The sequence below is a fragment of the Lepisosteus oculatus genome, chromosome 9, assembly GCF_040954835.1.
Source record: "Lepisosteus oculatus isolate fLepOcu1 chromosome 9, fLepOcu1.hap2, whole genome shotgun sequence".
NCBI lineage: Eukaryota > Metazoa > Chordata > Actinopteri > Semionotiformes > Lepisosteidae > Lepisosteus > Lepisosteus oculatus.
In genome coordinates this window covers 24,772,342-25,060,699 of record NC_090704.1, presented here as the reverse complement: position 1 = coordinate 25,060,699, position 288,358 = coordinate 24,772,342, and the positions used below count along the sequence as shown (strand labels likewise).

General features: G+C 38.6%; 2 protein-coding genes and 4 long non-coding RNA genes across 9 annotated transcripts; 2 read left to right on the top strand and 4 right to left on the bottom strand.

Moving 5' to 3' along the window:
• Positions 1–34,184: 34,184 nt before the first annotated feature.
• LOC138241287 (acyl-CoA-binding domain-containing protein 6-like) lies at positions 34,185–60,259 on the bottom strand. The gene is made up of 3 exons (XM_069194599.1): positions 59,813–60,259; positions 57,022–57,118; positions 34,185–34,282 (listed from the first exon to the last, which is right to left on the bottom strand). The coding sequence occupies exons 1-3, from the start codon at positions 60,083–60,085 to the stop codon at positions 34,185–34,187; spliced, it is 468 nt and encodes a 155-aa protein (XP_069050700.1). The 5' UTR covers positions 60,086–60,259.
• A 19,242-nt stretch (positions 60,260–79,501) lies between these two features.
• Positions 79,502–81,147, bottom strand: LOC138241226 (uncharacterized). The gene is made up of 2 exons (XR_011190413.1): positions 81,007–81,147; positions 79,502–79,738 (listed from the first exon to the last, which is right to left on the bottom strand). It is a non-coding gene; the product is annotated as an uncharacterized lncRNA (long non-coding RNA).
• Positions 81,148–83,911: 2,764 nt separating this feature from the next.
• On the bottom strand, positions 83,912–266,195 carry LOC138241224 (acyl-CoA-binding domain-containing protein 6-like). Of its 4 annotated transcripts, none has more exons than XR_011190411.1 (4): positions 92,383–92,459; positions 92,079–92,141; positions 91,053–91,138; positions 83,912–84,181 (listed from the first exon to the last, which is right to left on the bottom strand). XR_011190411.1 is itself a non-coding variant. In XM_069194292.1 (2 exons), the coding sequence occupies exons 1-2, from the start codon at positions 266,158–266,160 to the stop codon at positions 264,711–264,713; spliced, it is 384 nt and encodes a 127-aa protein (XP_069050393.1). In that variant the 5' UTR covers positions 266,161–266,195; the 3' UTR covers positions 264,266–264,710. The 4 variants fall into 4 exon arrangements, 1 of the variants encoding a protein (XP_069050393.1); XR_011190409.1 differs by lacking the exon at positions 92,383–92,459 and adding an exon at positions 265,888–266,193 and having other exon boundaries at positions 83,925–84,181; XR_011190410.1 differs by lacking the exons at positions 83,912–84,181; positions 92,383–92,459 and adding exons at positions 85,564–85,665; positions 265,888–266,193.
• Positions 84,189–88,148, top strand: LOC138241227 (uncharacterized). Its single transcript, XR_011190414.1, has 3 exons — positions 84,189–85,295; positions 86,155–86,295; positions 87,751–88,148. It is a non-coding gene; the product is annotated as an uncharacterized lncRNA (long non-coding RNA).
• Positions 101,802–104,797, bottom strand: LOC138241225 (uncharacterized). Its single transcript, XR_011190412.1, has 3 exons — positions 104,367–104,797; positions 103,367–103,507; positions 101,802–102,186 (listed from the first exon to the last, which is right to left on the bottom strand). It is a non-coding gene; the product is annotated as an uncharacterized lncRNA (long non-coding RNA).
• Positions 250,093–251,560, top strand: LOC138241145 (uncharacterized). Its single transcript, XR_011190322.1, has 2 exons — positions 250,093–250,391; positions 251,194–251,560. It is a non-coding gene; the product is annotated as an uncharacterized lncRNA (long non-coding RNA).
• Positions 266,196–288,358: the final 22,163 nt, after the last annotated feature.

Genomic DNA, 288,358 nt, shown 5'->3' with positions numbered 1-288,358 from the left:
AATTTTCTACATATTCCATGTGGAGCTTAATGAACTCCCAGTGAGTAACAGTGGCCTGGGAGCTGAGTCTGAATCATCACATCACTCTCAACACAATCATCAGGTAACGTACAGTGTCCAGCTTCATGGAATTGTCATTGAAACTCGTCATCTTTAGGTTTGGGTGTCAGTCTCTCAGAATTATGCTCTGGAATGTGAAATGTAGTCAAAATGGTATGAGATGGTGAAACAAATATGAAACCAGACAGGTAGGATTTTGATGTTCAGTTTCTATGTAACCATAGAACTTGTCTCTATCTTATAAAAGGGAATATCATTCTTCGCAGGACATGTTACCTGTCATGCCAATATCCCAGAGGAGTCTTTCATGACTTGCAGTACATTGTAAGAATGGTTAGGTTAACACACTTGGATGCAGATTTTGCTGTTGATCTTCAGATACTTTTAGTGAGGCACTAACATTTTTTTGCAGTTGATGTTGGCCAACTAATAGCTGGTATCAGGAGTTATAAATGTGATGTCTGTGGAGTGTATGGGTACAGGTCACACTCTCATGGTCCCCCTGTGCAGTCTTACCTAAACTGTGGTCAAGTGAGTAGCTGCGTTGGTATGTGTTAGCTGCAAGGAGACATGTATTGGTTAATCCCAGCCTGAAAAATAGGGGTAAATCCAACATTTCAGCTGCTGAGACGTCTTCAGGGGATATTTCATTTCACATAGCACATTGAATGTCTCAAGATTAAGATATATAATACCCCTAAAAATCCTGGGTTTGGCGGGCTTCATTCTGCACTTTTTAATTACCGTCCCTTTGTGATTTATTTCTGTCCACGCAGAGTTCAAAAATCCCTGGTCCTCCGTTCCTGTTTGGGGCATGTGCTGTGCTGCTCGCCCTGCTGGTGGCGCTGTTCATCCCTGAGCACACTAACATGGCCCCGCGGAGCAGCACCTGGAAGAAGCATCTGTCAACCCACAGCCACCCCCACAGCCCCCAGGCACCTGGGGAGGCCAAGGAGCTACTCTTACAAGACAGCAACGTATGACCGCTGTTGCTTCTCAGGCGGTTTCTAGATACATCATTCTGCCATTTTTTATTTATTTATGGAGATGCCAGGTAATGGAAATTCAACACGAGTGTTAAGAGTACCATTTTGTAATATATTTAAAAATTGTCCAAAGGCACTATTGCAATAGCTCTATTTATTGAATTCAATATAGTTAGAGAGGATTTTTTATACATTTTTGTCATAAATTCTACATCGGCATGGCTTACCCAGGGACTTGTGCCTTGTAGAACTGGAATGTTACTGAACACAGTGTGTTTGTCAGTCATCCTGCTTTGAAGAGGTGTGATAATATGGGTTGAAGTGCAATCGGTTCACTAGAGAACACTCAGCCCATTAAGAGCTTTACCTCTTTTCCTCTTTTGACCCAAGACAGACTTTATTAAAAGTCAGAATGATGTACAGAAAAAGTGGTGTGGCCTCTTAAGCTTGTACATGACAAGGCCTTAATAGATGCTCTTGGGTGCAAAAGCAACATGCAGTGGGTCAAGAACAGTTCATTCTTTTGCGGCTTTGTTATCATTGAAAAGTGAAAAGGACTTGGAACTTTGCTTGTTCTACACATCTTCATTTTTCTGTTCATATCAAGCAGTTGCAGCATGCAGTGCTGTCTCAGTTTCTGACTACCTTCCCATTTTCACAGTTTCAGTTGCAAGTAAGCTTCTGCCCACCAAGAGGGTGGGGATTGCTGGGGGCTCATGTAGTTTGTGTCTCAAGAACCTTTATCTGAACATAGAGCTAGGCGTTGTGCAGCATCATGCAACTGTGAAGCTCAAGACAAAGTGCACAGGACCAAAAAATATGCTGTTCAAACTAGGGCATAGTAGTGACAAGATAATGACCTGGTGTGAATATGCCTTTTTTGAACTGTTATATTTATTAGAGGGCCTCAGAATATGAAATGAGTTTTGTGGCCTCAACTTGAAAGACGTGCATTTTTCTAAGTGGCCTTTTTCAGTAAGGATATTCGCAAGAACATGCTAATGTACCAAATAATAGAACATCAGATGTGAAATTCTTTGAAATGGTATATTTTTGTGTGCTCAATATATTTGAATGATTCCTTGAAAGATATTACTAGCGTGTAAAATATCGTAAGCTCAAATGTTTTTATTTTCCTTTCCGTTACGTACTGTGGTTATTACACTGTTTCACTGCCTTGTTTTTCTTTTAACCTTCAAGAAGATACTGTCATGGACACAGTTCTAAAAGAGGTAAAGTTCAATAAAGTGGATTATTTTAATGTATGCAAGATGTATTATTTCATCTTAGTACTGTGTAACTCCCTTCCCTTCTCAACTTCAAAACATGCTCTGACTTTAGACATCTCAAAATATGATGCAGGATTCAACATTCGGATAATAACTGCTCCAGCAAGGTCTCCAGCTGTTGATTTAAGAATGCCTGGAAAATGTGTTGCATTGTGGTTCCTAATGACTAGAGTTGTGCACCTCAACCTTTTAAAAGTGTTCATATTTCTGTAATTGGGCCGAATATATAGTAGCTACAGGACTCTCACAAGCTTAGTTGGGCTCATCACTACCAGAATGGATACTGTGATGGGCTCAGTGGAGTAGTGGCACCACCCCGCATAGCTTCAGGTCTGTGCAAGAACACTGCCTTGATGAACAGATGAAGAGTGATGTCTGTGAGCGAGGAAGGTTCTCTCAATCTGACCGGCACTCCTTTAGTCCACACCAACAACTGCAACCTGCTGCCTCTTTATGGAGAGTGTTAATCCCTACTATAATGAAAACAGTAATTACAGGTATACAAAATATAAGACATGGCAGACTAAAAGCAAGAGAAATTCAAAGCAGATTTTAATTAGATGGATTAAGCAGTTTGAAAGAGGCAATTTGGTGCTGCTTTTAATTACACTGGTACTGTGTTTGATTAAAAAGGTTGTGGCTTTTCACAGCGTTGGATTGGTTTTCCTAGAGTCTCAAACTGCTGCTTTTCCCAGAACATAATCCAAATAGTACAAGAGTTCTTTCCTTCTACTGATATTCAGCAAATATAAAAGCACAGCAATAGCTGACTAAATAGAGTGGTTGTCTTCCCTTGTCCTGGAAGAACCCAAGGTCTTAATCACAGGTTAGCTGAGTTCTGCTGAATTCTATTTTTTTTGTGTCATATTTTTAAATTTGCTTTCAACTATTAATACCCAATAAGGAAGCTGTTTAAGCTGTTTAGAAGCTGTATTAATTAGGCTTAATGCATAACTATTCATAATAAATAGTACAGTACTATTAAATTCACGTGAAGCTAAAACCATACTGCAATACTTAGAATATCTAAAAACTGCAGGATTCAGAATTCTAAAGCTCAAATTACACAGTGGAGTAAAAAGTAACATTATGTTACTATACCTTAGATTTCACACAATATTAACTTTGCTTGTATTTAACTGCAATGTCCAGCAAAATCAGTCTTGATACAAAAAATGAGTGTAGATGCTGGATGTTTTCAGCGTGGAAAAAATATTTGAATATTAATACTATGATGTGCATATTGGACAATTCTATTTTAGTAGTTAAACCTTTCAGCTTTTTGGAATATTTCATTTTTACGTGTATCGCTTAAAGGAGTCCAATGTTAAAATGTTGGAACTCAATATTTTATGAAGCACTACTGCTCAATATAGGTGTAGGTTTTCAAAAATTTAGATCGATATGGTGTATATAATATGTTTACATTTTTATTAAGTGTCAAAAATCCTTTTGGTAAATGTAACATCCCTCAGGCTACAAAGAAATTAGATATAATCACATATAGAAGCAGGATATGCACAGAGAAATAGAAAAGAACAACTTTGAAGTATCATCTGAAAGTTTATTTTACATACTGTGCAAAGAATTTGTAATCAGTTAACAGGAAAAAAAACATTTAAAAACATATAACTGTCTTTCTAAGGCATTTATTGCCTTAAAACAAACGACATTTTTGTGGCTTGATATAAAAGATTAAATAAAAATACATTACATAACATTGTCATCATTCTCTGTAAAAAATAGTTTCATAACTTTTTTTTTACTTTAAATAGGCTAATAAAATAAATAATTTGTACACGTGTACAGTACCAATCAGATGAGATAATTATGCATTTACAAAGGAAAAACCCTTATTGTACTGTAAAATCTGGTAAGGTTAACCAGAAATAGCCTGCTTTTGTCTATATTATGAATGAATTATGAGGCAAAACAATGGATTTTCATTCAGTAATATTCCTTCCACAACATGCTAAATGGAGCCATGCACCCTGTCTGAGTCCTGCATGGTTGACTTTTCTTGTATTGTGTATTGAGATGCAATAAAATGGTTAATTGTAGCCGTAGTGCAAGAAGATGTTTACTGCTCCCACTGCTGGCAGAGAGAAGCAGAGATGGAGAGAAACTTGCTGCTACACTGGTAGAGAAACATACAGTACTTCCCCAAAATCAGAACAGCTATCAATCCTACTGGGGAATAAACCTCCAAATAGTTTAGTTTAGTAGATTTATTGTACTAGATTTGTCGATGTTTAGTTAAATATTAATGCTTTGGCAATACTGTAATCCATAGGTTATTTCAATAAGAGTCTGAATTTTAATACATTTAAGGAACATGTCAGAGCTGTGAGTATCAAAGACACAATCTTTCAGTTTTATGTTTTAGAACTTCTATTGCAGAAAGATACCCAAAACCAAAATTATTAATTTGCAGATTTTGGCTTTCCACACATCTCCTCTTGTTATACCTGAGTTTGGACACTGTTTTTCACCTGCTTTGTGCTCATTTTCCCTCAGCTGTCTACCCCTTTGTGCCTACTCTGTCTTGTTTTCTCCTGCGCCTCATTTATCTGCTACTTTCCCTCTCTCCCTCACATCTTAAGAAGGCTCCACAGCTGAAACCTTGTGTTTCTTTTCTTTACCTTTCTTGATGGAATTAACATTTCCCTGTTACTTTGAATTTGAATGTCAGCACCTCTAAAATACAAGCCTGACCAACAGTTGTATGAGAGAATGCTGAAGATGGTTGCCATTTAATTAGCAGAGGCAAGGTCAGCAAAATTACATAGGTAAAATATGGCAAGAAGAAGAGGAGCCAGAGGAGAAAATTAAACACACCACAAAGGATAAAGCCTGAAACTAAATTATACTGAAACTAAATACAAAATAAAGGATTCCTGCAAACCTGCAGGTTAGTGGCATTAATAAACTGTCATAACATACAAAACAAATGAAAAGGAGCATATCTTTTTGGGCAGTCTTAATTTTTCTGAGCTTTAGAGGATTTAGAATTGCAACAGGCATGGTTAACAGGTTCCACGCACACCAACATTATTCACATCACGAAGGGTAATGCTCCTGTATCCTGCATAAACTCATATTGTCTGAAGAAAAATAAAACAAAGGTATGACAATGAATTAAAGGCCTTTCAACGCCTTGTGAGTAAAACACAATGTTACAGTACATGAACATGACAAGTTTAATAAACGCTGAAAGAAGGCGGAGAGCATTACCTATCTGCACACAGTAAACCTGAAAACCACTGTAAACGAATCTGTCGTTGGAAGAAATTATTAGAGACAGAATTTAGTAGGCATACAAGATTCCTGGTTTATGTTAAAAAATAAAGGTCTTTCTCGATGTATCACAGATAGAAACTTCCAAAAGGCAAGCAAAATGAAAAGCTTGCAAAGTCATCAGTCCGTCATTTGTGAAAGAACAATTAACACAGAAGTGTGCAAATAGATTCCATTGTCACAGAAAACGTAACGAAATCGAGCAGCAATACATGCAAAACATAAATAAAAACACAGATTTCATGTAAAGTGCAGGTGTGACCAGTGCATAAACGTCCTAAAACATCCCGGAATTGTGTTTCCCAACGACGATGTAGACCACAGGATGTTCCATAGTGTGCAGCTCTGCGAGAAAACGTGGAAGCCGTTGTCCAGGCTGAAGAAAGGAGAAAAGAAAAGGAAGAATGAAACCCTATTTCTAGGGACTTTTAACACTAGTGCTTAGACCTGAATGCTGGAGCTGTACATTTCAACTAATACCACACACACGTATTCCAAAAATAGAGATGGACGGTACAGAGACCGCAGGAAATCATCAGCTGTACAGATAAAACGTCTGAAGAGGCGCAGTTTGAGGTCAGCACAAGGGAAGAACGTTTACATTATGCCCAAAGACTAATAATTCCTTTTTTGGGACTCCTAAACGTGTAAACAATGCAACTACGGACAAAAAAGTCAGCTCGTCAAAAATGCAGAATTACTCCGATAGCTACTCACAATTACAAAAAGGATAGCATCACTATAAATGTAGATAAAGGAGCAAAAATATAGGTATCCACAAGGAACACACAACAACAACAACACAGAAAAAAGAAATACCTGTTGCCTTGGTACAATGAATCCTTGCAGTTGGTATCTGCAGATCTCACTCCTGTCTGTTATGGCTACTGCCACCTGCTGGTAGAAGTGGAAATAAAACGTTGCGCCAGCAACGGTAAAGGTCACATTAAGGGATGTCAATTTTAAATGTTAGTTAAAACTACGTCTAGTGATTTTGTGCACCACTGAGTGCAGATTACAACAAATTTAGGACCACCAAGTCTCAAACATAATGCTTTCACTTAATCTGAGCCCTAGTTTACAACTTCAGATGTTTATGCTTCTATCTGTGAAAATAAGCACTAATTAGCACTGACTGTAACGGACTAACTGCTTATATCTAATATATAAGCGAAATAATACATAGAAAAAGCTTCAGGGTGGATTGCCAATCATTGCCTGTAAATTACCACAACAAACAGGACTGTTGGAAGAACATGTATCATTATTTGGTGCATATAATGCATAATATAATGCACCAAATTAGATCAATGCATTCTTGGGCAGCATAGAAATTGAAATTCACAGGAATGATGTATTCCAAAGGTAATGCAGACAGAGTCAAAGCCTGAACTACCATACCCATGAAAAGTTTTGCAGGCTTAGAAGCATGGCACAGTTCAGATGACAGTAGGACTTAGATACAGTACTTAAGTCTTCAATTGTTTTTGGCATTATGTCTAAATGCTTTACATCAATGTCCATTCACCACTTCAGGCTGGGATGCAAATAAATGCATTTCTTAACAATATCCTGAAATGAGTGGCAAGGTCTTCTAAAGTCAGTATAGGGTTTCATTAATGAATATGAATAAGAGGTGTTTCAATACACCTTTTTTTAAATTAACAAATTAAAATAACATTATGCATTCATTATGTTGAGTATATTTATATTGACATCATTATCTCAAATTCAGTTCACTGAACATAGCACAAAGGCATAACTGAAAAACTGTTAAAAGACAAAAATGGACGACATGATGTGGTGGTAAGGACACTGTGATCTTATAAAGTTGAGCCTGGAACTGTATCTTTCTAGGGGAAAATTCCCCTCTACTTTTCTGGGGCAAAAATCCAAACAAATCCATTGCTATAGCAGTCAGCGATCTGAAATTAGATCTTTGTTTTCAGACCCTATTTCCATATCCCTCATGTGGCATTCCAAAAATACCCATTTACAACTTTACACCTCAATAACACCAAAGAAACACAACACAAGCACAATGGCAGTGAAATTCAGTCTATTGTGTCTGTGGCCCACTGTTCACAAAAGCACCCACTCTGGCGGCTGGAATGGAAAACGAGAAGCAAAGCGTCATTCTTTATTTTCTGAGCCTCTGCTCCTTTCCTGTAACTGTATAATTGTCAGCTGTTACTGTATCGCCAGTCTCAGGTGAGAAGCTGTTATAATAATGGTGAATTATTTACCGGATAAATGATTTCAAAGCAAAGCTCTAAATGAAAGCAAGCCCAAGCATGCATGACAACAAGGCAGTTGCTCAACACAACTGAAAGAAGGAGACTCAAAGCACTTCCTCAAAACCTTCATAATCGCACACAGAGGGGGTTTCAGTGGCATGTTTCTACCATGCGTGTACCTGGAGACATCACACACAACTACAGTAGTCATCAGCTTATTCTGTTATAGAGCCAGATATCCTCAGATCTCTTAAAGCAAGCAAGGATCCAACTAGACAATACTGGGATCGATCCACCACTGCTGATGGTGTGATGCACTCTTCTGGTTCAGAAATTCCAAACCCTTTTCTTCACAGATTTACAAGGTACAACGCTGCAGAAGAAGCCGTATTTTGGATGAGACTTTAAACCAAGGACCGACCCACATTTTGGGCACCACAGATTCATATATTACCATTTACAAATGTGGGGGTTAGCCCTCAAGCAAAGGGAGAATCCAGAAAAGGTTTTAACTTCACGGCTTACTGATGTTCCCTCATCTTCCTCTGGATCAAAATCTGAACTACCCTGCTTCTACTCTACAAGTCAGCACTTCAGAGACATCGTTATTGGGACTTCTTGATAAATAACTTCGAGTATGCATCCTCAGACAGAGAAAGAGACTGCATCCATTTTTTTGTGCCAGCACGACGGTACAGAAAATAACAGGTTGTGTCCTAGGCTTAACACAACTAACTTTTAAACAAATACAATTTTCCCCTAGCAACTGTCATCTATATGCCAGAGAAAGATAGACACCCAGTCACCGTCATTCACATTATCATCGTTCCCTTCCACCTCCAGCAATGTTATTCTCTAATTTATAAAGTATAATAAACAATGTTACATAAACATAAGTTATTTCACAATGGTATCTGTTTCCATTCATGTTTTTATATCTATACTGCATAGTGGATTAAACAATATGTGATGCAACATGTGGACACTAATTTTCATAGCTCTGTCAACGTCAACACAACTCCATCAATATACATTTTATGCCTAATAGTGTATTCCTGTCAGGAATATTCCTGACTTCTGTGTGAGCCTAGTGCTGAGAAAAGCAGCCATTAAACAAGGTTAATTAGTTCTCACTAAAACTTTGATTTTAAGAAATATTGTTCAGACATAATGTGGAGGGTTAGCATTAAATGAGAGAGGCTGTAATAGAATAATGGCTTCACTATAGTTTTGGAGTAGTTTTAATATGCGGAATGGTGCTTTCCTACACAGAACTATGGGAATACCATGCTACAGTATACTTTTTTAAGGAATGTGCTCTGTAGTAATACCATGGACCAATATAATAAAGCACTGTGAAACCTTGTCAGAACCACAGGAAACAGAAGCAAAACGATTTAAAACCAAAGTGCAAGTGCAAAAACCACAATAAATCCGCCAAGGTGAACTTCGTTGAGATTTAACAGGTGAATTACTGAACCTGCACAATGCATTTACACCTTTTCCTCTGTTTGGGCCTCTACAGATAACGTCAATCTGTTAACAGGTCAAGAAGAAAAACGGCCAGGTTCTGATCTGCTGGGGAGGAAATGTGTACCGTCCCTGCGACCTGACAGCACAACACTCTGTCAGCAAGCCCCCAGCCTTATAGCTCTGGTCAGGACAAAGACCTGTAGATGCTAATTGTGTTCGACAGGCACAATCATACAGCAGGCAGGAGATTAGGAGAGTGTTAATTGCGTTCAGTGGCAAAGGGAGTCAGGAGGCAGCCTGGTGTCAGGGGTGTGGGCTGTGTTTGCAGGTGGTCAGGGGTTCCCAGAGGGTGGGAGGGAGCTTCACCACAAAGGATCTCTCTCTGACAGGAGGGCTGATGAGCCATGAAATCCCATCAGCCCATGCAGGGGGCAGTTTGGTATGTAAAGAGCACACTTGTGACTGTTGTTTTGGGTGGTTGTGTTTTGTTTTAATCACAGACCACCAAGGGATCCTCCAAAGCCCAGTGATTCCAAGCTGTCATTTGAGGGTGAAACCACCTGATGCAAAATCATTTTTAACTGGAGACCTTTCTGTTTAATGCATTCTTTTGTGGGTTCTTGTTACATTTACAGGTATTTTGGTCTCATTAACAATAAGACTAGGTGTTAAAGACTTATCAGCATCACTGTGGTTTGCAGCTATTGTGCCCCTCCTTCCTATAGCAAGGATGAACAACTGCATCCTGTTTGATTTACTTAGCTGACCAGTGATTAACTCTTTAACTCACTGCTTAAAGAATTAAGGATCTGCATCAACAAGGACTAGGGAATGGAAAGGAACAAAAATGCCCAGGCTGCACACACACTTGTGATAGAGAAAGAGGATAGATCCCTATATTCAGGACTATGTAAAACCTACTGTTATTTAAGAACCTTACTATTGTGACAGATCTCTTCTTATAGCAACCCTTTGATTAAAAAAATACATTGTAATACATGTATTGACTCTTGGGCTAAAACGTTTTCTTCTATTCTCTCTTTTAAATGCAGAATGCTTTACTCCAGGCTAATAAGATTTTGAATTGGGCACCTAGGAAATGTTAATGGTTTTCATCAGGTTCTGGACAATGTAAGGAAAGTCACGAATATGAGGAAATCATTTGGCCCACCCAGAGCATTTATTTGCTTAGCAGCCTCATTAATCTGGCAGGGCAGCCTGTTCCAGAGAAAGAGTATCCCCAGCACTCCAGTAACACGTCTCATGTTTTCCTAAATATCTAGTTTTCAATCAGGCTAAAAACTACAAAGGTAAAACATTTGTATTTGAAACTATTAATCCAAATAAGAGGGACCCTTTTTTGTTTTTCAAAATGCTTGTTTTCATTTTCTCCTTATAACACTTAAGTTTCTGTGCCAGGGTAGCACAATTCCAGCCTTGAAGGTTTGAAATGTCTAAAGGCTTTCATTTCCCAACTAGCAAATTGCCATAATTATTTGCCTAAACAAACCAGATTAACCCCTGTGCCCAGGTGTTTCGGTGGTGATTTAAAGAGACCTACTGAAAAAGAACAGGTGGACTGTGGATCTCCAGCTAGTAGTTGTGCACCCTAGCACTACACCATTACTCACAATATGCCTGGTTGAGCTTCAGTGTAGAGTTATAACATCAAGAGGCACAACTGACTTGATCTTATCAACTTATCAAGAAGGCTGGCTCTGTGTTGGGGATGAGCCTTGACCCCATGGAGGTGGTGGCTGAGAGGAGAATGCTGACCAAGCTCACAGCCATCATGAACGACGCCTCTCATCCGCTTCATGGGACTGTTATTAAAAGCGGAGTACTTTTAGCAACAGACTGCTCCAGCTACGGTGTTCAAGGGAAAGTTTCCGCAGGTCGGCGGCTGTCAGGGTGTATAACGCTGCCCTAGGCTAGGACTGTTAGCCCTTCATTTGCTCGTCTATGGACAGCATGTTTGCTCCATTGTACTTTTTGGACAATCAGTCTGTATAAACCTATGCACATTTTGCACATATTTTATTGTTTTTACAGTGACTATGATCATCACATTTTGCACACACCTATGTATTTATTTTTTATTTATTGATTTTGTTGTCTTTTGTTTTATAACTATTCTGATGTCTGTTTTTGCTTGTCTTGGGCTGGACTGCTGTAACACATCAATTTGCCTTTGGGTTCAATAAAGTCATATCTATCTATCTTCACCACATGTCATCTCCAGGAAAAATGCTGGAAACGACAAACCTCTGTATATGTCTTCATGTCACAGAAACCGTTGACTTCAACACTAAAGCACTGTGAATGAGGCTCCTGAATTACCAAACTTTATCATGACTTTAACATTTAAAATAATTACAGTGAATAAAGCTAAAAAAACTTCAGTTACTCATACCTGAAGAATGAGTAACTTTTTCTAAATTAGCATGTAACAAACACTGACGTCTAATAGGATTTAAAAGGTGGGTATGTCATTGTATAAACACTAAAACCACAAAACATGACAAATATAATGTAATGGTACCTAGTACTTCATTAATGTATTGTATGTGTGACCTGCTTGAAGCACATCAATCAAATCTAGCCCACTACAGTAATGAATCTGACACCACTGGGTTGTTGTCTTTGTAATATTCATTTGTCATGTTCATGGCTTTTGTTGTAGATAACGACTGTATATATTTTTTTGGAATGTACACTTTCATGTTAAAGTTATTGCAAAAATTCTGTATTAAGTAAAATGACAATTTATGGATTTACAAATTATGCTGTTTAATATTTGTAACCAATTGGGTTGATCAACAGGGTGTCTACTGTTAAGCCTCGGGATACAGGAGTGTTGGTGCTGTTGAAAGCAAAATGAGCTGAAGACAATGCTTTGCTCCAGCTCCTGGTGGTGTGTTGTGGGATTTTGTCCCATTCCTCACATAATACCTGGAAAAGCATGTGCCCGTTCATTGATCTCTGTTGCCCTGGATGCTAAAGTCATCCCACAGATGTTCCATGGGGCTCCATGGGTCTGGGGAGAAAGGCATCCACAGAATAACAGTCCAATTCCCAGCACTTGAGAAAACAGACGCTCCCTGAGCAGCACGAGGACATGACATTCCAGCAGGACAACAGATCGCATCAGATTGAGGTCACTGGAGGGGAAGCAAGTGTGATGCCAGGACTTCATCAATGCTGTATCATGTCCATGTAGTCAAGCTGGCATCAGTTCCTACAAGTGGAGTTCTGTAGTGACTAGACACTCCTCTCCAGACCAGCACAGTTGATAGTGATGAGCAACTCTTGGCAAGATGTGTGACTCGTAGTCTGCATGATGGTAGCCTATCACTGTATGGACTTCATTTCACTGTAAGATCTTGCCAGGTTAGATACCTTTTGTTTACTTACAGTTTAAAATGCACTTACTTAATCCATCTCCCAATATACTGCTGACACAAAGGTGCCTCTGTACTTCGGCATTATGCCCAGCTTGTCAATAAATTTCATAAGCTAGACACAGTGGTTCTTTTATATATGTTTTTTTCAGATAGAGACAACTTAATGGTTATGCAGCAGTCACCATGATTCAACTGTGTTCACGGTTACTCATGATCACTGAAGTCGATAATACAAAAGATTTATTCAATATCCAAATTCTATACACTTTTTCTAAAACATGCAATTTATCATATTTGTCTTTTGATGTGCAGTATACAGTATATCACTAAGTGCAATCTGAACTTCATTGCACAATGTGACTAATTTGTATATTTTTTGTCTACATTGGTTCTCATAGAATAGAACTTTTTGCTTTTTTAAAACTGAGCTCCAGAACTTTTTTTTGTTTTTATTGTTCCTTTTTGTAAAACAAAATTAAATAGTGCTCAAAAGGCAATACAATCCTAATGGACTATGGCACATGACAAAAGGTGATTTATATAACTACAGATGCAGCCATTCAAAATGAGCGGGGTACGCTGCGGTACAACGCGGTAGGCATATCGCATCAAATACCGTCATAACATGTCATTTCGCGTCATACCGCCCTTTACTGTATGCAAATTATAATATGTTAATAGTATCCAGAATCACCTTGTAAAACTGGCAGGTGGAGCTAATAAAACTTTCATGTACAGCATTTGAGTTGTCACCAGAACAAAACTGGCTTCGAATCCTGCTCACTGCTGAAGGACAATCTTTACTCAGTTAAGAATTTAAGTTGTATACTCTTTAGACTTTCAAATATAAACTGTGTATTACAGCATGTTAATCATTAGACATTAAAAAGTTGGTATATTTTATGAAAGCAAGATTGGTCAGTTGGACAAGAGTACGCAGCCTACCACCTTTATAATAAATTATTTTAATTATGCAGAAATATTTTATTAATCAAAGTCTTTACCAAGATATTACTAATAGTATTAATAATGAATGACTTCGGACAAGCTTTAAACTCAAAGTATTACCCTGGTCCACATTCTTTGTAATCGTCTTTGTAAACGAAAAGACTTTATTTTTTCATTGACAAAAAGTAGCACCACAGCATTTCGTTGATCCGATCACACATTCGTTTTCAATCATACAAAGTCTTGAGAATCACCGATTCACTATGCCTTTCACGTGCTCATAAAAGATACTAATTTAGGAACATAAACAGATCACTGTATGTAAACTATACTGTATATGGCTGGTCTTGGTAGTTTAAAGAACAAATACACACCAGTATTCCATTTCTCCCTAAACATTTTAAGCATCAAAGTCTTACATGTGGTTATTTCAGAAACGGTTTTATGTGCTGCTTCTGACCATATTATTGTAGTTTTATATACTTTGTGAAAATTGATCGTTTTAACCTTTTCTGCGAATAAGCTCGTTATCTGAGTAAACAAAAGCATACTTTTAGAATTTGATCAATAGGGAATAGAATATGGAATCGCATATCTAAATAAATTAATAACGATATAATTATATTAATGTACTGTTGCACAAAAAGTAGTATAAGACTTTCCATTGATATCTGTATTGCTGTTACACTGCATGACCTGTCACTTTCTGTGGTGTGATGGCTTAAGTGACTGACTTATAAGGCTGAGGTTGGAGGTATGATCCCAGCTGTCAACATGAATTTTCTTTTAACAAATAAACATTTCTTTGGAAAACTAAAATAGCAAATATTATTGTCATTATATTGAAATTTTTTATATTTCTAAATATCACAACATGTTCATACTGTACAGTATGTACACAGTGGTACTGCAGGGTGTAGAAACAAACCCACGTAATTTTAAAGACCTCTACTTGTGAAACTTTTCACAGCCTGTACATAAAGCTATATACACAATACTGCTGACAGCAGGAAAATTCCTATTCTTTACTCAGCAGCTTATTAAAAACAGCACCCACGTTGTTCAAGACGATTTTTTTTTACACAGAAGACTGACAGAGGTTCACGTTGTGATCTATTTTTCTAAGAAAACATGTGTCAGTCTGTCCGTGGGGGGAAAGTGGACTGTCTTTCATTGGAAGACTTGCCCTATTCTACCTTGAAAATGAATAAGTTGAGAAAGGCTTGTGAAACCAGTTTGTTAACAAACAATGTAGACACAGAGACTCAGACTGTGGATTGAAATTTGGCACAGCCAGCACAGAGAGACAGACAGAGATAGAGACAGAGACAATATAGTGCCCATAATATTTGATATTTTAGTTTTTCATAAATGTTTATTTGTTAAAAGAAAATTCACAGCAACAGCTGGATTTGAACACTTACCCTCAGGCTTATAAGCCAGTCACTTCAGCCATCACGCAACAGAAACAGACACATATCACGTACTGAAACAGCCATACACATATCAATAGAAAGTCTTATACTACTGTTTGTGCAACAGTACATGAATATAGTTATATTATTATTAATTTCTTTAGCTAGCTATCCGATTTCATATTATATTCCCTATTAATCAAATTCTAAAAGTATGCTTTTGTTTACTCCGAAACGAGCGTATTCTCAGAAAAGGTTAAAACAATCCATTTTCACAAAGTACATAAACACACAGCAATATGGTCAGAAGGAGGACGTAAAAACATTTCCGAAATAACCACATGTAAGACTTTGATGCTTAAAATGTTTAGGGAGAAATGGAATACTGGTGTGTATTTTTTCTTTAAACTACCAATACCAGCAATATACAGTTTACATAATATGTTTATGTTACTAAATTAATATCGTTTATGACATTCAGATGCGTTATGCTCCTATTCTTTTTATGCTCAGCTACTAAAATTTCCCTTTAGTTGTAAAATTCCATATAAATATTCAATACTAAGCGGATTGAAACGTGCACAGTAAAGAGATTTAATGATTAAATCTTTTCACTACCGACCAATGCACCACGAGTGCCCCTGTCATCATTTTGGCCAGCCAATCACGTACCGCGGTACGGCGCGGGGGCTTGTGCATAGTTGCGTGCGGTATGGGGTTTGTACCGCGAACTTTGAATGGCTGCATCTGTATTCAATTAGTTTTTCATTTTGAAATGTAAAATTGTTACTTTGAAATTAAGACACCAGCCAAATGAAGTCAAATCACATCATGGGTCTCAGAGAATCTAAGCAATAGTTTTAAGTCTTTCTGTCATTACTATCGTTAATGTGTTTTGCTGTAGTTAAACATTGTTTTCATGTCTTGTGACTTACTGCCACCTGCTGGCAAAACCTGCGCTGGAAAGGTTGGATCTTCCCCACTCAGCCAGGTTCACTCCTGTTGTGTGATACAGCTCAGGCATTTTTAGAGATCTCTTTAAATCAACTAAAATAAACTAAATTGAACTAAAAATGAATGAAATATTGAAATTGAATTAAACTAGAAATAATTAGTTCAATTAAGCATGTTTCATTTGGCTATTATGATGTATTATTGTATTGTTCAGAAAAAGTCTATGAAAGTAGCTGTCCTGTCATTTGCTAATGTTACTGTTAAAATGGAAGTTAATGCCATTTCAGGGAGCCTTGCTCTTAGGTACAAAAATGAACATTTAATTTCACTGAAAAACAAAAATTCACGGAGGAGACATTCCACATAAAGTGATCATCTTTTTCTTTTCTCATTCACTGGAGGGAAAAAGGCACTATATACATAAACCGTTAAATAAACATGATTTTATTTTCTAAAGAAAGATTTTTGTGCATACAGTAATGTACTGGAAGTAGTTCAGGTGGGTAACTGCGTCAGCATGCGTAGGCTGCAAAGGAACAAGTAATAGGTTTATTCCATGCTGAAAAGAGAAGAAAGAAAACAACATTTTGGCCGTGGAGCCTTCTTCAGGTGCTACCTGCTCACACCTGAAGTCACACCTAAAGAAGGCTTCAGGGTCGAAATCTTGTTTTCTTTCTTCTCTTTTCAGCATGGAATAAACCTATTACTTGTCCCAGTAATGCACTTGTTCATTACGGAAACCAATTTGATTTCTGTCTCTTACTTAATCACAGATGGGAAATTTGCTTTGCAGGCTGGTAAAGACATAACACATAATACATTTATAGACACAACACATTACCCAAGACATTTAAACACTATATATTTAACTGATGTACGGTGAGAAAGAAAACCAATATACAGTGTAGTTCATAAGTATTTGGACAGTGACACACTTTTTGCTGTTTTGGCTCTTTTCCAGCACATTGGATTTGAAATGAAACAATAACTATGAGGTTATAACCCTTTCTTTGAGGACGTCAGGATATCGGCGTCCACATCATAGTTGGGATGTTTGTTCCAGGCCCCAAACCCTTTGAATAAAAATATGCATTTCCCTGTTTGGTAGATTATTTAAACCTCTTATATTTTTTTAAAAATCCAAATAGTTTTCCTAGTTCGTGTTTCACTACTCAATCTTATGAAGTGCACTAGGTCAGTAGCTTTGAGGATTTTGAATGCTTACAGTAAATCAGGTCTTGCTATAACTATGAATAGAATAATGAAGGCTAAGAATGTCTTATTTTTTTAATGGTGTAGTACACCAATAAGATATTTACAGACAACATTAAAACTAACATACCATTTTGTGATTTAGTTGAAAAGTGTCTGGTCATGGATGTGGTAGTGTGCTCACCTATTTGAATAACACAACTTTATACAAAAACATGAATGCAATTATTTTTATTTCAGAAACAGTAGTTCCCATCATTAAAACTCCTTTTTTGATTTTGCATTGCAAGGAGTTTCCCCTCCATGTTAAACATGTTTGATGGTGGCAGATGGATTATTACAGAAAGGCTCTGGATAAAGCAGTCGACATCTTCGACAGCAAAGATGGTTTTTTTGGCATCTTCCTGGAGTTTGGAATTCCAGGGATCCCTGGAAACACAGAGTGGTTTGACATGTCACTGTTCCAGTTTCTTTATTCCATGGCAGCAGGTCAGATAGACTTTGGATACAGTTCTACCCAGAGGCATCTTAACGTCAGGTTTATTCAATAAGAAGCTATTTGATTAAAGGTGTGTGATAATTTGGCTATTAGACAACTGTTTTTCAGTCATTTCAATCACATTCATAACTATTATTCCTGTCATCTTCTATTGGACTATTCACCCCTGATCTGTACTATTACCTGTCCCTTAACCAGTTCAATACACAAATTTCCCTAAATGCCTATTGCCTTTAATTTAAGAAGAACATTACCAAAAGCATCTTTAAAATCTAATCATATCATTTTGTACGTTCTGTGTGTTTAGTGCTGTGACTTGTTTGAAGAATTTTAACAAGTTGGTAAAGGAAGAATGACCTTTTCTAAAACCATATTGACTACTGCTAGGGTCTTATTTTCATATGAGCGATCCTGTTGTTTAGTTCTAAAGTGGTTTTCATAACTTTACTTGTAAAAGAAGATGTATTAGCTTATATCTTGTCATATAAGTCACATTTAGTCATATTTACTAAACCGAGAGATACTGTAGAAGGGAATGAGGGAGGGCACTGAAAATGGAGAAAATAGAGTACCGTTGAAGAGGACTGCCAAAGATTGATGCACTGGACAATGGACTATTTAGAAGAAGAGAGATCAGGGAAGAGTAGAGGTGCACAGTTAACCACTTGATCAGAGTGGAGTTTGGAGTTCTGCCTCACCATTCCTATGGAGGTAGCAGTGTCAATAAAAAGTGACATTTGCAGAAGTTTAAGGCCAATTTGTATAAAAATCAGTTTGTTTTTTAAAGGATTCTAAATTTAGATGAATTCCCCCATTCTACATAAATTCCATCCAATGTCTAATTCTGAACCACACTTGTCACTAATGTGCTACACAAAATAAAATCACAGTCACAAACTAAATACTCACCATCTGGAGTGTTCTGAGGCTTGTTCCTACTGAATCTGTCCAAACTAAAAACTTCTTTTTTGAAGAACTACAGTATGAGCACACAAAGAAAACAATTTAGGAATATTTCTTCCACAGGTATTATACTTGAACTGTTACGTACTGTATTGATCTTGATAAATTTGTAGTCATTATTCACACAGAACATTCAGCATTGGCCACCATAGCAGTTGCTATTCTTGTTTATTGCAATTAATAGGAATGTCTTCTAGAATGTTATTTGATGTACAAATGAGCATTCTATTCAAATAATTTCTGTAGTGTTAATATTAAAAATACAATAATGCCCAAATTAATTAATAATTTAAGTTTGGGTATCTAATCCATACCTTGTGTTTTTGAGGCTCGGTGTACTCATCAGGCACTTTAAATGGTCCAAAGCTTTCACAGCTCCCGCGTCCACTGGATGTTCCCTGGGCTCTTAAGTTTTCCAAAGATGGATTTGTTTCATTCTGAATTCTGACGTCCTTTGACCTATTACCCATGATCTTATGCTTTAGCATGGAGCCAAACTTTTTCAAAGGATGTTTCTTGACTTTCTGGCTCACATTCACATCTTCATCCGGCGTATTAACTGCAAAGGGGATGTTGCTGTGCGAGAGAAGCCCTTTGCTCTCAGATGTTTTGGTCAGTTGCACTGGGGTCATGTAATGTTTTGCTATGTCAATGCGCAGACCACTCTTGCTTTGGGCTGGACTGAGATTTTTGTCCTTATTAAGGCTGGGATTGTACACATACCAAGATGAGTGTCCGGGCAACTCCTGTCACAAAAAAAAACAAAAAGTTACAGTTCAGTGATTGTTGTTTCATTTTTAAAAGTAAATCAAAACAAGTAACACTTCTCTTACGGAAAAGAAGATAAGGATTATGGGGTGTGTATATGTTTTTAGCACTGACGTTAACACTAGAATAAAGGCAGACAATGAAATATAAAATAAGAAATCAATGTGAATGTTTAAAATTGCATGTATAGAAAATAATGCATCTCAATTTTTTTTTATGATGCAGATATCAGTTTGGAAATGTAGACAATACTGTGAGCAAGTCTCTCCATAGTAGCATTAACTCACCTGATTGCTCTTGTACTAATTGAGTGATAAAGCTGACATCCACAGACAGGTGAGTTTAGTACGTATGCTATGAACTGACAATAGGGATATTTCTGAGATGTTATACAGTATTAGGGAAAACAAATCTGGATTTGTAGTTTTATTGTAAAGGAAAATGCACAACAAAACTATCATCATATTTACAAAATAAGAGTTCCATTTTCCAGTACTTTCTACACAAATGTCTGTTAATTAGGTACAGAACAGGTCCATCCTACTTTGATAAGAGACATTTTTACAGGTTTGGAACTGTTGGTCATACCTCATCAACCACATCATGCGAAGACGACTCCAGAAGTCGTGTTTTCATACAGTCTGGCCTCGAGGAGCTCTTCATAGTTTTCTTAACTGTCTTCCCTGAAGCCTTACACTGCTGTACTCCTTCTACATCCTGGACTCCTTGAGCCAAATAATCTCCAGGCTTCTCTGGGGTCTCAGAAGCAGAACAACCTTTTTTCTTATTAGAACAAGGTGTCACACCAACAGCTTCTCCTATGGAACGTGATGAGCAGGGCTTATCCATAGTGTCTTCTGGCTGGAAACTGTTTTCAAACCCACTTGGAACTGTTGGAGAAAAGCCCTTTGGAGACTTTTTCATAGAAGACTGTAGTTTTTTACTTCTGACTGTAGTTACGTGTGTGTCCACAATTTTGTCCTGTGTGGACTTACTGGTTTTCTGAGAAATGAGAGATTGTGAAGATGGAATTGAACACCCGCTTCGTAAACCATAATTTGCAATAGTTTCTTTAGCCACACAACAGGCCATTTCCTTGATCATTTCTGGATTCTGTGAGGCAATTCCTACTTGTAATACTTTCTTGCTGCCAATGGATTCCATCAGTTTGCTGTAAACAGAGCTAACGGTTTTCTTGATGGCTTGCTGTAATGGAAGATGTTCTTCAGCCTTTGGTTCACTGATGGTTAGAGTGGAAACCTTTGTCAATTCCTTCAGCGCATCTTTGGTGAGTTTCAGTGCCAGGTCCCTGACCTGAGACTCGGACAGTTCTTCCAGTTCCCCAGAATAATTTTCTGGGTTGGGGAATCCAGGGCGAATTTTCAAAAGCAGTTTTGCCATGATATTTTTCACTGCATCTGTTTGACACATAACAGGTGAAGGTTCTAACTGGTCCATTTTGGTGCACATGAGCTGCTCAGTGCTCAGGGTTTCCATATCAATGGCAGCTTGAGGAGCATCTGAAGACTCGATATCTGAATGTTGGAACTTCATAATTTCTCTCACAAGAGAATCAACTATCTTTTGGGCCAGGGCCTCACTCTTGGCTGCTACTGCTTGTTGTAAGTTGTCTTTGGAACCAGCACTCTGCAGCAGTTCTCTGTAAATACAGCTGGCCACTTGTTTGACAGAAACCAGCTCACATTGGATATTGCTTCCCATTGTTGGATTACATTCTGAGGTATCTGGGGCAGTAAATAGTTTCTTCAGCACATTGTCAATAATGCCCACAGCAAATTCACTGAGCTCCCAACAAGATAAACTATCCATAATCTGTTCTTGTTTCTTCTCCCTCTTTGGAGAAATAGGATGAATTCTTAAGAGCAGTTTAGTTACAATTTTTTTCACAATATCTGAATATGGTAGGGGAATATCAGAAAGTGGTTGAATATCAGAAGCGGGCTCTGGAGGTGACATTCCCTTTTCTTGGCAACCAAGGTTAAAGGTGTCATTTTCACTGCTGTTCACATCATTAGTGGCTTCGTTCGTAATGAAGGAAGGAGAAGGATCTAAGGCTGAAGACTCAGCTGTTGAAAAGTATGGCTTTGAGAGCTCTTTAACCAAAGATACAATAATGGCATTGGACACTTCGTGATTTTTGGACATTATTGCATCGTATAATGCAATAAGGGAGCCACTTTCTTGCAGCAAGTCATTGTACACTTTTTCAATCATTTGGTCTGTATCCAAAGGCTGAATAAAGATGCATCTGTCATGGTCAGGTGTGCCTATAGTAATTCCTGGAACAGCTGATAACTGCATGATCACAGATTCAGTAATACTTATAACCATTTCACTCAGGGTTTGCAGAGGTCTCTTCAGATCTTCAGCACTGGACTCAGGGCAGGAACAGTTAAGCTGAATTTTCTTTAGCAGATTATCTGTGACTCCATGTACTATTTCAGAAGAAACAAGGGAAACTTCAGAAGACTGTGCTATGGGTGTTGCCTCTTTGTTGTGCTCACTACCGATTCTAATATCACTCATCAGCTCATCAACCTTCACATCATGCGAAGAGGACTCCAGAGGTTGTGTTTTCATACAGTCTGGGCTTGAGGAGCTCTTCTTAGTCTTCTTAAATGTCTTCCCTGATGCCTTACACTGCTGTACTCCTTCTAGACCCTGGACTCTTTGAACCAGATAATCTCCAGGCTTCTCTGGGGTCTCAGAAGCTAAGCAATCTTTTTTCTTATTAGAACAAGGTGTCACACCAACAGCTTCTCCTAGGGAACGTGATGAGCAGGGCTTATCCATAGTGTCTTCTGGCTGGAAACTGTTTTCAAACCCACTTGGAACTGTTGGAGAAAAGCCTTTTGGAGACTTTGTCATAGGAGACTGCAGTTTTTTACTTCTGACTGTTCGACCAATAACAGGTGAAGGTTCTAACTGGTCCATTTTGGTGCACATGAGCTGCTCAGTGCTCCGGGTTTCCATATCAATGGCAGCTTGAGGAGTACTGGACTCAGGGCTGGAACAGTTTAGCTGAATTTTCTTTAGCAGATTATCTGTGACTCCATGTACTATTTCAGAAGAAACAAGAGAAACTTCAGAAGACTGAGCACTGGGTGTTGCCTTTTTGTTGTGCTCACTAGCGATTCTAATATCACTCATCAGCTCATCAACCTTCACATCATGCGACGAGGACTCCAGAAGTTGTGTTTTCATACAGTCTGGGCTTGAGGAGCTCTTCTTAGTCTTCTTAAATGTCTTCCCTGAAGCCTTACAATGCTGTACTCCTTCTAGACCCTGGACTCTTTGAACCAGATAATCTCCAGGCTTCTCTGGGGTCTCAGAAGCTAAGCAATCTTTTTTCTTATTAGAACAAGGTGTCACACCAACAGCTTCTCCTAGGGAACGTGATGAGCAGGGCTTATCCATAGTGTCTTCTGGCTGGAAACTGTTTTCAAACCCACTTGGAACTGTTGGAGAAAAGCCTTTTGGAGACTTTGTCATAGGAGACTGCAGTTTTTTACTTCTGACTGTTCGACCAATAACAGGTGAAGGTTCTAACTGGTCCATTTTGGTGCACATGAGCTGCTCAGTGCTCCGGGATTCCATATCAATGGCAGCTTGAGGAGTACTGGACTCAGGGCTGGAACAGTTTAGCTGAATTTTCTTTAGCAGATTATCTGTGACTCCATGTACTATTTCAGAAGAAACAAGGGAAACTTCAGAAGACTGAGCTCTGGGTGTTGCCTCTTTGTTGTGCTCACTACCGATTCTAATATAACTCATCAGCTCATCAACCTTCAAATCATGCGTAGAGGACTCCAGAGGTTGTGTTTTCATACAGTCTGGGCTTGAAGAGCTCTTCTTAGTCTTCTTAAATGTCTTCCCTGAAGCCTTACAATGCTGTACTCCTTCTAGACCCTGGACTCTTTGAACCAGATAATCTCCAGGCTTCTCTGGGGTCTCAGAAGCTAAGCAATCTTTTTTCTTATTAGAACAAGGTGTCACACCAACAGCTTCTCCTAGGGAACGTGATGAGCAGGGCTTATCCATAGTGTCTTCTGGCTGGAAACTGTTTTCAAACCAACCTGGAACTGTTGGAGAAAAGCCTTTTGGAGACTTTGTCATAGGAGACTGCAGATTTTTACTTCTGACTGTTCGACCAATAACAGGTGAAGGTTCTAACTGGTCCATTTTGGTGCACATGAGCTGCTCAGTGCTCCGGGATTCCATATCAATGGCAGCTTGAGGAGTACTGGACTCAGGGCTGGAACAGTTTAGCTGAATTTTCTTTAGCAGATTATCTGTGACTCCATGTACTATTTCAGAAGAAACAAGAGAAACTTCAGAAGACTGAGCACTGGGTGTTGCCTCTTTGTTGTGCTCACTAGCGATTCTAATATCACTCATCAGTTCATCAACCTTCACATCATGCGAAGAGGACTCCAGAGGTTGTGTTTTCATACAGTCTGGGCTTGAGGAGCTCTTCTTAGTCTTCTTAACTGTCTTCCCTGAAGCCTTACACTGCTGTACTCCTTCTAGACCCTGGACTCTTTGAACCAGATTATCTCCAGGTTTCTCTGGGGTCTCAGAAGCTAAGCAATCTTTTTTCTTATTAGAACACTGAATTTTCTTTAGCAGATTATCTGTGACTCCATGTACTATTTCAGAAGAAACAAGAGAAATTTCAGAAGACTGAGCACTGGGTGTTGCCTTTTTGTTGTGCTCACTAGTTATTTTAATATCACCCATCACCCTATCAATGATCTCACTTGCTTCTCTGCTAATACTGGTCTCTGGTGAAAGGGATGAACATTGGGAAGCTGAATGTGTCAGCTTGGAAATGTTGGTCACCATAGAACTGATTATGGTTTTGACCACTGTCTCATTTCTGGTGGCTACAGCTTTCTGTAGAACCTGTTGGGATCCAGTTTGGCACAGCAAATCATTGTGAACAGAGCTGGCAACCTGCTGAATCTTGTGTGGTTCATGAAACACATCATTATCCTGTTTCACAACTGTTATCTCCTGGTTTTTGGACAAGTCCTGCAACACACTGTCAAAGAGGTCCACAGCTATCTGACTCAGCAAAGACACAGACATCTTCCCTGGGATTTCTGTAGAAGTTTCCTCTTTTATCAAAGTAGGGTATATCTGCAATAGCAGCTGTGTTATGATGTTTTCCACAGTCTCAGTACACACTAAAGTCATATTAAGTGATTCTGTTGATTTAGCCATAGAAATTTCCTGGAGCCCAACTGAGGAAACCGGTTCAATATTCAACATTTCTACAGGGAGTGGTTTGATTTCAGAATTGTTTTCAAGGTGGGAGTCTCTTTTCAGTTCCTCAGAAGAACTCTTCTCAATTTCTGATGTCACCCTGGCTGCTGGTATATTACCTATGTTAACAAAGAGCTTTTCATTTAATGATAGTGAAGCAAAATATCAGAAAGCATGAAACAAAAACTAAATTATATTGAGAAGTAACGAATGACAGGCATCACAAATTATTTGAGTATAAAGCTTCATGTTCCTGTAAAACTATTACATCTTGGAGCTCAGATAACTACAAACAAAGAAGCAGCCATATTCACAGATACGTTATATATGGCTTCTGAATATATGGCTATATTCACTCATTCTCTCATTCATAGTCATGGCCTACACTATATTGGTCTAAATACGTCAAAAACTTTTAAAAGATACAACAGATAGAAAATCAAGGTACTGTATATTTATATACAGTCACTACAGTTTTTAACTTGTACTTCATAGCAACTAAAATGTTAATACACTTTTAAATGATTTGATTTGATTTCCTTCTTACCTTGATTTTCACTCTCTTCAGGCTCCATTGATAAATCACATGCAGCAGACAAAACATCCATGACAGACTTTACAAGCAAGCTGGAAAGCTGATTAATTGCATCATGGTACATCTGTGAACTGGGCACTGATGGTTCAGTACTTTTCTGTGGTCTGTGATCCTTGACAGTCAGAGACACTTTCTCTGAAATCCTTTGGGAAGACTTCAATTCCGTATTTGTATCACAGTCTTGAAAAAGTGAAACATCCTTCTCATTTGTGTCAAACGTTGGAGAATCGGGAAAACTGAGGCACTGCTTCAACAGCCTTTTCACTGATTTCTCAGTAAATGAATACAACAACTGCACAGAAAGCTCCGGGGACTTTGGATGGGATAAATCCTGAACTACTAGGGGGCTCTTTAAAATTGGATCTGAATTAGATTTGTGAGCTGTGCCCAATTGTACTGCAATTCCCGATTTCAAAATTAAATGGAAAACATTTTTGACAAGTTCTTCTGAAAATACACGCAGAGATCCACTCGAGACAAGTTGTTCCACTTTCCTTTCAATAGGACTCATTGTAGGACTCTCTGTGGAGGTCCTGACTTGGTCCTTAGGCTCGTCTGAAACCCTTGTCTGCAGTGGGGGGAGATTGTGCTTTGCTGTGGCTCCTGGTACTTGAGATGCCCAGGACGCCTCTTCAGCTGAAAGCTTTTCAATGTTCAAATTAACATTATTGGAGTGGGTTTGAAATGCTATATTCTCAGTGACGAGACCAGCAGCACACTCCGATTTCTTTTGGCTTGCTCTAGACTTGCTTTTTGTATCTGAGGCCACCGTTACATCAAGTTTGCCCATAATAATGTCAACAATACCCATGGCAACAATTTCAATGTCAGACACTGCACACTCTGCACGGGCTATGTGTTCTGCTGAGAAGTCAAGCTTTGGTGAAATGAGAGGGCTTGGCTGGTCTCCTTCCTCAACATTGTCAACTGTTGTTTTCTCTGAGCCTTTCTTTTGTTCTGCAGCATTTAAGCTGTTTTGAGCTGTAAATGAATCATCTATCACATTGCTTCTGCAAGGAAGTTCCATGAACTCTTGTTCACCTAGTCCCATGTCATTTGCAGTAAAGGGTTTCTTCCAAACACGGGACCGGGGAACTCGATTGCTTTTACATGTCAATTCATTTTCTTGTTCTGCTATAGGTGTAGGTTGATCCTGAAGCTTTGATGAAGCATCAGTCAAGGCTCTATAGGGAGTGTCCCGAGTCATGACTTCTGTGTCATCTGTATAAGAATCAATCACCATCCCAGGCACATTTATGGGTGGGAAACGTTGAACAGAATATTCTCTACGGTTACTTTTAGTGTATTCTTTATGGACAGTGTCTTCTGCACTAGACATCCTGTCTTTCCCATATTGTTCACCAGAGAGGTGCATTGTTTCATAATCTGGCTTTAAGACCACATCTGAAACTTTAAGATTTTCAAATGTAGATAAAACAGAATCCACCAGTTCACTTGCTTGAAGGGTTTCTTCTGAGGGTTTTGCTCTTGCTCCTGAGCAACATCCTTTGTCATCACCCCTATTTATTTCACTCCTGATTGTTTGCAATATCTGACTGCCAACATCCTTGGCACAGATGATTAAATTTGCCTGATTTTCCTGAGTAGTCCTGCTTTGCCTTGAGAAATCAACGTTCATTAACACACCTAAAGGTTCTGAATCTTCACTAAGATGCTTACGGGGTGCCGAGTTTGTTACTGACATGCTTTTCTTAGTCAAGTGTGGTTCACTAAAGCTCAGGTGTGAAACCTGGACTGAAGGAGGAAACATCTCAAGTGAATCTGCTGATCTCTGCTCTTTAGCAGATAAAACTTTCCTTGCTTTGAACAAAGACAGGCTCTTCTGATTCCAAAAGTGTTTCAGTTTGTTCTTCACAGTTTTGAAGAGTTCCTCAGTCATTGTCCTAAGGTGCTCAGCTCTTCTAGTATCAGTTTTAATTTCTGATGTTCCTGGTAACAGGGCTGTATCAGAACTTTCTAATTTATCTTTGTAGTCTGTTGAGAAAGAAATCTTCTCAAAGCATGTAGCGTAATGTAGTTTTTCTAAAACATCAACAACAATATCTGAAGCCAGTTCAGTGGTTTGCACATGAGAAGAAGAGTCTGAGGACATTGCTTCTTGAGCATGTTTTGTTGCATCCGGTGTTTTACATACATCATCAGCTGTACTGTTTGGTTGCTCTGGGAGATGGGCAAGTCCAGAAGATATAAATTTTGCAGCTGCTTTTTCAATAATTTCACTTATTATCCTTGTTGCTGTACGATGGAATACAGAGCTGGAGGTCCTCGGCATCTTCTCTGATCCTTCACCTTCTCCATCGGATATGATGCTCTCTCCAGAAGAGGAAACACTCAAATTGTCCTCAACCAAGTTCATGTCCATTTGCCCAATTTGCTGTTTTGAAGAAATGTTCTCAGATGACACCACCTTTGGAGGATATCTACAAATCTCCATTGTAATTTGATTAGGGACTTGTCCTGTTGCCTTATCAATATCAGATAATATGATTTCTTCAACAGGAGATATCTGGGATTTTGATTGATCTTGAATACTCTCCTCTCTTATAAATGTAGAAGCATCTCTCTCCCAGTCTTTAGGATATGGTGAAGGGCTTTTAATGGTGTCTAAAATATATTGCTCTTCAAGGTACTCCAAAACTGAAGTAACAACCTCTCTAGCCAGAAGGCTTTCATCTGAAGCCTTCTTTGCCACTGTTGTGCAATAAATCTCCTGGTCTAACTCTTTTTTCATTGCTTCACAAATGGCTCCAGCAGTTTCTACTGTATAGGTGCACAAATCTGAAATATCTGACACAGAATCAGAAAACACTGAAGTTTTTGATGAAGAGCTGACGCTTGAGCTCTTTGCATTGATTTGAGCAGGAGAACTGGAACTAGATACATCTTCTTTAGTCTGGGTGAGTAAAGATTTGAGCTTTCCAAATATAGTCCTTACGATGCCTTTTGCAACTGAACTAAAGTCAAAAGTATGATCAATGGATCCTCTTTCTGTGCTGCCTCTAGAAGTTTGAGGAGCAGCAGCAACATTTTTATTGGATTCTTGCAGATATTTATTTGTTTCAATACAATTCAGTGCAAACAAAACATTTTCAAAAACAGAATTTACAATGTCCTTGGCAATAACAGTGACCCTATTGTTGGGAATCTGAGATTTTGGACTTCTTTTTTCCAAAATGGAGATTTCTGCAGCTTCTGGGAGCAATAATGACTCTTTTGAGTTACTCTCATGTAAATTGTTACCCACAGGGGTGAAATCCCACTTTGTTTTTTCAATGATCTGAGATACTATCTGCTCAGCAATTTCAATGATTTTGGCTTTAGAGATCCCAAAAGCAATATCACTGTTTGCTCTTTTCATTCCCACACTTGATTCCGAGGAGTGAGACTTTAATTTGAAAGATGGGGGGCTACTGCCATTTGTTCTTTTCTTAGTCACTTTTGCCTCATCTCTCTCATTCTGCAGGGCATCAGGACTCTGAAGAAGGTAGTTCTTCTCCACAGATAAGCTGGAGGAGGGTGAAATCGTTTCTAAATTTTTCAGAATTGCTGACACAAAGTCACTCATTGATTGGTTATCGCCTGAATATGTTTCTTTCACGTCACTCATCTTATTTTCAGTATTTGCTTTGCAGAATTCACTCTTGACTTCTTGTAAGACAGTACTGATTATTTCTGTTGCCGTGACAGCTAACTCCGCCTCATCATATTGTTCTGAGTGGAGTCTCTGGGATTGTCCTATGGCATGTAGGTCACCACCATGGCCACCCAGGAGTCTACAGGTTGACCCTGACTCAACAGCGCTTGTGAAAAAAGGCTGGAGTCTTCCAGAGACAACTTGTATAATCTCACTGGCAACCTCTGAGGCTACAGATTCTGTCTGTGCTTCTAGATTAACACGCACAGTCTTAGGGGTGGGAATTCTTTGCTTATTTTCTGACAAGGCAGAGATGACAAGTCCAAGAACACCATCCACAAGTTCAGTGGCAAGGTTATTCGATCTGCAGCGGGTAATCAAGACACCTAACGCACAACACTGGGGTTCCATCAGCTGAGCAGGAAGCTGTGCTTCAGTGAGGGCTCTGCTAAGGACATCCTGTACTATACGTTCTGCTTTTGTAATTATACTTGACTTAGTGATTCCAAAAAGGTCCTTCAAAGGTTCTGAGAGGGGCTTTCCAGCATCTTCTCCTCCATCAGCAACCACAATCTCCTTCGAGGGTGTTCTGGATTTAAAGCAGGGTGTATTTTTCCCTGTTTCTTCTCCTGAACTACCCGAGGACGAGAGGGGTGAAGGGAAGGGAGTGGAGATCCTGCATCTCGTTGACCAGAAGCTACTGCTCCTACTCTGGGACTGCCATGTGGACCCTGACTCAGTACCAAGCAGAGAATGAGAACTCAGTGTGGCCTCCTCACTACTGCTGAAGTAAACCGGGGACTCAAAGGAGCAGTGAGACACGCTCCTGCTCCTCTCTTCACTGTAAAGCGAGATGGCTGGAAGCAGCACTCTGATGATAGACGCTGCCACCCACACCACTATATTCTCCGCCATTTCGTTAAGCTCTTCCGTTGTTATCTGTTTTAAAGCAATAGTACAAAAGTAACCACAGAGCACGAAAAATGTTCAGTATACAGTACACCTATCAATATAAGACCTACTTTTACTTACTTGTCAGGGTTCATTGTTTCCCATGTTAACATTTAGAAATTTGCAACCAAATTTTGAATGCCAGCACAGACGCAACTAATACAAATATACTGTTGTCTATACAGTATAGTAAAAATCTATTATAGATATACTGTTGTATGTCTAGAAAAATATATACAGTACAGTATTTCTAATATATAAATGAAGCAAGAACAACAGAATACCAGTCTAACCAAAGAAATAGAATGGTCAGTATTGCACATTTTAAGTGGATCCCTTAATTTATAAATAATTAAATGTGCAGACCCCTGTTTCATTCCAGAGGAGGCAGTGTCAAAGGGTTCTTTTGGCATCGAGTCTATGGTAGAAAGTGAAGTCACCCCCTTGGAACCTTGACAGCTTAATATTCTCTGGCAAAGAGGCGCAGACCTTTGGCATAGTGGAATATCTCTGCTCTGAGGAGTGGCTATGTGGCTCTAATGCCAGGGCAGCCACAATCAAAACCTAGTGGGAGCTGAGCTGAACATGTCAGGGAAGGAACCACTAAGCAACAGCTAGGTGGACTAAATTTCAGGATTTACTGTACTGAAGGAACAAATTAACATATTTCTTTACATTTGTTCTTTAGTTATGACACTGTGCATTTTAACCTCAAGGAGCTATCTGGAAAAATAAAATGCATCCATTACATTCAGATAAGCAGTGTACCTTACCTGTCCATATAAACTTTTCTCAATCACCTTCCTTTCACTAAAAAACATTATGATAAAAATTAATTAGTGTGACATTGCTACTACATGGACAAAATACGAACTATATTTTGCAATAATAAAAAATGGTGACTAATTAACAATATATAGGCATCTTTTCTAGTGGCAGAACAATTAATCTATTTTAAAGCATATTCCTGTGTAAAAAAGATGGCCTCCTAACCACGATTGTGTTCGTACTTTTTCAATTTACCTACTGGATGTCTAAAACTTGCTTAGGTTTTTACTTTAATATGAGAGGCTTATAAAATAAAAATCACCACAACAAAATAGCACATTGGAAATGATAAATCTTAAACTTCAAACTGCAACTGTTCCATAGCACTTTAGCGAGTATGGTACAATCGTGTTCCTATGTGAAGCAAGATCACTGGTAATTTACATCATTGTGTTTTCAACAACAACTACTTGGTCAGGCGCAATGTATCTAACCAGTTTCATACTGGGTACCTCATAATTGACACATGACAAATACAGTTCAATTCAGAAAATAAATAGTAATTCTGCATTGAAATGTGCAGAAATATGTCATGTTTATGTTTGTACCCTGTTAACTTCATAGAGATTAGACCTTAGAGAATTTAAAGATTCTGTGAAACAGGCAGTTTGACCAGAGGTGCCCAAACGTTTGCATACAACTGTATGTTGTTGCTGCATCTTTCAGGACAAGGCCCAAAATGCGTTTCCAACACATTTGATGACTTAGTGTTACTTAGTTGTTACTGCCCTCTGGTGGTTGTTGATTGAAACATAACATCCATTCAAACACGACCAGACATTTCTCCCACTGTCAATACTTCAGCAAAACTTCACATTTTATACCGGTGCCACAACAAATTGTTATTATGATAGAAATTTGTTTTAATATGACTAATATATTATTGTTGTAATGCAGTATGATCAGAGTTATACATAAGTACAATACAACAGTTCATTTTTGCGAAGGTTCAGTGTTCAATGTCAATGTTCTAGTCATTACAACAAAGTCAGTCTATGGTAAACTATATCTAGGATTTGGAAAAATGCACATGAGCTAACACAACAATATGCACATGTTCTGTACTGTTAACAGACTGATTCATGCATTCGCAAAGAGAGAAAAAGCAATTTCACGAACTCAGCTGGGGAAGTGAGCTCAAAATAGAAAACAGTTGCTCTTTAAACATTTACGTATCACCATACTTAAAATGCTTAAAATAAAAACTTTATGTAAGCACTGATGCTTAACATACCACAACTGCAGAATGTAGGACTTACCCATCAGACAGCTGACTGATCAGAGGGACTTCATGAAACCATTTGGAATCAGTAGTCACCTCTTCAGTGGAGAGAAAATAATTATTGTCGCATTAGAATTCTCATGGCATGCATAAAAAAGTGATCAATCCAATTAACATCCAAAAAAGGCAGAAAACATGTATTTATTCATAGATACAATTAGGATGCTGATTAAGATTTATTTATCTGTTTACCCATATAATTTAAATCATTTTCACACCTTAGCTCACAACACTTTTACTGCACCAGACTGTGGCACAATGGCTGCCCAGAGATCCCCAGACTTAATTGGAACCTTTTTCAGCCTTAACAGTAGATGTTACCAAAGCTTTCAAAACCCAACACTTGTGAATTAATCATTGACATGTTTTTATCTGAATTAGCTATACAAATAAAACTGAATTGAACTAAACTGATTTTTTGGATTATATGTTCCATTGTCTTTCACAATATCTTTCAGTATCTCAGCACCCACTGAATTTCTCTGCAGCTGCATTGGAAAATTTGTCAAAACATAACTTTTTTCAAAACCTTTATTTTTTCTAGAAACAAATGAAAATACTGACCTTTGGTGATTTTAGAACTTTTCTCATTAGCAATGGTAACATCTCTATTCTCCGTGCTAATGATCTCAGTAGAAGCTGTGCCACAAAGAAAACATCCTTTTAGTTGAATAGTTACTTCAGATAGTTTAGATCAATAGATACTGTAAATGTTTTTATAACAAAATGTGGATTACAGAAATGTTGAATATAATGTATGTACATGTTGTGGCTGGAAATTAAACAATCTGAAGATAATGCAGGATTCGTTCTTAATGTATTATTTTATGATACCTGCAACTTATTGCGTGTTTCCCTTTAAAAAGTTTTGATCTCAGTACATACATATTATTCTTTTCATACAGCCATATGATTGAAAAGCTTTGGAATTTTGTAATTGTAGGTGTTTATTAAACAAATTCTACAGTTCTGTAATCAGTAGTAAACCTGAAGATGGTCAACCTGCATCATTCCTTCTAGCCAACAAACTAAAACACATTAAATTGTGAACTTAATCATAGTTGCACCACTGCAAATTATTGGATCTAGAAGCTTACCCTGTTTTCCAGACTGAAGTATTTCATTAAAATATTGCCTTTTTATACGGTCTTGCATTTCTCTCTCAAAATCCTTCCTTTCCTGTAAACTCTCATTTAGCTTTTGCTGCTGGAGAGCAACCTTCCTTTTATAATATTCAAATGCCTGAGAATGACAGAAAACCTTTCACAAGTGGCTATTGTTTAATGAAAAAGGAAAGCCTCTCAACAAAAGATGAAAAGGTCCATCTCATTGTTGAACATCTTGTTAGCAGTAGAAAACTTCCCATCCATAAGGTCACTACAGGAGACTCCAATCTCATCTCAATCTACAGCACCCTGAAGCTGGGAAGCTGGGTCTGGTCAGAGCTCAGAAGAAGAAAGGCTGGGTCCGACATTACTTGGATGAAAGACTCTGTGTGTAGTTCAGAACCTTGCAGGCTGGATATAAGAGATTGAAGCAGCAATGTCTCTCCTCTAATGCTTAGGTAATGAAGAGGAGAGATCATCAACCACCCTCTTGGATCCTCTTGGGGAGATACCCCTGAGGGATACTTTAGAACAGCCAATTATGCAAAGCAGCATGTCTCTGGGATGTTACTTGGAATTAAAACCCACAACACGCAGAATAAATGCCACACAGGGAGGTGCCCAAGGCTGGAGATAAACCATGGGCTTTGGAGATGCAGTGCTATAACCATGAATTGGAGGCACCAAACACTACCAGAATATGGTGTTTTGGCACCTCTGTAGCATATCTTGGCATAACCACCCTAGAGTAGATGCACAATATAAGAGGTGCCAACATACCATGATTATTGTGGTCACCGAGGATCCAAAGGTATTAGTTTAGGTTATTAATTTAAACCTATAGGTGCTCATCTTGGAAATACAACAAAATATAGCTGCAAGGTCAGTGTCAAGTCCGGAATTTGCATGAAGAAAAGTTCACCTTAAGAGGATGAATCCAAACATTCATTACTCCAGTACCTTTTTGTGCCTTCTAGCTCTGGTCTGATTCTTCAGCTGGGCCTGTCGCACCTCCCTCCGGGCATCTTCCTCTATTCTCATATGTAAAGCCCTTTCTCTGATTTTCCACATCTGTAGAGCCGTCAGTGAAAAGGCAAAGCCGATGAGAAACAGCAGAAAGCTAGATTGTGTTGAGCACAGAACAGCTACGCTACTAGACATTTATATTTATATATGTCACCTGCTTATAGGTGGTACATTAAATATTGAGGAATCTGTTAGATCATTGAGGAATCTTTGGGCATTTTTCAGCATATTAGGAGCATTCAGCAGCTGAATGTGGTCTGGGAAGCCCAAAGACAAAATAACTGGGAAAATAACATACCATACAGCAATGTACAGTGAGAATGTGAAAAAAAAACAAGAAACATGATTAAGCTGATGTAGAAAACCGATGAGGCTAAATACTGTATATTGATAATGCCGGTGATTTGAAAGCTTATAAATCAATGAAAGGGGTGAATAAACTATGTGTTTCAAAAGTGAGTTAAGCTACAGTGTGAAATGTAGGATTCATAAAAGCGTATGAAAAGTGTCTGAAGTCTAAGTGTGACAATACAGTAACATGATTCACTAAGGGTATCCACTCTGCAGAAATCTGTTCGGCTGGAAGAGGCGTATACACTATAAGGTGAGATAATTTTTTTAATGAGCATTTTGCAACATAAATGCTTAATTATTTGTCAGAAACACAACATCTTTTAAAACAGTTATGCTAGAGATCCTGTTATCTTTTGCTTGCTCCCCAATCATGCTGTATTTACAGAGGTGTCACAAGGTCACTTGCCAGAGTGGATATAAATGTCTCTAATCAGTTTAAGATGCAGAAGGAAACCAGCTATTAAAGATCTCCCATCCAGGTGATGACCAGGAGCAGCCCTGGGTCAAAATAAATCAAACTGTATTCTCATACCTCAGCCTGTCTGCATATCTCCTCTGTTTTCAGAGCTCCTGCCTGGTGCCTTCATAAACAACAACAGCAAAGAAAGCTTCATCCACAAGGCAATGTCAGACAGCAGCAGAGGAATTTGTGAATGTGGTATTTCCGTAGAGCAGATGTTCATCTTTTGGAAAACTTTGACTCAGTCAAGACTTCCACTTGCTTGCACAATTAATTAACTTAAGGCAAACCTTTACTTACAGTTGTATTCTTGACATCTAATGTTTAAACATAACAGTAAAATATTTACACATATTTACAGCGAAACAAAAAAAAATGTGATACAAATACAACAAATCAGGAATCCAAAAGGCAGGAACTTGCTGTTAAAGAGTGAGGAGCTTCCGTATGTTATTACCTGTCTCTGTTAGCCATAAACTGGTCTGAAATATTCTTGGATCCTTCCTCAAGGAGCCATTCCCTCACATCGGTGAAGCTGATATCCCTGGGAATCTCGTTCTGCTCCTGGAGCTCCAAGAACTTCTTCACTATTGTTTTCTGAAAGCCAGCACAGCCTTTTAATAGAGTGCCACACTCCCTTCATTGCAAGGTTCTCCTAAGCACTATTATAGCCGAGTGTTCACTTCAAAACCAACACTGACTTTTTCCATTAGATTTTTAATTTGAACTCACACCGATAGAATGTGTTTGCATATGTATAAGAGTGAAGGCTGAGCTACTGTAGTTTGTTGATCTAAACATTTCAATTTAAGATGTATATCTTGGATACAGTGGTTAACCTTGTTATCTCGCAACACTGGGGCCAGGGGCTCTATTCTGAGCCTGAGGTGATTTGTCTGTGTGGAGTTTGTATGGTCTCCCCATATTCACATTGGTTTTTCACGGTTTGCTCTGGTTTTCTCCCACAGTCAAAAGCCATACTATACTGGTAGAAAAAAAGGTTTCTAGGAAAATTGGTTCTAGAGTGAATTTGTGTCTGTGTGTGTCTTGCAATGGACTTAATTCTGGTCAAGGGTGTATATCGTCTTAAGCCCGTTGCTTTCTGGGATAGGCCCCTGCTCCCTGCAGCCCTTAGATGAGGCGGTTAGATTAGAGGACGTGGATGGAAAGGGATGGATGGAAGTTCAAGTCGTTTTTCAGCCTTGTCTGGCAAAGAAGACTTATAAATTCTGTTTTGGACTTCACACAAAAGCTGCCTGTATTAACATGTGTTTGGAAAAATACATTTTTTTGCACTGAAAATGGATTAAAGTCTACAGAGCAGTACAGATAAGCAGTGAATGCTCCGATTGGGGTGGTACAATTAGTGGTTTTCCACAAAGAAAAACATCCAGATATATTGCCCAGCCTCAATGAATAAAAAAACTATCTTTTTTTAACTCTGTTATCGTGAACAGAGAAGACTACAAGGCGACCTGTTTCAAATATTCAAAATCCTCACAGTCAAGTCTGCTTGTTGAATGCTGACTTCTTTCAAGAAACAGCTGGATGAGACTCACAGACCAATTAGCAAGTAATTACCAAACAGGCTAAAGAGCTTCCTCTCATTCGTAACTTTTCTTATGATATGAAACCCATATCCTGCATGCAGAAAGGACTATATGGGCTATAAACAACACAAAGTATCATGAAAAGATGTACAGTATGGCTGAACTAACAAGAAGAAGCTAAAATAGGCTAGAGCAGTGACAAACATAAGCAACAACATCGTCAGCGTCAAAACACTAAAACAGAAATGAGCTTCATAGCAATTAGAGAAGAAACTGAAAGAAAACATTGAAATTGATCCTTAGAATACAAACACAGTCAAGGTAGAGACTTCCTTGAAGATGACATGATGACAGCAGTATATTCAAAAGTGCATAATGGAGAGATCTTATGGAAGCCTTCATCTAGAAACGTTACTGATTGAGGGCTGGATAAAGGCAGAAGTCTATGATGAAGAGTCAGAATCAGATGGACGGTTGTTTAAAAACATCACACTTACCTGTTTAGTCACATAATTTTTGTCATACTGCAACTTCACATTGCTAAGGTAGTTATGATATTGATTGTATTCTTTCAAAGAGCAGAGGACCTGAAAACAGACAAAACATGTTTCAAGTACTGTCTAGGAGGTTAAATGTTTTTATTTTTATTTTACAAATCTAGAGCACAGTCAAGTACTCTGTGTTTGAATATCTATTGAGCATAAGGACTTTAGCACAAACCATAGGCCTGCTTTGATTACATCTACTATTACATGCTTTGATTACAACCAAAGGCCTGCCCACCGAATACATCTATGCTGGAGTGCAGACATGAGTTAAATCACGCTACTGGAAACTATTACAGCTAAATGAGCTAGAACCTGGTCTATTTTTTTTGACAACACCTCACTCCTTCACCGTACCAAAAAAGACTCATTCTTTGCACAAACTCCAAACAGCCTTACTTTCTTCTGCTCATTGATTAAGCCTCTGTTCTGCAGAGACTCCTGCATGCCCTTGCGATGGTAATAGGTGCGCAGGTGGGGGTCATGGAGGCTGTTGTACTTCGAATCCAAAAGGAAACCGTGGGGATCAGTCAGAGTGAAGTCAGGAGATGGCTGGTGCAGCTGAAATAGAAGGTAAGTATTTTATTAAAACATGATATGTACAGGTAAACACAAATATGTATCCCCCTATGTTTCTGAACATAAAAATGAGAATGTTTTTTTTCTCCCCCCTCCGAAGGCGGTCGCCAGTTTCTTGGAAGACTACTCCAGAATCGCTGTTATCATTTTTTTCTACGTTCTTGAAAATCAAATTCCAATTTCTCAGTCATTGTAGCCAACTAAAAATATCTACATTGCAAAAAGACAGTAAGCACAATAAGCTTTAAGGCATACAGTACAGGTGAATTTCAATAATGTGATCAATATACTGCGTCTAGAAAAATATATAACCTTACTCCTGATGTTATATGCACAAAGATGTCAAGGGAAGACAGTTTGCTTACAGTTTAATCATTACAGCAACCACATTATACTAACACACACAGAAATGTGTTAATGTGTCCCAGGTATCATTTCATATTATACAATTTCACATGTTGGTTTACCCCTAAAAAGAAAGAAAACCATGAATAAACATGTCATTTTTTACAATTTAAATGTTTGGATTTAAATAATAATAAATGTATTCATGCTTTTCATTTTAGGTTACACTTACTTTCTCCGAAAGAGCAGTCCTGCAAAATTGAGGTTTAGACCCTGGGATTAACGGCAGTTTAGTGCCGACGGGTCTCTCCAACAGCTGCTGCTCTCCCTGCAGTGCATACAGCATGGTGTAGCAGCCCTGAAACACAGAACATAACTATCGTACCTCACAGAACCACAGCCAAAACGCCAGAAAAAACAAGCAGAGCTGATGGCAGAAATGATTTCATCTGTCACAGAGTGAAATAAAATGGGTGTGGGGGCAACAGCAGGTATCAAGGACAATGTTGACTTTGCATAGAAGTTTGTATAGAATGACCAGTGACTTCAATGAGGGTGGTAATATGTGTCTTTCTTTGTTCTGGGGCTTCCTACTGATCAAAGATGCTATTGCAAACATTGTTAATTACCACACAGTTCAGAGAAGACACATGGCATGTCAAAACTGGCCTAGCCGAGCCTCAGACCGAGGAGGTGGATCTAGAACATAACAATTCTAGAAAATCTAGAATGTTCTAGAGCAATCTTACACCTGGCCATCTGTATATAGCCATTTGATCAATGAGCCCCAAGAAGTTAGCTCTGCTTACACCCAAAACTATCAACCCCCCCCCCCCCCCAAAGAAAGGTAGGGGGGCTTTAATAACCCCAGTGACAGAGCCAGAGCACACAGAAACAGAAGAAAAAGGAATAACCAATTTGTACCACAGCACCCAGGAGAGGGTTTGGACACCAGGGACTCTCTACAGTGAGCAAGGGAGGAAGGCTTTAGCATTTTCTTCCTCCCCTCTCTACTCAAAAAATTGACTCAGAGACAAATGGGGGGGGGCATATTAAAAAACAGACTCAGCCAGGACTGAGGAGGATCCCTAAGACTACACAGAGTTTCTTTGCTATGACAGAAGCAGGCACACCAGGTCTCCAACTGGGGCTGGGTTTGGGAGAATATTTGCAGCTGGACTTTTCCTTTGGAACTCTGGTTTTGGTAACTGGGGTCAAATGGGGCTCTTGAGCTGGTCTGCAATATGTTCTGTGAGTAAGTAAGTACCTCTGGTGGATAAGTTGTAATATTTGTTCTGTGGATTAGGCTATGATAGATACTGGAATTGCAAAGTACTGTAATACAAATGGAAATTATGTAGGATGACTTCTGGTCTGTGGATGCACTAGTGGTTCTGGAAGATAAAAAGAACTTGTTGCTGGGGGAAAAGGTCTTTAGAATTGCTAGGTGGCATAATCAGCTACAAAACTAACTTTTAAAAGCAGTCCCTGCATTTAAGGGCCACGGTTCCTGACATATCTTTTTATAGATAGGTAAGAAGAGTTACCCTAGTGTGTTCAGAGGGCTAAATCAGTTCATAACATTCTTTTTTTTTTCTTCTGCACAAACGAGTTGATTCTCTAAGTCTGTTTAGAGTTTTAGATTGGGAAGGCATATTCTCACCCAAGACATCTTAAGAGAACAAAAGAAAAGTACAGTACGTATATTCCCATAAAATACAGAAAGGGTTAACAATAAATTATTAACCCACGATTTCAGAAATAGAACACATAGCTGGAATTTTAAAATCATGTTCCATTTATTTTACCTTCTAGAGCTTTTAAAACAGTATTAGAAATATTACTACGAGGTGTACGTTTTTACTGTTTTACTAAACCTTACATTTTAAAGCTAAACTAATGCTGATTTTTTTTTTAAATTCACTACCTAAAAGTTCAAATATATAAACGTATGGATAGTACACTCACAGCTCCAGATCCCGGTTTCTTTCTCTCCATTTTTATCCCTGATCTCGTTCCATTAATCCATTAATCAATTATTCTATTTTGAAAACAAATCCGTCGTGTTCGTGAGCGGTAAAACTATATTTTGTATAATACGGACTTGAGCATAAACCACGGTATAACCAAAATGTTGTCTATTACGTCAGATCTGCAAAGCAGTTGCCTTATCTGACGTATCCAGCGTGTACAAGTAAAGACGTCATTAAAAGCTGCAGCAGGGAAGCTACAGTATTCGTCCCTGTACGGACTTGTTTTTATATATATATATTAATAATTAGGTTTTAATGAGAAAATCCAGACAAAAGGGCGATGTCCGATTTAATGTTTAATTTGAATGTCGCCATTCTAACTCAAAGCCTTCACGGTATCAAACCTGTGTGGTCACACGTCCCAAACAGTCTGGCTCTGCCAGTGGAGCCTAGAGACCCCAAAAATATAACACACGGTTTGCCTTTTAATAATTTACACCTCTAATCCTTTGGGATGGAAAAGAAGTGTAGAAATGCAATTTTAATTATGGTCAATTCTGGTATTGTAGCCATATATAGTTATACAGGTCTTGTCCTCAACAACTCAGGAGCTGGGTTCGAGCCAATGCAGTGAGGTACGAACTAGGGTGGGAGCGGCGAGGGCACAAGCCCTAGAACCCGAATCCGTTACAATAACAAAAGGACAGACAATGAAATATGGGCTATTTCGAACTCGCAAATGTGAGATATAAAGAGTTACTAAGTCAGAATTCAGAGTTGCTAAGTTGCAATTCTGAGATACCATAGCGCGTTTTTTTTACTCCCTGGCGGAAACGGGCTTCCATAGAAAAGCCTGGAATGCAAGTGTAATCCTTACTTAAGGGGAGCCGGGTTTTAGAACTGGCTATAGTTGCTCACGGACATAGCGTTGGCTTTATGAACTACAACTCCCTTATCGCACTACTCAAGTTTACGTCACAGTCCCTATTCTGCCTGGCTGTGGTGACCTCTAGCGGGTCCCTCTCAGTTCTGGCAGCTTTACCGTTGATCTTGTGCACTCACCGGCGTGCGCAAGAGGAACTCATACACGGCTCCCTTTTTTCAAGTTTATTTTCTAAAAAATAGAAGAAAATAAGGGAGGGTTTCCAGAAATACGTACAAGTCAGGTTTACAGCAGGCTGGTAGCAAGAGTCTGACTCCTACCCTCGTACATGTTGTTTTCCCCTGTTTACTATAACACCATTTAAACGCGTCACAACATAACAACTCAACTCACTAAGAAATTAACTCACAACACACAGACAGTTTTCATCTAGCGACTTAACACAGCTAACGAAGTTCAATTTCGTCTCTGATAACCCGCAGAGCCAGAATACACTTTTGATACTCTTAAAACAAATATAAACGAGTAAACCTTAAACCGAAACTATGACATCAGTAAACATAAATTTACAGACCTTTTTAAAAAGCCTTATTACTTCAGATCTTACCTAACAAATTAGAAAGAACCATGGGAGAGAAAGTCAGGCGGACAGCAGGCTGGAAGCGAGGGTCTACCAGCCCGCACGAGGCGCTGTTCCCGATTCCCGTGCCCAGCTGCACATCACCTGGTTGCACAAGCTTGACTTTTCATTTTCATTACTATATTTTCAGGTTGTGTTTTTCATACCACTACCGAATAAAAAACATATTTTAGAGGAAGATGTCAGCTTGATTAAAAAATATTGCTCCTTAAGCCTAGTCCCTTACTGTACTAATTCTGCCACCTACTGGACAAGGTAATAAATAAAACAAGAAGAAAATCATAGAATATAACACCCACATTACAGGCCAGCCAAGTAAAGGGTGTAAGATGACCAGGGGAAGGGTCATTCATAACAGGTATTTTCAGAATGACCTAGTTAAAATACTAGATATGGACCTGAGCAAAATGGCTGCCAAAAAGAATAAGCTGACCCGTATATGGAAAGGGTCTACCCTGAGAAACAATGAGACACAGCTGAGCCGCATCAGGAACCGAAATATAAGTTCCCCGGAGGCAGTGAACAGGGAGAAAGATAGAGAGGAAAGAGGTTTATGTGAAAGGTCGGACTAAGGAATAACGGACTACTGAAGGGAGAAAAGGTTTATGGTTTTTCGATTGCGGATTGGGTTTATTACGGACTTTTGTAACTCGGATCAGAACAGGATTAAGAGAGCGGATTACGGACTGGATTTGGAAGATAATTGGAGGAAGAAACGCCACGAAACTCAGGAAAGAAAAGTGTGGTGTGAGTACTTCTCTCATTTGCATAAACTTTCCCCCGGAGACACCACAAGGGATATCTGAAGGACTGAAAAGTGCACTGATTGTCACATTATCTAAGGTTGTCTTTTAAAATGTACTTGTATTCCATTAATAGCATCTATTGCATTGCCCGAGAAAATCAGAAATTACTGTATGTAATTTGTTGGAATTGGGTTCCTATGAAAAAGACTTGTGAAGAAACCCAGCTGGGACTCAAAACCCTTGGTATCTCTTCAGAAGAAGAGAATGCAATGTGCCCCAAGCAGTATGATTTTCAAAACACAGATTTAGTACCAGATGGCGGTTCCTGACGGTTGAGTCCAGCGTTCTGCGCATGGGCAGTAGGGACTAAGAAGCAGTGAGTTACCGTTAAAAAGAACCCGTAACTTCTACAGAGTCGTAACGGTAAATACGGTGTCATTTCCCTAAATGAGTATAGAGGGGGTATTTCATAGGATTGAGACAAGATTAGCAAGATGGATATTGGATTTTAACGGAGTACACTGAAGCAGTAGAGTATTTAGGCAACTACTCGGGCTGGGGATATCTGTTTATTGGTTTGTTAGTAATGGGTTTCACATGCTCCTTGTATTTTCTCTTCCTTCATTCTTTACAGGGACTTATGTTTAGCACCGTTTAAGTGTTCGCAATTGTAGGTATCGTACTAATTATCGTAATGTAGTTCTCGGTGAGGGCTGAGAGGTGAGCGACTTATTTCTGAACGTGCTGCGTGAACCACTGCCGTATTTTGTGTATATAGAAATATCGTTATGTCTTTTTTATTTTTTTAAACCAGGAACATATCAGACCACATTTCTAGGCGAGTAAAGAACCCAAAATGTGTCCTGTGCTAATTATTCTTTGCCAGGCTACATTTATAAGAACCTTTCATCTTGTGTTTTAATTGTAATACAGTGTATTAAAATGCACAATCCTTTGGTTTTGGGAGAGAGGTAAGAAGGGAAAGCAAATGGAAGAAAAGTCCAGAATAGGCTTCTAGGCTGTAGAAAAAATGAGAATAGAATATGACGTATTCCAAGGAGAAGTCGGGGAAAAATAAGACCTTAAAAGAAATCAGCCTATCACTGTTTGCTGGGAGAATGGATGAATCCTGTCTAATGCTCAGCTGACACCCTGTTAAAAGCAATAAAAGACAATGTTAGTCCTCCGTGGTTAACCTACATTTGTTGTTGCTTTAAAACAGATAACGATGGAAGAACTGAATGACATGGTGGCGTGGGTGGCAGTGTCCATTATCCGAGTGCTACTCCCAGCCATCTCCCTGTATGATGAAAAGAGGAGCCGGAGGAGAGTCTCCTAATCGCCTTGCCTCTGAATTGTGGATGGTGTTCTTGAATGTGTCAACTCTCCCTTATCGGCAAATAAGCCAAGAAGAAAGAATTCCCACCCCAGAGACTGTGCATCTTAATCATTCTGCAGACTCGGAGACTGACAGTGAGACTCTACAGGTTGTCTCTAAAAGCTTGAACCACTTTCACTGGATGTATTGAGTCAGTGTCAGTCTATGGTCTCCATATTAAATGAGATGTAAAGTCTCAAATTGTGCTTAATGAGTATGTTTTCTTTAGTGTTTTAATGATCCTTTCTGGTAACCGAATGGATGTAGTGTTTTTTGCAATGGAATGTGCAGCAGCACTGTTTCAGGAGGATATACAAAAGGTAAAATAGTTCATAGCTCAATGGATATGACTTAAAATTGCAGTGGTTTCCAGTACTAAAACTAGTGGTAAAAGGAAATAATTCTATAAGGGTTATGAAGGCTTTAATCCATCCATTTTCTAACTGCATTATCCAGTACAGGGTTGCAGGAAAGCCAGAGGCAGGATTCACTCACACCAGGGACAATTTTCACAAAAGCCAATTACTTGAAGACAACCCAAGCAAACACTTGTAGAACATACAAGCCCCACATCTGAGGATGAACTCATGGCCCCAGTGCTCTGAGACAGCACCACTGTGCCACTTCTTATGCTACTATATTCCAGTTAAATACCAGTGTTTACTGTTGCTTATTTTAGCCTGGAAGAGATGCATTATGATCATTTGATACTGGCAAATATTCTTGTAGCACAAGGAAAGCGGTGCAAACATATTTCCACTAGGGGGAACTGTCCTGCTTTGGCAACACAGTAAATTTATGGTATATACATTTATTATTTCTGGATAACCACTATAAATATAATTTGTCTTCTATTTCCTAAAACAATTCAATATTTCCCACTGTACTGCACACAGTATTTAGCCTTTAGAATTTAATATGCTCAATGTTAGTACGGTAGAGGTACTATCATTTAACAGCATTCATGAGATACATTCAAACAGAATATTAATTCCATTGGAAGAGGGCCAGGGGAAGGGTCATTTATAACTGGTATTTTCGTAACGAAACGCTGTCTTTACTACTGGATAGACCTAGGCAAGATGGCCGCCACGGATCCCCGGCTGACCCGCTGTTGGAAAAGATATATACGGCGAAACAATGAGACACAGGTGAGCTCCGTCAGGAAACGGAATAGAAATGCCACAGAAGCACTGAACCGGGCGGAAGTTGGTAAGGTGAGAGCGTTTTGGAGGAACGAGAGATTTAGGAGTGTACTGGAAGGAATTTAAGAATAACGGACTATTGGATATGGGTTTTGGATACGGCGCGGAGAAGTGTGGACATACGCATTTGGGGACTTAAGGATACTGGCAACGGATTGCGGAACGGATTTGGAGAGACATACGGACGAAGAACACAGAGGTTCAGTGTGGTGTGAGTTAAATCTCTTTTACACCTATTTCCCCCGGTGACGCCACACCATATATTCAATTGAATCTTTCAAAGAGAACCACCATTTCCCTGCAAAATTAGGCTTTTCTCTGTCACTTCCCAGGTGGCTCTGACAATCGGCTGCCGTTAAATTGTGGCTGTGGGCATCTGTTTCGATGGAGTTTGTGGAGTTTGTACTCCCTCTTTAAGTGTGATATTAGAAATACATTTTTTTTTGCTAAAAAACTGCTTTTTACAAATTAAAGATACGGCTATAAACTAATATGACGTTTTGGTTGTGAAGCCTTCTTCAGGTGTGTGGAGACACGTATATTTTTAGACACATTTATTTAAAAACTAAGAGCTTTTTTTTAAATGGTAAGAATGGTAAATTGTGCCATGTGAAGTTCATTTTTCAGTTTCCACTGTCTACATTCCCGGGCACAGCTTATATGTGGGTTAATATTTACCTATCGGATTAGCAAAGGTTAAAATAAAACAATTGAAACAGGATGAGGAAATGTGCACACACTCCTCTGACATACTCATGAGAGAGTCTTTCCCCGCTTGACATGCTTTGAGCTTATAAAGAGAGATCACCCACTGGAGAAGAACACGACTGTGAGTGACATCACTGTGAGGTCACAGGCATTGAGCAGGTCAGAAAATCAAGACTTCAAGGGGAAACTCAATCCTACCCAACATTAGAGACATGCCTACTTTTGCAAGTGCCAGCTTGATAATGGTTTAAGTTCCTTAGATATTTTTTAACTTCAGCTAGGTGTATGGCCTTTGACTTAAAAATCAGTGAATCATTAAGGAATGCTGGAAGGCTTAATAGAATTAAGATATTCTTACCAGGTCGAAACACCAGCACGGCACTGTAACCTTATTCTTTATAAAAATGTGAACATAAACTCTCTCTTTTAAACTGTACAGGCCTATTACAAAGCCAGTTGAAGTGGACAGCTCCACAGAGTAAACAGTCATATAATCCGATGCTTCTAGTTGATCAATTATGTAGTAACTGTACTGTATATGAAGATGTGGTGATTGTTTTTATTTAACCTTAACCACCTGTTGCATAGGTTGTCTTGTGTTTTGCAATACGTAGTCTGTGGTGTTATTGATTTAGCTAGTAAATATATATATATTATTCATCCATTGTGTGGTTTCTGCGTAAAAAAAAAAAACCCGCATCCACAGAAACAAAAATCACAGATATGTGCCGAACAGGACTACTAGTATCAATATAACGGCAGCGTCAGTTTTTGTGCTTGATATGAACTGCCTAATGGGGCCACAGGAATAATGGAAGGCAGGTCAGATCCAGCACTTTTATTACAAACAAGCCTTTAAAGAAACACAAACAGAATGTACTTTTATGATTTGAAATATTTGTATATCTCCCCCCCCATATATTCAGTACTTAATTCAAAAAATGTTTTTTTAGATGCATGACTTTCTCATGATACATATCCTTCCAAAATACATTTTACTTTTGCTATTAAGGTCAGTAATGAATAGTTTAGGAACATGTAAAGGTTTATTCCATGCTGAAAAAAGAAAAGAAACATTTCAGCTGTAGAGTCTTCTTCAGGTGTCCGTTCCCGTTTCTTTTCTTCTCCTTTGCGGCCTACGCGTGTTGACGCACTACCTACTTGAGCTACTGCAGAGTTTTCTTACATATTACTTACCACCATTTGCTTTGACTTGGAAAAACTATGCAGAATCTTTTGAAAACAGCCCTTTGTCTATTTCTGCCAGCCACGTGTTACTGGCAGTCCTCAAATGTGTCAACTACCGCGAGGAAGGCCTTCCACACTCCAGGCCTGCTTGAGCACACAGCCCCGCCTCCTCTTCTCCTTTGACTGATCTCTCGGTTCGTGTTCGCGATGCAGGTCCAGTGCGGACCCCCGCCCTTCATCACACACCACTTGGAGTGGTCCACCATGATGCCGAAAGGCCTGGCCTCTGGCAGCTGCATAGTCTTCACGTTGTACACCTTGTGCGCCACAGAGCAATTCGACGGCAGAGGCTGATGAAGCTTCCCCCAGCTTTTGGCAAAGAAGTCGTCTCCTAAATAGTTAACCAGCAAACCTGAGTAGAGATCTGAAACGGAACAGAGTCACAGGTTCCCTGTAAGAATCTGTCCCAGACACACTTTCTACCCAACCAAAAACAGGAAGTGCACTTGCTACCAAAACGTCAAACTGGAACCGAGAACAAGTGAATGTGTATTTCTTCCCCCCCTCTCTGAATGCTGTACTGTATTGGTTGCTACCCAGAACGTTCTTTTTTAAATCAGCACCACCAATATACAGTAGATCAAGTGTGAAGTGTGACATATTGCTTTTGAAGGGCAGTGTTTGAAACTTACTGGATTGTTCCTTTTCTACATAACCTTTTTTTAAATGTATTTAAATGACAACCGTTTCCAATAACCTTTAAAGTAACAGCAGAATGAGATCCTTGGATCAATTAATCAATTTCTTTTCAAAACTAGTTGAGATTAATGGAACAAACTGCACATGTTATTTAAGTCCTGGTTCCTTTCAAGAAACAGCAGGATGAGATCCTTGAATTAACTACTAAGAAATTAGCTAAATGGGCCAAATGTAACCTCTCGTGTTCTTAGGTATTAAATGGTATCTAAAGAAGCTACACAAGTTATATTTTTATCCTTTCTTATGTTTAAATCAACATACCAAGAGAAAAACATGATTTAAATTGTTGTATAAATAAAAGATTCAAATATTCTATTAATCAATTTGTTCAAGAATTGGGCTTTACAGAATGTTAATAAAGCACCTACAAACTACCTCAGACACAAATCCTAAACCTAAATTACTACTGAGTATAAATTGATGCTTTACTAACATCCCATAAAATCTCTTTTGAAAGAAAGCGATGCTATGAAACCTTAAATCTAAAGTGTAACCGCAGAAACATGTAGGAAAGTTCAGTTGCCAGCTGGCAGATTGAGAAAGTTTCACCAAAACAAAGTATGCTTTTTTTATATAAATACATCTTCAATTGGGAAAGGCTTTGAGTAAAAATAAACTGGATATTGTTCCACAAAATCTTTGTGAGAAAGTGGGTCTTGCTGGCTAGAAACAGCCAACATACAATAGAGTTAGACTTTGTAAAAATTAAATAAATTCAGATTCTGAGAGGCTCAATAAGTGCTTGTTCAGAGTAAATCAGACATCGTTGTCCAAGTTTCAGCAGTGATACATAATTCACTGAATACCAACACCAACAGGGTTGGACACTTTGGGATATCCAAGCGATCTCAAACTCGTCCGATAACTGCAACCTCTATGACCAGCTGGGCACCAGTGCTCTTGTACTGTTGTCAGTGAAAGAAAAACCATTAGTACAACTTATGCCAACTCTGACACTTAGCATCACTGTGGGGCTGTTAAGCACATATTTTGAAGAAATAAGTACATTTCATCATCTCTTCCAAGCTGGTACAGGTCTGGAACTGTGATAATTAATTTGTGATTTTAAAATGTAGAGGCATGCAAAAAATTAACTATTGATTCCAAATATCTAAAATGAGAAAAATAGCTGATGTGACATTTTCACTTCCCAGGAACAAACTGCAATAATGAAGCACAGAGATTGTTTATGGATCATGGCAACTGTGTTGTTCAATACTGTTTCTGTATCTTGAATTGGAGAATAGTTTCTAAAGAAGCGATCAGTTGGTAAACAAACGTGATCCATAGACTTTACTGATTTTTTTTCTGCAGACTCTAGCTCTGCCTTGAGTGGTGCTCACCGTCATTAAATCTAGAGCATTTTGCAAAGCTGGTGAAAGTTTACCCTGCTAAAGATGTCAGGGGCAGCTGCTTAAACCAAGGCTCTTTCCTGGGATAGCATGTTCTCTGAGCCACACACTGAAGGTCTCTGTGGAAGGTTTGGGGGACGTGATAGTCAAAAGAGTATACATGGATATACTGGAGTTGCACAGCTGTAGAGACAAGAATGAAAAATAACCAAGAGTAAGCATGGCATTTTCATACATCCAGGTCAAATGCCCCCTTTCTTTTTCCATTAGTCTGGAGAGTTTCCTTTATTTATTTTCACTTGTTAAACTATCCTCCAAGTTCTAAAATGTTGACATATATTTTCAGCAGCCACAATACACATCATTTAGATTTAATTAGAAAGTCTAAGGCTATTTTGGTATTTATTTTCATCTGTATACACAATGAGGTGTAAGTCTATTAGTGTCCACCTATTCTCAGGGTTATATTAAGCTTGCATATGAAATTGAACCACCAACAGAAAATAACAGAATAGACTGGTTTTTGCCCACAGGTAAATTTAGACTAGGAAAAGAAAAGGTGCTCCAAACCAGAACAAGAACTGCAAATAACCAATACTTGAATCTTAAAATCTGGAAAAATTGTACCAAAGGCTTTCAGAAAGTGATAGACAGCTGTGATGTCAATGCCATGGACATACTAAAGCTCAGCAATCAAACTTGTTCTTGAAAAGGTTCACACAGCTGTATGTACATGTGAACGCCTACCTATGTCCTTGAAGGTGCTGTATGTGTAAGTCCCGCAGAAGAAGGTCTGTGCATTTTCATGCCCACTGGAGGGCAAGAATGATGTAGAATGATTTTTCACATCTGGAAGTTCTGGGGTGCTGTGAACCAGCCACACTCCTGTCTGTCTAACATCACAATCCCTGAAAAAGGTCACACAAGATATATTCAAATCTCTTATCGTTTTTGATCCGTCTGGTTTTTCAGTTTCAATGTTTTTAAAGGACAAGTCTGCTCTTTTTGAACGGAGTCCATTATCAAGCCTGCTTCCAGCTGACGAAGTCAATTAATCAATTAAGTTCAAGAATCAAACGAACTGTATAATTGATCAAACTAAACAAAAAATCTTCTATTTTGGGCTAGTTTTCAGTTCTCTTAATCTGACCTTTGGCTTTTTTGTCCAACCGAATTAAACTGAACATACTTCATGGCCAAAAGTCAGATTAAGAGAATTGAAAACCACAGTCCAAAATAGGACTATTCTTAATCCTATTAATTGTTTTCATTTCTTTTCAACTGACAATTGGCCATGAAGTATGTACATTTATCTCTTAATCTCAACAATTTAATTTACTGTATTCATTTAGAAATGGGCTACTGTAAATTCAATTCAATAGAGCCCACAACAAGCATCTTTAGTTTTGTTTTACCCAGCAGATGAATTTTTTATTATAAACATCAGTATTATATTGATTTACAGAAGTGTTTTTAAACTCAGTGATTTTCACCAGGAGAAAAAGCTTTGAAGGCAACAGATTTGTTCTTAGCTTATGTGATGCCTCAGTCAAAGAAATGTAAAGGGGAAAAAAATAATGAACAAAAACAAGATGGAAATATATACTTTAAAGCTTTATGATTCAAGTTTTAAAACCAGAAAACACAGAAAGCTGGTGTTGGTATTCTAAAGACACAGTATATACTTCGGACGTGCCATCATGTCTTGACCATACACAGGAAATCCTAAAATAAATGTTTTCTACTGAATCAATGATTTGGACAACATCTGCAGAATCACACGTGTAAATGTTCTACCCTGAAATAGTGTAAATGTTAAAATATTTTATTTTAGATATATATAAAATGAACAATTCACATCCTGCATATGTAGCAAACATTGCACTTGGCTTTAATCATAGGAATAAGCAAGCAAACCCAGCAAGTATTACAGATACAATTCTATTGTTTGTTGTGTTGTCTATGATGTTTTTTCCCCCCATTTTCTGTGTCCTTCTGTCTTGTACATTATAAAATGTTACTTACCTTAAAGTTTGTATTTGTATTGCACAAAAGGCTTTTGAATTATAAGAGAAACCTGTGAAAATAAACAAATCGAAAAGACAACGTATATCCTGGCCTCACTTTCTGGGAGATGACACAAATAATAAATAAAGGTTTCTTACCTTTTTATGAATGTAGGACAAAAAAGGCTGCAAAGTCTGCCCCACTGCACTCTTGGAGTCATTCACCAATTTCTTCCCATATACCCAGCCATTGGTATGGTCATCCATGTAGAGGTATCGCAGACCTCTTCCTTCATCGTGGTCTGGCAGCTTATACAGAATAAACCTGTATGATTCCAAAAACACATAAAAGAGCATCACATCCTGTGTACTGCTCTAGAACTGTGAGACTGTACAATGTGTCCTGGGTGTTGGACAGTGTTAACTGTTGAGATCACTAGAAAATAAAAAGGGCACTTAAACAATACTAGTGTCTGTTGCCAGTCTGTGGGTGCACTGGTGCTTCTGGGAGATGAACAGAACCTGTGGCAAGAGAAGAAGGGTCAAGCAGCCTTGATCATTTCTAGGTGATGTAGTGGCCTACAAAGCGAAAATAGCTCTTGTTTTTAGGGATTGCCCATGTTTGACATGAGCATTGTGGCAAATCTGGAATAATCTTATGTGATTAGAGCTCATTTTCTGCATTTTAAACCAGCAGAGCTCTGTAGAACTGAACTGCAGCAGTTGACAAAGAGTCAACAGTTGACTAAAAGAAGCGAGGCAAGGCAAGCATCTCACAAACATTACTCTCCTCAAGAATACATTCTGGTGAATCGTTTCAAACCGAACTATTGAAAGGAAAAAAAGACTTAAAATCCAATAGTTATTCCATTTCTAAATTTGTCACAAGGGTGCTCACCAGCACCGCCAATGCAGACTTCTCTGAAGTCTGCATCGGAATGGACTCCGCTGGAGGGAATTACCCCCAGTTGCTCGCAGAATGGTGACGTTCCACATTCTAATGTATCACGGCGGAGAGAAGTTGCTATGGAGAATAAAATATTCACGTATTGGTACAATTGAACTTTTTTTAAGTTTTAGAACTCATAATATTGTAACTCATACGGCCACCATTGGTTGTGAGAGCCGGCTTACCAGCGCGGTGACGTCCCCGCCCTTCCCTGTGAATAGCAGGGACCGCAGCCGCCGGGCTGATGGGAGATTTCCCTTTAGTTCAGCTGGCTGGGTCCCTGTCGAGTGCAACGGAGGCCCGGGTTCGAGTCCCCAATGGTGGGGGTTCGACCTGAGGCGGCAGAGGAGAGGGCGCATACCCACGTGAACCCCGGAGCGTTACAATTTTTTTGAAAAAACAAACTTCATTAGGCTACTTTAGATTTAAACTGTATGTATTCTACGTACAAAGTTTTGACATAAAGCTTTTATTTCGTCACCCCCATTTCAACTGATGTATATTTATTCATTTACCAGCTTTGTATTCTGTACACAGAACATTTAATGGTGCTCGTATTTTATAGTACAAGCTTTGAGGTATAGCCAAGTTTACCTTATTTAGTTGAATGAAAGCGTTATGTTCCTCATACTGTCATTTTGTACTGGGACAGACAATATTAAATGTATTTAATAGTACACAGCTTGGAATAAGCAGCAATATTGCCAGTGATTCCTTAGTTTACTTCGCCTGTTATGAATCGAGGTTAAGTTTACAACATGAATGAACACAGTATCACTACATTTGTACAGGGATTGACGAGATAAAATTCAATTTAATCAAACTGCAAGCAGACAACGAAATTTAACAGCCGACTTGGATTTCGACCCTCCTGAGCCGTGTGACAAAACAGTGACGTCACGCGAGGGTGTTTTTTACCTTTTTGTACTAGTGCGCCCTTTAATACTGGCGCACTTGAAGTCCACACTTGCGCTACATTACAGAAGTGCGGATTTGTAGAAATGGCTTAGGGCGCAGGTCAAGAATTGGGACATGGCTTTTATCTCTGAAGCACCCAGAGATTTGGGGAAGGACATTAAACCGTTGTGGCTAAGCAAATAATTAGATTAATTGGGTAGGTAAGAGCCGAGTTGGAATTGAAGATTCATTTAACTGGTGAGTAATTGAATACTGGAGTCACACCTGAAGAAGGCTCCATGGCCGAAACTTTTTTTCAGCATGGAATAAACCTATTACTTGTTCCTTTGCAGCCTACGCATGCTGACGCAGCTACCCACCTGAACTATCAATGTAACATTACTTTTTCACAACAACTTTATTATCAGAGAACAGATTATTTGATCAGAAATAGTTCCAGTTTGCTGTTTGATTGTTGTACTGTCTTTTAATTGTTTGAATCTTAATTTATGCATTTGTACACTTACCTTTTAAGTTGCTTTAAAAATAATGAGGTAGTGAACATCCCACCTACCTTGACAGGTAACAAACTCTTTGTTTTGTTTTTCACACATTAAAATGTAGGAGAAAAATGTTTGACACTTCCAAATTTTGTTTAACCTGTTATTAACATTGACACATTTAGCCAATTTCCGCCTGAAATTTCCTCCTCCTTAAACATTTGTTATATCTCTGCAGCAGAACATAGCAGGAGCCTGGTTCAGGTCTTAAATTGAAGGTAACCCCCTTGGCTTTGAGGGTGAACAGTCAAATTTCTTATATTTCTTAATGTGTCCACTCAGCAGACAGACATATGAAAAAAAAACAAAAAAACAGCAGGCGACCATGTTTTGTTGGTCTTCAGAGGTCAGACTTTTTAACTATATGCATGTCAAGAGCCTTGTTCTAGGTGACTACTAGCTTGGATACAAATCTGGGAAAAATTGATCAATTAGAAAAAATTCTACATCATGTTTTGTGAAGACTGAACCTGGAATGAAATTTCACGCCTATAATAAAAAATCCTAAAAATATTGAAAATAAGAATAATAACCATTGCAATTGCTATAAAAACTATTAGACACTGCTAGAGAGCCTTTATCTGCTGTTATGCAATGAAAAAAACCTCAGAGTTGCCTTCTGGTGTGAAAAAAAGGAGCACTGATAAAAAACTGATTGATTACCCCTTCTGAGTCAATGATTGACAGCTAAAAGGCAGGCGGAATGCAGCTCGAGGCTTCTAGAGGAAGTCTTACCCCCTAAGAGCTCTGAATGGCTGAAAATACAATGAATGAAAGCGGTTTTTACTAATCAGATCGCCTTATTTCTACCGGTCGTTCTTCAAACATTTACTATGAAGTCAATAACGTTCAAGTCTGGGTTATTTTGGATATATATCATGCTTCAGAATAAGGTAAAAACATGGGATATATATATATATTTGCTGGTTTTTGCTTTTGCGGTTTTGTTGGTAAAAATGTATAATATTGACATGCTGTGCTGGCCGGGTGTTTTTATTGGGATTCTGCTAGTTCATTAATTTATTGGTTTATTGCATAATAGTGTCATATCTGTGGAAACAAACTTTATGGTTTTGTTGTGATGATATTGGAGAATACGTTCATGTGAGAATTTGTGGAGCGGTTTAAAAGAAACGTGTCATCTGGGGGGACAGTGACCACGATCCGGGCAAACAGGTTTTTTCAATTTTTTTATTGATATCACATTACGTTATAAATTATAGAGCTTAACTTTCTGTATGCATCATATGAATATGTTTAGATATTTGTTCTATTTATAGAACACTGCATTAATAATTATTGAACTTAATTTTCTATGTGTGCTTCATATGAAAGAAACTGACCGAAATAACATCATATGTAAACTGACACATTGATGTACTGTACACATGTATGCATAGCCCGTGGGGTGTGATTAATGGGCATTTCGACATAAATTTCTAGTTACGTAAGGGTTTCTAAAACTGACCTAGGACCTCAAGCACTTAACTACCACTATGTACCACTAAGTTGCCTTTTCTCACAAAAACTCTGAAATGGACAATGCGACTCAATTCTAATTGCGTCTTGTATCTAATGAGCTCTTTGAACCTCTTCAGTTGGAGTTTGGATACACAGTACAGAAACTACCATTGTTAAGTCAGTTAATGATTTTCCAGTGGCTTCTGGATCACTTGATGTGCTTTTTATTCAACTAAAATGCTGCTGGTGTCAATCACAGTCCCACACTGGATCACATGGAAACTTATCTTGGGATATCTGGCACACCCCTTCCTTGGTTTAGCTCTTATTTATCAATACCACCACCAGAAACAAATTCATAAATCCTAGTTAAAAGTGATGTTATTGCACTAACCCGAGGTATTACATAGAGATTTGTACTGGAAACGTAACTATTTAATATTTATACACTGGCTCTTGGGCAACGTTTTTACCATTGTGGGCTTGGGTTTCACTGCTATCCTGCTGACAGATTAATTTGAAAATCAAATTCGATTACTACTATTCTGGTTTCTGTACTTTACAGGAGTCTGTCTGAAATTAAGACATAGATACAACAGAACATTTCTGAAAGCAAACCGTGACAAGACTGATATTAGCTCAACAACTGAAAAATTAATGCTATAACATTGATATGTGCCATTCGTTTTTTGTGTATTATGTGTACTACTATAAGGAGCTTTGAGGGTTATTTAAAAACACTCAAAAATTAACATTATACTATTATTATTGTCCTTCAATGCATAGTCATGAGAATTGTGAAGAGAGAAAATCTCGCAATACTGCACTCACCACTCTGGGCAAGTTGTCAAATTTGCCAAGCATGAACTGCAACTAATAGCACCAATGATCATAAGAGACGCTGACACATCGAGGCCACTCTGCGTGGCCTCTATGAACTGGGCTGTTAAATCTACACTAGAGCTAATGCTGAATTCAAACAATTCGAATTCCTTAATGCCATATCCTCTTCATTAAAGTCCAGGCACTACTGTTTTGTAAATCCTTTAGTCACTTCAAAATTGATACCCAAAATATAAACAAATAATTGTTCCACATAGACATGGAATACTTGTTTATTCTGAAATATAACTGTTCTATCTACATACACTTCACACTTTAAACTATAAATCCCACCATTTTCTAACTGCTTTTTCCCAATACAGGGTTGCAGGGGAGCTGCAGCTTATCCTGGCATGCAGTGAGCGCAAGGTGGTATACACGCTGGAGGGGACACCAGTCTATCACAGGACACACACAGATAGACACACACAACCTCACACCAAGGCCAATTGCCCAGAAGCCAATTAAACTACCAGCGTGTCTTTGGACTGTGGGGGGAAACCCACGCAAACATGGGGAGAGCATACAAACTCCATGCAGACAGCACCCCAGGTCTGGAATTGAACCCAGGGCCCCAGTGCTACATGGCAGAAGCGCTATCCACTCCACACCCATGCTGGCCCTTTATATAGATTTTAATTTTCTTTTGATTGTGTTCCAGAGTACTTATTCTCAGTAGTCATAAAGGTAAGACAATGCAAACTGAAAAATTATTTTATTTTCTTAAATGTAGCACAAAAGGGACAACAGTGAACACTGATCCACCCCTCTTCATATTATACTCACTGGATATATATGGCATACAGTATATATGGGGAAACAGCCAAGTCCTGTCAGCTGCAAGTGGGCAGGGATGTTTTTGGTAACATTTGGTAGAAAACAGACCTTTTGCTCTTTGAGTAAGCAAAACATGCAGCTATCTGGAACCCGATTCTGTGATTTTTTTAAGGAGCATATTTGTGATTTTTAAAGTGGGCCTTAGTTTCTGATCATTAATATTCATGTTTTGTTTAGGTAAGATGACGGTGCTGTGTTGAGAGAGGTTAATGTTACAAATTACTGCCAGAATTACTTCAGTATACAAACTGCCAAGAACTGAAAAACGCAAGAGAGGTTACAGACACAAGTGGGCTGCTCAAGTGACCGTATTCATTAGGTTGCTAGTAGCTAGTAGTTTACTGATGAATCATGTGAAACTGTCTCTTGAACTGTAGGAATCCCAGGAACAGGTTTATCTCTAGAACAAATCTGACAGCTTGTCCCAGAGACAGTTCGCCCTCTCAATGCATGACATCATCCTGGCGCCCAAAAGCTGACACCAAACAAATAGCAGGTTTAAGTGAAATTGAGTCAGAAGTCCCTACCTTCTGGCCTCCTTCTGGGTCCAGCGAATGCACACACGCTACATACTCCTGCATGGCCTGTTCTTTGCTCATGTCCCCAAGCTGCTTCCAGGCCTGCCTGCAGCATCACAGCACAATGTGTAACCCATCAGCAGCCTTACAGAGCCCAGCTGGTAGAAACTCTTAACCGCTTTTCAGTAGGGCAAATGTTTTGTTTTCTATTTTTAATACAGTTCGGCAAGGAGACTGTGAATGCTAGAACTCAGCTTCTCGGGTATGTAATTTAGTCATAGTCTATCCCATAAGTTGACTGACAGATCTTACTTGCCTAGGATGTTATTTAGCCTTTAACAACTGAAATCCTACTTACACTCCCTGGTCTGTTGGGTTTCTTACAATATCTGTGAAAGTTCACACATTTACCTTTCTTTTTTTCTGGACAACACTGAAACCTATATTTAGTGTGGGTTTGTGGAGTCGCACAGATTTCTCTTGCCTCGTGTAACTTAAAATGAGTTTGTGCACAATACTTTAGCTATAGCTTACTAAAAGGAATACATATTCAACAACTGAAAAGGTATCAATGAGAAGAAGCAAACTTTAAGAATATGATTAGCTAGTCATCATGTGAACACAGGATAACAATGGCTGTTTCAAACAGCAAATCCACTGGAATTTAACTGTATTCCTATTTTAAATTCACAGGGGCAATATGCTCACTGTGTGGAAAATGATTCAATTTATTTTTTAAATGTGCTAGATATGATATATACAGTGCCTTGCGAAAGTATTCGGCCCCCTTGAACTTTTCAACCTTTTGCCACATTTCAGGCTTCAAACATAAAGATATAAATTTTTTATTTTATGTGAAGAATCACCAACAAGTGGGACACAATTGTGAAGTGGAACGAAATCTATTGGATTTTTGAAACTTTTTTAACTAATAAAAAAATGAAAAGTGGGGCGTGCAAAATTATTCGGCCCCCTTGCGTTAATACTTTGTAGAGCCACCTTTTGCTGCGATTACAGCTGCAAGTCGCTTGGGGTATGTCTCTATCAGTTTTGCACATCGAGAGACTGAAATTCTTGCCCATTCTTCCTTGCAAAACAGCTCGAGCTCAGTGAGGTTGGATGGAGAGCGTTTGTGAACAGCAGTTTTCAGCTCTTTCCACAGATTCTCAATTGGATTCAGGTCTGGACTTTGACTTGGCCATTCAAACACCTGGATACGTTTATTTGTGAACCATTCCTTTGTAGATTTTGCTGTATGTTTGGGATCATTGTCTTGTTGGAAGATAAATCTCCGTCCCAGTTTCAGGTCTTTTGCAGACTCCAACAGGTTTTCATCCAGAATGGTCCTGTATTTGGCTGCATCCATCTTCCCCTCAATTTTAACCATCTTCCCTGTCCCTGCTGAAGAAAAGCAGGCCCAAACCATGATGCTGCCACCACCATGTTTGACAGTGGGGATGGTGTGTTGAGGGTGATGAGCTGTGTTGCTTTTACGCCAAACATATCGTTTTGCATTGTGGCCAAAAAGTTCGATTTTGGTTTCATCTGACCAGAGCACCTTCTTCCACATGTTTGGGGTGTCTCCCAGGTGGCTTGTGGCAAACTTTAGACGAGACTTTTTATGGATATCTTTGAGAAATGGCTTTCTTCTTGCCACTCTTCCATAAAGGCCAGATTTGTGCAATGTAAGACTGATTGTTGTCCTATGGACAGACTCTCCCACCTCAGCTGTAGTTCTCTGCAGTTCATCCAGAGTGATCATGGGCCTCTTGGCTGCATCTCTGATCAGTCTTCTCCTTGTCTGAGCTGAAAGTTTAGAGGGACGGCCAGGTCTTGGTAGATTTGCAGTGGTCTGATACTCCTTCCATTTCAAGATGATCGCCTGCACAGTGCTCCTTGGGATGTTTGAAGCTTGGGAAATCTTTTTGTATCCAAATCCGGCTTTAAACTTCTCCACAACAGTATTACGGACCTGCCTGGTGTGTTCCTTGGTCTTCATGATGCTCTCTGCGCTTTCAACAGAACCTTGAGACTATCACAGAGCAGGTGCATTTATACAGAGACTTGATTACACACAGGTGGATTCTATTTATCACCATCAGTCATTTAGGACAACATTGGATCATTCAGAGATCCTCGCTGAACTTCTGGAGTGAGTTTGCTGCACTGAAAGTAAAGGGGCCGAATAATTTTGCACGCCCCACTTTTCATTTTTTTATTAGTTAAAAAAGTTTCAAAAATCCAATAGATTTCGTTCCACTTCACAATTGTGTCCCACTTGTTGGTGATTCTTCACATAAAATAAAAAAATTATATCTTTATGTTTGAAGCCTGAAATGTGGCAAAAGGTTGAAAAGTTCAAGGGGGCCGAATACTTTCGCAAGGCACTGTATATATAGATATATATTTTATTACCCTGTTCATTTATGCCAACTGCTTATTTCTAAATTTTGCATATAAATAATGTATATAACTCAGTTTACGTGGCCAGTAGGTTTGTCAGTAATACAAAATGTTTGGAGAGTAGCAGAAAAGTCGTTTTGTACACTTCTATTCAACGTTTGTCAGTTAAGATGATCCCTTGGGGAACTAGAAAATATTGCTAGTGGTTTCTTCATCCAAACGTACTCAGTACTTTATAAACACGAAGGTCACCAACTACATGACAGCAGCTGATTATGCACATGCTGAGTGCACATTTTTAAGGTTTCAAACTAATTGACCTTGAGCCCGAAAACACATCAAACACGTCTTTGCTTCAGTTTATTAAAGAGTTGCCAAAGTTTTGGGGTCGCTTTACCTGTTTATACCTGGCGTACAGGTAAAGCAGCTGTTCTCTGCTCGCTGTCTGTACCAGTCCACGGAGCCGCTCAGCTGCCGCTTCAAACTCGGCTTCGAGCTCCGTCTCTTCCAGGCGATACCCCAGGTCACCAGCACCGCAACCTTCCTCCCCGAGACCCAAGTCTGAATCCGAATCTGACCCACCGAGCGGCTCTCCTGTGTCTGGCCGAGCCGGGTCGGTACCTGAACCCGTAGCAGAGTCGGGGGAAGACAATGGAGAGCGAGACGCCATATTGGAGTATGTCTATAAATATAAATGTTATGATCGTAGTTTGAATTTCTCGAATAATCTAAATCAATCTCCAGGAAGACAAATTATATTAAAATTACTCTCTCCTGCAGACAGTATCAAGATGATGGCTAACCGTTTCAGGACTTGTTGCTCACCGCGGTCCGTTAACCGTTCGCTCCCCTAAGCGGTCCGAAGGGAAACCAAAAACACAGAGTAGATAAGTTCCTAGTCCATACAGTATATATACAAAGTACAGATGGAAAAAAGAAACGCAACATTTTCTGGAATGAGAATACTATAGTTATAGCTTATGTACTTTCACAAAAAGTTGGCAATTTGTTTTAAGCCCTCTGACCAGGAATACAGCTTGTGCAGTGAGGCATTGCAACTTGCCAATCACACGAAAGTTCATTAGGTGCACTTGTTGGTGCACAGTAGAACGTTGATAGTTCATCTGGCTTGCCTGGTTTTTCAGTAGCCAATTCATTCATGTATCTAATCTAACCCTTTCTTCAGGGACGTCAGGATATCAGCGTCCACATCATAGTTGGGATGTTTGTTCCAGGCCCCAAACCCTTTGAATAAAAATATGCATTTCCCTGTTTGGTAGATTTAAACCTCTTATATTTTTTAAATCCAAATAGTTTCCCCTAGTTCGTGCTGCACTACTAAATCTTATGAAGTGCACTACTGTAGGTCAGTAGCTTTGAGGATTTTGAATACTTACAGTAAATCAGGTCTTGCTATAACTATGAATAGAATTATGAAGGCTAAGACTGTTTTATTTTTTTAATGGTATAGTACACCAATAAGATATTTACAGACAACTAACAAACCATTTTGTGATTTAGTTGAAAAGTGTCTGGTCATGCATGTGGTAGTGTGCTCACCTATTTGAATAACACAACATTATACAAAAACATGAATGCGATTATTTTTATTTCAGAAACAGTAGATCAGCTAGGCAAATGAGGTTCCCATCATTAGAACTCCTTTTTTGAGTTTTCATTGCAAGGAGTTTCCCCTCCATGTGAAACATGTTTGATGGTGGCAGATGGATTATTACAGGAAGGCTCTGGATAAAGCAGTCGACATCTTCGACAGCAACGATGTTTTTTTTGGCATCTTCCTGGAGTTTGGAATTACAGGGATCCCTGGAAACAGAGTGGTTTGACATGTCACTGTTCCAGTTTCTTTATTCCATGGCAGCAGGTAAGATAGACTTTGGATACAGTTCTACCCAGAGGCATCTTAATGTCAGGTTTATTCAATAAGAAGCTATTTGATTAAAGGTGTGTGGTAATTTGGCTATTAGACAACTGTTTTTCAGTCATTTCAATCACATTCATAACTATTATTCCTGTCATCTTCTATTGGACTATTCACCCCTGATCTGTACTATTACCTGTCCCTTAACCAGTTCAATACATGAATTTCCCTAAATGCCTATTGCCTTTAATTTAAGAAGAACATTATCAAAAGCATCTTTAAAATCTAATCATATCATTTTGTACGTTCTGTGTGTTTACTGCTGTCACTTGTTTGAAGAATTTTAACAAGATGGTAAAGGAAGAATGACCTTTTCTAAAACCATATTGACTACTGCTAGGGTCTTATTTTCATATGAGCGATCCTGTTGTTTAGTTCTAAAGTGGTTTTCATAACTTTACTTGTAAAAGAAGGAAGACGTATTAGCTTATATCTTATATCTATCATATAAGTCACATTTAGTCATATTTACTATACCGAGAGATACTGTAGAAGGGAATGAGGGAGGGCACTGAAAATTGAGAAAATAGAGTACTGTTGAAGAGGACTGCCAAAGATTGATGCAGTGGACAATGGACTATTTAGAAGAAGAGAGATCAGGGAAGAGTAGAGGTGCACAGTTGACCACTTGATCAGAGTGGAGTTTAGAGTTCTGCCTCACCATTCCTATGGAGGTAGCAGAGTCAAAACTTGCCGTTTGCAGAACACTAAGGCCAATTTGTATACAAATCAGTTTGTTTTTTAAAGGATTCTAAATTTAGGATGAATTCCCCCATTCTACATAAATTCCATCCAATGTCTAATTCTGAACCACACTTGTCACTAATGTGCTACACAAAATAAAATCACAGTCACAAACTAAATACTCACCATATGGAGTGTTCTGAGGCTTATTCCTACTGAATCTGTCCAAACTAAAAGCTTTTTTTGAAGAACTATGAGCACACAAAGAAAACAATTTAGGAATATTTCTTCCACAGCTATTATACTTGAACTGTTACGTACTGTATTGATCTTGATAAATTTGTAGTCATTATTCATACAGAACATTCAGCATTGGCCACCATACAGTAGCAGTTGCTATTCTTGTTGATTGCAATTAATAGGAATGTCTTCTAGAATGTTATTTGATGTACAAATGAGCATTCTATTCAAATAATTTCTGTAGTGCTAATATTAAAAATACAATAATGCCCAAATTAATTAATAATTAAAGTTTGGGTAACTAATCCATACCTTGTGTTTTTGAGGCTTGTTGTACTCATCAGGCACTTGAAATGGTCCAAAGCTTTCACAGCTCCCACGTCCACTGGATGTTCCCTGGGCTCTTAACTTTTCCAAAGATGGATTTGTTTCATTCTGAATTCTGACGTCTTTTGACCTATTACCCATGATCTTATGCTTTATCATGGAGCCAAACTTTTTCAAAGGATGTTTCTTGACTTTCTGGCTCACATTCACATCTTCATCTGGCATATTAACTGCAAAGGGGATGTTGCTGTGCGAGAGAAGCCCTTCGCTCTTAGAGTTTTGGTCAGTTGCATTGGGGTCCTGTAATGTTTTGCTATGTCAATGCGCAGACCACTCTTGCTTTGGGCTGGACTGAGATTTTTGTCCTTATTAAGGCTGGGATTGTACACATACCAAGATGAGTGTCCGGGCAACTCCTGTCACAAAAAAACAAAAAGTTACAGTTCAATGATTGTTCAGTGTAAATCAAAACAAGTAACACTTCTCTTACTGAAAAGAAGATAAGGATTATGGGGTGTGTATATGTTTTTAGCACTGACGTTAACACTAGAATAAAGGCAGACAATGAAATATAAAATAATAAACCAATGTGAATGTTTACAATTGCATGTATAGAAAATAATGCATCTCAGTTTTTTTTATGATGCAGACATCAGTTTGGAAATGTAGACAATACTTTGAGCAAGTCTCTCTATAGTAGCATTAACTCACCTGATTGCTCTTGTACTAATTGAATAAGAAAGTGATAAAGCTGACATCCACAGACACGTGAGTTTAGAACGTATGCTATGAACTGACAGTAGGGATATTTCTGAGATGTTACACAGTGTTAGGGAAAACAAATCTGGATTTGTAGTTTTATTGTAAAGGAAAATGCACAACATAACTATCATCATATTTACAAAATAAAAGTTTCATTTTCCAGTACCTTCTACACAAATGTCTGTTAATTAGGTACAGAACAGGTCCATCCTACTTTCATAAGAGAAATTTTTACAGGTTTGGAACTGTTGGTCATACCTCATCAACCACATCATGCTAAGAGGACTCCAGAAGTCGTGTTTTAATACAGTCTGGCCTAGAGGAGCTTTTCTTCCCTAAAGCCTTACACTGCTGTACTCCTTCTAGATACTGGACTCTTTGAACCAGATAATCTCCAGGCTTCTCTCGTGTCTCAGAAGCTAACAAGGTGTCACACCAACAGCTTCTCCTAGGGAACGTGATGAGCAGGGCTTATCCATAGTGTCTTCTGGCTGGAAACTGTTTTCAAAACCACTTGGGACTGTTGGAGAAAAGCCTTTTGGAAACTTTGTCATAGAAGACTGTTGTTTTTTACTTCTGACTGTTCGACAAATAACAGGTGAAGGTTCTAACTGGTCCATTTTGGTGCACATGAGCTGCTCAGTGCTCCGGGTTTCCATATCAATGGCAGCTTGAGGAGTACTGGCTGGAACAGTTTAGCTGAATTTCCTTTAGCAGATTATGTGTGATTCCATGTACTATTTCAGAAGAAACAAGAGAAACTTCAGAAAACTGAGGACTGGGTATTGCCTCTTTGTTGTGCTCACTAGTTATGTTAATATCACCCCTCACCTCATCAACGATCTCACTTGCTTCTCTGCTAATACTGGTCTCTGGTGAAAGGGATGAACATCGGGAAGCTGAATGTGTCAGCTTGGAAATGTTGGTCACCATAGAACTGATTATGGTTTTGACCACTGTCTCATTTCTGGTGGCTACAGCTTTCTGTAGAACCTGTTGGGATCCAGTTTGGCACAGCAATTCATTGTGAACAGAGCTAGCAACCTGCTGAATCTTGTGTGGTTCATGAAACACATCATTATCCTGTTTCACAACTGTTATCTCCTGGTTTTCGGACAAGTCCTGCAACACACTGTCAAAGAGGTCCACAGCTATCTGACTCAGCAAAGACACAGACATCTTCCCTGGGATTTCAGTAGAAGTTTCCTCTTTTATCAAAGTAGGGTATATCTGCAATAGCAGCTGTGTTATGATGTTTTCCACAGTCTCAGTACACACTAAAGTCATATTAAGTGATTCTGTTGATTTAGCCATAGAAATTTCCTGGAGCCCAACTGAGGAAACCGGTTCAATATTCAACGGTTCTACAGGGACACTGAGTGGTTTGATTTCAGAACTGTTTTCAAGATGGGAGTCTCTTTTCAGTTCCTCAGAAGAACTGTTCTCAATTTCTGATGTAACGATATGATTATATACGTGTATTGCGACATTTCTTTGAAAAAATAGAATAGCAATATTATGGACAATTAATTGACTTTTATATTTCTAAATATCACAACATGATCGAATTTAAGTCATTTTAATAAACAATGAATAGTCACCTATGCGTTACAATATAAACATTTATACTGATTTAAATCGCAAACGAGGGTTTAAATTTATTTGTTTTTTGATTCACAATCAGACAAATGCAACATTTGCAGAACTGGTCCTCACACTGAACGCATTCTCTTTCAATAATCTTTTTTACCAACAGGTCAGTGGAGTTGCCATGGGCACCAGAATGGGACCCAGCTATGCCAACATTTTTGTCGGCTGGGTAGAAGAACGCTTCTTCGCTTCCTACACTGGCTATGTCCCTGACCTCTACAAACGATATATCGATGACTGCGTCGGTGCCGCCACATGCTCCAACGATCAGCTTGAATTCTTCCTGCACCATTTCACCAACTTCCACCCGTCCCTCAAATATACGGTTAACATTTCTTCCACCACTCTTCCGTTTCTAGACATCCACTTGTCTATCAACTACCCCCGACTGTCCACTTCAGTTTATTACAAACCCACGGATTCACACAGCTACCTCCTGTACAGCTCATTTCACCCCAACCACACTAAAAACTCTCTTCCTTTTTCACGACATCGACTTCGAAAACCAAGCCCTCGAAATGTACTCATTTTTTATCAACAGAGGATACCCCAGCAGTGTGATTGACAGGGCCCTTGCCCGAGCCAAAAACACCCCCCGGACCATCAACCCGATCAGGAACTCCCGCCGTAACAACCGCATTCCTTTGGTGCTTCCTTACCACCCTAACACACTTCCTATCCCCAGGACCATTAACCAGAACTTTTCCATCCTACAGGATGATCCCTCCATTGGGGCCCTCTTTTCTGATCGCCCTATCATCTCATATCGCCGACCACCTAATCTGCGTAACCTCCTTGTCCACAGCTCCCTTGACCGCCCTCAGCAACCATCCACACCAGGCACTTTCCCTTGCAAAAGAGCTCGCTGTACCACCTGCAAGTACACAGCCACCACCACACTCATTCAAGGCCCCTCAGGACAATTCCGGATCACCCAGACAGCATCTTGTACCTCCAGCAACCTTATTTACTGTATCTCTTGCAGTAAATGCCCAGCCATCTACATTGGGGAAACAGGAAGGAGACTCGGAGACCGCTTCAGAGAACACGTCAGGGCTGTGAAGATTAAAGATCTCTCCAAGCCCATTGTTTCTCATTTCACCTCTGACGGCCACGACCACTCTAATCTCTCCGTCTGTGTTCTCAAAGACGGTTTTCCGAACTCATACATCAGAAAGACCACCGAAACTAAAATTATTCTGCAGCTAGGATCACACATTCTCCCTTCCCTTAACGACAGATTACTGTTCTTTTAAATTTTCTCCATTCATTGGAAGTTTCATTTCACACCTCTCTGCACCCATTCTGACTTCACACCTCTTGATTGGCCTCTCTTTCTGTCCCCTGCTCCCGCCTCTCACTCCTCCTCCCTCTCAACCTTTGTTCTCCCGCTACTTTACCTTTGCCTACTGCCCTGTCTCTCTCACACCTGAAGAAGGCTCCATGGCCGAAACGTTGTGTTCTCTTTCTTCTTTTTTTCAGCATGGAATAAACCTATTACTTGTTCCTTTGCAGCCTACGCATGCTGACGCAGCTACCCACATAAATTGATATCTTTGTCTTCTAAGTATCTTAATAAACTTTCAGCATAGCTTTCTCTCTGTTTAGATTTATTTTTCTTGGGATCTTGGGATCAAACGTGGAAAGATTAGATTGTAATCATTTTATTTTTTAAATACATTTTAGAAAAGTGTAATCTATACTAAAAAGCTGTACACCACCTGCTATAAAGATACATATTGTAATACTTTCGGGCTCAGATAGGACGGACACAAGAACTCAGATTTGCGGAGTTAAATCTCAACAAAACAACAACAAATCTCAATATCTAGTACGAATTATTTGTAATACAAACCAAAAACTCTCAAATTCCTACAATTAGCATAGCCTGCCCCTTATGCAAAACTAAACCCTCCTCCCATCCCAGTTTATCCTCTTTATCATAAACAAAATCCAATTTTCAACATACAGCATTACACAAAATCAATACATCAACACTCTATACTCAATAACGATAATTCACAAACAGCCAGAACATGTAACTCCACATTCCCAAACAGAACTAATTTCCATAGCCCCGCCCCTTATGTAAAACCATCATCCCTCCCCTGTTGTCTCTCTCCGCTGGCCTTTGTAATCGTTTTTATTTTTAAATTAGTTTAGCAAAGTCATGTATTTTCAAAATCTTAAGATTTCTATATTTATGTCTTTATTTAGTGGTTTCATTAGTGACAAAGGCTAAACTTTCTTGGAAAAATGTCTTTTATGTAAATCATATTTGCTATTAATTCATTTAGGGCTAGAATATGTTCATTGTCTTCCAATGAAAGAAGGGTTCCTTTCGCCGTAAATGTCGGGTTGACATTACAAGCTTGCCACGCCCGGACTGTTACACCAACGTATTAGCATGTTAAAGCGATTTCATTGAGGAGCCTAGCTTTCTTAACTAGTAAGTACTGTACTTTTGGAGGGGGGGAGGTGTCTTTCGCTGGAAATCTTGCCCCCTTCTACTTTGAAAATACCTGTGAAACCGGTTTAATTCGTCACAGCCAGCACTCCCGCAGAGAGGGGGGTTGTACTCGTTAATGTCTAAACCGGAACACATCATTATATCTCATTTTGTATTTCTATAAAAAAATCGTTTGCCCAGCCTGACACTATTGTTGTTATTGTTTTTATCCTGTAAAGCGCTTTGAGGAGCCACCTTTAAAGGCGCCATATACAATAAAGTTCATTATTATTACTATTGTTAATTTGCTGGACAGAGAGGTGAACATTATTACGCAGAAGACAAAGATAGCGATTTACGTTGCATTGTGCATTGTGCTGCTGTAATACAGTTTAAAATAATTAAAAATCTAAACAGTATCAGCTTTATTTATGGGTTGCAATTTAAAAAAAGTCAAAAACCGCACTCAAAATGCAATTTAGAGCTTTCTGGCAAGAGGAGACACCCAAATTAATAATGTCACATGCCACTGTTTGTGCATGAACAAGGTTATACTGCTAGTTCCTTAGATACGCGATTAAAACGTTTTTAATAAAATGCTCTTATTCACTCATAATCTGACAATTTCAGGAAGACTAAGGAAGGACTAAGGGAATTGTCATCTGTTGTTGAAGCTCTGTGAGCTAGGTGACTTTGAGACCACTTGTTATCCCAGGTTGTTTGAATCGCCACAATTCAAATAGAGAAAAAAGAACTGACTGACAAGATTTAAGATGTGGCTGTCAATGTTGGATTAAAAAAAACACGTTGCCTGACGTTAGTTGCATTGCTTGAAAAATAATTTTATTTCGAGAGACTGGATAAGTAATTCAAGTGTTTTTTTAACTTCCTGAAAAACAAATAATAATTAAACTACATGTGCAAACGTTTTATGATATTTCGCTGTTGTGAATGTCTGTGGAGTGTATCTTATTTGCCTGTCTGTCCTGGCTGTGCTCTCTGGGTACAATGGGGACAGATGGGTACAATCAGTGTTGGGTATTTACTTTGCTTTGAGATGCCACTTTTAAAGGTGATATATAAAATCAAGGCTTTAACTTGCTTTGACTCCGCAAGTCTGAGTTCTTGTGTCTGTCCTATCCGAACCCGAAAGTATTACAATATGTATCTTTATAGGAGGTGGTGTACAGCTTTTTAGTATAGAATACACTTTTCTAAAATGTATTTAAAAAATAAAAATGGTTACAATATAATCTTTCCACATTTGATCCCAAGAAAAAATAAATCTAAACGGGGAGAAAGCTACGCTATTTTATTAAGATACTTAGAAGATAAAGATATCAATTTATGTTTCATTTGTCTGATTATGAATCAAAAAACATGTATTTAAACCCGCGTTTGCGATTTAAATCAAAACGTGATTTAAATCAATATAAATGTTTATATTGTAACGCATAGGTGACTATTCATTGTTATTAAAATTACTTAAATTCGATCAGAGTGGGAGTCAGGAACCTAACCCACAGCGCCACCATCAAGGTCATATGCAGAGTGCTGAAAAAGCACTACAGAAACATTATCAACGGACAATGTACAGCGTGTACTATTCTTGTGTTGCGGTATATGAATATAATGATATCTTTATTAATTTCTTTAGATACACAATTCCATATTATATTCCCTTTTAATCAAATTCTAAAAGTATGCTTGTTGACTCCAGTATCACATTAGTTAAAGACTTCGAAGCTTAAAATGTTTAGGGAGAAACAAAATACTGGTGTGTATTGTTTAGTACCGAGACCAGCCATATACTGTATGTTTATGTTCCAAAATTAATACCATTTATGGCCTTCACACACGTTACAGTATGCTCCTATTCTTTTTATGCTCAGCTACTAAGATTTCCCTTCAGTGGTAAAATTCCATATAAATATTCAATACTTAAACTGGCACAGTAAAGACATTTAAATCTTTCTACGACCGATCAACGCACCACGAGTGCCCGTCGGTCAACCCATCACGTACCGCGGTATTTTGCATCATCTCGCGTCACGATGCGCGATGACGTAGCCAATTACCCCCGGTACGTGCCTGTGCCGCGCACTTTGAATGGCTGCATCTGTAAATCCAGGGTACAACGTCTATGATTTTTTTGTCATAAAGAAATTACTATTGTATTTTAAGTCTTTTTTTCCTTTCAATAGTTCGTTTTGAAACGATTCACCAGAATGTATTCTTGAGGAGAGTAATGTTTGTGAGATGCTTGCCTTGCCTCGCTTCTTTTAGTCAACTGTTGACTCTTTGTCAACTGCTGCAGTTCAGTTCTACAGAGCTCTGCTGGTTTAAAATGCAGAAAATGAGCTCTAATCGCATAAGATTATTCCAGTTTTGCCACAATGCTCATGTCAAACATGGGTGACCCCTAAAAACAAGAGCTATTTTTGCTTTGTAGGCCACTACATCACCTAGAAATGATCAAGGCTGCTTGACCCTTCTTCTCTTGCCACAGGTTCTGTTCATCTCCCAGAAGCACCAGTGCACCCACAGACTGGCAACAGACACTAGTATTGTTTAAGTGCCCTTTTTATTTTCTAGTGATCTCAACAGTTAACACTGTCCAACACCCAGGACACATTGTACAGTGTCACAGTTCTAGAGCAGTATACAGGATGTGATACTCTTTTATGTGTTTTTGGAATCATACAGGTTTATTCTGTATAAGCTGCCAGACCACGATGAAGGAAGAGGTCTGCGATACCTCTACATGGATGACCATACCAATGGCTGGGTATATGGGAAGAAATTGGTGAATGACTCCAAGAGTGCAATGGGGCAGACTTTGCAGCCTTTTTTGTCCTACATTATAAAAAGGTAAGAAACCTTTATTTATTATTTGTGTCATCTCCCAGAATGTGAGGTAAGGATGTACATTATCTTTTCAATCTGTTTATTTTCACAGGTTTCTCCTATAATTCAGAAGCCTTTTGTGCAATACAAATACAAATATAAACTTTGTATTGGTATTTTTTATATTCCTTCCTAAAAGACTGTGGACATTGGGTATCTTCTATACAACGATCAACCTCCAAAGTCATTTAAACCTGCTCCTTCATCTTTTGGACACAGCAAAGGTAAGTAACATTTTATAATGTACAAGACAGAAGGGCACAGAAAATGGGGGGGGAAAAACATCATAGACAACACAACAAACAATAGAATTGTATCTGCAAAGGAACAAGTAATAGGTTTATTCCATGCTGAAAAAAAGAAGAAAGAGAACACAACGTTTCGGCCGTGGAGCCTTCTTCAGGTGTGACACGGATGCTAAAACGGGCACAGTAAAGACATTTACTGTAAATCTTTCTACGACCGACCAACGGACCACGAGTGCCCCTTTCGGTCAACCAATCAAGTACTGATGATGTTTTTTTGCGTCATCGATGCGCAACGCCGTAGCCAATTACCTCCGGTACATGTCTGTGCCGCGCACTTTGAATGGCTGCGTCTCTATGGCTACTGAATATATGGCTTTATTCACTCATTCTCTCATTCATAGTCATGGCCTACACTATCTTGGTCTACATACATCAAAAACTTTTTAAAGATACAACAGATAGAAAATCAAGGTACTGTATATTTATATACAGCCACTACATTTTTTAACTTGTACTTCATAGCAACTAAAATGTTTATACACTATTAAATGATTTGATTTGATTTCCTTCTTAACTTGATTTTCACTGTCTTCAGGCTCCGTTGATAAATCACACGTAGCAGACAAAACATCCATGACAGACTTTACAAGCAAGCTGGAAAGCTGATTAATTGCATCATGGTACATCTGTGAACTGGGCACTGATGGTGCAGTACTTTTCTGTGGTCTGTGATCCTTGGCAGTCAGAGACATTTTCTCTGAAATCCTTTGGGAAGACTTAAATTCCGTATTTGTATCACACTCTTGAAAAAGTGAAACATCTTTCTCATTTGTGTGAAAAGTTGGAGAATCTGGAAAACTGAGGCACTGCTTCAACAGCCTTTTCACTGATTTCTCAGTAAATGAATACAACAACTGCATAGAAAGCTCTGAGGACTTTGGATGGGATAAATCCTGAACTACTAGACGGCTCGTTAAAGTTGGATCTGAATTAGATTTGTGAGCTGTGCCCAATTGTACTGTAATTCCTGATTTCAAAATTAAATGGAAAACATTTTTGACATTTTCTTCTGAAAATACACGCAGAGATCCACTCGAGACAAGTTGTTCCACTTTCCTTTCAATAGGACTCATTGTAGGACTCTCTGTGGAGGTCCTGACTTGGTCCTTAGGCTCTTCTGAAACCCTTGTCTGCAGTGGGGGGAGATTGTGCTTTGCTGTGGCTCCTGGTACTTGAGATGCACAGGACGCCTCTTCAGCTGAAAGCTTTTCAATGTTCAAGTTAACATTATTGGAATGGGTATGAAATGCTATATTCTCAGTGACGAGACCAGCAACACGCCAAACACGGGACCGGGGAACTTGATTGCTTTTACATGTCAATTCATTTTCTTGTTCTGCTGTAGTGTAGGTTGATCCTGAAGCTTTGATGAAGCATCAGTCAGGACTCTATAGGGAGTGTCCTGACTCATGACTTCTGTGTCATCTGTATAAGAATCAATCACCATCCCAGGCACATTTATGGGTGGGAAACGTTGAACAGAATATTCTCTACGGTTACTTTTAGTGTATTCTTTATGGACAGTGTCTTCTCCACTAGACATCCTGTCTTTCCCATATTGTTCACCAGAGAGGTGCATTGTTTCATAATCTGGCTTTAAGACCACATCTGAAACTTTAAGATTTTCAAATGTAGATAAAACAGAATCCACCAGTTCACTTGCTTAAAGGGTTTCTTCTGAGGGTTTTGCTTTGCTCCTGAGCAACATCCTTTGTCATCCCTATTTATTTCACTCCTGATTGTTTGCAATATCTGACTGCCAACATCCTTGGCACAGATGATTAAATTTGCCTGATTTTCCTGAGTAGTCCTGCTTTGCCTTGAGAAATCAACGTTCATTAACACACCTAAAGGTTCTGAATCTTCACTAAGATGCTTACGGGGTGCCAAGTTTGGTACTGACATGCTTTTCTTAGTCAAGTGTGGTTCACTAAAGCTCAGGTGTGAAACCTGGACTGAAGGAGGAAACATCTCAAGTGAATCTGCTGATCTCTGCTCTTTAGCAGATAAAACTTTCCTTGCTTTGAACAAAGACAGGCTCTTCTGATTCCAAAAGTGTTTCAGTTTCTTCTTCACAGTTTTGAAGAGTTCCTCAGTCATTGTCCTAAGGTGCTCAGCTGTTCTAGTATCAGTTTTAATTTCTGATGTTCCTGGTAACAGGGCTGTATCACAACTTTCTCATTTAACTTTGTAGTCTGTTGAGAAAGAAATCTTCTAAATGCATGTAGCGTAATGTAGTCTTTCTTAAACATCAACAACAATATCTGAAGCCAGTTCAGTGTTTTGCACATGAGAAGAAGAGTCTGAGGACATTGCTTCTTGAGCATGTTTTGTTGCATCCGGTGTTTTACATACATCATCAGCTGTACTGTTTGGTTGCTCAGGGAGATGGGCAAGTCCAGAAGATATATATTTTGCAGCTGCTTTTTCAATAATTTCACTTATTATCCTTGTTGCTGTTCTATGGAATACAGAGCTGGAGGTCCTCAGCATCTTCTCTGACCCTTCACTTTCTGCATCTGATTTAATGCTCTGTCCAGAAGGTACTCCAAAACTGAAGTAACAACCTCTCTAGCCAGAAGGCTTTCATCTGAAGCCTTCTTTGCCACTGTTGTGCAATAAATCTCCTGGTCTAACTCTTTTTTTTCATTGCTTCACAAATGGCTCCAGCAGTTTCTACTGTATAGGTGCACAAATCTGAAATATCTGACACAGAATCAGAAAACACTGAATTTGTTGGTGAAGAGCAGACACTTGAGCTCTTTGCATTGCTTTGAGCACGAGAACTGGAACTAGATACATCTTCTTCAGTCTGGGTGAGTAAAGATTTGAGCTTTCCAAATATAGTCCTTCCAATGCCTTTTGCAACTGAACTAAAGTCAAAGGTATGATCAATGGATCCTGTTTCTGTGCTGCTTCTAGAAGTTTGAAGAGCAGCAGCAACATTTTTTTTATTTTATTTATTTTTAGAGAACAAAACCAAACCATTTTACATATGAACATCCATTATTCAGCCTTACATTGCAGGCACAAATTCCTGTTTGTTCCCCTAATTTTTACAATTATATAACTTTTTAACAAAACTATATACATTCAAAAGAAGGAAGATGTATACATTTATGAATATGAAAAGGAAGTACACTATATAAATGTATCTTATTACATTTCAGTTATTCTGTATCTCAACAAAATCTGACCTTAAAGGATTAATGTGCTGAACCCATCTAAACCAATATTTGACCATTTTTTTCATTTGTAATTTTAGTGAAAATGTTATTTTTTCCATTAGATATATTTATTTTATTAATTCAATCCAATCATTCATGTTGGTAGATCTGTGAGAAGCCACTTTCTTGTTATAGCTTTCTTCCCTGCTGATATAAGGACTCCAAACAAATATTCATCCGTTCCCCTCCAATCAAAATCCAGTTTACCAAAATATAAAGCCTCAAATGTAAAGGGTACATTCCTTTCAAATATAGTTTCCAGGGCCTCATGTAATTCATTCCAGAAAAGCCTTATTTTAGGGCAGTTCCAGAATATATGCCAATGATTACCTTGGTTTCCGCACTGTCTCCAACACTTAGCGTTTTCCTCAGTATGGTGCGCCTTCTGACCCGGAGTAACGAAAAATCGAACAATGTTTTTCCAGCAAAACTCTCTCCATAAATGCCACTCTTCATTCAAAATTCTAACTTCACTTTCTTTCACCCATTTATCTTATATATTCTCTGTAGAATATGATTTCTTTTCCATAAAACTTTTATATAATCCAGATTTAATACCTTTGCCTAATTCTGATTTGTAGGCTTCTATAACTATTTTCACTACTCCATCATTAACAATATCTAAATCTCCCCTTAAAATCTCCTTATTAAAATAATGGCTACAAACTGAAAACTTTGTAGCTGATTCTTATCCATTATATTACAAAATGCAGTTATTCCTTTTGTAATCCAAAATTTAAATCTATTATCCAATTTATTTGGTTTAAACTCTGTATCATAGGCGCACCATCTGAGTATCTTTATCGCCTCACCTAAATTATACTCTTTTGTGATCATATTCAATGTCCTTAATTGAAACTTTATCCATGGATTGAATATTTTTTCAGTAATTTTGTCTAAATTTCTATTACCTAATAGTGCCTGAATTGGGGGGCTATTTACAAGGGACAATTCAATATCTTTCCATCTGGCTTGATATTCTGGATTACAGGAATTAATGAGAGGTTTAACCTGAGATGCATAATAATAATCTTTTAAAATTGGTAAAGCCATACTCCCTTTATCTTTTGAAAGTTGCAATATTTTGAAACTAATTCTAGATTTTCTCCCCTCCCAAATAAACCTAGAAATCATCTTATCCCATTCTGAAAATTGTTTTGTAGAGAGTTTTACAGGGAGAGCTTGAAATAGAAAGAGTAACCGAGGCAGTAGGCTCATTTTTACAGATTCAATTATAATACCGAAATATCTTTTGGTAAATAGACTCCTAAATATCTCATTGAACTTTGGGTCCCACTTAAGGTGGTATTTGCCTTTTAATAAATCAGGAGGGTTGTAATTAAAAGTTAGAATTTGTGTTTTTTGAACATTTAACTTATAGCCTGCCAGCAAGCCAAAGCTATCTAAGAGTTTCATTACTTCTAGAAATGAACTAGTGGGATCCTCCAGATATAATAAAACGTCATCTGCGTACAGTGCTATATTTTTGCTCATTACCTTGTGTAGTTATACCTTTTATTTTGTTATTTTGTCGTATCCACTGGGCTTGTGGCTCTATATATAGAGCAAAAAGCAATGGAGATAAAGGGCAGCCTTGTCTAGTCCCTCTTTCTAAAGTTATTCTATCAGATAAATAACCATTTATTTTAATTCGTGCTGTTGGCTATCATATAAAGTTTGAATACCTTTAATAATATTTTCACAAAACCCAAACCTACCTAAAACCCTATAAAGGTATTTCCAACTAACAGAGTCAAAAGCTTTCTCAGCATCTAGGCTCATCAAAGAAGCTTCTAAATTATGTTGCTGAATATGATATGCAATGTGCGTCGAATGTTATCATGGGTTTGTCTATTTTGAATAAACCCTGTTTGATCATAGTGTATCAAATGAGGGAGAATCTTTTCAATTCTTTTAGCCAGTATTGCTGTATACATTTTATAATCCACATTAAGGACTGAGATTGGTCTGAACGATCCACAATCCAATCTATCTTTCCCCTCCTTAGGGATAACGGAGATGATAGCCTCTCTCCATGATGGGGGCATTTTCCCATCAATTATTTTCCCATCAGAAATAAGTTTCTGTAAAAATGTGTTAGTGTTTTGAATTTCTTCCCATTTATATAATACACCCTTACAGTTCTGGTCCCTTATTTTATCTATTGTATTATCGGTCTGTTTATTTAATTTTCTTGCCAACAGCTTTAGTGATTTTGACCCTGATTCATAATATTTTTGTCAAGTAAATATATATTTTTTTCAATTTCCTGTGTATATAAGACATCTATTTTGTTTCTTTATTTCTTTCATGATTTGTGAATCCTGTTTTTCTTGATGTTTTTTCTCCAACTCTTTTAACTTTATAGTCAGATGATATAATTGTAGTTGCTTTACCTTCTTCTTATGACTACTCAGAGCAATAATTTCCCCCCTTATAACTGCCTTTAATGTATCCCATATCATCTCTGGTCTCACTTCCCCATTATCATTCTCCTCCAAAAATCGTTTTATTTCTTGTTTTATCTGTTCTTTACATTGTGGATTGTTCAACAGACTTGAGTTCATCCTCCATGTTGTATTTTCCCGATTACTTAATCGTATGGACAATGACATAGGAGCATGGTCTGAAAAATTACTTCTACCAATATCACAATCTTGGATCCTATGTCTATCTCTCTTGTGTATAAAAAAATAATCAATCCTTGAATATTCCAAATGAGGGAAGGAATAGTGAGTGTAATCCCACCCACTTGGATAGAAATCTCTCCAAAGATGTATTATTCCCATTTCCCCCATCAGTACATTAATCTCTTTATACAGTGACTAATCTCTCTGAGAAGATATATTTGTAGAATCAAGCCTGGGGTTAAGACGCACATTCCAATCATCCCCACAAATCAGTACCCCTTGTGCATTAACCATCAAATCGACCATTTTTTAATAAAAATTAAAATCACTACCAGGTGGAGCATATACATTAAGTAATGTTAGTAATTCCCCTTCAATTTTTCCCAATACTAATACATATCTCCCCTCCTTATCTTTAACTTCTGTAAGCAACTCAAATTGAACCTTTTGAGATATCAGTATAGCCACTCCTCTCCTATGGCCAGATTTATATGAGGAGAAATAGATTTTTGAGAAACCCATTCTCCTTAATTTCTCATGTTCCAATACACTCAAATGTGTTTCTTGTAAAAAAGCAATATGAGCCCCTTTCTTCATTTTAGACAAAATCTTACTCCTCTTAAGAGGGTTAAGCACTCCATTAACATTAAATGTAACTATTGTAAGGTCTTGCTTGGACATACTTTATGTAAATGGTAAAACTTTCAAAATCTCTCCCATACAACATATGTTTCATATTGTTAAACATCCTCTTCCTATAATTTTTTTCTAATAATGCACCACAATCAAAAAACACAATAAACAAAGACATTAACCAAACAATCTTAAACAAAACTGTATCCATCTCCGTCTCTTTCAGAGTACTTTCTTCCAACTGTGCGGTTCTTTTCAAACGAACCCTATGTGGGCTTCTCTCCGTTAGGGAAATCCTCCTTCTCCTCTGGAGGAGGGCCCTTAAGTAGGGGGCGGTGGCAAATCCGAACTTATATTATAAAGAGAAAAAAAAAGGTGTGTAACCAGAAAAATAAAAAGTCACTCTGGTCGTAATCACCAAGTATCTGTCCCGATATGTACAAATTCTCTTAAAACATCGCAGGAAACTTATTTAAAAAATAAAAACCCTTAACTATTAAATCACGACCAACTCACTGTATCAAATTTCTTCAATCTTGCGAGGGGGGTCTTCTCCTGAAACTCTGTAATTTCTCCTGATATTGCTGTTTTGAGGAATGGTCTTTCCCAGGACCACCCCGTCTTCCAGCCTTCTGCCAAGTAAACAGTCGCTTGATGCTGCTGAATGGTATAGGCAGGTGCCGTCTTCGTAAAACACCCGCAACCTCACTGGAAATGGAGTCTGAAATTTAATTTTCGGCGATTTCAGCTCCTTTTTTACTTCAGAATATTCCATACATTTTTTTAGTACTGTCGGGGGGTAATCATTATCACCCTAAAAGTGTTTGTTATTGTGGAAGAGTTCTTTCTTTTGCCAAGCTTTACGCAACACTAACTCTTTTATCTTGTAGCTTAAAAACGTGGCGACAATGGAGCGCGGTTTGGCGTCAGGGCCTTTAGGTCTCGGCGCTAACGCTCTATGCGGCCTTTCAATTCCCAGTTCCACGTCCTTCGGTAAATCAAGTTCCCCCCCTAGCAGATTTTCAAGGAAGGTGACCATGCAGCGACCCTCCGATTCTTCGGGGATTCCGTAAATCCAAATGTTTTCTCTGCGCCATCTTCCTTGCTGGTCTGTTAATTTAGTTTCTAAAGTAATTTGTCGTTGCAAGAGTTTCTTTATCGCAGTTTCTCTTGTTAAGACCCTTGTTTCCACTTCTTCGATTCGTCCCTCTGCTTTATCCAGTCTCTTATTAACCTTGCTCAGCTCCTGTTTAATATCCATAAGCTGCTCTTTATTATCCCATCTGAAGTCTCTAACTTCGTATAATATTTTCTGAAGACTGGCGTCTGCGCCATCTTGTTCAGAGTCCGTTGAGCTACTTCGACTATGGTCCGAAGTTGCAATTTCGACATTTTCCACGGTCGTTAGTTTTCTCCTGCTTCTCCTGACAGCCCCTTCAGCCATAGTTATTATTTTTTCAAACGTAATGTAGAAAAAAAAAAACTTTTTCAGGGCTTTATTACAAAGTTGCTGGGAGATCCGTATTTATGCTGCCTTTCCCATCCGCATTCTAACCGGAAGTCAGCAGCAACATTTTTATTGGATTCTTGCAGATATTTATTTGTTTCAATACAATTCAGTGCAAACAAAACATTTTCAAAAACAGAATTTACAATGTCCTTGGCAATAACAGTGACCCTATTGTTGGGAATCTGAGATTTTGGACTTCTTTTTTCCAAAATGGAGATTTCTGCAGCTTCTGGGAGCAATAATGACTCTTTTGAGTTACTCTCATGTAAATTGTTACCCGCAGGGGTGAAATCCCGCTTTGTTTTTTCAACGATCTGAGAGACTATCTGCTCAGCAATTTCAATGATTTTGGCTTTAGAGATCCCAAAAGCAATATCACTGTTTGCTCTTTCCATTCCCACACTTGATTCCAAGGAGTGAGACTTTAATTTGAAAGATGGGGGGCTACTGCCATTTGTTCTTTTCTTAGTCACTTTCGCCTCATCTCTCTCATTCTGCTGGGCATCAGGACTCTGAAGAAGGTAGTTCTTCTCCACAGATAGCAGTGTACTTTACCTGTCCATATAAACTCTTCTCAATCACCTTCCTTTCACTAAACAACATTATGATAAAAATTAATTAGTGTGACATTGTTACTACATGGCCAAAATACTAACTAGATTTTGCAATATTAAACAATGGTGACTAATTAACAATATATAGGCATCTTTTCTAGTGGTAGAACAATTAATCTATTTTAAAGCACATTCCTGTGTAAAAAAGATGGCCTCCTAACCATGATGTTGTGGGAAATCCTACATCCAAGGAGCAGGACACAGTCTTTGTGGATTCAGTTGTTTTATTGAGCTCAATAATAACATCAACGCGCGTTGGGTCTGCCCCGCAGGACAGACGAACCACAAGGGTTTCCCAGCTCTTATATACAGTATGATCTCAGGAAGTTGTTTTGTTTCATAGCTTCATGTGTATTCGTCTTGCCCTTTGATATGTAGCATGAGTTGACCGGTTGGTCCTGTCTGAAGTCCTGTCCTTTGATGCGTAGCTGTAATTGTTGGAGCTGCTTAAGAAATGTTAAAACACCCGACATATTACACAATGTGCCTGAACCAACACTGTAGTGTTGAATACAGATATATATATATTTTCCATCAATGATATATATATATATAAGTGTTTTTCTACTTCAATGATTATGTTCGTACTTTTTCAATTTACCTACTGGATGTCTAAAACTTGCTTAGGTTTTTAACTTTAATATGAGAGACTTATAAAATAAAAATCACCACAACAAAATAGGACATTGGAAATTATAAATCTTTAACTTCAAACTGCAACTGTTCCATAACACTTTAGCAAGTATGGTACAATCGTGTTCCTATGTGAAGAAAGATCACTGGTAGTTAACATCATTGTGTTTTCAACAACAACTACTTGGTCAGGTGCAATGTATCTAACCAGTTTCATACTGGGTACTTCATAATTGACACATAACAAATACAGTTAAATTCAGAAAATAAATAATAAGTCTATATTGAAATGTGCAGAAATATGTCATGTTTATGTTTGTACCCTGTTAACTTCATAGAGATTAGACCTTAGAGAATTTAAAGATTCTGTGAAACACGCAGTTTGACCAGAGGATCCCAAACTTTTCCATACAACTGTATGTTGCTGCTGCATCATTCAGGACAAAGCCCAAAATGCGTTTCCAACACATTTGATGACTTAGTTTTACTTAGTTGTTACTGCCCTCTGGTGGTTGTTGATTGAAACATAACATCCATTCTAAAACGACCAGACATTTCTCCCACTGTCAATACTTCAGCAAAACTTCACATTTTATACCGGTGCCACAACATGTTGTTAGTTATTATGATAGAAATGTGTTTTAATATGACTAATATATTATTGTTGTAATGCAGTATGATCAGAGTTATACATAAGTACAATACAACAGTTTATTTTTGCGAAGGTTCAGTTAGTGTATTTTGACTGCTGCTCTAGTCATTGTCAATATCAATATTCAAAGTCAATGTTCTAGTCATTACAACAAAGCCAGTCTATGGTAAACTATATCTAGGATTTGGAAAAATGCACATGAGCTAACACGAAAATGTGCACATGTACTGTACTGTTAACAGACTGATTCATGCATTCGCAAAGAGAGAAAAAGCAATTTAACGAACGCAGCTGGGGAAGTGAGCTCAAAATAGAAAACAGTTCCTCTTTAAACATTTACACATCACCATACTAAAATGATTAAAATAAAAACTTTATGTACGCACTGATGCTTAACATACCACAACTGCAGAATGTAGGACTTACCCATCAGACAGCTGACTGATCAGAGGGACTTCATGAAACCATTTGGAATCAGTAGTCACCTCTTCAGTGGAGTCAGGTGAAATATGAACTGACCCAAGAGAAAAGAATTATTGTCGCATTAGAATTCTCATGGCATGCATAAAAAAGTGATCAATCCAATTAACATCCAAAATAGGCAGAAAACATGTATTTATTCATAGATAAAATTAGGATGCTGATTAGGGTTTATTTATCTGTTTACCCATATAATTTAAACAAATTCTACAGTTCTGTAATCAGTAGTAAACCTGAAGGTGTTGTCAACCTGCATCATTCCCTCTGGCCAACAAACTAAAACACATTAAATTGTGAACTAAATCTCAGTTGTATCACCATTGGATCTAGAAGCTTACCCTGTTTTCCAGACTGAAGAATCTCATTAAAATATTGCCTTTTTATTCTGTCTTGCATTTCTCTTTCAAAATCCTTCCTTTCCTGTAAACTCTCATTTAGCTTTTGCTGCTGGAGAGCAACCTTCCTTTTATAGAATTAAAAATGCCTGAGAATGACAGAAAACCTTTCACAAGTGGCTATTCTTTAAAGAAAAAGGAAAGCCTCTCAACAAAAGATGAAAAGGTCCATATCATTGTTGAACATCTTGTATTAAAAAGCACATGTTTTTCCATTACTCTAGTATTTAATGACAAATGAACTAGCTTGCAACCCAACATGTTGCTAGTAGAAAACTTCCCATCCATAAGGTCACAGTTTAATTTAGTATCAGACAGAAGCTGTTGGGCACCACTGAAATTCCAGCTCAAGTAAAAACTACAGGAGACTCCTGGAGTCTGGTCAGAGCTCAGAAGAAAGGCTGGGTCCGACATTACTTGGATGAAAGACTCTGTGTGTAGTTCAGAACCTTGCAGGCTGGGTATAAGAGATTGAAGCAGCAATGTCTCTCCTCTAATGCTTAGGTAATGAAGAGGAGAGATCATCAACCACCCTCTTGGATCCTCTTGGGAAGATACCCCTGAGGGATACTTTAGAACAGCCAATTATGCAAAGCAGCATGTCTCTGGGATGTTACTTGGAATTAAAACCCACAACACGCAGAATAAATGGCAGGTGCCCAAGGCTGGAGATAAACCATGGGCTTTGGAGAGTCAGTGCTATAACCAAACACTACCAGAATATGGTGCTTTGGCACCTCTGTAGAATATCTTGGCATAACCACCCTAGAGTAGACACACAATATACAGTGCCTTGCGAAAGTATTCGGCCCCCTTGAACTTTTCAACCTTTTGCCACATTTCAGGCTTCAAACATAAAGATATAATTTTTTTATTTTATGTGAAGAATCACCAACAAGTGGGACACAATTGTGAAGTGGAAAGAAATCTATTGGATTTTTGAAACTTTTTTAACTAATAAAAAAATGAAAAGTGGGGCGTGCAAAATTATTCGGCCCCTTTACTTTCAGTGCAGCAAACTCACTCCAGAAGTTCAGCGAGGATCTCTGAATGATCCAATGTTGTCCTAAATGACTGATGGTGATAAATAGAATCCACTTGTGTGTAATCAAGTCTCTGTATAAATGCACCTGCTCTGTGATAGTCTCAAGGTTCTGTTGAAAGCGCAGAGAGCATCATGAAGACCAAGGAACACACCAGGCAGGTCCGTAATACTGTTGTGGAGAAGTTTAAAGCCGGATTTGGATACAAAAAGATTTCCCAAGCTTCAAACATCCCAAGGAGCACTGTGCAAGCGATCATCTTGAAATGGAAGGAGTATCAGACCACTGCAAATCTACCAAGACCTGGCCGTCCCTCTAAACTTTCAGCTCAGACAAGGAGAAGACTGATCAGAGATGCAGCCAAGAGGCCCATGATCACTCTGGATGAACTGCAGAGAACTACAGCTGAGGTGGGAGAGTCTGTCCATAGGACAACAATCAGTCTTACACTGCACAAATCTGGCCTTTATGGAAGAGTGGCAAGAAGAAAGCCATTTCTCAAAGATATCCATAAAAAGTCTCGTCTAAAGTTTGCCACAAGCCACCTGGGAGACACCCCAAACATGTGGAAGAAGGTGCTCTGGTCAGATGAAACCAAAATCGAACTTTTTGGCCACAATGCAAAACGATATGTTTGGCGTAAAAGCAACACAGCTCATCACCCTCAACACACCATCCCCACTGTCAAACATGGTGGTGGCAGCATCATGGTTTGGGCCTGCTTTTCTTCAGCAGGGACAGGGAAGATGGTTAAAATTGAGGGGAAGATGGATGCAGCCAAATACAGGACCATTCTGGATGTAAACCTGTTGGAGTCTGCAAAAGACCTGAAACTGGGACGGAGATTTATCTTCCAACAAGACAATGATCCCAAACATACAGCAAAATCTACAAAGGAATGGTTCACAAATAAACGTATCCAGGTGTTTGAATGGCCAAGTCAAAGTCCAGACCTGAATCCAATCGAGAATCTGTGGAAAGAGCTGAAAACTGCTGTTCACAAACGCTCTCCATCCAACCTCACTGAACTCGAGCTGTTTTGCAAGGAAGAATGGGCAAGAATTTCAGTCTCTCGATGTGCAAAACTGATAGAGACATACCCCAAGCGACTTGCAGCTGTAATCGCAGCAAAAGGTGGCTCTACAAAGTATTAACGCAAGGGGGCCGAATAATTTTGCACGCCCCACTTTTCATTTTTTTATTAGTTAAAAAAGTTTCAAAAATCCAATAGATTTCGTTCCACTTCACAATTGTGTCCCACTTGTTGGTGATTCTTCACATAAAATAAAAAATTTATATCTTTATGTTTGAAGCCTGAAATGTGGCAAAAGGTTGAAAAGTTCAAGGGGGCCGAATACTTTCGCAAGGCACTGTAAGAGGTGCCAACATACCATGCTCATTGTGGTCACTGAGGATCCAAAAAGTATTAGTTTAGGTTATTAATTTAAACCTATAGGTGGTCATCTTGGAAATACAACAAAATATAGCTGTAAGGTCAGTGTCAGGTCCGGAATTTGCATGAAGAAAAGTTCACCTTAAGAGGATGAATCCAAACATCCCTTACTCCAGTACCTTTTTGTGCCTTCTAGGTCTGGTCTCTTTCTTCAGCTGGGCCTGTCGCACCTCCCTCCGGGCATCTTCCTCTATCCTCATCTGTAAAGCTCTCTCTCTGATTTTCCACATCTGTAAAGCCGTCAGTGAAAAGGCAAAGCAGATGACAAACAGCAGAAAGCTAGATTGTGTTGAGCACAAAACAGCTACGCTACTAGACATTTATATTTATATATGTCACCTGCTTATAGGTGGTACATTAAATATTTAGGATTCTGTTAGATCATGTGGAGCTGAATCTCTCCCCTTTTTACAATCTAGCAATTGAGGCCTTTGGGCATTTTTCAGCATATTACAGTAGGAGCATTCAGCAGCTGAATGTGGTCTGGGAAGCCAAAAGTAAAAATAACTGGGAAAATAACATACCATACAGCAATGTACAGTGAGAATGTGAAAAAAAAACAAGAAACATGATTTAGCTGATGTAGAAAACCGATGAGGCTAAATACTATATATTGATAATGCTGATGATTTGAAAGCTGATAAATCAATGAAAGGGGTGAATAAACTATGTGTTTTAAAAGTGAGTTAAGCTATAGAGTGGAATGTGAAATGGAAATCTAATAAGTAAATTGATTCTTAAAATGTAGAGAGCTTTGCAAAAAATATATATTGGTGCTTTTAGAAAGTACATTTCAAGGATGTAACCGCTGAGGTACGGGCAGAATTTTAGAAAACAGTGCATCAACAAAGTACGCCTTGTTTAGGTTACTTTAGAAGACAATGTACCAAAACAATATATGCTGTCTGGGTCATTAGATTAGCTGAAAGTAACTGATAAACTTTGAAAAACAAATCTAGTGGTGCTTCTTCTTTTGTTTAAGATGTAATCTGTTTTGTCTTAAGGAAAGGGGAAGTGTTAGAAGGGACAAAGTGCTGAGCTTTCTCTTACAGCGCAACATCTTATTAAAACCCTGTACTGCTTGTAACAAATTGAGTCTCTGATGCACTTTGCAGAGTGGCAATAGGGCTCCCAATATTGCAATATTGAAATAAAGACCTTACTCAGGTGAGAACTCTCTCTTGTGGCTTCCTTGAAAATTAATATTTCCATGACAATTGTAAGATTCATAAAAGCATATGAAAAGTGTCTGAAGTCTAAGTGTGACGATACAGTAACATGATTCACTAAGGGTATCCACTCTGCAGAAATCTGTTCGGCTGGAAGAGGCGTATACAGTATAAGGTGAGAGAATTTTTTTAATTCGCATTATGCAACATAAATGCTTAATTATTTGTCAGAAAGACAACATCTTTTAAAACAGTTATGCTAGAGATCCTGTTATCTTTTGCTTGCTCCCCAATCATGCTGTATTTACAGAGGTGTCACAAAGTCACTTGCCAGAGTGGATATAAATGTCTCTAATCAGTTTAAGATGCAGAAGGAAACCAGCTATTAAAGATCTCCCATCAAGGTGATGACCAGGAGCAGCCCTGGGTCAAAATAAATCAAACTGTATTCTCATACCTCAGCCTGTCTGCTGTACTGCAGACCTTTCATACGCTGTATTTCACCACTGCATATCTCCTCTGTTTTCGGAGCTCCTGCCTGGTGCCTTCATAAACAACAACAGAAAAGAAAGCTTAATCCACAAGGCAAGGTCAAAATGTCAGACAGCAGCAGAGGAATTTGTGAATGTGGTATTTCCGTAGAGCAAATGCCAGCAGCCATATCACTCTGCAACTCACAACTGGCAGAGCCTGGTCAGTACCTGGATGGGAGACCTCCTGGGGAAAACTAAGGTTGCTGCTGGAAGAGGTGTTAGTGGGACCAGCAGGCGGTGCTCACCCTGTGGTCCATGTGGATCCTAATGCCCCAGTATAGTGACGGGGACACTATACTGTAAACAGGCACCGTCCTTCGGATGAGACGTAAAACCGAGGTCCTGACAGTCTGTGGTCATTAAAAATCCCAGGGCGAAAAGAGTAGGGGTGTAACCCCGGCATCCTGGCCAAATTCCCCATTGGCCCTTACCAGTCATGGCCTCCTAATAATCCCCATCTATAAATTGGCTTCATTACTCTGCTCTCCTCCCCACTGACAGCTGATGTGTGGTGATTGTTCTGGTGCGCTATGGCTGCCGTCGCATCATCCAGGTGGATGCTGCACATTGGTGGTGGTGGAGGGGAGTCCCCATTACCTTAAAGCGCTTTGAATGGAGTGTCCAGAAAAGCGCTATATAAGTGTAAGTAATTATTATTATTATTATTATTATTATTTTAATACCCTGAATGTATGAAATGAGCACATGCTTGTTTTTAGCCTAGTCCTGCTGACAATCACATTGCTGGTCTGATCACCTGCAGGATACGAGAACTCCGTTTCTATAATATTTTATCTTTGAAGAACTGGCATCCGATTCATTTCCAGTAGTCTCTTTCATTACTTGACTGTCTGTTGGGAACTTAGTCCTTAGTCCTGTGTTTATTCTGCAGTCTGGTGAACAACAGGTTGTGAAATTAAGATCTATTTGATTAATTGTCTTTTATCCACCCTTTATCAGAAGGCTACTTATTCCTGTTTAAGGGTTTAGCTGACCAGGAGTCTATTCCAGAATCCCAGAGGTGTAACTCGGCATTAGTAGTATACTTGTCCTCTTGTAGGGTACATACACAAACACACAGGGCGATATAGACATTCCAGTGAACTGAACAAGCATGTGTTGAAGATGGAAGTTGAAGGGAATCACCCAAAGAAAGATTATGTGAAAGCAGGGAGAACACGCAAACCCCCTACATAAGGTGCACACGTCTGGAATCAAATTAAATGACCCCCAAACACGTTCACCAATTTTATTTCTAAAAAGATAACTTTCTGCATTATGATAAATGATGAATGCACCTTCGTGTTTATTAAAATATTATTCTAAATGATTTTTAAAAATGGTGTTATTTTTATGTAAGAACTGTTTCAATCAAACACTAACAAAAAATCAATATTTTAGGAAATGTTGGAAAAGGAAAAGATGGTTGAAAAGTATGGAAGCCCGTTTCCGCCAGGGAGTAAAAAAAACACGCTATGGTATCTCAGAATTGCGGCTTAGTATCTCACATTTGCGACTTCGAAATAGCCCATATTTCATTGTCTGTCCTTTTGTTATTGTAACAGATTCGGGTTTTAGGGCTTGTGCCCTCGCCGCTGTCGCAAATGTGAGATATAAAGTCGCAATTCTGAGTTGCTAAGTCGCAATTCTGAGATACCATAGCGTATTCTGAGAATGCAATGTGCCCCAAGCAGTATGATTTTCAAAACACAGATTTAGTACCAGAAAGAAAAAATTTGTAGCTATTTTATACGAACCTTTCATCTTTTGTTTTAATTGTAATACAGTGTATTAAAATGCACGATGCTTTGGTTTTGGGAAGAGAAGGAATAGGAGGGAGAGAGGTAAGAAGGGAAAGCAAACAAAAGAATAGTCCAGAATAGGCTGTAGGCTGTAGAAAAAATGAGAATAGAATATGACGTATTCCAAGGAGAAGTCGGGGAAAAATAAGACCTTAAAAAGAAATCAGCCTATCGCTGTTTGCTGGGAGAATGGATGAATCCTGTCTAATGCTCAGCTGACACCCTGTTAAAAGCAATAAAAGACAATGTTAGTCCTCCGTGGTTAACCTACATTTATGCTGTTGCTTTAAAACAGATAACAATAGAAGAAGTGAATGACATGGCGGAGAATATAGTGGTGTGGGTGGGAGTGTCCATTATCAGAGTGCTGCTCCCAGCCATCTCCCTGTACGATGAAAAGAGGAGATGGAGAAGAGTCTCCTAATCACCTGCTGCAGATCTAATAACCTTGCCTCTGAATTGTGGATGGTGTTCTTGAATGTGTCAACTCTCCCTTGTCAGCAAATAAGCCAAGAAGAAAGAATTCCCACCCCAAAGACTGTGCGTCTTGGTCAATCTGCAGACTCAGAGACTGACAGTGAGATTTTACAGGTTATCTCTAAAAGCTTGAACCACTTTCACTGGATGTATTGAGTCAGTGTCAGTCTACAGTCTCCATATTAAATGAGATGTAAAGTCTCAAATTGCACTTAATGAGTATGTTTTCTTTAGTGTTTTAATGAGACTTTCTGGTAACAGAATGGATGTAGTGTTTTTTGCAATGGAATGCACAGCAGCACTGTTACAGAAGGATATACAAAAGGTAAAATGTACTGTAATATTGTGGTAAAATAGTTGATAGGTGAATGGATATGATTCAAAATTACAGTGGTTTCCAGTAGTAAAATTAGTGTTAAAAGGAAAGAATTCTATGAAGGTTTTAATCTATCCATTTTCTAACTGCATTACCCAATACAGGGTTGCAGGGGAGCCAGAGTCATGATTTACCCTGAACTGGACCCCAGTCCATCACAGCGCACACTCACACCAGGGACAATTTTCACAAAAGCCAAATACCTGAAGACAACCCAAGCAAACACATGTAGAACCTACAAACCCCAGGTCTGAGGATGAACTCATGGCCCCAGTGCTCTGAGACAGCACCACTGTGCCACTTTTTTTATGCTACTATATTCCAGTTAAATACCAGTGTTTACTGTTGCTTATTTTAGCCTGGAAGAGATACATTATGATTATTTGATACTGGCAAATATTCTTGTAGCGCAAGGAAAGCGGTACAAACATATTTCCACTAGGGGGAACAGTAGGCTTTTGGACTAAACTGTCCTGCTTTGCCAACACTGTATATTTATGGTATATAAATTAATTATTTCTAGATAATCACTTCAGGAACTCACTTTATCCCCTGACCAGTAGTCACTGTAAATATCATCTGTCTTTTATTATTTCCCAAAACAATTCAATATTTAACACTGTACTGCATACAGTATTTAGCCTCTAGAATTTAATTTGCTCAATGTAAGTCTAGAAGCATGTAGTTAGTACTGTATAGGTACTATCATTTAACAGCATTCATGAGATACATTCAAATAGAATATTAATTCCATATATTCAATTGAATCTTTCAAAGAGAACAACCATTTCCCTGCGAAATTAGGCTTTTCTCTGTCACTTCTCAGGTGGCTCTGACAATCAGCTGCCGTTAAATTGTGGCTGTTGGCATCTGTTTCAATGGAGTTTGTACTCCCTCTTTAAGTGTGATATTAGAAATACATATTTTTTTTGCTCAAAAACTGCTTTTTACAAATTAAAGATATGGCTTTAAACTAATATGACGTTTTGGGAACCTGTTTTTTCTCTCTTCTCTCTTCAGCATGGAATAAACCTATTGTTCCTTTACAGACTACGCATGCTGACGCAGCTACCCACCTGCACTACTATAAATGAATATAGCATACAATGGCATCTAATTATAACAACATATACTTGGGAATTTTTAAAGAATCGTTTGTTTTTAATCCACAGCATAATATTACATTATGAAAGACAGTTTTGTGCAGAAAAAAAGCACCTTTACATTTTCCTTTATTTATTTAAAAAGTAAGAGCTTTTTTTTAAATGGTAAGAATGGTAAATTGTGCCATGTGAAGTTCATTTTTCAGTTTCCACTGTCTACATTCCCGGGCACAGCTTATATGTGGGTTAATATTTACCTATCGGATTAGCAAAGGTTAAAATAAAACAATTGAAACAGGATGAGGAAATGTGCACACACTCCTCTGACATACTCATGAGAGAGAGTCTTTCCCCGCTTGACATGCTTTGAGCTTATAAAGAGAGATCACCCACTGGAGAAGAACACGACTGTGAGTGACATCACTGTAAGGTCACAGGCATTGAGCAGGTCAGTAAATCAAGACTTCAAGGGGAAACTCAATCCTACCCGACATTAGAGACATGCCTACTTTTGCAAGTGCCAGCTTGATAATGGTTTAAGTTCCTCAGATATTTTTTAACTTCAGCTAGGTGTATGGCCTTTGACTTAAAAATCAGTAAATCATTAAGGAATGCTGGAAGGTTTATTAGACTTAAGATATTCTTACCGGATCGAAACACCAGCACGGCACTGTAACCTTATTCTTTATAAAAATGTGAACATAAACTTTTACACTGTACAGGCCTATTACAAAGCCAGTCGAAGTGGACAGCTCCACAGAGTAAACAGTCATACTGTATAATCCAATGCTTCAAGTTGATCAAAAATGTAGTAACTGTACTGTATATGAAGATGTGGTGATTGTTTTTATTTACCTTTATGACTATTATTTAACCTTATCCACCTGTTCTGAAAAGAATGATTGTGTTCCAGAGTACTTATTCTCGGTAGTCATAAAGGTAAGACAATGCATATTGAAAACTTATTTTATTTTCTTAAATGTAGCACAAAAGGGACAACAGTGAACACTAAATCCCTGATCCACCCCTCTTCATATTATACTCACTGGATATATATGGCATACAGTATATATGGGGAAACAGCCAAGTCCTGTCAGCTGCAAGTGGGCAGGGATGTTTTTGGTAACATTTGGTAGAAAACAGACCTTTTGCTCTTTGAGTAAGCAAAACATGCAGCTATCTGGAACCTGATTCTGTGATTTTTTTAAGGAGCATATTTGTGATTTTAAAAGTGGGGCTTAGTTTCTGATCATTAATATTCATGTTTTGTTTAGGTAAGATGACGGTCACGATCATTGTTGCTGTGTTGAGAGAGGTTAATGTTACAAATTACTGCCAGAATTACTTCAGTATACAAACTACCAAGAACAGAAAAACGCAAAAGAGGTTAGAGACACAAGTGGGTTGCTCAAGTGACTGTATTCATTAGGTTGCTAGTAGCTAGTAGTTTACTGATGAATCATGTGAAACTGTCTCTTGTACTGTAGGAATCCAAGGAACAGGTTTATCTCTAGAACAAATCTGACAGCTTGTCCCAGAGACAGTTCCCCCTCTCAATGCATGACATCATCCTGGCGCCCAAAAGCTGACACCAAACAAATAGCAGGTTTAAGTGAAATTAAGTCAGAAGGAAGTCCCTACCTTCTGGGTCCAGTGAATGCACACACGCTACATACTCCTGCATGGCCTGTTCTTTGCTCATGTCCCCAAGCTGCTTCCAGGCCTGCCTGCAACATCACAGAACAATGTGTAACCCATCAGCAGCCTTGCAGAGCCCAGCTGGTAGAAACTCTTAACCGCTTTTCAGTAGGGCAAATGTTTTGTTTTCTATTTTTAATACAGTTCGGCAAGGAGACTGTCAATACTAGAACTCAGCTTCTCGGGTATGTAATTTAGTCATAGTCTATCCCATAAGTTGACTGACAGATCTTACTTGCCTAGGATGTTATTTAGCCTTTAACAACTGAAACCCCACTTACAGTCCCTGGTCTGTTGGGTTTCTTACAATCACTGTAAAAGTTCGCACATTTACCTTTCTTTTTTCTGGACAACACTGAAACCTATATTTAGTGTGGGTTTTGTGGACTCGCAAAGATTTGTCTCTTGCCTCGTGTAACTTAAAATGACTTTGTGCACAATACTTTAGCTATCGCTTACTGAAAAGAATACATATTCAACAACTGAAAAGGTATCAATGAGAAGAAGCAAACTTTAAGAATATGATTAGCTAGTCATCATGTGAACACAGGATAACAATGGCTGTTTCAAACAGCAAATCCACTGGAATTTAACTGTATTTAACTGTATTCCTATTTTAAATTCACAGTGGCAATATGCTCACTGTGTGGAAAATGATTCAATTTATTTTTTAAATGTACCTGATATGATATAGATATATTTTATTACCCTGTTCATTTATGCCTACTGCTTATTTCTAAATTTTGCATATAAATAATGTATAAAACTCAGTATATGTGGCCAGTAGGTTTGTCAGTAATACAAAATATTTGGAGAATACCAGGAGAAATAAAGTCACAGGTCCAATGTAGCCCTACTACAAGGAGGTATTGTAGATGGATTATGCTTATAATCACAATGTAGTTCTACAATTATCTAAGAAGACAGTTTCCAATTTAACCCGTTTAACTGTAATTCATTCTAACTTACCATTTCCTTTGTCCTTCAAAGTCAATGGACCCTGGTTTTGCTGTTACATGTTCCAACTTTGACCTGAAAAGTCAAACCAGATAGAATGTGTCTGGCCGAGCCGGGTCGGTACCTGAACCTGTAGCAGAGTCGGGGGAAGACGATGGAGAGCGAGACGCCATATTGGAGTATGTCTATAAATATAAATGTTATGATCGTAGTTTGAATTTCTCGAATAATCTAAATCGATCTCCAGGGAGACAAATTATATTAAAATTACGCTGGGAAAACGTTCCGAGGTCAAATTCTTCCAGCACGGGGGTACCTTTAAAGCCGAGACAACGGCACCGAAATTTTTTGGCGCGCCTTCTCTTTAAAGCCCTGGCCAAATATGAAGACAGTACGTACAGTTATAATTCAAACGGAATTAAAAACTACACATCCCAGTAACCATGGTGATGCTTGTGATCATTGCGTTTAACCAGGGCGAAAAATCAGTCACATGACTTTGGGGCAGAGTTTCGAAAGCTTAACCTATCAGCAACAAAGCGAAATTTACACGATAGGCTACCACAAACTGTCAGTTACACGACTGCGTATGTCGCTTAAGCCACTCCTATTTGGCATTTTAGTTATGGAGGCGAGAAGACGCCCCCCCCCCCCTCTCTGGGTGCCTGATTTGCCGCCATCTTTAACCGCTTCGTGTCCAAATCGCAGTAGCTACGCGTACGAAATAAAGTTCATCCCAGCTACAAAACATATATATTTTTGTGGTAAGAGGGAGCAAAACATCAGTATTTACTGCTTTTAATTAGTGTACGATTTATAGTTGAAATCTGAGCCTAAATATAAAGTTAAAATCTCGACAAAGCAATGTAGGAAATACAGAGAAAATAAATCCTTTCTGACATCTAAAATCAGTTTCGATCAAGGTCTCTAAAACGAACAAGAAAAAGAGGATTTTCGGAGGGCAATTACGCTGTATTTATATAGAATAAGTGATTTATGAGCAATCTAATTTCTTGTTCGTTTAAAACAGTGAAATGTCAGCTGCAAAAGATCGCACCAGAAACAGCACTCTCTCTGCCTGTCATAGACGTTCAGGAAAGGCTGAATGAAGTCATGGTGATCAATAATAACAGTTGTAGGACAAGAAACAAAAGATAGTGAAAACTTAAGATTTTTAAGGCTAAAACTCAAATTCATTCTACAAATTAAGGCAAATGAAAATTCAGGACGTTAAAGTGCTAGAGGTGTAAAAAAATACAAAAATGCACATGAGCAAAAAGTTTTAGAAATGGAGCAAACAGAATAAAAGCCATGCCTATAGTGCAGAAGAGGGATGCTGGAACACTTGCTTAGATATACAAAAAAATTACAAAAAGGTGTATGTTACAAAAGAACATGTAAACATGTACATCAATTTCCCTTCGCGATCAATAGTCTTATCTATAAACATGAAACAAAGTGAGGAATCAGAAATTAGCATGCATAAAAAACAGCAATTCTGTCAGTGAGCCCTAAATGAATTAATAGCAACTATGGTTTCATGGAGGGCTTATCAGATAGTTGGGCATTTAGGTAAACTGCCAGGTGAAAGGACTTGTAAACATATTTTGTTAAAGCAAGTCAGTTTTTTCCGCAACACATAAAAGACATTTTTCCAAGAAAGTTTAGCCTTTGTCACTAATGAAACCACTAAATAAAGACATAAATATAGAAATCTTAAGATTTGTTTTATTTAATGTTGGTAGCAGGATGAACTGTCAGGTTGAGCCAAGTGTATATTTTGTCGCAGAGTTGCTATAAGATGTTAACAGTGAAAAGGGTATTTAGAAATGAGTTATTTCAAGATGAAAATATTCAGAATAATTGCAAATCTAGCAGGATAGAGAAAGCACAGAAAACTGGCAGTTAGATTGATCAGATTAGTATGAAAAGTCATTTAGCAAAGGGAATGAAAAGAGTGACAAACTAGTATACTTTAGATCTTTTTTTCTGAACCAGGGAAAATCTGATCATGTTTCCCTATAACAATAATAAAAAAAAAATATTTTATATATTACCATTAAAGGTGGCATCTCAAAGCAATACAGTAGATGTAAAAACGGATAAAAGGACCACAGATTACAAAGTAAATACATATAAGAAAGACAAGCAGTTAGAGGTGCTACCAAAATTAGAAAATGAAGCAGATACAGACACTAAGTCTTCTGAAAAGAAAGGTTCTGAGGTTAGATTTAAATGCACTCATGGTACGTGACTGATATCACTGGGAATACAAATTGAGAGCTCTGGGGTGCAGCTAGAGAAGACCCTGTCACCCACAGAATGTAGATGTTCTTGAGGACAGCTAGAAGACCAGAGTCAGACAGACAAAGGTGGGGGAGTAGACAGATAATAAGCCATATACTGTAGGTACAGAATGAGGATGAGGAATTTGAAGTTGACTCGAAACCTGATAGGTAACCAGTGCAAGGACTTGAAAACAGGTGTAATGCATCCCTGATAGGATTCTTGCTGTCATATTCTGAACATATTGAAGATTTCTCAATGTGGATTTAATTTCCCCAGTGAACAGGATGTGCATTTATTAATTCTAGGAAAAAAAGCCTTTCTTAATTTCTCTAGTTCTTAGTTTCTCTAGTTCCCTTTAAAATAAACTATTATCCCACAATGCAGAGTATTAAATGGCCAGTATTTACACATGATATTTGTGATTTAAAGAAATTAACACAAGCAGCTTTTGGGGATTTAAGTGTTGGCTGAGTTATTGCAGGATAAAAGACTAGAGATGTTGGTAAGAAGAAGATAATTTTGGGAAAGCTAAGGAATACACTGATAACAAGAACACTTCCTAATGGGGTTAAGCATACTTTTGATGAAGATGATGAAGTTAACAGACTGTATGTTTACATAGATACTGAAATGAGGATTGTATTTTAGATTTTGTGCAGTTACTAGTGTTGAACTGTGTGTTGGATGCACATGAATTGAAGGAATGGGCAAACATACTGTAGCTGATGCGGATCCACAGAGCCAGCATATTAAGATGTTTATAATTAGAGGTAATTTGTTTAAATAACTAGGTATGGATACTGATGTGCAAGAGAGGTGAAAAGGCCAGCAGTATAAAATATTTTATTCTCAGTGAGATGCTGCCATTTCATAGTGGGTTTCTAACACTGTGTATAGTTCCATCTATTTCTAATCTCTTTATCCAGTACAGAGGATTTGGAGCCTATCCCAGTAAGCAACGGACACAAGGCAGAATACACCCTGGACATAGCGCCAGTCCATCACAGGACAGACAGACACAAACACACACACACCAGGGCCAGTTTTCCCATAAACCAATTAACTTACCAGTATGTTTTGGAGTGCGAGAGGGAGTCATATCACACATATGGAGAAAAACCATGTAACCCAGAGAGAACATGCAAACATCACACACACACAGGATGGCAGGAATTGAATCTAGGACCCCAGTGCTCCAAGATAGCAATGCTAACCACTTTGCCACCATTATAAATGGATGGATATCTTAGTTATCTTTCTAGTTCACAGGTTTGCATGCATAATTTAATTTTGAAAGGCGCTGAGACATCAGGTACTACTGTTGTATTTATGAAAAAGAAACAAAACAAAAAGCATACTAACAACTGTGCCATCCTACTCTTTAGTTAATACAATTTATTATTTATAAACAGTTAACATTGTTAGCAAAATATTTTGAATTATATTTAACCCTATTTCTTCTTTAGTTTTGTATTTAACTTATTATATGATAGTCAGATTTAATGTATATTTGAACAATGAAAATATATTTTTACAAGATGCGGGGGAAAGTGCAACAACTTATTACAGTGCTAAATTTAATATTGATTGCTAATAGTTTATGCTAACACCTAACTTTCTTAATAAGGTGTAATTAAAACAGTGAACTAAGTGTAACATACCATTCAGAAATACAATCGAGAATAGTTTTGTGGTGTTTGTATGGATGAAACGTTTCTAAAATGTATAACGTAACAAAATTAAAGACGATTAAATTCTGTAATCTTTCCAATTGTAATGTCATTAGACAGAACAAGAAGTTTCTGCTTTGTCTAAGGATGGTATCAAAAAGTAGTCTAGGTGGTGAGAAAGCTGTGCTTGATAATTAAGTTACTTAAAAGTAAAAAGAGATGCTTCATATTGCTTGATTAATTTTAAAAACTAAGTTATAAATGCAGACGCGATCGCTGCCATAAGCGCTCCAGGCAGTAGAACGTTCGTTCTGTGCTGCTGAGCTCCGCGCCTCCTCCCTCTCTCGGTGCCGCGCCCCTCTCTGACGGAGCGCAGTGGGCGGTACGCTATTTTCAGAGCCTCTGATTGGGAAAAAAAGACCTGCTGATGAGTTTCACACAACAGGAAGAGAAAAGAATGGGATTTTTTCTCTTCGAAACGTGTGTTGTCTTTATGAAATTCGTGAATTTTAAACGTTTAATTAAGAAGTAAAAACCTTACAGCGTACACAGAGATTCTGAGCTGATCACGAGGAAGAAAAATCACCCATTTTTCGCGCATAAAAAGTGGTTTTTAACTCTCGAAACCCATTTTTATAGGTTTTAAAGTCGTGCAATGTCTAAGTTGAGCAGGAACACATCATTATATCTCATTTTTTATTTCTTTTTAAAAAAATTTAAAAATCGTTTGCCCAGCCTATTAAAATTACTCTCTCCTGCAGACAGTATCAAGATGCTGGCTAACCGTTTCGGGACTTGTTCCTCACCGCGGTCCGTTTACCGTTCGCTCCCCTAAGCGGTCCGAATGGAAACCAAAAAGAGACTAGATAAGTTCCTGGTCCATACAGTATATATATATACACACAGTACAGATGGAAAAAAGAAACGCAACACTTTCTGGAATGAGAATACTATAGTTATAGCTTATGTACTTTCACAAAAAGTTGGCAATTTGTTTTAAGCCCTCTGACCAGGAATACAGCTTGTGCAGTGAGGCATTGCAACTTGCCAATCACACGAAAGTTCATTAGGTGCACAGTAGAACGTTGATAGTTCATCTGGCTTGCCTGGTTTTTCAGTAGCCAATTCATTCATGTATCTAGTCTAACCCTTTCCTCAAGGACGTCAGGATATCGGCGTCCACATCGCAGTTGGTATGTTTCTTCCAGGCCCCAAACCCTTTGAATAAAAATATCCATTTCCCTGTTTGGTAGATTATTTAAACCTTTTATATATTTTTTTTAAATCCAAGTAGTTTCCCCTAGTTCATGCTGCACTACTAAATCTTATGAAGTGCACTACTGTAGGTCAGTAGCTTTGAGGATTTTGAATACTTACAGTTAATCAGGTCTTGCTATAACTATGAATAGAATTATGAAGGCTAAAACTCTTTTATTTTTTTAATGGTGTAGTACACCAATAAGATATTTAAAGACAACATTAAAATTAACCAACCATTTTCTGATTTAGTTGAAAAGTGTCTGGTCATGGATGTGGTAGTGTTCTCACCTATTTATATAACACAACATTATAAAAAAAAACATGAATGCAATTATTTTTATTTCAGAAACAGTAGATCAGCTAGGCAAATGAGGTTCCCATCATTAGAACTCTTTTTTGAGTTTTCATTGCAAGGAGTTTCCCCTCCATGTGAAACATGTTTGATGATGGCAGATGGATTATTACAGAAAGGCTCTGGATAAAGCAGTCGACAACTTCGACAGCAAATATGTTTTTTTTGGCATCTTCCTGAATTTGGAATTACAGGGATCCCTGGAAACACAGAGTGGTTTGACATGTCACTGTTCAAGTTTCTTTATTCCATGGCAGCAGGTCAGATAGACTTTGGATACGGTTCTACCCAGAGCCATCTTAATGTCAGGTTTATTTAATAAGAAGCTATTTGATTAAAGGTGTGTGGTAATTTGGCTATTAGACAACTGTTTTTCAATCATTTCAATCACATTCATATATATTATTCCCGTCATCTTCTATTGGACTATTCACCCATGATCTGTACTATTACCAGTCCCTTATCCAGTTCAATACATGAAATTCCTTAAATGGCTATTGCCTTTAATTTAGGAAGAACATTATCAAAAGCATCTTTAAAATCTAATCATATCATTTATGTACGTTCTGTGTGTTTACTGCTGTGACTTCTTTGAAGAATTTTAACAAGTTGGTAAAGGAAGAATGACCTTTTCTAAAACCATATTGACTATTTAGAAGAAGAGAGATCAGGTAAGAGTAGAGGTGCACAGTTAACCACTTGATCAGAGTGGAGTTTAGAGTTCTGCCTCACCATTCCTATGGAGGTAGCAGAGTCAATACAACTTGACGTTTGCTGAACACTAAGGCCAATTTGTATACAAATCAGTTTGTTTTTTAAAGGATTCTAAATTTAGGATGAATTCCCCCATTCTACATAAATTCCATCCAATGTCTAATTCTGAACCACACTTGTCACTAATGTGCTACACAAAATAAAATCACAGTCACAAACTAAATACTCACCATCTGGAGTGTTCTGAGGCTTGTTCCTACTGAATCTGTCCAAACTAAAAACTTCTTTTTTGAAGAACTATGAGCACACAAAGAAAACAATTTAGGAATATTTCTTCCACAGCTATTATACTTGAACTTGTTGTAACAGAAGGAATAAGGTTCTTGATCCCGAGATGAAGTAAAACAGATGAGTTTATTGCATGCAAGGAACAATAAAGCCGAAGTCTTGTTTCCCGCAAGAAACAACAAAACCGAAGTATTGTTCCCCGTACTGTTACAAACTTTTGGGTTATATAGTGTCTTCTTCTCCGTTTCTGACGTCACTCGGTCTGATGGAAAAGAGGGGGGTTCATGGTATTTGGCCATTGGGGTTCCTAGCTTGCATCTGCAATCCTTATCAGTTAACCCCCTTTCCTGCCATAAACCCCAGCTTGTGACTTAGAAGTCTAAACCCCCTACAGAAAGGATTAAATTCAAACCCCCGTCTTCACATCTTTCTTCAAACTGTTACGTACTGTATTGATCTTGATAAATTTGTAGTCATTATTCATACAGAATATTCAGCTTTGGCCACCATAGCAGTTGCTATTCTTGTTGATTGCAATTAATAGAAATGTCTTCTAGAATATTATTTGATGTACAAATGAGCATTCTATTCAAATAATTTCTGTAGTGCTAATATTAAAAATACAATAATGCCCAAATTAATTAATAATTAAAGTTTGGGTAACTAATCCATACCTTGTGTTTTTGAGGCTCGTTGTACTCATCAGGCACTTTAAATGGTCCAAAGCTTTCACAGCTCCCACGTCCACTGGATGTTCCCTGGGCTCTTAACTTTTCCAAAGATGGATTTGTTTCATTCTGAGTTCTGACATCTTTTGACCTACAGTATTACCCATGATCTTATGCTTTATCATGGAGCCAAACTTTTTCAAAAGATGTTTCTTGACTTTCTGGCTCACATTCACATCTTCATCCGGCCTATTAACTGCAAAGGGGATGTTGCTGTGCGAGAGAAGCCCGTCGCTCTTAGAGTTTTGGTCAGTTGCATTGGGGTCATGTAATGTTTTGCTATGTCAATGCGCAGACCACTCTTGCTTTGGGCTGGACTGAGATTTTTGTTCTTATTAAGGCTGGGATTGTACACATACCAAGATGAGTGTCCGGGCAACTCCTGTCACAAAAAAAAAAACAAAAAGTTACAGTTCAGTTAATTTTGTTTCATTTTTAAAAGTAAATCAAAACAAGTAACACTTCTCTTACGGAAAAGAAGATAAGGATTATGGGGTGTGTATATGTTTTTAGCACTGACGTTAACACTAGAATAAAGGCAGACAATGAAATATAAAATAATAAATCAATGTGAATGTTTACAATTGCATGTATAGAAAAAATGCATCTCAATTTTTTGTATGATGCAGACATCAGTTTGGAAATACTGGTAGACAATACTGTGAGCAAGTCTCTCTATAGTAGCATTAACTCACCTGATTGCTCTTGTACTAATTGAATAAGAAAGTGATAAAGCTGAAATCCACAGACAGGTGAGTTTAGTACGTATGCTATGAACTGACATTTCTGTGATGTTATACAGTATTAGGGTAAACAAATCTGGATTTGTAGTTTTATTGTAAAGGAAAATGCACAACATAACTATCATCATATTTACAAAATAAGAGTTCCATTTTCCAGTACATCCTACACAGATGTCTGTTAATTAGGTACAGAACAGGTCCATCCTACTTTCATAAGAGAAATTTTTACAGGTTTGGAACTGTTGGTCATACCTCATCAACCACATCATGCAAAGAGGACTCCAGAGGTTGTGTTTTCATAAAGTCTGGCATCGAGGAGCTCTTCTTAGTCTTCTTAACTGTCTTCCCTGAAGCCTTACACTGCTGTACTACTTCTTGATCCTGGACTCTTTGAGCCAAATAATCTCCAGGCTTCTCTGGGGTCTCAGAAGCAGGGCAACCTTTTTTCTTATTAGAACAAGGTGTCACACCAACAGCTTCTCCTAGGGAACGTGATGAGCAGGACTTATCCATAGTGTCTTCTGGCTGGAAAATGTTTTCAAAAACACTTCGGACTGTTGGAGAAAAGTCCTTTGGAGACTTTTTCATGGAAGATTGTAGTTTTTTACTTCTGACTGTAGTTACGTTTGTGTCCACAATTTTGTCCTGTGTGGACTTACTGGTTTTCTGAGAAATGAGAGATTGTGAAGATGGAATTGAACACCCGCTTCGTAAACCATAATTTGCAATAGTTTCTTTAGCCACACGACAGGCCATTTCCTTGATCATTTCTGGATTCTGTGAGGCAATTCCTACTTGTAATACTTTCTTGCTGCCAATGGATTCCATCAGTTTGCTGTAAACAGAGTAAACAGTATTCTTGATGGCTTGCTGTAATGGAAGATCTTCAGCCTTTGGTTCACTGATGGTTAGAGTGGAAACCTTTGACAATTCCTTCAGAGCATCTTTGGTGAGTTTCAGTGCCAGGTCCCTGACCTGAGACTCAGACAGCTCTTCCAATTCCCCAGAATAATCTTCTGGGTTGGGGAATCCAGGGCGAATTTTCAAAAGCAGTTTTGCCATGATATCTTTCACTGCATCTGTTCGACCAATAACAGTTGAAGGTTCTAACTGGTCCATTTTGGTGCACATGAGCTGCTCGGTGCTCTGGGTTTCCATATCATTGTCAGCTTGAGGAGCATCTGAAGACTCGATATCTGAATGTTGGAACTTCATAATTTCTCTCCCAAGAGAATTAACTATCTTTTTGGCCAGGTTCTCACTCTTGGCTGCTACTGCTTGCTGTAAGTTGTCTTTGGAACCAGCACTCTGCAGCAGTTCTCTGTAAATACAGCTGGCCACTTGTTTGACAGAAACCAGCTCACATTGGATATTGCTTCCTATTGTTGGATTACATTCTGAGGTATCTGGGGCTGTAAATAGTTTCTTCGGCACATTGTCAATAATGCCCACAGCAAATTCACTAAGCTCCCAACAAGATAAACTTTCCATAATCTGTGCTTGTTTCTCCTCCCCCTTTGGAGAAATAGGATGAATTCTTAAGAGCAGCTTAGTTAAAATTTGTTTCACAATATCTGAATATGGTAGCTGAGTATAGTGAGTAGACATCGCGAGACAACGGAACGGGAGAGTAGAAGGCGGGAATATATGGTGTAAGGGAGTGATCTGTGTAGTTAATAAAATAGTTAAAATAATATAAGAACGACTCTTTATTAAGATACACAACATTTATTGCGACGAGAGATGAGTGCTTGGCGAACTCAAAGCGAGCAGAACACTGCAGATTTTAGTTCTCGTGCTGGTTGAAACGAACTCTTGAATTTTCGGACTGTTCGTTAAGCTTGCGCCATGGAAGATACGGCCGCCGCGCCGAGAAGTTTTGCTTATGCCCAGCTTTCTCCACCGCTTCCACTGAACCTCGGAGCTCCGGATTTGTATACGGAATACAAGACATGGATGAAGTCGTACAGATGTTTTGAAATAGCCAGTGGATCTACAGAAGCTCCGGATGCCTGAGACGGGCTGCATTACTGCACTGCATCGGGGCGCCCCTGCAGCGGATTTTCGCCAACCTCGCTGGAGAAAAAGGTACATATGAACAGACTAGCTGCCTTAGACGCTTACTTTACACCGCGGAGAAATGTGGTTTTGGTACGGCATAAATGTAGGAATTCGTCTCAGGACGAATCTGTTGATGCTTTTGTGAATTCACTAAGAGAACTGGCTAAATCGTGTGACTTGGGAGTATTGGAAGCTGACATGTTAAGAGATCAACTTGTGGGAAAATGTGCACATAAGAGACTGCGTGATAAATTGTTGTAGGAGGGCTGACTTTAGAAAGAGCTCTTACAGTCGCTTACAATTCATGAAGCTGCTCAAGCAGAATCAAGAAATGTTTTTTGACCACAGTGAGATACCATAGCGTGTTTTTTTTACTCCCTGGCGGAAACGGGCTTCCATACTTTTCAACCATCTTTTCCTTTTCCAACTTTCTAAAATATTGTTTTTTTTGTGTTTGATTGAAACAGTTCTTACATAAAAATAACACCATTTTTAAAAATCATTTAGAATAATATTTTAATAAACACGAAGGTGCATTCATCATTTATCATCATGCAGAAAGTTATCTTTTTAGAAATAAAATTGGTGAACGTGTTTGGGGGTCATTTAATTTGATTCCAGACGTGTGCACCTTATGTAGGGGGTTTGCGTGTTCTCCCTGCTTTCACATAATCTTTCTTTGGGTGATTCCCTTCAACTTCCATCTTCAACACATGCTTGTTCAGTTCACTGGAATGTCTATATCGCCCTGTGTGTTTGTGTATGTACCCTACAAGAGGACAAGTATACTACTAATGCTGAGTTACACCTCTGGGATTCTGGAATAGACTCCTGGTCAGCTAAACCCTTAAACAGGAATAAGTAGCCTTCTGATAAAGGGTGGATAAAAGACAATTAATCAAATAGATCTTAATTTCACAACCTGTTGTTCACCAGACTGCAGAATAAACACAAGCAGGACTAACAGTTCCCAACAGACAGTCAAGTAATGAAAGAGACTACTGGAAATGAATCGGATGCCAGTTCTTCAAAGATAAAATATTATAGAAACGGAGTTCTCGTATCCTGCAGGTGATCAGACCAGCAATGTGATTGTCAGCAGGACTAGGCTAAAAACAAGCATGTGCTCATTTCATACATTCAGGGTATTAAAATAATAATAATAATAATAATAATAATAATAATAATTACTTACACTTATATAGCGCTTTTCTGGACACTCCATTCAAAGCGCTTTAAGGTAATGGGGACTCCCCTCCACCACCACCAATGTGCAGCATCCACCTGGATGATGCGACGGCAGCCATAGTGCACCAGAACAATCACCACACATCAGCTGTCAGTGGGGAGGAGAGCAGAGTAATGAAGCCAATTTATAGATGGGGATTATTAGGAGGCCATGACTGGTAAGGGCCAATGGGGAATTTGGCCAGGATGCCGGGGTTACACCCCTACTCTTTTCGCCCTGGGATTTTTAATGACCACAGACTGTCAGGACCTCGGTTTTACGTCTCATCCGAAGGACGGTGCCTGTTTACAGTATAGTGTCCCCGTCACTATACTGGGGCATTAGGATCCACATGGACCACAGGGTGAGCACCCCCTGCTGGTCCCACTAACACCTCTTCCAGCAGCAACCTTAGTTTTCCCCAGGAGGTCTCCCATCCAGGTACTGACCAGGCTCTGCCAGTTGTGAGTTGCAGAGTGATATGGCTGCTGGCATTTGCTCTACGGAAATACCACATTCACAAATTCCTCTGCTGCTGTCTGACATTTTGACCTTGCCTTGTGGATTAAGCTTTCTTTTCTGTTGTTGTTTATGAAGGCACCAGGCAGGAGCTCCGAAAACAGAGGAGATATGCAGTGGTGAAATACAGCGTATGAAAGGTCTGCAGTACAGCAGACAGGCTGAGGTATGAGAATACAGTTTGATTTATTTTGACCCAGGGCTGCTCCTGGTCATCACCTGGATGGGAGATCTTTAATAGCTGGTTTCCTTCTGCATCTTAAACTGATTAGAGACATTTATATCCACTCTGGCAAGTGACTTTGTGACACCTCTGTAAATACAGCATGATTGGGGAGCAAGCAAAAGATAACAGGATCTCTAGCATAACTGTTTTAAAAGATGTTGTCTTTCTGACAAATAATTAAGCATTTATGTTGCATAATGCGAATTAAAAAAATTCTCTCACCTTATACTGTATACGCCTCTTCCAGCCGAACAGATTTCTGCAGAGTGGATACCCTTAGTGAATCATGTTACTGTATCGTCACACTTAGACTTCAGACACTTTTCATATGCTTTTATGAATCTTACAATTGTCATGGAAATATTAATTTTCAAGGAAGCCACAAGAGAGAGTTCTCACCTGAGTAAGGTCTTTATTTCAATTCACTAAGAGAACTGGCTAAATCGTGTGACTTTGGAGTATTGGAAGCTGACATGTTAAGAGATCAACTTGTGGGAAAATGTGCACATAAGAGACTGCGTGATAAATTGTTGTAGGAGGGCTGACTTTAGAAAGAGCTCTTACAGTCGCTTACAATTCATGAAGCTGCTCAAGCAGAATCAAGAAATGTTTTTTGACCACAGTGAGATACCATAGCGTGTTTTTTTTACTCCCTGGCGGAAACGGGCTTCCATACTTTTCAACCATCTTTTCCTTTTCCAACTTTCTAAAATATTGTTTTTTTTGTGTTTGATTGAAACAGTTCTTACATAAAAATAACACCATTTTTAAAAATCATTTAGAATAATATTTTAATAAACACGAAGGTGCATTCATCATTTATCATCATGCAGAAAGTTATCTTTTTAGAAATAAAATTGGTGAACGTGTTTGGGGGTCATTTAATTTGATTCCAGACGTGTGCACCTTATGTAGGGGGTTTGCGTGTTCTCCCTGCTTTCACATAATCTTTCTTTGGGTGATTCCCTTCAACTTCCATCTTCAACACATGCTTGTTCAGTTCACTGGAATGTCTATATCGCCCTGTGTGTTTGTGTATGTACCCTACAAGAGGACAAGTATACTACTAATGCCGAGTTACACCTCTGGGATTCTGGAATAGACTCCTGGTCAGCTAAACCCTTAAACAGGAATAAGTAGCCTTCTGATAAAGGGTGGATAAAAGACAATTAATCAAATAGATCTTAATTTCACAACCTGTTGTTCACCAGACTGCAGAATAAACACAAGCAGGACTAACAAAAGAAAGGATAATTCTCTTGCAACTAAACAGATAAGCAGTATAATTGTTGCAAATTTTCTTTGCTCTCACACTGCAACAGAAAGAAGAAACTGACCTCTGGTAATTGCAGAGCCCTTCTCCACAGCATTGAATTGGATCAAGTGATTAGACAATGGATGGATAATATTCCATGTGTCATGCTGCTGTGACTGAGAATATTGAGGGCATGACCTGTATAACTATAAATGGCTACAATACCAGAATTGACCATAATCAAAATTGCATTTCTACACTTCTTTTCCATCCCAAAGGATCCCAAAGTCCATCACGCATTGTTCACCATTATACCAGCAGTTCCTCGGAGCTACAGATGAAAAGTGGTTAAAAAGTGAGAAATGTCTTCACCAATTGTTTTAAGGAAAAACTTTAGGAAGGCCGGATTAAGAATTCCAGAGTGAAATCTAGCCAGAATACAGAGGGGTTAACACACCTATTCATTTAAACGGGGATCTGAAATAACCAAGTATGAAATTTAAAGCACGGCATTGCTACGGTACAAATACCTTCAGCCAAACCGCAAACAACCAGAACACATCTCGAGGCTGAGGAATTAGGAACCTTGTGAAATGGCCGTTCCGTTGTGACCTCATCCTACCGTCGCACCCAGATTTGTTTTTAAAAAGTTTCTGTCTGTACGTTTTTAATCCCTTTCTGCAGCTACCCAGCTACAGATACCAGCTTACCAATTTAACAGCTTCTTCCTGCATATTAGGTGCCGTTTTAGACATATCTAGAAAAGACACATACAGACACATCAACCGCCAAAAAGCAAGACTGGGCAGAGAGAGGATGTTTTCATCCTTATTTCACCGGTGAAGCCCAACTGAAAGGAACTAGGAGACAGCAGAGTGCAAGAGTAGCATTATAAAATGCTTTGAAAAGTATTTTATAAGACTATAAAATCTACTGTATATACAATATGCTTATATAAGAAATTAAGTCTGAAGGTGAACCGGACCCCTCGTCACATTACGGACACTACAAAAAGTAGTTATTTTTAGGATATTTTCTTCAGCAGCGCCACTTGCTTTCTATAACACAGTTAGGAAATGGAAGGGCGCATCGCGGTAGTCACTGGAAACTAGGTCTTGATATACAGAAAAAAGACATCGTTTTTAAAAATAGTATAGTTGGAGATTTCCGTATGTACTGTGGCCACTGTTTTGTTATGTTGCTCTGTACAAATTACTAATCAGTCCGTGCTTTTCAAATAAGGTGTTTATTACTTTGTATTATTATTATTATTATTATTATTATTATTATTATTAGAGGTGTAAATTATTAAAATGCAAACCGTGTGTTATATTTTTGGGGTCTCCAGGCTCCACTGGCAGAGCCAGACTGTTTGGGACGTGTGACCACACAGGTTTGATACCGTGAAGGCTTTGAGTTAGAATGGCGACATTCAAATTAGTATCCAAGATGTACTTCTTAAATTGAAATGTTTAGATCAACAAACTACACTAGCTCAGCCTTCACTCTTATACATATACTGTACAAACACATTCTATTGTTGTGAGCTCAAATTAAAAATCTAATGGAAAAAGTCAGTGTTGGTTTTGAAGTGCACACTCGGCTATAATAGTGCTTAGGAGAACTTTGCAACGAAGGGAGTGTGACACTCTAGTAAAAGGCTGTGCTGGCTTTCAGAAAACAATAGTGAAGAAGTTCTTGGAGCTCCAAGAGCAGAACGAGATTCCCAGGATATCAGCTTCACCGATGTGAGGGAATGGCTCCTGGAGGAAGGATCCAAGAATATTTCAGACCAGTTTATGGCTAACAGAGACAGGTAATGACATACGTAAGCTCCTCACTCTTTAACAGCAAGTTCCTGCCTTTTAGATTCCCTGATTTGTTATATTTGTATCACATTTTTTTTTCGTTTCACTGTAAATATTACTGTTATGTTAAAACATTGGATGTCAAGAATACAACTGTAAGTAAAGGTTTGCCTTAAGTTAATTAATTGTGCAAGCAAGTGGATGTTTTGACTGAGTCAAAGTTTTCCAAAAGATAAACATTTATAATAATAATTGCTTACACTTACTGTATATAGCGCTTTTCTGGACACTCCACTCAAAGCGCTTTACAGGTAATGGGAACTCCCCTCCACCACCACCAATGTGCAGCATCCACCTGGATGATGCAACGGCAGCCATAGTGCGCCAGAACGCTCACCACACATCAGGTATCAGTGGGGAGGAGAGCAGAGTAATGAATTCATAGATGGGGATTATTAGGAGGCCATGATTGGTAAGGGCCAATGGGGAATTTGGCCAGGATGCCGGGGTTACACCCCTACTCTTTTCGCCCTGGGATTTTTAATGACCACAGACAGTCAGGACCTCGGTTTTACGTCTCATCCGAAGGACGGTGCCTGTTTACAGTCACTATACTGGGGCATTAGGATCCACATGGACCACAGGGTGAGCACCCCCTGCTGGTCCCACTAACACCTCTTCCAGCAGCAACCTTAGTTTTCCCCAGGAGGTCTCCCATCCAGGTACTGACCAGGCTCTGCCAGTTGTGAGTTGCAGAGTGATATGGCTGCTGGCATTTGCTCTACGGAAATACCACATTCACAAATTCCTCTGCTGCTGTCTGACATTTTGACCTTGCCTTGTGGATTAAGCTTTCTTTTCTGTTGTTGTTTATGAAGGCACCAGGCAGGAGCTCCGAAAACAGAGGAGATATGCAGTGGTGAAATACAGCGTATGAAAGGTCTGCAGTACAGCAGACAGGCTGAGGTATGAGAATACAGTTTGATTTATTTTGACCCAGGGCTGCTCCTGGTCATCACCTGGATGAGAGATCTTTAATAGCTGGTTTCCTTCTGCATCTTAAACTGATTAGAGACATTTATATCCACTCTGGCAAGTGACTTTGTGACACCTCTGTAAATACAGCATGATTGGGGAGCAAGCAAAAGATAACAGGATCTCTAGCATAACTGTTTTAAAAGATGTTGTCTTTCTGACAAGTAATTAAGCATTTATGTTGCAAAATGCGAATTAAAAAAATTCTCTCACCTTATACTGTATACGCCTCTTCCAGCCGAACAGATTTCTGCAGAGTGGATACCCTTAGTGAATCATGTTACTGTATCGTCACACTTAGACTTCAGACACTTTTCATATGCTTTCTGCTGTTTGTCATCTGCTTTGCCTTTTCACTGACGGCTCTACAGATGTGGAAAATCAGAGAGAGAGAGCTTTACAGATGAGGATAGAAGAAGATGCCCGGAGGGAGGTGCGACAGGCCCAGCTGAAGAAAGAGACCAGAGCTAGAAGGCACAAAAAGGTACTGGAGTAAGGGATGTTTGGATTCATCCTCTTAAGGTGAACTTTTCTTCATGCAAATTCCGGACCTGACACTGACCTTGCAGCTATATTTTGTTGTATTTCCAAGATGACCACCTATAGGTTTAAATTAATAACCTAAACTAATACTTTTTGGATCCTCAGTGACCACAATGAGCAAGGTATGTTGGCACCTCTTATATTGTGTGTCTACTCTAGGGTGGTTATGCCAAGATATGCTACAGAGGTGCCAAAGCACCATATTCTGGTAGTGTTTGGTGCCTCCAATTCATGGTTATAGCACTGCATCTCCAAAGCCCATGGTTTATCTCCAGCCTTAGGCACCTGCCTGTGTGGCATTTATTCTGCGTGTTGTGGGTTTTAATTCCAAGTAACATCCCAGAGACATGCTGCTTTGCATAATTGGCTGTTCTAAAGTATCCCTCAGGGGTATCTCCCCAAGAGGATCCAAGAGGGTGGTTGATGATCTCTCCTCTTCATTACCTAAGCATTAGAGGAGAGACATTGCTGCTTCAATCTCTTATACCCAGCCTGCAAGGTTCTGAACTACACACAGAGTCTTTCATCCAAGTAATGTCGGACCCAGCCTTTCTTCTTCTGAGCTCTGACCAGACCCAGCTTCCCAGCTTCAGGGTGCTGTAGATTGAGATGAGATTGGAGTCTCCTGTAGTTTTTACTTGAGCTGGAATTTCAGTGGTGCCCAACAGCTTCTGTCTGATACTAAATTAAAATGTGACCTTATGGACGGGAAGTTTTCTACGAGCAACATGTTGGGTTGCAAGCTAGTTCATTTGTCATTAAATACTAGAGTAATGGAAAAACATGTGCTTTTTAATACAAGATGTTCAACAATGAGATGGACCTTTTCATCTTTTGTTGAGAGGCTTTCCTTTTTCTTTAAAGAATAGCCACTTGTGAAAGGTTTTCTGTCATTCTCAGGCATTTGAATTATATGAAAGGAAGGTTGCTCTCCTGCAGCAAAAGCTAAATGAGAGTTTACAGGAAAGGAAGGATTTTGAGAGAGAAATGCAAGACCGTATTAAAAGGCAATATTTTAATGAAATACTTCAGTCTGGAAAACAGGGTAAGCTTCTAGATCCAATAATTTGCAGTGGTACAACTGTGATCTAGTTCACAATTTAATGTGTTTTAGTTTGTTGGCCAGTAGGAATGATGCAGGTTGACAACATCTTCAGGTTTACTACTGATTACAGAACTGTAGAATTTGTTTAATAAACACCTACAATTACAAAATTCCAAAGCTTTTCAATCATATGTCTGTATGAAAAGAATAATATGTATGCACTGAGATCAAAACTTTTTAAAGGGAAACACGCAGTAAGTTGCAGGCATCATAAAATAATACATTAAGAAGGAATCCTTCATTATCTTCAGATTGTTTAATTTCCAGCCACAACATGTAAATACATTATATTCAATATTTCTGTAATCCACATTTTGCATTTTCTAATTAAAACATCTACAGCATCTATTGATCTAAACTATCTGAAAGGACTATTCAACTAAAAGGATGTTTTCTTTGTGGCACAGCTTCAATGGAACATATAATCCAAAAAATCAGTTTAATTCAATTCAGTTTTATTTGTATAACTTATTCAGATAAAAACATGTCAATTGTTTTGTGTCATTTAATCAATATTAAATGATTAATGCACAAGTGTTGGGTTTTGAAAGCTTGGTAACATCTACTGTTAAGGCTGAAGAAGGTTCCAATTAAGTCTGGGGGTCTCTGGGCAGCCATTGTGCCACAGTCTGGTGCAGTAAAAGTGTTGTGAGCTAAGGTGTGAAAATGATTTAAATTATATGGGTAAACAGATAAATAAATCCTAATCAGCATCCTAATTTTATCTATGAATAAATACATGTTTTCTGCCTATTTTGGATGTTAATTGGATTGATCACTTTTTTATGCATGCCATGAGAATTCTAATGCGGCAATAATTCTTTTCTCTTGGGTCAGTTCATATTTCACCTGACTCCACTGAAGAGGTGACTACTGATTCCAACTGGTTTCATGAAGTCCCTCTGATCAGTCAGCTGTCTGATGGGTAAGTCCTACATGCTGCAGTTGTGGTATGTTAAGCATCAGTGCGTACAGAAAGTTTTTATTTTAATCATTTAAGTATGGTGATGTGTAAATGTTTAAAGAGGAACTGTTTTCTATTTTGAGCTCACTTCCCCAGCTGCGTTCGTTAAATTGCTTTTTCTCTCTTTGCGAATGCATGAATCAGTCTGTTAACAGTACAGAACATGTGCATATTGTTGTGTTAGCTCATGTGCATTTTTCCAAATCCTAGATATAGTTTACCATAGACTGGCGTTGTTGTAATGACTAGAACATTGACTTTGAATATTGATATTGACAATGACTAGAGCAGCAGTCAAAATACACTAACTGAACCTTCGCAAAAATAAACTGTTGTATTGTACTTATGTATAACTCTGATCATACTGCATTACAACAATAATATATTAGTCATATTAAAACACATTTCTATCATAATAACTAACAACATGTTGTGGCACCGGTATAAAATGTGAAGTTTTGCTGAAGTATTGACAGTGGGAGAAATGTCTGGTCGTGTTAGAATGGATGTTATGTTTCAATCAACAACCACCAGAGGGCAGTAACAACTAAGTAACACTAAGTCATCAAATGTGTTGGAAACGCATTTTGGGCTTTGTCCTGAATGATGCAGCAGCAACATACAGTTGTATGGAAAAGTTTGGGATCCTCTGGTCAAACTGCGTGTTTCACAGAATCTTTAAATTCTCTAAGGTCTAATCTCTATGAAGTTAACAGGGTACAAACATAAACATGACATATTTCTGCACATTTCAATATAGACTTATTATTTATTTTCTGAATTTAACTGTATTTGTTATGTGTCAATTATGAAGTACCCAGTATGAAACTGGTTAGATACATTGCGCCTGACCAAGTAGTTGTTGTTGAAAACACAATGATGTTAACTACCAGTGATCTTTCTTCACATAGGAACACGATTGTACCATACTTGCTAAAGTGTTATGGAACAGTTGCAGTTTGAAGTTAAAGATTTATAATTTCCAATGTCCTATTTTGTTGTGGTGATTTTTATTTTATAAGTCTCTCATATTAAAGTTAAAAACCTAAGCAAGTTTTAGACATCCAGTAGGTAAATTGAAAAAGTACGAACATAATCATTGAAGTAGAAAAACACTTATATATATATATCATTGATGGAAAATATATATATATATCTGTATTCAACACTACAGTGTTGGTTCAGGCACATTGTGTAATATGTCGGGTGTTTTAACATTTCTTAAGCAGCTCCAACAATTACAGCTACACATCAAAGGACAGGACTTCAGACAGGACCAACCGGTCAACTCATGCTACATATCAAAGGGCAAGACGAATACACATGAAGCTATGAAACAAAACAGCTTCCTGAGATCATACTGTATATAAGAGCTGGGAAACCCTTGTGGTTCGTCTGTCCTGCGGGGCAGACCCAACGCGCGTTGATGTTATTATTGAGCTCAATAAAACAACTGAATCCACAAAGACTGTGTCCTGCTCCTTGGATGTAGGATTTCCCACAACATCATGGTTAGGAGGCCATCTTTTTTACACAGGAATGTGCTTTAAAATAGATTAATTGTTCTACCACTAGAAAAGATGCCTATATATTGTTAATTAGTCACCATTGTTTAATATTGCAAAATCTAGTTAGTATTTTGGCCATGTAGTAACAATGTCACACATTAATTTTTATCATAATGTTGTTTAGTGAAAGGAAGGTGATTGAGAAGAGTTTATATGGACAGGTAAGGTACACTGCTATCTGTGGAGAAGAACTACCTTCTTCAGAGTCCTGATGCCCAGCAGAATGAGAGAGATGAGGCGAAAGTGACTAAGAAAAGAACAAATGGCAGTAGCCCCCCATCTTTCAAATTAAAGTCTCACTCCTCGGAATCAAGTGTGGGAATGGAAAGAGCAAACAGTGATATTGCTTTTGGGATCTCTAAAGCCAAAATCATTGAAATTGCTGAACAGATAGTCTCTCAGATCGTTGAAAAAACAAAGCGGGATTTCACCCCTGCGGGTAACAATTTACAAGAGAGTAACTCAAAAGAGTCATTATTGCTCCCAGAAGCTGCAGAAATCTCCATTTTGGAAAAAAGAAGTCCAAAATCTCAGATTCCCAACAATAGGGTCACTGTTATTGCCAAGGACATTGTAAATTCTGTTTTTGAAAATGTTTTGTTTGCACTGAATTGTATTGAAACAAATAAATATCTGCAAGAATCCAATAAAAATGTTGCTGCTGACTTCCGGTTAGAATGCGGATGGGAAAGGCAGCATAAATACGGATCTCCCAGCAACTTTGTAATAAAGTCCTGAAAAAGTGTTTTTTTTTCTACATTACGTTTGAAAAAATAATAACTATGGCTGAAGGGGCTGTCAGGAGAAGCAGGAGAAAACTAACGACCGTGGAAAATGTCGAAATTGCAACTTCGGACCATAGTCGAAGTAGCTCAACGGACTCTGAACAAGATGGCGCAGACGCCAGTCTTCAGAAAATATTATATGAACTTAGAGACTTCAGATGGGATAATAAAGAGCAGCTTATGGATATTAAACAGAAGCTGAGCAAGGTTAATAAGAGACTGGATAAAGCAGAGGGACGAATCGAAGAAGTGGAAACAAGGGTCTTAACAAGAGAAACTGCGATAAAGAAACTCTTGCAACGACAAATTACTTTAGAAACTAAATTAACAGACCAGCAAGGAAGATCGCGCAGAGAAAACATTTGGATTTACGGAATCCCCGAAGAATCGGAGGGTCGCTGCATGGTCACCTTCCTTGAAAATCTGCTAGGGGGGGAACTTGATTTACCGAAGGACGTGGAACTGGGAATTGAAAGGCCGCATAGAGCGTTAGCGCCGAGACCTAAAGGCCCTGACGCCAAACCGCGCTCCATTGTCGCCACGTTTTTAAGCTAAAGATAAAAGAGTTAGTGTTGCGTAAAGCTTGGCAAAAGAAAGAACTCTTCCACAATAACAAACACTTTTAGGGTGATAATGATTACCCCCCGACAGTACTAAAAAAACGTATGGAATATTCTGAAGTAAAAAAGGAGCTGAAATCGCCGAAAATTAAATTTCAGACTCCATTTCCAGTGAGGTTGCGGGTGTTTTACGAAGACGGCACCTGCCTATACCATTCAGCAGCATCAAGCGACTGTTTACTTGGCAGAAGGCTGGAAGACGGGGTGGTCCTGGGAAAGACCATTCCTCAAAACAGCAATATCAGGAGAAATTACAGAGTTTCAGGAGAAGACCCCCCTCGCAAGATTGAAGAAATTTGATAGTGAGTTGGTCGTGATTTAATAGTTAAGGGTTTTTTAAAAAAAATAAGTTTCCTGCCATGTTTTAAGAGAATTTGTACATGTCGGGACAGATACTTGGTGATTACGACAGATTCTTGGTGAATTTTTATTTTTCTGGTTACACTCCTTTTTTTTTCTCTTTATCATATAAGTTCGGATTTGCCACCGCCCCCTACTTAAGGGCCCTCCTCCAGAGGAGAAGGAGGATTTCCCTAACGGAGAGAAGCCCACATTTCAGTTTGAAAAGAACCGCACAGTTGGAAGAAAGTACTCTGAAAGAGACGGAGATGGATACAGTTTTGTTTAAGATTGTTTGGTTAATGTCTTTGTTTATTGTGTTTTTTGATTGTGGTGCATTATTAGAAAAAAATTATAGGAAGAGGATGTTTAACAATATGAAACATATGTTGTATGGGAGAGATTTTGAAAGTTTTACCATTTACATAAAGTATGTCCAAGCAAGACCTTACAATAGTTACATTTAATGTTAATGGAGTGCTTAACCCTCTTAAGAGGAGTAAGATTTTGTCTAAAATGAAGAAAGGGGCTCATATTGCTTTTTTACAAGAAACACATTTGAGTGTATTGGAACATGAGAAATTAAGGAGAATGGGTTTCTCAAAAATCTATTTCTCCTCATATAAATCTGGCCATAGGAGAGGAGTGGCTATACTGATATCTCAAAAGGTTCAATTTGAGTTGCTTACAGAAGTTAAAGATAAGGAGGGGAGATATGTATTAGTATTGGGAAAAATTGAAGGGGAATTACTAACATTACTTAATGTATATGCTCCACCTGGTAGTGATTTTAATTTTTATTAAAAAATGGTCGATTTGATGGTTAATGCACAAGGGGTACTGATTTGTGGGGATGATTGGAATGTGCTCTTAACCCCAGGCTTGATTCTACAAATATACCTTCTCAGAGAGATTAGTCACTGTATAAAAAGATTAATGTACTGATGGGGGAAATGGGAATAATACATCTTTGGAGAGATTTCTATCCAAGTGGGTGGGATTACACTCACTATTCCTTCCCTCATTTGGAATATTCAAGGATTGATTATTTTTTTTTATACACAAGAGAGATAGACATAGGATCCAAGATTGTGATATTGGTAGAAGTAATTTTTCAGACCATGCTCCTATGTCATTGTCCATACGATTAAGTAATCGGGAAAATACAACATGGAGGATGAACTCAAGTCTGTTGAACAATCCACAATGTAAAGAACAGATAAAACAAGAAATAAAACTATTTTTGGAGGAGAATGATAATGGGGAAGTGAGACCAGAGATGATATGGGATACATTAAAGGCAGTTATAAGGGGGGAAATTATTGCTCTGAGTAGTCATAAGAAGAAGGTAAAGCAACTACAATTATATCATCTGACTATAAAGTTAAAAGAGTTGGAGAAAAAACATCAAGAAAAACAGGATTCACAAATCATGAAAGAAATAAAGAAGCTTAGAAACAAAATAGATGTCTTACATACACAGGAAATTGAAAAAAATATATATTTACTTGACAAAAATATTATGAATCAGGGTCAAAATCACTAAAGCTGTTGGCAAGAAAATTAAAAAAACAACAGACCGATAATACAATATATAAAATAAGGGACCAGAACTGTAATGGTGTATTATATAAATGGGAAGAAATTCAAAACACTTTAACACATTTTTACAGAAAATTATATACACAACCCCATTCAGAAAGTGAAGAAAAGATGGATACTTTTCTGGAATCTCTCAGTTTACCAACTCTTACGGAAGATCCAAATAATATATTAAAAACGACTATAACACGAGAAGAACTGAATTCAGTGATTACGAGCCTCAGAGCTAATAAATCACCTGGAACTCATGGTTTTAATTCAGAATGGTATAAAACCTTCCGAGCTGAATTGATATCAAATCTTCTTTCTGCTTGTAATTCGGTATTAATTGATGGGAAAATGCCCCCATCATGGAGAGAGGCTATCATCTCAGTTATCCCTAAGGAGGGGAAAGATAGATTGGATTGTGGATCGTTCAGACCAATCTCAGTCCTTAATGTGGATTATAAAATGTATACAGCAATACTGGCTAAAAGAATTGAAAAGATTCTCCCTCATTTGATATACTATGATCAAACAGGGTTTATTCAAAATAGACAAACCCATGATAACATTTGACACAGATTGCATATCATGAACCATATTCAGCAACATAATTTAGAAGCTTCTTTGATGAGCCTAGATGCTGAGAAAGCTTTTGACTCTGTTAGTTGGAAATACCTTTATAGGGTTTTAGGTAGGTTTGGGTTTTGTGAAAATATTATTAAAGGTATTCAAACTTTATATGATAGACCAACAGCACGAATTAAAATAAATGGTTATTTATCCGATAGAATAACTTTAGAAAGAGGGACTAGACAAGGCTGCCCTTTATCTCCATTGCTTTTTGCTCTATATATAGAGCCACAAGCCCAGTGGATATGACAAAATAACAAAATAAAAGGTATAACTACACAAGGTAATGAGCAAAAATATAGCACTGTACGCAGATGACGTTTTATTATATCTGGAGGATCCCACTAGTTCATTTCTAGAAGTAATGAAACTCTTAGATAGCTTTGGCTTGCTGGCAGGCTATAAGTTAAATGTTCAAAAAACACAAATTCTAACTTTTAATTACAACCCTCCTGATTTATTAAAAGGGAAATACCACCTTAAGTGGGACCCAAAGTTCAATGAGATATTTAGGAGTCTATTTACCAAAAGATATTTTCGGTATTATAGTTGAATCTGTAAAAATGAGTCTACTGCCTCGGTTACTCTTTCTATTTCAAGCTCTCCCTGTAAAACTCTCTACAAAACAATTTTCAGAATGGGATAAGATGATTTCTAGGTTTATTTGGGAGGGGAGAAAATCTAGAATTAGTTTCAAAATATTGCAACTTTCAAAAGATAAAGGGAGTATGGCTTTACCATATTTAAAAGATTATTATTATGCATCTCAGGTTAAACCTCTCATTAATTCCTGTAATCCAGAATATCAAGCCAGATGGAAAGATATTGAATTGTCCCTTGTAAATAGCCCCCCAATTCAGGCACTATTAGGTAATAGAAATTTAGACAAAATTACTGAAAAAATATTCAATCCATGGATAAAGTTTCAATTAAGGACATTGAATATGATCACAAAAGAGTATAATTTAGGTGAGGCAATAAAGATACTCAGATGGTGCGCCTATGATACAGAGTTTAAACCAAATAAATTGGATAATAGATTTAAATTTTGGATTACAAAAGGAATAACTGCATTTTGTAATATAATGGATAAGAATCAGCTACAAAGTTTTCAGTTTGTAGCCATTATTTTAATAAGGAGATTATAAGGGGAGATTTAGATATTGTTAATGATGGAGTAGTGAAAATAGTTATAGAAGCCTACAAATCAGAATTAGGCAAAGGTATTAAATCTGGATTATATAAAAGTTTTATGGAAAAGAAATCATATTCTACAGAGAATATATAAGATAAATGGGTGAAAGAAAGTGAAGTTAGAATTTCGAATGAAGAGTGGCATTTATGGAGAGAGTTTTGCTGGAAAAACATTGTTCGATTTTTCATTACTCCGGGTCAGAAGGCGCACCATACTGAGGAAAACGCTAAGTGTTGGAGACAGTGCGGAAACCAAGGTAATCATTGGCATATATTCTGGAACTGCCCTAAAATAAGGCTTTTCTGGAATGAATTACATGAGGCCCTGGAAACTATATTTGAAAGGAATGTACCCTTTACATTTGAGGCTTTATATTTTGGTAAACTGGATTTTGATTGGAGGGGAACGGATGAATATTTGTTTGGAGTCCTTATATCAGCAGGGAAGAAAGCTATAACAAGAAAGTGGCTTCTCACAGATCTACCAACATGAATGATTGGATTGAATTAATAAAAGAAATATATCTAATGGAAAAAATAACATTTTCACTAAAATTACAAATGAAAAAAATGGTCAAATATTGGTTTAGATGGGTTCAGTACATTAAACCTTTAAGGTCAGATTTTGTTGAGATACAGAATAACTGAAATGTAATAAGATACATTTATATAGTCTACTTTTCATATTCATAAATGTATACATCTTCCTTCTTTTGAATGTATATAGTTTTGTTAAAAAGTTATATAATTGTAAAAATTAGGGGAACAAACAGGAATTTGTGCCTGCAATGTAAGGCTGAATAATGGATGTTCATATGTAAAATGGTTTGGTTTTGTTCTCTAAAAATAAATAAAATAAAAAAAATGTTGCTGCTGCTCTTCAAACTTCTAGAAGCAGCACAGAAACAGGATCCATTGATCATACCTTTGACTTTAGTTCAGTTGCAAAAGGCATTGGAAGGACTATATTTGGAAAGCTCAAATCTTTACTCACCCAGACTGAAGAAGATGTATCTAGTTCCAGTTCTCCTGCTCAAAGCAATGCAAAGAGCTCAAGTGTCTGCTCTTCACCAACAAATTCATTGTTTTCTGATTCTGTGTCAGATATTACAGATTTGTGCACCTATACAGTAGAACTGCTGGAGCCATTTGTGAAGCAATGAAAAAAAGAGTTAGACCAGGAGATTTATTGCACAACAGTGGCAAAGAAGGCTTCAGATGAAAGCCTTCTGGCTAGAGAGGTTGTTACTTCAGTTTTGGAGTACCTTCTGGACAGAGCATTAAATCAGATGCAGAAAGTGAAGGGTCAGAGAAGATGCTGAGGACCTCCAGCTCTGTATTCCATAGTACAGCAACAAGGATAATAAGTGAAATTATTGAAAAAGCAGCTGCAAAATGTATATCTTCTGGACTTGCCCATCTCCCTGAGCAACCAAACAGTACAGCTGATGATGTATGTAAAACACCGGATGCAACAAAACATGCTCAAGAAGCAATGTCCTCAGACTCTTCTTCTCATGTGCAAAACACTGAACTGGCTTCAGATATTGTTGTTGATGTTTAAGAAAGACTACATTACGCTACATGCATTTAGAAGATTTCTTTCTCAACAGACTACAAAGTTAAATGAGAAAGTTGTGATACAGCCCTGTTACCAGGAACATCAGAAATTAAAACTGATACTAGAACAGCTGAGCACCTTAGGACAATGACTGAGGAACTCTTTAAAACTGTGAAGAAGAAACTGAAACACTTTTGGAATCAGAAGAGCCTGTCTTTGTTCAAAGCAAGGAAAGTTTTATCTGCTAAAGAGCAGAGATCAGCAGATTCACTTGAGATGTTTCCTCCTTCAGTCCAGGTTTCACACCTGAGCTTTAGTGAACCACACTTGACTAAGAAAAGCATGTCAGTACCAAACTTGGCACCCCGTAAGCATCTTAGTGAAGATTCAGAACCTTTAGGTGTGTTAATGAACGTTGATTTCTCAAGGCAAAGCAGGACTACTCAGGAAAATCAGGCAAATTTAATCATCTGTGCCAAGGATGTTGGCAGTCAGATATTGCAAACAATCAGGAGTGAAATAAATAGGGATGACAAAGGATGTTGCTCAGGAGCAAAGCAAAACCCTCAGAAGAAACCCTTTAAGCAAGTGAACTGGTGGATTCTGTTTTATCTACATTTGAAAATCTTAAAGTTTCAGATGTGGTCTTAAAGCCAGATTATGAAACAATGCACCTCTCTGGTGAACAATATGGGAAAGACAGGATGTCTAGTGCAGAAGACACTGTCCATAAAGAATACACTAAAAGTAACCGTAGAGAATATTCTGTTCAACGTTTCCCACCCATAAATGTGCCTGGGATGGTGATTGATTCTTATACAGATGACACAGAAGTCATGAGTCAGAAAACTCCCTATAGAGTCCTGACTGATGCTTCATCAAAGCTTCAGGATCAACCTACATTACAGCAGAACAAGAAAATGAATTGACATGTAAAAGCAATCAAGTTCCCCGGTCCCATGTTTGGCGTGTTGCTGGTCTCGTCACTGAGAATATAGCATTTCATACCCATTCCAATAATGTTAACTTGAACATTGAAAAGCTTTCAGCTGAAGAGGCGTCCTGTGCATCTCAAGTACCAGGAGCCACAGCAAAGCACAATCTCCCCCCACTGCAGACAAGGGTTTCAGAAGAGCCTAAGGACCAAGTCAGGACCTCCACAGAGAGTTCTACAATGAGTCCTATTGAAAGGAAAGTGGAACAACTTGTCTCGAGTGGATCTCTGCGTGTATTTTCAGAAGAAAATGTCAAAAATGTTTTCCATTTAATTTTGAAATCAGGAATAACAGTACAATTGGGCACAGCTCACAAATCTAATTCAGATCCAACTTTAACGAGCCGTCTAGTAGTTCAGGATTTATCCCATCCAAAGTCCTCAGAGCTTTCTATGCAGTTGTTGTATTCATTTACTGAGAAATCAGTGAAAAGGCTGTTGAAGCAGTGCCTCAGTTTTCCAGATTCTCCAACTTTTCACACAAATGAGAAAGATGTTTCACTTTTTCAAGAATGTGATACAAATACGGAATTTAAGTCTTCCCAAAGGATTTCAGAGAAAATGTCTCTGACTGCCAAGGATCACAGACCACAGAAAAGTACTGCACCATCAGTGCCCAGTTCACAGATGTACCATGATGCAATTAATCAGCTTTCCAGCTTGCTTGTAAAGTCTGTCATGGATGTTTTGTCTGCTGCGTGTGATTTATCAACGGAGCCTGAAGACAGTGAAAATCAAGTTAAGAAGGAAATCAAATCAAATCATTTAATAGTGTATAAACATTTTAGTTGCTATGAAGTACAAGTTAAAAAATGTAGTGGCTGTATATAAATATACAGTACCTTGATTTTCTATCTGTTGTATCTTTAAAAAGTTTTTGATGTATGTAGACCAAGATAGTGTAGGCCATGACTATGAATGAGAGAATGAGTGAATAAAGCCATATATTCAGTAGCCATACAGATGCAGCCATTCAAAGTGTGCGGCACAGACACGTACCGGAGGTAATTGGCTACGGCGTTGCGCATCGATGACGCAAAAAAACATCATCAGTACTTGATTGGTTGACCGAAAGGGGCACTCGTGGTCCGTTGGTCGGTCGTAGAAAGATTTACAGTAAATGTCTTTACTGTGCCCGTTTTAGCATCCGTGTCACACCTGAAGAAGGCTCCACGGCCGAAACGTTGTGTTCTCTTTCTTCTTTTTTTCAGCATGGAATAAACCTATTACTTGTTCCTTTGCAGATACAATTCTATTGTTTGTTGTGCTGTCTATGATGTTTTTTCCCCCCCATTTTCTGTGACCTTCTGTCTTGTACATTATAAAATGTTACTCACCTTTGCTGTGTCCAAAAGATGAAGGAGCAGGTTTAAATGACTTTGGAGGTTGATCGTTGTATAGAAGATACCCAATGTCCACAGTCTTTTAGGAAGGAATATAAAAAATACCAATACAAAGTTTATATTTGTATTTGTATTGCACAAAAGGCTTCTGAATTATAGGAGAAACCTGTGAAAATAAACAGATCGAAAAGATAATGTACATCCTTACCTCACATTCTGGGAGATGACACAGATTATAAATAAAGGTTTCTTACCTTTTTATAATGTAGGACAAAAAAGGCTGCAAAGTCTGCCCCATTGCACTCTTGGAGTCATTCACCAATTTCTTCCCATATACCCAGCCATTGGTATGGTCATCCATGTAGAGGTATCGCAGACCTCTTCCTTCATCGTGGTCTGGCAGCTTATACAGAATAAACCTGTATGATTCCAAAAACACATAAAAGAGTATCACATCCTGTGTACTGCTCTAGAACTGTGACACTGTACAATGTGTCCTGGGTGTTGGACAGTGTTAACTGTTGAGATCACTAGAAAATAAAAAGGGCACTTAAACAATACTAGTGTCTGTTGCCAGTCTGTGGGTGCACTGGTGCTTCTGGGAGATGAACAGAACCTGTGGCAAGAGAAGAAGGGTCAAGCAGCCTTGATCATTTCTAGGTGATGTAGTGGCCTACAAAGCAAAAATAGCTCTTGTTTTTAGGGGTCACCCATGTTTGACATGAGCATTGTGGCAAAACTGGAATAATCTTATGCGATTATTCATTTTCTGCATTTTAAACCAGCAGAGCTCTGTAGAACTGAACTGCAGCAGTTGACAAAGAGTCAACAGTTGACTAAAAGAAGCGAGGCAAGGCAAGCATCTCACAAACATTACTCTCCTCAAGAATACATTCTGGTGAATCGTTTCAAAACGAACTATTGAAAGGAAAAAAAAACTTTCAAATCCAATAGTAATTTCTTTATGACAAAAAAATCATAGACGTTGTACCCTGGATTTACAGATGCAGCCATTCAAAGTGCGCGGCACAGGCACGTACCGGGGGTAATTGGCTACGTCATCGCGCATCGTGACGCGAGATGATGCAAAATACCGCGGTACGTGATGGGTTGACCAACGGGCACTCGTGGTGCGTTGATCAGTCGTAGAAAGATTTAAATGTCTTTACTGTGCCAGTTTAAGTATTGAATATTTATATGGAATTTTACCACTGAAGGGAAATCTTAGTAGTTGAGCATAAAAAGAATAGGAGCATACTGTAACGTGTGTGAAGGCCATAAATGGTATTAATTTTGGAACATAAACATACAGTATATGGCTGGTCTCGGTACTAAATAATACACACCAGTATTTTATTTCTCCCTAAACATTTTAAGCTTCGAAGTCTTTAACTAATGTGATACTGGAGTCAACAAGCATACTTTTAGAATTTGATTAAAAGGGAATATAATATGGAATTGTGTATGTAAAGAAATTAATAACGATATCATTATATTCATATACCGCAACACAAGAATAGTACACGCTGTACATTGTCTGTTGATAATGTTTCTGTAGTGCTTTTTCAGCACTCTGCATATGACCTTGCCGGTGGCGCTGTGGGTTAGGTTCCTGACTCCCACTCTGATCGAATTTAAGTAATTTTAATAACAATGAATAGTCACCTATGCGTTACAATATAAACATTTATATTGATTTAAATCACATTTTGATTTAAATCGCAAACGCGGGTTTAAATACATGTTTTTTGATTCATAATCAGACAAATGCAACATAAATTGATATCTTTATCTTCTAAGTATCTTAAACTTTCAGCATAGCTTTCTCCCCGTTTAGATTTATTTTTTCTTGGGATCAAATGTGGAAAGATTATATTGTAACCATTTTTATTTTTTAAATACATTTTAGAAAAGTGTATTCTATACTAAAAAGCTGTACACCACCTCCTATAAAGATACATATTGTAATACTTTCGGGTTCGGATAGGACAGACACAAGAACTCAGACTTGCGGAGTCAAAGCAAGTTAAAGCCTTGATTTTATATATCACCTTTAAAAGTGGCATCTCAAAGCAAAGTAAATACCCAACACTGAGTGTACTCATCTGTCCCCATTGTACCCAGAGAGCACAGCCAGGACAGACAGGCAAATAAGATACACTCCACAGACATTCACAACAGCGAAATATCATAAAACGTTTGCACATGTAGTTTAATTATTATTTGTTTTTCAGGAAGTTAAAAAAACACTTGAATTACTTATCCAGTCTTTCGAAATAAAATTATTTTTCAAGCAATGCAACTAACGTCAGGCAACATGTTTTTTTTAATCCAACATTGACAGCCACATCTTAAATCTTGTCAGTCAGTTCTTTTTTCTCTATTTGAATTGTGGCGATTCAAACAACCTGGGATAACAAGTGGTCTCAAAGTCACCTAGCTCACAGAGCTTCAACAACAGATGACAATTCCCTTAGTCCTTCCTTAGTCTTCCTGAAATTGTCAGATTATGAGTGAATAAAAGCATTTTATTCAAAACGTTTTAATCGCGTATCTAAGAAACTAGCAGTATAACCTTGTTCATGCACAAACAGTGGCATGTGACATTATTACTTTGGGTGTCTCCTCTTGCCAGAAAGCTCTAAATTGCATTTTGAGTGCGGTTTTTGACTTTTTTTAAATTGCAACCCATAAATAAAGCTGATCCTGTTTAGACTTTTAATTATTTTAAACTGTATTACAGCAGCACAATGCACAATGCAACGTAAATCGCTATCTTTGTCTTCTGCGTAATAATGTTCACCTCTCTGTCCAGCAAATTAACAATAGTAATAATAATGAACTTTATTGTATATGGCGCCTTTAAAGGTGGCTCCTCAAAGCGCTTTACAGGATAAAAACAATAACAACAATAGTGTCAGGCTGGGCAAACGATTTTTTTATAGAAATACAAAATGAGATATAATGATGTGTTCCGGTTTAGACATTAACGAGTACAACCCCCCTCTCTGCGGGAGTGCTGGCTGTGACGAATTTAACTGGTTTCACAGGTATTTTCAAAGTAGAAGGGGACAAGATTTCCAGCGAAAGACACCTCCCCCCCTCCAAAAGTACAGTACTTACTAGTTAAGAAAGCTAGGCTCCTCAATGAAATCGCTTTAACATGCTAATACGTTGGTGTAACAGTCCGGGCATGGCAAGCTTGTAATGTCAACCCGACATTTACGGCGAAAGGAACCCTTCTTTCATTGGAAGACAATGAACATATTCTAGCCCTAAATGAATTAATAGCAAATATGGTTTACATAAAAGACATTTTTCCAAGAAAGTTTAGCCTTTGTCACTAATGAAACCACTAAATAAAGACATAAATATAGAAATCTTAAGATTTTTAAAATACATGACTTTGCTAAACTAATTTAAAAATAAAAACGATTACAAAGGCCAGCGGAGAGAGACAACAGGGGAGGGATGTTGGTTTTACATAAGGGGCGGGGCTATGGAAATTAGGTCTGTTTGGGAATGTGGAGTTACATGTTCTGGCTGTTTGTGAATTATCGTTATTGAGTATAGAGTGTTGATGTATTGATTTTGTGTAATGCTGTATGTTGAAAATTGGATTTTGTTTATGATAAAGAGGATAAACTAGGATGGGAGGAGGGTTTAGTTTTGTATAAGGGGCGGGCTATGCTAATTGTAGGAATTTGAGAGAGTTTTTGGTTTGTATTACAAATAATTCGTACTAGATATTGAGATTTGTTGTTGTTTTGTTGAGATTTAACTCCGCAAGTCTGAGTTCTTGTGTCCGTCCTATCTGAGCCCGAAAGTATTACAATATGTATCTTTATAGCAGGAGGTGTACAGCTTTTTAGTATAGATTACACTTTTCTAAAATGTATTTAAAAAATAAAAATGATTACAATCTAATCTTTCCATGTTTGATCCCAAGAAAAATAAATCTAAACGGAGAGAAAGCTATGCTGAAAGTTTATTAAGATACTTAGAAGACAAAGATATCAATTTATGTTGCATTTGTCTGATTGTGAATCAAAAAACACAAATTTAAACCCTCGTTTGCGATTTAAATCAGTATAAATGTTTATATTGTAACGCATAGGTGACTATTCATTGTTTATTAAAATGACAAATTCGATCATGTTGTGATATTTAGAAATATAAAAGTCAATTAATTGTCCATAATATTGCTATTCTATTTTTTCAAAGAAATGTCGCAGTACACGAATATAATCATATCGTTACATCAGAAATTGAGAAGAGTTCTTCTGAGGAACTGAAAAGAGACTCCCATCTTGAAAACAGTTCTGAAATCAAACCACTCAGTGTCCCTGTAGAACCGTTGAATATTGAACCGGTTTCCTCAGTTGGGCTCCAGGAAATTTCTATGGCTAAATCAACAGAATCACTTAATATGACTTTATTGTGTACTGATACTGTGGAAAACATAACACAGCTGCTATTGCAGATATACCCTACTTTGATAAAAGAGGAAACTTCTACAGAAATCCCAGGGAAGATGTCTGTGTCTTTGCTGAGTCAGATAGCTGTGGACCTCTTTGACAGTGTGTTGCAGGACTTGTCCAAAAACCAGGAGATAACAGTTGTGAAACAGGATAATGATGTGTTTCATGAACCACACAAGATTCAGCAGGTTGCCAGCTCTGTTCACAATGAATTGCTGTGCCAAACTGGATCCCAACAGGTTCTACAGAAAGCTGTAGCCACCAGAAATGAGACAGTGGTCAAAACCATAATCAGTTCTATGGTGACCAACATTTCCAAGCTGACACATTCAGCTTCCCGATGTTCATCCCTTTCACCAGAGACCAGTATTAGCAGAGAAGCAAGTGAGATCGTTGATGAGGTGAGGGGTGATATTAACATAACTAGTGAGCACAACAAAGAGGCAATACCCAGTGCTCAGTCTTCTGAAGTTTATCTTGTTTCTTCTGAAATAGTACATGGAATCACACATAATCTGCTAAAGGAAATTCAGCTAAACTGTTCCAGCCAGTACTCCTCAAGCTGCCATTGATATGGAAACCCAGAGCACTGAGCAGCTCATGTGCACCAAAATGGACCAGTTAGAACCTTCACCTGTTATTTGTCGAACAGTCAGAAGTAAAAAACGACAGTCTTCTATGACAAAGTCTCCAAAAGGCTTTTCTCCAACAGTCCCAAGTGGTTTTGAAAACAGTTTCCAGCCAGAAGACACTATGGATAAGTCCTGCTCATCACGTTCCCTAGGAGAAGCTGTTGGTGTGACACCTTGTTAGCTTCTGAGACACGAGAGAAGCCTGGAGATTATCTGGTTCAAAGAGTCCAGGATCTAGAAGGAGTACAGCAGTGTAAGGCTTCAGGGAAGAAGAGCTCCTCGAGGCCAGACTGTATGAAAACAGGACTTCTGTCCTCTTAGCATGATGTGGTTGATGAGGTATGACCAACAGTTCCAAACCTGTAAAAATTTCTCTTATCAAAGTAGGATAGACCTGTTCTGTACCTAATTAACAGACATTTGTGTAGAAAGTACTGGAAAATGGAACTCTTATTTTGTAAATATGATGATAGTTATGTTGTGCATTTTCCTTTACAATAAAACTACAAATCCAGATTTGTTTTCCCTAATACTGTGTAACATCTCAGAAATATCCCTATTGTCAGTTCATAGCATACGTTCTAAACTCACATGTCTGTGGATGTCAGCTTTATCACTTTCTTATTCAATTAGTACAAGAGCAATCAGGTGAGTTAATGCTACTATGGAGAGACTTGCTCACAGTATTGTCTACATTTCCAAACTGATGTCTGCATCATAAAAAAAACTGAGATGCATTATTTTCTATACATGCAATTGTAAACATTCACATTGGTTTATTATTTTATATTTCATTGTCTGCCTTTATTCTAGTGTTAACGTCAGTGTTAAAAACATATACACACCCCATAATCCTTATCTTCTTTTCAGTAAGAGAAGTGTTACTTGTTTTGATTTACACTGAACAATCACTGAACTGTAACTTTTTGTTTTTTTGTGACAGGAGTTGCCCGGACACTCATCTTGGTATGTGTACAATCCCAGCCTTAATAAGGACAAAAATCTCAGTCCAGCCCAAAGCAAGAGTGGTCTGCGCATTGACATAGCAAAACATTACATGACCCCAATGCAACTGACCAGAACTCTAAGAGCGAAGGGCTTCTCTCACACAGCAACATCCCCTTTGCAGTTAATATGCCGGATGAAGATGTGAATGTGAGCCAGAAAGTCAAGAAACATCCTTTGAAAAAGTTTGGCTCCATGATAAAGCATAAGATCATGGGTAATACTGTAGGTCAAAAGACGTCAGAATTCAGAATGAAACAAATCCATCTTTGGAAATGTTAAGAGCCCAGGGAACATCCAGTGGACGTGGGAGCTGTGAAAGCTTTGGACCATTTAAAGTGCCTGATGAGTACAACAAGCCTCAAAAACACAAGGTATGGATTAGTTACCCAAACTTTAATTATTAATTTGGACATTATTGTATTTTTAATATTAGCACTACAGAAATTATTTGAATAGAATGCTCATTTGTATATCAAATAACATTCTAGAAGACATTCCTATTAATTGCAATCAACAAGAATAGCAACTGCTATGGTGGCCAATGCTGAATGTTCTGTATGAATAATGACTACAAATTTATCAAGATCAATACAGTACGTAACAGTTCAAGTATAATAGCTGTGGAAGAAATATTCCTAAATTGTTTTCTTTGTGTGCTCATAGTTCTTCAAAAAAGAAGTTTTTAGTTTGGACAGATTCAGTAGGAACAAGCCTCAGAACACTCCACATGGTGAGTATTTAGTTTGTGACTGTGATTTTATTTTGTGTAGCACATTAGTGACAAGTGTGGTTCAGAATTAGACATTGGATGGAATTTATGTAGAATGGGGGAATTCATCCTAAATTTAGAATCCTTTAAAAAACAAACTGATTTGTATACAAATTGGCCTTAGTGTTCTGCAAACGGCAAGTTTTGACTCTGCTACCTCCATAGGAATGGTGAGGCAGAACTCTAAACTCCACTCTGATCAAGTGGTTACCTGTGCACCTCTACTCTTACCTGATCTCTGTTTTTCTAAATAGTCCATTGTCCAGTGCATCAATCTTTGGCAGTCCTCTTCAACAGTACTCTATTTTCTCCATTTTCAGTGCCCTCCCTCATTCCCTTCTACAGTATCTCTCGGTATAGTAAATATGACTAAATGTGACTTATATGATAGATATAAGATATAAGCTAATACGTCTTCCTTCTTTTACAAGTAAAGTTATGAAAACCACTTTAGAACTAAACAACAGGATCGCTCATATGAAAATAAGACCCTAGCAGTAGTCAATATGGTTTTAGAAAAGGTCATTCTTCCTTGACCATCTTGTTAAAATTCTTCAAACAAGTGACAGCAGTAAACACACAGAACGTACAAAATGATATGATTAGATTTTAAAGATGCTTTTGATAATGTTCTTCTTAAATTAAAGGCAATAGGCATTTAGGGAAATTCATGTATTGAACTGGTTAAGGGACAGGTAATAGTACTGATCAGGGGTGAATAGTCCAATAGAAGATGACAGGAATAATAGTTATGAATGTGATTGAAATGACTGAAAAACAGTTGTCTAATAGCCAAATTACCACACACCTTTAATCAAATAGCTTCTTATTGAATAAACCTGACATTAAGATGCCTCTGGGTAGAACTGTATCCAAAGTCTATCTTACCTGCTGCCATGGAATAAAGAAACTCGAACAGTGACATGTCAAACCACTCTGTGTTTCCAAGGATCCCTGTAATTCCAAACTCCAGGAAGATGCCAAAAAAAACATCGTTGCTGTCGAAGATGTCGACTGCTTTATCCAGAGCCTTCCTGTAATAATCCATCTGCCACCATCAAACATGTTTCACATGGAGGGGAAACTCCTTGCAATGAAAACTCAAAAAAGGAGTTCTAATGATGGGAACCTCATTTGCCTAGCTGATCTACTGTTTCTGAAATAAAAATAATCGCATTCATGTTTTTGTATAATGTTGTGTTATTCAAATAGGTGAGCACACTACCACATGCATGACCAGACACTTTTCAACTAAATCACAAAATGGTTTGTTAGTTGTCTGTAAATATCTTATTGGTGTACTATACCATTAAAAAAATAAAACAGTCTTAGCCTTCATAATTCTATTCATAGTTATAGCAAGACCTGATTTACTGTAAGCATTCAAAATCCTCAAAGCTACTGACCTACAGTAATGCACTTCATAAGATTTAGTAGTGCAGCACGAACTAGGGGAAACTATTTGGATTTAAAAAATATAAGAGGTTTAAATAATCTACCAAACAGGGAAATGCATATTTTTATTCAAAGGGTTTGGGGCCTGGAACAAACATCCCAACTATGATGTGGACGCTGATATCCTGACGTCCCTGAAGAAAGGGTTAGATTAGATACATGAATGAATTGGCTACTGAAAAACCAGGCAAGCCAGATGAACTATCAACGTTCTACTGTGCACCAACAAGTGCACCTAATGAACTTTCGTGTGACTGGCAAGTTGCAATGCCTCACTGCACAAGCTGTATTCCTGGTCAGAGGGCTTAAAACAAATTGCCAACTTTTTGTGAAAGTACATAAGCTATAACTATAGTATTCTCATTCCAGAAAATGTTGCGTTTCTTTTTTCCATCTGTACTGTGTATATATACTGTATGGACTAGGAACTTATCTACTCTGTGTTTTTGGTTTCCCTTCGGACCGCTTAGGGGAGCGAACGGTTAACGGACCGCGGTGAGCAACAAGTCCTGAAACGGTTAGCCATCATCTTGATACTGTCTGCAGGAGAGAGTAATTTTAATATAATTTGTCTTCCTGGAGATCGATTTAGATTATTCGAGAAATACAAACTACGATCATAACATTTATATTTATAGACATACTCCAATATGGCGTCTCGCTCTCCATTGTCTTCCCCCGACTCTGCTACGGGTTCAGGTACCGACCCGGCTCGGCCAGACACAGGAGAGCCGCTCGGTGGGTCAGATTCGGATTCAGACTTGGGTCTCGGGGAGGAAGGTTGCGGTGCTGGTGACCTGGGGTATCGCCTGGAAGAGACGGAGCTCGAAGCCGAGTTTGAAGCGGCAGCTGAGCGGCTCCGTGGACTGGTGCAGACAGCGAGCAGAGAACAGCTGCTTTACCTGTACGCCAGGTATAAACAGGTAAAGCGACCCCAAAACTTTGGCAACTCTTTAATAAACTGAAGCAAAGACGTGTTTGATGTGTTTTCGGGCTCAAGGTCAATTAGTTTGAAACCTTAAAAATGTGCACTCAGCATGTGCATAATCAGCTGCTGTCATGTAGTTGGTGACCTTCGTGTTTATAAAGTACTGAGTACGTTTGGATGAAGAAACCACTAGCAATATTTTCTAGTTCCCCAAGGGATCATCTTAACTGACAAACGTTGAATAGAAGTGTACAAAACGACTTTTCTGCTACTCTCCAAACATTTTGTATTACTGACAAACCTACTGGCCACGTAAACTGAGTTATATACATTATTTATATGCAAAATTTAGAAATAAGCAGTTGGCATAAATGAACAGGGTAATAAAATATATATCAATATATATATATCATATCTAGCACATTTAAAAAATAAATTGAATCATTTTCCACACAGTGAGCATATTGCCACTGTGAATTTAAAATAGGAATACAGTTAAATTCCAGTGGATTTGCTGTTTGAAACAGCCATTGTTATCCTGTGTTCACATGATGACTAGCTAATCATATTCTTAAAGTTTGCTTCTTCTCATTGATACCTTTTCAGTTGTTGAATATGTATTCCTTTCAGTAAGCGATAGCTAAAGTATTGTGCACAAACTCATTTTAAGTTACACAAGGCAAGAGACAAATCTGTGCGACTCCACAAACCCACACTAAATATAGGTTTCAGTGTTGTCCAGAAAAAAAGAAAGGTAAATGTGTGAACTTTCACAGATATTGTAAGAAACCCAACAGACCAGGGAGTGTAAGTAGGATTTCAGTTGTTAAAGGCTAAATAACATCCTAGGCAAGTAAGATCTGTCAGTCAACTTATGGGATAGACTATGACTAAATTACATACCCGAGAAGCTGAGTTCTAGCATTCACAGTCTCCTTGCCGAACTGTATTAAAAATAGAAAACAAAACATTTGCCCTACTGAAAAGCGGTTAAGAGTTTCTACCAGCTGGGCTCTGCAAGGCTGCTGATGGGTTACACATTGTGCTGTGATGCTGCAGGCAGGCCTGGAAGCAGCTTGGGGACATGAGCAAAGAACAGGCCATGCAGGAGTATGTAGCGTGTGTGCATTCGCTGGACCCAGAAGGAGGCCAGAAGGTAGGGACTTCTGACTCAATTTCACTTAAACCTGCTATTTGTTTGGTGTCAGCTTTTGGGCGCCAGGATGATGTCATGCATTGACAGGGCGAACTGTCTCTGGGACAAGCTGTCAGATTTGTTCTTGAGATAAACCTGTTCCTGGGATTCCTACAGTACAAGAGACAGTTTCACATGATTCGTCAGTCAACTACTAGCTACTAGCAACCTAATGAATACGGTCACTTGAGCAGCCCACTTGTGTCTGTAACCTCTCTTGCGTTTTTCAGTTCTTGGCAGTTTGTATACTGAAGTAATTCTGGCAGTAATTTGTAACATTAACCTCTCTCAACACAGCACCGTCATCTTACCTAAACAAAACATGAATATTAATGATCAGAAACTAAGGCCCACTTTAAAAATCACAAATATGCTCCTTAAAAAAATCACAGAATCGGGTTCCAGATAGCTGCATGTTTTGCTTACTCAAAGAGCAAAAGGTCTGTTTTCTACCAAATGTTACCAAAAACATCCCTGCCCACTTGCAGCTGACAGGACCTGGCTGTTTCCCCATATATACTGTATGCCATATATATCCAGTGAGTATAATATGAAGAGGGGTGGATCAGTGTTCACTGTTGTCCCTTTTGTGCTACATTTAAGAAAATAAAATAATTTTTCAGTTTGCATTGTCTTACCTTTATGACTACTGAGAATAAGTACTCTGGAACACAATCAAAAGAAAATTAAAATCTATATAAAGGGCCAGCATGGGTGTGGAGTGGATAGCGCTTCTGCCATGTAGCACTGGGGCCCTGGGTTCAATTCCAGACCTGGGGTGCTGTCTGCATGGAGTTTGTATGCTCTCCCCATGTTTGCGTGGGTTTCCCCCCACAGTCCAAAGACACGCTGGTAGTTTAATTGGCTTCTGGGCAATTGGCCTTGGTGTGAGGTTGTGTGTGTCTATCTGTGTGTGTCCTGTGATAGACTGGTGTCCCCTCCAGCGTGTATACCACCTTGCGCTAAGCTGCAGCTCCCCTGCAACCCTGTATTGGGAAAAAGCAGTTAGAAAATGGTGGGATTTATAGTTTAAAGTGTGAAGTGTATGTAGATAGAACAGTTATATTTCAGAATAAACAAGTATTCCATGTCTATGTGGAACAATTATTTGTTTATATTTTGGGTATCAATTTTGAAGTGACTAAAGGATTTACAAAACAGTAGTGCCTGGACTTTAATGAAGAGGATATGGCATTAAGGAATTCGAATTGTTTGAATTCAGCATTAGCTCTAGTGTAGATGTAACAGCCCAGTTCATAGAGGCCACGCAGAGTGGCCTCGATGTGTCAGCGTCTCTTATGATCATTGGTGCTATTAGTCGCAGTTCATGCTTGGCAAATTTGACATCTTGCCCAGAGTGGTGAGTGCAGTATTGCGAGATTTTCTCTCTTCACAATTCTCATGACTATGCATTGAAGGACAATAATAATAGTATAATGTTAATTTTTGAGTGTTTTTAAATAACCCTCAAAGCTCCTTATAGTAGTACACATAATACACAAAAAAACTAATGGCACATATCAATGTTATAGCATTAATTTTTCAGTTGTTGAGCTAATATCAGTCTTGTCACGGTTTGCTTTCAGAAATGTTCTGTTGTATCTATGTCTTAATTTCAGACAGACTCCTGTAAAGTACAGAAACCAGAATAGTAGTAATCGAATTTGATTTTCAAATTAATCTGTCAGCAGGATAGCAGTGAAACCCAAGCCCACAATGGTAAAAACGTTGCCCAAGAGCCAGTGTATAAATATTAAATAGTTACGTTTCCAGTACAAATCTCTATGTAATACCTCGGGTTAGTGCAATAACATCACTTTTAACTAGGATTTATGAATTTGTTTCTGGTGGTGGTATTGATAAATAAGAGCTAAACCAAGGAAGTTTCCATGTGATCCAGTGTGGGACTGTGATTGACACCAGCAGCATTTTAGTTGAATAAAAAGCACATCAAGTGATCCAGAAGCCACTGGAAAATCATTAACTGACTTAACAATGGTAGTTTCTGTACTGTGTATCCAAACTCCAACTGAAGAGGTTCAAAGAGCTCATTAGATACAAGACGCAATTAGAATTAAGTCGCATTGTCCATTTCAGAGTTTTTGTGAGAAAAGGCAACTTAGTGGTACATAGTGGTAGTTAAGTGTTGAGGTCCTAGGTCAGTTTTAGAAACCTTTACGTAACTAGAAATTTATGTCGAAATGCCCATTAATCACACCCCACGGGCTATGCATACATGTGTACAGTACATCAATGTGTCAGTTTACATATGATGTTATTTCGGTCAGTTTCTTTCATATGAAGCACACATAGAAAATTAAGTTCAATAATTATTAATGCAGTGTTCTATAAATAGAACAAATATCTAAACATATTCATATGATGCATACAGAAAGTTAAGCTCTATAATTTATAACGTAATGTGATATCAATAAAAAAATTGAAAAAACCTGTTTGCCCGGATCGTGGTCACTGTCCCCCCAGATGACACGTTTCTTTTAAACCGCTCCACAAATTCTCACATGAACGTATTCTCCAATATCATCACAACAAAACCATAATGTTTGTTTCCACAGATATGACACTATTATGCAATAAACCAATAAATTAATGAACTAGCAGAATCCCAATAAAAACACCCGGCCAGCACAGCATGTCAATATTATACATTTTTACCAACAAAACCGCAAAAGCAAAAACCAGCAAATATATATATATATGCCATGTTTTTACCTTATTCTGAAGCATGATATATATCCAAAATAACCCAGACTTGAACGTTATTGACTTCATAGTAAATGTTTGAAGAACGACCGGTAGAAATAAGGCGATCTGATTAGTAAAAACCGCTTTCATTCATTGTATTTTCAGCCATTCAGAGCTCTTAGGGGGTAAGACTTCCTCTAGAAGCCTCGAGCTGCATTCCGCCTGCCTTTTAGCTGTCAATCATTGACTCAGAAGGGGTAATCAATCAGTTTTTTATCAGTGCTCCTTTTTTTCACACCAGAAGGCAACTCTGAGGTTTTTTTCATTGCATAACAGCAGATAAAGGCTCTCTAGCAGTGTCTAATAGTTTTTATAGCAATTGCAATGGTTATTATTCTTATTTTCAATATTTTTAGGATTTTTTATTATAGGCGTGAAATTTCATTCCAGGTTCAGTCTTCACAAAACATGATGTAGAATTTTTTCTAATTGATCAATTTTTCCCAGATTTGTATCCAAGCTAGTAGTCACCTAGAACAAGGCTCTTGACATGCATATAGTTAAAAAATCTGACCTCTGAAGACCAAAAAAACATGGTCGCCTGCTGTTTTTTTGTTTTTTTTTTCATATGTCTGTCTGCTGAGTGGACACGTTAAGAATTATAAGAAATTTGACTGTTCACCCTCAAAACCAAGGGGGTTACCTTCAATTTAAGACCTGAACCAGGCTCCTGCTATGTTCTGCTGCAGAGATATAACAAATGTTTAAGGAGGAGGAAATTTCAGGCGGAAATTGGCTAAATGTGTCAATGTTAATAACAGGTTAAACAAAATTTGGAAGTGTCAAACATTTTTCTCCTACATTTTAATGTGAGAAAAACAAAACAAAGAGTTTGTTACCTGTCAAGGTAGGTGGGATGTTCACTACCTCATTATTTTTAAAGCAACTTAAAAGGTAAGTGTACAAATGCATAAATTAAGATTCAAACAATTAAAAGACAGTACAACAATCAAACAGCAAACTGGAACTATTTCTGATCAAATAATCTGTTCTCTGATAATAAAGTTGTTGTGAAAAAGTAATGTTACATTGATAGTTCAGGTGGGTAGCTGCGTCAGCATGCGTAGGCTGCAAAGGAACAAGTAATAGGTTTATTCCATGCTGAAAAAAAGTTTTGGCCATGGAGCCTTCTTCAGGTGTGACTCCAGTATTTAATTACTCACCAGTTAAATGAATCTTCAATTCCAACTCGGCTCTTACCTACCCAATTAATCTAATTATTTGCTTAGCCACAACGGTTTAATGTCCTTCCCCAAATCTCTGGGTGCTTCAGAGATAAAAGCCATGTCCCAATTCTTGACCTGCGCCCTAAGCCATTTCTACAAATCCGCACTTCTGTAATGTAGCGCAAGTGTGGACTTCAAGTGCGCCAGTATTAAAGGGCGCACTAGTACAAAAAGGTAAAAAACACCCTCGCGTGACGTCACTGTTTTGTCACACGGCTCAGGAGGGTCAAAATCCAAGTCGGCTGTTAAATTTCGTTGTCTGCTTGCAGTTTGATTAAATTGAATTTTATCTCGTCAATCCCTGTACAAATGTAGTGATACTGTGTTCATTCATGTTGTAAACTTAACCTCGATTCATAACAGGCGAAGTAAACTAAGGAATCACTGGCAATATTGCTGCTTATTCCAAGCTGTGTACTATTAAATACATTTCATATTGTCTGTCCCAGTACAAAATGACAGTATGAGGAACATAACGCTTTCATTCAACTAAATAAGGTAAACTTGGCTATACCTCAAAGCTTGTACTATAAAATACGAGCACCATTAAATGTTGTGTGTACAGAATACAAAGCTGGTAAATGAATAAATATACATCAGTTGAAATGGGGGTGACGAAATAAAAGCTTTGTCAAAACTTTGTACGTAGAATACATACAGTTTAAATCTAAAGTAGCCTAATGAAGTTTGTTTTTTCAAAAAAATTGTAACGCTCCGGGGTTCACGTGGGTATGCGCCCTCTCCTCTGCCGCCTCAGGTCGAACCCCCACCATTGGGGACTCGAACCTGGGCCTCCGTTGCACTCGACAGGGACCCAGCCAGCTGAACTAAAGGGAAATCTCCCATCAGCCCGGCGGCTGCGGTCCCTGCTATTCACAGGGAAGGGCGGGGACGTCACCGCGCTGGTAAGCCGGCTCTCACAACCAATGGTGGCCGTATGAGTTACAATATTATGAGTTCTAAAACTTAAAAAAAGTTCAATTGTACCAATACGTGAATATTTTATTCTCCATGGCAACTTCTCTCCGCCTTGATACATTAGAATGTGGAACGTCACTGTTCTGCGAGCAACTGGGGGTAATTCCCTCCAGTGGAGTCCATTCCGATGAAGACTTCAGAGAAGTCTGCATTGGCGGTGCTGGTGAGCACCCTTGTGACAAATTTAGAAATGGAATAACTATTGGATTTTAAGTCTTTTTTTCCTTTCAATAGTTCGGTTTGAAACGATTCACCAGAATGTATTCTTGAGGAGAGTAATGTTTGTGAGATGCTTGCCTTGCCTCGCTTCTTTTAGTCAACTGTTGATTCTTTGTCAACTGCTGCAGTTCAGTTCTACAGAGCTCTGCTGGTTTAAAATGCAGAAAATGAGCTCTAATCGCATAAGATTATTCCAGTTTTGCCACAATGCTCATGTCAAACATGGGCAACCCCTAAAAACAAGAGCTATTTTTGCTTTGTAGGCCACTACATCACCTAGAAATGATCAAGGCTGCTTGACCCTTCTTCTCTTGCCACAGGTTCTGTTCATCTCCCAGAAGCACCAGTGCACCCACAGACACTAGTATTGTTTAAGTGCCCTTTTTATTTTCTAGTGATCTCAACAGTTAACACTGTCCAACACCCAGGACACATTGTACAGTGTCACAGTTCTAGAGCAGTACACAGGATGTGATACTCTTTTATGTGTTTTTGGAATCATACAGGTTTCTTCTGTATAAGCTGCCAGACCACGATGAAGGAAGAGGTCTGCGATACCTCTACATGGATGACCATACCAATGGCTGGGTATATGGGAAGAAATTGGTGAATGACTCCAAGAGTGCAGTGGGGCAGACTTTGCAGCCTTTTTTGTCCTACATTCATAAAAAGGTAAGAAACCTTTATTTATTATTTGTGTCATCTCCCAGAAAGTGAGGTCAGGATATACATTGTCTTTTCGATTTGTTTATTTTCACAGGTTTCTCTTATAATTCAAAAGCCTTTTGTGCAATACAAATACAAACTTTAAGGTAAGTAACATTTTATAATGTACAAGACAGAAGGACACAGAAAATGGGGGGGGAAACATCATAGACAGCACAACAAACAATAGAATTGTATCTGTAATACTTGCTGGGTTTGCTTGCTTATTCCTATGATTAAAGCCAAGTGCAATGTTTGCTACATATGCAGGATGTGAATTGTTCATTTTATATATATCTAAAATAAAATATTTTAACATTTACACTATTTCAGGGTAGAACATTTACACGTGTGATTCTGCAGATGTTGTCCAAATCATTGATTCAGTAGAAAACATTTATTTTAGGATTTACTGTGTATGGTCAAGACATGATGGCACGTCCGAAGTATATACTGTGTCTTTAGAATACCAACACCAGCTTTCTGTGTTTTCTGGTTTTAAAACTTGAATCATAAAGCTTTAAAGTATATATTTCCATCTTGTTTTTGTTCATTATTTTTTTTCCCCATTTACATTTCTTTGACTGAGGCATCACATAAGCTAAGAACAAATCTGTTGCCTTCAAAGCTTTTTCTCCTGGTGAAAATCACTGAGTTTAAAAACACTTCTGTAAGTCAATATAATACTGATGTTTATAATAAAAAATTCATCTGCTGGGTAAAACAAAACTAAAGATGCTTGTTGTGGGCTCTATTGAATTGAATTTACAGTAGCCCATTTCTAAATGAATACAGTAAATTAAATTGTTGAGATTAAGTGATAAATGTACATACTTCATGGCCAATTGTCAGTTGAAAAGAAATGAAAACAATTAATAGGATTAAGAATAGTCCTATTTTGGACTGTGGTTTTCAATTCTCTTAATCTGACTTTTGGCCATGAAGTATGTTCAGTTTAATTCGGTTGGACAAAAAAGCCAAAAGTCAGATTAAGAGAACTGAAAACTAGCCCAAAATAGAAGATTTTTTGTTTAGTTTGATCAATTATACAGTTCGTTTGATTCTTGAACTTAATTGATTAATTGACTTCGTCAGCTGGAAGCAGGCTTGATAATGGACTCCGTTCAAAAAGAGCAGACTTGTCCTTTAAAAACATTGAAACTGAAAAACCAGACGGATCAAAAACGATAAGAGATTTGAATATATCTTGTGTGACCTTTTTCAGGGATTGTGATGTTAGACAGACAGGAGTGTGGCTGGTTCACAGCACCCCAGAACTTCCAGATGTGCAAAATCATTCTACATCATTCTTGCCCTCCAGTGGGCATGAAAATGCACAGACCTTCTTCTGCGGGACTTACACATACAGCACCTTCAAGGACATAGGTAGGCGTTCACATGTACATACAGCTGTGTGAACCTTTTCTTGAACAAGTTTGATTGCTGAGCTTTAGTATGTCCATGGCATTGACATCACAGCTGTCTATCACTTTCTGAAAGCCTTTGGTACAATTTTTCCAGATTTTAAGATTCAAGTATTGGTTATTTGCAGTTCTTGTTCTGGTTTGGAGCACCTTTTCTTTTCCTATTCTAAATTTACCTGTGGGCAAAAACCAGTCTATTCTGTTATTTTCTGTTGGTGGTTCAATTTCATATGCAAACTTAATATAACCCTGAGAATAGGTGGACACTAATAGACTTACACCTCATTGTGTATACAGATGAAAATAAATACCAAAATAGCCTTAGACTTTCTAATTAAATCTAAATGATGTGTATTGTGGCTGCTGAAAATGTATGTCAACATTTTAGAACTTGGAGGATAGTTTAACAAGTGAAAATAAATAAAGGAAACTCTCCAAACTAATGGAAAAAGAAAGGGGGCATTTGACCTGGATGTATGAAAATGCCATGCTTACTCTTGGTTATTTTTCATTCTTGTCTCTACAGCTGTGCAACTCCAGTATATCCATGTATACTCTTTTGACTATCACGTCCCCCAAACCTTCCACAGAGACCTTCAGTGTGTGGCTCAGAGAACATGCTATCCCAGGAAAGAGCCTTGGTTTAAGCAGCTGCCCCTGACATCTTTAGCAGGGTAAACTTTCACCAGCTTTGCAAAATGCTCTAGATTTAATGACGGTGAGCACCACTCAAGGCAGAGCTAGAGTCTGCAGAAAAAAAATCAGTAAAGTCTATGGATCACGTTTGTTTCCCAACTGATCGCTTCTTTAGAAACTATTCTCCAATTCAAGATAAAGAAACAGTATTGAACAACACAGTTGCCATGATCCATAAACAATCTCTGTGCTTCATTATTGCAGTTTGTTCCTGGGAAGTGAAAATGTCACATCAGCTATTTTTCTCATTTTAGATATTTGGAATCAATAGTTAATTTTTTGCATGCCTCTACATTTTAAAATCACAAATTAATTATCACAGTTCCAGACCTGTACCAGCTTGGAAGAGATGATGAAATGTACTTATTTCTTCAAAATATGTGCTTAACAGCCCCACAGTGATGCTAAGTGTCAGAGTTGGCATAAGTTGTACTAATGGTTTTTCTTTCACTGACAACAGTACAAGAGCACTGGTGCCCAGCTGGTCATAGAGGTTGCAGTTATCGGACGCGTTTGAGATCGCTTGGATATCCCAAAGTGTCCAACCCTGTTGGTGTTGGTATTCAGTGAATTATGTATCACTGCTGAAACTTGGACAACGATGTCTGATTTACTCTGAACAAGCACTTATTGAGCCTCTCAGAATCTGAATTTATTTAATTTTTACAAAGTCTAACTCTATTGTATGTTGGCTGTTTCTAGCCAGCAAGACCCACTTTCTCACAAAGATTTTGTGGAACAATATCCAGTTTATTTTTACTCAAAGCCTTTCCCAATTGAAGATGTATTTATATAAAAAAGCATACTTTGTTTTGGTGAAACTTTCTCAATCTGCCAGCTGGCAACTGAACTTTCCTACATGTTTCTGCGGTTACACTTTAGATTTAAGGTTTCATAGCATCGCTTTCTTTCAAAAGAGATTTTATGGGATGTTAGTAAAGCATCAATTTATACTCAGTAGTAATTTAGGTTTAGGATTTGTGTCTGAGGTAGTTTGTAGGTGCTTTATTAACATTCTGTAAAGCCCAATTCTTGAACAAATTGATTAATAGAATATTTCAATCTTTTATTTATACAAAAATTTAAATCATATGTTTTTCTCTTGGTATGTTGATTTAAACATAAGAAAGGATAAAAATGTAACTTGTGTAGCTTCTTTAGATACCATTTAATACCTAAGAACACGAGAGGTTACATTTGGCCCATTTAGCTAATTTCTTAGTAGTTAATTCAAGGATCTCATCCTGCTGTTTCTTGAAAGGAACCAGGACTTAAATAACATGTGCAGTTTGTTCCATTAATCTCAACTAGTTTTGAAAAGAAATTGATTAATTGATCCAAGGATCTCATTCTGCTGTTACTTTAAAGGTTATTGGAAACAGTTGTCATTTAAATACATTTAAAAAAAGGTTATGTAGAAAAGGAACAATCCAGTAAGTTTCAAACACTGCCCTTCAAAAGCAATATGTCACACTTCACACTTGATCTACTGTATATTGGTGGTGCTGATTTAAAAAAGAACGTTCTGGGTAGCAACCAATACAGTACAGCATTCAGAGAGGGGGGGAAGAAATACACATTCACTTGTTCTCGGTTCCAGTTTGACGTTTTGGTAGCAAGTGCACTTCCTGTTTTTGGTTGGGTAGAAAGTGTGTCTGGGACAGATTCTTACAGGGAACCTGTGACTCTGTTCCGTTTCAGATCTCTATTCAGGTTTGCTGGTTAACTATTTAGGAGACGACCTCTTTGCCGAAAGCTGGGGGAAGCTTCATCGGCCTCTGCCGTCGAATTGCTCTGTGGCGCACAAGGTGTACAACGTGAAGACGATGCAGCTGCCAGAGGCCAGGCCTTTCGGCATCATGGTGGACCACTCCAAGTGGTGTGTGATGAAGGGCGGGGGTCCGCACTGGACCTGCATCGTGAACACGAACCGAGAGATCGGTCAAAGGAGAAGAGGAGGCGGGGCTGTGTGCACAAGCAGGCCTGGAGTGTGGAAGGCCTTCCTCGCGGTAGTTGACACATTTGAGGACTGCCAGTAACACGTGGCTGGCAGAAATAGACGAACAAGAAAGGGCTGTTTTTCAAAAGATACTGCATAGTTTTTCCAAGTCAAAGCAAATGGTGGTAAGTAATATGTAAGAAAACTCTGCAGTAGCTCAAGTAGGTAGTGCGTCAACACGCGTAGGCCGCAAAGGAGAAGAAAAGAAAAGGGAACGGACACCTGAAGAAGACTCTACAGCTGAAATGTTTCTTTTCTTTTTTCAGCATGGAATAAACCTTTACATGTTCCTAAACTATTCACTACTGACCTTAATAGCAAAAGTAAAATGTATTTGGAAAGGATATGTATCATGAGAAAGTCATGCATCTAAAAAAACATTTTTTGAATTAAGTACTGAATATATGGGGGGGGAGATATACAAATATTTCAAATCATAAAAGTACATTCTGTTTGTGTTTCTTTAAAGGCTTGTTTGTAATAAAAGTGCTGGATCTGACCTGCCTTCCATTATTCCTGTGGCCCCATTAGGCAGTTCATATCAAGCACAAAAACTGACGCTGCCGTTATATTGATACTAGTAGTCCTGTTCGGCACATATCTGTGATTTTTGTTTCTGTGGATGCGGGTTTTTTTTTTTACGCAGAAACCACACAATGGATGAATAATATATATATTTTTACTAGCTAAATCAATAACACCACAGACTACGTATTACAAAACACAAGACAACCTATGCAACAGGTGGATAACGTTAAATAAAAACAATCACCACATCTTCATATACAGTACAGTTACTACATGGCCCCATTAGGCAGTTCATATCAAGCACAAAAACTGACACTGCCGTTATATTGATACTAGTAGTCCTGTTCGGCACATAGAAGCATTGGATTATATGACTGTTTACTCTGTGGAGCTGTCCACTTCGACTGGCTTTGTAATAGGCCTGTACAGTTTAAAAGAGAGTTTATGTTCACATTTTTATAAAGAATAAGGTTACAGTGCCGTGCTGGTGTTTCGACCTGGTAAGAATATCTTAAGTCTAATAAACCTTCCAGCATTCCTTAATGATTTACTGATTTTTAAGTCAAAGGCCATACACCTAGCTGAAGTTAAAAAATATCTAAGGAACTTAAACCATTATCAAGCTGGCACTTGCAAAAGTAGGCATGTCTCTAATGTTGGGTAGGATTGAGTTTCCCCTTGAAGTCTTGATTTTCTGACCTGCTCAATGCCTGTGACCTTACAGTGATGTCACTCACAGTCGTGTTCTTCTCCAGTGGGTGATCTCTCTTTATAAGCTCAAAGCATGTCAAGCGGGGAAAGACTCTCTCTCATGAGTATGTCAGAGGAGTGTGTGCACATTTCCTCATCCTGTTTCAATTGTTTTATTTTAACCTTTGCTAATCCGATAGGTAAATATTAACCCACATATAAGCTGTGCCCGGGAATGTAGACAGTGGAAACTGAAAAATGAACTTCACATGGCACAATTTACCATTCTTACCATTTAAAAAAAAGCTCTTAGTTTTTAAATAAATGTGTCTAAAAATATACGCGTCTCCACACACCTGAAGAAGGCTTCACAACCAAAACGTCATATTAGTTTATAGCCGTATCTTTAATTTGTAAAGAGCAGTTTTTTAGCAAAAAAAAAAATGTATTTCTAATATCACACTTAAAGAGGGAGTACAAACTCCATTGAAACAGATGCCCACAGCCACAATTTAACGGCAGCCGATTGTCAGAGCCACCTGGGAAGTGACAGAGAAAAGCCTAATTTTGCAGGGAAATGGTTGTTCTCTTTGAAAGATTCAATTGAATATATGGTGTGGCGTCGCCGGAGAAAATGGGTGTAAAAGAGATTTAACTCACACCACACTGAACCTCTGTGTTCTTCGTCCGTATGTCTCTCCAAATCCGTTCCGCAATCCGTTGCCAGTATCCTTAAGTCCCCAAATGCGTATGTCCACACTTCTCCGCGCCGTATCCAAAACCCATATCCAATAGTCCGTTATTCTGAAATTCCTTCCAGTACACTCCTAAATCTCTCGTTCCTCCAAAACGCTCTCACCTTACCAGCTTCCGCCCGGCTCAGTGCTTCTGTGGCATTTCTATTCCGTTTCCTGACGGAGCTCACCTGTCTCATTGTTTCGCCGTATATATCTTTTCCAACAGCGGGTCAGCCGGGTATCCGTGGCGGCCATCTTGCCTAGGTCTATACATTAGTATAGACAGCGTTTCGTTGCGAAAATACCAGTTATAGATGACCCTTCCCCTGGCCCTCTTCCAATGGAATTAATATTCTGTTTGGATGTATCTCATGAATGCTGTTAAATGATAGTACCTCTACCGTACTAACATTGAGCAAATTAAATTCTAAAGGCTAAATACTGTGTGCAGTACAGTGGGAAATATTGAATTTTTTTAGGAAATAGAAGACAAATTATATTTATAGTGGTTATCCAGAAATAATAAATGTATATACCATAAATTTACTGTGTTGCCAAAGCAGGACAGTTCCCCCTAGTGGAAATATGTTTGCACCGCTTTCCTTGTGCTACAAGAATATTTGCCAGTATCAAATGATCATAATGCATCTCTTCCAGGCTAAAATAAGCAACAGTAAACACTGGTATTTAACTGGAATATAGTAGCATAAGAAGTGGCACAGTGGTGCTGTCTCAGAGCACTGGGGCCATGAGTTCATCCTCAGATGTGGGGCTTGTATGTTCTACAAGTGTTTGCTTGGGTTGTCTTCAAGTAATTGGCTTTTGTGAAAATTGTCCCTGGTGTGAGTGAATCCTGCCTCTGGCTTTCCTGCAACCCTGTATTGGATAATGCAGTTAGAAAATGGATGGATTAAAGCCTTCATAACCTTTATAGAATTATTTCCTTTTACCACTAGTTTTAGTACTGGAAACCACTGCAATTTTAAGTCATATCCATTGAGCTATGAACTATTTTACCTTTTGTATATCCTCCTGAAACAGTGCTGCTGCACATTCCATTGCAAAAAACACTACATCCATTCGGTTACCAGAAAGGATCATTAAAACACTAAAGAAAACATACTCATTAAGCACAATTTGAGACTTTACATCTCATTTAATATGGAGACCATAGACTGACACTGACTCAATACATCCAGTGAAAGTGGTTCAAGCTTTTAGAGACAACCTGTAGAGTCTCACTGTCAGTCTCCGAGTCTGCAGAATGATTAAGATGCACAGTCTCTGGGGTGGGAATTCTTTCTTCTTGGCTTATTTGTCGATAAGGGAGAGTTGACACATTCAAGAACACCATCCACAATTCAGAGGCAAGGTGATTAGGAGACTCTCCTCCGGCTCCTCTTTTCATCATACAGGGAGATGGCTGGGAGCAGCACTCTGATAATGGACACTGCCACCCACGCCACCATGTCATTCAGTTCTTCCATCGTTATCTGTTTTAAAGCAACAACAAATGTAGGTTAACCACGGAGGACTAACATTGTCTTTTATTGCTTTTAACAGGGTGTCAGCTGAGCATTAGACAGGATTCATCCATTCTCCCAGCAAACAGTGATAGGCTGATTTCTTTTAAGGTCTTATTTTTCCCCGACTTCTCCTTGGAATACGTCATATTCTATTCTCATTTTTTCTACAGCCTAGAAGCCTATTCTGGACTTTTCTTCCATTTGCTTTCCCTTCTTACCTCTCTCCCAAAACCAAAGCATTGTGCATTTTAATACACTGTATTACAATTAAAACACAAGATGAAAGGTTCTTATAAATGTAGCCTGGCAAAGAATAATTAGCACAGGACACATTTTGGGTTCTTTACTCGCCTAGAAATGTGGTCTGATATGTTCCTGGTTTCAAAAAATAAAAAAGACATAACGATATTTCTATATACACAAAATACGGCAGTGGTTCACGCAGCGCGTTCAGAAATAAGCCGCTCACCTCTCAGCCCTCACCGAGAACTACATTACGATAATTAGTACGATACCTACAATTGCGAACACTTACACGGTGCTAAACATAAGTCCCTGTAAAGAATGAAGGAAGAGAAAATACAAGGAGCATGTGAAACCCATTACTAACAAACCAATAAACAGATATCCCCAGCCCGAGTAGTTGCCTAAATACTCTACTGCTTCAGTGTACTCCCTTAAAATCCAATATCCATCTTGCTAATCTTGTCTCAATCCTATGAAATACCCCTCTATACTCATTTAGGGAAATGACACCGTATTTACCGTTACGACTCTGTAGAAGTTACGGGTTCTTTTTAACGGTAACTCACTGCTTCTTAGTCCCTACTGCCCATGCGCAGAACGCTGGACTCAACCGTCAGGAACCGCCATCTAGTGGATTTGGAATAACTCCGCTATTCACCACTGGGTCACAAAATAGCTACAAATTGGTTTCTGGTACTAAATCTGTGTTTTGAAAATCATACTGCTTGGGGCACATTGCATTCTCTTCTTCTGAAGAGATACCAAGGGTTTTGAGTCCCAGCTGGGTTTCTTCACAAGTCTTTCATAGGAACCCAATTCCAACAAATTACATACAGTAATTTCTGATTTTCTCGGGCAATGCAATAGATGCTATTAATGGAATACAAGTACATTTTAAAAGACAACCTTAGATAATGTGACAATCAGTGCACTTTTCAGTCCTTCAGATATCCCTTGTGGTGTCTCCGGGGGAAAGTTTATGCAAATGAGAGAAGTACTCACACCACACTTTTCTTTCCTGAGTTTCGTGGCGTTTCTTCCTCCAATTATCTTCCAAATCCAGTCCGTAATCCGCTCTCTTAATCCTGTTCTGATCCGAGTTACAAAAGTCCGTAATAAACCCAATCCGCAATCGAAAAACCATAAACCTTTTCTCCCTTCAGTAGTCCGTTATTCCTTAGTCCGACCTTTCACATAAACCTCTTTCCTCTCTATCTTTCTCCCTGTTCACTGCCTCCGGGGCACTTATATTTCGGTTCCTGATGCGGCTCAGCTGTGTCTCATTGTTTCTCAGGGTAGACCCTTTCCATATACGGGTCAGCTGATTCTTTTTGGCAGCCATTTTGCTCAGTTTCATATCTAGTATTTTAACTAGGTCATTCTGAAAATACCTGTTATGAATGACCCTTCCCCTGGTCATCTTACACCCTTTACTTGGCTGGCCTGTAATGTGGGTGTTATATTCTATGATTTTCTTCTTGTTTTATTTATTACCTTGTCCAGTAGGTGGCAGAATTAGTACAGTAAGGGACTAGGCTTAAGGAGCAATATTTTTTAATCAAGCTGACATCTTCCTCTAAAATATGTTTTTTATTCGGTAGTGGTATGAAAAACACAACCTGAAAATATAGTAATGAAAATGAAAAGTCAAGCTTGTGCAACCAGGTGATGTGCAGCTGGGCACGGGAATCGGGAACAGCGCCTCGTGCGGGCTGGTAGACCCTCGCTTCCAGCCTGCTGTCCGCCTGACTTTCTCTCCCATGGTTCTTTCTAATTTGTTAGGTAAGATCTGAAGTAATAAGGCTTTTTTAAAAGGTCTGTAAATTTATGTTTACTGATGTCATAGTTTCGGTTTAAGGTTTACTCGTTTATATTTGTTTTAAGAGTATCAAAAGTGTATTCGGGCTCTGCGGGTTATCAGAGACGAAATTGAACTTCGTTAGCTAACTGTGTTAAGTCGCTAGATGAAAACTGTCTGTGTGTTGTGAGTTAATTTCTTAGTGAGTTGAGTTGTTATGTTGTGTCGCGTTTAAATGGTGTTATAGTAAACAGGGGAAAACAACATGTACGAGGGTAGGAGTCAGACTCTTGCTACCAGCCTGCTGTAAACCTGACTTGTACGTATTTCTGGAAACGCTCCCTTATTTTCTTCTATTTTTTAGAAAATAAACTTGAAAAAAGGGAGCCGTGTATGAGTTCCTCTTGCGCACGCCGGTGAGTGCACAAGATCAACGGTAAAGCTGCCAGAACTGAGAGGGACCCGCTAGAGGTCACCACAGCCAGGCAGAATAGGGACTGTGACGTAAACTTGAGTAGTGCGTCATGGGAGTTGTAGTTCATAAAGCCAACGCTATGTCCGTGAGCAACTATAGCCAGTTCTAAAAGCCGGCTCCCCTTAAGTAAGGATTACACTTGCATTCCAGGCTTTTCTATGGAAGCCCGTTTCCGCCAGGGAGTAAAAAAAAACGCGCTATGGTATCTCAGAATTGCAACTTAGCAACTCTGAATTCTGACTTAGTAACTCTTTATATCTCACATTTGCGAGTTCGAAATAGCCCATATTTCATTGTCTGTCCTTTTGTTATTGTAACGGATTCGGGTTCTAGGGCTTGTGCCCTCGCCGCTCCCACCCTAGTTCGTACCTCACTGCATTGGCTCGAACCCAGCTCCTGAGTTGTTGAGGACAAGACCTGTATAACTATATATGGCTACAATACCAGAATTGACCATAATTAAAATTGCATTTCTACACTTCTTTTCCATCCCAAAGGATTAGAGGTGTAAATTATTAAAAGGCAAATCGTGTGTTATATTTTTGGGGTCTCTCGGCTCCACTGGCAGAGCCAGACTGTTTGGGACGTGTGACCACACAGGTTTGATACCGTGAAGGCTTTGAGTTAGAATGGCGACATTCAAATTAAACATTAAATCGGACATCGCCCTTTTGTCTGGATTTTCTCATTAAAACCTAATTATTAGTATATATATATAAACAAGTCCGTACAGGGACGAATACTGCAGCTTTTAATGACGTCTTTACTTGTACACGCTGGATACGTCAGATAAGGCAACTGCTTTGCAGATCTGACGTAATAGACAACATTTTGGTTATACCGTGGTTTATGCTCAAGTCCGTATTATACAAAATAAAGTTTTACCGCTCACGAACACGACGGATTTGTTTTCAAAATAGATTAATTAATTAATGGATTAATGGAACGATATCAGGGATAAAAATGGAGAGAAAGAAACCGGGATCTGGAGCTGTGAGTGTACTATCCATACGTTTATATATTTGAACTTTTAGGTAGTGAATTTAAAAAAAAAATCAGCATTAGTTTAGCTTTAAAATGTAAGGTTTAGTAAAACAGTAAAAACGTACACCTCGTAGTAATATTTCTAATACTGTTTTAAAAGCTCTAGAAGGTAAAATAAATGGAACATGATTTTAAAATTCCAGCTATGTGTTCTATTTCTGAAATCGTGGGTTAATAATTTATTGTTAACCCTTTCTGTATTTTATGGGAATATACGTACTGTATTTTTCTTTTGTTCTCTTAAGATGTCTTGGGTGAGAATATGCCTTCCCAATCTAAAACTCTAAACAGACTTAGAGAATCAACTCGTTTGTGCAGAAGAAAAAAAAAAGAATGTTATGAACTGATTTAGCCCTCTGAACACCCTAGGGTAACTCTTCTTACCTATCTATAAAAAGATATGTCAGGAACCGTGGCCTTTAAATGCAGGGACTGCTTTTAAAAGTTAGTTTAGTAGCTGATTATGCCACCTAGCAATTCTAAAGACCTTTTCCCCCAGCAACAAGTTCTTTTTATCTTCCAGAACCACTAGTGCATCCACAGACCAGAAGTCATCCTACATAATTTCCATTTGTATTACAGTACTTTGCAATTCCAGTATCTATCATAGCCTAATCCACAGAACAAATATTACAACTTATCCACCAGAGGTACTTACTTACTCACAGAACATATTGCAGACCAGCTCAAGAGCCCCATTTGACCCCAGTTACCAAAACCAGAGTTCCAAAGGAAAAGTCCAGCTGCAAATATTCTCCCAAACCCAGCCCCAGTTGGAGACCTGGTGTGCCTGCTTCTGTCATAGCAAAGAAACTCTGTGTAGTCTTAGGGATCCTCCTCAGTCCTGACTGAGTCTGTTTTTTAATATGCCCCCCAATTTGTCTCTGAGTCAATTTTTTGAGTAGAGAGGGGGGGAAGACAATGCTAAAGCCTTCCTCCCTTGCTCACTGTAGAGAGTCCCTGGTGTCCAAACCCTCTCCTGGGTGCTGTGGTACAAATTGGTTATTCCTTTTTCTTCTGTTTCTGTGTGCTCTGGCTCTGTCACTGGGGTTATTAAAGCCCCCCTACCTTTCTTTGGGGGGGGGGGTTGATAGTTTTGGGTGTAAGCAGAGCTAACTTCTTGGGGCTCATTGATCAAATGGCTATATACAGATGGCCAGGTGTAAGATTGCTCTAGAACATTCTAGATTTTCTAGAATTGTTATGTTCTAGATCCACCTCCTCGGTCTGAGGCTCGGCTAGGCCAGTTTTGACATGCCATGTGTCTTCTCTGAACTGTGTGGTAATTAACAATGTTTGCAATAGCATCTTTGATCAGTAGGAAGCCCCAGAACAAAGAAAGACACATATTACCACCCTCATTGAAGTCACTGGTCATTCTATACAAACTTCTATGCAAAGTCAACATTGTCCTTGATACCTGCTGTTGCCCCCACACCCATTTTATTTCACTCTGTGACAGATGAAATCATTTCTGCCATCAGCTCTGCTTGTTTTTTCTGGCGTTTTGGCTGTGGTTCTGTGAGGTACGATAGTTATGTTCTGTGTTTCAGGGCTGCTACACCATGCTGTATGCACTGCAGGGAGAGCAGCAGCTGTTGGAGAGACCCGTCGGCACTAAACTGCCGTTAATCCCAGGGTCTAAACCTCAATTTTGCAGGACTGCTCTTTCGGAGAAAGTAAGTGTAACCTAAAATGAAAAGCATGAATACATTTATTCTTATTTAAATCCAAACATTTAAATTGTAAAAAATGACATGTTTATTCATGGTTTTCTTTCTTTTTAGGGGTAAACCAACATGTAAAATTGTATAATATGAAATGATACCTGGGACACATTAACACATTTCTGTGTGTGTTAGTATAATGTGGTTGCTGTAATGATTAAACTGTAAGCAAACTGTCTTCCCTTGACATCTTTGTGCATATAACATCAGGAGTAAGGTTATATATTTTTCTAGACGCAGTATATTGATCACATTATTGAAATTCAGCTGTACTGTATGCCTTAAAGCTTATTGTGCTTACTGTCTTTTTGCAATGTAGATATTTTTAGTTGGCTACAATGACTGAGAAATTGGAATTTGATTTTCAAGAACGTAGAAAAAAATGATAACAGCGATTTTGGAGTAGTCTTCCAAGAAACTGGCGACCGCCTTCGGAGGGGGGAGAAAAAAAACATTCTCATTTTTATGTTCAGAAACATAGGGGGATACATATCTGTGTTTACCTGTACATATCATGTTTTAATAAAATACTTACCTTCTATTTCAGCTGCACCAGCCATCTCCTGACTTCACTCTGACTGATCCCCACGGTTTCCTTTTGGATTCGAAGTACAACAGCCTCCATGACCCCCACCTGCGCACCTATTACCATCGCAAGGGCATGCAGGAGTCTCTGCAGAACAGAGGCTTAATCAATGAGCAGAAGAAAGTAAGGCTGTTTGGAGTTTGTGCAAAGAATGAGGCTTTTTTGGTATGGTGAAGGAGTGAGGTGTTGTCAAAAAAAATAGACCAGGTTCTAGCTCATTTAGCTGTAATAGTTTCCAGTAGCGTGATTTAACTCATGTCTGCACTCCAGCATAGATGTATTCGGTGGGCAGGCCTTTGGTTGTAATCAAAGCATGTAATAGTAGATGTAATCAAAGCAGGCCTATGGTTTGTGCTAAAGTCCTTATGCTCAATAGATATTCAAACACAGAGTACTTGACTGTGCTCTAGATTTGTAAAATAAAAATAAAAACATTTAACCTCCTAGACAGTACTTGAAACATGTTTTGTCTGTTTTCAGGTCCTCTGCTCTTTGAAAGAATACAATCAATATCATAACTACCTTAGCAATGTGAAGTTGCAGTATGACAAAAATTATGTGACTAAACAGGTAAGTGTGATGTTTTTAAACAACCGTCCATCTGATTCTGACTCTTCATCATAGACTTCTGCCTTTATCCAGCCCTCAATCAGTAACGTTTCTAGATGAAGGCTTCCATAAGATCTCTCCATTATGCACTTTTGAATATACTGCTGTCATCATGTCATCTTCAAGGAAGTCTCTACCTTGACTGTGTTTGTATTCTAAGGATCAATTTCAATGTTTTCTTTCAGTTTCTTCTCTAATTGCTATGAAGCTCATTTCTGTTTTAGTGTTTTGACGCTGACGATGTTGTTGCTTATGTTTGTCACTGCTCTAGCCTATTTTAGCTTCTTCTTGTTAGTTCAGCCATACTGTACATCTTTTCATGATACTTTGTGTTGTTTATAGCCCATATAGTCCTTTCTGCATGCAGGATATGGGTTTCATATCATAAGAAAAGTTACGAATGAGAAGAAGCTCTTTAGCCTGTTTGGTAATTACTTGCTAATTGGTCTGTGAGTCTCATCCAGCTGTTTCTTGAAAGAAGTCAGCATTCAACAAGCAGACTTGACTGTGAGGATTTTGAATATTTGAAACAGGTCGCCTTGTAGTCTTCTCTGTTCACGATAACAGAGTTAAAAAACGATAGTTTTTTTTATTCATTGAGGCTGGGCAATATATCTGGATGTTTTTCTTTGTGGAAAACCACTAATTGTACCACCCGAATCGGAGCATTCACTGCTTATCTGTACTGCTCAGTAGACTTTAATCCATTTTCAGTGCAAAAAAATGTATTTTTCCAAACACATGTTAATACAGGCAGCTTTTGTGTGTAGTCCAAAACAGAATTTATAAGTCTTCTTTGCCAGACAAGGCTGAAAAACGACTTGAACTTCCATCCATCCCTTTCCATCCACGTCATCTAATCTAACCGCCTCATCTAAGGGCTGCAGGGAGCAGGGGCCTATCCCAGAAAGCAACGGGCTTAAGACGATATACACCCTTGACCAGAATTAAGTCCATTGCAAGACACACACAGACACAAATTCACTCTAGAACCAATTTTCCTAGAAACCTTTTTTTCTACCAGTATAGTATGGCTTTTGACTGTGGGAGAAAACCAGAGCAAACCGTGAAAAACCAATGTGAATATGGGGAGACCATATAAACTCCACACAGACAAATCACCTCAGGCTCAGAATAGAGCCCCTGGCCCCAGTGTTGCGAGATAACAAGGTTAACCACTGTATCCAAGATATACATCTTAAATTGAAATGTTTAGATCAACAAACTACAGTAGCTCAGCCTTCACTCTTATACATATACTGTACAAACACATTCTATCGTTGTGAGCTCAAATTAAAAATCTAATGGAAAAAGTCAGTGTTGGTTTTGAAGTGAACACTCGGCTATAATAGTGCTTAGGAGAACCTTGCAATGAAGGGAGTGTGGCACTCTATTAAAAGGCTGTGCTGGCTTTCAGAAAACAATAGTGAAGAAGTTCTTGGAGCTCCAGGAGCAGAACGAGATTCCCAGGGATATCAGCTTCACCGATGTGAGGGAATGGCTCCTTGAGGAAGGATCCAAGAATATTTCAGACCAGTTTATGGCTAACAGAGACAGGTAATAACATACAGAAGCTCCTCACTCTTTAACAGCAAGTTCCTGCCTTTTGGATTCCTGATTTGTTGTATTTGTATCACATTTTTTTTTGTTTCGCTGTAAATATGTGTAAATATTTTACTGTTATGTTTAAACATTAGATGTCAAGAATACAACTGTAAGTAAAGGTTTGCCTTAAGTTAATTAATTGTGCAAGCAAGTGGAAGTCTTGACTGAGTCAAAGTTTTCCAAAAGATGAACATCTGCTCTACGGAAATACCACATTCACAAATTCCTCTGCTGCTGTCTGACATTGCCTTGTGGATGAAGCTTTCTTTGCTGTTGTTGTTTATGAAGGCACCAGGCAGGAGCTCTGAAAACAGAGGAGATATGCAGACAGGCTGAGGTATGAGAATACAGTTTGATTTATTTTGACCCAGGGCTGCTCCTGGTCATCACCTGGATGGGAGATCTTTAATAGCTGGTTTCCTTCTGCATCTTAAACTGATTAGAGACATTTATATCCACTCTGGCAAGTGACCTTGTGACACCTCTGTAAATACAGCATGATTGGGGAGCAAGCAAAAGATAACAGGATCTCTAGCATAACTGTTTTAAAAGATGTTGTGTTTCTGACAAGTAATTAAGCATTTATGTTGCAAAATGCTCATTAAAAAAATTATCTCACCTTATAGTGTATACGCGTCTTCCAGCCGAACAGATTTCTGCAGAGTGGATACCCTTAGTGAATCATGTTACTGTATTGTCACACTTAGACTTCAGACACTTTTCATACGCTTTTATGAATCCTACATTTCACACTGTAGCTTAACTCACTTTTGAAACACATAGTTTATTCACCCCTTTCATTGATTTATCAGCTTTCAGATCACCGGCATTATCAATATACAGTATTTAGCCTCATCGGTTTTCTACATCAGCTTAATCATGTTTCTTGTTTTTTTTTCACATTCTCACTGTACATTGCTGTATGGTATGTTATTTTCCCAGTTATTTTGTCTTTGGGCTTCCCAGACCACATTCAGCTGCTGAATGCTCCTAATATGCTGAAAAATGCCCAAAGGCCTCATTTGCTAAATTGTAAAAAGGGGAGAGATTCAGCTCCACATGATCTAACAGATTCCTCAATATTTAATGTACCACCTATAAGCAGGTGACATATAAATATAAATGTCTAGTAGCGTAGCTGTTCTGTGCTCAACACAATCTAGCTTTCTGCTGTTTCTCATCGGCTTTGCCTTTTCACTGACGGCTCTACAGATGTGGAAAATCAGAGAAAGGGCTTTACATATGAGAATAGAGGAAGATGCCCGGAGGGAGGTGCGACAGGCCCAGCTGAAGAATCAGACCAGAGCTAGAAGGCACAAAAAGGTACTGGAGTAATGAATGTTTGGATTCATCCTCTTAAGGTGAACTTTTCTTCATGCAAATTCCGGACTTGACACTGACCTTGCAGCTATATTTTGTTGTATTTCCAAGATGAGCACCTATAGGTTTAAATTAATAACCTAAACTAATACCTTTGGATGCTCGGTGACCACAATAAGCATGGTATGTTGGCACCTCTTATATTGTGCATCTACTCTAGGGTGGTTATGCCAAGATATGCTACAGAGGTGCCAAAACACCATATTCTGGTAGTGTTTGGTGCCTCCAATTCATGGTTATAGCACTGCATCTCCAAAGCCCATGGTTTATCTCCAGCCTTGGGCACCTCCCTGTGTGGCATTTATTCTGCGTGTTGTGGGTTTTAATTCCAAGTAACATCCCAGAGACATGCTGCTTTGCATAATTGGCTGTTCTAAAGTATCCCTCAGGGGTATCTCCCCAAGAGGATCCAAGAGGGTGGTTGATGATCTCTCCTCTTCATTACCTAAGCATTAGAGGAGAGACATTGCTGCTTCAATCTCTTATATCCAGCCTGCAAGGTTCTGAACTACACACAGAGTCTTTCATCCAAGTAATGTCGGACCCAGCCTTTCTTCTTCTGAGCTCTGACCAGACCCAGCTTCCCAGCTTCAGGGTGCTGTAGATTGAGATTAGATTGGAGTCTCCTGTAGTGACCTTATGGATGGGAAGTTTTCTACTGCTAACAAGATGTTCAACAATGAGATGGACCTTTTCATCTTTTGTTGAGAGGCTTTCCTTTTTCATTAAACAATAGCCACTTGTGAAAGGTTTTCTGTCATTCTCAGGCATTTGAATATTATAAAAGGAAGGTTGCTCTCCAGCAGCAAAAGCTAAATGAGAGTTTACAGGAAAGGAAGGATTTTGAGAGAGAAACGCAAGACCGTATTAAAAGGCAATATTTTAATGAAATACTTCAGTCTGGAAAACAGGGTAAGTTTCTAGATCCAATAATTTGCAGTGGTGCAACTATGATTAAGTTCACAATTTAATGTGTTTTAGTTTGTTGGCTAGAAGGAATGATGCAGGTTGACAACATCTTCAGGTTTACTACTGATTACAGAACTGTAGAATTTGTTTAATAAACACCTACAATTACAAAATTCCAAAGCTTTTCAATCATATGGCTGTATGAAAAGAATAATATGTATGTACTGAGATCAAAACTTTTTAAAGGGAAACACGCAATAAGTTGCAGGTATCATAAAATAATACATTAAGAAGGAATCCTTCATTATCTTCAGATTGTTTAATTTCCAGCCACAACATGTACATACATTATATTCAACATTTCTGTAATCCACATTTTGTTATAAAAACATTTACAGTATCTATTGATCTAAACTATCTGAAATAACTATTCAACTAAAAGGATGTTTTCTTTGTGGCACAGCTTCTACTGAGATCATTAGCACGGAGAATAGAGATGTTACCATTGCTAATGAGAAAAGTTCTAAAATCACCAAAGGTCAGTATTTTCATTTGTTTCTAGAAAAAATAAAGGTTTTGAAAAAAGTTATGTTTTGACAAATTTTCCAATGCAGCTGCAGAGAAATTCAGTGGGTGCTGAGATACTGAAAGATATTGTGAAAGACAATGGAACATATAATCCAAAAAATCAGTTTAGTTCAATTCAGTTTTATTTGTATAGCTAATTCAGATAAAAACATGTCAATGATTAATGCACAAGTGTTGGGTTTTGAAAGCTTTGGTAACATCTACTGTTAAGGCTGAAGAAGGTTCCAATTAAGTCTGGGGATCTCTGGGCAGCCATTGTGCCACAGTCTGGTGCAGTAAAAGTGTTGTGAGCTAAGGTGTGAAAATGATTTAAATTATATGGGTAAACAGATAAATAAATCTTAATCAGCATCCTAATTGTATCTATGAATAAATACATGTTTTTTGCTTTTTTTGGATGTTAATTGGATTGATCACTTTTTTATGCATGCCATGAGAATTCTAATGCGACAATAATTCTTTTCTCTCCACTGAAGAGGTGACTACTGATTCCAAATGGTTTCATGAAGTCCCTCTGATCAGTCAGCTGTCTGATGGGTAAGTCCTACATTCTGCAGTTGTGGTATGTTAAGCATCAGTGCTTACATAAAGTTTTTATTTTAAGCATTTTAAGTATGGTGATACGTAAATGTTTAAAGAGCAACTGTTTTCTATTTTGAGCTCACTTCCCCAGCTGAGTTCGTGAAATTGCTTTTTCTCTCTTTGCGAATGCATGAATCAGTCTGTTAACAGTACAGAACATGTGCATATTGTTGTGTTAGCTCATGTGCATTTTTCCAAATCCTAGATATAGTTTACCATAGAGTGACTTTGTTGTAATGACTAGAACATTGACATTGAACACTGAACCTTCGCAAAAATAAACTGTTGTATTGTACTTATGTATAACTCTGATCATACTGCATTACAACAATAATATATTAGTCATATTAAAACAAATTTCTATCATAATAACAATTTGTTGTGGCACCGGTATAAAATGTGAAGTTTTGCTGAAGTATTGACAGTGGGAGAAATGTCTGGTCGTGTTTGAATGGATGTTATGTTTCAATCAACAACCACCAGAGGGCAGTAACAACTAAGTAACACTAAGTCATCAAATGTGTTGGAAACGCATTTTGGGCCTTGTCCTGAAAGATGCAGCAACAACATACAGTTGTATGCAAACGTTTGGGCACCTCTGGTCAAACTGCCTGTTTCACAGAATCTTTAAATTCTCTAAGGTCTAATCTCTATGAAGTTAACAGGGTACAAACATAAACATGACATATTTCTGCACATTTCAATGCAGAATTACTATTTATTTTCTGAATTGAACTGTATTTGTCATGTGTCAATTATGAGGTACCCAGTATGAAACTGGTTAGATACATTGCGCCTGACCAAGTAGTTGTTGTTGAAAACACAATGATGTAAATTACCAGTGATCTTGCTTCACATAGGAACACGATTGTACCATACTCGCTAAAGTGTTATGGAACAGTTGCAGTTTGAAGTTTAAGATTTATCATTTCCAATGTGCTATTTTGTTGTGGTGATTTTTATTTTATAAGCCTCTCATATTAAAGTAAAAACCTAAGCAAGTTTTAGACATCCAGTAGGTAAATTGAAAAAGTACGAACACAATCGTGGTTAGGAGGCCATCTTTTTTACACAGGAATATGCTTTAAAATAGATTAATTGTTCTGCCACTAGAAAAGATGCCTATATATTGTTAATTAGTCACCATTTTTTATTATTGCAAAATATAGTTCGTATTTTGTCCATGTAGTAGCAATGTCACACTAATTAATTTTTATCATAATGTTTTTTAGTGAAAGGAAGGTGATTGAGAAAAGTTTATATGGACAGGTAAGCTACACTGCTTATCTGAATGTAATGGATGCATTTTATTTTTCCAGATAGCTCCTTGAGGTTAAAATGCACAGTGTCATAACTAAAGAACAAATGTAAAGAAATATGTTAATTTGTTCCTTCAGTACAGTAAATCCTGAAATTTAGTCCACCTAGCTGTTGCTTAGTGGTTCCTTCCCTGACATGTTCAGCTCAGCTCCCACTAGGTTTTGATTGTGGCTGCCCTGGCGTTAGAGCCACATAGCCACTCCTCAGAGCAGAGATATTCCACTATGCCAAAGGTCTGCGCCTCTTTGCCAGAGAATATTAAGCTGTCAAGGTTCCAAGGGGGTGACTTCACTTTCTACCATAGACTCGATGCCAAAAGAACCCTTTGACACTGCCTCCTCTGGAATGAAACAGGGGTCTGCACATTTAATTATTTATAAATTAAGGGATCCACTTAAAATGTGCAATACTGACCATTCTATTTCTTTGGTTAGACTGGTATTCTGTTGTTCTTGCTTCATTTATATATTAGAAATACTGTACTGTATATATTTTTCTAGACATACAACAGTATATCTATAATAGATTTTTACTATACTGTATAGACAACAGTATATTTGTATTAGTTGCGTCTGTGCTGGCATTCAAAATTTGGTTGCAAATTTCTAAATGTTAACATGGGAAACAATGAACCCTGACAAGTAAGTAAAAGTAGGTCTTATATTGATAGGTGTACTGTATACTGAACATTTTTCGTGCTCTGTGGTTACTTTTGTACTATTGCTTTAAAACAGATAACAACGGAAGAGCTTAACGAAATGGCGGAGAATATAGTGGTGTGGGTGGCAGCGTCTATCATCAGAGTGCTGCTTCCAGCCATCTCGCTTTACAGTGAAGAGAGGAGCAGGAGCGTGTCTCACTTCTCCTTTGAGTCCCCGGTTTACTTCAGCAGTAGTGAGGAGGCCACCCTGAGTTCTCATTCTCTGCTTGGTACTGAGTCAGGGTCCACATGGCAGTCCCACAGTAGGAGCAGTAGCTTCTGGTCAACGAGATGCAGGATCTCCACTCCCTTCCCTTCACCCCTCTCGTCCTCGGGTAGTTCAGGAGAAGAAACAGGGAAAAATACACCCTGCTTTAAATCCAGAACACCCTCGAAGGAGATTGTGGTTGCTGATGGAGGAGAAGATGCTGGAAAGCCCCTCTCAGAACCTTTGAAGGACCTTTTTGGAATCACTAAGTCAAGTATAATTACAAAAGCAGAACGTATAGTACAGGATGTCCTTAGCAGAGTCCTCATTGAAGCACAGCTTCCTGCTCAGCTGATGGAACCCCAGTGTTGTGCGTTAGGTGTCTTGATTACCCGCTGCAGATCGAATAACCTTGCCACTGAACTTGTGGATGGTGTTCTTGGACTTGTCATCTCTGCCTTGTCAGAAAATAAGCAAAGAATTCCCACCCCTAAGACTGTGCGTGTTAATCTAGAAGCACAGACAGAATCTGTAGCCTCAGAGGTTGCCAGTGAGATTATACAAGTTGTCTCTGGAAGACTCCAGCCTTTTTTCACAAGCGCTGTTGAGTCAGGGTCAACCTGTAGACTCCTGGGTGGCCATGGTGGTGCCCTACATGCCATAGGACAATCCCAGAGACTCCACTCAGAACAATATGATGAGACGGAGTTAGCTGTCACGGCAACAGAAATAATCAGTACTGTCTTACAAGAAGTCAAGAGTGAATTCTGCAAAGCAAATACTGAAAATAAGATGAGTGACGTGAAAGAAACATATTCAGGCGATAACCAATCAATGAGTGACTTTGTGTCAGCAATTCTGAAAAATTTAGAAACGATTTCACCCTCCTCCAGCTTATCTGTGGAGAAGAACTACCTTCTTCAGAGTCCTGATGCCCTGCAGAATGAGAGAGATGAGGCAAAAGTGACTAAGAAAAGAACAAATGGCAGTAGCCCCCCATCTTTCAAATTAAAGTCTCACTCCTCGGAATCAAGTGTGGGAATGAAAAGAGCAAACAGTGATATTGCTTTTGGGATCTCTAAAGCCAAAATCATTGAAATTGCTGAGCAGATAGTATCTCAGATCATTGAAAAAACAAAGTGGGATTTCACCCCTGTGGGTAACAATTTACATGAGAGTAACTCAAAAGAGTCATTATTGCTCCCAGAAGCTGCAGAAATCTCAATTTTGGAAAAAAGAAGTCCAAAATCTCAGATTCCCAACAATAGGGTCACTGTTATTGCCAAGGACATTGTAAATTCTGTTTTTGAAAATGTTTTGTTTGCACTGAATTGTATTGAAACAAATAAATATCTGCAAGAATCCAATAAAAATGTTGCTGCTGCTCCTCAAACTTCTAGAGGCAGCACAGAAAGAGGATCCATTGATCATACTTTTGACTTTAGTTCAGTTGCAAAAGGCATCGTAAGGACTATATTTGGAAAGCTCAAATCTTTACTCACCCAGACTAAAGAAGATGTATCTAGTTCCAGTTCTCCTGCTCAAATCAATGCAAAGAGCTCAAGCGTCAGCTCTTCATCAAAAACTTCAGTGTTTTCTGATTCTGTGTCAGATATTTCAGATTTGTGCACCTATACAGTAGAAACTGCTGGAGCCATTTGTGAAGCAATGAAAAAAGAGTTAGACCAGGAGATTTATTGCACAACAGTGGCAAAGAAGGCTTCAGATGAAAGCCTTCTGGCTAGAGAGGTTGTTACTTCAGTTTTGGAGTACCTTGAAGAGCAATATATTTTAGACACCATTAAAAGCCCTTCACCATATCCTAAAGACTGGGAGAGAGATGCTTCTACATTTATAAGAGAGGAGAGTATTCAAGATCAATCAAAATCCCAGATATCTCCTGTTGAAGAAATCATATTATCTGATATTGATAAGGCAACAGGACAAGTCCCTAATCAAATTACAATGGAGATTTGTAGATATCCTCCAAAGGTGGTGTCATCTGAGAACATTTCTTCAAAACAGCAAATTGGGCAAATGGACATGAACTTGGTTGAGGACAATTTGAGTGTTTCCTCTTCTGGAGAGAGCATCATATCAGATGGAGAAGGTGAAGGATCAGAGAAGATGCCGAGGACCTCCAGCTCTGTATTCCATCGTACAGCAACAAGGATAATAAGTGAAATTATTGAAAAAGCAGCTGCAAAATTTATATCTTCTGGACTTGCCCATCTCCCAGAGCAACCAAACAGTACAGCTGATGATGTATGTAAAACACCGGATGCAACAAAACATGCTCAAGAAGCAATGTCCTCAGACTCTTCTTCTCATGTGCAAACCACTGAACTGGCTTCAGATATTGTTGTTGATGTTTTAGAAAAACTACATTACGCTACATGCTTTGAGAAGATTTCTTTCTCAACAGACTACAAAGATAAATTAGAAAGTTCTGATACAGCCCTGTTACCAGGAACATCAGAAATTAAAACTGATACTAGAAGAGCTGAGCACCTTAGGACAATGACTGAGGAACTCTTCAAAACTGTGAAGAACAAACTGAAACACTTTTGGAATCAGAAGAGCCTGTCTTTGTTCAAAGCAAGGAAAGTTTTATCTGCTAAAGAGCAGAGATCAGCAGATTCACTTGAGATGTTTCCTCCTTCAGTCCAGGTTTCACACCTGAGCTTTAGTGAACCACACTTGACTAAGAAAAGCATGTCAGTAACAAACTCGGCACCCCGTAAGCATCTTAGTGAAGATTCAGAACCTTTAGGTGTGTTAATGAACGTTGATTTCTCAAGGCAAAGCAGGACTACTCAGGAAAATCAGGCAAATTTAATCATCTGTGCCAAGGATGTTGGCAGTCAGATATTGCAAACAATCAGGAGTGAAATAAATAGGGGTGATGACAAAGGATGTTGCTCAGGAGCAAGAGCAAAACCCTCAGAAGAAACCCTTCAAGCAAGTGAACTGGTGGATTCTGTTTTATCTACATTTGAAAGTCTTAAAGTTTCAGATGTGGTCTTAAAGCCAGATTATGAAACAATGCACCTCTCTGGTGAACAATATGGGAAAGACAGGATGTCTAGTGCAGAAGACACTGTCCATAAAGAATACACTAAAAGTAACCGTAGAGAATATTCTGTTCAATGTTTCCCACCCATAAATGTGCCTGGGATGGTGATTGATTCTTATACAGATGACACAGAAGTCATGACTCGGGACACTCCCTATAGACCCTTGACTGATGCTTCATCAAAGCTTCAGGATCAACCTACACCTACAGCAGAACAAGAAAATGAATTGACATGTAAAAGCAATCGAGTTCCCCGGTCCCGTGTTTGGAAGAAACCCTTTACTGAAAATGACATGGGACTAGGTGAACAAGAGTTCATGGAACTTCCTTGCAGAAGCAATGTGATAGAAGATTCATTTACAGCTCAAAACAGCTTAAATGCTGCAGAACAAAAGAGAGGCTCAGAGAAAACAACAGTTGACAATGTTGAGGAAGGAGACCAGCCAAGCCCTCTCATTTCACCAAAGCTTGACTTCTCAGCAGAACACATAGCCCGTGCAGAGTGTGCAGTGTCTGACATTGAAATTGTTGCCATGGGTATTGTTGACATTATTATGGGCAAACTTGATGTAACGGTGGCCTCAGATACAAAAAGCAAGTCTAGAGCAAGCCAAAAGAAATCGGAGTTTGCTGCTGGTCTCGTCATTGAGAATATAGCATTTCAAACCCACTCCAATAATGTTAATTTGAACATTGAAAAGCTTTCAGCTGAAGAGGCGTCCTGGGCATCTCAAGTACCAGGAGCCACAGCAAAGCACAATCTCCCCCCACTGCAGACAAGGGTTTCAGACGAGCCTAAGGACCAAGTCAGGACCTCCACAGAGAGTCCTACAATGAGTCCTATTGAAAGGAAAGTGGAACAACTTGTCTCGAGTGGATCTCTGCGTGTATTTTCAGAAGAACTTGTCAAAAATGTTTTCCATTTACTTTTGAAATCGGGAATTGCAGTACAATTGGGCACAGCTCACAAATCTAATTCAGATCCAATTTTAAAGAGCCCCCTAGTAGTTCAGGATTTATCCCATCCAAAGTCCCCGGAGCTTTCTATGCAGTTGTTGTATTCATTTACTGAGAAATCAGTGAAAAGGCTGTTGAAGCAGTGCCTCAGTTTTCCCGATTCTCCAACGTTTGACACAAATGAGAAGGATGTTTCACTTTTTCAAGACTGTGATACAAATACGGAATTGAAGTCTTCCCAAAGGATTTCAGAGAAAGTGTCTCTGACTGTCAAGGATCACAGACCACAGAAAAGTACTGAACCATCAGTGCCCAGTTCACAGATGTACCATGATGCAATTAATCAGCTTTCCAGCTTGCTTGTAAAGTCTGTCATGGATGTTTTGTCTGCTGCATGTGATTTATCAATGGAGCCTGAAGAGAGTGTAAATCAAGGTAAGAAGGAAATTAAATCAAATCATTTAAAAGTGTATTAACATTTTAGTTGCTATGAAGTACAAGTTAAAAACTGTAGTGACTGTATGTAAATATACAGTACCTTGATTTTCTATCTGTTGTATCTTTAAAAGTTTTTGATGTATTTAGACCAATATAGTGTAGGCCATGACTATGAATGAGAGAATGAGTGAATATAGCCATATATTCAGTAGCCATATATAACGTATCTGTGAATATGGCTGCTTCTTTGTTTGTAGTTACCTGAGCTCCAAGATGTAATAGTTTTACAGGAACATGAAGCTTTATACTCAAATATTTTGTGATGCCTGTCATTCGTTACTTCTCAATATAATTTAGTTTTTGTTTCATGCTTTCTGATATTTTGCTTCACTATCATTAAATGAAAAGCTCTTTGTTAACATAGGTAATATACCAGCAGCCAGGGTGACATCAGAAATTGAGAAGAGTTCTTCTGAGGAACTGAAAAGAGACTCCCACCTTGAAAACAATTCTGAAATCAAACCACTCAGTGTCCCTGTAGAAATGTTGAATATTGAACCGGTTTCCTCAGTTGGGCTCCAGGAAATTTCTATGGCTAAATCAACAGAATCACTTAATATGACTTTAGTGTGTACTGAGACTGTGGAAAACATCATAACACAGCTGCTATTGCAGATATACCCTACTTTGATAAAAGAGGAAACTTCTACAGAAATCCCAGGGAAGATGTCTGTGTCTTTGCTGAGTCAGATAGCTGTGGACCTCTTTGACAGTGTGTTGCAGGACTTGTCCAAAAACCAGGAGATAACAGTTGTGAAACAGGATAATGATGTGTTTCATGAACCACACAAGATTCAGCAGGTTGCCAGCTCTGTTCACAATGATTTGCTGTGCCAAACTGGATCCCAACAGGTTCTACAGAAAGCTGTAGCCACCAGAAATGAGACAGTGGTCAAAACCATAATCAGTTCTATGGTGACCAACATTTCCAAGCTGACACATTCAGCTTCCCAATGTTCATCCCTTTCACCAGAGACCAGTATTAGCAGAGAAGCAAGTGAGATCATTGATAGGGTGATGGGTGATATTAAAATAACTAGTGAGCACAACAAAAAGGCAACACCCAGTGCTCAGTCTTCTGAAATTTCTCTTGTTTCTTCTGAAATAGTACATGGAGTCACAGATAATCTGCTAAAGAAAATTCAGTGTTCTAATAAGAAAAAAGATTGCTTAGCTTCTGAGACCCCAGAGAAACCTGGAGATTATCTGGTTCAAAGAGTCCAGGGTCTAGAAGGAGTACAGCAGTGTAAGGCTTCAGGGAAGACAGTTAAGAAGACTAAGAAGAGCTCCTCAAGCCCAGACTGTATGAAAACACAACCTCTGGAGTCCTCTTCGCATGATGTGAAGGTTGATGAACTGATGAGTGATATTAGAATTGCTAGTGAGCACAACAAAGAGGCAACACCATGTGCTCAGTCTTCTGAAGTTTCTCTTGTTTCTTCTGAAATAGTACATGGAGTCACAGATAATCTGCTAAAGAAAATTCAGCTAAACTGTTCCAGCCCTGAGTCCAGTACTCCTCAAGCTGCCATTGATATGGAAACCCGGAGCACTGGGCAGCTCATGTGCACCAAAATGGACCAGTTAGAACCTTCACCTGTTATTGGTCGAACAGTCAGAAATAAAAAACTGCAGTCTCCTATGACAAAGTTTCCAAAAGGCTTTTCTCCAACAGTTCCAAGTGGGTTTGAAAGCAGTTTCCAGCCAGAAGACACTATGGATAAGCCCTGCTCATCACGTTCCCTAGGAGAAGCTGTTGGTGTGACACCTTGTTCTAATAAGAAAAAAGATTGCTTAGCTTCTGAGACCCCAGAGAAGCCTGGAGATTATCTGGTTCAAAGAGTCCAGGGTCTAGAAGAAGTACAGCATTGTAAGGCTTCAGGGAAGACATTTAAGAAGACTAAGAAGAGCTCCTCAAGCCCAGACTGTATGAAAACACAACCTCTGGAGTCCTCTACGCATGATGTGAAGGTTGATGAGCTGATGAGTTATATTAGAATCGCTAGTGAGCACAACAAAGAGGCAACACCCAGAGCTCAGTCTTCTGAAGTTTCCCTTGTTTCTTCTGAAATAGTACATGGAGTCACAGATAATCTGCTAAAGAAAATTCAGCTAAACTGTTCCAGCCCTGAGTCCAGTACTCCTCAAGCTGCCATTGATATGGAATCCTGGAGCACTGAGCAGCTCATGTGCACCAAAATGGACCAGTTAGAACCTTCACCTGTTATTGGTCGAACAGTCAGAAGTAAAAAACTGCAGTCTCCTATGACAAAGTCTCCAAAAGGCTTTTCTCCAACAGTTCCAAGTGGGTTTGAAAACAGTTTCCAGCCAGAAGACACTATGGATAAGCCCTGCTCATCACGTTCCCTAGGAGAAGCTGTTGGTGTGACACCTTGTTCTAATAAGAAAAAAGATTGCTTAGCTTCTGAGACCCCAGAGAAGCCTGGAGATTATCTGGTTCAAAGAGTCCAGGGTCTAGAAGGAGTACAGCATTGCAAGGCTTCAGGGAAGACAGTTAAGAAGACTAAGAAGAGCTCCTCAAGCCCAGACTGTATGAAAACACAACCTCTGAAGTCCTCTTCGCATGATGTGAAGGTTGATGAGCTGATGAGTGATATTAGAATTGCTAGAGAGCACAACAAAGAGGCAACACCCAGTGCTCAGTCTTCTGAAGTTTCCCTTGTTTCTTCTGAAATAGTACATGGAGTCACAGATAATCTGCTAAAGAAAATTCAGCTAAACTGTTCCAGCCCTGAGTCCAGTACTCCTCAAGCTGCCATTGATATGGAATCCCGGAGCACTAAGCAGCTCATGTGCACCAAAATGGACCAGTTAGAACCTTCACCTGTTATTTGTCGAACAGTCAGAAGTAAAAAACTGCAGTCTCCTATGACAAAGTCTCCAAAAGGCTTTTCTCCAACAGTTCCAAGTGGGTTTGAAAACAGTTTCCAGCCAGAATACACTATGGATAAGCCCTGCTCATCACGTTCCCTAGGAGAAGCTGTTGATGTGACACCTTGTTCTAATAAGAAAAAAGATTGCTTAGCTTTTGAGACCCCAGAGAAGCCTGGAGATTATCTGGTTCAAAGAGTCCAGGGTCTAGAAGGAGTACAGCATTGTAAGGCTTCAGGGAAGACATTTAAGAAGACTAAGAAGAGCTCCTCAAGCCCAGACTGTATGAAAACACAACCTCTGGAGTCCTCTACGCATGATGTGAAGGTTGATGAGCTGATGAGTTATATTAGAATCGGTAGTGAGCACAACAAAGAGGCAACACCCAGAGCTCAGTCTTCTGAAGTTTCCCTTGTTTCTTCTGAAATAGTACATGGAGTCACAGATAGTCTGCTAAAGAAAATTCAGCTAAACTGTTCCAGCCCTGAGTCCAGTACTCCTCAAGCTGCCATTGATATGGAATCCCGGAGCACTGAGCAGCTCATGTGCACCAAAATGGACCAGTTAGAATCTTCACCTGTTATTGGTCGAACAGTCAGAAGTAAAAAACTGCAGTCTTCTATGACAAAGTCTCCAAAAGGATTTTTTCCAACAGTTCCAAGTTGGTTTGAAAACAGTTTCCAGCCAGAAGACACTATGGATAAGCCCTGCTCATCACGTTCCCTAGGAGAAGCTGTTGGTGTTACACCTTGTTCTAATAAGAGAAAAGATTGCTTAGCTTCTGAGACCCCTGAGAAGCCTGGAGATTATCTGGTTCAAAGAGTCCAGGGTCTAGAAGGAGTACAGCATTGTAAGGCTTCAGGGAAGACAGTAAAGAAGACTAAGAAGAGCTCCTCAAGCCCAGACTGTATGAAAACACAACTTCTGGAGTCCTCGTCGCATGATGTGAAGGTTGATGAGCTGATGAGTGATATTAGAATCGCAAGTGAGCACAACAAAAAGGCAACACCCAGTGCTCAGTCTTCTGAAGTTTCTCTTGTTTCTTCTGAAATAGTACATGGAGTAACAGATAATCTGCTAAAGAAAATTCAGCTAAACTGTTCCAGCCCTGAGTCCAGTACTCCTCAAGCTGCCATTGATATGGAAACCCGGAGCACTGAGCAGCTCATGTGCACCAAAATGGACCAGTTAGAACCTTCACCTGTTATTGGTCGAACAGTCAGAAGTAAAAAACTGCAGTCTCCTATGACAAAGTCTCCAAAAGGCTTTTCTCCAACAGTTCCAAGTGGGTTTGAAAACAGTTTCCAGCCAGAAGACACTATGGATAAGCCCTGCTCATCACGTTCCCTAGGAGAAGCTGTTGGTGTGACACCTTGTTCTAATAAGAAAAAAGATTGCTTAGCTTCTGAGACCCCAGAGAAGCCTGGAGATTATCTGGTTCAAAGAGTCCAGGGTCTAGAAGGAGTACAGCAGTGTAAGGCATCAGGGAAGACAGTTAAGAAGACTAAGAAGAGCTCCTCAAGCCCAGACTGTATGAAAACACAACCTCTGGAGTCCTCTTCGCATGATGTGAAGGTTGATGAGCTGATGAGTGATATTAGAATCGGTAGTGAGCACAACAAGGAGGCAACACCCATAGCACAGTCTTCTGAAGTTTCCCTTGTTTCTTCTGAAATAGTACATGGAGTCACAGATAATCTGCTAAAGAAAATTCAGCTTAACTGTTCCTGCCCTGAGTCCAGTGCTGAAGATCTGAAGAGACCTCTGCAAACCCTGAGTGAAATGGTTATAAGTATTACTGAATCTGTGATCATGCAGTTATCAGCTGTTCCAGGAATTACTATAGGCACACCTGACCATGACAGATGCATCTTTATTCAGCCTTTGGATGCAGACCAAATGATTGAAAAAGTGTACAATGACTTGCTGCAAGAAAGTGGCTCCCTTATTGCATTATACGATGCAATAATGTCCAAAAATCAGGAAGTGTCCAATGCCATTATTGTATCTTTGGTTAAAGAGCTCTCAAAGCTCTACTTTTCAACAGCTGAGTCTTCAGCCTTAGGTCCTTCTCCTTCCTTCATTACAAACGAAGCCACTAATGATGTGAACAGCAGTGAAAATGACACCTTTAACCTTGGTTGCCAAGAAAAGGGAATGTCACCTCCAGAGCCCGCTTCTGATATTCAACCACTTTCTGATATTCCCCTACCATATTCAGATATTGTGAAAAAAATTGTAACTAAACTGCTCTTAAGAATTCATCCTATTTCTCCAAAGAGGGAGAAGAAACAAGAACAGATTATGGATAGTTTATCTTGTTGGGAGCTCAGTGAATTTGCTGTGGGCATTATTGACAATGTGCTGAAGAAACTATTTACAGCCCCAGATACCTCAGAATGTAATCCAACAATGGGAAGCAATATCCAATGTGAGCTGGTTTCTGTCAAACAAGTGGCCAGCTGTATTTACAGAGAACTGCTGCAGAGTGCTGGTTCCAAAGACAACTTACAACGAGCAGTAGCAGCCAAGAGTGAGGCCCTGGCCCAAAAGATAGTTGATTCTCTTGTGAGAGAAATTATGAAGTTCCAACATTCAGATATCGTGTCTTCAGATGCTCCTCAAGCTGCCATTGATATGGAAACCCTGAGCACTGAGCAGCTCATGTGCACCAAAATGGACCAGTTAGAACCTTCACCTGTTATGTGTCAAACAGATGCAGTGAAAAATATCATGGCAAAACTGCTTTTGAAAATTCGCCCTGGATTCCCCAACCCAGAAAATTATTCTGGGGAACTGGAAGAGCTGTCCGAGTCTCAGGTCAGGGACCTGGCACTGAAACTCACCAAAGATGCGCTGAAGGAATTGACAAAGGTTTCCACTCTAACCATCAGTGAACCAAAGGCTGAAGAACATCTTCCATTACAGCAAGCCATCAAGAAAACCGTTAGCTCTGTTTACAGCAAACTGATGGAATCCATTGGCAGCAAGAAAGTATTACAAGTAGGAATTGCCTCACAGAATCCAGAAATGATCAAGGAAATGGCCTGTTGTGTGGCTAAAGAAACTATTGCAAATTATGGTTTACGAAGCGGGTGTTCAATTCCATCTTCACAATCTCTCATTTCTCAGAAAACCAGTAAGTCCACACAGGACAAAATTGTGGACACAAACATAACTACAGTCAGAAGTAAAAAACTACAGTCTTCTATGAAAAAGTCTCCAAAGGGCTTTTCTCCAACAGTCCAAAGTGTTTTTGAAAACAGTTTCCAGCCAGAAGACACTATGGATAAGCCCTGCTCATCACGTTCCGTAGGAGAAGCTGTTGGTGTGACACCTTGTTCTAATAAGAAAAAAGGTTGTTCTGCTTCTGAGACCCCAGAGAAGCCTGGAGATTATTTGGCTCAAGGAGTCCAGGATGTAGAAGGAGTACAGCAGTGTAAGGCTTCAGGGAAGACAGTTAAGAAAACTATGAAGAGCTCCTCGAGGCCAGACTGTATGAAAACACGACTTCTGGAGTCGTCTTCGCATGATGTGGTTGATGAGGTATGACCAACAGTTCCAAACCTGTAAAAATGTCTCTTATCAAAGTAGGATGGACCTGTTCTGTACCTAATTAACAGACATTTGTGTAGAAAGTACTGGAAAATGGAACTCTTATTTTGTAAATATGATGATAGTTTTGTTGTGCATTTTCCTTTACAATAAAACTACAAATCCAGATTTGTTTTCCCTAATACTGTATAACATCTCAGAAATATCCCTATTGTCAGTTCATAGCATACATACTAAACTCACCTGTCTGTGGATGTCAGCTTTATCACTCAATTAGTACAAGAGCAATCAGGTGAGTTAATGCTACTATGGAGAGACTTGCTCACAGTATTGTCTACATTTCCAAACTGATATCTGCATAATAAAAAAAAATTGAGATGCATTATTTTCTATACATGCAATTGTAAACATTCACATTGATTTCTTATTTTATATTTCATTGTCTGCCTTTATTCTAGTGTTAACGTCAGTGCTGAAAACATATACACACCCCATAATCCTTATCTTCTTTTCCGTAAGAGAAGTGTTACTTGTTTTGATTTACTTTTAAAAATGAAACAACAATCACTGAACTGTAACTTTTTGTTTTTTTTTGTGACAGGAGTTGCCCGGACACTCATCTTGGTATGTGTACAATCCCAGCCTTAATAAGGACAAAAATCTCAGTCCAGCCCAAAGCAAGAGTGGTCTGCGCATTGACATAGCAAAACATTACATGACCCCAGTGCAACTGACCAAAACATCTGAGAGCAAAGGGCTTCTCTCGCACAGCAACATCCCCTTTGCAGTTAATACGCCGGATGAAGATGTGAATGTGAGCCAGAAAGTCAAGAAACATCCTTTGAAAAAGTTTGGCTCCATGCTAAAGCATAAGATCATGGGTAATAGGTCAAAAGACGTCAGAATTCAGAATGAAACAAATCCATCTTTGGAAAACTTAAGAGCCCAGGGAACATCCAGTGGACGCGGGAGCTGTGAAAGCTTTGGACCATTTAAAGTGCCTGATGAGTACACCGAGCCTCAAAAACACAAGGTATGGATTAGATACCCAAACTTAAATTATTAATTAATTTGGGCATTATTGTATTTTTAATATTAACACTACAGAAATTATTTGAATAGAATGCTCATTTGTACATCAAATAACATTCTAGAAGACATTCCTATTAATTGCAATAAACAAGAATAGCAACTGCTATGGTGGCCAATGCTGAATGTTCTGTGTGAATAATGACTACAAATTTATCAAGATCAATACAGTACGTAACAATTCAAGTATAATACCTGTGGAAGAAATATTCCTAAATTGTTTTCTTTGTGTGCTCATACTGTAGTTCTTCAAAAAAGAAGTTTTTAGTTTGGACAGATTCAGTAGGAACAAGCCTCAGAACACTCCAGATGGTGAGTATTTAGTTTGTGACTGTGATTTTATTTTGTGTAGCACATTAGTGACAAGTGTGGTTCAGAATTAGACATTGGATGGAATTTATGTAGAATGGGGGAATTCATCTAAATTTAGAATCCTTTAAAAAACAAACTGATTTTTATACAAATTGGCCTTAAACTTCTGCAAACGTCACTTTTTATTGACACTGCTACCTCCATAGGAATGGTGAGGCAGAACTCCAAACTCCACTCTGATCAAGTGGTTAACTGTGCACCTCTACTCTTCCCTGATCTCTCTTCTTCTAAATAGTCCATTGTCCAGTGCATCAATCTTTGGCAGTCCTCTTCAACGGTACTCTATTTTCTCCATTTTCAGTGCCCTCCCTCATTCCCTTCTACAGTATCTCTCGGTTTAGTAAATATGACTAAATGTGACTTATATGACAAGATATAAGCTAATACATCTTCTTTTACAAGTAAAGTTATGAAAACCACTTTAGAACTAAACAACAGGATCGCTCATATGAAAATAAGACCCTAGCAGTAGTCAATATGGTTTTAGAAAAGGTCATTCTTCCTTTACCAACTTGTTAAAATTCTTCAAACAAGTCACAGCACTAAACACACAGAACGTACAAAATGATATGATTAGATTTTAAAGATGCTTTTGGTAATGTTCTTCTTAAATTAAAGGCAATAGGCATTTAGGGAAATTTGTGTATTGAACTGGTTAAGGGACAGGTAATAGTACAGATCAGGGGTGAATAGTCCAATAGAAGATGACAGGAATAATAGTTATGAATGTGATTGAAATGACTGAAAAACAGTTGTCTAATAGCCAAATTATCACACACCTTTAATCAAATAGCTTCTTATTGAATAAACCTGACGTTAAGATGCCTCTGGGTAGAACTGTATTCAAAGTCTATCTGACCTGCTGCCATGGAATAAAGAAACTGGAACAGTGACATGTCAAACCACTCTGTGTTTCCAGGGATCCCTGGAATTCCAAACTCCAGGAAGATGCCAAAAAACCCATCTTTGCTGTCGAAGATGTCGACTGCTTTATCCAGAGCCTTCCTGTAATAATCCATCTGCCACCATCAAACATGTTTAACATGGAGGGGAAACTCCTTGCAATGCAAAATCAAAAAAGGAGTTTTAATGATGGGAACTACTGTTTCTGAAATAAAAATAATTGCATTCATGTTTTTGTATAAAGTTGTGTTATTCAAATAGGTGAGCACACTACCACATCCATGACCAGACACTTTTCAACTAAATCACAAAATGGTATGTTAGTTTTAATGTTGTCTGTAAATATCTTATTGGTGTACTACACCATTAAAAAAATAAGACATTCTTAGCCTTCATTATTCTATTCATAGTTATAGCAAGACCTGATTTACTGTAAGCATTCAAAATCCTCAAAGCTACTGACCTAGTGCACTTCATAAGATTGAGTAGTGAAACACGAACTAGGAAAACTATTTGGATTTTTAAAAAAATATAAGAGGTTTAAATAATCTACCAAACAGGGAAATGCATATTTTTATTCAAAGGGTTTGGGGCCTGGAACAAACATCCCAACTATGATGTGGACGCCGATATCCTGACGTCCTCAAAGAAAGGGTTATAACCTCATAGTTATTGTTTCATTTCAAATCCAATGTGCTGGAAAAGAGCCAAAACAGCAAAAAGTGTGTCACTGTCCAAATACTTATGAACTACACTGTATATTGGTTTTCTTTCTCACCGTACATCAGTTAAATATATAGTGTTTAAATGTCTTGGGTAATGTGTTGTGTCTATAAATGTATTATGTGTTATGTCTTTACCAGCCTGCAAAGCAAATTTCCCATCTGTGATTAAGTAAGAGACAGAAATCAAATTGGTTTCCGTAATGAACAAGTGCATTACTGGGACAAGTAATAGGTTTATTCCATGCTGAAAAGAGAAGAAAGAAAACAACATTTCGACCCTGAAGCCTTCTTTAGGTGTGACTTCAGGTGTGAGCAGGTAGCACCTGAAGAAGGCTCCACGGCCAAAATGTTGTTTTCTTTCTTCTCTTTTCAGCATGGAATAAACCTATTACTTGTTCCTTTGCAGCCTACGCATGCTGACGCAGTTACCCACCTGAACTACTTCCAGTACATTACTGTATGCACAAAAATCTTTCTTTAGAAAATAAAATCATGTTTATTTAACGGTTTATGTATATAGTGCCTTTTTCCCTCCAGTGAATGAGAAAAGAAAAAGATGATCACTTTATGTGGAATGTCTCCTCCGTGAATTTTTGTTTTTCAGTGAAATTAAATGTTCATTTTTGTACCTAAGAGCAAGGCTCCCTGAAATGGCATTAACTTCCATTTTAACAGTAACATTAGCAAATTACAGGACAGCTACTTTCATAGACTTTTTCTGAACAATACAATAATACATCATAATAGCCAAATGAAACATGCTTAATTGAACTAATTATTTCTAGTTTAATTCAATTTCAATATTTCATTCATTTTTAGTTCAATTTAGTTTATTTTAGTTGATTTAAAGAGATCTCTAAAATGCCTGAGCTGTATCACACAACAGGAGTGAACCTGGCTGAGTGGGGAAGATCCAACCTTTCCAGCGCAGGTTTTGCCAGCAGGTGGCAGTAAGTCACAAGACATGAAAACAATGTTTAACTACAGCAAAACACATTAACGATAGTAATGACAGAAAGATTTAAAACTATTGCTTAGATTCTCTGAGACCCATGATGTGATTTGACTTCATTTGGCTGGTGTCTTAATTTCAAAGTAACAATTTTACATTTCAAAATGAAAAACTAATTGAATACAGATGCAGCCATTCAAAGTTCGCCGTACAAACCCCATACCGCACGCAACTATGCACAAGCCCCCGCGCCGTACCGCGGTACGTGATTGGCTGGCCAAAATGATGACAGGGGCACTCGTGTGCATTGGTCGGTAGTGAAAAGATTTAATCATTAAATCTCTTTACTGTGCACGTTTCAATCCGCTTAGTATTGAATATTTATATGGAATTTTACAACTAAAGGGAAATTTTAGTAGCTGAGCATAAAAAGAATAGGAGCATAACGCATCTGAATGTCATAAACGATATTAATTTAGTAACATAAACATATTATGTAAACTGTATATTGCTGGTATTGGTAGTTTAAAGAAAAAATACACACCAGTATTCCATTTCTCCCTAAACATTTTAAGCATCAAAGTCTTACATGTGGTTATTTCGGAAATGTTTTTACGTCCTCCTTCTGACCATATTGCTGTGTGTTTATGTACTTTGTGAAAATGGATTGTTTTAACCTTTTCTGAGAATACGCTCGTTTCGGAGTAAACAAAAGCATACTTTTAGAATTTGATTAATAGGGAATATAATATGAAATCGGATAGCTAGCTAAAGAAATTAATAATAATATAACTATATTCATGTACTGTTGCACAAACAGTAGTATAAGACTTTCTATTGATATGTGTATGGCTGTTTCAGTACGTGATACGTGTCTGTTTCTGTTGCGTGATGGCTGAAATGACTGGCTTATAAGCCTGAGGGTGAGTGTTCAAATCCAGCCGTTGCTGTGAATTTTCTTTTAACAAATAAACATTTATGAAAAACTAAAATATCAAATATTATGGGCACTATATTGTCTCTGTCTCTATCTCTGTCTGTCTTTCTGTGCTGGCTGTGCCAAATTTCAATCCACAGTCTGAGTCTCTGTGTCTACATTGTTTGTTAACAAACTGGTTTCACAAGCCTTTTTCAACTTATTCATTTTCAAGGTAGAATAGGGCAAGTCTTCCAATGAAAGACAGTCCACTTTCCCCCCACGGACAGACTGACACATGTTTTCTTAGAAAAATAGATCACAATGTGAACCTCTGTCAGTCTTCTGTGTAAAAAAAAATCGTCTTGAACAACGTGGGTGCTGTTTTTAATAAGCTGCTGAGTAAAGAATAGGAATTTTCCTGCTGTCAGCAGTATTGTGTATATAGCTTTATGTACAGGCTGTGAAAAGTTTCACAAGTAGAGGTCTTTAAAATTACGTGGGTTTGTTTCTACACCCTGCAGTACCACTGTGTACATACTGTACAGTATGAACATGTTGTGATATTTAGAAATATAAAAAATTTCAATATAATGACAATAATATTTGCTATTTTAGTTTTCCAAAGAAATGTTTATTTGTTAAAAGAAAATTCATGTTGACAGCTGGGATCATACCTCCAACCTCAGCCTTATAAGTCAGTCACTTAAGCCATCACACCACAGAAAGTGACAGGTCATGCAGTGTAACAGCAATACAGATATCAATGGAAAGTCTTATACTACTTTTTGTGCAACAGTACATTAATATAATTATATCGTTATTAATTTATTTAGATATGCGATTCCATATTCTATTCCCTATTGATCAAATTCTAAAAGTATGCTTTTGTTTACTCAGATAACGAGCTTATTCGCAGAAAAGGTTAAAACGATCAATTTTCACAAAGTATATAAAACTACAATAATATGGTCAGAAGCAGCACATAAAACCGTTTCTGAAATAACCACATGTAAGACTTTGATGCTTAAAATGTTTAGGGAGAAATGGAATACTGGTGTGTATTTGTTCTTTAAACTACCAAGACCAGCCATATACAGTATAGTTTACATACAGTGATCTGTTTATGTTCCTAAATTAGTATCTTTTATGAGCACGTGAAAGGCATAGTGAATCGGTGATTCTCAAGACTTTGTATGATTGAAAACGAATGTGTGATCGGATCAACGAAATGCTGTGGTGTTACTTTTTGTCAATGAAAAAATAAAGTCTTTTCGTTTACAAAGACGATTACAAAGAATGTGGACCAGGGTAATACTTTGAGTTTAAAGCTTGTCCGAAGTCATTCATTATTACTATTAGTAATATCTTGGTAAAGACTTTGATTAATAAAATATTTCTGCATAATTAAAATATTTATTATAAAGGTGGTAGACTGCGTACTCTTGTCCAACTGACCAATCTTGCTTTCATAAAATATACCAACTTTTTAATGTCTAATGATTAACATGCTGTAATACACAGTTTATATTTGAAAGTCTAAAGAGTATACAACTTAAATTCTTAACTGAGTAAAGATTGTCCTTCAGCAGTGAGCAGGATTCGAAACCAGTTTTTTTCTGGTGACAACTCAAATGCTGTACATGAAAGTTTTATTAGCTCCACCTGCCAGTTTTACAAGGTGATTCTGGATACTATTAACATAATATAATTTGCATACAGTAAAGGGCGGTATGACGCGAAATGACGTGTTATGACGGTATTTGATGCGATATGCCTACCGCGTTGTACCGCAGCGTACCCCGCTCATTTTGAATGGCTGCATCTGTAGTTATATAAATCACCTTTTGTCATGTGCCATAGTCCATTAGGATTGTATTGCCTTTTGAGCACTATTTAATTTTGTTTTACAAAAAGGAACAATAAAAACAAAAAAAAGTTCTGGAGCTCAGTTTTAAAAAAGCAAAAAGTTCTATTCTATGAGAACCAATGTAGACAAAAAATATACAAATTAGTCACATTGTGCAATGAAGTTCAGATTGCACTTAGTGATATACTGTATACTGCACATCAAAAGACAAATATGATAAATTGCATGTTTTAGAAAAAGTGTATAGAATTTGGATATTGAATAAATCTTTTGTATTATCGACTTCAGTGATCATGAGTAACCGTGAACACAGTTGAATCATGGTGACTGCTGCATAACCATTAAGTTGTCTCTATCTGAAAAAAACATATATAAAAGAACCACTGTGTCTAGCTTATGAAATTTATTGACAAGCTGGGCATAATGCCGAAGTACAGAGGCATCTTTGTGTCAGCAGTATATTGGGAGATGGATTAAGTAAGTGCATTTTAAACTGTAAGTAAACAAAAGGTTTCTAACCTGGCAAGATCTTACAGTGAAATGAAGTCCATACAGTGATAGGCTACCATCATGCAGACTACGAGTCACACATCTTGCCAAGAGTTGCTCATCACTATCAACTGTGCTGGTCTGGAGAGGAGTGTCTAGTCACTACAGAACTCCACTTGTAGGAACGGATGCCAGCTTGACTACATGGACATGATACAGCATTGATGAAGTCCTGGCATCACACTTGCTTCCCCTCCAGTGACCTCAATCTGATGCGATCTGTTGTCCTGCTGGAATGTCATGTCCTCGTGCTGCTCAGGGAGCGTCTGTTTTCTCAAGTGCTGGGAATTGGACTGTTATTCTGTGGATGTCTTTCTCCCCAGACCCATGGAGCCCCATGGAACATCTGTGGGATGACTTTAGCATCCAGGGCAACAGAGATCAATGAACGGGCACATGCTTTTCCAGGTATTATGTGAGGAATGGGACAAAATCCCACAACACACCACCAGGAGCTGGAGCAAAGCATTGTCTTCAGCTCATTTTGCTTTCAACAGCACCAACACTCCTGTATCCCGAGGCTTAACAGTAGACACCCTGTTGATCAACCCAATTGGTTACAAATATTAAACAGCATAATTTGTAAATCCATAAATTGTCATTTTACTTAATACAGAATTTTTGCAATAACTTTAACATGAAAGTGTACATTCCAAAAAAATATATACAGTCGTTATCTACAACAAAAGCCATGAACATGACAAATGAATATTACAAAGACAACAACCCAGTGGTGTCAGATTCATTACTGTAGTGGGCTAGATTTGATTGATGTGCTTCAAGCAGGTCACACATACAATACATTAATGAAGTACTAGGTACCATTACATTATATTTGTCATGTTTTGTGGTTTTAGTGTTTATACAATGACATACCCACCTTTTAAATCCTATTAGACGTCAGTGTTTGTTACATGCTAATTTAGAAAAAGTTACTCATTCTTCAGGTATGAGTAACTGAAGTTTTTTTAGCTTTATTCACTGTAATTATTTTAAATGTTAAAGTCATGATAAAGTTTGGTAATTCAGGAGCCTCATTCACAGTGCTTTAGTGTTGAAGTCAACGGTTTCTGTGACATGAAGACATATACAGAGGTTTGTCGTTTCCAGCATTTTTCCTGGAGATGACATGTGGTGAAGATAGATAGATATGACTTTATTGAACCCAAAGGCAAATTGATGTGTTACAGCAGTCCAGCCCAAGACAAGCAAAAACAGACATCAGAATAGTTATAAAACAAAAGACAACAAAATCAATAAATAAAAAATAAATACATAGGTGTGTGCAAAATGTGATGATCATAGTCACTGTAAAAACAATAAAATATGTGCAAAATGTGCATAGGTTTATACAGACTGATTGTCCAAAAAGTACAATGGAGCAAACATGCTGTCCATAGACGAGCAAATGAAGGGCTAACAGTCCTAGCCTAGGGCAGCGTTATACACCCTGACAGCCGCCGACCTGCGGAAACGTTCCCTTGAACACCGTAGCTGGAGCAGTCTGTTGCTAAAAGTACTCCGCTTTTAATAACAGTCCCATGAAGCTGATGAGAGGCGTCGTTCATGATGGCTGTGAGCTTGGTCAGCATTCTCCTCTCAGCCACCACCTCCATGGGGTCAAGGCTCATCCCCAACACAGAGCCAGCCTTCTTGATAAGTTGATAAGATCAAGTCAGTTGTGCCTCTTGATGTTATAACTCTACACTGAAGCTCAACCAGGCATATTGTGAGTAAAGGTGTAGTGCTAGGGTGCACAACTACTAGCTGGAGATCCACAGTCCACCTGTTCTTTTTCAGTAGGTCTCTTTAAATCACCACCGAAACACCTGGGCACAGGGGTTAATCTGGTTTGTTTAGGCAAATAATTATGGCAATTTGCTAGTTAGGAAATGAAAGCCTTTAGACATTTCAAACCTTCAAGGCTGGAATTGTGCTCCCCTGGCACAGAAACTTAAGTGTTATAAGGAGAAAATGAAAACAAGCATTTTGAAAAACAAAAAAGGGTCCCTCTTATTTGGATTAATAGTTTCAAATACAAATGTTTTACCTTTGTAGTTTTTAGCCTGATTGAAAACTAGATATTTAGGAAAACATGAGACGTGTTACTGGAGTGCTGGGAATACTCTTTCTCTGGAACAGGCTGCCCTGCCAGATTAATGAGGCTGCTAAGCAAATAAATGCTCTGGGTGGGCCAAATGATTTCCTCATATTCGTGACTTTCCTTACATTGTCCAGAACCTGATGAAAACCATTAACATTTCCTAGGTGCCCAATTCAAAATCTTATTAGCCTGGAGTAAAGCATTCTGCATTTAAAAGAGAGAATAGAAGAAAACGTTTTAGCCCAAGAGTCAATACATGTATTACAATGTATTTTTTTAATCAAAGGGTTGCTATAAGAAGAGATCTGTCACAATAGTAAGGTTCTTAAATAACAGTAGGTTTTACATAGTCCTGAATATAGGGATCTATCCTCTTTCTCTATCACAAGTGTGTGTGCAGCCTGGGCATTTTTGTTCCTTTCCATTCCCTAGTCCTTGTTGATGCAGATCCTTAATTCTTTAAGCAGTGAGTTAAAGAGTTAATCAATGGTCAGCTAAGTAAATCAAACAGGATGCAGTTGTTCATCCTTGCTATAGGAAGGAGGGGCACAATAGCTGCAAACCACAGTGATGCTGATAAGTCTTTAACACCTAGTCTTATTGTTAATGAGACCAAAATACCTGTAAATGTAACAAGAACCCACAAAAGAATGCATTAAACAGAAAGGTCTCCAGTTAAAAATGATTTTGCATCAGGTGGTTTCACCCTCAAATGACAGCTTGGAATCACTGGGCTTTGGAGGATCCCTTGGTGGTCTGTGATTAAAACAAAACACAACCACCCAAAACAACAGTCACAAGTGTGCTCTTTACATACCAAACTGCCCCCTGCATGGGCTGATGGGATTTCATGGCTCATCAGCCCTCCTGTCAGAGAGAGATCCTTTGTGGTGAAGCTCCCTCCCACCCTCTGGGAACCCCTGACCACCTGCAAACACAGCCCACTCCCCTGACACCAGGCTGCCTCCTGACTCCCTTTGCCACTGAACGCAATTAACACTCTCCTAATCTCCTGCCTGCTGTATGATTGTGCCTGTCGAACACAATTAGCATCTACAGGTCTTTGTCCTGACCAGAGCTATAAGGCTGGGGGCTTGCTGACAGAGTGTTGTGCTGTCAGGTCGCAGGGATGGTACACATTTCCTCCCCAGCAGATCAGAACCTGGCCGTTTTTCTTCTTGACCTGTTATCTGACGTTATCTGTAGAGGCCCAAACAGAGGAAAAGGTGTAAATGCGTTGTGCAGGTTCAGTAATTCACCTGTTAAATCTCAACGAAGTTCTCCTTGGCGGATTTATTGTGGTTTTTGCACTTGCACTTTGGTTTTAAATCATTTTGCTTCTGTTTCCTGTGGTTCTGACAAGGTTTCACAGTGCTTTATTATATTGGTCCATGGTATTACTACAGAGCACATTCCTTAAAAAAGTTTACTGTAGCATGGTATTCCCATAGTTCTGTGTAGCAAAGCACCATTCCGCATATTAAAACTACTCCAAAACTATAGTGAAGCCATTATTCTATTACAGCCTCTCTCATTTAATGCTAACCCTCCGCATTATGTCTGAACAATATTTCTTAAAATCAAAGTTTTAGTGAGAACTAATTAACCTTGTTTAATGGCTGCTTTTCTCAGCACTAGGCTCACACAGAAGTCAGGAATATTCCTGACAGGAATACACTATTAGGCATAAAATGTATATTGATGGAGTTGTGTTGACGTTGACAGAGCTATGAAAATGAGTGTCCACATGTTGCATCACATATTGTTTAATCCACTATGCAGTATAGATATAAAAACATGAATGGAAACAGATACCATTGTGAAATAACTTATGTTTATGTAACATTGTTTATTATACTTTATAAATTAGAGAATAACATTGCTGGAGGTGGAAGGGAACGATGATAATGTGAATGACGGTGACTGGGTGTCTATCTTTCTCTGGCATATAGATGACAGTTGCTAGGGGAAAATTGTATTTGTTTAAAAGTTAGCTGTGTTAAGCCTAGGACACAACCTGTTATTTTCTGTACCGTCGTGCTGGCACAGAGTAAAAAAAAATGGATGCAGTCTCTTTCTCTGTCTGAGGATGCATACTCGAAGTTATTTATCAAGAAGTCCCAATAACGATGTCTCTGAAGTGCTGACTTGTAGAGTAGAAGCAGGGTAGTTCAGATTTTGATCCAGAGGAAGATGAGGGAACATCAGTAAGCCGTGAAGTTAAAACCTTTTCTGGATTCTCCCTTTGCTTGAGGGCTAACCCCCACATTTGTAAATGGTAATATATGAATCTGTGGTGCCCAAAATGTGGGTCGGTCCTTGGTTTAAAGTCTCATCCAAAATACGGCTTCTTCTGCAGCTTTGTACCTTGTAAATCTGTGAAGAAAAGGGTTTGGAATTTCTGAACAAGAAGAGTGCATCACACAGTGCATCACACCATCAGCAGTGGTGGATCGATCCCAGTATTGTCTAGTTGGATCCTTGCTTGCTTTAAGAGATCTGAGGATATCTGGCTCTATAACAGAATAAGCTGATGACTACTGTAGTTGTGTGTGATGTCTCCAGGTACACGCATGGTAGAAACATGCCACTGAAACCCCCTCTGTGTGCGATTCTGAAGGTTTTGAGGAAGTGCTTTGAGTCTCTTTCTTTCAGTTGTGTTGAGCAACTGCCTTGTTGTCATGCATGCTTGGGCTTGCTTTCATTTAGAGCTTTGCTTTGAAATCATTTATCCGGTAAATAATTCACCATTATTATAACAGCTTCTCAGCTGAGACTGGCGATACAGTAACAGCTGACAATTATACAGTTACAGGAAAGGAACAGAGGCTCAGAAAATAAAGAATGACGCTTTGCTTCTCGTTTTCCATTCCAGCCGCCAGAGTGGGTGCTTTTGTGAACAGTGGGCCACAGACACAATAGACTGAATTTCACTGCCATTGTGCTTGTGTTGTGTTTCTTTGGTGTTATTGAGGTGTAAAGTTGTAAATGGGTATTTTTGGAATGCCACATGAGGGATATGGAAATAGGGTCTGAAAACAAAGATCTAATTTCAGATCGCTGACTGCTATAGCAATGGATTTGTTTTGATTTTTGCCCCAGAAAAGTAGAGGGGAATTTTCCCCTAGAAAGATACAGTTCCAGGCTCAACTTTATAAGATCACAGTGTCCTTACCACCACATCATGTCGTCCATTTTTGTCTTTTAACAGTTTTTCAGTTATGCCTTTGTGCTATGTTCAGTGAACTGAATTTGAGATAATGATGTCAATATAAATATACTCAACATAATGAATGCATAATGTTATTTTAATTTGTTAATTTAAAAAAAGGTGTATTGAAACACCTCTTATTCATATTCATTAATGAAACCCTATACTGACTTTAGAAGACCTTGCCACTCATTTCAGGATATTGTTAAGAAATGCATTTATTTGCATCCCAGCCTGAAGTGGTGAATGGACATTGATGTAAAGCATTTAGACATAATGCCAAAAACAATTGAAGACTTAAGTACTGTATCTAAGTCCTACTGTCATCTGAACTGTGCCATGCTTCTAAGCCTGCAAAACTTTTCATGGGTATGGTAGTTCAGGCTTTGACTCTGTCTGCATTACCTTTGGAATACATCATTCCTGTGAATTTCAATTTCTATACTGCCCAAGAATGCATTGATCTAATTTGGTGCATTATATTATGCATTATATGCACCAAATAATGATACATGTTCTTCCAACAGTCCTGTTTGTTGTGGTAATTTACAGGCAATGATTGGCAATCCACCCTGAAGCTTTTTCTATGTATTATTTCGCTTATATATTACAGTAGATATAAGCAGTTAGTCCGTTACAGTCAGTGCTAATTAGTGCTTATTTTCACAGATAGAAGCATAAACATCTTAAGTTGTAAACTAGGGCTCAGATTAAGTGAAAGCATTATGTTTGTGACTTGGTGGTCCTAAATTTGTTGTAATCTGCACTCAGTGGTGCACAAAATCACTAGACGTAGTTTTAACTAACATTTAAAATTGACATCCCTTAATGTGACCTTTACCGTTGCTGGCGCAACTCGCGTTTTATTTCCACTTCTACCAGCAGGTGGCAGTAGCCATAACAGACAGGAGTGAGATCTGCAGATACCAACTGCAAGGATTCATTCTACCAAGGCAACAGGTATTTCTTTTTTCTGTGTTGTTGTTGTTGTGTGTTCCTTGTGGATACCTATATTTTTGCTCCTTTATCTACATTTATAGTGATGCTATCCTTTTTGTAATTGTGAGTAGCTATCGGAGTAATTCTGCATTTTTGACGAGCTGACTTTTTTGTCCGTAGTTGCATTGTTTACACGTTTAGGAGTCCCAAAAAAGGAATTATTAGTCTTTGGGCTTAAAGTTTATAGTCATGGCCTACACTATATTGGTCTAAATACGTCAAAAACTTTTAAAAGATACAACAGATAGAAAATCAAGGTACTGTATATTTATATGTGACTTTTAAAATCACAATATGGACGTCCTGTGCATCTCAAGTACCAGGAGCCACAGCAAAGCACAATCTCCCCCCACTGCAGACAAGGGTTTCAGAAGAGCCTAAGGACCAAGTCAGGACCTCCACAGAAAGTTCTACAATGAGTCCTATTGAAAGGAAAGTGGAACAACTTGTCTCGAGTGGATCTCTGCGTGTATTTTCAGAAGAAAATGTCAAAAATGTTTTCCATTTAATTTTGAAATCAGGAATTGCAGTACAATTGGGCACAGCTCACAAATCTAATTCAGATCCAACTTTAAAGAGCTGTCTAGTAGTTCAGGATTTATCCCATCCAAAGTCCTCAGAGCTTTCTATGCAGTTGTTGTATTCATTTACTGAGAAATCAGTGAAAAGGCTGTTGAAGCAGTGCCTCAGTTTTCCCGATTCTCCAATGTTTGACACAAATGAGAAGGATGTTTCACTTTTTCAAGACTGTGATACAAATACGGAATTGAAGTCTCCCAAAAGATTTCAGAGAAAATGTCTCTGACTGCCAAGGATCACAGACCACAGAAAAGTACTGAACCATCAGTGCCCAGTTCACAGATGTACCATGATGCAATTAATCAGCTTTCCAGCTTGCTTGTAAAGTCTGTCATGGATGTTTTGTCTGCTGCGTGTGATTTATCAACGAAGCCTGAAGACAGTGAAAATCAAGTTATGAAGGAAATCAAATCAAATCATTTAATAGTGTATAAACATTTTAGTTGCTATGAAGTACAAGTTAAAAAATGTAGTGACTGTATATAAATATACAGTACCTTGATTTTCTATCTGTTGTATCTTTAAAAAGTTTTTGATGTATGTAGACCAAGATAGTGTAGGCCATGACTATGAATGAGAGAATGAGTGAATAAAGCCATATATTCAGTAGCCATACAGATGCAGCCATTCAAAGTGCGCGGCACAGACACGTACCGGAGGTAATTGGCTACGGCGTCGCGCATCGATGACGCAAAAAAACATCATCGGTACTTGATTGGTTGACCGAAAGGGGCACTCGTGGTCCGTTAGTCGGTCGTAGAAAGATTTACAGTAAATGTCTTTACTGTGCCCGTTTTAGCATCCGTGTCACACCTGAAGAAGGCTCCACGGCCGAAACGTTGTGTTCTCTTTCTTCTTTTTTTCAGCATGGAATAAACCTATTACTTGTTCCTTTTCAGATACAATTCTATTGTTTGTTGTGCTGTCTATGATGTTTTTTTCCCCCCCATTTTCTGTGTCCTTCTGTCTTGTACATTATAAAATGTTACTTACCTTTGCTGTGTCCAAAAGATGAAGGAGCAGGTTTAAATGACTTTGGAGGTTGATCGTTGTATAGAAGATACCCAATGTCCACAGTCTTTTAGGAAGGAATATAAAAAATCCCAAAACAAAGTTTGTATTTGTATTGCACAAAAGGCTTCTGAATTATAAGAGAAACCTGTGAAAATCAGATCGAAAAGATAATGTACATCCTGACTTCACTTTCTGGGAGATGACACAGATAATAAATAAAGGTTTCTTACCTTTTTATAATGTAGGACAAAAAAGGCTGCAAAGTCTGCCCCATTGCACTCCTAGAGTCATACACCAATTTCTTCCCATATACCCAGCCATTGGTATGGTCATCCATGTAGAGGTATCGCAGACCTCTTCCTTCATCGTGGTCTGGCAGCTTATACAGAAGAAACCTGTATGATTCCAAAAACACATAAAAGAGTATCACATCCTGTATACTGCTCTAGAACTGTGACACTGTACAATGTGTCCTGGGTGTTGGACAGACAGTGTTAACTGTTGAGATCACTAGAAAATAAAAAGGGCACTTAAACAATACTAGTGTCTGTTGCCAGTCTGTGGGTGCACTGGTGCTTCTGGGAGATGAACAGAACCTGTGGCAAGAGAAGAAGGGTCAAGCAGCCTTGATCATTTCTAGGTGATGTAGTGGCCTACAAAGCAAAAATAGCTCTTGTTTTTAGGGGTCGTCCATGTTTGACATGAGCATTGTGGCAAAACTGGAATAATCTTATGCGATTAGAGCTCATTTTCTGCATTTTAAACCAGCAGAGCTCTGTAGAACTGAACTGCAGCAGTTGACAAAGAGTCAACAGTTGACTAAAAGAAGCGAGGCAAGGCAAGCATCCCACAAACATTACTCTCCTCAAGAATACATTCTGGTGAATCGTTTCAAAACGAACTATTGAAAGGAAAAAAACTTTCAAATCCAATAGTAATTTCTTTATGACAAAAAAAAATCATAGACACTGTACCCTGGATTTACAGATGCAGCCATTCAAAGTGCGCGGCACAGGCACGTACCGGGGGTAATTGGCTACGTCATCGCGCATCGTGACGCGAGATGATGCAAAATAGTGCGGTACGTGATTGGTTGACCGACAGGGGCAATCGTGGTGCGTTGATCGGTCGTAGAAAGATTTAAATGTCTTTACTGTGCCCGTTTAAGTATTGAATATTTATATGGAATTTTACCACTGAAGGGAAATCTTAGTAGCTGAGCATAAAAAGAATAGAAGCATACTGTAACGTGTGTGAAGGCCATAAATGATATTAATTTTGGAACATAAACATACAGTATATGACTGGTCTCGGTACTAAAAAATACACACCACTATTTTATTTCTCCCTAAACATTTTAAGCTTCGAAGTCTTTAACTAACGTGATACCGGAGTCAACAAGCATACTTTTAGAATTTGATTAAAAGGGAATATAATATGGAATTGCGTATCTAAAGAAATTAATAACGATATCATTATATTCATGTACCGCAACACAAGAATAGTACACGCTGTACATTGTCTGTTGATAATGTTTCTGTAGTGCTTTTTCAGCACTCTGCATATGACCTTGCCGGTGGCGCTGTGGGTTAGGTTCCTGACTCCCACTCTGATCGAATTTAAGTAATTTTAATAACAATGAATAGTCACCTATGCGTTACAATATAAACATTTATATTGATTTAAATCGCGTTTTAATTTAAATCGCAAACGCGGGTTTAAATATATGTGTTTTTTGATTCACAATCAGACAAATACAACATAAATTGATATCTTTGTCATCTAAGTATCTTAATAAACTTTCAGCATAGCTTTCTCCCCGTTTAGATTTATTTTTCTTGGGATCTTGGGATCAAACGTGGAAAGATTAGATTGTAATCGTATTTATTTTTTAAATACATTTTAGAAAAGTGTAATCTATACTAAAAAGCTTTACACCACCTGCTATAAAGATACATATTGTAATACTTTCGGGCTCGGATAGGACGGACACAAGAACTCAGACTTGTGGAGTTAAATCTCAACAAAACAACAAATCTCAATATCTTGTACGAATTATTTGTAATACAAACCAAAAACTCTCTCAAATTCCTCCAATTAGCATAGCCCCGCCCCTTATGCAAAACCAAACCCTGCTACTGCAGATATACCCGACTTTGATAAAAGAGGAGGAGTGTCTTTGCTGAGTCAGATAGCTGTGGACCTCTTTGACAGTGTGTTGCAGGACTTGTCCGAAAACCAGGAGATAACAGTTGTGAAACAGGATAATGATGTGTTTCATGAACCACACAAGATTCAGCAGGTTGCCAGCTCTGTTCACAATGAATTGCTGTGTCAAACTGGATCCCAACAGGTTCTACAGAAAGTTGTAGCCACCAGAAATGAGACAGTGGTCAAAACCATAATCAGTTCTATGGTGACCAACATTTCCAAGCTGACACATTCAGCTTCCCGATGTTCATCCCTTTCACCAGAGACCAGTATTAGCAGAGAAGCAAGTGAGATCGTTGATGAGGTGATGGGTGATATTAAAATAACTAGTGAGCACAGCAAAGAGGCAACACCCAGTGCTCTGTCTTCTGAAGTTTCTCTTGTTTCTTCTGAAATAGTACATGGAGTCACAGATAATCTGCTAAAGAACATCCAGCTAAACTGTTCCAGCCCTGAGTCCAGTACTCCTCAAGCTGCCATTGATATGGAAACCCGGAGCACTGAGCAGCTCATGTGCACCAACATGGACCAGTTAGAACCTTCACCTGCTATTGGTCGAACAGTCAGAAGTAAAAAAACGACAGTCTTCTATGACAAAGTCTCCAAAAGGCTTTTCTCCAACACTCCCAAGTGGTTTTGAAAACAGTTTCCAGCCAGAAGACACTATGGATAAGCCCTGCTCATCAGCTGTTGGTGTGACACCTTGTTAGCTTCTGGGACCCGAGAGAAGCCTGGAGATTATATGATTATATGTCAGCCGTCCCCTGTTCTTCTATATCTCTAGCTTGACTGCGTCCGGCTGCTCGGCTTTTGTTTGTAAAGTTTGAACGAGCGCCCCGTTCACTGTTTCTTGTGAAGTAAACATGACTCTCTCTGGCTTTGTCACTGTGGTCAGAAAGCATTTCTTGATTCTGCTTGAGCAGCTTCATGAATTGTAAGCGACTGTAAGAGCTCTTTCTAAAGTCAGCCCTCCTACAACAATTTATCACGCAGTCTCTTATGTGCACATTTTCCCACAAGTTGATCTCTTAACATGTCAGCTTCCAATACTCCCAAGTCACACGATTTAGCCAGTTCTCTTAGTGAATTCACAAAAGCATCAACAGATTCGTCCTGAGACGAATTCCTACATTTATGCCGTACCAAAACCACATTTCTCCGCGGTGTAAAGTAAGCGTCTAAGGCAGCTAGTCTGTTCATATGTACCTTTTTCTCCAGCGAGGTTGGCGAAAATCCGCTGCAGGGGCGCCCCGATGCAGTGCAGTAATGCAGCCCGTCTCAGGCATCCGGAGCTTCTGTAGATCCACTGGCTATTTCAAAACATCTGTACGACTTCATCCATGTCTTGTATTCCGTATACAAATCCGGAGCTCCGAGGTTCAGTGGAAGCGGTGGAGAAAGCTGGGCATAAGCAAAACTTCTCGGCGCGGCGGCCGTATCTTCCATGGCGCAAGCTTAACGAACAGTCCGAAAATTCAAAAGTTCGTTTCAACCAGCACGAGAACTAAAATCTGCAGTGTTCTGCTCGCTTTGAGTTCGCCAAGCACTCATCTCTCGTCGCAATAAATGTTGTGTATCTTAATAAAGAGTCGTTCTTATATTATTTTAACTATTTTATTAACTACACAGATCACTCCCTTACACCATATATTCCCGCCTTCTACTCTCCCGTTCCGTTGTCTCGCGATGTCTACTCACTATACTCAGCTACCATATTCAGATATTGTGAAACAAATTTTAACTAAGCTGCTCTTAAGAATTCATCCTATTTCTCCAAAGGGGGGAGGAGAAACAAGAACAGATTATGGAAAGTTTATCTTGTTGGGAGCTTAGTGAATTTGCTGTGGGCATTATTGACAATGTGCTGAAGAAACTATTTACAGCCCCAGATACCTCAGAATGTAATCCAACAATGGGAAGCAATATCCAATGTGAGCTGGTTTCTGTCAAACAAGTGGCCAGCTGTTTTTACAGAGAACTGCTGCAGAGTGCTGGTTCCAAAGACAACTTACAGCAAGCAGTAGCAGCCAAGAGTGAGGCCCTGGCCCAAAAGATAGTTGATTCTCTTGTGAGAGAAATTATGAAGTTCCAACATTCAGATATCGAGTCTTCAGATGCTCCTCAAGCTGACAATGATATGGAAACCCGGAGCACCGAGCAGCTCATGTGCACCAAAATGGACCAGTTAGAACCTTCACCTGTTATTGGTCGAACAGATGCAGTGAAAGATATCTCTCCCAGTCTTCAGGATATGGTGAAGGGCTTTTAATGGTGTCTAAAATATATTGCTCTTCAAGGTACTCCAAAACTGAAGTAACAACCTCTCTAGCCAGAAGGCTTTCATCTGAAGCCTTCTTTGCCACTGTTGTGCAATAAACCTCCTGGTCTAACTCTTTTTTCATTGCTTCACAAATGGCTCCAGCAGTTTCTACTGTATAGGTGCACAAATCTGAAATATCTGACACAGAATCAGAAAACACTGAATTTGTTGGTGAAGAGCTGACACTTGAGCTCTTTGCATTGCTTTGAGCAGGAGAACTGGAACTAGATACATCTTCTTCAGTCTGGGTGAGTAAAGATTTGAGCTTTCCAAATAAAGTCCTTACAATGCCTTTTGCAACTGAACTCAAGTCAAAAGTACGATCAATGGATCCTGTTTCTGTGCTGCCTCTAGAAGTTTGAGGAGCAGCAGCAACATGTTTATTGGATTCTTGCAGATATTTATTTGTTTCAATACAATTCAGTGCAAACAAAACATTTATCACCTATCAATATAAGACCTATTTTTACTTACTTGTCAGGGTTCGTTGTTTCCCATGTTAACATTTAGAAATTTGCAACCAAATTTTGAATGCCAGCACAGATGCAACTAATACAAATATAATGTTGTCTATACAGTATAGTAAAAATCTATTATAGATATAGGTTGTATGTATAGAAAAATATATACAGTACAATATTTCTAATATATAAATGAAGCAAGAACAACAGAATACCAGTCTAACCAAAGAAATAGAATGGTCAGTATTGCATATTTTAAGTGGATCCCTTAATTTATAAATAATTAAGTGTGCAGACCCCTGTTTCATTCCAGAGGAGGCAGTGTCAAAGGGTTCTTTTGGCATCGAGTCTATGGTAGAAAGTGAAGTCACCCCCTTGGAACCTGGACAGCTTAATATTCTCTCAATCAAAACCTAGTGGGAGCTGATCTGAACATGTCAGGGAAGGAACCACTAAGCAACAGCTAGGACTAAAATTCAGGATTTACTGTACTGAAGGAACAAATTAACATATTTCTTTACATTTGTTCTTTAGTTATGACACTGTGCATTTTAACCTCAAGAAGCTATCTGGAAAAATAAAATGCATCCATTACATTCAGACATTACAAGCAGTGTACCTTACCTGTCCATATAAATTGTTATTGTTATTGTTATTGTAAATTTTTAATTAAAAAACATTATGATAAAAAATAATTAGTGTGACATTGCTACTACATGGACAAAATACTAACTTTATTTTGCAATATTAAAAAATGGTGACTAATTAAAAATATATAGGCATCTTTTCTAGTGGCAGAACAATTAATCTATTTTAAAGCATATTCCTGTGTAAAAAAAGATGGCCTCCTAACCATGATTATGTTCGTACTTTTTCAATTTACCTACTGGATGTCTAAAACTTGCTTAGGTTTTTAACTTTAATATGAGGGGCTTATAAAATAAAAATCACCGCAACAAAATAGCACATTGGAAATTATAAATCTTAAACTTCAATCTGCAACTGTTCCATAACACTTTAGCGAGTATGGTACAATTGTGTTCCTATGTGAAGCAAGATCACTGGTAATTTACATCATTGTGTTTTCAACAACAACTACTTGGTCAGGCGCAATGTATCTAACCAGTTTCATACTGGGTACTGCATAATTGACACATAACAAATACAGTTCAATTCAGAAAATAAATAGCAATTCTTCATTGAAATGTGCAGAAATATGTCATGTTTATGTTTGTACCCTGTTAACTTCATAGAAATTAGACCTTAGAGAATTTAAAGATTCTGTGAAACATGCACTTTGACCAGAGGTGCCCAAACTTTTGCATACAACTGTATGTTGTTGCTGCATCTTTCAGGACAAAGCCCAAAATGCGTTTTCAACACATTTGATGACTTAGTGTTACTTAGTTGTTACTTCCCTCTGGTGGTTGTTGATTGAAACATAACATCCATTCAAACACGACCAGACATTTCTCCCACTGTCAATACTTCAGCAAAACTTCACATTTTATACCGGTGCCACAACAAATTGTTATTATGATAGAAATGTGTTTTAATATGACTAATATATTATTGTTGTAATGCAGTATGATCAGAGTTATACATAAGTACAATACAACAGTTTATTTTTGCGAAGGTTCAGTTAGTGTATTTTGACTGCTGCTCTAGTCATTGTCAATATCAATATTCAAAGTCAATGTTCTAGTCATTACAACAAAGCCAGTCTATGGTAAACTATATCTAGGATTTGGAAAAATGCACATGAGCTAACACGAAAATGTGCACATGTACTGTACTGTTAACAGACTGACTCATGCATTCGCAAAGAGAGAAAAAGCAATTTAACGAACGCAGCTGGGGAAGTGAGTTAAAAATAGAAAACAGTTCCTCTTTAAACATTTACATATCACCATACTAAAATGATTAAAATAAAAAATTTATGTACGCACTGATGCTTAACATACCACAACTGCAGCATGTAGGACTTACCCATCAGACAGCTGACTGATCAGCGGGACTTCATGAAACCAGTTGGAATCAGTAGTCACCTCTTCAGTGGAGTCAGGTGAAATATGAACTGACCCAAGAGAAAAGAATTATTGCCGCATTAGAATTCTCATGGCATGCATAAAAAAGTGATCAATCCAATTAACATCCAAAAAAGGCAGAAAACATGTATTTATTCATAGATAAAATTAGGATGCTGATTAGGATTTATTCATCTGTTTACCCATATAATTTAAATCATTTTCACACCTTAGCTCACAACAATTTTACTGCACCAGACTGTGGCACAATGGCTGCCCAGAGATCCCCAGACTTAATTGGAACCTTCCTCAACCTTAACAGTAGATGTTACCAAGCTTTCAAAACCCAACACTTGTGCATTAATCATTTAATATTGATTAAATGACACAAAACAATTGACATGTTTTTATCTGAGTAAGCTATACAAATAAAACTGAATTGAATTAAACTGATTTTTTGGATTATATGTTCCATTGTCTTTCACAATATCTTTCACCCAATATCAGCACCCACTGAATTTTTCTGCAGCTGCATTGGAAAATTTGTCAAAACATAACGTTTTTCAAAACCTTTATTTTTTCTAGAAACAAATTAAAATACTGACCTTTGGTGATTTTAGAACTCTTCTCATTAGCAACGGTAACATCTCTTTTCTCCGTGCTAATGATCTCAGTAGAAGCTGTGCCACAGAGAAAACATCCTTTTAGTTGAATAGTCCTTTCAGATAGTTTAGATCAATATGTTGTCAACCTGCATCATTCCCTCTGGCCAACAAACTAAAACACATTAAATTGTGAACTAAATCTCAGTTGTACCACTGCAAATTATTGGATCTAGAAGCTTACCCTATTTTCCAGACTGAAGTACTTCTTTAAAATATTGCCTTTTAATACTGTCTTGCATTTCTCTCTCAAAATCCTTCCTTTCCTGTAAACTCTCATTTAGCTTTTGCTGCAGGAGAGCAACCTTCCTTTCATATAATTCAAATGCCTGAGAATGACAGAAAACCTTTCACAAGTGGCTATTCTTTAAAGAAAAAGGAAAGCCTCTCAACAAAAGATGAAAAGGTCCATCTCATTGTTGAACATCTTGTATTAAAAAGCACATGTTTTTCCATTACTCTAGTATTTAATGACAAATGAACTAGCTTGCAACCCAACATGTTGCTAGTAGAAAACTTCCCGTCCATAAGGTCACATTTTAATTTAGTATCAGACAGAAGCTGTTGGGCACCACTGAAATTCCAGCTCAAGTAAAAACTACAGGAGACTCCGATCTCATCTCAATCTACAGCACCCTGAAGCTGGGAAGCTGGGTCTGGTCAGAGCTCAGAAGAAGAAAGGCTGGGTCCAACATTACTTGGATGAAAGACTCTGTGTGTAGTTCAGAACCTTGCAGGCTGGGTATAAGAGATTGAAGCAGCAATGTCTCTCCTCTAATGCTTAGGTAATGAAGAGGAGAGATCATCAACCACCCTCTTGGATCCTCTTGGGGAGATACCCCTGAGGGATACTTTAGAACAGCCAATTATGCAAAGCAGCATGTCTCTGGGATGTTACATGGAATTAAAATCCACAACACGCAGAATAAATGCCCCACAGGCAGGTGCCCAAGGCTGGAGATAAACCACGGGCTTTGGAGATGCAGTGCTATAACCATGAATTGAATGAGGTGCCAACATACCATGCTCATTGTGGTCACTGAGGATCCAAAAAGTATTCGTTTAGGTTATTAATTTAAACCTATAGGTGGTCATCTTGGAAATACAACAAAATATACCTGCAAGGTCAGTGTCAAGTCCGGAATTTGCATGAAGAAAAGTTCACCTTAAGAGGATGAATCCAAACATCCATTACTCCAGTACCTTTTTGTGCCTTCTAGCTCTGGTCTGTTTCTTCAGCTGGGCCTGTCGCACCTCCCTCCGGGCATCTTCCTCTATCCTCATCTGTAAAGCCCTTTCTCTGATTTTCCACATCTGTAGAGCCGTCAGTGAAAAGGCAAAGCCGATGAGAAACAGCAGAAAGCTAGATTGTGTTGAGCACAAAACAGCTACGCTACTAGACATTTATATTTATATATGTCACCTGCTTATAGGTGGTACATAAATTATTGAGGATTCTGTTAGATCATGTAGAGCTGAATCTCTCCCCTTTTTACAATCTAGCAATTGAGGCCTTTGGGCATTTTTCAGCATATTAGGAGCATTCAGCAGCTGAATGTGGTCTGGGAAGCCCAAAGACAAAATAACTGGGAAAATAACATACCATACAGCAATGTACAGTGAAAATGTGAAAAAAAACAAGAAACATGATTAAATTGATGTAGAAAACCGATGAGGCTAAATACTATATATTGATAATGCTGGTGATTTGAAAGCTGATAAATCAATGAAAGGGGTGAATAAACTATGTGTTTTAAAAGTGAGTTAAGCTACAGTGTGGAATGTAAGATTCATAAAAGCATATAAAAAGTGTCTGAAGTCTAAGTGTGACGATACAGTAACATGATTCACTAAGGGTATCCACTCTGCAGAAATCTGTTCGGCTGGAAGAGGCGTATAAAGTATAAGGTGAGAGAATTTTTTTAATTCGCATTTTGCAACATAAAATGCTTAATTACTTGTCAGAAAGAGAACATCTTTTAAAACAGTTATGCTAGAGATCCTGTTATCTTTTGCTTGCTCCCCAATCATGCTGTATTTACAGAGGTGTCACAAGGTCACTTGCCAGAGTTGATATAAATGTCTCTAATCAGTTTAAGATGCAGAAGGAAACCAGCTATTAAAGATCTGTCATCCAGGTGATGACCGGGAGCAGCCCTGGGTCAAAATAAATCAAACTGTATTCTCATACCTCATCCTGTCTGCTGTACTGCAGACCTCTCATACGCTGTATTTCACCACTGCATATCTCCTCTGTTTTCGGAGCTCCTGCCTGGTGCCTTCATAAACAACAACAGAAAAGAAAGCTTCATCCACAAGGCAATGTCAGACAGCAGCAGAGGAATTTGTGAATGTGGTATTTCCGTAGAGCAGATGTTCATCTTTTGGAAAACTTTGACTCAGTCAAGACTTCCACTTGCTTGCACAATTAATTAACTTAAGGCAAACCTTTACTTACAGTTGTATTCTTGACATCTAATGTTTAAACATAACAGTAAAATATTTACACATATTTACAGCGAAACAAAAAAAAATGTGATACAAATACAACAAATCAGGAATCCAAAAGGCAGGAACTTGCTGTTAAAGAGTGAGGAGCTTCCGTATGTTATTACCTGTCTCTGTTAGCCATAAACTGGTCTGAAATATTCTTGGATCCTTCCTCCAGGAGCCATTCCCTCACATCGGTGAAGCTGATATCCCTGGGAATCTCGTTCTGCTCCTGGAGCTCCAAGAACTTCTTCACTATTGTTTTCTGAAAGCCAGCACAGCCTTTTAATAGAGTGCCACACTCCCTTCATTGCAAGGTTCTCCTAAGCACTATTATAGCCGAGTGTGCACTTCAAAACCAACACTGACTTTTTCCATTAGATTTTTAATTTGAACTCACACCGATAGAATGTGTTTGCATATGTATAAGAGTGAAGGCTGAGCTACTGTAGTTTGTTGATCTAAACATTTCAATTTAAGATGTATATCTTGGATACAGTGGTTAACCTTGTTATCTCGCAACACTGGGGCCAGGGGCTCTATTCTGAGCCTGAGGTGATTTGTCTGTGTGGAGTTTGTATGGTCTCCCCATATTCACATTGGTTTTTCACGGTTTGCTCTGGTTTGCTCCCACAGTCCAAAGCCATACTATACTGGTAGAAAAAAAGGTGTCTAATTGGTTCTAGAGTGAATTTGTGTCTGTGTGTGTCTTGCAATGGACTTAATTCTGGTCAAGGGTGTATATCGTCTTAAGCCCGTTGCTTTCTGGGATAGGCCCCTGCTCCCTGCAGCCCTTAGATGAGGCGGTTAGATTAGATGACGTGGATGGAAAGGGATGGATGGAAGTTCAAGTCGTTTTTCAGCCTTGTCTGGCAAAGAAGACTTATAAATTCTGTTTTGGACTACACACAAAAGCTGCCTGTATTAACATGTGTTTGGAAAAATACATTTGTTTGCACTGAAAATGGATTAAAGTCTACAGAGCAGTACAGATAAGCAGTGAATGCTCCGATTCGGGTGGTACAATTAGTGGTTTACCACAAAGAAAAACATCCAGATATATTGCCCAGCCTCAATGAATAAAAAAACTATCTTTTTTTAACTCTGTTATCGTGAACAGAGAAGACTACAAGGCGACCTGTTTCAAATATTCAAAATCCTCACAGTCAAGTCTGCTTGTTGAATGCTGACTTCTTTCAAGAAACAGCTGGATGAGACTCACAGACCAATTAGCAAGTAATTACCAAACAGGCTTAAGAGCTTCCTCTCATTCGTAACTTTTCTTATGATATGAAACCCATATCCTGCATGCAGAAAGGACTATATGGGCTATAAACAACACAAAGTATCATGAAAAGATGTACAGTATGGCTGAACTAACAAGAAGAAGCTAAAATAGGCTAAAGCAGTGACAAACATAAGCAACAACATCGTCAGCGTCAAAACACTAAAACAGAAATGAGCTTCATAGCAATTAGAGAAGAAACTGAAAGAAAACATTGAAATTGATCCTTAGAATACAAACACAGTCAAGGTAGAGACTTCCTTGAAGATGACATGATGACAGCAGTATATTCAAAAGTGCATAATGGAGAGATCTTATGGAAGCCTTCATCTAGAAACGTTACTGATTGAGGGCTGGATAAAGGCAGAAGTCTATGATGAAGAGTCAGAATCAGATGGACGGTTGTTTAAAAACATCACACTTACCTGTTTAGTCACATAATTTTTGTCATACTGCAACTTCACATTGCTAAGGTAGTTATGATATTGATTGTATTCTTTCAAAGAGCAGAGGACCTGAAAACAGACAAAACATGTTTCAAGTACTGTCTAGGAGGTTAAATGTTTTTATTTTTATTTTACAAATCTAGAGCACAGTCAAGTACTCTGTGTTTGAATATCTATTGAGCATAAGGACTTTAGCACAAACCATAGGCCTGCTTTGATTACATCTACTATTACATGCTTTGATTACAACCAAAGGCCTGCCCACCGAATACATCTATGCTGGAGTGCAGACATGAGTTAAATCACGCTACTGGAAACTATTACAGCTAAATGAGCTAGAACCTGGTCTATTTTTTTTGACAACACCTCACTCCTTCACCATACCAAAAAAGCCTCATTCTTTGCACAAACTCCAAACAGCCTTACTTTCTTCTGCTCATTGATTAAGCCTCTGTTCTGCAGAGACTCCTGCATGCCCTTGCGATGGTAATAGGTGCGCAGGTGGGGGTCATGGAGGCTGTTGTACTTCGAATCCAAAAGGAAACCGTGGGGATCAGTCAGAGTGAAGTCAGGAGATGGCTGGTGCAGCTGAAATAGAAGGTAAGTATTTTATTAAAACATGATATGTACAGGTAAACACAGATATGTATCCCCCTATGTTTCTGAACATAAAAATGAGAATGTTTTTTTTCTCCCCCCTCCGAAGGCGGTCGCCAGTTTCTTGGAAGACTACTCCAGAATCGCTGTTATCATTTTTTTCTACGTTCTTGAAAATCAAATTCCAATTTCTCAGTCATTGTAGCCAACTAAAAATGACTACATTGCAAAAAGACAGTAAGCACAATAAGCTTTAAGGCATACATACAGCTGAATTTCAATAATGTGATCAATATACTGCGTCTAGAAAAATATATAACCTTACTCCTGATGTTATATGCACAAAGATGTCAAGGGAAGGCAGTTTGCTTACAGTTTAATCATTACAGCAACCACATTATACTAACACACACAGAAATGTGTTAATGTGTCCCAGGTATCATTTCATATTATACAATTTTACATGTTGGTTTACCCCTAAAAAGAAAGAAAACCATGAATAAACATGTCATTTTTTACAATTTAAATGTTTGGATTTAAATAAGAATAAATGTATTCATGCTTTTCATTTTAGGTTACACTTACTTTCTCCGAAAGAGCAGTCCTGCAAAATTGAGGTTTAGACCCTGGGATTAACGGCAGTTTAGTGCCGACGGGTCTCTCCAACAGCTGCTGCTCTCCCTGCAGTGCATACAGCATGGTGTAGCAGCCCTGAAACACAGAACATAGCTATCGTACCTCACAGAACCACAGCCAAAACGCCAGAAAAAACAAGCAGAGCTGATGGCAGAAATGATTTCATCTGTCACAGAGTGAAATAAAATGGGTGTGGGGGCAACAGCAGGTATCAAGGACAATGTTGACTTTGCATAGAAGTTTGTATAGAATGACCAGTGACTTCAATGAGGGTGGTAATATGTGTCTTTCTTTGTTCTGGGGCTTCCTACTGATAAAGATGCTATTGCAAACATTGTTAATTACCACACAGTTCAGAGAAGACACATGGCATGTCAAAACTGGCCTAGCCGAGCCTCAGACTGAGGAGGTGGATCTAGAACATAACAATTCTAGAAAATCTAGAATGTTCTAGAGCAATCTTACACCTGGCCATCTGTATATAGCCATTTGATCAATGAGCCCCAAGAAGTTAGCTCTGCTTACACCCAAAACTATCAACCCCCCCCCCAAAGAAAGGTAGGGGGGCTTTAATAACCCCAGTGACAGAGCCAGAGCACACAGAAACAGAAGAAAAAGGAATAACCAATTTGTACCACAGCACCCAGGAGAGGGTTCGGACACCAGGGACTCTCTACAGTGAGCAAGGGAGGAAGGCTTTAGCATTGTCTTCCTCCCCTCTCTACTCAAAAAATTGACTCAGAGACAAATTGGGGGGCATATTAAAAAACAGACTCAGCCAGGACTGAGGAGGATCCCTAAGACTACACAGAGTTTCTTTGCTATGACAGAAGCAGGCACACCAGGTCTCCAACTGGGGCTGGGTTTGGGAGAATATTTGCAGCTGGACTTTTCCTTTGGAACTCTGGTTTTGGTAACTGGGGTCAAATGGGGCTCTTGAGCTGGTCTGCAATATGTTCTGTGAGTAAGTAAGTACCTCTGGTGGATAAGTTGTAATATTTGTTCTGTGGATTACGCTATAATAGATACTGGAATTGCAAAGTACTGTAATACAAATGGAAATTATGTAGGATGACTTCTGGTCTGTGGATGCACTAGTGGTTCTGGAAGATAAAAAGAACTTGTTGCTGGGGGAAAAGGTCTTTAGAATTGCTAGGTGGCATAATCAGCTACAAAACTAACTTTTAAAAGCAGTCCCTGCATTTAAGGGCCACGGTTCCTGACATATCTTTTTATAGATAGGTAAGAAGAGTTACCCTAGGGTGTTCAGAGGGCTAAATCAGTTCATAACATTCTTTTTTTTTTCTTCTGCACAAACGAGTTGATTCTCTAAGTCTGTTTAGAGTTTTAGATTGGGAAGGCATATTCTCACCCGAGACATTTTAAGACAACAAAAGAAAAGTACAGTACGTATATTTCCATAAAATACAGAACACATAGCTGGAATTTTTAAAATCACGTTCCATTTATTTTACCTTCTAGAGCATTTAAAACAGTATTAGAAATATTACTACGAGGTGTACGTTTTAACTGTTTTACTAAACCTTACATTTTAAAGCTAAACTAATGCTGATTTTTTTACGATTCACTACCTAAAAGTTCAAATATTTAAAAGTATGGATAGTACACTCACAGCTCCAGATCCCGGTTTCTTTCTCTCCATTTTAACCCTGATCTCGTTCCATTAATCCATTAATCAATTAATCTATTTTGAGAAAACAATTCCGTCGTGTTCGTGAGCGTTTAGACTTTATTTTGTATAATTCGGACTTGAGCATAAACCACTGTATAACCAAAATGTTGTCTATTATAACGTCAGATCTGCAAAGCAGTTGCCTTATCTGACGTATCCAGCGTGTACAAGTTAAGTAAAGACGTCATTAAAAGCTGCAGCAGGGAAGCTACAGTATTCGTCCCAGGACGGACTTGTTTTTTTATATATATTTATAATTAGGTTTTAATTAGAAAATCCAGACAAAAAGGCGATGTCCGATTTAAAGTTTAATTTGAATGTCGCCATTCTAACTCAAAGCCTTCACGGTATCAAACCTGTGTGGTCACACGTCCCAAACAGTCTGGCTCTGCCAGTGGAGCCTAGAGACCCCAAAAATATAACACACGGTTTGCCTTTTAATAATTTACACCTATAATAATAATAATAATAATAATAATAACAATAATAATAATACAAAGTAATAAACACTTGTTTTAAAAGCGCGGACTGATTAGTCATTTGTACAGAGCAACATAACAAGACAGTGGCCACAGTACATACGGAAATCTCCAACTGTACTATATTTAAAAACTACATCTTTTTTCTGTATATCAAGACCTAGTTTTCAGTGACTACTGCGATGTGCCCTTCCATTTCCTAACTTTGTTATAGAAAGCAAGTGGAGCTGCTGAAGAAAATATCCTAAAAATAACTACTTTTTGTAGTGTTCGTAATGTGACGAGGGGTCCGGTTCACCTTCAGACTTAATTTCCTATAGAAGTATATTGTATATACAGTAGGTTTTATAGTCTTATAAACCCTTTTTTTAAAGCGTTTTATAATGCTACTCTTGCACTCTGCTGTCTCCTAGTTCCTTTCAGTTGGGCTTCACCGGTGAAATAAGGATGAAAACATCCTCTCTCTGCCCAGTCTTGCTTTTTGGCGGTTGATGTGTCTGTATGTGTCTTTTCTAGATATGTCTAAAACGACACCTAATATGCAGGAAGAAGCTGTTAAATTGGTAAGATGGTATCTGTAGCTGGGTAGCTGCAGAAAGGGATTGAAAACGTACAGACATCATTTTGGGTGCGACGATAGGATGACGTCACAGCGGAACGGCCATTTCACGAGGTTCTTAATTCCTCAGTCTCGAGATGTGTTCTGGTTGTTTTCGGTTTGGCTGAAGGTATTTGTACGGTAGCAATGCCGTGCTTTAAATTTCATACTTGGTTATTTAAGATCCTCGTTTATATGAATACACTATATTTATGGTATATAAATTAGTTATTTCTGGATAATCACTTCAGGAGCTCACTTTATCCCCTGAACAGTAGTCACTGTAAATATAATTTGTCTTTTATTTCCCAAAACAATTCAATATTTCCCACTGTACTGCATACAGTATTTGGCTTTAAGTTTTTCCTTAAAATAATTGGTAAAGAAATTTCTCACTTTTCAACCACTTTTCATCTGTAGCTCCGAGGAACTGCTGGTATAATGGTGAACAATGCGTGACGGACTTTGGGATCCTTTGGGATGGAAAAGAAGTGTAGAAATGCAATTTTAATCATGGTAACTTATGGTATTGTAGCCATTTATAGTTATACAGGTGTTGTCCTCAATATTCTCAGTCACAGCAGCATGACACATGGAATATTATCCATCCATTGTCTAATCACTTGATCCAATTCAATGCTGTGGAGAAGGGCTCTGCAATTACCAGAGGTCAGTTTCTTCATTTCTGTTGCAGTGTGAGAGCAAAGAAAATTACAGTCATCAACAATTATACTGCTTATCTGTTTAGTTGCAAGAGGATTATCCTTTCTTTTGGACATAATCTGCATTCGGATTTGTGACCAAGATTACATCATACAAATGCCAAAGATTGGAACGTCTGAAAAAGACTCAGTGGATGACAGAGGGATCAAATTTGCTAACTAAATGTGTGTTCACTGATTGATCTGCAGAGCCACACGGTCAGGCTGGGTGCAATAAGATGTGGATACAGTCCTTCAAATTCACATCCCTAGTAAATAAAGAGCATACAATCCATTTTATCACTCTGCAACTCACAACTGGCAACCCACTGAAGCTAATCAGGGACACTATACTGTAAACAGGCGCCGTCCTTCGGATGAGACATAAAACCGAGGTCCTGACTCTCTCTGGTCATTAAAAATCCCAGGGCGTTTCTCGAAAAGAGTAGGGGTGTAACCCTGGCGTCCTGGCCAAAGTTCCCATTGGCCCTTACCAATCATGGCCTCCTAATAAATCCCCATCTATGAAATGGCTTCATTACTCTGCTCTCCTCCCCGCTGATGTGTGGTGAGCGTTTTGGCGCACTATGGCTGCTGTCGCATCATCCAGGTGTATACTGCACATTGGTGGTGGTGGAGGGGAGTCCCTATTACCTGTAAAGTGCTTTGAGTGGAGTGTCCAGAAAAGCACTATATAAGTGTAAGCAATTATTAATTATTATTATTACTAGCTGACTAGTGACTAGTGACCTTATTTTAGCCTGGAAGAGATACATTATGATCATTTAATACTGGCAAATATTCTTGTAGCACAAGGGAAGCGGTACAAACATTAGATTTCCACTAGGGGGAACAGTAGGTTTTTGGACTAAACTGTCCTGCTTTGGCAGCACTATATTTATGGTATATAAATTAGTTATTTCTGGATAATCACTTCAGGAGCTCACTTTATCCCCTGAACAGTAGTCACTGTAAATATAATTTGTCTTTTATTTCCCAAAACAATTCAATATTTCCCACTGTACTGCATACAGTATTTAGCCTCTAGAATTTAATTTGCTCAATGTTAGTCTTGAAGCATGTAGTTAGTACTGTGTAGGTACTATCATTTAACAGCATTCATGAGATACATTCAAACAGAATATTAATTCCATATATTCAATTGAATCTTTCAAAGAGAACAACCATTTCCCTGCGAAATTAGGCTTTTCTCTGTCACTTCTCAGGTGGCTCTGACAATCAGCTGCCGTTAAATTGTGGCTGTGGGCATCTGTTTCAATGGAGTTTCTACTCCCTCTTTAAGTGTGATATTAGAAATACATATTTTTTGCTCAAAAACGTCTTTTTACAAATTAAATATACAGCTATAAACTAATATGATGTTTCGACTGTGAAGCCTTCTTAAGGTCTGTGAGACACACCTGAAGAAGGCTTCACAGCCGAAACTTTGTGTTTTCTCGGTTCTCTTTTCAGCATGGGATAAACCTATTGTTCCTTTACAGACTACGCATGCTGACACAGTTACCCATCTGCACTGCTATAAACGAATATAGCATACAATGGCATCTAATTATAACAACTTATACTTAAAGAATCTTTTGTTTTTAATCCACAGCATAATATTACATTATGAAAGACAGTTTCGTGCAGGAAAAAAAAGCACCTTTACATTTACCTTTATTTATATAAAAACTAGACTATTGTCTAAAATAGTATAAATTGGTAAATTGTGCCATGAAAAGTTCATTTTTCAGTTTCCACTGTCTACATTCCCGGGCACGGCTTATATGTGCGTTAATATTTACCTATCGGATTAGCAAAGGTTAAAATGACACAATTGAAACAGGATGAGGAAATGTGCACAAACTCCTCTGACATACTCATGAGAGAGAGTCTTTCCCCGCTTGACATGCTTTGAGCTTATAAAAGAGAGATAACCCACTGGAGAAGAACACGACTGTGAGTGACATCACTGTGAGGTCATAGGCATTGAGCAGGTCAGAAAATCAAGACTTCAAGGGGAAACTCAATACTACCCAACATTAGAGACATTCCTATTTTTTCAAGTGCCATCTTGATAATGGTTTAAGTTCCTCAGATATTTTTTAACTTCAGCTAGGCGTATGGCCTTTGACTTAAAAATCAGTAAATCGTTAAGGAATGCTGGAAGGTTTAATAGAATTAAGATATTCTTACCAGATCGAAACACCAGCATGGCACTGTAACCTTATTCTTTATAGAAATGTGACCATAAACTCTCTCTTTTAAACTGTACAGGCCTATTACAAAGCCAGTCAAAGTGGACAGCTCCACAGAGTAAACAGTCATAAAATCCAATGCTTCAAGTTGATCAATAATGTAGTAACTGTACTGTATATGAAGATGTGGTGATTGTTTTTATTTAACCTTAACCACCTGTTCTGAAAAGCATAGGTTGTCTTGTGTTTTGGAATACGTAGTCTGTGGTGTTATTGATTTAGCTAGTAAAAATATATATTTAATATTCATCCATTGCGTGGTTTCTGTGTAAAGTGCTGTCAGCATTACACTATTAATTTATTACAAAACTGCTGTGAAAACAAACTGAATGATTATGTTTAAAAGACACTGGAGATCACTTGGATTTGCCATATTTTGAGAAAAGTGTAGCGTTGAAAGCTAATACACACGTGTAGTTGGATATACCTATCCATGGGTGTATACTGTTAACTCCAAGGAGTCGGATTTGAGTCATAAAATCAAAATACAGCATAACCATTCCATTATTAAACTGCGCGATGTCATTACTCCTGATAAACAAACCCTTTAGCCGCATCCACAGAAACATAAGTCGCAGATATGTGCCGAACAGGAATACTAGTATCAATATAATGTGCTTGATACGAACTGCCTAATGGGGCCACAGGAATAATTGAAGGCAGGTCAGATCCAGCACTTTTATTACAAACAAGCCTTTAAAGAAACACAAACAGAATGTACTTTTATGATTTGAAATAATTGTATATCGCCTCAGCAAAAATAATTTGACTTTTTTCCCCCCCTCCACTTTAGGCTTTGACTGTATAGGTTCAAAGTTGTTTCCTGACTTTTGGATCTTAAGCAACAGTGAGGGTCATATATTCAGTACTTCATTTAAAAAATGTTTTTTTAGATGCATGACTTTCTCATGATAAATATCCTTTCTAAATACATTTCACTTTTGCTATTAAGGTCAGTACTGAATAGTTTAAGAACAAGTAAAGGTTTATTCCATGCTGAAAAGAGAAGAAAAGAAACAAGAACTGACACCTGAAGAAGACTCTACAGCTGAAACATTGAGTTTCTTTTCTTCTCTTTTCAGCATGGAATAAACCTTTACTTGTTCCTTTGCAGCCTATGCGTGTTGACGCACTACCTACTTGAGCTACTGCAGAGTTTTCTTACATATTACTTACCACCATTTGCTTTGACTTGGAAAAACTATGCAGTATCTTTTGAAAAACAGCCCTTTGTCTATTTGTGCCAGCCACGTGTTACTGGCAGTCCTCAAATGTGTCAACTACTGTGAGGAAGGCCTTCCACACTCCAGGCCTGCTTGAGCACACAGCCCCGCCTCCTCTTCTCGTTTGACCGATCTCTCGGTTCGTGTCCGCGATGCAGTTCCAGTGCTGACCCCCACCCTTCGTCACACACCACTTGGAGTGGTCCACCATGATGCTGAAAGGCCTGGCCTCTGGCAGCTGCATAGTCTTCACGTTGTACACCTTGTGCGCCACAGAGCAATTTGACGGCAGAGGCTGATGAAGCTTCCCCCAGCTTTTGGCAAAGAAGTCGTCTCCTAAATAGTTAACCAGCAAACCTGAATAGAGATCTGAAATGGAACAGTGTCACAGGTTCCATGTTAGAATCTGTCCCAGGCACACTTTCTACCCAACCAAAAACAGGAAGTGCACTACAGTAGCTACCAAAACGTCAAACTGAAACTGAGAACAAGCGAATGTGTATTTCTCCCCCCTCTCAGGGGTGGATGCAATAAGAGGTTCCCTTTAATGAAATCATGGCATCAGTTTAGCATTCCTCACAGAGCAGTAACACTGAAACACAGGTAAAACATGAGGTTTTCTCTGCAAACATGTGGCTCAACAAGGTAAAAAAGTATTGATTTCTTGCCTCTTTATCTTCACAGACTGTAGTCTTGAGTTTACTGATGCGGTCCATTGGGAACAAGAACACTATTTTACTTGGCCTGGGCTTCCAGATTCTGCAACTTGCTTGGTACGGCTTTGGATCAGAACCCTGGTATGTGCCTTGTATTCTGTAGGAGTAGAAAACCCAGGAGCTTTTCCTAACAGACACTGTAGGTCACAGATCATCAAGTATAATTTGTGAACCTTTAATATCAGTCCTATTCTGAGTTATTTAAAATTATTAAGCAGGTACTGTCACTATTAAACCAAACATTTAATCTTATAAACCTGAAATACAGTTGCTGTTTTATGCATATTTCTAGTTTGATACTAGTTTTCCTTCTTGGTTTCTCCTCAGGATGATGTGGGCTGCTGGTGCAGTTGCAGCTATGCAGCTATACCTTCCCAGCAGTCAGTGCTCTTGTATCCAGGACAGCTGAAGCAGACCAGCAAGGTACCCAGGGCAAGAAAAAAGTCGCTTTGTACAGAAACTCAGCTGTTGGTTTCTGTCATCCATCTGAAAATGAAAGCACTATGTATTTCTTGTACTTGTAATCTTGCAACTTCTCTGTTATGCCACAAAGCTGTGTCGTGAAGTCAGACAGATCTATTCTTTCACCCATTTGGTTTGACAGTTCTGTTTGAAAAGCTCATAAATATCCAATGCTCCATCCACTAAGAGAGAGCTCAGTAGTCTTAAGTGTAATGGCTAGATTAGAGGGCATCCAGTATGGTTCTTGATTGTCAAAAGATTGGCCTGTGAAACTAATTAAATTAGCTTAAGCTAGTAATTAGTTGTTAATACAGTAACTAGGAGTTTTAGGGATCTAAAACCCAGAAATCTTTTTGGCCTTGAGAGCTGGAGCAGAAGATCTTGTCTTGATCGTTGCACTAGCTAATCTAATGTTTGTGCTGTGCTTGTGCATTCTTAGCTCTCTCTGCTCATTAGAACTGGCGAGACAGTGAAGAGAAGCACAACATGTTTGCAGTCAGTCAGTGAGGTTAGGTGCAGTTTTAGTCAGGGGGCTGTTCCATGTCTTGTCCTGTGCTAAATGCCAGCATTGGGGGTTAAGACTTTTTAAAATAAATTAAAATGTACCCTACATGTTTGTCCTGTAAGTATCTTCATGTGATCCTGCTAGATTTCTGCTTACCTAAGTCTTCTTGTGAATGGTGTGTGGAAGGCTGACGGTCTCATTCTCTTATAGGTGTGGTTCAGGGGATGATCACTGGGATTCGAGGGCTGTGTAATGGCCTGGGACCGGCGCTGTACGGGTTAATTTTCTACATATTCCATGTGGAGCTTAATGAACTCCCAGTGAGTAACAGTGGCCTGGGAGCCGAGTCTGAATCATCACATCACTCTCAACACAATCATCAGGTAACGTACAGTGTCCAGCTTCATGGAATTGTCATTGAAACTCGTCATTGAAATTGTCAGTCTCTCAGAATTATGCTCTGGAATGTGAAATGTAGTCAAAATGGTATGAGATGGTGAAACAAATATGAAACCAGACAGGTAGGATTTTGATGTTCAGTTTCTATGTAACCATAGAACTTGTCTCTATCTTATAAAAGGGAATATCATTCTTCGCAGGACATGTTACCTGTCATGCCAGTATCCCAGAGGAGTCTTTCATGACTTGCAGTACATTGTAAGAATGGTTAGGTTAACACACTTGGATGCAGATTTTGCTGTTGATCTTCAGATACTTTTAGTGAGGCACTAACATTTTTTTGCAGTTGATGTTGGCCAACTAATAGCTGGTATCAGGAGTTATAAATGTGATGTCTGTGGAGTGTATGGGTACAGGTCACACTCTCATGGTCCCCCTGTGCAGTCTTACCTAAACTGTGGTCAAGTGAGTAGCTGCGTTGGTATGTGTTAGCTGCAAGGAGACATGTATTGGTTAATCCCAGCCTGAAAAACAGGGGTAAATCCAACATTTCAGCTGCTGAGACGTTTTCAGGGGATATTTCATTTCACATAGCACATTGAATGTATCAAGATTAAGATATATAATACCCCTAAAAATCCTGGGTTTGGCGGGCTTCATTCTGCACTTTTTAATTACCGTTCCTTTGTGATTTATTTCTGTCCACGCAGAGTTCAATAATCCCTGGTCCTCCGTTCCTGTTTGGGGCATGTGCTGTGCTGCTCGCCCTGCTGGTGGCGCTGTTCATCCCTGAGCACACTAACATGGCCCCGCGGAGCAGCACCTGGAAGAAGCATCTGTCAGCCCACAGCCACCCCCACAGCCCCCAGGCACCTGGGGAGGCCAAGGAGCCACTCTTACAAGACAGCAACGTATGACCGCTGTTGCTTCTCAGGCGGTTTCTAGATACATCATTCTGCCATTTTTTATTTATTTATGGAGATGCCAGGTAATGGAAATTCAACACGAGTGTTAAGAGTACCATTTTGTAATATATTTAAAAATTGTCCAAAGGCACTATTGCAATAGCTCTATTTATTGAATTCAATATAGTTAGAGAGGATTTTTTATACATGTTTGTCATAAATTCTACATCGGCATAGCTTACCCAGGGACTTGTGCCTTGTAGAACTGGAATGTTACTGAAGACAGTGTGTTTATCAGTCATCCTGCTTTGAAGAGGTGTGATAATATGGGTTGAAGTGCAATCGGTTCACTAGAGAACACTCAGCCCATTAAGAGCTTTACCTCTTTTTCTCTTTTGACCCAAGACAGACTTTATTAAAAGTCAGAATGATGTACAGAAAAAGTGGTGTGGCCTCTTAAGCTTGTACATGACAAGGCCTTAATAGATGCTCTTGGGTGCAAAAGCAACATGCAGTGGGTCAAGAACAGTTCATTCTTTTGCGGCTTTGTTATCATTGAAAAGTGAAAAGGACTTGGAACTTTGCTTGTTCTACACATCTTCATTTTTCTGTTCATATCAAGCAGTTGCAGCATGCAGTGCTGTCTCAGTTTCTGACTACCTTCCCATTTTCACAGTTTCAGTTGCAAGTAAGCTTCTGCCCACCAAGAGGGTGGGGATTGCTGGGGGCTCATGTAGTTTGTGTCTCAAGAACCTTTATCTGAACAAAGAGCTAGGCGTTGTGCAGCATCATGCAACTGTGAAGCTCAAGACAAAGTGCACAGGACCAAAAAATATGCTGTTCAAACTAGGGCATAGTAGTGACAAGATAATGACCTGGTGTGAATATGCCTTTTTTGAACTGTTATATTTATTAGAGGGCCTCAGAATATGAAATGAGTTTTGTGGCCTCAACTTGAAAGACGTGCATTTTTCTAAGTGGCCTTTTTCAGTAAGGATATTAGCAAGAACATGCTAATGTACCAAATAATAGAACATCAGATGTGAAATTCTCTGAAATATTTTTGTGTGCTCAATATATTTGAATGATTCCTTGAAAGATATTACTAGCGTGTAAAATATCGTAAGCTCAAATGTTTTTATTTTCCTTTCCGTTACGTACTGTGGTTATTACACTGCTTCACTGCCATGTTTTTCTTTTAACCTTCAAGAAGATACTGTCATGGACACAGTTCTAAGTGTTGTAAATATAAAAGAGGTAAAGTTCAATAAAGTGGATTATTTTAATGTATGCAAGATGTATTATTTCATCTTAGTACTGTGTAACTCCCTTCCCTTCTTAACTTCAAAACATGCTCTGACTTTAGACATCTCAAAATATGATGCAGGATTCAACATTCGGATAATAACTGCTCCAGCAAGGTCTCCAGCTGTTGATTTAAGAATGCCTGGAAAATCTGTTGCATTGTGGTTCCTGATGACTAGAGTTGTGCACCTCAACCTTTTAAAAGTGTTCATATTTCTGTAATTGAGCCGAATATATAGTAGCTACAGGACTCTCACAACCTTAGTTGGGCTCATCACTACCAGAATGGATACTGTGATGGGCTCAGTGGAGTAGTGGCACCACCCCGCATAGCTTCAGGTCTGTGCAAGAACACTGCCTTGATGAACAGATGAAGAGTGATGTCTGTGAGCGAGGAAGGTTCTCTCAATCTGACCGGCACTCCTTTAGTCCACATCAACAGCTGCAACGTGCTGCCTCTTTATGGAGAGTGTTAATATCCTACTATAATGAAAACAGTAATTACAGGTATACAAAATATAAGACATGGCAGACTAAAAGCAAGAGAAATTCAAAGCAGATTTTAATTAGATGGATTAAGCAGTTTGAAAGAGGCAATTTGGTGCTGCTTTTAATTACACTGGTACTGTGTATGATTAAAAAGGTTGTGGCTTTTCACAGTGTTGGATTGGTTTTCCTAGAGTCTCAAACTGCTGCTTTTCCCAGAACATAATCCAAATAGTACAAGAGTTCTTTCCTTCTACTGATATTCAGCAAATATAAAAGCACAGCAATAGCTGACTAAATAGAGTGGTTGTCTTCCCTTGTCCTGGAAGAACCCAAGGTCTTAATCACAGGTTAGCTGAGTTCTGCTGAATTCTATTTTTTTGTGTCATATTTGTAAATTTGCTTTCAACTATTAATACCCAATAAGGAAGCTGTTTAAGCTGTTTAGAAGCTGTATTAATTAGTAGTTAGAAGCTGTATTAATAAATAGTACAGTACTATTAAATTCACATGAAGCTAAAACCATACTGCAATACTTAGAATATCTAAAAACTGCAGGATTCAGAATTCTAAAGCTCAAATTACACAGTGGAGTAAAAAGTTACATTATGTTACTATACCTTAGATTTCACACAATATTAACTTTGCTTGTATTTAACTGCAATGTCCAGCAAAATCAGTCTTGATACCAAAAATGAGTGTAGATGCTGGATGTTTTCAGCGTGGAAAAAATATTTGAATATTAATACTATGATGTGCATATTGGACAATTCTATTTTAGTAGTTAAACCTTTCAGCTTTTTGGAATATTTCATTTTTACGTGTATCGCTTAAAGGAGTCCAATGTTTAAATGTTGGAACTCAATATTTTATGAAGCACTACTGCTCAATATAGGTAGAAAATGTAGATCAATATGGTGTATATAATATGTTTCCATTTTTATTAAGTGTCAAAAATCCTTTTGGTAAATGTAACATCCCTCAGGCTACAAAGAAATTAGATATAATCACATATAGAAGCAGGAAATGCACAGAGAAATAGAAAAGAACAACTTTGAAGTATCATCTGAAAGTTTATTTTACATACTGTGCAAAGAATTTGTAATCAGTTAACAGGAAAAAAAAACATTTAAAAACATATAACTGTCTTTCTAAGGCATTTATTGCCTTAAAACAAATGACATTTTTGTGGCTTGATATAAAAGATTAAATAAAAATACATAACATTGTCATCATTCTCTGTAAAAAATAGTTTCATAGCTTTTTTTAACTTTAAATAGGCTAATAAAATAAATAATTTGTACACATGTGTACAGTACCTATCAGATGAGATAATTATGCATTTACAAAGTATGATGCAAAAGTTAAGGAAAAACCCTTATTGTACTGTAAAATCTGGTAAGGTTAACCAGAAATAGCCTGCTTTTGTCTATATTATGAATGAATTATGAGGCAAAACAATGGATTTTCATTCAGTAATATTCCTTCCACAACATGCTAAATGGAGCCATGCACCCTGTCTGAGTCCTGCATGGTTGACTTTTCTTGTATTGTGTATTGAGATGCAATAAAATGGTTAATTGTAGCCGTAGTGCAAGAAGATGTTTAGTGCTCCCACTGCTGGCAGAGAGAAGCAGAGATGGAGAGAAACTTGCTGCTACACTGGTAGAGAAACATACAGTACTTCCCCAAAATCAGAACAGCTATCAATCCTACTGGGGAATAAACCTCCAAATAGTTTAGTTTAGTAGATTTATTGTACTAGATTTGTCGATGTTTAGTTAAATATTAATGCTTTGGCAATACTGTAATCCATAGGTTATTTCAATAAGAGTCTGAATTTTAATAGATTTAAGGAACATGTCAGAGCTGTGAGTATCAAAGACACAATCTTTCAGTTTTATGTTTTAGAACTTCTATTGCAGAAAGATACCCAAAACCAAAATTATTCATTTGCAGATTTTGGCTTTCCACACATCTCCTCTTGTTATATCTGAGTTTGGACACTGTTTTTCACCTGCTTTGTGCTCATTTTCCCTCAGCTGTCTACCCCTTTGTGCCTACTCTGTCTTGTTTTCTCCTGCGCCTCATTTATCTGCTACTATCCCTCTCATCTTAAGAAGGCTCCACAGCTGAAACCTTGTGTTTCTTTTCTTTACCTTTCTTGATGGAATTAACATTTCCCTGTTACTTTGAATTTGAATGTCAGCACCTCTAAAATACAAGCCTGACCAACAGTTGTATGAGAGAATGCTGAAGAAGGTTGCCATTTAATTAGCAGAGGCAAGGTCAGCAAAATTACATAGGTAAAATATGGCAAGAAGAAGAGGAGCCAGAGGAGAAAATTAAACACACCACAAAGGATAAAGCCTGAAACTAAATTATACTGAAACTAAATACAAAATAAAGGATTCCTGCAAACCTGCAGGTTAGTGGCATTAATAAACTGTCATAACATACAAAACAAATGAAAAGGAGCATATCTTTTTGGGCAGTCTTAATTTTTCTGAGCTTTAGAGGATTTAGAATTGCAACAGGCATGGTTAACAGGTTCCACGCACACCAACATTATTCACATCACGAAGGGTAATGCTCCTGTATCCTGCATAAACTCATATTGTCTGAAGAAAAATAAAACAAAGGTATGACAATGAATTAAAGGCCTTTCAACGCCTTGTGAGTAAAACACAATGTTACAGTACATGAACATGACAAGTTTAATAAACGCTGAAAGAAGGCGGAGAGCATTACCTATCTGCACACAGTAAACCTGAAAACCACTGTAAACGAATCTGTCGTTGGAAGAAATTATTAGAGACAGAATTTAGTAGGCATACAAGATTCCTGGTTTATGTTAAAAAATAAAGGTCTTTCTCGATGTATCACAGATAGAAACTTCCAAAAGGCAAGCAAAATGAAAAGCTTGCAAAGTCATCAGTCCGTCATTTGTGAAAGAACAATTAACACAGAAGTGTGCAAATAGATTCCATTGTCACAGAAAACGTAACGAAATCGAGCAGCAATACATGCAAAACATAAATAAAAACACAGATTTCATGTAAAGTGCAGGTGTGAGCAGTGCATAAACGTCCTAAAACATCCCGGAATTGTGTTTCCCAACGACGATGTAGACCACAGGATGTTCCATAGTGTGCAGCTCTGCGAGAAAACGTGGAAGCCGTTGTCCAGGCTGAAGAAAGGAGAAAAGAAAAGGAAGAATGAAACCCTATTTCTAGGGACTTTTAACACTAGTGCTTAGACCTGAATGCTGGAGCTGTACATTTCAACTAATACCACACACACGTATTCCAAAAATAGAGATGGACGGTACAGAGACCGCAGGAAATCATCAGCTGTACAGATAAAACGTCTGAAGAGGCGCAGTTTGAGGTCAGCACACAGGAAAGAACGTTTACATTATGCCCAAAGACTAATAATTCCTTTTTTGGGACTCCTAAACGTGTAAACAATGCAACTACGGACAAAAAAGTCAGCTCGTCAAAAATGCAGAATTACTCCGATAGCTACTCACAATTACAAAAAGGATAGCATCACTATAAATGTAGATAAAGGAGCAAAAATATAGGTATCCACAAGGAACACACAACAACAACACAGAAAAAAGAAATACCTGTTGCCTTGGTACAATGAATCCTTGCAGTTGGTATCTGCAGATCTCACTCCTCTCTGTTATGGCTACTGCCACCTGCTGGTAGAAGTGGAAATAAAACGCGAGTTGCGCCAGCAACGGTAAAGGTCACATTAAGGGATGTCAATTTTAAATAGTTAAAACTACGTCTAGTGATTTTGTGCACCACTGAGTGCAGATTACAACAACTTTAGGACCACCAAGTCTCAAACATAATGCTTTCACTTAATCTGAGCCCTAGTTTACAACTTAAGATGTTTATGCTTCTATCTGTGAAAATAAGCACTAATTAGCACTGACTGTAACGGACTAACTGCTTATATCTAATATATAAGCGAAATAATACATAGAAAAAGCTTCAGGGTGGATTGCCAATCATTGCCTGTAAATTACCACAACAAACAGGACTGTTGGAAGAACATGTATCATTATTTGGTGCATATAATGCATAATATAATGCACCAAATTAGATCAATGCATTCTTGGGCAGCATAGAATTGAAATTCACAGGAATGATGTATTCCAAAGGTAATGCAGACAGAGTCAAAGCCTGAACTACCATACCCATGAAAAGTTTTGCAGGCTTAGAAGCATGGCACAGTTCAGATGACAGTAGGACTTAGATACAGTACTTAAGTCTTCAATTGTTTTTGGCATTATGTCTAAATGCTTTACATCAATGTCCATTCACCACTTCAGGCTGGGATGCAAATAAATGCATTTCTTAACAATATCCTGAAATGAGTGGCAAGGTCTTCTAAAGTCAGTATAGGGTTTCATTAATGAATATGAATGAGGTGTTTCAATACACCTTTTTTTAAATTAACAAATTAAAATAACATTATGCATTAATTATGTTGAGTATATTTATATTGACATCATTATCTCAAATTCAGTTCACTGAACATAGCACAAAGGCATAACTGAAAAACTGTTAAAAGACAAAAATGGACGACATGATGTGGTGGTAAGGACACTGTGATCTTATAAAGTTGAGCCTGGAACTGTATCTTTCTAGGGGAAAATTCCCCTCTACTTTTCTGGGGCAAAAATCAAAACAAATCCATTGCTATAGCAGTCAGCGATCTGAAATTAGATCTTTGTTTTCAGACCCTATTTCCATATCCCTCATGTGGCATTCCAAAAATACCCATTTACAACTTTACACCTCAATAACACCAAAGAAACACAACACAAGCACAATGGCAGTGAAATTCAGTCTATTGTGTCTGTGGCCCACTGTTCACAAAAGCACCCACTCTGGCGGCTGGAATGGAAAACGAGAAGCAAAGCGTCATTCTTTATTTTCTGAGCCTCTGCTCCTTTCCTGTAACTGTATAATTGTCAGCTGTTACTGTATCTCCAGTCTCAGGTGAGAAGCTGTTATAATAATGGTGAATTATTTACCGGATAAATGATTTCAAAGCAAAGCTCTAAATGAAAGCAAGCCCAAGCATGCATGACAACAAGGCAGTTGCTCAACACAACTGAAAGAAGGAGACTCAAAGCACTTCCTCAAAACCTTCAGAATCGCACACAGAGGGGGTTTCAGTGGCATGTTTCTACCATGCGTGTACCTGGAGACATCACACACAACTACAGTAGTCATCAGCTTATTCTGTTATAGAGCCAGATATCCTCAGATCTCTTAAAGCAAGCAAGGATCCAACTAGACAATACTGGGATCGATCCACCACTGCTGATGGTGTGATGCACTGTGTGATGCACTCTTCTGGTTCAGAAATTCCAAACCCTTTTCTTCACAGATTTGCAAGGTACAACGCTGCAGAAGAAGCCGTATTTTGGATGAGACTTTAAACCAAGGACCGACCCACATTTTGGGCACCACAGATTCATATATTACCATTTACAAATGTGGGGGTTAGCCCTCAAGCAAAGGGAGAATCCAGAAAAGGTTTTAACTTCACGGCTTACTGATGTTCCCTCATCTTCCTCTGGATCAAAATCTGAACTACCCTGCTTCTACTCTACAAGTCAGCACTTCAGAGACATCGTTATTGGGACTTCTTGATAAATAACTTCGAGTATGCATCCTCAGACAGAGAAAGAGACTGCATCCATTTTTTTTTCCTCTGTGCCAGCACGACGGTACAGAAAATAACAGGTTGTGTCCTAGGCTTAACACAGCTAACTTTTAAACAAATACAATTTTCCCCTAGCAACTGTCATCTATATGCCAGAGAAAGATAGACACCCAGTCACCGTCATTCACATTATCATCGTTCCCTTCCACCTCCAGCAATGTTATTCTCTAATTTATAAAGTATAATAAACAATGTTACATAAACATAAGTTATTTCACAATGGTATCTATTTCCATTCATGTTTTTATATCTATACTGCATAGTGGATTAAACAATATGTGATGCAACATGTGGACACTAATTTTCATAGCTCTGTCAACGTCAACACAACTCCATCAATATACATTTTATGCCTAATAGTGTATTCCTGTCAGGAATATTCCTGACTTCTGTGTGAGCCTAGTGCTGAGAAAAGCAGCCATTAAACAAGGTTAATTAGTTCTCACTAAAACTTTGATTTTAAGAAATATTGTTCAGACATAATGCGGAGGGTTAGCATTAAATGAGAGAGGCTGTAATAGAATAATGGCTTCACTATAGTTTTGGAGTAGTTTTAATATGCGGAATGGTGCTTTCCTACACAGAACTATGGGGATACCATGCTACAGTATACTTTTTTAAGGAATGTGCTCTGTAGTAATACCATGGACCAATATAATAAAGCACTGTGAAACCTTGTCAGAACCACAGGAAACAGAAGCAAAATGATTTAAAACCAAAGTGCAAGTGCAAAAACCACAATAAATCCGCCAAGGTGAACTTCGTTGAGATTTAACAGGTGAATTACTGAACCTGCACAATGCATTTACACCTTTTCCTCTGTTTGGGCCTCTACAGATAACGTCAGATAACAGGTCAAGAAGAAAAACGGCCAGGTTCTGATCTGCTGGGGAGGAAATGTGTACCGTCCCTGCGACCTGACAGCACAACACTCTGTCAGCAAGCCCCCAGCCTTATAGCTCTGGGCAGGACAAAGACCTGTAGATGCTAATTGTGTTCGACAGGCACAATCATACAGCAGGCAGGAGATTAGGAGAGTGTTAATTGCGTTCAGTGGCAAAGGGAGTCAGGAGGCAGCCTGGTGTCAGGGGAGTGGGCTGTGTTTGCAGGTGGTCAGGGGTTCCCAGAGGGTGGGAGGGAGCTTCACCACAAAGGATCTCTCTCTGACAGGAGGGCTGATGAGCCATGAAATCCCATCAGCCCATGCAGGGGGCAGTTTGGTATGTAAAGAGCACACTTGTGACTGTTGTTTTGGGTGGTTGTGTTTTGTTTTAATCACAGACCACCAAGGGATCCTCCAAAGCCCAGTGATTCCAAGCTGTCATTTGAGGGTGAAACCACCTGATGCAAAATCATTTTTAACTGGAGACCTTTCTGTTTAAGCATTCTTTTGTGGGTTCTTGTTACATTTACAGGTATTTTGGTCTCATTAACAATAAGACTAGGTGTTAAAGACTTATCAGCATCACTGTGGTTTGCAGCTATTGTGCCCCTCCTTCCTATAGCAAGGATGAACAACTGCATCCTGTTTGATTTACTTAGCTGACCATTGATTAACTCTTTAACTCACTGCTTAAAGAATTAAGGATCTGCATCAACAAGGACTAGGGAATGGAAAGGAACAAAAATGCCCAGGCTGCACACACACTTGTGATAGAGAAAGAGGATAGATCCCTATATTCAGGACTATGTAAAACCTACTGTTATTTAAGAACCTTACTATTGTGACAGATCTCTTCTTATAGCAACCCTTTGATTAAAAAAATACATTGTAATACATGTATTGACTCTTGGGCTAAAACGTTTTCTTTTATTCTCTCTTTTAAATGCAGAATGCTTTACTCCAGGCTAATAAGATTTTGAATTGGGCACCTAGGAAATGTTAATGGTTTTCATCAGGTTCTGGACAATGTAAGGAAAGTCACGAATATGAGGAAATCATTTGGCCCACCCAGAGCATTTATTTGCTTAGCAGCCTCATTAATCTGGCAGGGCAGCCTGTTCCAGAGAAAGAGTATTCCCAGCACTCCAGTAACACGTCTCATGTTTTCCTAAATATCTAGTTTTCAATCAGGCTAAAAACTACAAAGGTAAAACATTTGTATTTGAAACTATTAATCCAAATAAGAGGGACCCTTTTTTGTTTTTCAAAATGCTTGTTTTCATTTTCTCCTTATAACACTTAAGTTTCTGTGCCAGGGGAGCACAATTCCAGCCTTGAAGGTTTGAAATGTCTAAAGGCTTTCATTTCCTAACTAGCAAATTGCCATAATTATTTGCCTAAACAAACCAGATTAACCCCTGTGCCCAGGTGTTTCGGTGGTGATTTAAAGAGACCTACTGAAAAAGAACAGGTGGACTGTGGATCTCCAGCTAGTAGTTGTGCACCCTAGCACTACACCTTTACTCACAATATGCCTGGTTGAGCTTCAGTGTAGAGTTATAACATCAAGAGGCACAACTGACTTGATCTTATCAACTTATCAAGAAGGCTGGCTCTGTGTTGGGGATGAGCCTTGACCCCATGGAGGTGGTGGCTGAGAGGAGAATGCTGACCAAGCTCACAGCCATCATGAACGACGCCTCTCATCAGCTTCATGGGACTGTTATTAAAAGCGGAGTACTTTTAGCAACAGACTGCTCCAGCTACGGTGTTCAAGGGAACGTTTCCGCAGGTCGGCGGCTGTCAGGGTGTATAACGCTGCCCTAGGCTAGGACTGTTAGCCCTTCATTTGCTCGTCTATGGACAGCATGTTTGCTCCATTGTACTTTTTGGACAATCAGTCTGTATAAACCTATGCACATTTTGCACATATTTTATTGTTTTTACAGTGACTATGATCATCACATTTTGCACACACCTATGTATTTATTTTTTATTTATTGATTTTGTTGTCTTTTGTTTTATAACTATTCTGATGTCTGTTTTTGCTTGTCTTGGGCTGGACTGCTGTAACACATCAATTTGCCTTTGGGTTCAATAAAGTCATATCTATCTATCTTCACCACATGTCATCTCCAGGAAAAATGCTGGAAACGACAAACCTCTGTATATGTCTTCATGTCACAGAAACCGTTGACTTCAACACTAAAGCACTGTGAATGAGGCTCCTGAACTACCAAACTTTATCATGACTTTAACATTTAATATAATTACAGTGAATAAAGCTAAAAAAACTTCAGTTACTCATACCTGAAGAATGAGTAACTTTTTCTAAATTAGCATGTAACAAACACTGACGTCTAATAGGATTTAAAAGGTGGGTATGTCATTGTATAAACACTAAAACCACAAAACATGACAAATATAATGTAATGGTACCTAGTACTTCATTAATGTATTGTAAGTGTGACCTGCTTGAAGCACATCAATCAAATCTAGCCCACTACAGTAATGAATCTGACACCACTGGGTTGTTGTCTTTGTAATATTCATTTGTCATGTTCATGGCTTTTGTTGTAGATAACGACTGTATATATTTTTTTGGAATGTACACTTTCATGTTAAAGTTATTGCAAAAATTCTGTATTAAGTAAAATGACAATTTATGGATTTACAAATTATGCTGTTTAATATTTGTAACCAATTGGGTTGATCAACAGGGTGTCTACTGTTAAGCCTCGGGATACAGGAGTGTTGGTGCTGTTGAAAGCAAAATGAGCTGAAGACAATGCTTTGCTCCAGCTCCTGGTGGGTTGTTGTGGGATTTTGTCCCATTCCTCACATAATACCTGGAAAAGCATGTGCCCGTTCATTGATCTCTGTTGCCCTGGATGCTAAAGTCATCCCACAGATGTTCCATGGGGCTCCATGGGTCTGGGGAGAAAGGCATCCACAGAATAACAGTCCAATTCCCAGCACTTGAGAAAACAGACGCTCCCTGAGCAGCACGAGGACATGACATTCCAGCAGGACAACAGATCGCATCAGATTGAGGTCACTGGAGGGGAAGCAAGTGTGATGCCAGGACTTCATCAATGCTGTATCATGTCCATGTAGTCAAGCTGGCATCAGTTCCTACAAGTGGAGTTCTGTAGTGACTAGACACTCCTCTCCAGACCAGCACAGTTGATAGTGATGAGCAACTCTTGGCAAGATGTGTGACTCGTAGTCTGCATGATGGTAGCCTATCACTGTATGGACTTCATTTCACTGTAAGATCTTGCCAGGTTAGATACCTTTTGTTTACTTACAGTTTAAAATGCACTTACTTAATCCATCTCCCAATATACTGCTGACACAAAGGTGCCTCTGTACTTCGGCATTATGCCCAGCTTGTCAATAAATTTCATAAGCTAGACACAGTGGTTCTTTTATATATGTTTTTTCAGATAGAGACAACTTAATGGTTATGCAGCAGTCACCATGATTCAACTGTGTTCACGGTTACTCATGATCACTGAAGTCGATAATACAAAAGATTTATTCAATATCCAAATTCTATACACTTTTTCTAAAAAATGTGCAGTATACAGTATATCACTAAGTGCAATCTGAACTTCATTCAGACTTGCAACTTCATTGCACAATGTGACTAATTTGTATATTTTTTGTCTACATTGGTTCTCATAGAATAGAACTTTTTGCTTTTTTAAAACTGAGCTCCAGAACTTTTTTTTGTTTTTATTGTTCCTTTTTGTAAAACAAAATTAAATAGTGCTCAAAAGGCAATACAATCCTAATGGACTATGGCACATGACAAAAGGTGATTTATATAACTACAGATGCAGCCATTCAAAATGAGCGGGGTACGCTGCGGTACAACGCGGTAGGCATATCGCATCAAATACCGTCATAACACGTCATTTCGCGTCATACCGCCCTTTACCGTATGCAAATTATATTATGTTAATAGTATCCAGAATCACCTTCTAAAACTGGCAGGTGGAGCTAATAAAACTTTCATGTACAGCATTTGAGTTGTCACCAGAAAAAAACTGGTTTTGAATCCTGCTCACTGCTGAAGGACAATCTTTACTCAGTTAAGAATTTAAGTTGTATACTCTTTAGACTTTCAAATTTAAACTGTGTATTACAGCATGTTAATCATTAGACATTAAAAAGTTGGTATATTTTATGAAAGCAAGATTGGTCAGTTGGACAAGAGTACGCAGTCTACCACCTTTATAATAAATATTTTAATTATGCAGAAATATTTTATTAATCAAAGTCTTTACCAAGATATTACTAATAGTATTAATAATGAATGACTTCGGACAAGCTTTAAACTCAAAGTATTACCCTGGTCCACATTCTTTGTAATCGTCTTTGTAAACGAAAATACTTTATTTTTTCATTGACAAAAAGTAACACCACAGCATTTTGTTGATCCGATCACACATTCGTTTTCAATCATACAAAGTCTTGAGAATCACCGATTCACTATGCCTTTCACGTGCTCATAAAAGATACTAATTTAGGAACATAAACAGATCACTGTATGTAAACTATACTGTATATGGCTGGTCTTGGTAGTTTAAAGAACAAATACACACCAGTATTCCATTTCTCCCTAAACATTTTAAGCATCAAAGTCTTACATGTGGTTATTTCAGAAACGGTTTTATGTGCTGCTTCTGACCATATTATTGTAGTTTTATATACTTTGTGAAAATTGATCGTTTTAACCTTTTCTGCGAATAAGCTCGTTATCGGAGTAAACAAAAGCATACTTTTAAAATTTGATCAATAGGGAATAGAATATGGAATCGCATATCTAAATAAATTAATAACGATATAATTATATTAATGTACTGTTGCACAAAAAGTAGTATAAGACTTTCCATTGATATCTGTATTGCTGTTACACTGCATGACCTGTCACTTTCTGTGGTGTGATGGCTTAAGTGACTGACTTATAAGGCTGAGGTTGGAGGTATGATCTCAGCTGTCAACATGAATTTTCTTTTAACAAATAAACATTTCTTTGGAAAACTAAAATAGCAAATATTATTGTCATTATATTGAAATTTTTTATATTTCTAAATATCACAACATGTTCATACTGTACAGTATGTACACAGTGGTACTGCAGGGTGTAGAAACAAACCCACGTAATTTTAAAGACCTCTACTTGTGAAACTTTTCACAGCCTGTACATAAAGCTATATACACAATACTGCTGACAGCAGGAAAATTCCTATTCTTTACTCAGCAGCTTATTAAAAACAGCACCCACGTTGTTCAAGACGATTTTTTTTTACACAGAAGACTGACAGAGGTTCACGTTGTGATCTATTTTTCTAAGAAAACATGTGTCAGTCTGTCCGTGGGGGGAAAGTGGACTGTCTATCATTGGAAGACTTGCCCTATTCTACCTTGAAAATGAATAAGTTGAGAAAAGACTTGTGAAACCAGTTTGTTAACAAACAATGTAGACACAGAGACTCAGACTGTGGATTGAAATTTGGCACAGCCAGCACAGAGAGACAGACAGAGATAGAGACAGAGACAATATAGTGCCCATAATATTTGATATTTTAGTTTTTCATAAATGTTTATTTGTTAAAAGAAAATTCACGGCAACAGCTGGATTTGAACACTCACCCTCAGGCTTATAAGCCAGTCACTTCAGCCATCACGCAACAGAAACAGACACGTAGCACGTACTGAAACAGCCATACACATATCAATAGAAAGTCTTATACTACTGTTTGTGCAACAGTACATGAATATAGTTATATTATTATTAATTTCTTTAGCTAGCTATCCGATTTCATATTATATTCCCTATTAATCAAATTCTAAAAGTATGCTTTTGTTTACTCCGAAACGAGCGTATTCTCAGAAAAGGTTAAAACAATCCATTTTCACAAAGTATATAAACACACAGCAATATGGTCAGAAGGAGGACGTAAAAACATTTCCGAAATAACCACATGTAAGACTTTGATGCTTAAAATGTTTAGGGAGAAATGGAATACTGGTGTGTATTTTTTCTTTAAACTACCAATACCAGCAATATACAGTTTACATAATATGTTTATGTTACTAAATTAATATCGTTTATGACATTCAGATGCGTTATGCTCCTATTCTTTTTATGCTCAGCTACTAAAATTTCCCTTTAGTTGCAAAATTCCATATAAATATTTAATACTAAGCAGAAACGTGCACAGTAAAGAGATTTAATGATTAAATCTTTTCACTACCGACCAATGCACCACGAGTGCCCCTGTCATCATTTTGGCCAGCCAATCACGTACCGCGGTACGGCGCGGGGGCTTGTGCATAGTTGCGTGCGGTATGGGGTTTGTACCGCGAACTTTGAATGGCTGCATCTGTATTCAATTAGTTTTTCATTTTGAAATGTAAAATTGTTACTTTGAAATTAAGACACCAGCCAAATGAAGTCAAATCACATCATGGGTCTCAGAGAATCTAAGCAATAGTTTTAAATCTTTCTGTCATTACTATTGTTAATGTGTTTTGCTGTAGTTAAACATTGTTTTCATGTCTTGTGACTTACTGCCACCTGCTGGCATAACCTGCGCTGGAAAGGTTGGATCTTCCCCACTCAGCCAGGTTCACTCCTGTTGTGTGATACAGCTCAGGCATTTTTAGAGATCTCTTTAAATCAACTAAAATAAACTAAATTGAACTAAAAATGAATGAAATATTGAAATTGAATTAAACTAGAAATAATTAGTTCAATTAAGCAGGTTTCATTTGGCTATTATGATGTATTATTGTATTGTTCAGAAAAAGTCTATGAAAGTAGCTGTCCTGTCATTTGCTAATGTTACTGTTAAAATGGAAGTTAATGCCATTTCAGGGAGCCTTGCTCTTAGGTACAAAAATGAACATTTAATTTCACTGAAAAACAAAAATTCACGGAGGAGACATTCCACATAAAGTGATCATCTTTTTCTTTTCTCATTCACTGGAGGGAAAAAGGCACTATATACATAAACCGTTAAATAAACATGATTTTATTTTCTAAAGAAAGATTTTTGTGCATACAGTAATGTACTGGAAGTAGTTCAGGTGGGTAACTGCGTCAGCATGCGTAGGCTGCAAAGGAACAAGTAATAGGTTTATTCCATGCTGAAAAGAGAAGAAAGAAAACAACATTTTGGCCGTGGAGCCTTCTTCAGGTGCTACCTGCTCACACCTGAAGTCACACCTAAAGAAGGCTTCAGGGTCGAAATGTTGTTTTCTTTCTTCTCTTTTCAGCATGGAATAAACCTATTACTTGTCCCAGTAATGCACTTGTTCATTACGGAAACCAATTTGATTTCTGTCTCTTACTTAATCACAGATGGGAAATTTGCTTTGCAGGCTGGTAAAGACATAACACATAATACATTTATAAACACAACACATTACCCAAGACATTTAAACACTATATATTTAACTGATGTACGGTGAGAAAGAAAACCAATATACAGTGTAGTTCATAAGTATTTGGACAGTGACACACTTTTTGCTGTTTTGGCTCTTTTCCAGCACATTGGATTTGAAATGAAACAATAACTATGAGGTTATAACCCTTTCTTTGAGGACGTCAGGATATCGGCGTCCACATCATAGTTGGGATGTTTGTTCCAGGCCCCAAACCCTTTGAATAAAAATATGCATTTCCCTGTTTGGTAGATTATTTAAACCTCTTATATTTTTTTAAAAATCCAAATAGTTTTCCTAGTTCGTGTTTCACTACTCAATCTTATGAAGTGCACTAGGTCAGTAGCTTTGAGGATTTTGAATGCTTACAGTAAATCAGGTCTTGCTATAACTATGAATAGAATAATGAAGGCTAAGAATGTCTTATTTTTTTAATGGTGTAGTACACCAATAAGATATTTACAGACAACATTAAAACTAACATACCATTTTGTGATTTAGTTGAAAAGTGTCTGGTCATGGATGTGGTAGTGTGCTCACCTATTTGAATAACACAACTTTATACAAAAACATGAATGCAATTATTTTTATTTCAGAAACAGTAGTTCCCATCATTAAAACTCCTTTTTTGATTTTGCATTGCAAGGAGTTTCCCCTCCATGTTACACATGTTTGATGGTGACAGATGGATTATTACAGAAAGGCTCTGGATAAAGCAGTCGACATCTTCGACAGCAAAGATGGTTTTTTTCGCATCTTCCTGGAGTTTGGAATTCCAGGGATCCCTGGAAACACAGAGTGGTTTGACATGTCACTGTTCCAGTTTCTTTATTCCATGGCAGCAGGTCAGATAGACTTTGGATACAGTTCTACCCAGAGGCATCTTAACGTCAGGTTTATTCAATAAGAAGCTATTTGATTAAAGGTGTGTGATAATTTGGCTATTAGACAACTGTTTTTCAGTCATTTCAATCACATTCATAACTATTATTCCTGTCATCTTCTATTGGACTATTCACCCCTGATCTGTACTATTACCTGTCCCTTAACCAGTTCAATACACAAATTTCCCTAAATGCCTATTGCCTTTAATTTAAGAAGAACATTACCAAAAGCATCTTTAAAATCTAATCATATCATTTTGTACGTTCTGTGTGTTTAGTGCTGTGACTTGTTTGAAGAATTTTAACAAGTTGGTAAAGGAAGAATGACCTTTTCTAAAACCATATTGACTACTGCTAGGGTCTTATTTTCATATGAGCGATCCTGTTGTTTAGTTCTAAAGTGGTTTTCATAACTTTACTTGTAAAAGAAGATGTATTAGCTTATATCTTGTCATATAAGTCACATTTAGTCATATTTACTAAACCGAGAGATACTGTAGAAGGGAATGAGGGAGGGCACTGAAAATGGAGAAAATAGAGTACCGTTGAAGAGGACTGCCAAAGATTGATGCACTGGACAATGGACTATTTAGAAGAAGAGAGATCAGGGAAGAGTAGAGGTGCACAGTTAACCACTTGATCAGAGTGGAGTTTGGAGTTCTGCCTCACCATTCCTATGGAGGTAGCAGTGTCAATAAAAAGTGACGTTTGCAGAAGTTTAAGGCCAATTTGTATAAAAATCAGTTTGTTTTTTAAAGGATTCTAAATTTAGATGAATTCCCCCATTCTACATAAATTCCATCCAATGTCTAATTCTGAACCACACTTGTCACTAATGTGCTACACAAAATAAAATCACAGTCACAAACTAAATACTCACCATCTGGAGTGTTCTGAGGCTTGTTCCTACTGAATCTGTCCAAACTAAAAACTTCTTTTTTGAAGAACTACAGTATGAGCACACAAAGAAAACAATTTAGGAATATTTCTTCCACAGGTATTATACTTGAACTGTTACGTACTGTATTGATCTTGATAAATTTGTAGTCATTATTCACACAGAACATTCAGCATTGGCCACCATAGCAGTTGCTATTCTTGTTTATTGCAATTAATAGGAATGTCTTCTAGAATGTTATTTGATGTACAAATGAGCATTCTATTCAAATAATTTCTGTAGTGTTAATATTAAAAATACAATAATGCCCAAATTAATTAATAATTTAAGTTTGGGTATCTAATCCATACCTTGTGTTTTTGAGGCTCGGTGTACTCATCAGGCACTTTAAATGGTCCAAAGCTTTCACAGCTCCCGCGTCCACTGGATGTTCCCTGGGCTCTTAAGTTTTCCAAAGATGGATTTGTTTCATTCTGAATTCTGACGTCTTTTGACCTATTACCCATGATCTTATGCTTTAGCATGGAGCCAAACTTTTTCAAAGGATGTTTCTTGACTTTCTGGCTCACATTCACATCTTCATCCGGCGTATTAACTGCAAAGGGGATGTTGCTGTGCGAGAGAAGCCCTTTGCTCTCAGATGTTTTGGTCAGTTGCACTGGGGTCATGTAATGTTTTGCTATGTCAATGCGCAGACCACTCTTGCTTTGGGCTGGACTGAGATTTTTGTCCTTATTAAGGCTGGGAGTGTACACATACCAAGATGAGTGTCCGGGCAACTCCTGTCACAAAAAAAAACAAAAAGTTACAGTTCAGTGATTGTTGTTTCATTTTTAAAAGTAAATCAAAACAAGTAACACTTCTCTTACGGAAAAGAAGATAAGGATTATGGGGTGTGTATATGTTTTTAGCACTGACGTTAACACTAGAATAAAGGCAGACAATGAAATATAAAATAAGAAATCAATGTGAATGTTTACAATTGCAATAATGCATCTCAATTTTTTTTTTATGATGCAGATATCAGTTTGGAAATGTAGACAATACTGTGAGCAAGTCTCTCCATAGTAGCATTAACTCACCTGATTGCTCTTGTACTAATTGAGTGATAAAGCTGACATCCACAGACAGGTGAGTTTAGTATGTATGCTATGAACTGACAATAGGGATATTTCTGAGATGTTATACAGTATTAGGGAAAACAAATCTGGATTTGTAGTTTTATTGTAAAGGAAAATGCACAACAAAACTATCATCATATTTACAAAATAAGAGTTCCATTTTCCAGTACTTTCTACACAAATGTCTGTTAATTAGGTACAGAACAGGTCCATCCTACTTTGATAAGAGACATTTTTACAGGTTTGGAACTGTTGGTCATACCTCATCAACCACATCATGCGAAGACGACTCCAGAAGTCGTGTTTTCATACAGTCTGGCCTCGAGGAGCTCTTCATAGTTTTCTTAACTGTCTTCCCTGAAGCCTTACACTGCTGTACTCCTTCTACATCCTGGACTCCTTGAGCCAAATAATCTCCAGGCTTCTCTGGGGTCTCAGAAGCAGAACAACCTTTTTTCTTATTAGAACAAGGTGTCACACCAACAGCTTCTCCTATGGAACGTGATGAGCAGGGCTTATCCATAGTGTCTTCTGGCTGGAAACTGTTTTCAAAAACACTTTGGACTGTTGGAGAAAAGCCCTTTGGAGACTTTTTCATAGAAGACTGTAGTTTTTTACTTCTGACTGTAGTTACGTTTGTGTCCACAATTTTGTCCTGTGTGGACTTACTGGTTTTCTGAGAAATGAGAGATTGTGAAGATGGAATTGAACACCCGCTTCGTAAACCATAATTTGCAATAGTTTCTTTAGCCACACAACAGGCCATTTCCTTGATCATTTCTGGATTCTGTGAGGCAATTCCTACTTGTAATACTTTCTTGCTGCCAATGGATTCCATCAGTTTGCTGTAAACAGAGCTAACGGTTTTCTTGATGGCTTGCTGTAATGGAAGATGTTCTTCAGCCTTTGGTTCACTGATGGTTAGAGTGGAAACCTTTGTCAATTCCTTCAGCGCATCTTTGGTAAGTTTCAGTGCCAGGTCCCTGACCTGAGACTCGGACAGCTCTTCCAGTTCCCCAGAATAATTTTCTGGGTTGGGGAATCCAGGGCGAATTTTCAAAAGCAGTTTTGCCATGATATTTTTCACTGCATCTGTTTGACACATAACAGGTGAAGGTTCTAACTGGTCCATTTTGGTGCACATGAGCTGCTCAGTGCTCAGGGTTTCCATATCAATGGCAGCTTGAGGAGCATCTGAAGACTCGATATCTGAATGTTGGAACTTCATAATTTCTCTCACAAGAGAATCAACTATCTTTTGGGCCAGGGCCTCACTCTTGGCTGCTACTGCTTGTTGTAAGTTGTCTTTGGAACCAGCACTCTGCAGCAGTTCTCTGTAAATACAGCTGGCCACTTGTTTGACAGAAACCAGCTCACATTGGATATTGCTTCCCATTGTTGGATTACATTCTGAGGTATCTGGGGCTGTAAATAGTTTCTTCAGCACATTGTCAATAATGCCCACAGCAAATTCACTGAGCTCCCAACAAGATAAACTATCCATAATCTGTTCTTGTTTCTTCTCCCTCTTTGGAGAAATAGGATGAATTCTTAAGAGCAGTTTAGTTACAATTTTTTTCACAATATCTGAATATGGTAGGGGAATATCAGAAAGTGGTTGAATATCAGGAGCGGGCTCTGGAGGTGACATTCCCTTTTCTTGGCAACCAAGGTTAAAGGTGTCATTTTCACTGCTGTTCACATCATTAGTGGCTTCGTTTGTAATGAAGGAAGGAGAAGGACCTAAGGCTGAAGACTCAGCTGTTGAAAAGTAGAGCTTTGAGAGCTCTTTAACCAAAGATACAATAATGGCATTGGACACTTCCTGATTTTTGGACATTATTGCATCGTATAATGCAATAAGGGAGCCACTTTCTTGCAGCAAGTCATTGTACACTTTTTCAATCATTTGGTCTGCATCCAAAGGCTGAATAAAGATGCATCTGTCATGGTCAGGTGTGCCTATAGTAATTCCTGGAACAGCTGATAACTGCATGATCACAGATTCAGTAATACTTATAACCATTTCACTCAGGGTTTGCAGAGGTCTCTTCAGATCTTCAGCACTGGACTCAGGGCAGGAACAGTTAAGCTGAATTTTCTTTAGCAGATTATCTGTGACTCCATGTACTATTTCAGAAGAAACAAGGGAAACTTCAGAAGACTGTGCTATGGGTGTTGCCTCTTTGTTGTGCTCACTACCGATTCTAATATCACTCATCAGCTCATCAACCTTCACATCATGCGAAGAGGACTCCAGAGGTTGTGTTTTCATACAGTCTGGGCTTGAGGAGCTCTTCTTAGACTTCTTAACTGTCTTCCCTGATGCCTTACACTGCTGTACTCCTTCTAGACCCCGGACTCTTTGAACCAGATAATCTCCAGGCTTCTCTGGGGTCTCAGAAGCTAAGCAATCTTTTTTCTTATTAGAACAAGGTGTCACACCAACAGCTTCTCCTAGGGAACGTGATGAGCAGGGCTTATCCATAGTGTCTTCTGGCTGGAAACTGTTTTCAAACCCACTTGGAACTGTTGGAGAAAAGCCTTTTGGAGACTTTGTCATAGGAGACTGCAGTTTTTTACTTCTGACTGTTCGACCAATAACAGGTGAAGGTTCTAACTGGTCCATTTTGGTGCACATGAGCTGCTCAGTGCTCCGGGTTTCCATATCAATGGCAGCTTGAGGAGTACTGGACTCAGGGCTGGAACAGTTTAGCTGAATTTTCTTTAGCAGATTATCTGTGACTCCATGTACTATTTCAGAAGAAACAAGAGAAACTTCAGAAGACTGAGCACTGGGTGTTGCCTTTTTGTTGTGCTCACTAGCGATTCTAATATCACTCATCAGCTCATCAACCTTCACATCATGCGACGAGGACTCCAGAAGTTGTGTTTTCATACAGTCTGGGCTTGAGGAGCTCTTCTTAGTCTTCTTTACTGTCTTCCCTGAAGCCTTACAATGCTGTACTCCTTCTAGACCCTGGACTCTTTGAACCAGATAATCTCCAGGCTTCTCAGGGGTCTCAGAAGCTAAGCAATCTTTTCTCTTATTAGAACAAGGTGTCACACCAACAGCTTCTCCTAGGGAACGTGATGAGCAGGGCTTATCCATAGTGTCTTCTGGCTGGAAACTGTTTTCAAACCAACTTGGAACTGTTGGAAAAAATCCTTTTGGAGACTTTGTCATAGAAGACTGCAGTTTTTTACTTCTGACTGTTCGACCAATAACAGGTGAAGATTCTAACTGGTCCATTTTGGTGCACATGAGCTGCTCAGTGCTCCGGGATTCCATATCAATGGCAGCTTGAGGAGTACTGGACTCAGGGCTGGAACAGTTTAGCTGAATTTTCTTTAGCAGACTATCTGTGACTCCATGTACTATTTCAGAAGAAACAAGGGAAACTTCAGAAGACTGAGCTCTGGGTGTTGCCTCTTTGTTGTGCTCACTACCGATTCTAATATAACTCATCAGCTCATCAACCTTCACATCATGCGTAGAGGACTCCAGAGGTTGTGTTTTCATACAGTCTGGGCTTGAGGAGCTCTTCTTAGTCTTCTTAAATGTCTTCCCTGAAGCCTTACAATGCTGTACTCCTTCTAGACCCTGGACTCTTTGAACCAGATAATCTCCAGGCTTCTCTGGGGTCTCAGAAGCTAAGCAATCTTTTTTCTTATTAGAACAAGGTGTCACACCAACAGCTTCTCCTAGGGAACGTGATGAGCAGGGCTTATCCATAGTGTCTTCTGGCTGGAAACTGCTTTCAAACCCACTTGGAACTGTTGGAGAAAAGCCTTTTGGAGACTTTGTCATAGGAGACTGCAGTTTTTTATTTCTGACTGTTCGACCAATAACAGGTGAAGGTTCTAACTGGTCCATTTTGGTGCACATGAGCTGCCCAGTGCTCCGGGTTTCCATATCAATGGCAGCTTGAGGAGTACTGGACTCAGGGCTGGAACAGTTTAGCTGAATTTTCTTTAGCAGATTATCTGTGACTCCATGTACTATTTCAGAAGAAACAAGAGAAACTTCAGAAGACTGAGCACTAGGTGTTGCCTCTTTGTTGTGCTCACTAGCGATTCTAATATCACTCATCAGTTCATCAACCTTCACATCATGCGAAGAGGACTCCAGAGGTTGTGTTTTCATACAGTCTGGGCTTGAGGAGCTCTTCTTAGTCTTCTTAACTGTCTTCCCTGAAGCCTTACACTGCTGTACTCCTTCTAGACCCTGGACTCTTTGAACCAGATAATCTCCAGGTTTCTCTGGGGTCTCAGAAGCTAAGCAATCTTTTTTCTTATTAGAACACTGAATTTTCTTTAGCAGATTATCTGTGACTCCATGTACTATTTCAGAAGAAACAAGAGAAATTTCAGAAGACTGAGCACTGGGTGTTGCCTTTTTGTTGTGCTCACTAGTTATTTTAATATCACCCATCACCCTATCAATGATCTCACTTGCTTCTCTGCTAATACTGGTCTCTGGTGAAAGGGATGAACATTGGGAAGCTGAATGTGTCAGCTTGGAAATGTTGGTCACCATAGAACTGATTATGGTTTTGACCACTGTCTCATTTCTGGTGGCTACAGCTTTCTGTAGAACCTGTTGGGATCCAGTTTGGCACAGCAAATCATTGTGAACAGAGCTGGCAACCTGTTGAATCTTGTGTGGTTCATGAAACACATCATTATCCTGTTTCACAACTGTTATCTCCTGGTTTTTGGACAAGTCCTGCAACACACTGTCAAAGAGGTCCACAGCTATCTGACTCAGCAAAGACACAGACATCTTCCCTGGGATTTCTGTAGAAGTTTCCTCTTTTATCAAAGTAGGGTATATCTGCAATAGCAGCTGTGTTATGATGTTTTCCACAGTCTCAGTACACACTAAAGTCATATTAAGTGATTCTGTTGATTTAGCCATAGAAATTTCCTGGAGCCCAACTGAGGAAACCGGTTCAATATTCAACATTTCTACAGGGAGTGGTTTGATTTCAGAATTGTTTTCAAGGTGGGAGTCTCTTTTCAGTTCCTCAGAAGAACTCTTCTCAATTTCTGATGTCACCCTGGCTGCTGGTATATTACCTATGTTAACAAAGAGCTTTTCATTTAATGATAGTGAAGCAAAATATCAGAAAGCATGAAACAAAAACTAAATTATATTGAGAAGTAACGAATGACAGGCATCACAAATTATTTGAGTATAAAGCTTCATGTTCCTGTAAAACTATTACATCTTGGAGCTCAGATAACTACAAACAAAGAAGCAGCCATATTCACAGATACGTTATATATGGCTTCTGAATATATGGCTATATTCACTCATTCTCTCATTCATAGTCATGGCCTACACTATATTGGTCTAAATACGTCAAAAACTTTTAAAAGATACAACAGATAGAAAATCAAGGTACTGTATATTTATATACAGTCACTACAGTTTTTAACTTGTACTTCATAGCAACTAAAATGTTAATACACTTTTAAATGATTTGATTTGATTTCCTTCTTACCTTGATTTTCACTCTCTTCAGGCTCCATTGATAAATCACATGCAGCAGACAAAACATCCATGACAGACTTTACAAGCAAGCTGGAAAGCTGATTAATTGCATCATGGTACATCTGTGAACTGGGCACTGATGGTTCAGTACTTTTCTGTGCTCTGTGATCCTTGACAGTCAGAGACACTTTCTCTGAAATCCTTTGGGAAGACTTCAATTCCGTATTTGTATCACAGTCTTGAAAAAGTGAAACATCCTTCTCATTTGTGTCAAACGTTGGAGAATCGGGAAAACTGAGGCACTGCTTCAACAGCCTTTTCACTGATTTCTCAGTAAATGAATACAACAACTGCATAGAAAGCTCCGGGGACTTTGGATGGGATAAATCCTGAACTACTAGGGGGCTCTTTAAAATTGGATCTGAATTAGATTTGTGAGCTGTGCCCAATTGTACTGCAATTCCCGATTTCAAAATTAAATGGAAAACATTTTTGACAAGTTCTTCTGAAAATACACGCAGAGATCCACTCGAGACAAGTTGTTCCACTTTCCTTTCAATAGGACTCATTGTAGGACTCTCTGTGGAGGTCCTGACTTGGTCCTTAGGCTCGTCTGAAACCCTTGTCTGCAGTGGGGGGAGATTGTGCTTTGCTGTGGCTCCTGGTACTTGAGATGCCCAGGACGCCTCTTCAGCTGAAAGCTTTTCAATGTTCAAATTAACATTATTGGAGTGGGTTTGAAATGCTATATTCTCAGTGACGAGACCAGCAGCACACTCCGATTTCTTTTGGCTTGCTCTAGACTTGCTTTTTGTATCTGAGGCCACCGTTACATCAAGTTTGCCCATAATAATGTCAACAATACCCATGGCAACAATTTCAATGTCAGACACTGCACACTCTGCACGGGCTATGTGTTCTGCTGAGAAGTCAAGCTTTGGTGAAATGAGAGGGCTTGGCTGGTCTCCTTCCTCAACATTGTCAACTGTTGTTTTCTCTGAGCCTCTCTTTTGTTCTGCAGCATTTAAGCTGTTTTGAGCTGTAAATGAATCATCTATCACATTGCTTCTGCAAGGAAGTTCCATGAACTCTTGTTCACCTAGTCCCATGTCATTTGCAGTAGAGGGTTTCTTCCAAACACGGGACCGGGGAACTCGATTGCTTTTACATGTCAATTCATTTTCTTGTTCTGCTGTAGGTGTAGGTTGATCCTGAAGCTTTGATGAAGCATCAGTCAAGGCTCTATAGGGAGTGTCCCGAGTCATGACTTCTGTGTCATCTGTATAAGAATCAATCACCATCCCAGGCACATTTATGGGTGGGAAACGTTGAACAGAATATTCTCTACGGTTACTTTTAGTGTATTCTTTATGGACAGTGTCTTCTGCACTAGACATCCTGTCTTTCCCATATTGTTCACCAGAGAGGTGCATTGTTTCATAATCTGGCTTTAAGACCACATCTGAAACTTTAAGACTTTCAAATGTAGATAAAACAGAATCCACCAGTTCACTTGCTTGAAGGGTTTCTTCTGAGGGTTTTGCTCTTGCTCCTGAGCAACATCCTTTGTCATCACCCCTATTTATTTCACTCCTGATTGTTTGCAATATCTGACTGCCAACATCCTTGGCACAGATGATTAAATTTGCCTGATTTTCCTGAGTAGTCCTGCTTTGCCTTGAGAAATCAACGTTCATTAACACACCTAAAGGTTCTGAATCTTCACTAAGATGCTTACGGGGTGCCGAGTTTGTTACTGACATGCTTTTCTTAGTCAAGTGTGGTTCACTAAAGCTCAGGTGTGAAACCTGGACTGAAGGAGGAAACATCTCAAGTGAATCTGCTGATCTCTGCTCTTTAGCAGATAAAACTTTCCTTGCTTTGAACAAAGACAGGCTCTTCTGATTCCAAAAGTGTTTCAGTTTGTTCTTCACAGTTTTGAAGAGTTCCTCAGTCATTGTCCTAAGGTGCTCAGCTCTTCTAGTATCAGTTTTAATTTCTGATGTTCCTGGTAACAGGGCTGTATCAGAACTTTCTAATTTATCTTTGTAGTCTGTTGAGAAAGAAATCTTCTCAAAGCATGTAGCGTAATGTAGTTTTTCTAAAACATCAACAACAATATCTGAAGCCAGTTCAGTGGTTTGCACATGAGAAGAAGAGTCTGAGGACATTGCTTCTTGAGCATGTTTTGTTGCATCCGGTGTTTTACATACATCATCAGCTGTACTGTTTGGTTGCTCTGGGAGATGGGCAAGTCCAGAAGATATAAATTTTGCAGCTGCTTTTTTAATAATTTCACTTATTATCCTTGTTGCTGTACGATGGAATACAGAGCTGGAGGTCCTCGGCATCTTCTCTGATCCTTCACCTTCTCCAACTGATATGATGCTCTCTCCAGAAGAGGAAACACTCAAATTGTCCTCAACCAAGTTCATGTCCATTTGCCCAATTTGCTGTTTTGAAGAAATGTTCTCAGATGACACCACCTTTGGAGGATATCTACAAATCTCCATTGTAATTTGATTAGGGACTTGTCCTGTTGCCTTATCAATATCAGATAATATGATTTCTTCAACAGGAGATATCTGGGATTTTGATCGATCTTGAATACTCTCCTCTCTTATAAATGTAGAAGCATCTCTCTCCCAGTCTTTAGGATATGGTGAAGGGCTTTTAATGGTGTCTAAAATATATTGCTCTTCAAGGTACTCCAAAACTGAAGTAACAACCTCTCTAGCCAGTAGGCTTTCATCTGAAGCCTTCTTTGCCACTGTTGTGCAATAAATCTCCTGGTCTAACTCTTTTTTCATTGCTTCACAAATGGCTCCAGCAGTTTCTACTGTATAGGTGCACAAATCTGAAATATCTGACACAGAATCAGAAAACACTGAAGTTTTTGATGAAGAGCTGACGCTTGAGCTCTTTGCATTGATTTGAGCAGGAGAACTGGAACTAGATACATCTTCTTTAGTCTGGGTGAGTAAAGATTTGAGCTTTCCAAATATAGTCCTTACGATGCCTTTTGCAACTGAACTAAAGTCAAAAGTATGATCAATGGATCCTCTTTCTGTGCTGCCTCTAGAAGTTTGAGGAGCAGCAGCAACATTTTTATTGGATTCTTGCAGATATTTATTTGTTTCAATACAATTCAGTGCAAACAAAACATTTTCAAAAACAGAATTTACAATGTCCTTGGCAATAACAGTGACCCTATTGTTGGGAATCTGAGATTTTGGACTTCTTTTTTCCAAAATGGAGATTTCTGCAGCTTCTGGGAGCAATAATGACTCTTTTGAGTTACTCTCATGTAAATTGTTACCCACAGGGGTGAAATCCCACTTTGTTTTTTCAATGATCTGAGATACTATCTGCTCAGCAATTTCAATGATTTTGGCTTTAGAGATCCCAAAAGCAATATCACTGTTTGCTCTTTTCATTCCCACACTTGATTCCGAGGAGTGAGACTTTAATTTGAAAGATGGGGGGCTACTGCCATTTGTTCTTTTCTTAGTCACTTTTGCCTCATCTCTCTCATTCTGCAGGGCATCAGGACTCTGAAGAAGGTAGTTCTTCTCCACAGATAAGCTGGAGGAGGGTGAAATCGTTTCTAAATTTTTCAGAATTGCTGACACAAAGTCACTCATTGATTGGTTATCGCCTGAATATGTTTCTTTCACGTCACTCATCTTATTTTCAGTATTTGCTTTGCAGAATTCACTCTTGACTTCTTGTAAGACAGTACTGATTATTTCTGTTGCCGTGACAGCTAACTCCGCCTCATCATATTGTTCTGAGTGGAGTCTCTGGGATTGTCCTATGGCATGTAGGTCACCACCATGGCCACCCAGGAGTCTACAGGTTGACCCTGACTCAACAGCGCTTGTGAAAAAAGGCTGGAGTCTTCCAGAGACAATTTGTATAATCTCACTGGCAACCTCTGAGGCTACAGATTCTGTCTGTGCTTCTAGATTAACACGCACAGTCTTAGGGGTGGGAATTCTTTGCTTATTTTCTGACAAGGCAGAGATGACAAGTCCAAGAACACCATCCACAAGCTCAGTGGCAAGGTTATTCGATCTGCAGCGGGTAATCAAGACACCTAACGCACAACACTGGGGTTCCATCAGCTGAGCAGGAAGCTGTGCTTCAGTGAGAGCTCTGCTAAGGACATCCTGTACTATACGTTCTGCTTTTGTAATTATACTTGACTTAGTGATTCCAAAAAGGTCCTTCAAAGGTTCTGAGAGGGGCTTTCCAGCATCTTCTCCTCCATCAGCAACCACAATCTCCTTCGAGGGTGTTCTGGATTTAAAGCAGGGTGTATTTTTCCCTGTTTCTTCTCCTGAACTACCCGAGGACGAGAGGGGTGAAGGGAAGGGAGTGGAGATCCTGCATCTCGTTGACCAGAAGCTACTGCTCCTACTCTGGGACTGCCATGTGGACCCTGACTCAGTACCAAGCAGAGAATGAGAACTCAGGGTGGCCTCCTCACTACTGCTGAAGTAAACCGGGGACTCAAAGGAGCAGTGAGACACGCTCCTGCTCCTCTCTTCACTGTAAAGCGAGATGGCTGGAAGCAGCACTCTGATGATAGACGCTGCCACCCACACCACTATATTCTCCGCCATTTCGTTAAGCTCTTCCGTTGTTATCTGTTTTAAAGCAATAGTACAAAAGTAACCATAGAGCACGAAAAATGTTCAGTATACAGTACACCTATCAATATAAGACCTACTTTTACTTACTTGTCAGGGTTCATTGTTTCCCATGTTAACATTTAGAAATTTGCAACCAAATTTTGAATGCCAGCACAGACGCAACTAATACAAATATACTGTTGTCTATACAGTATAGTAAAAATCTATTATAGATATACTGTTGTATGTCTAGAAAAATATATACAGTACAGTATTTCTAATATATAAATGAAGCAAGAACAACAGAATACCAGTCTAACCAAAGAAATAGAATGGTCAGTATTGCACATTTTAAGTGGATCCCTTAATTTATAAATAATTAAATGTGTAGACCCCTGTTTCATTCCAGAGGAGGCAGTGTCAAAGGGTTCTTTTGGCATCGAGTCTATGGTAGAAAGTGAAGTCACCCCCTTGGAACCTTGACAGCTTAATATTCTCTGGCAAAGAGGCGCAGACCTTTGGCATAGTGGAATATCTCTGCTCTGAGGAGTGGCTATGTGGCTCTAACGCCAGGGCAGCCACAATCAAAACCTAGTGGGAGCTGAGCTGAACATGTCAGGGAAGGAACCACTAAGCAACAGCTAGGTGGACTAAATTTCAGGATTTACTGTACTGAAGGAACAAATTAACATATTTCTTTACATTTGTTCTTTAGTTATGACACTGTGCATTTTAACCTCAAGGAGCTATCTGGAAAAATAAAATGCATCCATTACATTCAGATAAGCAGTGTACCTTACCTGTCCATATAAACTTTTCTCAATCACCTTCCTTTCACTAAAAAACATTATGATAAAAATTAATTAGTGTGACATTGCTACTACATGGACAAAATACGAACTATATTTTGCAATAATAAAAAATGGTGACTAATTAACAATATATAGGCATCTTTTCTAGTGGCAGAACAATTCATCTATTTTAAAGCATATTCCTGTGTAAAAAAGATGGCCTCCTAACCACGATTGTGTTCGTACTTTTTCAATTTACCTACTGGATGTCTAAAACTTGCTTAGGTTTTTACTTTAATATGAGAGGCTTATAAAATAAAAATCACCAAAAGAAAATAGCACATTGGAAATGATAAATCTTAAACTTCAAACTGCAACTGTTCCATAACACTTTAGCGAGTATGGTACAATCGTGTTCCTATGTGAAGCAAGATCACTGGTAATTTACATCATTGTGTTTTCAACAACAACTACTTGGTCAGGCGCAATGTATCTAACCAGTTTCATACTGGGTACCTCATAATTGACACATGACAAATACAGTTCAATTCAGAAAATAAATAGTAATTCTGCATTGAAATGTGCAGAAATATGTCATGTTTATGTTTGTACCCTGTTAACTTCATAGAGATTAGACCTTAGAGAATTTAAAGATTCTGTGAAACAGGCAGTTTGACCAGAGGTGCCCAAACGTTTGCATACAACTGTATGTTGTTGCTGCATCTTTCAGGACAAGGCCCAAAATGCGTTTCCAACACATTTGATGACTTAGTGTTACTTAGTTGCTATTGCCCTCTGGTGGTTGTTGATTGAAACATAACATCCATTCAAACACGACCAGACATTTCTCCCACTGTCAATACTTCAGCAAAACTTCACATTTTATACCGGTGCCACAACAAATTGTTATTATGATAGAAATTTGTTTTAATATGACTAATATATTATTGTTGTAATGCAGTATGATCAGAGTTATACATAAGTACAATACAACAGTTTATTTTTGCGAAGGTTCAGTGTTCAATGTCAATGTTCTAGTCATTACAACAAAGTCAGTCTATGGTAAACTATATCTAGGATTTGGAAAAATGCACATGAGCTAACACAACAATATGCACATGTTCTGTACTGTTAACAGACTGATTCATGCATTCGCAAAGAGAGAAAAAGCAATTTCACGAACTCAGCTGGGGAAGTGAGCTCAAAATAGAAAACAGTTGCTCTTTAAACATTTACGTATCACCATACTTAAAATGCTTAAAATAAAAACTTTATGTAAGCACTGATGCTTAACATACCACAACTGCAGAATGTAGGACTTACCCATCAGACAGCTGACTGATCAGAGGGACTTCATGAAACCATTTGGAATCAGTAGTCACCTCTTCAGTGGAGAGAAAAGAATTATTGTCGCATTAGAATTCTCATGGCATGCATAAAAAAGTGATCAATCCAATTAACATCCAAAAAAGGCAAAAAACATGTATTTATTCATAGATACAATTAGGATGCTGATTAAGATTTATTTATCTGTTTACCCATATAATTTAAATCATTTTCACACCTTAGCTCACAACACTTTTACTGCACCAGACTGTGGCACAATGGCTGCCCAGAGATCCCCAGACTTAATTGGAACCTTTTTCAGCCTTAACAGTAGATGTTACCAAAGCTTTCAAAACCCAACACTTGTGCATTAATCATTGACATGTTTTTATCTGAATTAGCTATACAAATAAAACTGAATTGAACTAAACTGATTTTTTGGATTATATGTTCCATTGTCTTTCACAATATCTTTCAGTATCTCAGCACCCACTGAATTTCTCTGCAGCTGCATTGGAAAATTTGTCAAAACATAACTTTTTTCAAAACCTTTATTTTTTCTAGAAACAAATGAAAATACTGACCTTTGGTGATTTTACAACTTTTTTCATTAGCAATGGTAACATCTCTATTCTCCGTGCTAATGATCTCAGTAGAAGCTGTGCCACAAAGAAAACATCCTTTTAGTTGAATAGTTATTTCAGATAGTTTAGATCAATAGATACTGTAAATGTTTTTATAACAAAATGTGGATTACAGAAATGTTGAATATAATGTATGTACATGTTGTGGCTGGAAATTAAACAATCTGAAGATAATGAAGGATTCCTTCTTAATGTATTATTTTATGATACCTGCAACTTATTGCGTGTTTCCCTTTAAAAAGTTTTGATCTCAGTACATACATATTATTCTTTTCATACAGCCATATGATTGAAAAGCTTTGGAATTTTGTAATTGTAGGTGTTTATTAAACAAATTCTACAGTTCTGTAATCAGTAGTAAACCTGAAGATGGTCAACCTGCATCATTCCTTCTAGCCAAAAAACTAAAACACATTAAATTGTGAACTTAATCATAGTTGCACCACTGCAAATTATTGGATCTAGAAGCTTACCCTGTTTTCCAGACTGAAGTATTTCATTAAAATATTGCCTTTTAATACGGTCTTGCATTTCTCTCTCAAAATCCTTCCTTTCCTGTAAACTCTCATTTAGCTTTTGCTGCTGGAGAGCAACCTTCCTTTTATAATATTCAAATGCCTGAGAATGACAGAAAACCTTTCACAAGTGGCTATTGTTTAATGAAAAAGGAAAGCCTCTCAACAAAAGATGAAAAGGTCCATCTCATTGTTGAACATCTTGTTAGCAGTAGAAAACTTCCCATCCATAAGGTCACTACAGGAGACTCCAATCTCATCTCAATCTACAGCACCCTGAAGCTGGGAAGCTGGGTCTGGTCAGAGCTCAGAAGAAGAAAGGCTGGGTCCGACATTACTTGGATGAAAGACTCTGTGTGTAGTTCAGAACCTTGCAGGCTGGATATAAGAGATTGAAGCAGCAATGTCTCTCCTCTAATGCTTAGGTAATGAAGAGGAGAGATCATCAACCACCCTCTTGGATCCTCTTGGGGAGATACCCCTGAGGGATACTTTAGAACAGCCAATTATGCAAAGCAGCATGTCTCTGGGATGTTACTTGGAATTAAAACCCACAACACGCAGAATAAATGCCACACAGGGAGGTGCCCAAGGCTGGAGATAAACCATGGGCTTTGGAGATGCAGTGCTATAACCATGAATTGGAGGCACCAAACACTACCAGAATATGGTGTTTTGGCACCTCTGTAGCATATCTTGGCATAACCACCCTAGAGTAGATGCACAATATAAGAGGTGCCAACATACCATGCTTATTGTGGTCACCGAGGATCCAAAGGTATTAGTTTAGGTTATTAATTTAAACCTATAGGTGCTCATCTTGGAAATACAACAAAATATACCTGCAAGGTAAGTGTCAAGTCCGGAATTTGCATGAAGAAAAGTTCACCTTAAGAGGATGAATCCAAACATTCATTACTCCAGTACCTTTTTGTGCCTTCTAGCTCTGGTCTGATTCTTCAGCTGGGCCTGTCGCACCTCCCTCCGGGCATCTTCCTCTATTCTCATATGTAAAGCCCTTTCTCTGATTTTCCACATCTGTAGAGCCGTCAGTGAAAAGGCAAAGCCGATGAGAAACAGCAGAAAGCTAGATTGTGTTGAGCACAGAACAGCTACGCTACTAGACATTTATATTTATATGTCACCTGCTTATAGGTGGTACATTAAATATTGAGGAATCTGTTAGATCATGTGGAGCTGAATCTCTCCCCTTTTTACAATTTAGCAAATGAGGCCTTTGGGCATTTTTCAGCATATTAGGAGCATTCAGCAGCTGAATGTGGTCTGGGAAGCCCAAAGACAAAATAACTGGGAAAATAACATACCATACAGCAATGTACAGTGAGAATGTGAAAAAAAAACAAGAAACATGATTAAGCTGATGTAGAAAACCGATGAGGCTAAATACTGTATATTGATAATGCCGGTGATCTGAAAGCTGATAAATCAATGAAAGGGGTGAATAAACTATGTGTTTCAAAAGTGAGTTAAGCTACAGTGTGAAATGTAAGATTCATAAAAGCGTATGAAAAGTGTCTGAAGTCTAAGTGTGACAATACAGTAACATGATTCACTAAGGGTATCCACTCAGCAGAAATCTGTTCGGCTGGAAGAGGCGTATACACTATAAGGTGAGATAATTTTTTTAATGAGCATTTTGCAACATAAATGCTTAATTACTTCTCAGAAACACAACATCTTTTAAAACAGTTATGCTAGAGATCCTGTTATCTTTTGCTTGCTCCCCAATCATGCTGTATTTACAGAGGTGTCACAAGGTCACTTGCCAGAGTGGATATAAATGTCTCTAATCAGTTTAAGATGCAGAAGGAAACCAGCTATTAAAGATCTCCCATCCAGGTGATGACCAGGAGCAGCCCTGGGTCAAAATAAATCAAACTGTATTCTCATACCTCAGCCTGTCTGCATATCTCCTCTGTTTTCAGAGCTCCTGCCTGGTGCCTTCATAAACAACAACAGCAAAGAAAGCTTCATCCACAAGGCAATGTCAGACAGCAGCAGAGGAATTTGTGAATGTGGTATTTCCGTAGAGCAGATGTTCATCTTTTGGAAAACTTTGACTCAGTCAAGACTTCCACTTGCTTGCACAATTAATTAACTTAAGGCAAACCTTTACTTACAGTTGTATTCTTGACATCTAATGTTTAAACATAACAGTAAAATATTTACACATATTTACAGCGAAACAAAAAAAAATGTGATACAAATACAACAAATCAGGAATCCAAAAGGCAGGAACTTGCTGTTAAAGAGTGAGGAGCTTCCGTATGTTATTACCTGTCTCTGTTAGCCATAAACTGGTCTGAAATATTCTTGGATCCTTCCTCAAGGAGCCATTCCCTCACATCGGTGAAGCTGATATCCCTGGGAATCTCGTTCTGCTCCTGGAGCTCCAAGAACTTCTTCACTATTGTTTTCTGAAAGCCAGCACAGCCTTTTAATAGAGTGCCACACTCCCTTCATTGCAAGGTTCTCCTAAGCACTATCATAGCCGAGTGTTCACTTCAAAACCAACACTGACTTTTTCCATTAGATTTTTAATTTGAACTCACACCGATAGAATGTGTTTGCATATGTATAAGAGTGAAGGCTGAGCTACTGTAGTTTGTTGATCTAAACATTTCAATTTAAGATGTATATCTTGGATACAGTGGTTAACCTTGTTATCTCGCAACACTGGGGCCAGGGGCTCTATTCTGAGCCTGAGGTGATTTGTCTGTGTGGAGTTTATATGGTCTCCCCATATTCACATGGGTTTTTCACGGTTTGCTCTGGTTTTCTCCCACAGTCAAAAGCCATACTATACTGGTAGAAAAAAAGGTTTCTAGGAAAATTGGTTCTAGAGTGAATTTGTGTCTGTGTGTGTCTTGCAATGGACTTAATTCTGGTCAAGGGTGTATATCGTCTTAAGCCCGTTGCTTTCTGGGATAGGCCCCTGCTCCCTGCAGCCCTTAGATGAGGCGGTTAGATTAGATGACGTGGATGGAAAGGGATGGATGGAAGTTCAAGTCGTTTTTCAGCCTTGTCTGGCAAAGAAGACTTATAAATTCTGTTTTGGACTACACACAAAAGCTGCCTGTATTAACATGTGTTTGGAAAAATACATTTTTTTGCACTGAAAATGGATTAAAGTCTACTGAGCAGTACAGATAAGCAGTGAATGCTCCGATTCGGGTGGTACAATTAGTGGTTTTCCACAAAGAAAAACATCCAGATATATTGCCCAGCCTCAATGAATAAAAAAACTATCTTTTTTTAACTCTGTTATCGTGAACAGAGAAGACTACAAGGCGACCTGTTTCAAATATTCAAAATCCTCACAGTCAAGTCTGCTTGTTGAATGCTGACTTCTTTCAAGAAACAGCTGGATGAGACTCACAGACCAATTAGCAAGTAATTACCAAACAGGCTAAAGAGCTTCTTCTCATTCGTAACTTTTCTTATGATATGAAACCCATATCCTGCATGCAGAAAGGACTATATGGGCTATAAACAACACAAAGTATCATGAAAAGATGTACAGTATGGCTGAACTAACAAGAAGAAGCTAAAATAGGCTAGAGCAGTGACAAACATAAGCAACAACATCGTCAGCGTCAAAACACTAAAACAGAAATGAGCTTCATAGCAATTAGAGAAGAAACTGAAAGAAAACATTGAAATTGATCCTTAGAATACAAACACAGTCAAGGTAGAGACTTCCTTGAAGATGACATGATGACAGCAGTATATTCAAAAGTGCATAATGGAGAGATCTTATGGAAGCCTTCATCCAGAAACGTTACTGATTGAGGGCTGGATAAAGGCAGAAGTCTATGATGAAGAGTCAGAATCAGATGGACGGTTGTTTAAAAACATCACACTTACCTGTTTAGTCACATAATTTTTGTCATACTGCAACTTCACATTGCTAAGGTAGTTATGATATTGATTGTATTCTTTCAAAGAGCAGAGGACCTGAAAACAGACAAAAATGTTTCAAGTACTGTCTAGGAGGTTAAATGTTTTTATTTTTATTTTACAAATCTAGAGCACAGTCAAGTACTCTGTGTTTGAATATCTATTGAGCATAAGGACTTTAGCACAAACCATAGGCCTGCTTTGATTACATCTACTATTACATGCTTTGATTACAACCAAAGGCCTGCCCACCGAATACATCTATGCTGGAGTGCAGACATGAGTTAAATCACGCTACTGGAAACTATTACAGCTAAATGAGCTAGAACCTGGTCTATTTTTTTTTACAACACCTCACTCCTTCACCATACCAAAAAAGACTCATTCTTTGCACAAACTCCAAACAGCCTTACTTTCTTCTGCTCATTGATTAAGCCTCTGTTCTGCAGAGACTCCTGCATGCCCTTGCGATGGTAATAGGTGCGCAGGTGGGGGTCATGGAGGCTGTTGTACTTCGAATCCAAAAGGAAACCGTGGGGATCAGTCAGAGTGAAGTCAGGAGATGGCTGGTGCAGCTGAAATAGAAGGTAAGTATTTTATTAAAACATGATATGTATAGGTAAACACAGATATGTATCCCCCTATGTTTCTGAACATAAAAATGAGAATGTTTTTTTTCTCCCCCCTCCGAAGGCTGTCGCCAGTTTCTTGGAAGACTACTCCAGAATCGCTGTTATCATTTTTCCTACGTTCTTGAAAATCAAATTCCAATTTCTCAGTCATTGTAGCCAACTAAAAATATCTACATTGCAAAAAGACAGTAAGCACAATAAGCTTTAAGGCATACAGTACAGCTGAATTTCAATAATGTGATCAATATACTGCGTCTAGAAAAATATATAACCTTACTCCTGATGTTATATGCACAAAGATGGCAAGGGAAGACAGTTTGCTTACAGTTTAATCATTACAGCAACCACATTATACTAACACACACAGAAATGTGTTAATGTGTCCCAGGTATCATTTCATATTATACAATTTTACATGTTGGTTTACCCCTAAAAAGAAAGAAAACCATGAATAAACATGTCATTTTTTACAATTTAAATGTTTGGATTTAAATAAGAATAAATGTATTCATGCTTTTCATTTTAGGTTGCACTTACTTTCTCCGAAAGAGCAGTCCTGCAAAATTGAGGTTTAGACCCTGGGATTAACGGCAGTTTAGTGCCGACGGGTCTCTCCAACAGCTGCTGCTCTCCCTGCAGTGCATACAGCATGGTGTAGCAGCCCTGAAACACAGAACATAACTATCGTACCTCACAGAACCACAGCCAAAACGCCAAAAAAAACAAGCAGAGCTGATGGCAGAAATGATTTCATCTGTCACAGAGTGAAATAAAATGGGTGTGGGGGCAACAGCAGGTATCAAGGACAATGTTGACTTTGCATAGAAGTTTGTATAGAATGACCAGTGACTTCAATGAGGGTGGTAATATGTGTCTTTCTTTGTTCTGGGGCTTCCTACTGATCAAAGATGCTATTGCAAACATTGTTAATTACCACACAGTTCAGAGAAGACACATGGCATGTCAAAACTGGCCTAGCCGAGCCTCAGACTGAGGAGGTGGATCTAGAACATAACAATTCTAGAAAATCTAGAATGTTCTAGAGCAATCTTACACCTGGCCATCTGTATATAGCCATTTGATCAATGAGCCCCAAGAAGTTAGCTCTGCTTACACCCAAAACTATCAACCCCCCCCCCCCCAAGAAAGGTAGGGGGGCTTTAATAACCCCAGTGACAGAGCACACAAAAACAGAAGAAACAGGAATAACCAATTTGTACCACAGCACCCAGGAGAGGGTTTGGACACCAGGGACTCTCTACAGTGAGCAAGGGAGGAAGGCTTTAGCATTGTCTTCCCCCCCTCTCTACTCAAAAAATTGACTCAGAGACAAATGGGGGGGCATATTAAAAAACAGACTCAGCCAGGACTGAGGAGGATCCCTAAGACTACACAGGGTTTCTTTGCATTGACAGAAGCAGGCACACCAGGTCTCCAACTGGGGCTGGGTTTGGGAGAATATTTGCAGCTGGACTTTTCCTTTGGAACTCTGGTTTTGGTAACTGGGGTCAAATGGGGCTCTTGAGCTGGTCTGCAATATGTTCTGTGAGTAAGTAAGTACCTCTGGTGGATAAGTTGTAATATGTGTTCTGTGGATTAGGCTATAATAGATACTGGAATTGCAAAGTACTGTAATACAAATGGAAATGATGTAGGATGACTTCTGGTCTGTGGATGCACTAGTGGTTCTGGAAGATAAAAAGAACTTGTTGCTGGGGGAAAAGGTCTTTAGAATTGCTAGGTGGCATAATCAGCTACAAAACTAACTTTTAAAAGCAGTCCCTGCATTTAAAGGCCACGGTTCCTGACATATCTTTTTATAGATAGGTAAGAAGAGTTACCCTAGGGTGTTCAGAGGGCTAAATCAGTTCATAACATTCTTTTTTTTTTCTTCTGCACAAACGAGTTGATGCTCTAAGTCTGTTTAGAGTTTTAGATTGGGAAGGCATATTCTCACCCAAGACATCTTAAGAGAACAAAAGAAAAGTACAGTACGTATATTCCCATAAAATACAGAAAGGGTTAACAATAAATTATTAACCCACGATTTCAGAAATAGAACACATAGCTGGAATTTTAAAATCATGTTCCATTTATTTTACCTTCTAGAGCTTTTAAAACAGTATTAGAAATATTACTACGAGGTGTACGTTTTTACTGTTTTACTAAACCTTACATTTTAAAGCTAAACTAATGCTGATTTTTTTTTAATTCACTACCTAAAAGTTCAAATATATAAACGTATGGATAGTACACTCACAGCTCCAGATCCCGGTTTCTTTCTCTCCATTTTTATCCCTGATCTCGTTCCATTAATCCATTAATCAATTAATCTATTTTGAAAACAAATCCGTCGTGTTCGTGAGCGGTAAAACTTTATTTTGTATAATACGGACTTGAGCATAAACCACGGTATAACCAAAATGTTGTCTATTACGTCAGATCTGCAAAGCAGTTGCCTTATCTGACGTATCCAGCGTGTACAAGTAAAGACGTCATTAAAAGCTGCAGCAGGGAAGCTACAGTATTCGTCCCTGTACGGACTTGTTTTTTTATATATATACTAATAATTAGGTTTTAATGAGAAAATCCAGACAAAAGGGCGATGTCCGATTTAATGTTTAATTTGAATGTCGCCATTCTAACTCAAAGCCTTCACGGTATCAAACCTGTGTGGTCACACGTCCCAAACAGTCTGGCTCTGCCAGTGGAGCCTAGAGACCCCAAAATATAACACACGGTTTGCCTTTTAATAATTTACACCTCTAATCCTTTGGGATGGAAAAGAAGTGTAGAAATGCAATTTTAATTATGGTCAATTCTGGTATTGTAGCCATATATAGTTATACAGGTCTTGTCCTCAACAACTCAGGAGCTGGGTTCGAGCCAATGCAGTGAGGTACGAACTAGGGTGGGAGCGGCGAGGGCACAAGCCCTAGAACCCGAATCCGTTACAATAACAAAAGGACAGACAATGAAATATGGGCTATTTCGAACTCGCAAATGTGAGATATAAAGAGTTACTAAGTCAGAATTCTGAGTTGCTAAGTTGCAATTCTGAGATACCATAGCGCGTTTTTTTTACTCCCTGGCGGAAACGGGCTTCCATAGAAAAGCCTGGAATGCAAGTGTAATCCTTACTTAAGGGGAGCCGGCTTTTAGAACTGGCTATAGTTGCTCACGGACATAGCGTTGGCTTTATGAACTACAACTCCCATAACGCACTACTCAAGTTTACGTCACAGTCCCTACTCTGCCTGGCTGTGGTGACCTCTAGCGGGTCCCTCTCAGTTCTGGCAGCTTTACCGTTGATCTTGTGCACTCACCGGCGCGCGCAAGAGGAACTCATACACGGCTCCCTTTTTTAAAGTTTATTTTCTAAAAAATAGAAGAAAATAAGGGAGCGTTTCCAGAAATACGTACAAGTCAGGTTTACAGCAGGCTGGTAGCAAGAGTCTGACTCCTACCCTCGTACATGTTGTTTTCCCCTGTTTACTATAACACCATTTAAACGCGACACAACATAACTCAACTCACTAAGAAATTAACTCACAACACACAGACAGTTTTCATCTAGCGACTTAACACAGTTAGCTAACGAAGTTCAATTTCGTCTCTGATAACCCGCAGAGCCCGAATACACTTTTGATACTCTTAAAACAAATATAAACGAGTAAACCTTAAACCGAAACTATGACATCAGTAAACATAAATTTACAGACCTTTTAAAAAAGCCTTATTACTTCAGATCTTACCTAACAAATTAGAAAGAACCATGGGAGAGAAAGTCAGGCGGACAGCAGGCTGGAAGCGAGGGTCTACCAGCCCGCACGAGGCGCTGTTCCCGATTCCCGTGCCCAGCTGCACATCACCTGGTTGCACAAGCTTGACTTTTCATTTTCATTACTATATTTTCAGGTTGTGTTTTTCATACCACTACCGAATAAAAAACATATTTTAGAGGAAGATGTCAGCTTGATTAAAAAATATTGCTCCTTAAGCCTAGTCCCTTACTGTACTAATTCTGCCACCTACTGGACAAGGTAATAAATAAAACAAGAAGAAAATCATAGAATCTAACACCCACATTACAGGCCAGCCAAGTAAAGGGTGTAAGATGACCAGGGGAAGGGTCATTCATAACAGGTATTTTCAGAATGACCTAGTTAAAATACTAGATATGGACCTGAGCAAAATGGCTGCCAAAAAGAATCAGCTGACCCGTATATGGAAAGGGTCTACCCTGAGAAACAATGAGACACAGCTGAGCCGCATCAGGAACCGAAATATAAGTGCCCCGGAGGCAGTGAACAGGGAGAAAGATAGAGAGGAAAGAGGTTTATGTGAAAGATCGGACTGAGGAATAATGGACTACTGAAGGGAGAAAAGGTCTATGGTCTATGGTCTATGGTCTATGGTCTATGGTCTATGGTCTATGGTCTATGGTCTATGGTCTATGGTCTATGGTCTATGGTTTATGGTTTATTACGGACTTTTGGAACTCGGATCGGAACAGGATTAAGAGAGTGGATTACGGACTGGATTTGGAAGATAGTTGGAGGAAGAAACGCCACGAAACTCAGGAAAGAAAAGTGTGGTGTGAGTACTTCTCTCATTTGCATAAACTTTCCCCCGGAGACACCACAAGGGATATCTGAAGGACTGAAAAGTGCACTGATTGTCACATTATCTAAGGTTGTCTTTTAAAATGTACTTGTATTAAATTAATAGCATCTATTGCATTGCCCGAGAAAATCAGAAATTACTGTATGTAATTTGTTGGAATTGGGTTCCTATGAAAAAGACTTGTGAAGAAACCCAGCTGGGACTCAAAACCCTTGGTATCTCTTCAGAAGAAGAGAATGCAATGTGCCCCAAGCAGTATGATTTTCGAAACACGGATTTAGTACCAGAAACCAATTTGTAGCTATTTTGTGACCCAGTGGTGAATAGCGGAGTTATTCCAAATCCACTAGATGGCGGTTCCTGACGGTTGAGTCCAGCGTTCTGCGCATGGGCAGTAGGGACTAAGAAGCAGTGAGTTACCGTTAAAAAGAACCCGTAACTTCTACAGAGTCGTAACGGTAAATACGGTGTCATTTCCCTAAATGAGTATAGAGGGGTATTTCATAGGATTGAGACAAGATTAGCAAGATGGATATTGGATTTTAACGGAGTACACTGAAGCAGTAGAGTATTTAGGCAACTACTCGGGCTGGGGATATCTGTTTATTGGTTTGTTAGTAATGGGTTTCACATGCTCCTTGTATTTTCTCTTCCTTCATTCTTTACAGGGACTTATGTTTAGCACCGTGTAAGTGTTCGCAATTGTAGGTATCGTACTAATTATCGTAATGTAGTTCTCGGTGAGGGCTGAGAGGTGAGCGGCTTATTTCTGAACGCGCTGCGTGAACCACTGCCGTATTTTGTGTATATGGAAATATCGTTATGTCTTTTTTTTATTTTTTTAAACCAGGAACATATCAGACCACATACTCGCCTAGAAATAAAGAACCCAAAATGTGTCCTGTGCTAATTATTCTTTGCCAGGCTACATTTATAAGAACCTTTCGTCTTGTGTTTTAATTGTAATACAGTGTATTAAAATGCACAATGCTTTGGTTTTGGGAGAGAGGTAAGAAGGGAAAGCAAATGGAAGAAAAGTCCAGAATAGGCTTCTAGGCTGTAGAAAAAATGAGAATAGAATATGACGTATTCCAAGGAGAAGTCGGGGAAAAATAAGACCTTAAAAGAAATCAGCCTATCACTGTTTGCTGGGAGAATGGATGAATCCTGTCTAATGCTCAGCTGACACCCTGTTAAAAGCAATAAAAGACAATGTTAGTCCTCCGTGGTTAACTTACATTTGCCGTTGCTTTAAAACAGATAACGATGGAAGAACTGAATGACATGGTGGCGTGGGTGGCAGTGTCCATTATCAGAGTGCTGCTCCCAGCCATCTCCCTGTATGATGAAAAGAGGAGCCGGAGGAGAGTCTCCTAATCACCTTGCCTCTGAATTGTGGATGGTGTTTTTGAATGTGTCAACTCTCCCTTGTCGGCAAATAAGCCAAGAAGAAAGAATTCCCACCCCAGAGACTGTGCATCTTAATCATTCTGCAGACTCGGAGACTGACAGTGAGACTCTACAGGTTGTCTCTAAAAGCTTGAACCACTTTCACTGGATGTATTGAGTCAGTGTCAGTCTATGGTCTCCATATTAAATGAGATGTAAAGTCTCAAATTGTGCTTAATGAGTATGTTTTCTTTAGTGTTTTAATGATCCTTTCTGGTAACCGAATGGATGTAGTGTTTTTTGCAATGGAATGTGCAGCAGCACTGTTTCAGGAGGATATACAAAAGGTAAAATAGTTCATAGCTCAATGGATATGACTTAAAATTGCAGTGGTTTCCAGTACTAAAACTAGTGATAAAAGGAAATAATTCTATAAAGGTTATGAAGGCTTTAATCCATCCATTTTCTAACTGCATTATCCAATACAGGGTTGCAGGAAAGCCAGAGGCAGGATTCACTCACACCAGGGACAATTTTCACAAAAGCCAATTACTTGAAGACAACCCAAGCAAACACTTGTAGAACATACAAGCCCCACATCTGAGGATGAACTCATGGCCCCAGTGCTCTGAGACAGCACCACTGTGCCACTTCTTATGCTACTATATTCCAGTTAAATACCAGTGTTTACTGTTGCTTATTTTAGCCTGGAAGAGATGCATTATGATCATTTGATACTGGCAAATATTCTTGTAGCACAAGGAAAGTGGTGCAAACATATTTACACTAGGGGGAACTGTCCTGCTTTGGCAACACAGTAAATTTATGGTATATACATTTATTATTTCTGGATAACCACTGTAAATATAATTTGTCTTCTATTTCCTAAAACAATTCAATATTTCCCACTGTACTGCATACAGTATTTAGCCTTTAGAATGTAATTTGCTCAATGTTAGTCTTGAAGCATGTAGTTAATACGGTAGAGGTACTATCATTTAACAGCATTCATGAGATACATTCAAACAGAATATTAATTCCATTGGAAGAGGGCCAGGGGAAGGGTCATTTATAACTGGTATTTTCGTAACGAAACGCTGTCTATACTACTGTATAGACCTAGGCAAGATGGCCGCCACGGATACCCGGCTGACCCGCTGTTGGAAAAGATATATACGGCGAAACAATGAGACACAGGTGAGCTCCGTCAGGAAATGGAATAGAAATGCCACAGAAGCACTGAGCCGGGCGGAAGCTGGTAAGGTGAGAGCGTTTTGGAGGAACGAGAGATTTAGGAGTGTACTGGAAGGAATTTAAGAATAACGGACTATTGGATATGGGTTTTGGATACGGCGCGGAGAAGTGTGGACATACGCATTTGGGGACTTAAGGATACTGGCAACGGATTGCGGAACGGATTTGGAGAGACATACGGACGAAGAACACAGGTTCAGTGTGGTGTGAGTTAAATGTCTTTTACACCTATTTTCCCCTGGCGACTCCACACCATATATTCAATTGAATCTTTCAAAGAGAACAACCATTTCCCTGCAAAATTAGGCTTTTCTCTGTCACTTCTCAGGTGGCTCTGACAATCAGCTGCCGTTAAATTGTGGCTGTGGGCATCTGTTTCAATGGAGTTTGTACTCCCTCTTTAAGTGTGATATTAGAAATATATTTTTTTTTGCTAAAAAACTGCTCATTACAAATTAAAGATACGGCTATAAACTAATATGACGTTTTTGTTGTGAAGCCTTCTTCAGGTGTGTGGAGACACGTATATTTTTAGACACATTTATTTAAAAACTAAGAGCTTTTTTTTAAATGGTAAGAATGGTAAATTGTGCCATGAAAAGTTCATTTTTCAGTTTCCACTGTCTACATTCCCGGGCACAGCTTATATGTGGGTTAATATTTACCTATCGGATTAGCAAAGGTTAAAATAAAACAATTGAAACAGGATGAGGAAATGTGCACACACTCCTCTGACATACTCATGAGAGAGAGTCTTTCCCCGCTTGACATGCTTTGAGCTTATAAAGAGAGATCACCCACTGGAGAAGAACACGACTGTGAGTGACATCACTGTGAGGTCACAGGCATTGAGCAGGTCAGAAAATCAAGACTTCAAGGGGAAACTCAATCCTACCCAACATTAGAGACATGCCTACTTTTGCAAGTGCCAGCTTGATAATGGTTTAAGTTCCTTAGATATTTTTTAACTTCAGCTAGGTGTATGGCCTTTGACTTAAAAATCAGTAAATCATTAAGGAATGCTGGAAGGTTTAATAGAATTAAGATATTCTTACCAGGTCGAAACACCAGCACGGCACTGTAACCTTATTCTTTATAAAAATGTGACTATAAACTCTCTCTTTTAAACTGTACAGGCCTATTACAAAGCCAGTCGAAGTGGACAGCTCCACAGAGTAAACAGTCATATAATCCAATGCTTCTAGTTGATCAATTATGTAGTAACTGTGCTGTATATGAAGATGTGGTGATTGTTTTTATTTAACCTTATCCACCTGTTGCATAGGTTGTCTTGTGTTTTGCAATACGTAGTCTGTGGTGTTATTGATTTAGCTAGTAAAAATATATATATATTATTCATCCATTGTGTGGTTTCTGCGTAAAAAAAACCCCGCATCCACAGAAACAAAAATCACAGATATGTGCCGAACAGGACTACTAGTATCAATATAACGGCAGCGGCAGTTTTTGTGCTTGATATGAACTGCCTAATGGGGCCACAGGAATAATGGAAGGCAGGTCAGATCCAGCACTTTTATTACAAACAAGCCTTTAAAGAAACACAAACAGAATGTACTTTTATGATTTGAAATATTTGTATATCGCCTCAGCAAAAATAATTTGCCTCCCCCCCCATATATTCAGTACTTAATTCAAAAAATGTTTTTTTAGATGCATGACTTTCTCATGATACATATCCTTCCAAAATACATTTTACTTTTGCTATTAAGGTCAGTAGTGAATCGTTTAGGAACATGTAAAGGTTTATTCCATGCTGAAAAAAGAAAAGAAACATTTCAGCTGTAGAGTCTTCTTCAGGTGTCCGTTCCCGTTTCTTTTCTTCTCCTTTGCGGCCTACGCGTGTTGACGCACTACCTACTTGAGCTACTGCAGAGTTTTCTTACATATTACTTACCACCATTTGCTTTGACTTGGAAAAACTATGCAGTATCTTTTGAAAACAGCCCTTTCTTGTTTGTCTATTTCTGCCAGCCACGTGTTACTGGCAGTCCTCAAATGTGTCAACTACCGCGAGGAAGGCCTTCCACACTCCAGGCCTGCTTGTGCACACAGCCCCGCCTCCTCTTCTCCTTTGACTGATCTCTCGGTTCGTGTTCACGATGCAGGTCCAGTGCGGACCCCCGCCCTTCATCACACACCACTTGGAGTGGTCCACCATGATGCTGAAAGGCCTGGCCTCTGGCAGCTGCATAGTCTTCACGTTGTACACCTTGTGCGCCACAGAGCAATTCGACGGCAGAGGCTGATGAAGCTTCCCCCAGCTTTCGGCAAAGAAGTCGTCTCCTAAATAGTTAACCAGCAAACCTGAGTAGAGATCTGAAACGGAACAGAGTCACAGGTTCCCTGTAAGAATCTGTCCCAGACACACTTTCTACCCAACCAAAAACAGGAAGTGCACTTGCTACCAAAACGTCAAACTGGAACCGAGAACAAGTGAATGTGTATTTCTTCCCCCCCTCTCTGAATGCTGTACCGTATTGGTTGCTACCCAGAACGTTCTTTTTTAAATCAGCACCACCAATATACAGTAGATCAAGTGTGAAGTGTGACATATTGCTTTTGAAGGGCAGTGTTTGAAACTTACTGGATTGTTCCTTTTCTACACAAACCTTTTTTTAAATGTATTTAAATGACAACCATTTCCAATAACCTTTAAAGTAACAGCAGAATGAGATCCTTGGATCAATTAATCAATTTCTTTTCAAAACTAGTTGAGATTAATGGAACAAACTGCACATGTTATTTAAGTCCTGGTTCCTTTCAAGAAACAGCAGGATGAGATCCTTGAATTAACTACTAAGAAATTAGCTAAATGGGCCAAATGTAACCTCTCGTGTTCTTAGGTATTAAATGGTATCTAAAGAAGCTACACAAGTTATATTTTTATCCTTTCTTATGTTTAAATCAACATACCAAGAGAAAAACATGATTTAAATTGTTGTATAAATAAAAGATTGAAATATTCTATTAATCAATTTGTTCAAGAATTGGGCTTTACAGAATGTTAATAAAGCACCTACAAACTACCTCAGACACACATCCTAAACCTAAATTACTACTGAGTATAAATTGATGCTTTACTAACATCCCATAAAATCTCTTTTGAAAGAAAGCAATGCTATGAAACCTTAAATCTAAAGTGTAACCGCAGAAACATGTAGGAAAGTTCAGTTGCCAGCTGGCAGATTGAGAAAGTTTCACCAAAACAAAGTATGCTTTTTTTATATAAATACATCTTCAATTGGGAAAGGCTTTGAGTAAAAATAAACTGGATATTGTTCCACAAAATCTTTGTGAGAAAGTGGGTCTTGCTGGCTAGAAACAGCCAACATACAATAGAGTTAGACTTTGTAAAAATTAAATAAATTCAGATTCTGAGAGGCTCAATAAGTGCTTGTTCAGAGTAAATCAGACATCGTTGTCCAAGTTTCAGCAGTGATACATAATTCACTGAATACCAACACCAACAGGGTTGGACACTTTGGGATATCCAAGCGATCTCAAATGCGTCCGATAACTGCAACCTCTATGACCAGCTGGGCACCAGTGCTCTTGTACTGTTGTCAGTGAAAGAAAAACCATTAGTACAACTTATGCCAACTCTGACACTTAGCATCACTGTGGGGCTGTTAAGCACATATTTTGAAGAAATAAGTACATTTCGTCATCTCTTCCAAGCTGGTACAGGTCTGGAACTGTGATAATTAATTTGTGATTTTAAAATGTAGAGGCATGCAAAAAATTAACTATTGATTCCAAATATCTAAAATGAGAAAAATAGCTGATGTGACATTTTCACTTCCCAGGAACAAACTGCAATAATGAAGCACAGAGATTGTTTATGGATCATGGCAACTGTGTTGTTCAATACTGTTTCTGTATCTTGAATTGGAGAATAGTTTCTAAAGAAGCGATCAGTTGGGAAACAAACGTGATCCATAGACTTTACTGATTTTTTTTCTGCAGACTCTAGCTCTGCCTTGAGTGGTGCTCACCGTCATTAAATCTAGAGCATTTTGCAAAGCTGGTGAAAGTTTACCCTGCTAAAGATGTCAGGGGCAGCTGCTTAAACCAAGGCTCTTTCCTGGGATAGCATGTTCTCTGAGCCACACACTGAAGGTCTCTGTGGAAGGTTTGGGGGACGTGATAGTCAAACGAGTATACATGGATATACTGGAGTTGCACAGCTGTAGAGACAAGAATGAAAAATAACCAAGAGTAAGCATGGCATTTTCATACATCCAGGTCAAATGCCCCCTTTCTTTTTCCATTAGTCTGGAGAGTTTCCTTTATTTATTTTCACTTGTTAAACTATCCTCCAAGTTCTAAAATGTTGACATACATTTTCAGCAGCCACAATACACATCATTTAGATTTAATTAGAAAGTCTAAGGCTATTTTGGTATTTATTTTCATCTGTATACACAATGAGGTGTAAGTCTATTAGTGTCCACCTATTCTCAGGGTTATATTAAGTTTGCATATGAAATTGAACCACCAACAGAAAATAACAGAATAGACTGGTTTTTGCCCACAGGTAAATTTAGAATAGGAAAAGAAAAGGTGCTCCAAACCAGAACAAGAACTGCAAATAACCAATACTTGAATCTTAAAATCTGGAAAAATTGTACCAAAGGCTTTCAGAAAGTGATAGACAGCTGTGATGTCAATGCCATGGACATACTAAAGCTCAGCAATCAAACTTGTTCGAGAAAAGGTTCACACAGCTGTATGTACATGTGAACGCCTACCTATGTCCTTGAAGGTGCTGTATGTGTAAGTCCCGCAGAAGAAGGTCTGTGCATTTTCATGCCCACTGGAGGGCAAGAATGATGTAGAATGATTTTTCACATCTGGAAGTTCTGGGGTGCTGTGAACCAGCCACACTCCTGTCTGTCTAACATCACAATCCCTGAAAAAGGTCACACAAGATATATTCAAATCTCTTATCGTTTTTGATCCGTCTGGTTTTTCAGTTTCAATGTTTTTAAAGGACAAGTCTGCTCTTTTTGAACAGAGTCCATTATCAAGCCTGCTTCCAGCTGACGAAGTCAATTAATCAATTAAGTTCAAGAATCAAACAAGAACTGTATAATTGATCAAACTAAACAAAAAATCTTCTATTTGGGCTAGTTTTCAGTTCTCTTAATCTGACTTTTGGCTTTTTTGTCCAACCGAATTAAACTGAACATACTTCATGGCCAAAAGTCAGATTAAGAGAATTGAAAACCATAGTCCAAAATAGGACTATTCTTAATCCTATTAATTCTTTTCATTTCTCTTCAACTGACAATTGGCCATGAAGTATGTACATCTATCTCTTAATCTCAACAATTTAATTTACTGTATTCATTTAGAAATGGGCTACTGTAAATTCAATTCAATAGAGCCCACAACAAGCATCTTTAGTTTTGTTTTACCCAGCAGATGAATTTTTTATTATAAACATCAGTATTATATTGACTTACAGAAGTGTTTTTAAACTCGGTGATTTTCACCAGGAGAAAAAGCTTTGAAGGCAACAGATTTGTTCTTAGCTTATGTGATGCCTCAGTCAAAGAAATGTAAATGGGGAAAAAAAATAATGAACAAAAACAAGATGGAAATATATACTTTAAAGCTTTATGATTCAAGTTTTAAAACCAGAAAACACAAAGCTGGTGTTGGTATTCTAAAGACACAGTATATACTTCGGACGTGCCATCATGTCTTGACCATACACAGTAAATCCTAAAATAAATGTTTTCTACTGAATCAATGATTTGGACAACATCTGCAGAATCACACGTGTAAATGTTCTACCCTGAAATAGTGTAAATGTTAAAATATTTTATTTTAGATATATATAAAATGAACAATTCACATCCTGCATATGTAGCAAACATTGCACTTGGCTTTAATCATAGGAATAAGCAAGCAAACCCAGCAAGTATTACAGATACAATTCTATTGTTTGTTGTGCTGTCTATGATGTTTTTTCCCCCCATTTTCTGTGTCCTTCTGTCTTGTACATTATAAAATGTTACTTACCTTAAAGTTTGTATTTGTATTGCACAAAAGGCTTTTGAATTATAAGAGAAACCTGTGAAAATAAACAAATCGAAAAGACAATGTATATCCTGACCTCACTTTCTGGGAGATGACACAAATAATAAATAAAGGTTTCTTACCTTTTTATGAATGTAGGACAAAAAAGGCTGCAAAGTCTGCCCCACTGCACTCTTGGAGTCATTCACCAATTTCTTCCCATATACCCAGCCATTGGTATGGTCATCCATGTAGAGGTATCGCAGACCTCTTCCTTCATCGTGGTCTGGCAGCTTATACAGAATAAACCTGTATGATTCCAAAAACACATAAAAGAGCATCACATCCTGTGTACTGCTCTAGAACTGTGACACTGTACAATGTGTCCTGGGTGTTGGACAGTGTTAACTGTTGAGATCACTAGAAAATAAAAAGGGCACTTAAACAATACTAGTGTCTGTTGCCAGTCTGTGGGTGCACTGGTGCTTCTGGGACATGAACAGAACCTGTGGCAAGAGAAGAAGGGTCAAGCAGCCTTGATCATTTCTAGGTGATGTAGTGGCCTACAAAGCGAAAATAGCTCTTGTTTTTAGGGGTTGCCCATGTTTGACATGAGCATTGTGGCAAAACTGGAAAAATCTTATGCGATTAGAGCTCATTTTCTGCATTTTAAACCAGCAGAGCTCTGTAGAACTGAACTGCAGCAGTTGACAAAGAGTCAACAGTTGACTAAAAGAAGCGAGGCAAGGCAAGCATCTCACAAACATTACTCTCCTCAAGAATACATTCTGGTGAATCGTTTCAAAACGAACTATTGAAAGGAAAGAAAGACTTAAAATCCAATAGTTATTCCATTTCTAAATTTGTCACAAGGGTGCTCACCAGCACCGCCAATGCAGACTTCTCTGAAGTCTTCATCGGAATGGACTCCGCTGGAGGGAATTACCCCCAGTTGCTCGCGGAATGGTGACGTTCCACATTCTAACGTATCAAGGCGGAGAGAAGTTGCCATGGAGAATAAAATATTCACGTATTGGTACAATTGAACTTTTTTTAAGTTTTAGAACTCATAATATTGTAACTCATACGGCCACCATTGGTTGTGAGAGCCGGCTTACCAGCGCGGTGACGTCCCCGCCCTTCCCTGTGAATAGCAGGGACCGCAGCCGCCGGGCTGATGGGAGATTTCCCTTTAGTTCAGCTGGCTGGGTCCCTGTCGAGTGCAACGGAGGCCCAGGTTCGAGTCCCCAATGGTGGGGGTTTGACCTGAGGCGGCAGAGGAGAGGGCGCATACCCACGTGATCCCCGGAGCGTTACAATTTTTTTGAAAAAACAAACTTCATTAGGCTACTTTAGATTTAAACTGTATGTATTCTACGTACAAAGTTTTGACATAAAGCTTTTATTTCGTCACCCCCATTTCAACTGATGTATATTTATTCATTTACCAGCTTTGTATTCTGTACACAGAACATTTAATGGTGCTCGTATTTTATAGTACAAGCTTTGAGGTATAGCCAAGTTTACCTTATTTAGTTGAATGAAAGCATTACGTTCCTCATACTGTCATTTTGTACTGGGACAGACAGTATGAAATGTATTTAATAGTACACAGCTTGGAATAAGCAGCAATATTGCCAGTGATTCCTTAGTTTACTTCGCCTGTTATGAATCGAGGTTAAGTTTACAACATGAATGAACACAGTATCACTACATTTGTACAGGGATTGACGAGATAAAATTCAATTTAATCAAACTGCAAGCAGACAACGAAATTTAACAGCCGACTTGGATTTCGACCCTCCTGAGCCGTGTGACAAAACAGTGACGTCACGCGAGGGTGTTTTTTACCTTTTTGTACTAGTGCGCCCTTTAATACTGGCGCACTTGAAGTCCACACTTGCGCTACATTACAGAAGTGCGGATTTGTAGAAATGGCTTAGGGCGCAGGTCAAGAATTGGGACATGGCTTTTATCTCTGAAGCACCCAGAGATTTGGGGAAGGACATTAAACCGTTGTGGCTAAGCAAATAATTAGATTAATTGGGTAGGTAAGAGCCGAGTTGGAATTGAAGATTCATTTAACTGGTGAGTAATTGAATACTGGAGTCACACCTGAAGAAGGCTCCATGGCCAAAACTTTTTTTCAGCATGGAATAAACCTATTACTTGTTCCTTTGCAGCCTACGCATGCTGACGCAGCTACCCACCTGAACTATCAATGTAACATTACTTTTTCACAACAACTTTATTATCAGAGAACAGATTATTTGATCAGAAATAGTTCCAGTTTGCTGTTTGATTGTTGTACTGTCTTTTAATTGTTTGAATCTTAATTTATGCATTTGTACACTTACCTTTTAAGTTGCTTTAAAAATAATGAGGTAGTGAACATCCCACCTACCTTGACAGGTAACAAACTCTTTGTTTTGTTTTTCTCACATTAAAATGTAGGAGAAAAATGTTTGACACTTCCAAATTTTGTTTAACCTGTTATTAACATTGACACATTTAGCCAATTTCCGCCTGAAATTTCTTCCTCCTTAAACATTTGTTATATCTCTGCAGCAGAACATAGCAGGAGCCTGGTTCAGGTCTTAAATTGAAGGTAACCCCCTTGGCTTTGAGGGTGAACAGTCAAATTTCTTATATTTCTCAATGTGTCCACTCAGCAGACAGACATATGAAAAAAAAACAAAAAAACAGCAGGTGACCATGTTTTTTTGGTCTTCAGAGGTCAGATTTTTTAACTATATGCATGTCAAGAGCCTTGTTCTAGGTGACTACTAGCTTGGATACAAATCTGGGAAAAATTGATCAATTAGAAAAAATTCTACATCATGTTTTGTGAAGACTGAACCTGGAATGAAATTTCACGCCTATAATAAAAAATCCTAAAAATATTGAAAATAAGAATAATAACCATTGCAATTGCTATAAAAACTATTAGACACTGCTAGAGAGCCTTTATCTGCTGTTATGCAATGAAAAAAACCTCAGAGTTGCCTTCTGGTGTGAAAAAAAGGAGCACTGATAAAAAACTGATTGATTACCCCTTCTGAGTCAATGATTGACAGCTAAAAGGCAGGCGGAATGCAGCTCGAGGCTTCTAGAGGAAGTCTTACCCCCTAAGAGCTCTGAATGGCTGAAAATACAATGAATGAAAGCGGTTTTTACTAATCAGATCGCCTTATTTCTACCGGTCGTTCTTCAAACATTTACTATGAAGTCAATAACGTTCAAGTCTGGGTTATTTTGGATATATATCATGCTTCAGAATAAGGTAAAAACATGGGATATATATATATATATTTGCTGGTTTTTACTTTTGCGGTTTTGTTGGTAAAAATGTATAATATTGACATGCTGTGCTGGCCGGGTGTTTTTATTGGGATTCTGCTAGTTCATTAATTTATTGGTTTATTGCATAATAGTGTCATATCTGTGGAAACAAACATTATGGTATTGTTGTGATGATATTGGAGAATACGTTCATGTGAGAATTTGTGGAGCGGTTTAAAAGAAACGTGTCATCTGGGGGGACAGTGACCACGATCCGGGCAAACAGGTTTTATCAATTTTTTTATTGATATCACATTACGTTATAAATTATAGAGCTTAACGTTCTGTATGCATCATATGAATATGTTTAGATATTTGTTCTATTTATAGAACACTGCATTAATAATTATTGAACTTAATTTTCTATGTGTGCTTCATAAGAAAGAAACTGACCGAAATAACATCATATGTAAACTGACACATTGATGTACTGTACACATGTATGCATAGCCCGTGGGGTGTGATTAATGGGCATTTCGACATAAATTTCTAGTTACGTAAGGGTTTCTAAAACTGACCTAGGACCTCAAGCACTTAACTACCACTATGTACCACTAAGTTGCCTTTTCTCACAAAAACTCTGAAATGGACAATGCGACTTAATTCTAATTGCGTCTTGTATCTAATGAGCTCTTTGAACCTCTTCAGTTGGAGTTTGGATACACAGTACAGAAACTACCATTGTTAAGTCAGTTAATGATTTTCCAGTGGCTTCTGGATCACTTGATGTGCTTTTTATTCAACTAAAATGCTGCTGGTGTCAATCACAGTCCCACACTGGATCACATGGAAACTTATCTTGGGATATCTGGCACACCCCTTCCTTGGTTTAGCTCTTATTTATCAATACCACCACCAGAAACAAATTGATAAATCCTAGTTAAAAGTGATGTTATTGCACTAACCCGAGGTATTACATAGAGATTAGTACTGGAAACGTAACTATTTAATATTTATACACTGGCTCTTGGGCAACGTTTTTACCATTGTGGTTTTGGGTTTCACTGCTATCCTGCTGACAGATTAATTTGAAAATCAAATTCGATTACTACTATTCTGGTTTCTGTACTTTACAGGAGTCTGTCTGAAATTAAGACATAGATACAACAGAACATTTCTGAAAGCAAACCGTGACAAGACTGATATTAGCTCAACAACTGAAAAATTAATGCTATAACATTGATATGTGCCATTCGTTTTTTGTGTATTATGTGTACTACTATAAGGAGCTTTGAGGGTTATTTAAAAACACTCAAAAATTAACATTATACTATTATTATTGTCCTTCAATGCATAGTCATGAGAATTGTGAAGAGAGAAAATCTCGCAATACTGCACTCACCACTCTGGGCAAGTTGTCAAATTTGCCAAGCATGAACTGCGACTAATAGCACCAATGATCATAAGAGACGCTGACACATCGAGGCCACTCTGCGTGGCCTCTATGAACTGGGCTGTTAAATCTACACTAGAGCTAATGCTGAATTAAAACAATTCGAATTCCTTAATGCCATATCCTCTTCATTAAAGTCCAGGCACTACTGTTTTGTAAATCCTTTAGTCACTTCAAAATTGATACCCAAAATATAAACAAATAATTGTTCCACATAGACATGGAATACTTGTTTATTCTGAAATATAACTGTTCTATCTACATACACTTCACACTTTAAACTATAAATCCCACCATTTTCTAACTGCTTTTTCCCAATACAGGGTTGCAGGGGAGCTGCAGCTTATCCTGGCATGCAGTGAGCGCAAGGTGGTATACACGCTGGAGGGGACACCAGTCTATCACAGGACACACACAGATAGACACACACAACCTCACACCAAGGCCAATTGTCCCAGAAGCCAATTAAACTACCAGCGTGTCTTTGGACTGTGGGGGGAAACCCACGCAAACATGGGGAGAGCATACAAACTCCACGCAGACAGCACCTCAGGTCTGGAATTGAACCCAGGGCCCCAGTGCTACATGGCAGAAGCGCTATCCACTCCACACCCATGCTGGCCCTTTATATAGATTTTAATTTTCTTTTGATTGTGTTCCAGAGTACTTATTCTCAGTAGTCATAAAGGTAAGACAATGCAAACTGAAAAATTATTTTATTTATTTAAATGTAGCACAAAAGGGACAACAGTGAACACTGATCCACCCCTCTTCATATTATACTCACTGGATATATATGGCATACAGTATATATGGGGAAACAGCTAAGTCCTGTCAGCTGCAAGTGGGCAGGGATGTTTTTGGTAACATTTGGTAGAAAACAGACCTTTTGCTCTTTGAGTAAGCAAAACATGCAGCTATCTGGAACCCGATTCTGTGATTTTTTAAAGGAGCATATTTGTGATTTTTAAAGTGGGCCTTAGTTTCTGATCATTAATATTCATGTTTTGTTTAGGTAAGATGACGGTGCTGTGTTGAGAGAGGTTAATGTTACAAATGACTGCCAGAATTACTTCAGTATACAAACTGCCAAGAACTGAAAAACGCAAGAGAGGTTACAGACACAAGTGGGCTGCTCAAGTGACCGTATTCATTAGGTTGCTAGTAGCTAGTAGTTTACTGACGAATCATGTGAAACTGTCTCTTGTACTGTAGGAATCCCAGGAACAGGTTTATCTCTAGAACAAATCTGACAGCTTGTCCCAGAGACAGTTCGCCCTCTCAATGCATGACATCATCCTGGCGCCCAAAAGCTGACACCAAACAAATAGCAGGTTTAAGTGAAATTGAGTCAGAAGTCCCTACCTTCTGGCCTCCTTCTGGGTCCAGCGAATGCACACACGCTACATACTCCTGCATGGCCTGTTCTTTGCTCATGTCCCCAAGCTGCTTCCAGGCCTGCCTGCAGCATCACAGCACAATGTGTAACCCATCAGCAGCCTTACAGAGCCCAGCTGGTAGAAACTCTTAACCGCTTTTCAGTAGGGCAAATGTTTTGTTTTCTATTTTTAATACAGTTCGGCAAGGAGACTGTGAATGCTAGAACTCAGCTTCTCGGGTATGTAATTTAGTCATAGTCTATCCCATAAGTTGACTGACAGATCTTACTTGCCTAGGATGGTATTTAGCCTTTAACAACTGAAATCCTACTTACACTCCCTGGTCTGTTGGGTTTCTTACAATATCTGTGAAAGTTCACACATTTACCTTTCTTTTTTTCTGGACAACACTGAAACCTATATTTAGTGTGGGTTTGTGGAGTCGCACAGATTTGTCTCTTGCCTTGTGTAACTTAAAATGAGTTTGTGCACAATACTTTAGCTATCGCTTACTGAAAGGAATACATATTCAACAACTGAAAAGGTATCAATGAGAAGAAGCAAACTTTAAGAATATGATTAGCTAGTCATCATGTGAACACAGGATAACAATGGCTGTTTCAAACAGCAAATCCACTGGAATTTAACTGTATTCCTATTTTAAATTCACAGGGGGAATATGCTCACTGTGTGGAAAATGATTCAATTTATTTTTTAAATGTGCTAGATATGATATATATATATATTGATATATATTTTATTACCCTGTTCATTTATGCCAACTGCTTATTTCTAAATTTTGCATATAAATAATGTATATAACTCAGTTTACGTGGCCAGTAGGTTTGTCAGTAATACAAAATGTTTGGAGAGTAGCAGAAAAGTCGTTTTGTACACTTCTATTCAACGTTTGTCAGTTAAGATGATCCCTTGGGGAACTAGAAAATATTGCTAGTGGTTTCTTCATCCAAACGTACTCAGTACTTTATAAACACGAAGGTCACCAACTACATGACAGCAGCTGATTATGCACATGCTGAGTGCACATTTTTAAGGTTTCAAACTAATTGACCTTGAGCCCGAAAACACATCAAACACGTCTTTGCTTCAGTTTATTAAAGAGTTGCCAAAGGTTTGGGGTCGCTTTACCTGTTTATACCTGGCGTACAGGTAAAGCAGCTGTTCTCTGCTCGCTGTCTGCACCAGTCCACGGAGCCGCTCAGCTGCCGCTTCAAACTCGGCTTCGAGCTCCGTCTCTTCCAGGCGATACCCCAGGTCACCAGCACCGCAACCTTCCTCCCCGAGACCCAAGTCTGAATCCGAATCTGACCCACCGAGCGGCTCTCCTGTGTCTGGCCGAGCCGGGTCGGTACCTGAACCCGTAGCAGAGTCGGGGGAAGACAATGGAGAGCGAGACGCCATATTGGAGTATGTCTATAAATATAAATGTTTTGATCGTAGTTTGAATTTCTCGAATAATCTAAATCAATCTCCAGGAAGACAAATTATATTAAAATTACTCTCTCCTGCAGACAGTATCAAGATGATGGCTAACCGTTTCAGGACTTGTTGCTCACCGCGGTCCGTTAACCGTTCGCTCCCCTAAGCGGTCCGAAGGGAAACCAAAAACACAGAGTAGATAAGTTCCTAGTCCATACAGTATATATACACAGTACAGATGGAAAAAAGAAACGCAACATTTTCTGGAATGAGAATACTATAGTTATAGCTTATGTACTTTCACAAAAAGTTGGCAATTTGTTTTAAGCCCTCTGACCAGGAATACAGCTTGTGCAGTGAGGCATTGCAACTTGCCAATCACACGAAAGTTCATTAGGTGCACTTGTTGGTGCACAGTAGAACGTTGATAGTTCATCTGGCTTGCCTGGTTTTTCAGTAGCCAATTCATTCATGTATCTAATCTAACCCTTTCTTCAGGGACGTCAGGATATCAGCGTCCACATCATAGTTGGGATGTTTGTTCCAGGCCCCAAACCCTTTGAATAAAAATATGCATTTCCCTGTTTGGTAGATTATTTAAACCTCTTATATTTTTTAAATCCAAATAGTTTCCCCTAGTTCGTGCTGCACTACTAAATCTTATGAAGTGCACTACTGTAGGTCAGTAGCTTTGAGGATTTTGAATACTTACAGTAAATCAGGTCTTGCTATAACTATGAATAGAATTATGAAGGCTAAGACTGTTTTATTTTTTTTAATGGTATAGTACACCAATAAGATATTTACAGACAACTAACAAACCATTTTGTGATTTAGTTTAAAAGTGTCTGGTCATGCATGTGGTAGTGTGCTCACCTATTTGAATAACACAACATTATACAAAAACATGAATGCGATTATTTTTATTTCAGAAACAGTAGATCAGATAGGCAAATGAGGTTCCCATCATTAGAACTCCTTTTTTGAGTTTTCATTGCAAGGAGTTTCCCCTCCATGTGAAACATGTTTGATGGTGGCAGATGGATTATTACAGGAAGGCTCTGGATAAAGCAGTCGACATCTTCGACAGCAACGATGGTTTTTTTGGCATCTTCCTGGAGTTTGGAATTACAGGGATCCCTGGAAACACAGAGTGGTTTGACATGTCACTGTTCCAGTTTCTTTATTCCATGGCAGCAGGTAAGATAGACTTTGGATACAGTTCTACCCAGAGGCATCTTAATGTCAGGTTTATTCAATAAGAAGCTATTTGATTAAAGGTGTGTGGTAATTTGGCTATTAGACAACTGTTTTTCAGTCATTTCAATCACATTCATAACTATTATTCCTGAAATCTTCTATTGGACTATTCACCCCTGATCTGTACTATTACCTGTCCCTTAACCAGTTCAATACATGAATTTCCCTAAATGCCTATTGCCTTTAATTTAAGAAGAACATTATCAAAAGCATCTTTAAAATCTAATCATATCATTTTGTACGTTCTGTGTGTTTACTGCTGTCACTTGTTTGAAGAATTTTAACAAGATGGTAAAGGAAGAATGACCTTTTCTAAAACCATATTGACTACTGCTAGGGTCTTATTTTCATATGAGCGATCCTGTTGTTTAGTTCTAAAGTGGTTTTCATAACTTTACTTGTAAAAGAAGGAAGACGTATTAGCTTATATCTTATATCTATCATATAAGTCACATTTAGTCATATTTACTATACCGAGAGATACTGTAGAAGGGAATGAGGGAGGGCACTGAAAATTGAGAAAATAGAGTACTGTTGAAGAGGACTGCCAAAGATTGATGCACTGGACAATGGACTATTTAGAAGAAGAGAGATCAGGGAAGAGTAGAGGTGCACAGTTGACCACTTGATCAGAGTGGAGTTTAGAGTTCTGCCTCACCATTCCTATGGAGGTAGCAGAGTCAATAAAACTTGACGTTTGCAGAACACCAAGGCCAATTTGTATACAAATCAGTTTGTTTTTTAAAGGATTCTAAATTTAGGATGAATTCCCCCATTCTACATAAATTCCATCCAATGTCTAATTCTGAACCACACTTGTCACTAATGTGCTACACAAAATAAAATCCAAGTCACAAACTAAATACTCACCATATGGAGTGTTCTGAGGCTTATTCCTACTGAATCTGTCCAAACTAAAAACTTTTTTTGAAAAACTATGAGCACACAAAGAAAACAATTTAGGAATATTTCTTCCACAGCTATTATACTTGAACTGTTACGTACTGTATTGATCTTGATAAATTTGTAGTCATTATTCATACAGAACATTCAGCATTGGCCACCATACAGTAGCAGTTGCTATTCTTGTTGATTGCAATTAATAGGAATGTCTTCTAGAGTGTTATTTGATGTACAAATGAGCATTCTATTCAAATAATTTCTGTAGTGCTAATATTAAAAATACAATGTCCAAATTAATAATTAAAGTTTGGGTATCTAATCCATACCTTGTGTTTTTGAGGCTTGCTGTACTCATCAGGCACTTGAAATGGTCCAAAGCTTTCACAGCTCCCACGTCCACTGGATGTTCCCTGGGCTCTTAAGTTTTCCAAAGATGGATTTGTTTCATTCTGAATTCTGACGTCTTTTGACCTATTACCCATGATCTTATGCTTTATCATGGAGCCAAACTTTTTCAAAGGATGCTTCTTGACTTTCTGGCTCACATTCACATCTTCATCCGGCTTATTAACTGCAAAGGGGATGTTGCTGTGCGAGAGAAGCCCTTCGCTCTTAGAGTTTTGGTCAGTTGCATTGGGGTCCTGTAATGTTTTGCTATGTCAATGCGCAGACCACTCTTGCTTTGGGCTGTACTGAGATTTTTGTCCTTATTAAGGCTGGGATTGTACACATACCAAGATGAGTGTCCGGGCAACTCCTGTCACAAAAAAACAAAAAGTTACAGTTCAGTGATTGTTCAGTGTAAATCAAAACAAGTAACACTTCTCTTACTGAAAAGAAGATAAGGATTATGGGGTGTGTATATGTTTTTAGCACTGACGTTAACACTGGAATAAAGGCAGACAATGAAATATAAAATAATAAACCAATGTGAATGTTTACAATTGCATGTATAGAAAATGCATCTCAGTTTTTTTTATGATGCAGACATCAGTTTGGAAATGTAGACAATACTTTGAGCAAGTCTCTCTATAGTAGCATTAACTCACCTGATTGCTCTTGTACTAATTGAATAAGAAAGTGATAAAGCTGACATCCACAGACACGTGAGTTTAGAACGTATGCTATGAACTGACAGTAGGGATATTTCTGAGATGTTACACAGTATTAGGGAAAACAAATCTGGATTTGTAGTTTTATTGTAAAAGAAAATGCACAACATAACTATCATCATATTTACAAAATAAGAGTTCCAGTTTCCAGTACTTTCTACACTAATGTCTGTTAATTAGGTACAGAACAGGTCCATCCTACTTTCATAAGAAATTTTTACAGGTTTGGAACTGTTGGTCATACCTCATCAACCACATCATGCTAAGAGGACTCCAGAAGTCGTGTTTTCATACAGTCTGGCCTCGAGGAGCTTTTCTTCCCTAAAGCCTTACACTGCTGTACTCCTTCTAGATCCTGGACTCTTTGAACCAGATAATCTCCAGGCTTCTCTCGTGTCTCAGAAGCTAACAAGGTGTCACACCAACAGCTTCTCCTAGGGAACGTGATGAGCAGGGCTTATCCATAGTGTCTTCTGGCTGGAAACTGTTTTCAAAACCACTTGGGACTGTTGGAGAAAAGCCTTTTGGAGACTGTCATAGGAGACTGCAGATTTTTACTTCTGACTGTTCGACAAATAACAGGTGAAGGTTCTAACTGGTCCATTTTGGTGCACATGAGCTGCTCAGTGCTCCGGGTTTCCATATCAATGGCAGCTTGAGGAGTACTGGACTCAGGGCTGGAACAGTTTAGCTGAATTTCCTTTAGCAGATTATGTGTGATTCCATGTACTATTTCAGAAGAAACAAGAGAAACTTCAGAAAACTGAGGACTGGGTATTGCCTCTTTGTTGTGCTCACTAGTTATGTTAGTATCACCCCTCACCTCATCAACGATCTCACTTGCTTCTCTGCTAATACTGGTCTCTGGTGAAAGGGATGAACATCGGGAAGCTGAATGTGTCAGCTTGGAAATGTTGGTCACCATAGAACTGATTATGGTTTTGACCACTGTCTCATTTCTGGTGGCTACAGCTTTCTGTAGAACCTGTTGGGATCCAGTTTGGCACAGCAATTCATTGTGAACAGAGCTAGCAACCTGCTGAATCTTGTGTGGTTCATGAAACACATCATTATCCTGTTTCACAACTGTTATCTCCTGGTTTTCGGACAAGTCCTGCAACACACTGTCAAAGAGGTCCACAGCTATCTGACTCAGCAAAGACACAGACATCTTCCCTGGGATTTCTGTAGAAGTTTCCTCTTTTATCAAAGTAGGGTATATCTGCAATAGCAGCTGTGTTATGATGTTTTCCACAGTCTCAGTACACACTAAAGTCAAATTAAGTGATTCTGTTGATTTAGCCATAGACATTTCCTGGAGCCCAACTAAGGAAACCGGTTCAATATTCAACGGTTCTACAGGGACACTGAGTGGTTTGATTTCAGAACTGTTTTCAAGATGGGAGTCTCTTTTCAGTTCCTCAGAAGAACTGTTCTCAATTTCTGATGTAACGATATGATTATATTCGTGTATTGCGACATTTCTTTGAAAAAATAGAATAGCAATATTATGGACAATTAATTGACTTTTATATTTCTAAATATCACAACATGATCAAATTTAAGTCATTTTAATAAACAATGAATAGTCACCTATGCGTTACAATATAAACATTTATACTGATTTAAATCGCAAACGAGGGTTTAAATGTATGTGTTTTTTTATTCACAATCAGACAAATGCTGACAACAACAAATCTCAATATCTAGTACGAATTATTTGTAATACAAACCAAAAACTCTCTCAAATTCCTACAATTAGCATAGCCTGCCCCTTATGCAAAACTAAACCCTCCTCAAAATCCAATTTTCAACATACAGCATTACACAAAATCAATACATCAACACTCTATACTCAATAACGATAATTCACAAACAGCCAGAACATGTAACTCCACATTCCCAAACAGACCTAATTTCCATAGCCCCGCCCCTTATGTAAAACCAACATCCCTCCCCTGTTGTCTCTCTCCGCTGGCCTTTGTAATCGTTTTTATTTTTAAATAAGTTTAGCAAAGTCATGTATTTTAAAAATCTTAAGATTTCTATATTTATGTCTTTATTTAGTGGTTTCATTAGTGACAAAGGCTAAACTTTCTTGGAAAAATGTCTTTTATGTAAACCATATTTGCTATTAATTCATTTAGGGCTAGAATATGTTCATTGTCTTCCAGTGAAAGAAGGGTTCCTTTCGCCGTAAATGTCGGGTTGACATTACAAGCTTGCCACGCCCGGACTGTTACACCAACGTATTAGCAAGTTAAAGCGATTTCATTGAGTAGCCTAGCTTTCTTAACTAGTAAGTACTGTACTTTTGGAGGGGGGGAGGTGTCTTTCGCTGGAAATCTTGTCCCCTTCTACTTTGAAAATACCTGTGAAACCGGTTTAATTCGTCACAGCCAGCACTCCCGCAGAGAGGGGGGCTGTACTCGTTAATGTCTAAACCGGAACACATCATTATATCTCATTTTGTATTTCTATAAAAAAATCGTTTGCCCAGCCTGACACTATTGTTGTTATTGTTTTTATCCTGTAAAGCGCTTTGAGGAGCCACCTTTAAAGGCGCCATATACAATAAAGTTCATTATTATTACTATTGTTAATTTGCTGGACAGAGAGGTGAACATTATTACGCAGAAGACAAAGATAGCGATCTACGTTGCATTGTGCATTGTGCTGCTGTAATACAGTTTAAAATAATTAAAAGTCTAAACAGTATCAGCTTTATTTATGGGTTGCAATTTAAAAAAAGTCAAAAACCGCACTCAAAATGCAATTTAGAGCTTTCTGGCAGGAGGAGACACCCAAATTAATAATGTCACATGCCACTGTTTGTGCATGAACAAGGTTATACTGCTAGTTCCTTAGATACGCGATTAAAACGTTTTTAATAAAATGCTTTTATTCACTCATAATCTGACAATTTCAGGAAGACTAAGGAAGGACTAAGGGAATTGTCATCTGTTGTTGAAGCTCTGTGAGCTAGGTGACTTTGAGACCACTTGTTATCCCAGGTTGTTTGAATCGCCACAATTCAAATAGAGAAAAAAGAACTGACTGACAAGATTTAAGATGTGGCTGTCAATGTTGGATTAAAAAAAACACGTTGCCTGACGTTAGTTGCATTGCTTGAAAAATAATTTTATTTCGAGAGACTGGATAAGTAATTCAAGTGTTTTTTTAACTTCCTGAAAAACAAATAATTAAACTACATGTGCAAACGTTTTATGATATTTCGCTGTTGTGAATGTCTGTGGAGTGTATCTTATTTGCCTGTCTGTCCTGGCTGTGCTCTCTGGGTACAATGGGGACAGATGGGTACAATCAGTGTTGGGTATTTACTTTGCTTTGAGATGCCACTTTTAAAGGTGATATATAAAATCAAGGCTTTAACTTGCTTTGACTCCGCAAGTCTGAGTTCTTGTGTCTGTCCTATCCGAACCCGAAAGTATTACAATATGTATCTTTATAGGAGGTGGTGTACAGCTTTTTAGTATAGAATACACTTTTCTAAAATGTATTTAAAAAATAAAAATGGTTACAATATAATCTTTCCACATTTGATCCCAAGGTCCCAAGAAAAAATAAATCTAAACGGGGAGAAAGCTATGCTGAAAGTTTATTAAGATACTTAGAAGACAAAGATATCAATTTATGTTGCATTTGTCTGATTGTGAATCAAAAAACATGTATTTAAACCCGCGTTTGCGATTTAAATCAAAACGTGATTTAAATCAATATAAATGTTTATATTGTAACGCATAGGTGACTATTCATTGTTATTAAAATTACTTAAATTCGATCAGAGTGGGAGTCAGGAACCTAACCCACAGCGCCACCGGCAAGGTCATATGCAGAGTGCTGAAAAAGCACTACAGAAACATTATCAACAGACAATGTACAGCGTGTACTATTCTTGTGTTGCGGTATATGAATATAATATCTTTATTAATTTCTTTAGATACACAATTCCATATTATATTCCCTTTTAATCAAATTCTAAAAGTATGCTTGTTGACTCCAGTATCACATTAGTTAAAGACTTCGAAGCTTAAAATGTTTAGGGAGAAAAAATACTGGTGTGTATTGTTTAGTACCGAGACCAGCCATATACTGTATGTTTATGTTCCAAAATTAATATCATTTATGGCCTTCACACACGTTACAGTATGCTCCTATTCTTTTTATGCTCAGCTACTAAGATTTCCCTTCAGTGGTAAAATTCCATATAAATATTCAATACTTAAACTGGCACAGTAAAGACATTTAAATCTTTCTACGACCGATCAACGCACCACGAGTGCCCGTCGGTCAACCCATCACGTACCGCGGTATTTTGCATCGTCTCGCGTCACGATGCGCGATGACGTAGCCAATTACCCCCGGTACGTGCCTGTGCCGCGCACTTTGAATGGCTGCATCTGTAAATCCAGGGTACAACGTCTGATTTTTTTGTCATAAAAAAATTACTATTGGATTTGAAAGTTTTTTTTTTCCTTTCAATAGTTCGTTTTGAAACGATTCACCAGAATGTATTCTTGAGGAGAGTAATGTTTGTGAGATGCTTGCCTTGCCTCGCTTCGTTTAGTCAACTGTTGACTCTTTGTCAACTGCTGCAGTTCAGTTCTACAGAGCTCTGCTGGTTTAAAATGCAGAAAATGAGCTCTAATCGCATACGATTATTCCAGTTGTGCCACAATGCTCATGTCAAACATGGGGGACCCCTAAAAACAAGAGCTATTTTTGCTTTGTAGGCCACTACATCACCTAGAAATGATCAAGGCTGCTTGACCCTTCTTCTCTTGCCACAGGTTCTGTTCATCTCCCAGAAGCACCAGTGCACCCACAGACTGGCAACAGACACTAGTATTGTTTAAGTGCCCTTTTTATTTTCTAGTGATCTCAACAGTTAACACTGTCCAACACCCAGGACACATTGTACAGTGTCACAGTTCTAGAGCAGTATACAGGATGTGATACTCTTTTATGTGTTTTTGGAATCATACAGGTTTATTCTGTATAAGCTGCCAGACCACGATGAAGGAAGAGGTCTGCGATACCTCTACATGGATGACCATACCAATGGCTGGGTATATGGGAAGAAATTGGTGAATGACTCCAAGAGTGCAGTGGGGCAGACTTTGCAGCCTTTTTTGTCCTACATTCATTAAAAGGTAAGAAACCTTTATTTATTATTTGTGTCATCTCCCAGAAAGTGAGGTCAGGATATACATTGTCTTTTCGATTTGTTTATTTTCACAGGTTTCTCTTATAATTCAAAAGCCTTTTGTGCAATACAAATACAAACTTTAAGGTAAGTAACATTTTATAATGTACAAGACAGAAGGACACAGAAAATGGGGGGAAAAAACATCATAGACAGCACAACAAACAATAGAATTGTATCTGTAATACTTGCTGGGTTTGCTTGCTTATTCCTATGATTAAAGCCAAGTGCAATGTTTGCTACATATGCAGGATGTGAATTGTTCATTTTATATATATCTAAAATAAAATATTTTAACATTTACACTATTTCAGGGTAGAACATTTACACGTGTGATTCTGCAGATGTTGTCCAAATCATTGATTCAGTAGAAAACATTTATTTTAGGATTTCCTGTGTATGGTCAAGACATGATGGCACGTCCGAAGTATATACTGTGTCTTTAGAATACCAACACCAGCTTTCTGTGTTTTCTGGTTTTAAAACTTGAATCATAAAGCTTTAAAGTATATATTTCCATCTTGTTTTTGTTCATTATTTTTTTCCCCTTTACATTTCTTTGACTGAGGCATCACATAAGCTAAGAACAAATCTGTTGCCTTCAAAGCTTTTTCTCCTGGTGAAAATCACTGAGTTTAAAAACACTTCTGTAAATCAATATAATACTGATGTTTATAATAAAAAATTCATCTGCTGGGTAAAACAACACTAAAGATGCTTGTTGTGGGCTCTATTGAATTGAATTTACAGTAGCCCATTTCTAAATGAATACAGTAAATTAAATTGTTGAGATTAAGAGATAAATGTACATACTTCATGGCCAATTGTCAGTTGAAAAGAAATGAAAACAATTAATAGGATTAAGAATAGTCCTATTTTGGACTGTGGTTTTCAATTCTCTTAATCTGACTTTTGGCCATGAAGTATGTTCAGTTTAATTCGGTTGGACAAAAAAGCCAAAGGTCAGATTAAGAGAACTGAAAACTAGCCCAAAATAGAAGATTTTTTGTTTAGTTTGATCAATTATACAGTTCGTTTGATTCTTGAACTTAATTGATTAATTGACTTCGTCAGCTGGAAGCAGGCTTGATAATGGACTCCGTTCAAAAAGAGCAGACTTGTCCTTTAAAAACATTGAAACTGAAAAACCAGACGGATCAAAAACGATAAGAGATTTGAATATATCTTGTGTGACCTTTTTCAGGGATTGTGATGTTAGACAGACAGGAGTGTGGCTGGTTCACAGCACCCCAGAACTTCCAGATGTGAAAAATCATTCTACATCATTCTTGCCCTCCAGTGGGCATGAAAATGCACAGACCTTCTTCTGCGGGACTTACACATACAGCACCTTCAAGGACATAGGTAGGCGTTCACATGTACATACAGCTGTGTGAACCTTTTCAAGAACAAGTTTGATTGCTGAGCTTTAGTATGTCCATGGCATTGACATCACAGCTGTCTATCACTTTCTGAAAGCCTTTGGTACAATTTTTCCAGATTTTAAGATTCAAGTATTGGTTATTTGCAGTTCTTGTTCTGGTTTGGAGCACCTTTTCTTTTCCTAGTCTAAATTTACCTGTGGGCAAAAACCAGTCTATTCTGTTATTTTCTGTTGGTGGTTCAATTTCATATGCAAGCTTAATATAACCCTGAGAATAGGTGGACACTAATAGACTTACACCTCATTGTGTATACAGATGAAAATAAATACCAAAATAGCCTTAGACTTTCTAATTAAATCTAAATGATGTGTATTGTGGCTGCTGAAAATATATGTCAACATTTTAGAACTTGGAGGATAGTTTAACAAGTGAAAATAAATAAAGGAAACTCTCCAGACTAATGGAAAAAGAAAGGGGGCATTTGACCTGGATGTATGAAAATGCCATGCTTACTCTTGGTTATTTTTCATTCTTGTCTCTACAGCTGTGCAACTCCAGTATATCCATGTATACTCTTTTGACTATCACGTCCCCCAAACCTTCCACAGAGACCTTCAGTGTGTGGCTCAGAGAACATGCTATCCCAGGAAAGAGCCTTGGTTTAAGCAGCTGCCCCTGACATCTTTAGCAGGGTAAACTTTCACCAGCTTTGCAAAATGCTCTAGATTTAATGACGGTGAGCACCACTCAAGGCAGAGCTAGAGTCTGCAGAAAAAAAATCAGTAAAGTCTATGGATCACGTTTGTTTACCAACTGATCGCTTCTTTAGAAACTATTCTCCAATTCAAGATACAGAAACAGTATTGAACAACACAGTTGCCATGATCCATAAACAATCTCTGTGCTTCATTATTGCAGTTTGTTCCTGGGAAGTGAAAATGTCACATCAGCTATTTTTCTCATTTTAGATATTTGGAATCAATAGTTAATTTTTTGCATGCCTCTACATTTTAAAATCACAAATTAATTATCACAGTTCCAGACCTGTACCAGCTTGGAAGAGATGATGAAATGTACTTATTTCTTCAAAATATGTGCTTAACAGCCCCACAGTGATGCTAAGTGTCAGAGTTGGCATAAGTTGTACTAATGGTTTTTCTTTCACTGACAACAGTACAAGAGCACTGGTGCCCAGCTGGTCATAGAGGTTGCAGTTATCGGACGAGTTTGAGATCGCTTGGATATCCCAAAGTGTCCAACCCTGTTGGTTTTGGTATTCAGTGAATTATGTATCACTGCTGAAACTTGGACAACGATGTCTGATTTACTCTGAACAAGCACTTATTGAGCCTCTCAGAATCTGAATTTATTTAATTTTTACAAAGTCTAACTCTATTGTATGTTGGCTGTTTCTAGCCAGCAAGACCCACTTTCTCACAAAGATTTTGTGGAACAATATCCAGTTTATTTTTACTCAAAGCCTTTCCCAATTGAAGATGTATTTATATAAAAAAAGCATACTTTGTTTTGGTGAAACTTTCTCAATCTGCCAGCTGGCAACTGAACTTTCCTACATGTTTCTGCGGTTACACTTTAGATTTAAGGTTTCATAGCATCGCTTTCTTTCAAAAGAGATTTTATGGGATGTTAGTAAAGCATCAATTTATACTCAGTAGTAATTTAGGTTTAGGATTTGTGTCTGAGGTAGTTTGTAGGTGCTTTATTAACATTCTGTAAAGCCCAATTCTTGAACAAATTGATTAATAGAATATTTGAATCTTTTATTTATACAACAATTTAAATCATGTTTTTCTCTTGGTATGTTGATTTAAACATAAGAAAGGATAAAAATATAACTTGTGTAGCTTCTTTAGATACCATTTAATACCTAAGAACACGAGAGGTTACATTTGGCCCATTTAGCTAATTTCTTAGTAGTTAATTCAAGGATCTCATCCTGCTGTTTCTTGAAAGGAACCAGGACTTAAATAACATGTGCAGTTTGTTCCATTAATCTCAACTAGTTTTGAAAAGAAATTGATTAATTGATCCAAGGATCTCATTCTGCTGTTACTTTAAAGGTTATTGGAAACGGTTGTCATTTAAATACATTTAAAAAAAGGTTATGTAGAAAAGGAACAATCCAGTAAGTTTCAAACACTGCCCTTCAAAAGCAATATGTCACACTTCACACTTGATCTACTGTATATTGGTGGTGCTGATTTAAAAAAGAACGTTCTGGGTAGCAACCAATACAGTACAGCATTCAGAGAGGGGGGGAAGAAATACACATTCACTTGTTCTCGGTTCCAGTTTGACGTTTTGGTAGCAAGTGCACTTCCTGTTTTTGGTTGGGTAGAAAGTGTGCCTGGGACAGATTCTTACAGGGAACCTGTGACTCTGTTCCGTTTCAGATCTCTACTCAGGTTTGCTGGTTAACTATTTAGGAGACGACTTCTTTGCCAAAAGCTGGGGGAAGCTTCATCAGCCTCTGCCGTCGAATTGCTCTGTGGCGCACAAGGTGTACAACGTGAAGACTATGCAGCTGCCAGAGGCCAGGCCTTTCGGCATCATGGTGGACCACTCCAAGTGGTGTGTGATGAAGGGCGGGGGTCCGCACTGGACCTGCATCGCGAACACGAACCGAGAGATCAGTCAAAGGAGAAGAGGAGGCGGGGCTGTGTGCTCAAGCAGGCCTGGAGTGTGGAAGGCCTTCCTCGCGGTAGTTGACACATTTGAGGACTGCCAGTAACACGTGGCTGGCAGAAATAGACAAAGGGCTGTTTTCAAAAGATTCTGCATAGTTTTTCCAAGTCAAAGCAAATGGTGGTAAGTAATATGTAAGAAAACTCTGCAGTAGCTCAAGTAGGTAGTGCGTCAACACGCGTAGGCCGCAAAGGAGAAGAAAAGAAACGGGAACGGACACCTGAAGAAGACTCTACAGCTGAAATGTTTCTTTTCTTTTTTCAGCATGGAATAAACCTTTACATGTTCCTAAACTATTCACTACTGACCTTAATAGCAAAAGTAAAATGTATTTTGGAAGGATATGTATCATGAGAAAGTCATGCATCTAAAAAAACATTTTTTGAATTAAGTACTGAATATATGGGGGGGGAGATATACAAATATTTCAAATCATAAAAGTACATTCTGTTTGTGTTTCTTTAAAGGCTTGTTTGTAATAAAAGTGCTGGATCTGACCTGCCTTCCATTATTCCTGTGGCCCCATTAGGCAGTTCATATCAAGCACAAAAACTGACGCTGCCGTTATATTGATACTAGTAGTCCTGTTCGGCACATATCTGTGATTTTTGTTTCTGTGGATGCGGGTTTTTTTTTTTTACGCAGAAACCACACAATGGATGAATAATATATATATTTTTACTAGCTAAATCAATAACACCACAGACTACGTATTGCAAAACACAAGACAACCTATGCAACAGGTGGTTAAGGTTAAATAAAAACAATCACCACATCTTCATATACAGTACAGTTACTACATAATTGATCAACTAGAAGCATCGGATTATATGACTGTTTACTCTGTGGAGCTGTCCACTTCAACTGGCTTTGTAATAGGCCTGTACAGTTTAAAAGAGAGAGTTTATGTTCACATTTTTATAAAGAATAAGGTTACAGTGCCGTGCTGGTGTTTCGACCTGGTAAGAATATCTTAATTCTATTAAGCCTTCCAGCATTCCTTAATGATTCACTGATTTTTAAGTCAAAGGCCATACACCTAGCTGAAGTTAAAAAATATCTAAGGAACTTAAACCATTATCAAGCTGGCACTTGCAAAAGTAGGCATGTCTCTAATGTTGGGTAGGATTGAGTTTCCCCTTGAAGTCTTGATTTTCTGACCTGCTCAATGCCTGTGACCTCACAGTGATGTCACTCACAGTCGTGTTCTTCTCCAGTGGGTGATCTCTCTTTATAAGCTCAAAGCATGTCAAGCGGGGAAAGACTCTCTCATGAGTATGTCAGAGGAGTGTGTGCACATTTCCTCATCCTGTTTCAATTGTTTTATTTTAACCTTTGCTAATCCGATAGGTAAATATTAACCCACATATAAGCTGTGCCCGGGAATGTAGACAGTGGAAACTGAAAAATGAACTTCACATGGCACAATTTACCATTCTTACCATTTAAAAAAAAGCTCTTAGTTTTTAAATAAATGTGTCTAAAAATATACGTGTCTCCACACACCTGAAGAAGGCTTCACAACCAAAACGTCATATTAGTTTATAGCCGTATCTTTAATTTGTAAAAAGCAGTTTTTTAGCAAAAAAAAAAATGTATTTCTAATATCACACTTAAAGAGGGAGTACAAACTCCATTGAAACAGATGCCCACAGCCACAATTTAACGGCAGCTGATTGTCAGAGCCACCTGGGAAGTGACAGAGAAAAGCCTAATTTTGCAGGGAAATGGTGGTTCTCTTTGAAAGATTCAATTGAATATATGGTGTGGCGTCGCCGGGGGAAATAGGTGTAAAAGAGATTTAACTCACACCACACTGAACCTCTGTGTTCTTCGTCCGTATGTCTCTCCAAATCCGTTCCGCAATCCGTTGCCAGTATCCTTAAGTCCCCAAATGCGTATGTCCACACTTCTCCGCGCCGTATCCAAAACCCATATCCAATAGTCCGTTATTCTTAAATTCCTTCCAGTACACTCCTAAATCTCTCGTTCCTCCAAAACGCTCTCACCTTACCAGCTTCCGCCCGGCTCAGTGCTTCTGTGGCATTTCTATTCCGTTTCCTGACGGAGCTCACCTGTGTCTCATTGTTTCGCCGTATATATCTTTTCCAACAGCGGGTCAGCCGGGGATCCGTGGCGGCCATCTTGCCTAGGTCTATCCAGTAGTAAAGACAGCGTTTCGTTACGAAAATACCAGTTATAAATGACCCTTCCCCTGGGCCTCTTCCAATGGAATTAATATTCTGTTTGAATGTATCTCATGAATGCTGTTAAATGATAGTACCTCTACCGTACTAACATTGAGCAAATTAAATTCTAAAGGCTAAATACTGTGTGCAGTACAGTGGGAAATATTGAATTGTTTTAGGAAATAGAAGACAAATTATATTTATAGTGGTTATCCAGAAATAATAAATATATATACCATAAATTTACTGTGTTGCCAAAGCAGGACAGTTCCCCCTAGTGGAAATATGTTTGCACCGCTTTCCTTGTGCTACAAGAATATTTGCCAGTATCAAATGATCATAATGCATCTCTTCCAGGCTAAAATAAGCAACAGTAAACACTGGTATTTAACTGGAATATAGTAGCATAAGAAGTGGCACAGTGGTGCTGTCTCAGAGCACTGGGGCCATGAGTTCATCCTCAGATGTGGGGCTTGTATGTTCTACAAGTGTTTGCTTGGGTTGTCTTCAAGTAATTGGCTTTTGTGAAAATTGTCCCTGGTGTGAGTGAATCCTGCCTCTGGCTTTCCTGCAACCCTGTACTGGATAATGCAGTTAGAAAATGGATGGATTAAAGCCTTCATAACCCTTATAGAATTATTTCCTTTTACCACTAGTTTTAGTACTGGAAACCACTGCAATTTTAAGTCATATCCATTGAGCTATGAACTATTTTACCTTTTGTATATCCTCCTGAAACAGTGCTGCTGCACATTCCATTGCAAAAAACACTACATCCATTCGGTTACCAGAAAGGATCATTAAAACACTAAAGAAAACATACTCATTAAGCACAATTTGAGACTTTACATCTCATTTAATATGGAGACCATAGACTGACACTGACTCAATACATCCAGTGAAAGTGGTTCAAGCTTTTAGAGACAACCTGTAGAGTCTCACTGTCAGTCTCCGAGTCTGCAGAATGATCAAGATGCACAGTCTCTGGGGTGGGAATTCTTTCTTCTTGGCTTATTTGCCGATAAGGGAGAGTTGACACATTCAAGAACACCATCCACAATTCAGAGGCAAGGTGATTAGGAGACTCTCCTCCGGCTCCTCTTTTCATCATACAGGGAGATGGCTGGGAGTAGCACTCGGATAATGGACACTGCCACCCACGCCACCATGTCATTCAGTTCTTCCATCGTTATCTGTTTTAAAGCAACAACAAATGTAGGTTAACCACGGAGGACTAACATTGTCTTTTATTGCTTTTAACAGGGTGTCAGCTGAGCATTAGACAGGATTCATCCATTCTCCCAGCAAACAGTGATAGGCTGATTTCTTTTAAGGTCTTATTTTTCCCCGACTTCTCCTTGGAATACGTCATATTCTATTCTCATTTTTTCTACAGCCTAGAAGCCTATTCTGGACTTTTCTTCCATTTGCTTTCCCTTCTTACCTCTCTCCCAAAACCAAAGCATTGTGCATTTTAATACACTGTATTACAATTAAAACACAAGATGAAAGGTTCTTATAAATGTAGCCTGGCAAAGAATAATTAGCACAGGACACATTTTGGGTTCTTTACTCGCCTAGAAATATGTGGTCTGATATGTTCCTGGTTTAAAAAAATAAAAAAGACATAACGATATTTCTATATACACAAAATACGGCAGTGGTTCACGCAGCACGTTCAGAAATAAGCCGCTCACCTCTCAGCCCTCACCGAGAACTACATTACGATAATTAGTACGATACCTACAATTGCGAACACTTACACGGTGCTAAACATAAGTCCCTGTAAAGAATGAAGGAAGAGAAAATACAAGGAGCATGTGAAACCCATTACTAACAAACCAATAAACAGATATCCCCAGCCCGAGTAGTTGCCTAAATACTCTACTGCTTCAGTGTACTCCGTTAAAATCCAATATCCATCTTGCTAATCTTGTCTCAATCCTATGAAATACCCCTCTATACTCATTTAGGGAAATGACACCGTATTTACCGTTACGACTCTGTAGAAGTTACGGGTTCTTTTTAACGGTAACTCACTGCTTCTTAGTCCCTACTGCCCATGCGCAGAACGCTGGACTCAACCGTCAGGAACCGCCATCTAGTGGATTTGGAATAACTCCGCTATTCACCACTGGGTCACAAAATAGCTACAAATTGGTTTCTGGTACTAAATCCGTGTTTCGAAAATCATACTGCTTGGGGCACATTGCATTCTCTTCTTCTGAAGAGATACCAAGGGTTTTGAGTCCCAGCTGGGTTTCTTCACAAGTCTTTTTCATAGGAACCCAATTCCAACAAATTACATACAGTAATTTCTGATTTTCTCGGGCAATGCAATAGATGCTATTAATGGAATACAAGTACATTTTAAAAGACAACCTTAGATAATGTGACAATCAGTGCACTTTTCAGTCCTTCAGATATCCCTTGTGGTGTCTCCGGGGGAAAGTTTATGCAAATGAGAGAAGTACTCACACCACACTTTTCTTTCCTGAGTTTCGTGGCGTTTCTTCCTCCAATTATCTTCCAAATCCAGTCCGTAATCCGCTCTCTAAATCCTGTTCCAAAAGTCCGTAATAAACCCAATCCATAAACCATAAACCATAAACCATAAACCATAAACCATAAACCATAAACCATAAACCATAAACCATAAACCATAAACCATAAACCATAAACCATAAACCTTTTCTCCCTTCAGTAGTCCATTATTCCTAAGTCCGATCTTTAACATAAACCTCTTTCCTCTCTATCTTTCTCCCTGTTCACTGCCTCCGGGGCACTTATATTTCGGTTCCTGATGCGGCTCAGCTGTGTCTCATTGTTTCTCAGGGTAGACCCTTTCCATATACGGGTCAGCTTATTCTTTTTGGCAGCCATTTTGCTCAGGTCCGTATCTAGTATTTTAACTAGGTCATTCTGAAAATACCTGTTATGAATGACCCTTCCCCTGGTCATTTTACACCCTTTACTTGGCTGGCCTGTAATGTGGGTGTTATATTCTATGATTTTCTTCTTGTTTTATTTATTACCTTGTCCAGTAGGTGGCAGATTAGTACAGTAAGGGACTAGGCTTAAGGAGCAATATTTTTTAATCAAGCTGACATCTTCCTCTAAAATATGTTTTTTATTCGGTAGTGGTATGAAAAACACAACCTGAAAATATAGTAATGAAAATGAAAAGTCAAGCTTGTGCAACCAGGTGATGTGCAGCTGGGCACGGGAATCGGGAACAGCGCCTCGTGCGGGCTGGTAGACCCTCGCTTCCAGCCTGCTGTCCGCCTGACTTTCTCTCCCATGGTTCTTTCTAATTTGTTAGGTAAGATCTGAAGTAATAAGGCTTTTTTAAAAGGTCTGTACATTTATGTTTACTGATGTCATAGTTTCGGTTTAAGGTTTACTCGTTTATATTTGTTTTAAGAGTATCAAAAGTGTATTCGGGCTCTGCGGGTTATCAGAGACGAAATTGAACTTCGTTAGCTAACTGTGTTAAGTCGCTAGATGAAAACTGTCTGTGTGTTGTGAGTTAATTTCTTAGTGAGTTGAGTTGTTATGTTGTGTCGCGTTTAAATGGTGTTATAGTAAACAGGGGAAAACAACATGTACGAGGGTAGGAGTCAGACTCTTGCTACCAGCCTGCTGTAAACCTGACTTGTACGTATTTCTGGAAACGCTCCCTTATTTTCTTCTATTTTTTAGAAAATAAACTTGAAAAAAGGGAGCCGTGTATGAGTTCCTCTTGCGCGCGCCGGTGAGTGCACAAGATCAACGGTAAAGCTGCCAGAACTGAGAGGGACCCGCTAGAGGTCACCACAGCCAGGCAGAATAGGGACTGTGACGTAAACTTGAGTAGTGCGTTATGGGAGTTGTAGTTCATAAAGCCAACGCTATGTCCGTGAGCAACTATAGCCAGTTCTAAAACCCGGCTCCCCTTAAGTAAGGATTACACTTGCATTCCAGGCTTTTCTATGGAAGCCCGTTTCCGCCAGGGAGTAAAAAAAAACGCGCTATGGTATCTCAGAATTGCAACTTAGCAACTCTGAATTCTGACTTAGTAACTCTTTATATCTCACATTTGCGAGTTCGAAATAGCCCATATTTCATTGTCTGTCCTTTTGTTATTGTAACGGATTCGGGTTCTAGGGCTTGTGCCCTCGCCGCTCCCACCCTAGTTCGTACCTCACTGCATTGGCTCGAACCCAGCTCCTGAGTTGTTGAGGACAAGACCTGTATAACTATATATGGCTACAATACCAGAATTGACCATAATTAAAATTGCATTTCTACACTTCTTTTCCATCCCAAAGGATTAGAGGTGTAAATTATTAAAAGGCAAATCGTGTGTTATATTTTTGGGGTCTCTCGGCTCCACTGGCAGAGCCAGACTGTTTGGGACGTGTGACCACACAGGTTTGATACCGTGAAGGCTTTGAGTTAGAATGGCGACATTCAAATTAAACATTAAATCGGACATCGCCCTTTTGTCTGGATTTTCTCATTAAAACCTAATTATTAATATATATATAAAAAAACAAGTCCGTACAGGGACGAATACTGTAGCTTCCCTGCTGCAGCTTTTAATGACGTCTTTACTTGTACACGCTGGATACGTCAGATAAGGCAACTGCTTTGCAGATCTGACGTAATAGACAACATTTTGGTTATACCGTGGTTTATGCTCGAGTCCGTATTATACAAAATAAAGTTTTACCGCTCACGAACACGACGGATTTGTTTTCAAAATAGATTAATTAATTAATGGATTAATGGAACGATATCAGGGATAAAAATGGAGAGAAAGAAACCGGGATCTGGAGCTGTGAGTGTACTATCCATACGTTTATATATTTGAACTTTTAGGTAGTGAATTAAAAAAAAAATCAGCATTAGTTTAGCTTTAAGGTAAGGTAAGGTTTAGTAAAACAGTAAAAACGTACACCTCGTAGTAATATTTCTAATACTGTTTTAAAAGCTGTAGAAGGTAAAATAAATGGAACATGATTTTAAAATTCCAGCTATGTGTTCTATTTCTGAAATCGTGGGTTAATAATTTATTGTTAACCCTTTCTGTATTTTATGGGAATATACGTACTGTACTTTTCTTTTGTTCTCTTAAGATGTCTTGGGTGAGAATATGCCTTCCCAATCTAAAACTCTAAACAGACTTAGAGAATCAACTCGTTTGTGCAGAAGAAAAAAAAAGAATGTTATGAACTGATTTAGCCCTCTGAACACCCTAGGGTAACTCTTCTTACCTATCTATAAAAAGATATGTCAGGAACCGTGGCCTTTAAATGCAGGGACTGCTTTTAAAAGTTAGTTTTGTAGCTGATTATGCCACCTAGCAATTCTAAAGACCTTTTCCCCCAGCAACAAGTTCTTTTTATCTTCCAGAACCACTAGTGCATCCACAGACCAGAAGTCATCCTACATAATTTCCATTTGTATTACAGTACTTTGCAATTCCAGTATCTATCATAGCCTAATCCACAGAACAAATATTACAACTTATCCACCAGAGGTACTTACTTACTTACTCACAGAACATATTGCAGACCAGCTCAAGAGCCCCATTTGACCCCAGTTACCAAAACCAGAGTTCCAAAGGAAAAGTCCAGCTGCAAATATTCTCCCAAACCCAGCCCCAGTTGGAGACCTGGTGTGCCTGCTTCTGTCATAGCAAAGAAACTCTGTGTAGTCTTAGGGATCCTCCTCAGTCCTGACTGAGTCTGTTTGTTAATATGCCCCCCAATTTGTCTCTGAGTCAATTTTTTGAGTAGAGAGGGGGGGAAGACAATGCTAAAGCCTTCCTCCCTTGCTCACTGTAGAGAGTCCCTGGTGTCCAAACCCTCTCCTGGGTGCTGTGGTACAAATTGGTTATTCCTTTTTCTTCTGTTTCTGTGTGCTCTGGCTCTGTCACTGGGGTTATTAAAGCCCCCCTACCTTTCTTCGGGGGGGGGGGGGGTTGATAGTTTTGGGTGTAAGCAGAGCTAACTTCTTGGGGCTCATTGATCAAATGGCTATATACAGATGGCCAGGTGTAAGATTGCTCTAGAACATTCTAGATTTTCTAGAATTGTTATGTTCTAGATCCACCTCCTCGGTCTGAGGCTCAGCTAGGCCAGTTTTGACATGCCATGTGTCTTCTCTGAACTGTGTGGTAGTTAACAATGTTTGCAATAGCATCTTTATCAGTAGGAAGCCCCAGAACAAAGAAAGACACATATTACCACCCTCATTGAAGTCACTGGTCATTCTATACAAACTTCTATGCAAAGTCAACATTGTCCTTGATACCTGCTGTTGCCCCCACACCCATTTTATTTCACTCTGTGACAGATGAAATCATTTCTGCCATCAGCTCTGCTTGTTTTTTCTGGTGTTTTGGCTGTGGTTCTGTGAGGTACGATAGTTATGTTCTGTGTTTCAGGGCTGCTACACCATGCTGTATGCACTGCAGGGAGAGCAGCAGCTGTTGGAGAGACCCGTCGGCACTAAACTGCCGTTAATCCCAGGGTCTAAACCTCAATTTTGCAGGACTGCTCTTTCGGAGAAAGTAAGTGTAACCTAAAATGAAAAGCATGAATACATTTATTCTTATTTAAATCCAAACATTTAAATTGTAAAAAATGACATGTTTATTCATGGTTTTCATTCTTTTTAGGGGTAAACCAACATGTAAAATTGTATAATATGAAATGATACCTGGGACACATTAACACATTTCTGTGTGTGTTAGTATAATGTGGTTGCTGTAATGATTAAACTGTAAGCAAACTGTCTTCCCTTGACATCTTTGTGCATATAACATCAGGAGTAAGGTTATATATTTTTCTAGACGCAGTATATTGATCACATTATTGAAATTCAGCTGTACTGTATGCCTTAAAGCTTATTGTGCTTACTGTCTTTTTGCAATGTAGATATTTTTAGTTGGCTACAATGACTGAGAAATTGGAATTTGATTTTCAAGAACGTAGAAAAAAATGATAACAGCGATTCTGGAGTAGTCTTCCAAGAAACTGGCGACCGCCTTCGGAGGGGGGAGAAAAAAAACATTCTCATTTTTATGTTCAGAAACATAGGGGGATACATATCTGTGTTTACCTGTACATATCATGTTTTAATAAAATACTTACCTTCTATTTCAGCTGCACCAGCCATCTCCTGACTTCACTCTGACTGATCCCCGCGGTTTCCTTTTGGATTCGAAGTACAACAGCCTCCATGACCCCCACCTGCGCACCTATTACCATCGCAAGGGCATGCAGGAGTCTCTGCAGAACAGAGGCTTAATCAATGAGCAGAAGAAAGTAAGGCTGTTTGGAGTTTGTGCAAAGAATGAGTCTTTTTTGGTATGGTGAAGGAGTGAGGTGTTGTCAAAAAAAATAGACC

What these genes read in the sequence shown, in the direction of transcription:
- LOC138241287 (XM_069194599.1), bottom strand. Translation starts at nt 60,085, where the DNA reads ATGGCGTCTCGCTCTCCATTGTCTTCCCCCGACTCTGCTACGGGTTCA. An exon ending in TGTACGCCAGGTATAAACAG is followed by an intron (nt 57,119 to 59,812) that starts GTAAAGCGACCC and finishes GTGATGCTGCAG; the next exon opens with GCAGGCCTGGAAGCAGCTTG. An exon ending in ACCCAGAAGGAGGCCAGAAG is followed by an intron (nt 34,283 to 57,021) that starts GTAGGGACTTCT and finishes ACGGCTCTACAG; the next exon opens with ATGTGGAAAATCAGAGAAAG.
- LOC138241224 (XM_069194292.1), bottom strand. Translation starts at nt 266,160, where the DNA reads ATGGCGTCTCGCTCTCCATTGTCTTCCCCCGACTCTGCTACGGGTTCA. An exon ending in TGTACGCCAGGTATAAACAG is followed by an intron (nt 264,822 to 265,887) that starts GTAAAGCGACCC and finishes GTGATGCTGCAG; the next exon opens with GCAGGCCTGGAAGCAGCTTG.